This window comes from Cuculus canorus, chromosome 4 (assembly GCF_017976375.1).
Source record: "Cuculus canorus isolate bCucCan1 chromosome 4, bCucCan1.pri, whole genome shotgun sequence".
Taxonomy (NCBI): domain Eukaryota; kingdom Metazoa; phylum Chordata; class Aves; order Cuculiformes; family Cuculidae; genus Cuculus; species Cuculus canorus.
Genome location: NC_071404.1, coordinates 14,466,356 through 14,754,713, shown reverse-complemented (window position 1 = coordinate 14,754,713; position 288,358 = coordinate 14,466,356). Strand labels below are relative to the sequence as shown.

Genomic DNA, 288,358 nt, shown 5'->3' with positions numbered 1-288,358 from the left:
TGAAAAGCAATGGAACCCAACACCAGTAGAAAGCCCACACTTGCTACATAAATTATGTCAAAACCACATATGCAGGGAATAATATGAAGGCAGTGCAGGGCAGACTGATGTCTCGAAATGTTATCTCTTCTGTTCCAAAAGCTAATCAGCCCAGCAGCGGGCAAGCCAGGAACGTTTTAGATTATGTCTATGCTTGCGGTTGATGGAAAGTCTGAGAGGAACATAAGCTTTCTAAAAGACAAATTCAGTTCCCTTACAAAATATTTGGGATTTTTTTCCCTTCTGCTCTGGCAGTGAAATTGTTTGGTTATATTGGTTTATTAGAATGACGTAACTCCCAGTATCTTATCTAGCCATCAGCTGCCACTCAGCAAAAGGATGTGGTGAGATCACTTCACCAAAATAATAAGAAAGCGGAGTTCCTAAGCAGAGAGTTACATAACATCAGGACAGTTTCAAATACATGTGAATGGCTTTAATAGCTGCAGGAGTGTGATGTTGTTTTGGTTTTCGATAGACAGAGTCTGGAACATACCTGACACTGGTTACTTTATTGTTCAACTCTAGTTTTCTTTGCATAGGGAAATTAAAATCCTTCTGTAAGTATATACATGAATATATGCTTTCCTAACTGGCGGGTTTTTGCTTAAGATGATTGCTTTTTGAACCATTTTAGCTGAGGAAGAAAAAAACCAATTGCACCAATCTTGTTTGTTGTGAGTTTAGGGGGATATTTTCGGGCCTTGGGTTTTTCAGATACAAATGGGAGAAAGTCTTGCCTTGGGAAGATGTGTGACACCAGCAGAAAGGTCCAGAAAGGGATGCTGGAAAGAGGAGACCTGCCAAGTTCAACTTCAGCACTTGCAGTCTGCCGATGGGGCCATAGCTTCAGCCCTCCTCCAGCTGTGCAGCAGCAACAGCTGGAGAAGAAACCCTTCTGCACAGACGCAGCCCTGCCACACATAGACATTTGCTTTCCCCTGTTTTTTCCTTCTATGAACTTTTAATTTTTTTCTCCTCAGGAGCTGATTATTATCTAACTGAAATGTATTTCCTACTGAAAAGTAAGTTTGGTTTGTGTTTGGTTCCCCCGCCGCTTGCATTGGTCTCTCTATTGGGAACACTTAGATCAGGACTTTGGCAGTGTGCAGAGTTTTTTCAAAATGTGATGACATGCATTTCTTCTGCTCTATACGTTTTCTTACCATCCTTTCCATCACATATTTTCCAGCGATTTAGAGAGATGTAAGGAATAGCTTTTATGTAATCGGCAAAGAAGGGAGAGGATTATTCCAAAGGTCTTGCAAGTTTGGAGTATTTCATCTTCTTCCAAAAGCAAGGAAAAAAAATTGTGTCCTTGTGAATAAATGATTAGAAGAAGACTGGGAATACAATAATTACCCCAAATGGAAACCCAGACTGCAGTCAAACAATACAGCTTTTGTAAACTGGCTCTGCCTGTAAAAAATCTAGGAAATCTTATAACTAGAGCTGGCGAAATCCTTTTCTTATGCAATGATATGTAAAAGGCTCCTGAGAAATGAGGAGTAAACATGGAAATGCTGTAAAATACCATGATAATGAACTTGCTCTGAGCTTCGGAGATTGCCTTGGCAGCACCAGCACGGATTGCTTCAACCACGAAGTATTTTCTCATGTTAAAGAATTTGGGACACTTAACATTTCATGACATTTCGCCAGTAAGCAAACACATGAAGACAAATAAACCCGGACTCGCCATAATCTACCTTGAGCGTTGTGGAATTCAAGGGGACCAAAGGAATTGGGAGTGAGACAGTGCGGCTTTGAATGAATGTCATTTATGAGAGAGCAGAGGGAGGTTCATTTATATCCTTCATATTTTATAGTTTTGCCTCTAGGAAAGAAAAGACCAGTGGAGCCCCGACTATCATTTACTCATAATGATTGCATTCAATCTAGTGATTCACAGTGAATCATATAATAAGGTTTCCATTTTGCGCATGGGGAGAAGAAGGAGGGGTGATTAAACTTTGTTTAGTTCGCATTCATGCCCTCGCCTCCTGTTTCCCTTGAAATGTCCAGTTCGAATGATTAACCCATGGGGCGATGCTTTTTTCGTTTTATTTTTCCTTTTTTTCCCCCCACCTCCGGTTACCCTTCAGCAAAAAAAATAAAAATCCCTGGAAGGAAAGCTGACAGGTTAATTGTACAGTTATTAATTTTCCTCTGGCGGCGTTTCATCTGAGCAGGGCTCTACTTTCACCCCTTAGAGCGCCCGGCTTTTTCCCAGCAGGAAAAGCGGTCCTGGACGCCACTTTGCAGCAGCACTAGGAAAGGGGGAAAAGTTGTTTTAGGGTATTTTTGGCCTAAACGCACATCCATACCCACTGCCCCCCTACATGAGGGAACAGCCCACTCTAAGCATCCCTCCTGCGGGTTTGGGGCAGGACGAGGGAATTTCGGCAGCCTTTTCCCCCTGTAATGTCATTGCAGACACACGGGTAGGCTCTTAAACAATATTGTTGTTAATCGCTGTTAATGCGACCGGCAGTCGGATGCTCTCTTTGCTCTCGGGACCTTTGCCATCTGCAAGCGTTTCAGGTAAAAACGGAGGCGAGGACAGGGTAAAGCTTTCGGGGCTGGGAGGGGGCTGGCTCGGCAGGGGGGCTGCGCCGGGGCTGCGAGCCTCGCACCGCTCAGCGAGCCCTATCAAGGACTGCTCCTGCAGACCCCCGGGAGGAATAGTTGGAATCACCGCCAAAAAGCCAACGAAAGAAAGGCACAGAGTGGGGGGGAAGGCTCGGAGAACAGGCGAGGACAGGCAGAGTGGTGCTGGCGGGCAGGGGCAGAGGTGATGCCACAGAGATGCCGGCCCCAAATATGCCTGGAGGAGCGGTATTCTTCTCCAGGAGAGCCAGCACTTTTGCAAGAGCTTTTAAAATATAAATATATATCTATATATTCAGCGTCAGGCGTGCTGTCACTGAAGGAAAACCACTGCCTTAGCCGTGGGGCTTTCACCGAGAGAGCCAAGTTCCCTTTTGGGCAGAGCAGAGTCTCGAAGTCTGCTTGACATCTTGAAGCTTAAATAACCGTAAGGCATTGTTACTCCCTGGCAGCAAAGTGCCTCGTTACGCCTGATTGAGCTAATTGCTTTGAAATAGGATATATTATCTATAATTATAGAGATCTTGGAGGAGACGGCCAGCCTTTTCTTTCATCTTTTCCAAGTGCATCATAATGTCGCGATCACATTAATTTGGGCCACTTGAAATAGTGCCTTCCTTTCAGCCCGGCTCCTGCGACCCTCAAAGAGCCGGGGACCCCTCGGCGGCTGGAGTTTGGCCATCCAAATCACCGCTCCTGGCAACCTCCTGAAGACCAGCCCAGGTGCTCGAACCCTTAAAAGTAGTTTAAGTTATGTTTAATCTGAGCAGAAAGGGAAAGCGGGGGGGACTCTAAGAAAAAAAAAAGAGCTGAGGTCTTTTCCAGTTACCCGTCCCTCGGCGGAGAAGGAGTAGCGACGGGAGCAGGGATGTTTGAGACTTTGAAGTGCTTCGAAGGCTTGTAAAGCCCACGGAACATTTTTAGCACTTGCGATAGGTTTGGGTTATTGCCGCCAGGGCTGAGCCGCTCGGAGCTGGGGGGCGCGCAGGGAGCACGCAGGCGGTGCCCAGCGCGGCGGAGCTGCCGTTCCTCAAAGCCTCTTCGTGTCCTGCGGGGCTGTCTGGTCTCCTTAGAGTTACTGTCTCGGGGGAAATAAAATAGAAACAAGGGAAACAACAACACCCCTCTCTTTTCTGACTTCTGCCTTTAAGTCAAAGATAACGTTTACAAAAGGCAGACAATGCCCTGAATTGGCTTAGCGCTGCCTCCTGTCCTCCCTCCCCACCCCCCACGCACTCCTCCCAGCCCTTGTTGTGTTCCCACCGAAATAAAATGCTATGGTTAATGGCTTTGCCTAGCACATTCATTATATTGAAACGGGACTGTTTAGGATGCTAATTGCCCAATATTGTTATCTAGCACAAGTGCCTTCAGGAAAGCGCCACGGTTCCCAATAAAAACACTGGACTGGAACGAGCACCAATAAAGTCACCTATTCCCCCTTCGCTCCCCACCCCTCCGTCCTCGCCCTTTCACTTCGGCTTTCCTTGCAGGACAGGGAGGAAAATAAGAGAAGCACCTAAAACTAAATCGGTCTATCAACACAACAGAACCGATACAAAAAAAAGTTCCTAAAGCCCAGTGGTGTTTTTGTCACGCAGAGCTCAGCAGGCAAGGCGAGAAGAGTTTGGATGCTAAAAATTTCCCGTTAGACAAAGAAATATATCTCGGTGCAGATTTCGTTTTGTACATTGGATTTCTCTATTCCTAACTTAGAACCTGTAGATTTCCTTAAGGAACAAAGAAAGGAGCAAGAAACAGAAGAAACTTTACTGGCTTCCCGTTTTCAACCCAAGAGCTTGCCAGCAAGTGAATTAGAACGAAGTCCTTGCTATGGTACAGTGATTAAAATACCACCGAGTATGACAGAAACGTAAACACAAAGAGTTCATTGCTAGGAGATAAATAAAGAGCTAATTATCTCATTCTGTCAACTCTCAATGAGAGTAGGATCTCGCTCTCAGTATGGGACGCACACTCATCTCATATCTCAGCAACATCCCAATGTTCAAACCATTCTGCAAAATAAAAGTAGGAGAAAAAAAACCCGGCAGCTCTATTTTTTCTTTTCATATTTCCATCAAAAACATGAGATCGAAAGCAGCCCAGGGGCTGCCTAGAAGTCTAATAAACACATCACTTTTTCTTCTCCGCGGCTGCGTTGGGGTTCAGAGGGGAAAAAAAAAAAAAAAAAGAGCCTACCTGTAGGATTGGGTGGAGGGGACACCATAAAACACTGTGCGTCGATATTTGTGCGTGTTTTCTTAGTCGGGGGTGGGGTGGGTTGGAGGTGCATCTTCGCGTGAAGCACGGGGCTTTGGGAAAATGTCTTGTGATTGGTAGAGCAAACTAATTTTGTCAGGCTGAATGTGCCGATGTCCCAGGGCTAAGGCGCCTTGCTCCCTTGATGCGGGTTAACGTCCTCAATAGTCCCCCTCCAGCTGAAGCCTTTGATCAGACCGCTGCTGGCGCCTAAAAACAACATCACTTGTCTGCCTATTAGAGGCACTGACTAATCGTGACAGATTGTTTATTCTCGCAATTAGCAATGCAGCCGCTTCTCCGAGCATCCCCACTCCCCCAACCCCGGCCCGACGGGGCGCGGGGGAGGCTGCGGGCAGCGGGGGGCGCGGAGCCGGGCTGCGCGGCGGCACCGCTGCTCCTGTCCGAGAAGGAGCGGGGCAGGGAGTCGCCGGGGGATCCAACGGATTCCGTGTGAGCTGTATGTCGGTGAATAGGTCTGTGGCGGTGTGCGTACGCTCTAATCTGTAGCAGCGCACGGGGCTACCCTGCGAGTCGCCTGCGGATCATCTGCACCTAAAGGGATCCCATAAGAGCAAAGAACAACTCGTGCCAGTGAGGCATGGATGTGTGCACGCACGCAGAACCCACAGTAAGCACACAGTACCCACAGTAAGCACGTCGGCAGGGTAGATCCCCACGCGTGTGTAAAATATGTGTGTGTAGCCGAGTGCAGGACAATCCATTTCAATTAGATCCAGTTGCTTATCGGTTAATAAAATGTCTGTTTTATCAATTCATTTCATAATCTATACGCTCCTAATCTACCATCTTTATTGGGTCCGGGTAAAAGGAAAGGGAATTCACTATCCCTCCCCGTTCAGATAATTACCCTCAAATGACTGCAAGAGCCTCTCGTGTTTCGCCGAGATTAGAGCCCTGCAGCTATCAATAAACTTTTCTCAGCGAGCAGCCAATCACGTTATTAGAGAGCGGCTCCGTTTTACTGCACATCCGTCCTGGGCGCAGGGATAAGGGATTGTAAAACAAATTTACAAAACAAAATAGCTGTGACTTTAGTGGGTCTGGGGCTTAGATGTTCCTTTTTACGTGGATGAACATTTCATTATCTGGAGGCACACACACATCTATGCGTCTACAGAGCACAGTTCACGCGTATGTATATATGTATGGGTGGGTGGATGGATGAATAAAGGCGCAGATCACGCCCGCACACACCGCAGGGCCAGAATTCATTTAATATAATAAAAAAACCCGCGAACACACCCCCCTAAAACCACTTTTTCAAGGCTCAACAAAGCTGTGGGTCAGGGAGGGACTCTTTCCGAAATGTCACAGTCAGGACAGCCCAATATTTGTTGGTTTTCCAGAACAGCATCATGCGGGCCCAGTTCTTCGAGCTGCGCAAAGGGAAACACCGGCTTTTTTTGCCGACGTTACTATATTTTAATTTCTCCTATTTTTGAGCCACCTTCCCCATCCCCATCCCCATCCCCAGGGCAGAGCGCAGCTCCGGCCGCCCCGGCTTTCCTCCCTCCTGCCCGCAGCTCGGAGCGGAGCTCGGCCGGGGGGAGGGGGACGCGGGGCGCCCCGACGGCGAGTCCGGCTCGACCCCCGCCCCGCCCCGCAGCCAATGGGGCGCGGTGGCCCCGCCCCCCCGCGCTCTGGTTGGGCGGCGCCGTTCTCCGCGTCGCTTTATCAGGCGGCACCGCCCGCCGCGGGGCCGGAGCGCGCCGACGGCCGCCCGCGCCCCCCGCGCCGCCCCATGAGCCCGGCGCTGCGGCGGCGAAGGCGAGCAGCCTCTGCATGGCCCCGGCTGTGGAGATGACCACCGCGCCCACCGGGGTCCGCAGCGACGAGCCTCCCGCATCCGCCTTCGGCAAACCCGGCGGCGGCCTCCCCGTCGCGGCGGCGATGGGCGGGGAGGAGGAGAGCGACAAGCCCAAGGTCTCCCCGTCCCTCTTGCCGTTCAGCGTGGAGGCGCTCATGGCCGATCGCAGGAAGCCCGAGGGCGCCGGGGCGGCCGCTCGCTCCAGCCTCAGCCCCCGCCTGGGCGCCCTGACGGCGGAGGCGCCCGGCTCCCCGCTGCCCCTCGGCGGGCACTTCGCCGTCGGGGCGCTGGTCAAGCTGCCCGAGGACTCCCTCGCCAAGGCGGAGAGCCCCGAGAAGCAGGAGCGGAGCCCCTGGATGCAAAGCCCGCGGTTCTCGCCGCCTCCCCCGAGTAAGTAGAGACCCCGCGCCCTTCCCGCGGGGGCGGCCGGGGACTTCCTCTCGCTTTCACTCAGCTCGGCCCTCCTAAAAGTTTGGGGTTTTCTTTCTTTTTTTCTTTCTTTCTTTTTTTTTTTTTTTTCCTGCGATTCGCGCTTTCTGCCCATCGATCCCGTTGGAGCGTGTGCGAAGCTTGCGAAGGAAAGGAGGGGGAATCAGGGCGAGATCTTGTGCCGAATGTGAATCGGGGAAGGGTCGGTGTGATAGAAGAGAAATCAGCCCAGCCTGCTCCTTGGCTTAACCTGAGGCTCGAACAGCCAGGCCAAGCCTGGCTCAGCCTCAGCGCTGTTGTCGCCGAAAGTGGCTCAATTTCGGAAGACCCCGCACAGACCGGGCTCCCAGGCGAGGTGGCTCCGGGCTTTGCGGTCTTCTGCCCCACTGGCTGCTCTTTAGAGTGTTGTATCTCCAAAGTCCGAAAAGCTGCAATTACTGATGTTTTCCTGATTAACACGGAGGGTTCTAAAATAATATAAATACCAGCGGGAAGGCCGAGATCAGGAAAGTCCATTAATCCTCTCCAAGAGCTACGCTGATCTTGCCGGGCCAGATCCCTTTTTGTCTCCTCCCGGGCTCCCGTGGAAAGGGGCGAACTCGGGATGAGGCTCTGGAGCCTCTGGGCTGTTCTTAAGAAGAGCTGCTTTCTCTCTCGCTTGGAGAAAGTCGGACATCCCGAAAGGATTTGTGTAGAGTATGGCAGTGGTTTAGTTTATTGAAATTACAAACTAAGAGTTCTTGTTGGGAAGTAAACCTGGGGCACACCGAGGTTAAGGACCCTTAGAAGTGTTGAGGAGAGGAACAGACCAGTGAAGAGCGGTAAAGGCCGAGTGTGAACTCGGCTCGTAATTAATGACATGCTTAATCCCGTTCCCAGGGGCCTAATGAAGTCTGAACAGCCAGCATGTTTTGTTTATTTTTTTCCTTAATCCAATAAAAATGACAGGATATGTATTTTTGGGAAGGTCAATCCCTTCATTTATGTCTCTTAAGGCAGGAGGTGGAGGGTGTATGGGTGTTTGACTCCTGCCCTTTGCCAAGTTTTTCCATGGAGTCGCAGAGGTACCACGAAGAGAGAGAGAGGAGAGGTGTTACGAAGTTACTGCGAGTAACCTAAATTTTCAACATTCATGGGATCTAATTCTTTTGTAAAGCACTCGCTTTCTTCACTGGAACGGGACACCTCAGTTTGAAGTGTGCCCTGTGTGTCCCGGGAGTTTTTGGGCCGCTTTACTTTTGAGCAGGACCTTGTTTTTCCCCTTCTCTCCACCCTAGTCGCTGCCGGGTGCGGGCTCTGCGGGGCAGGCGGGTCGAGGCGCTGCTAACCGAGGTGTCTCCTTCGTTTCCCCCCTCTCGGCGCAGGGCGGCTGAGCCCCCCAGCCTGCACCCTGCGCAAGCACAAGACCAACAGGAAGCCCCGGACGCCCTTCACCACGGCGCAGCTCCTGGCCCTCGAGAGGAAGTTTCGGCAGAAGCAGTACCTGTCCATCGCCGAGCGCGCCGAGTTCTCCAGCTCGCTCAGCCTCACCGAGACCCAGGTGAAGATCTGGTTCCAGAACCGCCGTGCCAAGGCCAAGCGGCTCCAGGAGGCCGAGCTGGAGAAGCTGAAGATGGCAGCCAAGCCCATGCTCCCACCCGCTGCTTTCGGCATCTCCTTTCCGCTGGGCAGCCCGGCCGTGGCCGGCGCCTCTTTGTACGGTGCCTCCAGCCCTTTCCAGCGGGCAGGGCTGCCCGTGGCTCCTGTGGGACTGTACACAGCGCATGTGGGATACAGCATGTACCACCTCACATAGAGCCGAGCCCAGCCTGCTGGCCGGCCGCTCCCACCGGCCCTGCAAGCGCTCCCTCCCTGCTCCTCTTGGTTCCTTGCTGTGGACTTCCCCGCGGGCTCTGTGGCAGAGACTTCTCCAGTGCAGCTCTGCTTGGCCTCTGTTTCCCCTGGTGATGCTGCCTCCCCGGCAAAGCGCCGTTCCGTTCTCTCCAGTAGTGCTGGAAGCTGCCCTGCTCTCCGGCTGGGAGAAACCTCGAGGCACGGCCCCAGCTCCTCCCTGGTGCAGGGCAGCGACGGGCCAGCCCTGCCCGGCCTCCCTGGATTCGGCTGGCAGCCTGGGGAGAGGAACTTTGGAAGAGAAATGGCTAAAAAGGGGGTTGAAACATAGGACGTTTCTCGTGCTTTCTACAAGGCGAGCTCAAGAGGTGCGGAAATGTAGAGCAGCCTCTCCCGTCCCTGTGTAACGGCAGCGTCTGTTACTTGTGTTTATTCCTCCGCCAGCTCCTTTGGAAGGGGCACTGTGTACTATGTAATATACTGTATATTTGAAATTTTATTATCATTTGTATTATAGCTATATTTGTTAAATAAATTAATTTTAAGCTACTGTTTGCCGTCTGTTTGCTCCTTGCCCTGCCAGGGGTTGCAGGGGAAGAGACTAAATCTGTGTGTCAGGGAAACGGGAAAGAGAGACGGCTGCACCAGGGAGATTTCAGCCTCGGGCAGTGAGGGCTCGGCTGACTTTTCAGCTCGCTGTGGAAGTGGGAGCTGCCCTGTCCCCGCGGCTCTTTAAGGCTCCCCGGCCTCTCGGCGGCAGTTGCCTCCGCATTCTCCAACCGAGGGTGCGAGGAGCAGATCCTGCTCCCACCCGCGGCACTGGGATCAGCACAGCCCCGGCTGGATTTTTGTAGCCCGAGGCAGGAGAAAAGCTGCTTCTCTCCTGCTAGCTGCGTTTTGCCGGGAAGCCTCCCGCCCCGGGGCTTTGAGGATGACTGCTTGTCCTCCACCTCGGCGCCAAGCCTAGAGAGACACCAAGGGCTTCACCCGCAGCTCTCTTTGGCAGAAGGCGAAGGGAGCATGGGGGTTTTGGGACGGGGGGGGGGGGGGAGAAGCCTGTGACGGAAAGTCGCACCAACAGTGGAGCGGAGGCAGCGCCGTCGCCGAAGCCGAGGAGTCGGGCAGTGGGGACAGGGCTATTCGTTAGGGTACCGGGTGGTGGGAACGGTGTCCTTTGGGGACGGGTGCGGGGCCAGGGCACGCAGCCACCGGGACCCGCAGGGCTGTCGGTGGGTCCGCTCGGCGCCGTCTGCCACCCATCCCCGTGGCTCTGGGCGCTTCGCATCCCTCAGAGGCCGGCTCCGCTGCAATCCCGTCCCGGTCACCACGGCCCCGTGGAAACCACCCGGGAAACGACCGAGGACCCCGAGTCCCCTGCCGGCTGCGCCCCGAGCCCCCTCCCTGTGCCGCTCCCCCCGAGCTCTTTTGCCGCAGCGCTCGGGTAAGGGAGAGCGGTAGTGCTCTTTTTAAACTGTATTTATGTATCTATTTAATACTTTATCTTTGCGCTCAAGGAATGGGCCTGGGAAATTGAGACTATTTTTTTTCTTTCTCCCTCCTCCCCCCCCTCCGCTTTCATTTCCAGCAATTGAAAACGTTAAGGTTGAAGAAAAGTTAGAAGGAAAATAATTGCTGTAATGAGGCTGGGCAATCTTCTGCAGGCACTGTGGCTCCAGCGAGACTGTAGCTGGGGGCGAGGCGGGACTTTTATCATCTCCTAAATATCAATGATGCTTTCAATAACAACGAAACAGCATACCTGAACCCAGTCACTTTCTCCAGAGCTCCCTGCTCTAATCCTCCTTTTCTCATCTCTCGCTCCGCTCTGGCCGTCCAGTCCTTTCTGGGCTGAGTTTGGGGGATTTGCGGTTTTCTTTCTTTCAGTCTTTCTCTTTTTTTTCCCCTTTCCTTATCTATCGTTCATTTTTTTTTTTTTCTCTTTTTTTTATCTTTCTTTCTTTCTTGCTTTCTTTCGGTCTGGCTTTCCTTCCCGATCATTTTTTTTCTCTGTGCAAATGACAGTGTCTGTGATCCTGACCCCAGCGCCCAACGCCGCGCCAGATAGAGTGCGGTGCCGGCTTTTTCCCACGTTGTGTCTCTGGCAGAAAAAGGCTGGAGATAAACTTAGCCTCTGCGCGATTAAACCGCGGATTTGCGGAGAAGATCTAATCGCACAGGCCAGGTTTATCCTGTAAAGAAACCTTTAAAAAACCGAGAGAGATTCTAAACAGAGAGATCCTCTTTGAGCTGGCTCCCCCCAAGCCCTGCTCCCCTCAGCCGGCACCTTTGGGCGCTGCGGCGCCGGGCTCGGGGAAAGCCGGGACCCTTTCATCTCTCCGCTTTGTCTGTCTTTAGGGTGGGTGTTTTTTTGGGTTTTTTTTTTGGTTTTTTTGTGTGTGTGTTTTTTTTTTTTTTTTTACATTATGTCAGCTCGGGATGGATATTCGAAGCGCAGAATTCCTATTGAACACATCTTTGCTTTAAGTTTTCCCCTTGACCCTTGGGCTAAAGTCCTTGGTTGCTCAATTAAACCCAGATGAGAACAATTAATAACTAAGTAATGACAATAAGTTGGGAATCACACGGATGAACGCTCCATGTGAATAGGAAAAGCTCACACAAAAGAGCAAAAAGGATTTGTCGGCTCTTTTTAAGGGGGAATTGGCTTTTCTTTTTTCTTGCCTCTGGCTTACCAGCAAATAAAATTCACTTTTGTGTCTTTGTCGCCTTAAGGATCTCAGTGGGCAGTTGGAAGTGAGAATGGCTGTTTTCCTTTCAACTTGAGGGTGCTGGCGCCACGCAGCCCCAAGGATAGAGAGTAGCCAAAGCAAAGTTTCCTAATAACTCCGCTCTCCCCCGCCACCCCTCCCCGGTCACTCCGGTACCCACTCCCCCCGCCGTGCATATCTCCACACACACTCCTAGAGAGCCTCCGCAGACAGAAGAGAGAAAGCGGAGGGGCCCCGAGCGCATCCATGTACCACCACGGACTCGCAGCCAGAGCTGCGGCGATGCTCTGCCGTGGGAAAGCGGCAGCGCCTTGACGCGTAGCTTTCTACGGAGGTTAGGAAATAAAGCACGCGGTAGCCACAGCACGGAGAGGGACCAAACGCTCGCAGAAAGGCACGGAAAATAAAAAGGACTCTTTTTATTTCCTACTCTTTCTCCCTCAAACGAGGGGAGCGACTCCGTTATCTGCCCACGAAAGCATCCGCCCCGGGCGCCTCTGCCCCGCACCAGCGCGGGATCGCCGCCACATCGCGCCCGGCTCCGGCTCGGGCTGGGACAGGAGGGAGCCAGCCGGTGTTCTAGCGGCTAAAGAGTAAGGACAGATTCTCCTTTAGTTTTAGCTCCGGAGTAGAAGGCTGCCGGCAAAATCTGCTGGTCAAATCTTTGGTGGAACCATGGATTTGTTGTCTGCTCTGAATTTCTGGAGTTTTCAGGGTTTGTTTCAGAATTCGCTCTTTAACCCGAAACACGAATCGGTGCCCTGTTGAATGTTTCACCTAACGTTTTCCATAGCGCTTAAGTGAATTGGGAGCTAAAAGCCCGTTTTCAAAAGTGAGGGCAGGCTAAATTCAGTTAGGCACAGCAGCAGAAATCTCCTGCTGCTCAGGATTGTGGCTGAGAACACAACCTTCAGAAATCAGACGCAAAGCAGGGAAGCCGCCAACTTACCCATTGTAAGGGCCAGGCGTAGGGGAGGGGATGAGCCTGCTGCTCAGTAGTACTCCTGTACTTAAAACCAGGCTTATCATCCTCTGTGAGTCTCCTAAGTCACGTCAGAAATTGATCCTACAGATCTGGAAAGAAATGAAAGATCTGTTGAACGAACTAGATGGACACCTTCACAGAAAAACAGGATACTTAGCACTAACTTGTCCTTACAGCCTGATTTCAGGTAAACAGCTGAGCTCAGGTATTTTGTATACAAGGTGGAAATCTCAATCACTAACTTTTGGGGACTAGGAGATAGCTGCTCCTTGTCTCTCTTATCGATACATCTGATTCTATATTAGCCACAGAGGTGGCCAAAGAGTGCAAGAAAAAACCAACACCTTCTTAAATAGCCCCGTGGCCAGGACACTTCTCAGAGCCGTAGGGCCTTTCAAATTAAATCCAGCAGAGTGGTGACTGGTGTGTAAGTCTCCTGTTGCTTGGGCTATGATGTACTGTATCCAATGAGCTGTTGGATGCAACAGGGCCTCTCCCTCACTAGCTTTCCACAAAACCAGGCTGATGCGGCTTAGGTACTTAAATACAAGAGAGTGTGTGGCAGTAAAAGAAACTTTCTTTCTGCCTATCACAGTGCTAGCTCTCACTCTGTGTGTGTGTGTGTGTGTGTGTATATATATATATATATGTCAGAATATATATATTCTAACCCACGGAGTGTGTATATTCCTGAAATTTCCTTTCATTAGCTCTTAACTCTCTCCACACCTTGTGTGAAGCACAGTGGTGTCTGTCCCTGGCCTGAGTAATCTGTTCCACAGCAGGGAGCCTAAAAATGAGGCATTGCGATAATGGGCATTGCGACACACGGCTCCTTCGGGCTGGCCCGAGGCCCCTCTGCAACACGGACCCATTGTCTGTCCGGCTCTGCGGCAGGAGAAGCTGGAGGCAGAACCAGAAGCAACAGCTCTGACTCATTTAACTATGAGTAGTAAATTGTAACATGCTGCACCGAAAGATTTGGTAGTGATTTGCTTGCAACAGTAAACCGGTCGACACTCACTCTGCTCCATTATATTTCTTCATCTTGGAGATCTTCTATCCCTCCAGGCTGCATCCAGTTACCACCCTACAGTGATTAAAGGGAGAGCAAGAGAGGGAGCTACCTGGAAACAGCATGTCTTGGGACCAGGAATGTGCAAAATATCCGCAGTGCAAAGCTGTCCTTTTCATCTTGGGAAGTGGACACAGCTGAAAATCCCACCGCAGTGCTGAGTATGACTGGTACTGGGAGGTACCTTCCAATGGCTCACTTTTGTGCTGCTGCCTGGTGTGGCATGGAGTCCTCTCAGACAACAGCTGATTTTCCTGGCGGTGTGAACAACACTCTTAGCATTGTTTCTTGCTTAGACCTGCGGAAGAGAAAGAAATCTCTTGCACACAGTCGCACAACGATCAAAGCTACTCAGTTAAATGGTACAGACTCAGACCTTGCTAGGGAGCTGTAATACAGACCTTGGGAGGGTGATGTCTAGGAGCCATGTTCAAAATTTGGGAGTGATTCTGTGTCCATGGCCCACTCCCACTGAAACTGGAGCAGAGGGCAGGGCAGTGGGGTTAGGGTTATTGAGCTCCAGGCAGGACTGAGATCCAGGGACTCAGGCAGGACTGAGATCCAGGGACTCAGGCACAAAAAGATGCAGCCCAAACAAAATGTTCTTTCAACGTAAGTGATCAACGTTTTTGGTTTAGGCGTTTTGTATCAGACACTCGGTAACAGGCAGAGTGAGATGCTCACTCAATGTATGTGTAAGAAAGAGGTGTATAACAACAAACACATTGAAGACCCTCTGACCACCACTGTTTGCTGCCCGATGTAGGGGTGGAAAGAGAAAGAGCACACTGGGGAGGCAATATTTAGAGCTTTCACTATGACTCAGGCTCCCTTTGCATGCCAGAGAGAAAGGAAGTGGCAGTGGGAGGCAAAGAGGTCTGGTAGCAGAGAATGACAAAATTATGTTAACTGGAAGACTGCAAGCGGTGCGGGGAAACTCTTGGGAATGGTGAAAAAGAGAATTATTTCCAAAAGACAAGCTGGAGGGAAGGAGCAACTTTCTTTTGATGCAATGTTTTGTGTGCATTTGGCATTATTATGCAAATATCAGCTAACACAAATACAGAAGTAAGGCTGGGATGCTTTAAAACTCAAGGAGTGATTGTCTTACACTGTAAATGCATTTAGATGCAAGCCAATGGACCTGTTCCCATTTACATCAGCAAAGGGCTGGAAGAGATTTTTTTCTGGGGCTATGAGACCTGCCCTCTTAGTCCTGGGGAGCATCTGCTCCTCACAGTCTACTCACCAAAAGCCATAAACGCTTTTCAAAACCTCATAAAAAGCTTTGGACTTACTGTGAAAGCCGCATCCATGGTATACCACAAGAAGAGACAGTGGGATGTCATAGATGTTGTCAGTTTGACCAAAAATTTTTCTTTATGTGATGACAATCCTCTTTTTTTATTTTTTTTTTTTGGGGGGGACAGGGGGCTACATAAACAATGCACAATAAATTCTATTTGTAAAACAAAAAGCAGGGTTGTGAAATACATGTAACATGGTCCTGAAAAAAAACAAGAGAAACAAGAGTCAATGGTTTTTGAAGCACTTAAACGCTGTAAGCATTAAGTGCCTTGAATTAATTGTCACAGCTGAGGAACCTACCTGACTATGCAGAGATTATAGGCTACTGAAGAGAGATGTTCCTGGTTTCCTCTTAGCTGGGAACCTTAACTGGAGTACCCTGAGAGACCCCCAGCCTGTAGTGCCAGGAGGCAGCACAATGTCACTGCAACAGCGATTGTATCAGATAACAACTCTGTTGATACAAATAGTAATCCAAATGCAAACTTTCTATAGTAGTTAGCACAGCTAAAAAACTTCAGCCACAGACTTTTTGTAGACAAAGTATTAACTGCGTATCCAGTATCTGCAATCAGAAAGCCTAGACATGAGCTTTTAGTTCAGAATTTTAATTTAGACATTATTGAAAGGACTGTCAACATCTTTAGTCAAAAGACTCTTCAAGAGTGATTTCTTAAAAATGGATTTTCTTTAACTGCATTTCTGTCGGCTATGATACCTGAATTAGGATGAATTTAACAGCATTATTAGCTCAGAGTTCAAATGCAGGTCTTTAGATAGCTCTCCCTTTAACTCAAGAAGCGTGGTGCAGGCATGTTAATTTTCCTTCTAAAATAATTGCATCTTTCAAGTATATACTCAAAACCAACCCAAGTCAAAAAACCTGGGAACAAAATGGAAAGTTGTACAGCACATATAATAAAATCAGAAAGCTGAGACGGGCATGTAATCCTAAACTATTCTTACTTTCTAAAACACCAGGCTGAATTTCTTCAAATATGAATTGTTTTCCCTTTCTCAAAGATGGCTTTAATACCAGCCAAGTTTGAAGTTTCTAATGACATTTATTTCTGAGCTATGCATGTATGAGAATTTCACTTTGGATAGTTGGAGACTGTGATCTTTTTCAGGCTTGCATAATGTTTAACATGACTGAATCAATTTTCAAAACAAAGAAACGTGAAAGCATTGAAAAATGCCCAGAACAAGAATGGGCATTTCCATTCCATAAGGAATTTGTTTGGAAAAATTATGGAGAGTTATTGGAATTAGAATCTAAGTTTATCTTAAGTTTGCTGGAAGGGAAAGTTATATTATATGAGACAATTAACCATTGGCTTCATGTCTGGTCCAAAGCCCAATAAAGTCAATGGCTTCTTTCCATCAGCTAACTAACAGGCTTTGGGTCTGACTCATAAACTGTAGAGCTCCACAGAAGATAATAGTTCTACATTGCTTATGTGAAAGTTAAATATAGCCTGATGTTTGTAAGTGTGTGCATGTATTGTGATTAATTTAAAACCCTGGTTAAGATTGGGTTACGGTTTCCATTTAATTCATATGCATGTGTTTGTATTTGTATGCATGTACACGTAAAGAAAGACATCTGTAAATGTGTAAACATACATACAGCTAATGTCATAGAGATGATTGAATCAAGTATATAGACATGATGGTAAATATCAGCATTTACTACAGTAGATATCGCCACTGCAGTATATATACTCTGACAGATCTGAACATATACTTTCAAAACCAGCAGCATTTGTTTACATTGAACTGCAATAAAAACTGAAGGAGGCATCAGTTAGTATTAGAATTTTATCTTTTCAATGTCCAGAAACAGTTTCTGTGCCTTTGATGTAGGCTGTCAAGCACTACTGGAAAATTGCATCTCTCTAATTACTCCGTTCAGAGCAGAGGAAAGAGCATGACTGCCTGGCAGCGTTTGTCAGTGGGGACCCTGCAGGGACTTGCTTTTCGGATACTGATAAGCAAAGTTAGCTCACATTCAAGAAAAACAGTAAAGCAATCCTCACATAAAGTGGGGAAAAAAAAAGAAAACCAGAAGGGGCACTATTTTGAATTATCTGGTAGAAAGCAATACAGCTTTTCTCTGTTCCAGTTGTGATTAATCCTTATCTCTACTGGCTGCTTCTTCCAGATGGAGCTGTCTGCATCTTCCATGAGCATTTAGCCTGTGTATACACTCAGTGGAAGCAACACTACTCTTTACACAGGTATGAACATGTTCAGGCCTGTAATTAGCACCTGATTAACCTGTGAAATTGTCGCATTCTGCCTCACAATGTGGTTTCAGTTTTGAAGCATTCAGAGGTAATAAGCCCTTATATGACAGAGGATCCTCTTGGCTATGTGTCACAAAACATTTTATGGCATTTTTAAACCCGGATCAGTTGCCTGCTAAGATTTAGAGCTGCAACCTTGCTAATGGTTGCAGTGGCAAAATGGAGATTGCAAGGGAGGGGCAGTTAGAAAACTGTAGAGAACTGAACTCTTCAATAAGGTGATGATGCCACCAAGAAAAAAGTGGCACTTGCCCTTTCACAAACTCTGTGTTGATGCAAATAGGATCTTTTATTTAAAAGTCTAATTGCAAGTGAGAAATAAGGGATTGCTAAGGCTTCTTCAGGTTCTCTTCTTCCTGTGGAAATGGAAAGCAAGCATTTGTATACTTTACATATTACCTATATGAACAAAAGACCCAGTCACTAGCAGTGTGCATCCTGAAGATGCACCAGGAAGAAAGGCCTGTCAAAATAATTGCACTTTTTGTAATATTGCTACAATACTGTGGTTGCATCGCTTCAGGAGATGAGCAGGATGGATGTATGACAGCCCAGCACATCCAGAGGGGAAAGCTATCTCAGAGAAACAACCCTGGAAAAATAATGCAAGGGAAAAATAGCCAGCTAGCATGTAGTGGAACTGCAGTGAATATCTTGTAGGTGAACAAAATGATCACAACATCTTTTATGTTGAGATTGCTGGAGCACAGGTTGAGGGCAGGAAGGCATCCCTAAAGATGCAGTTTGCATCTTTAGAACTGCAGCAAGAACACTACAGAAGACACCAGATGCATTGTATTGTGCCCGACAGCAGCATTTATTTCATAGGGGCAAAATAAGTGCAGAAACATAAACATTTGCAACGTTTGCTACTTTACGGGCAACCAAAAAGGAGAACTTGCAGAGTGCTTAATGCTTTCACAGCCAGCCCAGGGAGACTGAGGTATTCAGGTATATATTAATAAGAAGGACAGGCCGAAAAAGGATTTATTCAGTCTCTCCCAGCTGCAGGGTTTCAGTGTTGCATGAGAGCTGTGGCCAACTTGGATTCTGCTTGTCCTGGGGCACACGTAAACTACAGGTGTCTAAATCTCAGAGGGTAAATCAGCATGCTGTCTGCCATCTAGAACTAGTTGGCGTTCCTGTGCTGGACCACACAATTTCCTGGAGGCAAAACAACATCTCCTAAAATCCAGAAACTCAGAAAACAAGCAGCTACATAATTCACTCCCAAGGAAGCTCAAGTTCAAGTGAGGCTGTGGAGGCACTCATCCTGCACTCAGTCACTGGGAAGTGTTGAGTTCAGCATCGGACAGGTCAGTCAGCAGCATCCACTTAATAAAATATGACTGGGACAGAACATAGCAGCCTAGCTCAGAGCAAGCAGGGGTATCCTCCATGCTTTCCTGGAGAGTTCAAAGCCAACATACCCACCTTCCAGGGCAATGTTCTCTTTTGCTGAGGTCTGAAGTGTTTTCCCCCTTCTCCTCCCAGGAACGGTGTTCCTTTTCAGCACGTGGTGCACAGCCATCAGGATCACAGAGAGAATGAGCAACAGGATAAACCTGACTCTGTTTTAACAATATAACTAGCGTTTGGTGTCCAAAGTTGGTCGTTGAGTGCAACCCCATTTTTTTTTGTTCATGTATTTCTTGTGTATAATTTTTGCATCTAAGAAACAACTAGATTAGAGAGAAACTCAGGCGTGAAGAGAGTTACGCTGTGTTCACTTCACCTTTCAATTCATTCTACCTCTTCATTTATTATCCATCAGTTATAGGTAGACCCTATGTGTCTTGTAACCCATATTTGTGTTCACGCACTTATTATTGAATATATGGTTGTTATAACATTCAATAATGTGTAATTGCTTTTTACCATGTATTCATTTGCCTTTTCTTCTAGATGGAAATTTGTATATGTGTTATACTTGGCTCCAGTCCTGCAAACAGTTGTGCCCGTGAATAACTTTACCCACATTAGGAGCTGCATGGATCACAGCTTCTCTCTCACCCACTGAATTCTATGAAGTTACTCATGCAGTTAAACTACTCATAAGCGTATGTGTTTGCTGGATCAGGGCCTCCCAATGTAAGTTTGATCTTTATAATTAGTTTAAGACACCGATGCATTTTTTTAAATAAAGGAAGTAAATCCTTGGAAAGTAGCAATAAATTTTTAAAGCTGCACTTATTAGTGTAATAAAATGCACCTTGATTTATTAATTAATATTAGCTTTTTTGACACTCTAAAAACCAAAATAACATGGACATACTACTAAACCATTTTATACAATAATATATTTAATACTTAATAATTTGATATAATAAAGTAGCCAATAGCGTTTCTTTAAACAACATAACAAGGTAAAGAACATTTTCTTAAATTCTGTGTCAACAGAACGTAGCCATTTAATGCCTATTAGGCAACACATAAATGCTTTGATCCTAAAACCTTTGCCAAATGGGCATGGTAGTGCCTGGCCATAGCCCCACTAAGTGTCCTGGAACGTAACAAATGGTTGGATCAGGGCCTTAGAACTGCAGAGTCACTAGGCTTAAAAGTGGTTTAAAGTAATTTTCTGTTTTCATTTCCACTACGGTCTCCTGCAGCTCTCTATGGACAAGGTTCTAGTTCAAGTACCCGTAATAAGCTATGATTGATATATGATTTGTTTCCCAGAAGGGAACTGCTTATCCCCTCCAAAGAGATCTTGGATTATTTTGTTCTAACTTTTACATCTCCTTCATCTTGGGTATGAAAATACAAGCCACACGTTTCTATGCATTTCTAGCTATAAGAAGGAGCAGAACTGGCAAGATCCGAGTTGTGGAGGTCCTCCTTGCAGTAGATGAAATAGTTTAGCATCCTTGCAGAGGCAGATGGGAGTTTTACTGAGAATAACAGACCACCCTGGGGAGTATGGTTCTTGGTGATCTACACACTCTTGATCTAAGCTTTTGTTCATGTCTTGATCCTTGTGCCTGATCCATGCCATGTCCCAGCCCTCTTTGCTTTCTCTACCCTATTTTGGGCATCATATTTGGCTTGATCGATGTGCTGGTTAGTCACTCCTTCGGGAATTTTACTGTTGTGAGTGGCTATGGGCACTGCCTCTAAGTGAGTATCCCCATCTGCAGCCCAGTCCTGGTGGGGTCTCCAGGGCAGCTTGTCCATGGCTCTTCTCCTGTCACTCCTTCCTTGATCAAGGCTCCTGGAATCTTCTCTGCCCATCTGGACTGTCTTACCATGTCCCTGTGCTGCATTGACCCTAACCAAGGCTGCATCCTTGGCTGGGCTGCACCTCTCATCCCTTGTTCTTTACTTAGCGTTTCTCTTCAGATCTTCTTCTCACAACTTTGCTCCTCTGCTTTGCAGATGTGTCCAAATGCAGATGGCATTTGCCTCTGTCAGTGGGTGCAAGGGATGCAGTCATACCGCAACAGCGTGAACCCCGCAACACCAGACTTGTTTTTTCTGTCTTCTTCATCTGCTTGCCTTCAGTCTGGGGACTGCTCAGTTTTACATCTTCCCTCGCCATGCCAGACCAGACCTCCCTTAGCCACTTCAGCCCCAGTAATGCCTGCTCTGCCTCAGCTCCATTTCCACTCTTGAATCCTTAAAGGTACACTTCTGTCCTTAAAACAGACATTCCCAGGACTAGTTTCTTTTTGCTCAGCTACCAAACTGGTTCTCCTTTGCCTCCAGTTCACTTGTGACACCAGTGTCCCACATTCTCTACACCTGACATGGATTTCACTGGGGTCTTTTGCAAATGAAGTGGGCCCAGAAATCCTGTAGGAAAATCAGATGAAAACAAATGTTCACAGCTCTCTAGAAATTGGTGTCAGCTCCCTGATACAGAGAGTTTTACAGGTCTATAAATCAAGCTGAAAATGTAACCAGAAGCCCTGCTAGCTTTCTGTTTCTTTTAGCACATCCGTTTCTTGTAAAATTCTGATTAGAGGGACTGGTCTCTGTAGAAATCATTCACTCTGAACCCAACAGGGCTATAAATCAAAGCACTACAAGTCACCACAATTTGCAGATTCTGGGTTTCATCATTTTATTGCTTTTGGAGAGGTTATGTAAAAGTTTTTGGAAAATATTGACCTCTGCATCTTCTGTCATACTGGGAAGATGAAGAAAATATTATAAAAAAATCTTCTGAAAAGCAGGTATCTCATTCATACAACTTCTATTATACTATTTCTCCAAGGGATGAGGTCAAACATGCTTTCTCATATGAAGAATCTAACCAAAATCAATGAGACTACTCCCATAACTTGAGGCTAGAGGAAAAATTATTTTATTACAAAAGCAGCAGAAAGAAAGTCCTACAAGGGTCTCTGTGAGACAGGAAAAATGTGATTCAGTGATGATCATGCAAACAGCACCATTTATGATTCCTCTGTCCCAGCCTGAGTTTGGCTGTACAAGATGATGGTTATCTTCTCCAGCAGGCAAAGATTTCATCACCTCCCAGTATGAATGACAAAACTGTTCCCAACAAATTTTGCCCTCCCAGTGACAGTAAATTCAATCTTGGGTTGCAAACTCCAGATAACCCTTAGCTGAGTCACATTGGCCTGCTCGGCAATGGATCAGATGCTGAAGTGGCCACAGCTGTGATTCAGTAAATGATGTGAAAGAGAAATCACTGGAGGGGTGTTTTTAGATGAGGTATATTCACAAGTCAGGTTCTGTGCAATACTTCGATGGGCTCCAAGCCAGTAAGTATCTCTCACTTTTACCTACCTGCTTCCTGAAGTTCAGTGTCATTGTCAGACTTGTACATTCTAAATGTAACGTTTTTCTGTTCACTGTCCAGTTCACCTCATTAGTCATGAAGTGCTGGGAGCTTCTACAGCTCCCAAAGATCAGAGAAAGAACAACCATACGAGGAAAAATGGCTTTGGATGCAGACTGAAAGCATTAAAGTATTTCCTTTAGATTTAGTATCACAGCAACAAGTATGCTGTTTATCAGGGATAAATTTAATACCTGTGGATTTTTAATTGTACTAAGTTGGTATCTGAGAGCTCCAATGGAGACCAGATGCCCATTGCACAAGATGTTATACAATCAGAAGAAAAAGATGATACTTTCCTGTGTAAGCTGTTATGTCTTTACATTGCCTTTACAGGCAATTGCCTTTAACTGTAAGCTTATATTTCTCATTATTATATGCAGATAACATATATTGTAAGGGCAATATTTTCAAAGCCACATTTAAGTGTGAGGTATCTGACCCTCAGAGGGATTTGTAACATTTAGTTACTTGTGGTGCCTTTTGTAAAGGGCCACTCAGGCACCTAAGTGGTATGATTACATTTTTCAAAATGGGTCTCTGAAATGGGACCTATGTTTCAAAGTCACTGTTTTTGACACACTAAACTTTTTAGTTCAGCCTAGTGCTTAAACAGATCCATCATTTTTATTCTGTAGTCTATAAAGCAAATTAAAGTAATTAAATGGAAATTGGAGACTATTTTAAAGGCTGGTTTAAGATTCCTTTTCCAGCACTGTAGCTTAGTGTTACAGTAGGACACCATCTGCTGTCCAAGCAGAGTCCCGCTGCAGCTGGCTCAACAGCAGAAGGCAATATACTAGCTATAAAACCAATGTGACTTGTATTATCTTGGTAATGCTTTTACAAGCCAAATTCCCTGTCATATTTGAGAGTCTGTGTTGCATTTTCTTTGGGGCAGTTGATTTAGTCCTTTTTGCCCTTTTGTGGTGGGAATACATAAAATGAGGACTTCTTAATGAAGCTGATATTTTCCTTTTTTGGCAAAAATGCTGCGCAATTACTCAGGGTATTAAAAAATAAATGCTGAAAATGGAAATACATTTGTATTTGGAATTAAATTGTGCAAACATTACTGTTTAGTCTACTATAAGATGGGCATGGCATAACCAGTCAGGTACAATCTGTCTGTCTATGACTACCCATTGAAGGTGCTTTTCCATTCCTGTCTAGTTCTCAGGGAAGTATCCAAGGCCTTGCTGGTGTAGCTGTCAATTACTGCTGAATATAACAGAGATTTCTCCACTGTTGTCACCTTACAATGGGAAGCTGAGCTGATACGATCCACTTGTTTTGCCCAGGTCACTGAATTGATTGCCAGGTGGTAATGAACTTGGGCTACTGTCAACGCCGAGTACTTCTGAGATGACCTCGCTGTGAGAAATTCTATATTCCCTTACAGATCTTCTGCTTGTACTAAATTAGTCTCAGGCTCTGAAGGTAAATTGTCAGATCCAATTATACCTGTTGACAGGTATAATTAATTGGTTACATAGTCGGTATGTTTGTAGTTCTTAATTTCTTCCTAGAAAGTGGGAAATTTTCTTTAAAATAGTTTCCATTTGCCTTTGTTTCAGAATTGTTTTTCTGCTTATGCAGCTCAAAATGACACTATTCTAAAAGAAAAGTGTTGGATTACTGTATTGTATCACAAGTACAATGTACTAGAGATATCAATTCAACTGGTAAGCTGCAGTTTAAGTCAGTATAGTAAAACTATGGCCAGGAATTGAAAGAAGATACGTAGGGAAAAGTTGTTAGTATGACTGTATGTAGATGGAGGGCCTTCACAGCACCTGTAGGAGGTCATATTCTTTACATCCTTCTCTTATACCTAAATTACTAGAGCTTTGAGTTAGCTGAAGTGAAGAAATTAAAAATAAAATTGCTTTTAATTACTCAATTAAGGCAATGGTCAATTAGTGAGTCATTTGGAGGGCCCTCTATTTCTCTACTTCAGGAAACTTCAGTTTGGTGATTCAATTAGTGCGGATCAGTCTAGGACTCAGTGGGCAGTGTACATAGCCACATCTGAGCTCCTAAACAGCTATAGTAAATTAATATTTTCCTTGCTCTTGAGAATAATCTAGACATTTTCTATCAGCAAAACACTCTTACAGGACAAAAGGCTTGGCCAATGTCCTAATCACTACTACTTTCTTCTTCTTTCATGTTTATGAGTGGCACATACAAAACTGGACATGGAACGATAGTTCATCAGCACTAAGCATTGCTATATCCAGTACCTTTATCTGTAGGTCAGCGACAATACATACAGGACAAATACTTTAGGCTTTCCCATGTAATTTCTTCATATATTTGAAGCACTTATAAGAGGAGTTAAACTAAAGACGAGGCTTAAGTTGCTTAAGAAAGTGTACTAAATCATGAATAAAAAATTTAGAAGTAAGGAAGAGAGAAAGGAAAGTGCTGTAGATGTTTTACTCTATTTTTTACAAATACCTGCTAATAAATTTGGTAAAATGAATGTCATTGAACATTTTCTGTATTGTTTGGGGATAAGCAGAAATAGATGGGTAACGATCATAAAGTCCATTAAAGGAATGCCCAGCTAGGCTTTTCAGACTGAAACAGATTCGCTTGATTCGGTGCTCACTGCAGCTGAAGACAAAATTTACAAACATATCCGTTGGAAAACACAGGTTACTACTTGGGTTAAGAAGTTACAGATCATACACACTATCCACTGTCAACAAACAGAGGAATTTATATATTAAGGTCAGTTCTATAGCACTGAGTTCAATAAAATGATTAGGTTTTTCTCATTTAACCATTTGCTCAATTTCACCATTAAAACCATTGTTTCTAGAATGCAAGTAGTAGTCAGCTTTCTGCCTGACGGATTATCCTGATGCTGTATCTGTGTTATATTTACAGACTTGGATGCTATAGACCAACACATAAACTTTCTGTGTTAAGTCATTTGTCATCTGCATGCCGTTCACAGTCTTGGGCAGAGGAAGCTTGTGGAAAGTGTCCTAAAGGCCTCAAACATATGAGAAGATTCTTCAGTCAGGAAGGTGAAAAGTAATTCTCTCTCTGCTGTGGGTAAAATAAAAAATTATGATCTTAAATTGCCCAGTTTAGAAAATATATTGGAAAGAAATGTCTAATGGTAAAAACCAAATAAAAACAAATAAATTACTATAGAGACTGTGCAATGTTTGTAATTAGAAACTTTTCAAGAACAGACAGGCAAGCATCTATCATGAGTAAACTTTAACCTGATCTTGCCTTTGAAAGGGAGCTAAGTTAGTGAACTAAATGACTTTTTAAGCTCCTTCTAATTTTTGGTGATTCTGTGGTTTTTTTCCCTCTCCTGTAGCAGTTGCTACCGCTGTGTTTACTAAAACTTCCTCTTTGCTCGGGATGCACTGCAATTAAAGGTGCACTTACTAGTGGATCCAGGGGACTACTATCTTCTCTCCAAAAAGTGTCAACAGGTCCCTGCAGCTACAGTGGCATTGATCGAGATAAGTGGAAGGAGATGGAGGACACGGTGCAAAGGCTGTTCCATGAGCCTGCCCTCCCCTGGCTCTCCTTTCCTCTCCAGCCATGAGTGCTCCAGAAGGAGCATCAAGTCAAGGGTTTGTCATCATGGCAAAGCTTCACCAGTTATCCCTGTGCCATGAGTGCATGGTAGCTGTACCACTACAGAGCCATCTGGGGATATGCTCACTGTTCAGTAAAAGTCAGTAGCTTTTGACTCACATTAAGTGTATTTAGTTTCCAAAGTGCCATTGGGGCCCAGTGTCAGTCTGAACATCACCAGTGGTCTGCATGAGTTGAACCACCTCTATGGGATTTGATTCGTGTCACGTCTTGTGGCTGTCAGAATTTTGCAGATGTTTGCCTTTTCACTCTTGGGTTAACAGCAGCTTTTAGCACAGGGTCTTGAATTCAGTACTCAGTTCACACAGCATAAAATGACAGGGTCTACCCTGGAAAAAAGACTCTTCTGCAATAAAATGACATAATAAAGTAAAAGATGACATCAGATAATTGTATAGGTTTGAGCTCCTTTGCTCACGCTTGCTGCTCTCCCCAGCAGTGAGCCCTCATGCCAGCTCACCATTGCCCTCCCTCTGCGTACCCAATCCATTGCAGGGACTCTCTTGGGGCTTGGCCAAAAGCCCCTCAGACACCTCCAGGCTCTCCTCGCTGACTCCAGAGGAGCACAAGGAGCAACCACAAGGAGCAACCGTAACCTCAGGGTTTTGCACAGGGTGGCTGCTGGTGAGCCCCACCTGGCATGCTTTCACCTTGCCCCACTCTCTGCTTCCTCTTTCCTTCGTTGCCATGGCTTCCCTCCTACATCCCCCAAACTGCATCTTATTTTGAAGATTTAACTGGAACTTATGCAGTACATTAATTTCATAAAATCCTCTCTGCAGGGATGAATTTTGTCCAGGTTAGTTGATAAATTCAAATTAATTCTCCCATTGATCTGACCAATGTTCTAGTTACCTTCCTTGAGAAGTAGGAATATTATACAGATGAGAGGTAGGAATATTATACAAAGCAGGAGTAGCCACAGAGTTAGAGTTCAGAAGGGTGATTTTGCCTTGGTTCTCAGCATGAATGCATGACCACACAATGCTTGAGCACATAGCAAGGGCCCCCCACCTGGATTTGTTACGATCAACAAGCACATGCAAAGCTCAGCACCAATGTACTCATTTTTCGCAGCATCCAATATAGGTTATGTGAAATATTAAAATATGTAATTTTAAATGCATGCCCTTTATTGCTTTCTAACTAAGAAACCAGACCTTTTCCCACTGACTTTCTGTGCAACTTTTCCCTGTTCTCATATCCCATGTGGCTCTTAAATGCGCAAAGGCACCAGTATTAAAGTTTATAAGATATTTATATAAATCAGATGGTTGGTGAGTATTAAATCTGATTTTTCTCAATAACCCAAGGGGGAATATTAAATTATTAAAATTGTTTGAGTTTTAAAAACACAAATGGGCTTTTGAATAGTTTAGGCCAAAACCTCAGTTCTTGTAAGCAAATATATACTGGCTGAGAATAGAGTCCTTGAAGTTCTGACCCTGTTATTCATATCTAGCGAGACAAATAGCAGGCTTAGCAGAAAACCTGTTCTCAAAAATCAAGAACAGGCTAATAAGGAAAAACTATTTATCTTCTGTTTTCATCATATGAGTTACATCTTGAAAACTGCACTTATCTTGTTCTAAATGGCTGATGTCATAAGGCAAAATATTGTCAATTTGCCTCATAGCATTATAAGCCATCTTTGCTTTTGTATTTCAGTAACTTCAATGCGATTGTGAACTCTCTGAAAACTTTCCCAAATGTACCATTTTAAGAAACCTTCCTCTCAGCCTCTTGATACAGCATTTTCCAGGAATTCCTCATTGCTCTGTTTTCTATCTTTGATTGTGCTGTAAACAAAACATTTACAATTAAGGATCGGAACAGTCGTAGTCTCCCAGTTCTTTTTGTTATTACATGAATAACATTTGCCTTCCAGAGGACGTGTTATTATTCCTGAGTTGTGCAAGAGTGTGTGTAGGACAGCCAGAGGAGAGGGACTGTGTATGCAAATGGAATGTTTGGTCTTTGCTTTAGGCTCTGATTAGGCCAATTCTTGTGACAGAGTTGTTCCCCCAAACCTACAATTACTGCTAGGCTTAGTTTTCTGGAAAAACAATTTCTTTGTATAATGTTTGACGAACCAATGGGTACAGGTATAAGTAAGAAAGTAAAAAAAAATACACAGCAAGAATGTACTTAGACTCAATACCACTATTTTTTTTCCATAGATGAGAAATCAACTTCTGGCCCAGATATCTGTGCACAGAAATAAGAGATACTGCTGTGAGAAAGGAATATGAGGATCAGAACAAAGAGGAAATAATATACTGAGAAAGGTGATATTTTTTATTATAGTTGGATGTTTTAATGTTTGTGCTTCAGGCTTCATTTCATACTTCATGTTACAAAATGATAACCAAACAAATTTTGAATGAAAGAAGAGAATTGAGTTCTTTGCCTTTTGAGCCAGTACTTAACTGAGTTCTTATTACAGGTTTAAGAACTGTTTTTTAGGGAGTGTACTGAATCTTAACAAGAAAACAAATACACTTTAAATCCAATAATTGCAATATTATTCCTGATATTTATATTATCTTGGCCTTTAAGTTTTCTGCCAGAACAGCTGCAGGGCTTTTGGGGGTTTTATGTAGTTCTTAACTGAATGGCTGAAAAACTCTCAAGAAGCAGTCTGTCTTCTTAGACAACAAAATTTTTTTAAAAAAACCCAGATCACATGAAATAAGGCTTAAATGCTGTCATGATGAAAGTCACTTAAGCTACTGTTATTCACCAAATGTGTATTTGCGCTTCTCATATTTACATGACAGACAGATCTAGGCATGCTTCAATTAACTTTTCAGCATATTTCTGGATAATGTTAATGCTAGGAAAAATGTTATATATGTAAATGACAAGAAAAACCCTGTGAGTGAAAATGATATGTCCATCATCATTATTGTTGGCCCTTGTCAAAAAAAAAAGCATCTTGTTAAAGCAGATAATTGACTTTTTAAAATCAGAGGTGAAAGAAGCCTATTAGATAATTTTGTTCATCATAACAAACTGGAAATGCTAATCAACTGATTCATAACAGACACCCTTTTTCAGCCTCAAATGTTCTCTTCTGTTCCGTAATGCTGACGAGTTCTCAGTCTGATTTGATCATCTGGAAGGTGTTCTGAAGACATATTCTTATGTCAAATTATCATTATAAGTTTACCTAAGTTACCTTTTAAGCAGATTCTGGTCTTCGTGCTGATGAAGAAGGAAGATCTTACACAGAAGCCATTTGGCTCCCAGAGGTCTGTATTTAATACTTCTTTTGCCTACGAGTTCTCAATATAACCCCAAAGCACTCATTGGATTTACCTGTTCTTTAGTGTCATTAATAAACCTTTACTGACCTTCACTAATGAGTCAATGGGATTAATTTAGGTGCAGAAAATCTTCATGGAGGTCTTCAAAGACTTCTTTCTCTTGGCTTAAAGAAGATTCTTAAGTCATTCCTGTATAAAAGCTGGTAAAACCTGCTTCTTCATCCCCAAGAGGAAAATACCTACATTTTAAACTTATCTAAACACAAACAGGCTCCTTTCCTACCTTATCATACTTAAAGCTGCTTTACCAAACAAAAAACAAGTGAGTGAAAATAACCCACTTACCTCCTTAAAAAAGTCATTATATTAACTCAACATTACTTTAGAACCACACAAACTTTGTTCTTGTTTGCAGCACTGTAAATCTAGATCATATTCGGAAATGAAGCAGAAGAGTTTGCTGACTCATAGTGTTTTTAGAGATTCATATCTAGTACCTTCAAAATATTAAAGAATATGGGATCTGAACTGCAGTCAGTGGATGGAAGTAACAAAAGTGTTTGTAGTTTACCTGAACATTTCTTTACAGACAGGCATATTTAAATGATAATACTCCAGGCAAGGTCAGATATTTCATTTTGTAGTGAAACAAATGCTGGCTTTTTCGGTTCACAGTGTCTGAAATCATCTGCTGCAGCCATTGGAGAAGTACTTCTTAGCATGAAGCTGATATGTGATGCATCCCCACTGAGTGACTGGAAGAGTGGCTGGGAAGTAAAGTATGCTGGCAAAGCCTTGGGGAGTATGAGAAATGGAGGGAACTGGGTGAATTTTGTCCATAATAGCTGTTAGGAAGGGTGCTGTCTATTCCTCATTCTAGTGCTTGAATTTACTTCCTGGCTCTGATTTATTTAGTAGAGTAGAAGCAGGATTTTTCTGATCAGATGTGTCCAGCTGATGAAGACAATGGCTATGTTCTCCTGTCCTTTACATTTATTTATAGGCAAAGTGTAGGTTATCTCTGCCTGAGGTGTTTGGACAGGAGATAATATATGGAGTCCTAGAGAGCTAAGAGAGTAAACGAAGTAATAGAAATTACAGTGAATCAGATAGGCTGAAGCTTATATTTTGTCTCTAAAAACCTAGATAAATGTGTTATGAAACAGTGGTATGTCTTGTGCTCACAAACATATACGATTCTCATCTTCAGAACAAAAATCTTACCTATAATGTCTTGACATTTGTAAATAAACCCATATGTGCACATATCTTGTGACTCTTCGATTGTTGCAGGACATTGGACTGGTCGTCAGTTTGTCTCTTTGACAAAGATACTATAATTTCAGCTGAAATATTTCTTATCTGTGTGTGGTAAAGAATATGAGTGGATTAAAAAGTCGCTTGCACACCCTGAAACAGCTTCTTGTAAAACCTTATTCCTATACCAGTAAGCATTAACTAAGCATAATTTACTGTGTATTATCAAACATTAACTTATTGCCAGCTTTCCAATATATACAATATGCCATAATTATTAGCACTAATATAGACAAAAACTATATGGGCATTAATAAATATAGGGATGGTTAAAATTGTATTGATGAAGATGTTCTGGTTTTAATCAATTTTTACTGGTATTACCTGAATCTGCAGAAACTATTTCTGAAGAAGAAAGACTCTGCATCATTTTAGGCTTTTGTGTAATTTGGTGTGTTTTATTTCTCATTTATGTCAATGTGGCTCTCAGCTTCTCTTGATTATTAAATATTCAACCTTGTCATCCTCATCAGAATAAACAAGTGACCCAATTCAACTTGGTCTTCACCTTTCACCCACGTAAAATTTCAAAAGGAGACTCATTGTTTTTGCATGTGTTGTAACCCTGTAATTATGAAGAAATTCAGTAGCAAATTACTTCCATGGCTTTTGCCCTCCATTCTCAGCAGTTGAAAGCATTCTTTCAAGAGACACTAAATAGTCTCAATTTCCCTGTTCTTATGAGAATACCATACTAATGAAAATATACACTAAATATGTTCCTGAGAGAGAAAAACTGGTGAAGTCAGTGGAAGCAAATCACTGTTCATTATCAGCTACAATTTGACATGCATTCTTTTTATTACTCAACATATTATTAATGTTGGAAAGGTACACACTGGGGAATACATCAAACTTTGAAGAAGCTTCTGCATGCACAAAATGTGTCTACCTATCTATTACAATAATTTTTCTAGGGTCCCAAATTGAGACGGTCATAGACTGCTGTCACTGTTGAAACATATGGAAATAGTGGGAAAAAATAATGGAAGAAATTACAGAACATATCAACATATGTCCTGTGAAATGTGTAACGTGGTAAAAAGCTAGCAGCTTAATGCCAGCCTTTACTGTATATTATCAGCCTCTAAAAGAATTCAGTATAACCCCAAATTTATACCTTAGGAAATATTGTCACTGGATACGTCTTTTGCAATATGGCTGTTTCTGCAATATGTGTAGAAAAGGCTAAACAACATAGTGGATTCCTGTGATATTTGTCATCTAGCTGAGTCTGAAGTAGCTGACTTATGAATGCATAATCACTATGACATTTTGGAAAGCTGCTTTTATTTGCAACAGGTTTTCCTATGCTTGCCAGCTCTGAAGATGATAGACAATCTGACAGTATTTTCAATAATGAGATCTTTGATCTGAAAATATATAAACCAGTCTTTTTTTCCCAACACATTTTTGGTGAATTTGTCTGAATACTGTAAATTTTGTATCTAAGAAACAGGCTTCCAGCAATTCCTTTGAGTTCCTGCTCTGTTAATAACAATCTATTTTTATTGACAGGATAGAAGTGAGTTAGCCAAATGCTACAAAGCTGGGATGACAGCTGATGTTTCTTTTTTCATACATCCATAATTTCAACTCCTTTTACAGTGGGACAGTCAGAATAATCTAGATTCTGGCATTGTTAGCAAGTTGGTTAGACCTAGAAATACTGGGCTAGAGACTTGGTATTAGAGTGCTCTCTACAAATCTGATATAACTTCTTTGAAGCCAAAGAAATAACACTAGAAGGGATAAACTGCATAAACAATGTTTGTTGTACCTTATTGAGTAGGTTGTGTATTGTATTTTGTTAAAGTTAATATTCCTTTATTTCCTTACTCCGGAAAATTTTGCATACCTGCAATTTTTAGCAAAGCTAGGCTTTGTCTTAGCCAACATAGCTGAGGGTTAAGAATGAAAGATATTTTAAATAATTGATTTGTGGTTAGACATAATAATGGGACTATGGAATACAGGTAACTTTGATTCATAGTAGGCTCATGTGTCAGTCTTTTAAAAACAGCCTGATTAAATTCTATATAAAAACAATAACAGCAGAATTATGTTGGTTAATCTGTGTTCTCATATCTTTAATTTCTTTGCAACTGGCTGTACCATATTCACATGCTCATGGGAAAAAAAAAAGAGTGCAGTATCAAGAATTCCAGATGATCCAGTGACATACTAAAGGTAGATATTTTCCAGATTCCCACAAGCAACAATGGGTTCTCATTGGGTTCACCACTGACAGCAGAAAGGTGCTCTATTAGAAGGTATACTGTTTTGAAGGTTGGAAGGAAAAAGAGGATACAGGAAATCTTCTTCCTGAGAAATGCTCTGCATGGTGCTGATGAATGAAATAATTCTGATGAAGAAATAAGTGGGAAATGGACATAATAACCAGATTTGGCATCCAGAACTATCTTACTCTACAGATCTTTCTTTGTGCTTCCTGACTTTGGCTCTTGATCTTCACCATAATGCCTGAGTCAATGACTGTGACCATATTATAGCGAGGGGTTTAGGACACCTCTGTCATTAAATCTTTTTATACAGTTCAGAACTATCATATAGACGACTATCTTTATTGTATTAAGATGTCATGCAGTTACGCTCAATCTCTACGTGCCCTGGAGCTCCAGGAATTTCTCCCAGCATACTGCAGGGAGCACTACTGATCTGAGGTACTCCTGCATCAGTACTTTAGTAGTGAGAGATACAAGCCAACCTGCAGCCAGTTGGATGATTTTCCTTTTGTGTCAGGTGTCCTCACTCTTCATCATTCATTTGGTTTGGCTGAGCTTAGATGCATTAAATTCAAGTCGGTCATGTGTAGCATTTTAGTATTATGAAGTTGCCTAATTTACTTGAGAGATGCTAGAATCCAAAAATACATATTTTGGCAGGGTTGAACCTTAATCTCAAAAGCTACATGCCAATTCAAAGTGTATTTTATGTGCAGATTTATTTGAGAGTGGCTTGGCACTAAAGGATTTTCCATTGGCGCTAAAAGAGCCACTGCATGCCAAGAAAGTAAATATCAAACAGAAATGTGCCAGTGTTTCCTGCCAGTCTCACATTTTTGAAACTTTTTTCCATCCTCCATGCCATTGATTTCTGATATGCTCCCAGGCTTCCTAGGGAAAGGCTTTTGAGTCGCACTCCAGGATGCTGAAAGTCTTCTAATTTGAATACTAAAAATGTTAAATGAAAAAGGACCCCTCCCCCCTCTGACATCCCCAAGGAAAATCCCAGAATCTTCTCCTATGAAACGCTGGAAGACTTCAAGGGGTTTTCAACCATCCGTAATACACAACAGATGGAAAGTGACACTGGCTGAGGATGGCAGACATTTCTTCCAACTTTTGCACAAACAAGTTGGTAAAGCCTCTCAGCCTCTTTTCGGAGTTTTTCATGCCATACACTTCTCATCATACTTTGTTATTGATTCCTGTGTCTCAGTTTCTCACAATTGGCTTTTTACTTTTATCTCGCTCATTCCTATCATTGGAACTTTCTCCTCGCTCATGCCTGGCAAATTCCACCCTTGAAACTCTGTTTCTTGAATGCTCTTTCTTTCACAAGTGGTCCCTACACCACTGATTGCTCAGTCCTATGCCTAAACTGCATTTCTTTTTGCCTGTGTTGCATTCTTCGGAGCTCAGATCTGGAGTTCTCCATTAGGCTCTGGGCCTGAAAGCAGATGGAAATGATCAACTTCCTTGTCACTAGATTTCTTGCAGGACACACCTCAGTCTCAGTTGAATCATGTTTAACAATATGCCGTGTGCCGAAACAGCAGTAATGAAAGTATCAAGATTATACTTTTTAGCCCATTCATTGGAGGAAAACAGGAAATGGCATAACCCACAATTTAACATATTTTATAAAGTGTACATGTTTTTGTTTCTGTTTCTAGTTTGTTTTCTAGGCATAATAACATTTTTCTCTATTACTTATAATACATGGACAAAACTCCCACACTTCTTAGTAACCTGCTTGGCTTGCCTAACCTCAGTGTTCAAACATCTGTCAGATAGATCCAGTATCTCCTAGTGCTTGGACATGATACAACTTGGGAAAATGCAGTGAAAATTAAAAAGGCTTGCAAATAAGAATTAAAAAAAATAAGTATGATGCTTGAATTTGATACTAATATCAAATTTTTTTTGCTTCTTAAATATTACTTGACTGATTGTAATTTTTAAAGTTCTTTGGTAACCAGCAAAGTCTAAAGATGAGATATCAAGAGTTTCTGAAAGTGGTTATGTGATGGAGGTAGTAACAATGACTGCTCCCAGCTCCTGAGACCCTGAAGCTGGGCAATAGGAAATGCACAGCTGCGAACCTCAGTGCAACACAGTGAGGGTGAATGGAGGCTGTGTCTGAACAACCATGTTCACACACATTTGAATTTTCTAAGAGAAAGAGACAGGATGGGAGATGTTGAGTCAGACCTGAAGAGAATTTTTAAAATAAGAAGAACCTAACTCAAACCAAATGAAATTATATGCATAAGCCTATGTTGATGATAGGAAAATAGTTAGGCACTAAAAATAAGAATCAGGTTTAGGATTCCTTTTGTGTATGTGCTTTATAAATTAAAGACAACATTATGCTCCTGGATCTGAACTGCATATCTCAATTTCACATTCTTTGCTGGGGTGAACTCTCACCACACTGGGAAGCGGGTTGCTCTCAGAGGGGAGTGGTGGTGATAGTGGTGGTGGGGAAATGTTCTGCTACATGTAGGAGCAAAATCTTGCCCTAAATCCAGGGTGCTGCACAATTCTTCTCAGGTCATGTCGCTGCCCCAAGATGGGGTCAAACACAGTGTGTGTTTTCCTGGCACTGAAGGTATTGCTTATGTCAGGCCTTGCTGCTTAGAGGGGTGCATGTCCAGGTGCCATGGTTTGGGGCTATTTGGCAATGCCAGAGTGCATCACTGGGACTCTACACAGTCCTTGGCCTCTTTGAGCGATTGCATAATGCTGGAACACTTGAAGGCTCTGCTCAGCAAAGTCTGTGAAAATGAAGCAATAAATAAAATAAAATGAAATGAAAAAAAATAAACCAAAATAAAATAAACCCCAGTCCATGATTTTTACAAGCTGCTGGAGTGAGAAATGTGGGAAGTCTTTCCACTACAACAGTCATATCCTTTTAACCTGTGCCCCTGGAAGAGGGCAAACTGAAAGACTCCTTTTATCCTTCTGTTCCTTGATGACTTTTATTTAAAATTTCACCTCAAATGTTATCCCAGTACAAATTAGTGCTGGTGAATTAATTTTACTTCTTTGACAGTCTCTGTTGGGGACCTCCATCATTAGAAATCGGGCATTATAAAGTCGCTCTGGTTCAAATCCTTACTGTAAAAAGCCAAAACTGCTGTAAGCAACGTTTTATATACAATGATTGCTAAGCCTTGCTCAGAGCTGGGGCAAAGAGCCTCAGTGAAAGGCCAGGCCTCAATCATGAATATTTTTTTTTTAAGCTATGTAGTATGGATTAACAGCATGGAAAAAATCCTCCAACCATATAAAGACAATCTATGTGCATTCACTGAAAGACCTGTGTCCCAAAATCCCTGGTGCAGACACAGGGCGGTGTCACTGCAGTTTACCCGCGTGAGGAAGCTCTGGAGCTGTGCTATCAGGAAGTCCTTTTTTCTGTTGTGATGTACTGTGTTGCCGTTATGGGTTTCAGAATGTAGATGAGCTCAAAATGACAATTCGTCTGAGCTCAGGGTTTGTAGCAACCCACTCACACTGAAAGTTAACACTGCAGACTGTGTCCATGAGGAAGCCCTTGTGCAAGTGTCTTTCCTAAAGGTAGGTCAGAAGAGAAAACAGGGACAGCTTAATCCGTCTATAAGCAATGTGTGCTTTTTTTTCCAGTGTGTACAAAAAACTGATTGGGCACAGACCAAGCTTCTTCGCAACACGAGACCATGGTAAAGGAATGAAGAAATGCATTTTTAAAAACAAGTGATATTTGATATAAAAACTGAAGGAAAACTGTTATGCTGCTTTACATTCTGTTGGAATAATTCACTTGTTAGTATAACTGGACACGCTGCAACTTATGGAAGGTCTCTGCTGCCAACCTCTGTTCTGTAATTCGTTAGCTTCAAGTTGCAGCCACAACATATAACTCATTAAAATTAGAGATCTTCCTAATTTTAACGGAGAAAAAGTCCTCATGCTTAGGAACTGTAAAAGCTTTTGAAGCCCTTATTCAATTGACTGAAATGAAAAGAAGTTGTGACGCAAAGAAAGAGATGGAAAGCAAAACCCTCTCTTGCCTTGTTAATGGACACTCTTTCTGTGTGAGAACCAATATGTTGGTCCCAGCCAGTATTTGGGTCCCAGAAACAGTTAATTCAGGCTTTGGTGTTCAAATAGTCCCAAGCAGTCATTTACAACAGTGCTGCTGGGTGTAAATGCTTTTCAGCTCAAAATGGTCTCAGTCGTACCGGCTGCTATAGATAGCCTCTGCCATGGTTTTCCACGTGTATATAAAAATCAGATGAGTTAGTCCTCTATTTCCAGTCAAACGATAAGGGGCAGTATCTGTCTGGGGCACTAGATTCTATGTTAGGATGGACCCATGAATAGCGGATTTTATTTGGGCAAGTGTTGAAGAAAGGTTACAGTGCATGGCTGGAGCTGAGGAACGTGTCTTCTCTATAGCTCCTTTGAACACAGGGCCCCTGGCAGCTGTGCTGGCCCCAGCCTTCTCATTCCATCACCCTGTGCCAATTACTGTTTGTTAACAGATTTTTACTCTTCTCTGTTCACTGTGTGAGGGGAAGTAGGTGGGATAGTGCACCATGTGGACAGAGCCCTAACCCAAGGGACCTCAGAGAGAAGCCAGCAGGCTAAGTCCCATGCTCAATGTGTGAGACTTCACAGCTCTGCTTATAGATTCTGCCTACAATGGAGACTGACCTGGTTAAATGCAGATTTTCACTTATTGCAGGTTTGATTTTTCTCCTTTGGGGTCTTGTAAATCTAGAAGTTCTGTTTCTGTTAAGGAATATTGAAGTCAGACACCTTCATACAGGCACAGGCTTGCTGGGAAACTGCAGCTTGAGCTAGAAGGAAAGACCTTTTGTCAAAACCTGGAAGAAAATGAAAGGGATGCTGACAGAATGGAACTGCTACCTAGCAAAAAAAAACCAAACTGTAGTCAGAGTCTGTGGCCATGGGCAGACATTGTCTGCTAAAGCTTTCTAGCTATGCTCTTGCTACAAAATTCAAAGGGGTAATTTTAAATGGTTCCTTAACAGTTTCTAGTTAAGTATGAGCTAAGGCACTTTGTTTGCCCTCCTGCTCATTAGGTTACTGTGGAAGGGCTATGAACCTGAGCATTTGACTCTGTATTAATTGGCACGGTGAACTCTCACAGCTATGAGTTAGTGAGTTAGTTTATGAACACTCAGACCAGGAGGGAAAAAGAGACTCAGTTCATTCACTGCTCACACTGCAAGCCTTAGATGAGCCTGTCAGGAAGAAGGAGCCTCTGTCTGTTCCTTGTTTTTCCAGTAGTAGCCTTTTGAAGGGCTACGGGAACTCCTGGGCATCGGAAATGCTGCTCAGCACAAAGCTCAGCAGAGCTCTGCATTAAAAGCTGTTGTCAGTACCATAGAAGAAGCACAAATTCACTCACAAATCCACTTCAGCACAAAGTCTAGCCATCATTGAAGTGGCTTACCCTACTATATTTTCCCTACAATGCCCATAGGTACCTTTATGCACTGTTCCTTTGACTCTGTTATGGTGGTGGTAACAAACAGCTGGGGTGATGGCAATATATCAGTCTGCCTGGTTTTGCTCAGTGTTTTCATGAGTGAGTAGGGAAAGATTTAGGTCTCTACTAATTTGCTTGTATAAGCTATTTTATGGGAGCAGCTGCTAAAGTGAGATTCTTCACAAGTATGAAACCTCAGAAGCCTGAGAGATCAGAGGGACATTTTATATGGAATCAAGATGCTATGGTGTCAGGAACACACACACTTTCCCTATGCTGCAGCTAATGAGCAGGAGAGCAAGCAGAAGGAAGATCAACCTGAGATCATGCCTATGCTAAGCCAGGTGCTGGTAGGAAACAGTATAAATTGCCCCTCAAATTTCCATAGCAAAAATGTAGTTTCATATTATTAATCAATTCTGGATTAAATTACACCACCTCATGTGATCCTATGGAATATTACTAGTGTGTCTATTATCTTTTGGTGTTGCTTCTGTTTAGGTATATTTGCCTTAAGGTGGAGATAAGAGATCTATTTGGGACTAGGGTCCCACTAAGCAAGGTGGTGTAGCAACAAGAAAAACTCTGTTCTGGCTGGATATATTTTGTTAGCTGAAACAGTACTTAGCACATTATGTGCTAACAGCACTGTGATGATGTTATTTAGTCTTTTAAGTCACTCAGTGAGGTCAGAACATGTTGAAGTCAATGGGCACTGAATCACAATTCAATGTGATAGAGTAGAAATAGTTTAAAAAATGGAAGTTCATCATAGGAGCTGCTGTGGCTCAGTGGTGTTCAGTCGTGCTGTACCCTAATGCAAACTGTCTATCTTTTGTCTTTGACTGTGTTACTTAACACCTTCTTACAGTACATGTTTAAATTCAAGACAGTGCAACACAAATGCATCCTGTTACGTTGAATAGGTGAAGGAAGGCCAATATAAATGCATGGTGTGCTATAAATTATGCTACTCAGTAACTTGCCAATATCCAGATTTGGCTGCTGTATTTGCAGCATGTTTGTAAACATGTACTCTTACTTTGAGGCGTCGATATGTAAAACAAAAACATCATTACAATGAGGTTGCTCGGGGAATTGCTTAGTAAGGGAAAAGTTTTTGAAGGAGCTGGGGTCCATTGGTGCCGGTGACCTTCTAAGTACCACCTCCTAAGAGCACAGGACCAGGCAGGACCTTCTGAAAGATAAGCACGGACACCTTCAAAATAGGGATATAGACAAAGCAGGGACTTTTAATGCTTTTTGCACCTCTGTCTTCAATACTGATGATGGGTTCAGGGCCCCTCAGAGCCCTGGGCTAGAGGACTAAGACTGTGCAAATGGTAAACTCCCAATCAATCCCAAACTTGTGTGAGATTTGCTGCTCCTGCTGGATGCCTACAAGTCGATGGGACGTGATGGGATTCACCCAAGGGTACTTAAAGAGCTGGCAGGTGTCATAGCAAGACCTGTCTCAATGATTTTTCATGCTTTTGGTCATTTGGAGAGGTGCCAGTTGACTGGAAGTTTGCAAATTTTGTCCCATCTTCAAGAAGGGCAGCAGGGGTGATGCCGGTAACTACGGGCCCATTAGTCTCATTTCAGTGTCTGGTAAGATTATGGAGAAGATTATTCTAGGAGCTACTGAAAAACACCTGAAAGAAAGCACAGTCATTGGTCCCAGTCAGCATGGTTTTATAAAGGGAACGTCCTACCTGAGAAACTTAATTTCCTTCTATGACGAGGTTAACCACCTTAGCTGACCAAGGAAAACCAGCTGATGTAAACTTTCTGGATTTCAGCAAGGCCTTTGATACAGTCTCTCACAGTTTCCTCCTAAACAAAATGTCCAGCATATAGCTGGGTAAGCACATAACACAGTGAGTGAACGGTTGGCTGATGGGTCTGGCTCAAAGGGTCATATTGAATGGGGTTACATCAGGCTGGCAATCAGTCACTAGTGGGGTTCTGCATTGATCTATCTTAGGACCAGTACGCCTTAATATCTTAATAAATGACCTGGATGCAGGACTCGAAGCGTGATTAACCAAGTTCACTGATGACACAAAACTGGAGAGAGTTGTTGACACTCTTAAGGGCAAAGAGGCCCTGTAGAAGGATCTGAACAAATTGGAGAGCTGGCCAATTGCCAGTCACATGAAGTTAAACAAGGACAAGAGCTGGGTTTTGCACCTTGGACACAGCAACCCTGGTTGTACATACAAACTGGGGAGAGAGAGGCTGAAGTGCAACCCTGTGGAAAAGGATCTGAGAGTTCTGGTCCACGGAAAGTTGAATATGAGCCAACAGTGTGTTCTGGCAGCCAAGAGGGACAATCATGTCCTGGGGTGTATCAAGCACAACATTGCTAGCCAGTCCAGGTAGGTGATTGTCTCGCGTAAGGCACTGGCGTGGCCCCACCTCACATATTGTGTGCACTTTCGGGCACTGCAGTGTGAAAAGGACATAAAGCTGCTGCTATCCAGAGAAGTGCCACAAAGTTGGTGAAGGGTCTAGAGGAGAAGTCATATGAGGAGTGGCTGAAGTCATTTGATCTGATCAGCATGATCCTCAGAAGAGGAGACTGAGGGTGGGCCTCATGTCAGTTAACTGCTTCCTCACAAGAGAAGGAAGAGGAGCAGGTACTGATGTCTTGTCTCTAGTGCCCACTGATAGGACCCAAGGAATGGCAGGAAGATGTACCAAGGGAGGTTTAGGTTGGATATTAGGAAAACGTTCTTCACTCAGAGGGTGGTGGAGCAGTGGAACAGACTCCCCAAGGAAGCAGTCAAAGAACTAAGTCTAAAAATCTTCAGTAAGCATTTGGACAATGACCTCAGACATATGGTGTAAATTTTGGTATTGTCCTGTGCAAGGATAGGAATTGGACTTGATCATCCTTGTGGGTCACATCCAACTCAGGTAATTCTGTGATTCTGTGATAACTCAATACATAAAAAGAAGAAATCTAAACATCTTTAGCTAAATGGGCCCAATATGTAGTTACAGTGAATTGGACTCTCATGAGGAAGAAGAAAAAAATTTGATTAATTTGGGTAAAAAAAATAAAAACTCTAGCACTTTGTATCACATTACACACAAAAATTAAGTCACAAAACTTCAAATAACTTTAAAATATGTGAAATGTTTTATTGTAGAAAAGACAGACCTATTTAGATATTTCAGATCTTCGTGTTTGGTCTTTTCTTCAGTAAAACATTGTTAGCCTTACCCTGTAGAAAACTTGGAACCCTGTCTGTCTCTGCGTAATGATGTGTTACAGAGGGTTGCAGAATGCCAGAGTGCTTCTATTTTTGTATTTAATGTAAAGACTTCTCTTCCCAGCTAGAAAAGACCTTTAGTTTCCTAATTAATATGTTAGATGATCTGAGAACTAGTGGGTGTGTTTGTAATCACCCGAGTTTACAAGTGGAACAATTCTGTTAGCTAAGCTGGATGAAGGAGAGGAGAAAGATCTTCTTAATCCTCTCACACCTTTTCCCACCAAGGAAAGAGAGGGAAAAACTAATTTCCCCATCTCCCCCTCACCCAGCCCCATGAAAAAAAGATGGAGATAGAAAGGAAGAGAAAGATCAAAAGTCTCTGAAAAAGTATTAAGCACTCATGCTGAAAGCTTTAAAATACCTGGATCTATAAGTCAGACCAGAAATGCATGACCACGCAGGTACCTGACTACTGAATCTATGGTACCCTTGTAACCCACAGCTCACATATCATCCCTTCCCTTCCCTTCCCTTCCCTTCCCTTCCCTTCCCTTCCCTTCCCTTCCCTTCCCTTCCCTTCCCTTCCCTTCCCTTCCCTTCCCTTCCCTTCCCTTCCCTTCCCTTCCCTTCCCTTCCCTTCCCTTCCCTTCCCTTCCCTTCCCTTCCCTTCCCTTCCCTTCCCTTCCCTTCCCTTCCCTTCCCTTCCCTTCCCTTCCCTTCCCTTCCCTTCCCTTCCCTTCCCTTCCCTTCCCTTCCCTTCCCTTCCCTTCCCTTCCCTTCCCTTCCCTTCCCTTCCCTTCCCTTCCCTTCCCTAGTGTCATTTTTGGTTTAAGAACTCAAAACAACAGGAAAACTCTGCCTTGCTTAGTGCCCCATGCCACTTCCCTTTCTGCCCTGAAGTGAAGGAAAATAGCACTATACAGACAGAATCTCCAGCACGACTCTGGAAAAAAGCAGAAGTTATGTTAAATATGGAAGTGGGAAGGAGAAAGTATGGATAAGGCTGGTGTTCAGATTCAGTTCAGGTCAGTTCAGGTGCTTCAAGTGGGGTGGGTAACAAATCAGTGAAGATCAGAAAAGATAAACTTATCAAAAGTAATTATATCCTAGCTATGCAAGGTCATTACAGTTACACCACAGGAAAGTCTCTGACAAAGGAATAATGGCTGTTGCCTGGCTGCCCATTGCCACAAAACAGAGCAGAAAGTGCAAATACTGTTATCTAATCCTGTTCTCTTTGTGGGCACAGTGGGACAGAACAGCAAGAGGCAGGTCCTCACTGAAAAAGGGACAGGAAAAGAAGAATGTGTGATGTTGACTGGAGCAAACCAGCCAGTGTTATGCCAAAAATTTTGAATTTTAGCACATTAATAGGAAACAACGGATTTTGAGGATGCAGAGTCAGAGCTCTGCTCATGTTGCTTAAAGGCTTTCAGGCTTTTCTTCAGCCATGAAGAGTAGTCATACACTTTTTTAAGTAAAGAAAGTTGAAACTCAAGAGCATATCTTTGCAGCAAGGTGTGGTTGCATGTCAAATCCTTAGGCCCTTAGAACACCAGAGGACATGCCTTTGGGTTTTAAAATGCTCCCTAAGATGGCTCTGATGCAATGCATTGCCTATGAAACAGATAGATCTTCCAGGAAATCTGGCTGAAGAAGCCCTGCAACACTATAGGAATTCCTGACACTCCCATGTGGCACAAACATTTCCTGACAGTAGTGGTCCTTCAGCTTCATGATGGTTTAAAAGTTGGAATTCTTCTCTTCTGAACTTCTGAACAAGGTCCACAGCCCTTCTACCTTGTGCTGCTTTACAGCTATTAAACAGGGCATCACTGGCTAGAAGTAAATAATAAATTATAAATTAGAGAAAACAGAGTTCTTAGTAACTGCTTGGGAGCTAATTTGTTTTTTTCTCCCAAGCGCTGGCTCCACCCTGGGAGCCGTTGTCTGCCTCTTCCCCACTGAAATTTGGTTTGGGGTGTGCCCTAAAACTGTTTAATAAAAAAATGTATTATTGCTGGCAAATTCCCTGTGAACAAACAATAATAACAGCAGAGATTTTTAACTGTACATTAGCAATGGGAGCTATTAGCAGAATTTGGTAACTGTTAAACTGTTCAAGCTGCTTCACTGTGTGCTGACCTGAATACAGTTCTTTCCAGGCAATTAAAATTCTGCCGTAGAAATGCTGGCTTTCAAATACTGCACTTTACTGAGATTTTTATTTAATTCACCATGCATGTACTGTACAAATGAAAATAGAAATGAAGTCTTTATATAGCAGCCCTTTAAAAAAAATTCGAAATAAATACCATTTAACATAAGTATTAGACATTTTCAGTTGAGGAGCATTCTCAGATCCACAACTTGTTCTGTTGTTTCTTGTTGTTTGCTTTCTACGCATGTTAAGAATTTTGGTTTCCAGTAATAGTAGCAGAAGTAAAAAAATCTTGAAAATTCCCACGTGAATTGATGTTTCTAAGAAGTGGACAAATTTCTGTGACCATAGTGAAACCTTTCTGTAGTATCTGCTCCTGCATATGGGTATTTCAGATATTTGTTCTATATTAGGAGTCATTTCGCAATATGACTGGAGCAGTGTTACTGGTGCTGAAGGTATTGGGTATTTTTTCTAAATTACTAAAAACTGAAGAAGTGATACAGCAGCATTGCAGCTTGCAGTTCATCATTTTAATCAGTTAACCCCCAGTCTTGTTGTTCACTAAGATAAACCTAAAACTGTGTTTCTTGAAGTTACATAAGTCCAAAGACCAACTAAACCGTCCCAAAATTTATTTTGAAATCACAGATTAATCGTATTTTTTCTCGACCTACAAATATTTGGGTGCTTGAGGTTGACAATACAGTCTAAGTGACCAGTTTTTCACCACAGGGATTGAAGAGGGAGTAGCTGGGGGCACAAACCAAGCTAATAATAGTTTGGAAGCAAATCATGATTTAAGATACAATTGCATCAAGGGTTCTGCATATAGTGGCTGCTGAGCATGGGAAGAATTTTTTCTCCCTGAGAAGGAATGTCTCCCAGCATTTCCCTGGGGCAATGTGGCTCTGTGAGCCCTTGAAGATCAGGATGGAGAGATGGGGACAGCATCGTTGACTGTCTTTCTGTAGTGTGTGTTTTGAACTTGGTCAGTGTCTGGAGCATTTCTTAGTTCTCCATAATAACAATAACAACAATGACAAAATTGCCTCATTAGTAATTGTGAAGAGCGAAAGATATTTTTGTCTTTTGCTTGCACATAACTTTTTTTCTTTTTTTTTTAATTCTAAAGATATCCTTCTTTGTATTATTTTGATTAACGAGTTACAAATGGTGGTAGGCACTTCTACTCTAGAGATTAATAGTAAGATTAATAGCTTCCAGAACAATGACATTTTTTCATTCAAAATAGTTTATGTGAATGTGTCATGTTATGCCTCTTTTACTGTTGTGTTCAGTTCTTATTTCCCTTTATCTCTCATTGTTTTTCACAATCTGTGAATTGCCCTATGTAAGGCTTTGACCCGGCAAATGTGTGCAAGATGTGTATTTACCTACTGTGAGCCATCCTCTTACATGCGATGAGACTATTAATGCACGCAGAAGTACTTACCTAAGTATTAGCTAATTAATATTTTAGATTGGCCTCTGGGGAGGTGTCTCACTGTGTTTGCAAGGTGGCCAGTGCTGCTGGATCTAGTTCCTGATTTTGTGTACTAGCTACGTATTCACAAGGTTGGACTAAGAATAGTATACTAATGCTATAATATTTACCCATCCACTTGGTAGAGATTCCGAAGTACAGTTTATTATTAGCTTTAAGAAAGGTTTTATGTAATTGTGGAATATGCCTGATGTTTGAATGAACAATATTAAGCTTTATCATATATTAAATAAATAGGTATAAATAGTTAAATTGGTCATTAAAATCAAAGGTACAGATTCTTCTGAGGGGTTTCAGATAGGCCCGGTTCATTGTGAGTAAGCACCAAAAGAAAGTTGACACCACAACTTTCCTTTCCTAATAAATATACAAGGTTCTCTTTGCCTCTTTTTCCAAAGTTCACCATTTTCACTGTTCATTGCTCTTCTCTGACATGCTATCATTGAGCTCCAGTTTACAAGTTCTCTTATCTTTCTTTTCTCTTTCCATTGCAACTGGTGACACCCACAGGCGAAGACCTTTAGCAGCCAAAAGTCTGAAAGATGTGTATTTGCTTGGTGCATTTATGCAGGTTAACAGAGGAGCTGAAGTGATGCATGTCTGTCGATGCCTCATGTTTTCCACAGCTCTGGAGAAAAATGGTGCTCCTTCTCCTGTTTGAAGGAGTAACACATATGATGTACTTTGAAGAAGGAACAATTTCTGCACACACATGTTCTCCCCATGTAAGTCTCGTACACCATAGTTTTGCTTTGTTGTAGGTAGGTTGGCAGAACAGTCAATGCAGCACATGCCAACAGAGGATGTTATCTGTCAGCACACCAATAAGAAATATAAAAACAATTGGCAAAACATCTTTTTTGCATGTGGACTTCTATATTTGTACCCAGGAAGCGGATGTAATCTATCTGGACTTCTGTAAAGCCTTTGACACGGTTCCCCACAACATCCTTCTGTCTATATTGGAGAGATTATTTGATGGGTGGACTGTTTGGTGGATAAGAAATTGGTTGGATGGCCGTATTCAGAGACAACGGCTTGATGTCCAGATGGAGATCTGAGACAAGTGGTGTCCCTCAGAGGTCCCTACTGGGACCAGGCTGTTTAATATCTTCATAAACTATATAGACAGCAACATTGAGTACACTTGTAGCCCAGGTGGCCAACCTCAATCTAGGCTGCATCAAAAGAAGCATGGCCAGCAGGTCTAGGAAGGTGATTCTGCCCCTCTGTTCCTTGTGAGACCCCAATGGGAGCATTGTGTCCAGTTTTGGAAACCTCAACATAAGAAGCATATGAAAGTATTGGGATGGTTCCAGAGGAGGGCCACAAAAATGATTAGGAGGCGGGAGCACTTCTGCTGTGAGGACAGGCTGAGAGAATTGGGGTTGTTCAGCCCGGAGAAAAGGAGGCTCTGAGGAGACCTTATAGTGATCTTCCAGTACCTGAAGGGGACATAAAAGAAAGCTGAGGAGGGACTTTTTACAAAGGCATGTTATGATAGGACTGGGGGGGAATGGCTTTAAATTGGAGAGGGCAAGATTTAGACTAGACATAAGGAGGAAATTCTTCACGATGATGGTGGTGAGGCACTGGAACTGGTTGCCCAGGGAAGTTATGGATGCCTCATTCCTGGAGATGTTCAAGGCCAGGTTGGATGGATGGGTCCTTGAGCAGCCTGGTCTAGTAGGAGGTGTCCCTGCCCATCACAGGGAGGTTGGAATGAGATGATCTTTGAGATCCCTTCCAAATCAAACCATTCTATGGTTCTATGATTCTATGGTTCTATGATTCTGTACTGTGTGCTGCATGCACCTTGGCCACACTGTCCTACAAATATGGAGCTACTCCATATTTGCCACATGGCCGATCTGCCCACGGGCAGTGGACACCTATTAAAATATCAGGTAACTCAATTAAAAGTACTGCTCTAACAAGACTCATTAACATCCAGAAATATTTGGCACATCATCAAATTCCTTTTTTTTTTTCTGTCTAGGCAAGTATCCCACACAGAATAAGGGGACATCTCAGGATATGAGGCTGCTCTGCTTCTTTCTCTAGTTATACAAAACTAGAGGTTTTGTGGGCACAGCAAAAGCAGTTAATGGGGACACAACTAATCCATGTTTGGAACAATATAACTAATAGCGATAAACCTTTGGTGCACAGATCTGCCCTCATTCCTATAATTAAATGGAAACCAAGCAATCAGTGATGGAGGTGCCTATGAATAAGTCTAAGTTTACTAAGACACAATATTTTTTCAGTGTCGTTGCACTGTGGAGTGGATTGTGGGAGGGAGGGATAAGAATGATCCAAAAGACATTTCCCTCACGTTTATTTCAGCTGTGTGTGACTCAGAGGGTGAGCAGAGGTGATGCAGCTGGAGTCTGCTCAGTCAGCTCTGGAAGTAACCATTCTAAATTGCTTGAATAATGGCAGTGCCTGGCCCTCACTGTCATGGATTAGCACTCCACTGTGCTGGCTGCTACAGAAATGCCAAACTAAGAGGGGTTCCTTGCCTGAGGAGCCTCTCCAACAAATAATGGCAGATAGTTACCTCTCTTACCATGGAAAACAATTCACCCTTCACCAGCTCTTTCCCCTCACACATTTTCTGAGGCCTCTATGGAACTATATACACTAGACTTTTGGAAAATGATATAAGCATACAAAGTGGCTAAATAAATGAATTTCTTTGCAGCCAGCTAATCTCTGCTGCAAAAAGCCTTTTGAGAATGTTTGCCAAGGCTGCAGACCAATTACTCTGGCACCCAGTTCATCTTCTTTGGGAGCTGTGGGCGTAAGCAGCAGTTATTGGCACTTCCTGAAGAATTTCAAGGGGCAGTATAACAAACAGTCCAAGTATTCATACCAAGAGCTTTGTTTTCAGTTTCACTGCAATAACAATTAGCAGCCAGTTGGCTTTTGGCCATTGAAAATTATATAGCCAACTGGCAAAAAGTATCGTTTTTTCCTGGCTTTATGCTTGCAAGCTGGGTGGCATAGGAGGATTTTTTGAGCGTATGTAACACTAACCTCTGCAGAAAAACGCACTAACTAGTCAAAAGTCCTTTCTTCACACAGCCAAAGGCTAATTGCCAACCAGCTTCATTGACCTTCATCAACACTGATCTTTGTTAAACAGTGACATCTGTCAAACCTTAGTCTTTGTCTTCCTCATTTTGTCTCTTTCTGTCATATTCACTTACTTTCTCTCTTCTAACATGTTTTTTGTTCCATGTATGTGCACAAAACTCCTTCTGGTTTGAGAAAAAGGCTGCAGATAGCTACAAATCTCCAGCATCATGGCACACTTTAACAGCTGAGCAGGATCTGTTTGTGATACCCATGACTACTGCTCCAGGAGATAGACAGATAACTCACTAGACCCCACAGCTGTCCTATATAGACTACCCAGAGCTGAGAAGTGCCCACAGCTGGATACTTCCACCCTCATGACTACTAGATCTCCAGAGAAGATGCTTTGATTGCGGCTGACTCCTTTTGCCGTTGTACCTGTTTGTCCAGATTTCTCCACACCCCAAGGCAACGCTTCCTCATTAGCAAGCTGGCGGGTTTCATTCCATTATCCTCAGTTCCAGCCTGAAAGCTGAAAGGATATAACAAGGAAATAGTGGTATACAATATTATAATTGCAAATATTTTTTCTTTGTTGGCATCTCAAGAAGGAGCGGATTGGAATGAAAGGAGAGCAGAAGCTTGCCAAAGCGTGAAGTTTTAAGGGCTTATGTCCAAAAATTATAGGATCTAAGTCAGTTGCTTAGGAGCTACATCACTACTTTTAACTCTGCTTAAAGCCAAAGGAATTTTAAAGTAGAAAATAATTGATTTCATAAGTAAAAAACTAGTACTAGAATAGATAATATAAAAGTTGCAGCAATTAACATTCCTGTAAAATGAAGAAGTGACAGAAATGAAAATGGTGTGATATTCATATCCTTGTATAATTGTGATAATTTGTATGTGGGTCTAAAAGTGCAGTCAAAGATTTGTTAAGTCAAGCACTTGAAAATGAAGAAAGTCGGGTTGCCCATGACCTATCCAATTACATATAAAGATAATAGCTCAGAAGTAGTTTAAGCAGTCCCTGAGAGACCAAGCTGTCAGTTACCCTGATTTTGGCCCAATCAATTTTCCTTTGAGCTCCCTAGCTCACGTATTCAAGCACTGTGAGAGAACCTCAGCTGTCCTTTTTTCTCCTCTATTGAATATGGATAAAATTTTTGGAGTTTTAACTCAAAAATTTTAAGAAAAACTTTAAAACATACAAATCCACTTTTTCAAACCACCTTCTTATTTATAAGACAGTTTTTTGAGGCACATCTTATACCTTTTTAGGATGAATATCACCTTAAGCACCTGGAAAATTAGGTACTAAATCCAGCAGACACTATGTAGTCACCAGAATAAAAGTGCCACTTTTTCACACCGGTTTTAGAGTGGGGTGAGAATTGGTAACCTCCATTGAGTCAGTAAGCTTGTATAGGAAGCCTGGAGCTGTTTTCATTTTAGTGGAATACAGATTGGTATCTCGATATAGCAAGGCACATTAAAGCTATTTAATACTGAGACTTTTTTAATATTGAGATATCAAGATAGCTAACTGGAGAGCAGTAATTCTGTAAAAATAGACCAAATATTTGCAGTGAGGTCATACATGGTAAGATCAAGACAGGAACTCAATTTCCCTGAGGCATTAAATAAGGCTGCTTGCCATCAATTCAAGCTACAAATTCTATGCTTTTGTCACCAGCCCATGAGATGAAGCTTTGCAAACTGCCAAGTCAAAACTTTCTGAACAAGCAACGGGTTCAGAAGAACAGAAGTTATATTTATTTTAAATATATGATATCTTCAATAACCTCAGAATAACTTAGCTTGCATTCTGGGATTGCTTTTCTGCAGTGGGGCAAAGTTGCAAACAGTATAAATTAGAAGTGATAAAAATATTTATTGGCAACCGAAGTATTTAGGAGTACAATTTTATATGTCTCTGTTTGCATAGCTTCAGCATAAATGGGGTAATATTAGTACCACAAGAAGGTCTGTTTACATGATGCTCCAGGAATGTTCTTGCAAAGGAAAACCCTCTTGCCTTTGCCATGATTCTTTATGACCAGAAATCTTGATTAGATTAAAACATTTAAGTCTCCTTTTATGTTTATATGATTGTATTTCTTTTTATCATGGAAAGAAAAGATAATTACTTGTAAGATCTGATAGATACTTTTATTAGGATAATTGCATTGCTATTTTTTTGTCTATAAAGGATATCCTACCTGAGCTCGCTTTATTGCAGTGGAACAGCACTTATCACGTGTTACTGCACCAACAGTGCAGTTGTAGTGCCTCTCTCAGCAGAAATGAGATTCGGATGTCTCTTGCTTGGATGCAGACACTTGTGTTCACAAGCATTTGCCCCTGACTAGCCAGAAACAGTCTATACTGCCACGCTAGAAGCTGTAAGACCAATAAAGTAATTTCTTTGGGTTTCCAGTAGTCCCAGTTCCTTCACTTACACTAAAAATGAGGTACACACAGCTGTATTCCTGTACAAGCCTTTTCATGAGCAAAAGCCACCCATCCATCAATCCTTGTTCCACCTTGGAAGCTCCATGTCTTGCATCTTTGTTCCAGCATCCAGTTTTCCCTGATGGAGTTCATGTTTTCAGCTAGTTCCATGGCCAGGCAGAGCACAGCACTCACTGTGCCACTGCTACCTCTAAGCAAGTCTAACACAGGAGTTTCTTGCACTAAGGTAGTTTCCAGTTCCACCTCTTCAGCAACAACCAAGGTCAAACTAATATGTAAGAAAGGCAGAGTCACCTGCAAAACTTTTACTGAGAGCTCTCCCTTCCACGCAGGAATAGTAAACTAAAAGGCATAATGAAGTGCAGCTGCTGAATCAGGAAACAGAGTTTTCTTCCTTCCACTTGAGAGTCTGTTCAGAAGCAGAAAGGATAGAAGAAGACCATTTAGTGGTTCTTCTAATAGGCGTTGTATTATTGCCTTCCACAACCACTACCCATTTTCCCCGCATAAGATTCTCTCTTCTTAGAAGGAAAATAAAACTGGTTTGATTTTGCAAAGTGCTGAAAACCCATAAATGGCCTAAACACTTATTTGTTTTTTGGAGTCCCTGTGTTATTGAAATAAGAACAGGGAAAGGGACGTTAGCTAAGAAACAAAAAAAAGTCAACTGGCTGGAAGACTGTAAGTGATGCTGCTTTTTGGAGGATGTGAGATTCTTAAATGGCTGAGGTTTCTGAGGATCTTTGGAGTCAGCCTGTGGGTGGAGGGTTGATGCTTTACTTATGGTCCTCCTTGGCTGTGTCATTGCCAAGAAGTGGGATGCTCCGTTTGTCTGAGCAGTGAGGCCAGCACTGCCCAGGGCAGTGGTGTTATCTTCCCACCTGTGGATGTCTGAGAGGGGAAGTGGTCGGAAGCAGAAGTCTCTGAACCACAGGGGGATGAAAAGCCTTAAGCTACATCTGACCTGTCTCCCAGGACCTTTGCTGGTGAGAATAGAGCCCATGTGTTCAAGAAATCATGCTGTATGTCTATCCAGCTGTTTCTGTGTTGTAACAGCCATTTGATTCACTTCAGGTTTAAATTTTCCAGTTGTGAGATTGCACAACAAAGGGTGGCATAGGAAGGTTTATAGTTTTGACCAGTGAAGTTAACCTGTCATTACTTAAACCCAAATAAATCATGATGTTTTCTATTGGTCACAAAAAGAGATGTGATTAATTTAGGTTTGTCTTAAAATGATATGCATGGATTTTTCTTAGCATTTAGGAAGAAAAGGTAACCATGGTTTGCTTTGGTCAAGATAAATCCATGGCCTTGAAATTTGGAAACAATATATATTCGACCACACAAACTAATAAGGCGCCAGTGTTTTAGCAGACATTATAAAACATAAAATTAGATGGAAAATTGCCTTAAGCTCCTGTAAATTAAAATTGTTCTTTTTATAGAAAAAAAATGAGCCTTATATAGCAACAAACAATTTTGTGATCTTCATTTAACTAGCCAATTTCATATGGCAAACACTGTTTATTCATCCTGCTCCAGTGACCTAACCAACAATTTACAATGTGATGCCTTGCATATTTTCACAGCGTTGTAAAAAACTGAGGTTCTGTAGATTTATTTGATCCCTGTTGAAAAATTATTTTTTTACCTCCTCCTAACCAGTGTAAACTGGAAATTGTTCTTAATGTAATTCTCTTGCTTACCATCCACTCATTAATCAGGAAGCTAATTAGAGCCAGTTTTCTTACCCTAATTTGAAAAAGTGAAAGTAACATATGTTGACAGTTAATTTTGATTTTTTTTGTTAACAAGCACACAAGTTTTTATGATGAAATAATATTTGATACTGATACAGAGGAACATGGACTAATAAATTGCAACAGGCTGGGAAAACACAGTATGTTAATCACTATGGGAATAATAACATAGATAATTTAGTACTCTACTTTTTCTGTTGATGATTTTCCTTTTTAGCTATTTTTATATGGTATTACAATGACTTGATTTGGAAGTTCTCAAACACACTTCAGTACAAGTTTTCAGCATTTTGTGAGTTTGCAGAGGCCCAGTGCAAATTCTAAGACCAAGTTACAAGAAAATATTATGTTTTTAGGCTCCATTTCAAAAATTTCTGTTGTCTTGGCTTCTTAAAAATGTCAATATACGTAAAAGGGTGCCAGTTGACAGCCTGCAAAGGCTCACAGTCAAAGCTCGATCTGAAGCCCACACAGATCATTTGCAGACTTTGCTCTGAGCTGTTTCACCACTGGGGCAGTTGACTGGCAGCGGCAGCACCATCATCCCTGTCTGAGCCACCTGTGAGCTAGGGATTGACTGTTATCCAGATGGGTTCAGTGTCTCAAGACAGGCAATCTTCAGTCTAGTAAATACAAGTGATAACAACAGTGACTTCCCCCAGAGAAAGCAAGATGTTCATGCACAACACCGTGTCCATGCCCACACGCTTTAACTGCACCCAGGAAGAAAACACAAGGCAATACAGTAGGGAAAGAGACTTTTAACTCTTCAAATTGCCTTTTAGCACAAACTCTGTGTTCCTCATAGCTCCATTTTAACTCACTATGTTACAATGCTAAGTGGTAGAGAGAAAGCAGACACTCTTGAGTGCATCAGTTTCTCAGCCGCTCTTATAATAATTAATACCTTTCCCTAAAAGGAGGATCACCCCTTTTAGATGCACCGCTGTGCTGTTTGCTGGTATAATTTAATTCAAAGAAAAAAGTGCAAAAATACAGAATTTCTAAGGTCAGCCTCCATTTGGAGAAAATAAATTATCATTCCATCTTAGAAGGCTATTTTTTCAGTGGAGAGGTTGTTCCAGTTATTTACACTGAAGTCACTGTTCTCTGTTGACCTTAGTGAGGAGAGGTCCTACCCTAGAAGTGGACTCTGAACAGAACTATTGCCATCTTTTACAGCTGCTCTGTGCTCACCTGGGCATGAGAGTATGGTGAATGGAGGCAGTTCCAGTGGTTTGAAGTACTTGAAACTGAGCTGGCCTTTGGAGTCCTGCTCATGACGTGGGGTAATGTGCATGTGTAGGGGATCTCCTTGGCCAGGCTCACTCCTCTTTTGCCTAGCACTCATGTTCACCACTCTGACACGCTGCAGAAGTGATGCTAGCCATGGGACCCACTGAAGTAAGAAAGAGAGATAGAACAAAAGTTCTCCACCTAAATATTTTCCAAGGAGCAAGAGAAGAAAACTATACCATCTCCAAGAAAAATGCAAGTGCTTAAATGTTTTGGTTTTGAATGAACGGTTGAACAGAGACACCTCAGACACCTGCACTTCAAATGTGTGAATGGCTAATGTGTTCATGGCTTTCTCTCCTCCTTGCATTTGATGTGAAGAGTAAGAAGAATAAGGCTGTGGAGGAGTCACCTCAGGGGCTTTCACATTGTAGGCATCACGCCCAACGCTGCCCAGCAGGGAGCCGGAGGGAAGTAAGAAAGCAGAAGGTACAAGGCCCACTTTTAGACTGACTTGAGCAAGAGACTAAGCTGTTCCCAAGATCATAAGGCAAGTGAGGTTCCTCCCTGAACAAAGCATCTGAGTTGCTGCTCATATCAAGCCCTTTTAGCCCTATCTTAGAGACTCGTGTGGAGTACTAGCCTGGGAATTGGGACAGCTCTTTAAAAATGCATGACCCCATCTCACTGTGCATTAAAAAAATGGAACTGTACTCATCTCATGGAATAGGCTCAGGCTAACATGTGAGGTGGAGTTATCAATGCATTATCAAATTAATTATGGGATTAATTATTCAGCACAGGTAATAAATAGTGCCAGTGCATTACCAAGTTAAATTATCAAATCATGGTGTGGTTTACATGTCTATCTTGCAGAAAATGCTTCTTCAACAGCAGACCTGGCAAGATGATGTGCTGCTGCATGAGCAGTTTTGATGTTACTAAGGGTTAGGTGGGATAGCTACCAGGAGAAGAGTGAGCCACGGGTCTGTTGACAACAGTTAATGGAAATCCTTGAAGACACATAAATTTCTTGCTATTTGGTCTTATTAGATTTGATACAGGGCTTTCCCCAGCTTTTAAGAAAATTAGAGGAAGAGAGGAAATACTAGAACTACAAACATTTTGGTATATATCTGTATGCATATAAATGTATTTTTTTCACTTTCATTGGCATACATAAAATTTTCCAAGTTTTAATGTAAAGATATTAACACCTTCTTATAAAAAAACTCTCAGGCAAACAAATAATATTAGCTCTAGCAGCAAACATTTAGGTTTTTATTGAAAACTGCCTTCTGACTGGCTAATATTTTGCACTACTTGGTAAGCTAAAACTGTGCAAGACAAATTTCTACTGAAAATTCAAATAGTTTTGAATAAAATGGAAGTCAGCTTTTAAAAATATGTTTTGTAAAAACTAGAAATTTGTATTTCAATGTTGTTTTAAAGTAACTGAAACATTTGAGCTTATCCCCTTGCAGACAAACTCTTGGATACCAACTGGAGATGGCCAGCAATTACTAGAGAAATGCATGAGGAAATGGAAAAGAGAGACTTACTAGAGAGAGGGAGGAGAAAAAAAATCTGTGAATCCAGACTGAAGATGTTTGGTCCCTGTCCCTCCCCTCCCCGGAGTATTTCAACAACTTTAATTTTGACAAGCAGCCACTAGAGGTCAGCTGTGATTTAAATGTAGCAGAATGATTTCTATGTTCCATTCCATTTTATGCTATTTTTGTGTCTTTCTACTTCAAAATTAAACTCACAAATAAAATGATAGCTGGGCTTTGCTTTTAAAAATAAATCCAAGAACCTACAGTATAATGAAAATGATAGCAGGAAAATGCAGTAGTCAAACAAGGTACTTCTACAGAGATAGTTTTCAACATTATAGTTGAAAAATCATCACGGCAGCATAGTACACTGATGTAGGTATGTGAGAAGCAGGCAGAAATTAGCACAGGTCCATTCACTTCAAATAAATCATGGTAGTTCAAACTACAATATGCAGCACTAGTTTACTCTGCAAGGATTTAGGTCAACTTGAAAGTGGTCTGAATCTGTGATAAATTTAAAAATTTCAGATCTTTACACTTTTACTTTAATTCTGTTTTATTTTAGATTTGATGCTTTGAATGGCCAAGGCATGTCTGAGTTTTTTTATGTCTTTCAGTTCAAACGAGATAAACTAATCTCTTCTCCTGCATTTCAAAGTCCAAGTAATTTCTTAACTGAATACACAAACTGCTCACACTTTTTCCTCCCAAAGTCTCCCTTACTTTCAAAAAGGCTTGTGATTCTTTTCTTCCTGGGCAGGGATATCAGGATATCCGGTCAGTACTGGGATGCTGGAGTGCTATCTAGATGATTTTCTCTGTAACTGCTTCTGAAGATTTATCCTTTTGACAGTCCACTCTAAGATTATTTTTGAGTGTGTGTATGGGAGGAAGCAAGTTAGGAGTTTTTAATGAGGTGGGAGTCTTTTCAAAGGCTGGAAATAGTGGCGTCATGTTAGCTTTAAAATTTGGATTTCTACCTCTGTGCAATATCAGAGTGACCACACACTGTATGATGTAGCACTGATGCAGCTGACAGTAGAATTTGGGCCAAATTTTTTAAAATTTTTTTTTGTATAATATACTGTAATCCTGAATCATTTAGTTTTAACCACAGCAAGACAATGACTCAGCAAGGATTTAATCACTGCCCCCTCCCAGGAAAGGCATGCTAGTAGATACTCAATTTATATTGGACACTGCTGTGAAACATCTTGCAGACAAAATTGTGATGAATTGCTGTACTTAATACGGTTTATGCCATTTGTTCATTGTTCAGATGCATTATTCTGAATCTTCTTCCTGGAAGTTTTCCCAGTTAGCCGGCATGGCAGTTATTAGAGTACTGAGAAACACGTGCTTTCCTGCCTGCTCTGGCCAGAGGATTACCTGTGATTGCTACCTTCATCCTTTGCTTTCCTTTGCTGGATGACAGATCTGTGTTTTACAATGTACTCAATTTAATGGGTGGAGGGATAAAAGTTCAGCAAGACTGTAACAGCACAGCAAACAAAACTTTCTATTTTGATGATTCAAATGTGGAATTCTGTGAAGGTCTTGGTCCTCTCGCCTTGTAGTACTCAGCATTTGACCAAGGCAGATTTTCAATCCCTTCTTCTGTGCTAGTAGCCCAGTAACATTTGCAGCTTTGCTTCAGCCTCTCTCTAATGTTTTACTGTCTTTTCCACTTTCAGCTCCCATCCCTTGGCTGGTCTGGAATCCCAAGTGCATGCACCATGAATCTGCAGCACTAGCTCTGAGCACAGACAAAGGTTTTGGCTGCCTTCAAAGAAGCCAACCTGAAGAGAGCTTTCCTGAGTTGTGAATGGAAAGAAGAATGGGGGAGCGTGCTCCTGTCCTGCTCCCACCAGCTGTGCTTGGTGGAAGGGCTGGCCAGCCAAGGAGCCTGAGTCAGCTCCCCAGAAGAAATGGAAGCAGAGCCACTGACCTGAGATTTTGGAACAAACAAACTCTCACTTGCCCTTGTTCAGTGAAGTAGGACGCCATGTATATTCTTTTTAGGCTGAATTACTCCAATAACTCACTTGATTTATAGTCCCTTATATCTTACTCTAATCAAAACTACTTTAGCAAGCTCTAAATGCTGTCTCAGTAACTGGGAAATGGGAAACACCAATACCATAATGATCATGAAATGAAAAGTTTATCAGTAGGAACAATTCTGCACTGGTGTTTCAAGCAAAACATTAAAAAAGTGCTATTAACGGCACAATTGATTTTATGTCTCAAAATCAGGAAGGCAGAACAAAAAGAAAAGGCCTGAGAAAGATGGAGAAGGAAAATGAATTATTTGAGTACCTGTCTTCTCTAAGCTCTTGTGTTTTCACGGCAAGGGTTGTTGGTCACTGGAACAGGCTGCCCAGGGACGTGGTTGAATCACCTTCCCTGGAGGTGTTTAAGGGACGGGTGGATGAGGTGCTGAGGGGCATGGTTTAGGGAGTGTTAGGAATGGTTGGACTCGATGACCCAGTGGGTCCCTTCCAACCTAGTGATTCTATGATTCTATTCAAAGACAAGACACTAGAACAGATCCAAGATCCTTTAAGTCTTTCGTGGTATCATTTTTGTAACAAAAATTCAGGCCTGGGATTGTGATGGTTCTTCAAGTATGCATGTAACATGCTTTCCAGACACATCCCTGGGATTCATGCTGAGTCTTAAGAAGAAATGGGACTCTGGTCACTGCAGATGAACAGTAAACAGTGTGGTAAAATCATATAGTAAGTAGTGTGTCATTGTCATATGGTAAGCAGTAGTATCACCTGATAAAAGCTTATGGGTTAGGTTGTCTCTATCCTTGGTTAAAGTGCATCTGATTAAAGCGATCTTGGTACAGTCATGTGAGGAGCACTGCAGCAAGGGCTGGAAAAGAGCAAGTTAGCAGAAAAAGCAAGATACGGGTGGTCTTTTATCTGGTTAATTTAGTAGAACTTACAGCATAATCCATTGAGCAGGTTTTTTCATCAATTCCTTTTCTTCCACTTTTTTCCAAGCTTCAAGGAGCTGAGATTTCTCATGCCAGAACTTGTTTCCACTCACAGCGTCCCCTTCGATCTCTGCTCTGCTCTGACCTGCTTTACCATTTCCATGTGACATGGCTATGATGCAAAGTGAAGGGTATGTTGATTTACTTGCCTCTAGACCAATCACTCTGATGCTCATTATCAAAACAGATGTTTGTGCTAGACCTAAAATATCTTTCTTCTGCTTAATCATATCTCATTCCAGAGACAGCATTACACAGCAGCTTGTCTTCAAATGCACATTTTCAGCAGACTAAGATACATTACATCTCCAAAATATTTTCCTATCCGAGTGTTGAAGCAATGCAAAGAAAAGCAGCTTATTTAACTTCCTCATGAACCTACCAAGGAGATCTTGGATTTTTCTCAGTTTGCAGCTCTCTTCTTCTTTCTTCATTCATTCAGTTTTGCGTTTTGTTTCGAAGAGATGGTGAGCATTACAAATACCTGACAGAGAGAGAATGGAGTGACTTTTGTGGAGAAGTTCAGAGAAACCAGGGTCATTGAAAGAACACCAGTTAATAGAACAGGATTAGGCTCCTCAAACTCAGTTGTTTCATAAAACTGTTTCCAAGGAAAAATTATGGCCTCATCATGTACTGCTACTGAGTGGGAGAAATAAAAGCTTGTACAGTGTAATGGCTCATGTAGTATATTTAATACCAAAGAATAAAACAGATGTCTGTATTAAGAGAAGTTGCAGGATAGTGTCTCGCCCATGATTAGTGGCTGTTACAGTAATACAGATCAAGAGTCTGAAATTAGGTTTGAGAAATGACAGTGATCTAATTTTCTAACAGATAATTCAGTTTAAGATGTCCTCATTTTTAAGCCTTGACTACTAACTTAGTTTAATTAATGTCTGGGATTTTTCAGATTATGTATGTAGGATGAGTTGTCCACAGGCAACTTTGTTATTCTTTTTGGTGGAATAAAGATGAAAACCTCAAACTGCACACCTTCCTAGTTACAAACCAGATTTTTCTTTCTTTCTGAACTACAGCACTGTTCAGATGCTCTTGCTTCTGATAGTGGTAAGGCTGTGCGGCCACAGAGCAGAATGCACCTCATCAGACATTATATATTTTACTGTATCTGTGACTGACCACTGGCACAGGTCCCCATAGGGGTTGTGGAGTCCTCATGGTTGGAGATAAGCAAAAACCAAGATGTGTTCCCAGGCAACTGGTTCTCTAGGTGGCCCTGCTTGAGCAGGGTGTTTGGACCAGATGGCCCCCAAAGGTTCCCTCCAAATTCAACCACTCTGTGATCCTCATCCTGTGACAAGAGTGACCCATAGTAGCTAAAATTTAGTAGGAGACCACTCCCCTCCAAGGAGCAGTACCCGAAGGAAGAGAGGTCTGTAACCTCTCTTCTACTGTATATTCTCCTTCACCCTTTCTAAGGAAGTTCATTTCTCTCTGCAAATCATCCTTTCATTTCATCTTGCCTAGGGGGCCAAAGGGAAATTCTTCCTTCAACAACACATTGTAAAATGTACAGTATGTGAAGTACGCTCTTTAAAATGGATCTATTTATGCATATTTATAGGATTACAGATTCTGTTGCAACAGCAGAGGTGTTTGGTACATAAAACCATCTGCATTTGGAAGGATGTTTGGTAACCCTTCTTTCCCGTCACCAGACATCTGCAGTTTTACCACTAGATAGCAGTACATAGCAATGAATGCTGCTTCCAAGGATGGCTTGAAATAGCTGGGTAACTAAATGCATTGCATTCACCTAGACTCAGGAAGCAGACAAGGCAGAAATGACAGAAGGAGAAAAAAGAGAAAATACGTCCTTACTTATTTTAAATCTCGATCACTCTTCTTCTGTCGCAGTTTTTGATTCATAAATGTTCAATTACCCGCACTTGCTGAAAAAAAGTGCTCTCAAAATCAAACTACAAGATGAAGGTAGAACGAGGATTCCTTTGTTCTCTGCTACACAAGTGTGCACAGAGGTGTAGAAAGACTTTTCAGGTTACGTTAGGAATCTCCCCAAAGGATGCAGTAGAATTAACACTAGATATGGTTTCCTACAACAGCTCAGTGAGGGAAAAGTGTGAAGCTGGAGATGGGAAAAAACTTCACAGGCTGCTAGTGGTGGTGTTGGTCCCACAGACTGTGGCATTACCAACATTGCTACTATCTTACACTATCATGTCCTTATGTCTGCCGTGTGCCTGCTTTGCCGCTTCCTCTATAATAATCTGTTAAAATCTAGTCTATAGCTGAGATAATGGAGTTGCTTTTTAGAGAAATACAGTGATTTGCACTATACATGCATCTATCTTAATTTATAGGTGATTAATTCGCCTCACTTTGGCCACGGACCAGGTTAGATTGATTGGCGGAATTTATTTGTCTAGTGAAAATTGAGCAGGGATTTGAATCTAGCCAATGCAGCAAGAGTTGGGAGTAAATGCCAGGACAGTTGAGTTGAAAAGCAGGTCTTAAATCTAAGGAGAAGGGGAGAAAATGTGGCTTATTTTATGCTTCTCTTTACAAAGGCAGAAAATATTCTATGTTTATTCTAAGTAACACTCACAGGAAAAAATGAAAGATTATTCATGTTCTTTAAGTCCTCCTCTTGCTGAGGATAACCATATACAAAACCTGGTATTTTGTCTCTTGATGTCAACTTAAAAGAAAAAGAAATTGTTTACATACTTTTTTCCTAAATATTCTTTTTCTTTTCAGAAATTTTAAGTTTTTACACAGCTCTCTGCCTATAGGTCATTGGTGCACGGAGGTGTTGAAACAAGGAAGGAGCAAAACCCATGTGGAAACAGTGAAGAAGCTGAGTTACAGCACTGCTTTGGGTCTCTAGTGACACTTTGCAATGACCATACCTGGATTTCCTGGGAGGGGGCCTTTTCATCCTGTTTCCTTCACAAGGACCTCCCTGTGCTCGTCCCACATCCTTCCAGATGCCCCAGTGACTGCAGCACGTTCCTGTTTCTATTCCTCCCTGTCATCCTGGCTATCCTTGGCAGCCCATGAACCAGCAAGGCTGAATGTGATACAGGTCTTATGTTACAGTTTTACATCTCCTGCGTGTCTGTCAGCATGTCTTGTGATACTTATCACTGTAATATGCCAGAGTGAATAACCCTGCTCACTTACAGCACACATGAGTGCACTGGTGGAATTTTATCCCTTGCCACAATGAGATCATTAAGTTCATCATACTGAGACAGCATGGACACTGTAGTGCTTTACTAACAAATATATTATTCCATTCTTTTTAATAAGATTTAAAAACATATCTATAAGAAACATTTTATTTTAATCTTCCCTTACTTCAAGTGAAAAGGTTCTCTGTCAGAAAAGATGCATATTTTTTTAGAACTTCTTGCAGGTACTACAGGATACTCATTGGGTTTTTGGGTTCAAGCTGTCTTGCCCATGTGGATCATATTAATTTCTTTAAGTGTCTGAAAGCTTGGCAGTGAATTTAATATTTTTTCTTAATGGAGATTTTGCAGACTTTTTGAAGTAGGGGACCATTGGGCTGCTCTGAGTTGGACTTAGAACCACATTACAGCTTGTGTTCTGTATCTCTGTAAGAGCATGTCAAAATTGTTGCTAGATGCTATCTTAGAAGACGGCATTCACTGCCCTGGCTCTGGCAAGATTTTAGCAATTCCTCATGTAAGAGTCTTCCTTGTTGTTGCTTGCTGTTTGCACAGTGAGGAAGGACAACAAACGAGTTGCTTCCCAAAAGACTTAATAAGGATGGCTCGTGAAGACTCTAGATTGCAGCAGATATTGCCCAGGAGTGGGCAGCATAGATACCCCTCACCTGAGGGCCAGCAAAACTTGCACACTGCAAAGGTTTCTTCAAAGGAGGAAGGTGGCAGGAGTTGGAGGGAAAGGATATAAATCTTCATAGCTAAGCTTGCTCTCCTTTTGCCGTAGATAGGATCCCCCATGGTGGGGAAGCCCTGATCAACCCTCATTTTCTTGCATAGGTCTGAGCTTACTGTCACAGGGAGGCAGGAACAGTTGGCAGTTCTGAAAGATGTCATCCCACATTATCTGCAGACTCAAACAGACATCTTTGTTTTGTTTAGACTTAAAATTTTTATTGGGTACTAAGACCTGGGACTTTGCTTCCATGTCTGTATTTCTTCTGCTTTAACTTTTATGTGAGTTGTTATATTACTGTGTTTTCAGCCTGGTCACAGACATTTGATCTATTTTCAGCTAAGCAAGGGTGAAGGCGGGTCATTTTCTAACATCAAAGTTGGATTCAGGGGAAAAAAATAGGAGCATTTCAAATTCCCGCAGTGCCCTCAGATCTGCATCCCTTTGACATCCCATTGTTAGAGGTGCTGGCTAGCACAAGGAAAGGGTGGTGGCTGGTGACAGGCAAGGCAAAAGTCAGATGAGAGCTGATACTGTGACACTGGCACATATTTTAAAATCAGGGAATTTCATATCTGTGCATGCAGTAAACTTATGAAAAAAAATATGTCCCCAAGGGGAAAACTGTAAGAACGCCCTTCTGTTTTCTACAGTAAAATATGACTTGTAAAACAGAGGTACATCTCACCTGTGGAACTGTAAAACATGTGTAGTTCTCACCCATGGGACTGACGTGAATCAAAGTGATTGCAAACTCTCTTCTGTTCATTTGTTTCTGTGAAAGACAGGAGAGGGATTGCAAGTCTGTCAAAGAGGTTTTGAGAAGAAATATTACTCATGGCTATTTCTATGAGACAAATTACCCTCCTAGGCCAAGGAGGAAGGACACCTGTTTGCTGTAGGCTACACTGACTGCACTGACTCAGCTTTTTTGGAAATAGGGGATAAAGTGCACGGACTCACCCAGCCACTAGCAGTGGTCACCCTCCTGCCTGGGGAAGGGATTAATAACAGACCTTCTGTTTAGCGTGGCCAAGTTCTTGGTAACATGAACTTGTTTATTTCACTTTATGTCCCTGCATGAGATATGTTTTAGCATTACGTAGTTTATATCTCTAAGTTATTGTCAGTTTGGGATAAATCTGAAGTGGTGTTCCAAAGGTCATTTAATATCAAAGCATAAAATTTATGCATTTGGAGAGAGTGGGACAGTATTGTGAATTCAAATTGCCTCTTTTCAGGAGCATCTCTCTTCTTAGATTGCTGCTGCCACGATGTGTCAAGGAAGAGGAATTTCCTTAATAACTGAAGCAAAACTGTTTCACTGCTTTATGGAGAACATTCACTGCTCTAAATCCTGCTACGGGATCCTACTAGCTCTGTGAGCAAAGAAGTGTGCGGTTAGATTTTCCCTCTAAACACTTGTGCTCGAAAGTAGCAATAAAAAACTGTAGATTTTTAAAATGTAAGCTTTTTTTTTTTATGTTTCTTTCTCCTTCTCATTCCTGAATCATCCCTGTGGATTACAAGGGATTTGCTGTAGCACTGCTTCTAGAGTTTGACAGAAGTACATGGTACCGATGGTCCTTGCTACCTTCCTGGACAGGTCCAGGTTATCTGCCCCCCAGCCATGCCATGGGGTGCAAGCAGGCTTGTAAATGCTTCGGGGTATAGTAAGAAGGGAGGAGCACTTTGCTGCAATAACATAACAGTCATGGAGTTTTCTTCCCTTGTCCTTGTGTAGACAGCTGAAATATTCAAACCAACCTTTGAATATTTGGAAGGGTTTGTAGAGATAAAAGCCTCTTGAGGCAGACTTTTTCTTCTGTAGTCAGCCCTGATAATTCGAAGTATAAGCTAAGACCTGATTCTATATACTCCCAAGGCAGAAGCAGTTCATATCATAGAATGCAGTGCCGTTTATGCCAAAGGAAATAAGGGCTTATAGGCACTGGCTCTAAAGCAATAAAGGCCTTTTTATGTCTGAGCATCTGCCATACTGAAATCAGCAGGCATCTAAGTGTCAGTGGGAGCAATAAGAGTCAAATGGGAGCATTTGATCATAAATTGATTGCTTCTGGGTCTCAGATTTCTGGAGGTTCCTTCTATTTACAACACTGTGGAAGCCAATTCCACTGAAGAATAGGGTAAACACTATTACCAACCATGAAAGGCTTGGTCAGATGGTCTAAAAGTTAAATCCAGTATTTTAAAAGTTTTGGTTGAAGTTTGCTAGGATTGCTAATAAATAGCAGCTTTAACAGCGACTGTTGCTTAAAAACAAGACATTGGTGTTTAATTTGGGCCTTAACTGCTATATCTGTTTTTCTAATGGCATATTATCCTCAAGAAAATTTGTAGACTTTGTTTGATGAGGTGAATTCCACTTTTCCTTACTGAGAGTCTGCGTGTAGTAGACATGGTAGCAAAGTAAATATGTTGGTTGGAATACTATTTTAAGTAGTTGTGTGGGATTTTTCTCTTGCTTGGTTTGATCAATGAAGCTATTGAGAAAGGAAGTGAAAAACTTTGGTACACAAAACAGTAATTTGATTGCCTGTTTACTAGCTTTCAGCTAGAATATTAAAGTGAATTCACTGCAGCTTAACTGACATGGAAGGGAGAAAATCCTTGGGGAAATATATAGTTATTGCTGTTGGGGATTTAGGTGGGGTTTATGCATATATCATACTATCCACATCTTCTGCCTAATTTCAGGGACTGCGTAGCCACAGAAGTGTCTAAATTCATACCTGTCCGGGTTACTTAAGCCACTCTCTGAAAAGTTTCTTTAATTGAGAAAAACACCCTTAAAACAACAACAACAAAATCTCCACTAATGGAAGAGAAGACCAAGACTAAGAATTTCTCCTAAACACATATACAATGTTGAAGAGGCAATGCCTCAGGTACGCAAATTACAAACACTATTTTCCAGCCTTTGTGCCCATTTCAAAGGAGAAATAGGGTTCCAAATGCAGAATTGCTGGAAATCCCCATGAAGTAGGACATTTCAAAATTACAGTAAAAAAAAAAAAATTGATTGATTTTTTTCTTAAGGGATCTTTTCTAGTTATTATCAAAGGCTTTTAAGTCTTCTAGGCTGTGTTCAAGGAAAAGCTCTGAAAAGCTGAACTGTGGACTGTCTGCTGCATGTACCAGAGAAGTAACCCCTACCCTCTTGAATGATGCTTTTTGTTCCTGTAGAGGCAGGAGGGAGATGAGTGATTGGTTACTTATTCCTCAGTCTAATGGATTTCTCAGAATAACCCTCGAAGGGTCTTCAGGTCCTGTTTTACTCCGAGGTCTTGTAGCCCTCCAAATCAATCAGGGCAGGATGCCATGGAATGGTTTCTCTGCCAGACTGACTTGCTGAGTGGGTGTAGTTTGGACACACACAGCTGGGACATGAGAGTGCTTTAATAGCACAAGATATACTGCAGAAAAAAACTACACTATGTGTATGTCTAGAACAGCCTTGGCAAACAGCCTGAGAGTGCTCTGCCAGAAGGGATGCGTTTTCCCTGACTATATGTATGTCATACATACCCGTTACGTCAAGCCTCATTCAAGCCTCAATCTATTCTACCTCTCATTAGGGCTTGTTGATTCCTCCCAAGTGCAGTTACACATCTCCTGGGTCAAGGCAGCTCCTAGCAGAGGCAAGAGCATGAGTCCCCAGCAGCTGATCCCAGTCTAAGCGGGACTCTCCTCTCCCTTCCAGCTATAATATTTTGCCTCCTGCCTTGCCACCAGCACACAGGCAATTGTGGGATGAGGCAGTGCAGGAAAGGAGTTGTCTGTAAATCCTTTTCCAAAGGATGGAGTGGGTGTGTTGACTTAGGTGGGAAGCAAGAGAATAGCAGCGCCACTAGGTGAGGTGAAACTGCCTTGAAACCTCTCACTTGCCTGAAATAGATGTAAAAGTTGGCTGCAGGGCATTGCTGCCAGCTCTGGCATGGAGGGAGAAGGAGCTGTGCACACCAGCATGTCTGTCACCCAAGTACTTAACCCTGGAGTTAGGAAGGTGAGGATCACTTCTGCTGGACAGATATGTAAGGCAAGCCAGATGACTTATGTGAGAGCCTGCTCTTTCAATGCTTAATTTACTGCATCAGCCTCCAAAACATATGATGGGGAGGGGGAAATCTCTTAGGGAGCCTGGTAGTTGGCTGCTAGCCAGGAGGAGACCCCTTGAATGAATAAAACATGCTTACACTAGAGCTTCAGTTCCTTGTTAAACACTGACCAGATGGTTCTAAGTGCTGGCCTATAAACCCCTTCCCACAACAAAATCCACTGCAAATGGGAGTACTTGTTTGTGAAAGGGGGAATTTACAAGTGCTTAGCTCCCAAACTGATGGGAAAGTCCGAGGCGGGTATTAAATCTCAGCAGTGGCAGCATTTTCCCCGCAGTGCTGCTACTACTGAACCACAAGTGTAACGATTTGTTCCACCTGGTACCAGCAAGTAACCATCCACTAGTCATATTCACCTCATATACACTTCTATTTTAATTACCTACCATCTGCGCTGTCACCTTATTTCCTGTAGGCTGACAAGGAGTTAAATCACTTCATACTGTAAAATGAGGCAAGGCATCATGTCTGAAGTTAGTATGACATTCTTGCTTTAAGGTTCCGAGGTGGACTTGCATTGCCTTGAGGCCACACACTCCATACTCCACAAATGCTTCTGGAAAGCATTTGTCGGCTGTAAAGCTGTAGATCAGGCTGACTGTGCTTCCTTGAGGTAAATCAGCAACAGTTGTTGGAGAGTCGCCTTACATCTGTACTGATGTTTTTAGGAGTACAATTTGCTGTACTTCTGAAAGTGAGGCAGTAAAGACTTGAAGCAGTGCTTCCCTCCATCACACCCAGGATATCCACACTCCTGAATTGCTTATCCAACAGAACAGATACCTGAACTTTGGAAACACTGAAAAGCCAGCTGCCCATGTGAGCATCAAAGAGACATTAAATGCTGCCAAGAAGAAGAGAATCTTTTATCTGACATTATGTATCAATCCTTTCTGCCAGTATTTAATCTCCGTTTGTTCCTCACGAAAGGAGGAATAAAGACAGTTTCAGTTGCTGAAGTTTAACAAACGGGTCTAGCGACAAAAGAGGAAGATTCCAGAGTCATCACGCAAGCTCTGCCATTGCACACTGTAGTCAGTTTGCTGGGCCAAAACTAAGTAAAGATCCTTTAGGAGGAGGAAAGAGAAAGCAGAAAGCCAAGTAATAGCTGCTTCACCTGTGCCTCTCTACCTGCACTGCAACAAGATGCAATAAGTCATTGGATTTGAAGGGAAATGGAAGGGTGGCAATTTTACATAAGAACATCAAGTTTTCAATGTTCTGTGCTAACAGCTAATGTAAAGGGCTGAAATCCTAATTCCAAGGGAGCAGGAATAAGTGAGCTCTGTTACTTCATTGAGGCCTAAATGTCACCCAACATTCAAGAAAACTGGAAAATTACTTTATTGCAAAGACACTGCCCTCCTTAGATACATTTAAAACAGAGCACCTGTAGGGTTTCCCCTGATTCTAAAGGTCTGTATAGCACTGATATCCCTCGAATCCTTTTCAAAACAAAGAAGTTAAGGGAAAACTTAGATTCTTCCAATTTCAAAGAATTTTCTTTGTCAATGTAAAAGTTAAGCTTTAAGAGTAATAGGAGAAGCAGGGAGAACAGAGAACCCTGGGCATATTTGAAGATCAATCTCATAGGACGTATTCATCAAATTGAAAAAATAAACAAGCTTATGAATGAGAATGAAATAAAAAATGTCTTTTGTTTTTTTCAGTCTGAGGACATCTTATGAGTTTGATAATGCAAAAAGGACTGGATGTTCATTGCAAGAGGTAGTTTAAACCTCAAAACTAGGCTTGCTTGTGAATAAAACTAAAATACTGTATTTCAGGTTTAATAGGATTCATTGCTTGTTTCCACATTTCTTTCTGGTCTGAATCCATTTTGAGAAAATGCAGTCTGAACCTGGTGGTAACAGGAGGATATAAATCTATTTTAATTAAAAATAGAATCACAATGCCCTAAAGCAAGACAATAAACTATTCTGTTTCACTGAAAATAAGCTAACCGGATTTCTGCATGACAAACCTAGGGTATGTGGAACAGGTGCTCTGATGTCTTATCAGAGATTGTAGGAAGAATGTTACACTGACAAGAAAAAAAAAGGTTTATTATGGCTTTAAGTACAAATAAGTAGTAATATCTGAATAAAGCATGGCTGTATGGTAAATAATTACATATCTCAGATTCTGAAATGTAAAACGAATACTAAGAACCTCCAGATTCCACAGAATCTGAACAGTATTAGAAAAATCTGAATAGTATATAGAAATATCATTTAGAGATCTACTAATCTTAAGATACTTGAAAATCACTGTGACAGGCACCCACGGTGTTAGGTAATTTGGTGTGCTAGTAGTGTTACGACAATATCTCTCAAACTAGAATACTTCTGATCTTAAAACCATGTTAGCCAGGAAGGGACATGGCTGTTGCCAAGCGTGACTGTGTCCAGACCTGATTTATTAACATTGCTTTTATATGAATTATCCTTCTTGTAATCTGAAAACATATGTGTCTGCACAATAAGGACATTTCTGTCAGGAATATCCCTTTCTCAAATGTATGTGCAGGGGAAATAACAGGGAAAACTTGCCAATTCACGTGCTAAATGTGGGGGGATGTGTAGGGAGAACTGTTTGACATCTTTCCCTGCCTACTGACTGCTTTTGATCTTGGTATTGCAACAATAAAACAAAGCCACTATGTGGTTTTGTTCTCCCCACCCCCAAACTCTGCCAGCTTGTATTGCAGCCACAGCCACTCCTTGGCTGTCTTCAACAGCTGCTGGAAGTGGGAGTTCAGCTGTGTCAGGGTCGTGGCTGTATTTGCTCTGGATCCAGTGGGCATTTACACATGTGCTGATGGGAAATCCCACTGAAGTCAATTGGATCCATGTGCTTAATGTCCATCACATGAACAAATGCTCTTCTTGGGGCTGACACCTACTGAGAAATGAAATATATTAAACCCTTTACTGCTCAATATCAGCATATGGAAGTTCTTTCCTGCCATTCTTGGAGAACTGGATAACTTCTCTGTATGATGATGTTGTTGTCTCTTAAACACAGTTTCTTCTGCTGCAGTTTGCACGAGTCGTACTGCCCAGTGGGCTGGTGTGAAGAAGGGGAGCATGGGGAGGTTTCATGGGGAGATGTAGGAGAGTTTGCTGGTGGCTCACCAGACTGCAGAGCACTTTTTCCGTCATCCTTGGGAAAAGATGGAAAAAGGGTCCTGGCAAAGTATGAGCTGGAGCCTGAAATAAACAACAGGGAAAGAGATCTAGCTTTGGGAATGGCAAGATGGGGTAGTGGGAGAAAGGTAGGGAAAAGAGAGCTGAAGAAAGTGCAGAGGAAGAGATGTAGAGGAAACGACCGCTGATGTGGGCTGGAAGATGACCTGGCAAGAGAGAGCATGACAGGACTGAGACTGAAGGAAGAGTGAAACAGAAATGAAGGAGGTCTGTGTGAGGGTCTTGAAGAGAGTTTCAGTTTGACATTGCCTAAAGTGTGTTCCTTACAGGAGAAGAGAGCAGACCTTTGACTTGAGGAACAAGTCACAGAGAGACAGAAACTGGGTGGGACAGCAAAAAAAAAATAACTTGCTTCAGTCCATACAAGAGCTGAGTGACAGCTGAATATCTTGAATGTTTATAAAAATGAATATCCTGCCACTCCTCTCTGTAGCGGTAGTGGAGGATTTTGGTTCTGTTGATATCACCTTGTTTCCTTGGCAGAAAAGGGATGACTAGAAAGTCAGGGACCAGATGGAGGGCTTTTTTTTCCCCCTTTGGTGCTTCTGAGCTAGTAGACATTTGTAGCTGGATCTAACATCAGCTCCAGGAAAGCCTGGAAGGGAAATATTGTTATGTGTTGCATTTTCCGTGATTTCTTTTTTTAATATTTCATTTGTAAAATATGAGGGGAAAGACCATGGAATTGGAGTCATCACATTCTGAGTGACTAAAGAACAGAAAGTTTTGCATCTGTTACTGTGAAGCATTTATTTTTTGCCTACATCCATGCCAGGTGCTTGAGTCAAGGAAGAAATACCATATTGGTCTTCACGGCTTTAGGGAGCTGAGCTGATACATTGTGTGTGAGGGAGTGAAGAAGTATGGGAGGGAGGTAGAGTGGCATTTGGAGACAGAAGGACTGTAAAAACATGTTTGCCTGGTCCAGGAAGGAGTGAATCCTCAAAGGCTATTCAGGATCTGGCTAATGTCCACAAAAAAGTTTCTCCACAGATCTTGCTGGCTCTCAGGCACATGAGGAGGGTAGTGCTGGTCCCATACATGGAAATACTAGTATGAGCACCTTCTTCTCTCTCCATAAACCAGGCAGCAGTGTTGCAGACCCACTTCCCCCAGGGCCTGGCAGTTTTCTGAGCTGAAGCCTGTGTTCTTGGACCTATGACTGTCAGAACTGGTTTCCTTCCCCCCTAAACTTTATCTTTAGAATACATCTTTAGATGTATTCCCCCTTCACAATCTCAAATTTTATTCCTAACATCGCCTGCTTAGCACAAGGGTATTGCGAACACAACTTGTTCGTTGCTTTACACAGCATTTGGCATCCTGAACTAACCAAAAATTATAAAAATTTTCATCGTGCTGTCAGATAAATATACAGTTCTGCAAGTCCTGAGAAATTTCTTCCAAACTGCTAAAGCAATCATTTCACAGATTAAGATATACAGCAGGTGAAGTTCTTAGTGATGTGTACGATTTCATTAATTCATTAATCAGAATAGGACTTTTCTGTCACTCTTTTGGAGAAGAAAAAAACGGAAATTTTAAGTGGCAGAAACACAGTCATTCAATAACCATCCTCTTGCCTAGAATATGATTCTCCACCTTGACGCTAGCGTGCTGTCTCCAAAGTAGAATTAATCTTTTTGTAAGATCCTTGTTGGAAGCTAAAACCAATCAGTGGAGACAAGAGTAACAGTTTAACAGCAGACTACTGACATGCACGGGAATCTGTGAACTGTTCTCAGTTCTGCTGTTGCAGAAATTTGTAAAAGTTACCCTTAACAGTTTGATCATAGTATAGTAGTAAGGGTTGGAAGGGACCTTGAAGATCATCTAGTTCCAACCCCCTGCCATGGGAAGGGACATCCCACTAGATCAGGCTGCCCAAGGCCCCATCCAACCTGGCCTTGAACACCTCCAGGGATGGGGCAGCCACAACCTCCCTGGACAACCTCTGCCAGTGCTTCATGACTCTCATGGTGAAGAAATTCTTCCTAATGTCCAGTCTAAATCTGCCCCTCTCCAGTTTATATCCATTCCCCCTGATCCTATCCCCACAACCCTTTATGAATAGCCCCTCTCCAGCTTTCCTGTAGGCCCCCGTCAGGTAGTGGAATGTTACTATAAGATCTCTGAGTCTCCTCCAGGCTGAACAAGCCCAACTCTCTGAGCCTGTCCTTGTATGGACTTCTGTACGTCCAGATTGTTTAAATGTTCCTTAGACAATCCTTTTCCACTCAGGGTCAATTGTCAATGCTCCAGACCTTCCTGCTGATCTTTGGGGCTTGGGATCTCTGAAGGCTGATCTTATCAGTAAAGATCGGGGTGAAAAAGACAGTGAGTACCTTTGTTATGTCCTTTGTCACTGACTTCCCTTCCCATTTCTGCAGTGGGTCCATGCTGCTGTAGAATGGAGGTCGATGTGCCTGTAGAAGCCCTCATAGCCCCTTGCCAGATTCACCTCCAGGTGGGCTTTTTCTTGCCTAACCCTGTCCCAGCATACTCAGACATAGTCTCTATATTCCTCCTGACTCTTCTGACCCCAATTCCAACTTATAGGAGCTTTCTTTTTGTGTTTTAGTGTTGTCAGGAACTCCTTGGTCACCTATGCAGACCCTTCGGTATTCTCATTTTAGCATCAGTAAAGACATCCTCTTTGAAAAGCTGGCAGCACAGGGAATGTAATTTCAGGAGGAATAGATTTACTATCTGCAACTTCCATAATATAACAGGAAATTTATAAACTGCATTTTGAAGAGTTGATTTATGGGAATTGACTGAAAGGATAAATGGATGGAGTTTTTATGAGGTGCACTGTTTTCTGCACGTTTGGGACAAATTTATTTCTTAGAGTTCATGTGTCTTCCAGCAAAGAAATTAAACTCGGCAATAAACTTTTCACACTCCAGACTTACAGAGACAAAGCTAATCCTCTTGCTTTCCTCTATTACAGCAATCTTCCACCAATTTATCCGAAACTATCTTCAGCATCAAGTAGGATCAAAATGTATCTGTCTATTGTTAATAACAAACCCTGAGTCAGTTGTGGAAAGGCAGATTTCAAAATCAGTGAAGTTAAGTGTAGTGGAGAAGAGAAAAATAGTTCACACAGCAGCTTTCTGACTTGGCAATCTAGCTTGGTGAATTTAAGTCATAAATTTGTGGACAGATGAAAAGCAAAAATGGTGAAATTCCAAAAGCTTGATTGTGAAGCTTGTATGAATCAACCAGCACAGTGTCTTAAGTGGGAGCTTAGGACAGATGTGAGGCAAACGATGTGAGTTATTGTTGCCAACATCACAGTTTTCACTGTAAATAGGCTGTTAAAACTTATGTTGCACTCAGTTTCAAATGTGGATAGCTGTCTTTCTGTTGCCTTTCTTTGGTTCAGCTCAATGACTCAGATGCTGACAGAGCGTCTCTTTTCCAAACTGAAGCAGTGAACAAGGTTTACTTATAGCTTAACAAATCAACTTACTTCAAATAGTGATAATAAAAGTCTACTTAGTTGGGTTTTTTTTAATCTATGACCCATGCAGACACCACGTGTAAGTTCATGCAAGAGTGTACGTGATGGGGAAGCTCTACACTTTTCAGTGCAGAGTCCTGTGAGATGGCATGGTCCATACCACAACATTGCACCATGGCCGTTCAGCTTCTCAGTAATGGAGCAGTAGTTCTGTAGCCAGGTACCTATAATCACCAGAGTTGAGGAGTCAATAAGTTGCATGGAAACGCTCCTGGACAGCAGCACGCACAAAATCAGGTGCATCTTGAGTCTGATCACTACTTATGAGAAAGCAAGATTGCGGCTTGGCCTAAATGAATGTAGTGGATCGTTTAGGAAAATTTCTGCAATCTATCAGAGCTCTGAGAGAGGTAGGATTGAACCTCTGATTTGGGGAAATGAAGAGGTTGCAAAGATTCTTTTCTCATCTTCACATTAGCAAGAGAAGAAAGTTGGAAGAGAAATATTGTCCCTGCTCACATCAGATAGGTTTTACAGTAGAAGGTAGCTCAACAAAAGCATGAGGAAAGCCTGATGAGAACAGACAATGTAAACCACTTGGCACAAAGGTATTTTACAGTACATGATTTTGTACTGAGCCTGGACCTAGACTTTGGGTGATCCTTCAGTATATCTGACAGACGGATGTTTCAGTGGGGGGTTTATTTTTTTTTCCTTTCATAGGTTACTTTCACAAGAGTTCTCCAGTGAACGTATCCAGCATTGCATGCAGTCTTACAGCAATTACACTAAAGGAGAACATGCCATTAACTCTGCTGCATAGTTGCATAAAATCGTGGTATTTACTGTTTTATATAGCTACATAAAAGGAAATATTACTGCCTGCTTGAGCTTCCCATTTACTAGCATCAATTATTTGATCTGATCTGTACCCAGTACTTTTGACCACATACTCTGACAGGTAGTAGGAATCCCACTTAAAATGCTAGTGTTTGTAACGTTACAGTTAACATTTCTTGAAAATCATAGAATCATAGGATGGTTTGGGTTGGAAGGGACCTTAAAGATCATCTAGTTCCAACTCCCCTGCCATGGACAGGAACACCTCCCACCAGACCAGTCTGCTCAAGGCCCCATCCAGCCTGGCCTTGAACACTTCCAGGGAAAGGGTCACTAGGTGACTTGTTCCAGTGCCTCACCACCCTCATCATGAAAAATTTCATCCTAATGTCTAAACTAAATAGTCCCTCTTCCAATTTAAAGGCATTTATCTCGTCCTATCACTACATGCCCTTGTAATATGTCCCTCCTCAGCTTTCTTGTAGCCCCTCCCCCCGGGTATTGGAAGGCCACTACAAGGATTCCTCAGAGCCTTCTCTTCTCCAGGCTGAACAACCCCAACTCTCTCAGCCTTCTGATCATTCTTGTAGCCCGCCTCTAGAACCATTCCAACAGTTCCATATCCTTCCTATATTGAGGATTCCAGAACTGGAAACAATACTCCAGGTGGGGCCTTACCAGAGTGGAGTAGAGAGGGAGAATTACCTCCCTTGACCTGCTGGCCACACCTTTTTGATGCAGCCTAGGACATGGTTGGCCATCTGGTCTGCCAGCTCATTGCTGAGTTTCTCATCAGTCAGCACCCCAAAGTCCTTCTCTGCAGGTCTGCTTTCAATCACATCATCCTCCATCCTGTATTGAAACTGCTGATTGCCCCAACCCAGCTGTAGGATCTTGCACTTGACCTCATAATTTCCACTCAGTCTCACTTCTCCACCTTGTCCAGGTCCCTCTGGATGACATCCTGTCTTTCTGGTGTGACAATTGCATCACTCTGCTTGGTGTCATCTGCAAAATTGCTGAGGCTTCACGTGGTCTCACTGTCTATATATTAATGAAAATATTAAACAGCATTGATCCCAGTATGGACCCCTGAGAGACACCACTTGTCACAGATCTCCATCTGGACTTCGAGTCATTGACCACTACTCTCTGGATGAAACTATCCAACCAATTCCTTATCCACCAAACAGTCCACCCATCAAATCCATATTAGTGAAGCCATGTTGATTGTCACCAATTTTGTCATTTTCCATGTTTCCAGGAGGATCTCTTCCATGATCTTGGCAGGCACAGAGGTGAGACTGAATGGCCTACAGTTCCCCAGGTCTTCCTTATTACTTTTTTAATAATGGAAGTTATGTTTCCCCTTCTCCAGTCAGCAGGGTCTTCACTGTACCGCCATGATTTCTCAAATATGATCGATAAAAGCTTAGCAAATGTTCATCCAGACTTGCCCCTCCTGCAGACTGTCATGCTGTGTGATTCTCCCTTTTTCATGTACCACTTCATGATGTTTTTTTATCTTCGATGCAGAAGATTTCAGGGATGGCATATGTATCCCATGCTGCAAGTAATTTGGCCACAGACTTTGTCCTAGTGTACAAAGCTTGGCAAAGGTCAGACTGCAGGGTACTAGTACTTGTCCAGTGTTACATGTTCAGATCCTTAATTCAAATGTGACAGTGGTATTTAAAGGGAAAGAAGAAAGATGTTACATAAATGCAACTGTCTGCCATACAGTAATGTGTAATGGCTGAAGGGAAGACACTCATGATATACTTTAGTCTAGAACTGAGTTTGTAGACCTTCTTTAAAAAATAATTTAAAATGACGGCTTGATATTAAAATTTCAGAAGAGGATACCAGGACAATCAATACACTTTACAGCAATTAAAAGACATACACAATGGCTTGGGGGGCATAAAAGGCAAATCATTCCCAGAGTTATGGCTAGTGATGGCGGTTATAATCCTAGAGATAGTGCCTATTCACTGGAAGAGGGGGGCTGTAGAACAGCCTGAGTGTATTTATTTGCTCCTTAGACCTGGCCTGTGTGTCTTGATCAATGAAAAATTTTTGAAAAATTTTTACTTTCCAAGCTCACATCTTCTGGCTGTCTAGCTGTCATACGAAGGCAACAACAGCTATTTATTGGACCTCAGAGAACTGAAAATGGAAGAAAATTGCCTAGATTCTGCTACAGCAGAAAAAACTTCCTGTGTATTAAACAGTGGAAAATAAACAAAAAAAAAATTTATGAACTCCAAATAACACTTTTTTTTTTCCTTCCTAGGTCATTAGAACTACTTCTGTCTGGCCTTGGCTTAGTAAAAAATGCAGTCTTGCTTCCCCTTCTCTCTCAATAGGAATAACAGCTTTCTGACTCCTTTACCCAGTACTCATCTTACGGGAAAGTCATATGGAAACTGCAGATCTGTTGCCTGGACTGCTTCAGGGCTTGTATTTTAATTTAATAATAATATGAAATACATTAACAATCTGGAAAGCACATCTCTTCTCCCAGGAGAACAACTGAACCACACTCCAAAATCAATCTTCTATTTATTTGCTTGGTGTCAGGAACATTTCCAGGTATTGAAGCATGCCTGCCTGTACTTGGAAATTGTTATAACAGTTCTGTGCACTGTTTTGTTCTGGGCCAGATACCACTCTTTCAGACAAATTTTGGATGTGATCTGGGGGATAACATGGACCAGACAACATTGGCAAAAGGCAACTTGTCTGCAGCTGTCCTAGTTAGGAAGGCAAGTGTTTAGTATTTAGGACATGAACAGTTTCATGTCAGAGCATGCCAGAGAAAGACTCAAAGGCATTTAATGTAGGGGTCTAAGAGTAACCTCAAATCCTCAGCTGTGCCATGGCTTAGTTCTGGCAAGATTCAACAGCTTGGGAGCTGAGATATTGTCCTGGGAAGAAGGAGGTGTGGATCCCTTTGTAGAGTCTATATGCATTTAAAACATGTGTCTATTCAAAAACCGGCACTGACTCCAATAGACTTTATATACAAATGAATTAGCCATTGTATTTCAGTATCTGTTGCTTTTTATTTTTCCTCCTGAATATTTTGTTCATTATAGAGTAATGAGGACAACTTGTACTCTAACTTTCTACATCCATCTTAAAATTTAAATTAAAAAAATGTAACAATGTCTACAGATTCTTGGAGATGATTTTTTTTTTGTAATATACTGTTGTCACAATATTACTGATAAATCTTTCTTTCTACACTACTTAATATTGATAAAGTCTCAGCTGGATGTCTATTTTTAACTTTGAGCACTATGCTTCAGAAAGAGTGGGAACCAAGCAGATAGAGCTAGGAGAAAGTCAAGAAGAAGGGTCATGTTTTCTAGACCTCAGATCAATGAAGGAAGATTTGAAAGAGTTGGATTTGTAGTATAGAGAGAGAGACAGAAGTCTTCAAATGTACTAACATCTGGCTCAGTACTGGGTCCAGCTCTGTTCAATGTCTTTATCAATGACCTGGATGAAGGCATCAAGTGCACCCTTAGCAAGTTTGCAGATGACACTAAGCTGGGAGGAAGTGTCGACCTGCTGGAGGGTAGGGAGGCTCTGCAAAGGGATCTGGACAGGCTGGACTGCTGGGCCGAAACCAATGGGATGAGGTTTAACAAGGCCAAATGCCGGGTCCTGCACTTGGGGCACAACAACCCTATGCAGTGCTACAGACTGGGGGAAGAATGGCTGGAGAGCTGTACGGAAGAGAAGGACCTGGGGGTGCTGGTTGACAGCCTACTGAACATGAGCCAGCAGTGTGCCCAGGTGGCCAAGAAGGCCAACGGCATTTTGGCTTGTATCAGAAATGGGGTCACCAGCAGGTCCAGGGAGGTGATTCTCCCTCTGTACTCAGCACTGGTGAGACCGCACCTTGAGTACTGTGTTCAGTTCTGGGCCCCTCACCACAAGAAGGATGTTGAGGCTCTGGAGTGTGTCCAGAGAAGAGCAATGAAGCTGGTGAGGGGGCTGGAGAACAAGTCTTATGAGGAGCGGCTGAGAGAGCTGGGGTTGTTTAGCCTGGAGAAGAGGAGGCTGAGGGGAGACCTTATTACTCTCTACAACTACCTGAAAGGAGGTTGTGGAGAGGAGGGAGCTGGGCTCTTCTCCCAGGTGACAGGGGACAGGACAAGAGGGAATGGCCTGAAGCTCCGTCAGGGGAGGTTCAGGTTGGATATCAGAAAAAAATTCTTCACAGTAAGAGTCATTGGGTACTGGAACAGGCTGCCCAGGGAGGTGGTCGAGTCACCTTCCCTGGAGGTGTTTAAGGAACGGGTGGATGAAGTGCTTAGGGACATGGTTTAGGGAGTGTTAGGAATGGTTGGACTTGATGATCCAATGGGTCCTTTCCAACCTTGTGATTCTGTGATTCTGTGATCTGCTGCAAAAACAAACAAGAACAAGCCAATCCCCGTTTCTGTAATGAATAAATCAGGAAGAAATGTATTTAAATTTTGAGAGGATAAATTGAGTACTAGGGAAAACTTTGTAACAAAAGGGGGTGTTTGTGTCTGGAATGGATTGATTTGAACTACTGTGGGCTTTCTAGACAAATGTTTTCCTAAAGTCTTTCAGGCAATCTGCTATCAAGAATGACCCAGGATAGCCAGGCTGGTATTGGACTCAAGGGGTATGTTTGGAGTTCTCAAGCTTCTCTCTTGTTCAGTGACTTTGGCATTTTTTTATTCTGTAAGTTTTGAATATTAAGTAATGTCAATACATTTCCATCTACTGCAAAAACTCTTTGGAAAGATTTTTCTTCCTCCTCGCATCTGTTTGGCTTCAAAATTCTCTTATCTGCCTGAACACATCCTCTTTACAGACCTGCAAACATGAAACAAGATTTCAGGGCATATACGTATGTATTTATCTTTCTTCAAAAGATTGATATTTCAATTGGTTTTGATTCAAAGGATGGAGTTTCCAAGCCCTCTTGCTTTCTAACACTCTTCATTGAAGTGGGAGACAGGGTGCAGATAGGCAAGGATTCCAAGATAATAACTCAATGACTGGATAGTCATTACTAAGCAGGTATTCCCTTTATTTGAAGCGCTGGGTGTATGGGGGATTGATCCTCTAAAAACACACACCCCAAGCAAGAAAACAGCACGTCTTCTATGTTACACATCTATGCATATTCATTTCATCTCCCAAAAGTGTATTACACATTAATTCTTTTTTGGAGAAAACATTAACATATCTCCACGCCTTGTTCACATGTGCAGTCGGTCTTTTGAGTGGTCTGAGGACCCCCCCTGGGGCCCAAAGATGAAGGCTCGAAGTCTTCCTTGTTGATAAACTTTCAGCCTTGGGGAGATGCATCCCAAACTTTGTAAAAAAATGATCCTTTTCTGCTGGCTTTCCTGCTTCCTCATCTTATCTTGTGGGATGCCTGTTCTTTGCACAATGGGTCCCGCTTTACAAAAACATTTCTCAAGGCACGTCCCACTATAAGATATACAAGCTTAGACAATTGCTATTGATCAATACGCAAGCTTCAACACTTGCTATTTATCAGTTTTCTGTTCATTGCTATATTCTATGCTATATGCTAAGGAAATAGACTATGAAAACATTTTTGATAATGAGATCATGACCTTTTGACATTGTATGTGAATTTTGACTCAGCTACCAACAGTTCCCTTTCAGCTTGGGATTTTTTTTTTAACTCTGGCAAGCTAATAGTAAAATCTCTGGTGGCACAAGGTTTCTGAATGTAGCAAGACTAAAAGAAAAGTGTGAATCCAAAATGTTGCACAAATAAGGTTGATGGAGCTTGTTTATTGTAATTTTCACTTGCATAGCCATTCTCTCCAAAAATGAGAATATTTTAATGTGGAAAAAAGTACCAGTAAAACGACATTATTTTAGTATTTGTAAGGTAATGTTATTTACAAGACTTTAAATTTGTAGTAAACTTTTGACTCTCCCTCAGCATACTACTACCTGAACCTGCAGACACAACATATGTAGGAAGGGGGCAAAGGACAAACAGGTACTCCCAAATGTGGTGTTTAGACAAACTAACCCTCAACTCCAAAAAGCATACAACATCAGCTTCCTCTCTAATGCTACTGTACTGATTTTTCTTCAGTTAAATAAAAAAAAAGGATTTCCTAAGACCATGTTTAATTTGCATTCCATTAATTAGTAGTAAACTACATGTTATTCACAGAACATCAGTGCAACCCCATCACCTTGAATGATCTAATTACCTGTTTGAGGACTATGATCTTTCATGACAAGGAATTAGACATTTGGTATCCCACACCCCTAGCCTGGTTTCACCAAAAAACAGTTTATGAGCAATTAAGTGACTGGAGTACCTACTAAAGGAAAGCCCAGTGATTAAAACTGGAAGAAAATAGGTAGAAAGTGGACCATTCTAGTAAAATCCATAACAAAACTTTTGTAAAACTGGAAGCTAAATGTCTTTGAATAGTTTTACAGAGACAATCCTCAAAACTTAGCATTTTAATTGCTTTAGGATTCTACGTGATAGTATGAGGGAGAGCCTAACAGTCCTGCTCTTCAATTAGGCTTCTTGCAGACAGAGAGAAGTCTGCAAAAGGAAACGTAGCCCTAGGATTGACTGCTCCTTCCAGCATACCTCCTTCAACAGGCCAGACAACAATACAGATTCTTTGTTTTTCTACAAATCTCCCCCAATGACTGTACAAACTGAATGCAGTTTCTTAATGATGTGTTTTTAGTAATCTTCTGCACTAACCAGGCAAGATGCCAGTTGACAAATTACAACAAATATGTCTGTCTTAATCCCTTCACAGTATTGCTGTTGGCTGGAGCCCTAATGAGCATGGGCTGCTCTGTTGCAAGAATAAATGCTCAGTTACATGAATGGCTGCACTGTGCCTTATATGCCTAGTAGAATGGTAAATTAAAAAGTTGGTAAACTTGCTTTCTTACTGAAAGGGAGATGTGGATGATTTCTTCGCAAATTGCAAGTGGACAGATATCTTTATCTTTCTCTCTCTGGACCTTGACAACCTGAAAAAAGATTCGGTTCATAAAAAGCATTCATCTAATCATAAATCTCATTAAGGCAGTTTGAGTGATAGAAGGTTACTGTGAACTGAAAGAGCATAGCTTTGCTCTCAGCACACTTTCCATTATAAATGACATATGAGATGTGAAGAGAGTCACAGCATAAACCACAGGGAATATACTTGGTGTAAAAGCACATCAATGACCACACAAATCTGATTTGGGGAATGAAATATACAGCATCTGCAAACAGAAGATAGGCTTCCAAAGTCCATCCAAGTATGCACAGTACCCAAAGAATCTAGTTGTTTTTCTCAGCTTCTGCAGAAGTAGGATGTAACAGTACAGAACTGATATGTTGGTAAGTAACCATGTTAAAAGTTTACTGCAGACAGAATGTGTCCTCGCTAGTCATGAAAAGGCTGAAGTTACTAAATAAAGAAATGCAAATAATGTAATAATTTCTATTCTGTTTCCAGTTCCAAATACTTCTTGCAAGATATTTTCTCCTAAAAAAATTAGGCTATGTTTTCCTCGTGAACCTAAAGCAGGAGAAAATATATTTGGAAAGTGGTTGAAATGGGAGCATTATGGGAGATATCTGGAGTTAGGATCACAAGTTCCATCAAAATAGACCAGGTAAGGCTTATTTACTTCAATAAAGCAGGATAAAGATTAGTTATGAGATAATCCATGAGAAAATCCTCATAAAATACTCCATTTCAGCAAGTGTGTGTCCATGTAACAGGAAAGAGGCAAGAGCAGAAGTGTCCTGGTTAGCTGCACAGACTTCACCCAAGGTCCAGTTCTAGGGACAGAGTTGTGTGGGCTTCTGTGGGAAAGAAACGTTTTGCTCTGTAGTTTTCTTGCCAAGTCACAACACAAGCTTTACAACAGGTCTGTGTTTAAATCTGTGACATCTGGAGTGGAAATAATAGCCCAAAATTACTAGCTTCTGCTGACAGCTTCCAAGAATGTGTACCACTTGGTCCCTGGGTTAGCTCTGCAAATGCCGTGGTGTGCGGTGACCATATTGCACTTTCTTGCAAGGTACATCCATGGCTGTCTTTGTATAAAAGTATGAAAAGCAGGGGCTGTGATGTGGTTTTAATACTCATATGGAGGTGTATAGGCCTTGAAGCTTTCCTTGTGTTATTTGCTTCCTTAGGTGAGGATTGAACCCGTGGTTAGAGGGAGGAAAAATTTGAATGTGGAGTCTAACAACAAATGGCTCAGCTCCACTTGCATTTCTCTTTCAGTCAGGGAGCTGCCAGTGCTTCCTCACTCACTATGTGGTTATCAGGTTCCCTATTAGCATGCTAACAGATGCCCTTGTTCCAGGAGATGATTGATGCTGAAGGAGTTGGCCTTGGGTATGTCCAGGTGATGAGGAAAAACTGTATTGGTATCTCTAGAGTACTTAGGATATTGTACAGGTATTGCTGGCTTGGAGAAAAGAAGAAACGTAAAAGGTAAGGCGCTTAGAGACATGATTTAGTGGTGGACTTGGCAGGGTTAGGTTTACAGTTGGACTTGATGATCTTAAAGGCCTTTTCTAACCTAAATGATTCTGTGATTCTGTAACCTAAGCAAAGCATTTTCTGATAATAGGACTATCTGAGCTATCGCACTTTTTTGAGTTCAGCATGGTGGTGTTCACCTCTTTGAGCAGCCTGTGGACAGAATGGCTCCTCTAAAGGTTTGCTAGGGCTAACATATGAGGACTTCATCCTCAGGAGAGAATTACAGAGTATAACAGGCACATTCATCAAACTTACGCTTAAAATTGATACAAACTCGAAAAAAACCCACTTGTTTGCTTCCTTCCCTCTGGATCTCTCACCACAAGTTCCAGGTTTCCCACCTTTATTCTGCAGTTCAATGGGATAGTCAAATTTTCTACAGTTAAAATCAGATTAGTAGTTTCTACAGAAGAGAGTAATTAAAAAAATTAAAATAAAATACCTACATTTTCCTCCCTGCACATATTTTTTCCTCTTAACTGAAGCTATGATTATTTTTTTTCCACAACAGTCATCAATCATTTTGTTTTATACCTTCACATACTCACTGGAATGACAGAATAATAGAGGAACTGTGATTGTCATATAATCCCATGATTACAGAAGATGTTTTTCTTATAAAACGTGGTAGACCACTGATCAAATCACCAAACTTGGCTGTGCTTGAGATGAATGACCAGTGAATGCTAGATAGGAGAGGGAGGAACAACTTGTATGGAAGAAATGGACCGTAGTAGCAACTACTTTAAAAAAACAGGGAAGACCATTTCTCAGCACCAAAGGGCTGCCAGGTAAGAATGTCTGATGTCGTGCACATACTGAAGGGACCCATAACTCTGGAACTACTATCTGGAAATGTTATTAATCTCAGTAGCTCGGTATACAGGCTGGTTTAGACACATAACAATCTGTCCAAATGATTAATAGACTCTGAGCCTCTACCTCACGACTCACATTCTCACAAAACAGAAACAGTATTTAAACAGAAATCCACTGATTTTATCAAAGAATTTATTTCAGTAGAAACACATTTTCAAATCATGCAGACACAGCAAACTTTGCATTGCTATGGAAACAAATCTAAAGGTGGCTTATGCTGTGAAAAACAACCTGCAAGCAACTGTGAAAAGTAACTTTATAAGAATGACACCTTTGGAGCTGATCTTGAAAGACATGATGTAACACAAACATCCTGGGTTAGGAAGGATGTTTTTATTTAGTTTTCCAATGAGACAGGTTACTTTCACCTCTGTTCTTACATCTCTGGCTTCAAAAACTATCAGCATGCACATATGAGCTATATAGGTAACGAGACATTTGCCAGCGAAGTTACATTTCTGCCAAACGCTTTAAGAAAAACAAATGCAGTACCTTCCAAGCCCATCTAATAAAAGTAGAACTGCTAAGTCAGGATAGAATATTGATCATAATGTATTTTCTTCATGGGAATCTAGTTCATAATAGAGTAAAAAAAAAAAGTCTAGTATCTAATGTTTAAACAAAACATATCTTATACATCTGGCTAAGCTGAAATATCATACCTTGCCAAATGAAAAAAATGCTCTCTAACAGTAGTGTCCCTAGCAGCTCAGTAGGTATGCAAGGCATGCAGTTCATTTCCTGCCAAGGGTGAGGAAAATGGGTAGGTCTGTGATACTACTGCTAAAGTGTTTGAAAAAGAACTTATTTGTTAACATTGTATTTGACTGCATATGCATATCTTGACTCTTGGTCTCCTTGAAAATTTCCCAGATACAATTTTTGGTTTGACTCCCTTTTAGCTCTCGATGGAAGGCTCAATGGGAGGAGGAATAGGGTTTTCCAAGGCGTTACAGTCATCAGTGAGGAACACCAAATCCTGAAGAAAAAAAAAAATAGAAGGCTAACATTTATATGGAGGAAGACAGTAGATAGCACAATGTTGAGGAGCTCTGGCCCTGATCCAGTTTTGCTGGTCAGGGGACAGGTTGGAGACAGAGGGAGCTAAAAGCAGAGACTGTGTCTTTATTGATGCATCTTGACCTACCCTCCTGCAGTAGGAGATCATGATGGTGTAGAGGCTCCGGGCTTTTTCCTTCAGCTCACTCACTTCAGGCACTCTCTCACATCTAGGATAAGCCACAAATTCACGAAGTTTTGCCAACACACAGTAATTCTGCAAAGCATGCAAAAGAGGGATGTGTAACCCTGAACACACACAGGTTTATGTTCCTCCTCCACCACTTAAAAATTCTCCCTGCCAGTGTGGGTATTTTGAATTCCTGCTTATATGAACGTGTAACCCTATGTACCTTTTAGTTAGGAAAATTCACATTCAGTATTTCTTAACAAAGATATTTGGTCCAAAATAGTGCTTAGAAAAGTACATAATGCAGTTTTGGTCTGTCAGACTCTTCCCCACATGCTCTAGGAGATAGCAATGCCAATACAATCAAATCTGCTCTTGCAGTTAGTGGAATTACATACAAAATAGGTGTCCTGTCTCCCTTTTAAGAGAGAACCTGATTTACCTCATAAATGGATTTTCAACATCTCACAGACATGATTCCTCTGTTCCCATACAAAAGCAATTCTACAAACATCACAAATTTTTTTTCAGAGCAATTTTCACCTCGCACTTTGTGTCATTCAAGTAAAGCACAGACAGCATTAATTTCATAATGCCCTTGTGAAGCAGATAAATACATAGCTCTTGATTTAAAGCCAGAGAAACTGAGGCTCACATTGCTTGGTCTTTGCAGTGAAGTGAGGCACTGGCAACTTTGCAATTACAATCTAGAGGGTCCTGACTTGCAAGACTTGACTGTGTAGTTGCCTCTGGAAAAACACTTCAGACATCTCTTGTTTTGTCTGATATTTTCTACTTTTTAGTCACTCAGTGGAGCACTGGGAAAAGAAGCAAACTATCTTGGATACCCCAGGGCAGAACACTATGACATAAACTATATGTGCAGGAGGCTATTTTATCTTTGCTTGGAGATGACTTCTGCTGTCTTTTCTCAGTATCACACTTATCCTCAGGCACATTTTTCTTTCTGGAATCAACAACTGCCTTTTTAAAAAAGGAAAAGTCAGCAAGGTATTCCTGCATTTCTTTTTATTAAAACTGCAGAGCCAGAAGCCACTCATAATATAAAATTAAGTAGAGTTATTAAGAGAAGAAAGTTTTTTTTTTGCATTTCTTCCTTTAAAAAATTATTTAAAGTTTCATTGCATGCATTTTATTTCTGAAAAAGCTCTGTCACAATAAATTACTAATGTACAAATGGTAATCAAAATTCAAAATATTGATTTCCCCATTTCTGAATTTTTAAACAAGTAAAATATCAGAAACTCCATGGGGATTTTAATAAGGTTTAAATAAGATTTTTTTTTTTTTTGTCACTCATCTCTCTACTTAAGTAGGTTTTTAAAAATTAGTTTCAAACCACTTTTCTAGAATACAACCTTAAGGATCATCCTCCCTTTTCATTACCTGCACAGTAATGAAAGAAGTGTGAAAACTTACATGTATGTCCAAATACAGCCTGGGCAGCATCTCCACACATGAATCCTGCAGGAAGGAAGAAAGACCCATTGCAATTTTGCTTAGAGAGAAACTTGTGTCAAAAGCAAGCAGCCCACGGGGTCTTTGCAGAAGCAGTTTTCAGGTGGACTCACCTCAGCTTTGGAGGTCTGTAACTCCTTAAAATATTCTGTAATTTCTTTGCTCAGAGACAACAGCCTCGAGTAACAAGTTGGAGGGGCTGCGTTGCCTAAGAAGGCAGCAGAAAGCAGAGCAATCAGGTTCAGCAACATCTTCATTGTAGGGACCTCGTCCAAGGGAGGAGAAAGGGAGGAAAAAATCAGTTAGGGGTTAGGCAGCTACTGGTAAGCATCAATGACTAAGTTTGACAAGTCAGCACTCAATTAAATAGTCTCCTGCATCAATGGGGGAAAAAAATTGTGGGGGTGGTCCAAGCAGCAGCTTGCTGCTGTTTTAAATTTCCTGCCAACCTATAAGGCAGAGCTCCCAGAGCTTTCCTACCCAGAACAGGAAAAGGAGGGAATGAGAGTAATGAAAACAAACACTATTGGCACTTTTCACTGCAGAAAGAAAACAACCTAGTGAGCATCTCAAGAAACAGAAATATGTGTAAGAAACAGCACAGGGTTATCAAAGCGTCACGGGTCCTGATCCTGTATGTACTTTGGCACACACACCTCTTGAGAAGATGATGTACAGCTGTGGGACTACATAACATGTGTCCCATACCCCTCCCCCATCCCGAGACTATGCCTGTAATTCCTTTTATTTAACAAATTAGGAAAATCAACTATAATCACCTTCAAAATAGGTCCCTTCTGAGTTGACACACAGCTGCATACAATGCTGCCTACATTCAAAGCGATTCCACAGACAATTTTCTGAAAGGCTGTTGAGGATCTCTGTAGTTTTTGCTTTCACATCTTCTACTGACAAAAAATGAGTTCTTCTGAGCACCAACTTGATCTTTGGGAAGAGGGAGACAGGTCTGGTGAGTAGGGTGGGTGCTTAAGCACAGTGATGTTGTTATTAGCTAAAAACTGCTTCACAGACAAAGTGCATGCTGGTGCACACCAATGTCTTCCAACTGAGGGTAAGAAAAGCTCTATACTTGAACATGTGTCCACTTGTACTGAGTAAAGTGATCAAGTTAAGCCTTGTCTCACTGTGACAGGCTAGAACATGTTCTATAACCATCTCTTTGTCTCTCCTTTCCCACTCTCGGTTCCCGAGTTATAGGATCAGTCTTGTTTCTTTTTTTGTTGTACCTTGTAGGCTGCAGATAGAGAGGTATCCTTCCAGGACTGATGTCTTACGTTAGCAATATCAATCAGAAATGCTTGTCATCCTCAGCAAGTCTGAAGGATTGCCACTGTAAGGAAACCTTCCAGGTCCAGTACGATTTTCTCTTTTCAACTTACACAGATACACACAATTTTTTAATCAAAACAATAATGCTTGTTATGGCTGCTTGGGGAGACCTGTGTATTTACAAATCAATGGTCTCAAACAGAACGAATACATTTCTGTACGGCTGTCATAAATGTATAAAATGTATAAAACCTATTTTGCTTCCCAAGTTGTATTTATGAGGCTCTGTTCTTTTATTAGATGCCAGATGGAGCTGAGAAATCCAGATGCTGAGATGCAGGTGTGAGGCTGAACATATGTTGTTCGTACATGTTAATTGTCCTGTAAAATGGAGGTACCCTTGAATGAAGAACTGATTATTTCAGAAGTTATCTTCTTCCCGCACAAAAAAAAAGAAATCCTACACCAACTTTCAAATTCAGATCCTAGGTAATAACCAAAGCAGTAAAGTTTCTGATGAAGTACTACAAGCCATTGTCATTGCAGCAGACCAGGAAAGTTCATCTGAAGGTGGTAGAAAGGAAAACAACTGAAAAGCAGTAAAAGAAAGAGAATACCTTTCTCTTTTTTAGAGAGAAAATCAGAATCTAGTTTTGGGGAAAAAAGAAATATTCTATATGTTGCAGAGGACTTTGACTTAAATCCACAAAAACACATGGAGGAAACGGAGAGAGAGGTGTGTGTTTCTTTCTTGTTACGCATTTCTTTGCTTTCATAAAGAATGATTGATTCATGTACTCCTGAAAGTTAAAGTGGTAGATACTTGAAGAGGAAAGAAAAGTTATGAGTTCTGGCTGTGGGGAATTTAGGATGAGTTTTAGTGAATGGGATACTGAGTCTTATTTTCAGGAAAGGGAGAAGCCTAGACAAGTGAATGAAGAGGCCAGAGGAAGACAGGAAACCTTCTGAGATGGCCGCAAGCAGCTACATCACAGAACTAAACACAGCTACCCAGTGCATGTCCAAGGAAAGGATGCTTTTACTGTGACTCTTTATGGTAAAGAAACAGAGTCTTAACCACCATCTCATTTCTGTGAAGAACAGCTGAGGATGGGAGTGAAATATTGTGCTTCTAGCATGTTCTCATTTGGCAAGCTGCTAAAAAATGTATTTGCTCTGCCAGAGGAGTGGTCTTCTGAACAGCATAAATGCTACCCCAAGAAGTCAGCAATCCAGTTGCTGCTAAGGATGTATTCAAAATAAAGCATTTGCTTTTTTATCTATCTATCTAGCCAGCCAACCAGCCAGCCATCTATTCATCTATTTATTATTATGTCAGCAGAAAGCTATTTAAAAACCTGTTTTAGGGTGGGATAATGCTAAAGGTGCCAACACTGATCTGGAATTACATTATGAACTGAGTTATACGTTGGTTTCCTAGGGCCAGAGAGCCAAACTTGCACCCTCCTATAGCCTAATGCAATGCCCTGTCTCCCAAGTTCAGGTGCAAGACCCATGCCGCCCATGTGTCACTCTGAGGGATCCTGGCATAAGCACTGAATGCCACCTATTGCAATCACAGCTCTCAGCTAAAGAAGATATCCAGAGAAGGGAAGGCCCAGCACTTGCATAACATTGAGAACTTGTGATTTTTGCCTCAAAGGTGAGAGACTTGGAATTAATCTCTTTCTCAGTTTCTGAAGGTGCAGGATGTTGGTTTGGATTGCCATGTTCTGAGGTAGTAACAAAGGGAAGGGGGAGGGAAGGACTGCCACCACCATTTATGCCTCTGCATTTGAAGTCTGCTGGCCACACAATTGCAGCCTGCATATCCCTGACTTTTGTCCTAAGAGGTGAGATTTGCTGAGCCCCACACATTTGTAGAGATGCTTTGCCAATGACAGACAGGGAAATGATCCACTTTGATTCCATAAAACCTAACTCAAGCAAAACCACCTGTGATGGATTTCTAGGAATATATATATATATATTTTAAAAAGGAAGAACCAGAGTTTAGTTTCCTCACCTAAATCTTCTCCCTGGGCCAGATTACATGCACAGTTGACTCTGACCGATATGGATACTTCCTGACATCTTCTAGCTTATCAGCACTTCTGTGCATCTCAGCATGCAGAATATACAACTCAATTCAGAAAAAGACAAATACTCTGTTCTCAGTTGTTTTCTATTTGTAGCTCATCAGCAAGATTACCCTAGAGCTCTGAATACATTTAATTTGTGGTCCAGATATGAGTGAATCTCTTCTTTTTCCCTAAGAACCACACTGGAGAACTTGCTAGTAGTGCCACCAGACAGTGGGAGTCCCTTCAATCTAAGGAACCTGGCACAACTCTGAACCAGATACACAGTTACCGAAGCCCTTGAAACTCTGGACTCTTTTCAGTGACTGTTTTTATACAGTCACTTATGTAAATTCTGGTGCATACTCTGCCTTGGGCAGAGAAGGCCTTTTACAGGGAGACACAAGCTGGTCTCCAAAAAAGGCTAATAGCACCTTGGAGGCAATATTAAAACTGGAATTAGTCTTTAGAGCTACAGGAGGGGAAGGGGAAAAGATCAAACTATGTAAGGGTCCAAACTCACCTAAGGATTTCTTAGATGGGGAAGAAGGTGCTATTTAGAGCCCTTCCAGTCTGTGGGACAATACTCAGGCTGGCATTAGTAGGGAGCACAGAAGAGTTAGTTTGTGCCACCATCTGTGACATGAGTATCTCCACCACAGACACATCTTTACCATAGTCCTCAATTCTGTGAGCATATGAGGGTTCTGAGGTCTTGGGACAGACACATTCTGAGTTTCACATCAGTTCTTGAGGCTGATGATGACACTACAGCCGCAAGTGCTATTTGTAGTGCATTTGTTTACCCTTTTGTAAGGAATATTTAATAGCAAAAGCAGGCACATGGGCTGAGAGGAAAATTAGAAACCTATCATGGCAAAACTGTATAAAGATTTTTAAATTTTTTTTCAGCTATGTTGTCCTTTTGCCTCTGAGTTACTGAAAACTCAAACAATAATATTTTTCTAAAAGTCAAAGGACTTATTATGCAGGCAGAAATTCCTCCCGTGTTTGAACAGTCTACCAGGGCCTCCACCAATTTTTGACAAAAACCCTTTCAATTTGCAGACTTCCTAATACCAAAATACACTTGTTTAATGGAACTGTTTATTTTAAAATAGTAGGGCACTGCCACGAGACACTTTGTGAAATGAACTTCTGATTACATTGAAAAATAGGAATAGAAAAATAAAACAGCTCTTTACAGAGAAGGTCCTGTGTATCTAAGACGTGATTCAAAGCCCTTTGACTCAGCTGGCTGTTGTGGCAGAGGGGTCACTTGCTTTAGAGCAGAGCTAAAAGAGGTGCTCACAGGCTCTTTCGGAAACTCTGGCTTTTTGGTTAAGGTCTTGTCTAGTTGTGTTTTTCCTCACTGTCAATGGTCCACTTTATTGAGCTTTTTTTTAGACATCAGCATTGAATTTTGGGATAGAGGTAGTGCAGCCTTGCACATTGCCCTGGGTTTCTGGGATGCCAGTACCCAACGGTGCCAGCTGCCCCAGTACAGAAGGGAAGCTGGGTATGGCAACACAATGAGCCTGTGTTTGAACCTGGGATGATCCAACATGTCTCCTTTCCACTTTGGTGCTAGCAATAGGTTTCTGCTAGTGTTCCGCATAGTTTGGCCAAACTGTGGGCCATGGAGAAGGCAGGCAGGCAGAACCTGTTGCAGGGCTGGTGTTGCAACATCGTGTCCGCATGAGAGTTAAATAAAAGTAGTCTTCGCTTACTCAGTGGTATGGGCTTCTTTTTACTATGCTGCCGTTGGTATTTTTAAATGTTTATATATGTATTGAGGAAACAGATGTTACTGCTCAAAGCCTGTTCTTAGATAAAATGGTTATAGAAGCCATCTGGGTCAGAAAAAAACCCAAAATGTTCTGAAATCTGGAGGTTTTACCAGCAGAAACCTGGCACTGGGTACTTTCCTTGTGAGAAAATCTATGGAAATGGGGAGTCCTATGGTCCAGAAAAGATACAGGACAGCCCAGCAGGCCTGGGGAATAGCAATAATTTCCTTGTGCTGCTTCGGCCAATGACTGAATCATTGACTCTGGGTGTGCTTACCCACCCTCTCTGTGAATGGTGTGTCCAACCTGTCTTTGCAGTTGCATTGCAGCTTGGGCAGAAGGCTTTTAAGTCTCCTGGGGTATATGGAGCTCATCACGATGGCAGTGCCCAGGGTGGCTTGGAGATGTCTGCATGAGCATCTGTCACTCTTGTGCAGACATAGCTCAGCTTGTCTGTGTCTTGGCTTCTGTCTGTAATGGGGATAATGGTATTTCCCACGGATGCTGTGGGAACACAACCATCAACCAGGGAGAAGGGAGATTACGTGGTTTTAGCCCTGTCAGTAATACTCTTTTTACTGACTGCAAGGCTTATTGATTCAAGTAATGCAGGATTTAGAGTCTTAAGCCTTCACTGCCTTGCTCAGAGAAAGGCAGTTTTACCTTGGAGTCACTTACAGACCTCTCCAGTGAAATAACAGCAATGCATTCAGCCCAGCTTCCTGGCCACGCATGAGCCTGGGCAGAGCTGCCTCCTTTCCTCCTTTTAGCACACAAGTGCCTTGTCTGCACTCCACCTGGGCTTCGAGACCACTTACATGTGAGTTGTCTTAAGGTAACACCATTCTTTATTAACATTGAAGCCAGAGCCTCAATAATAAGGTTTTGGGGAGAGACCTTTGTTTTGGTTTAGACAAGCTCTCCACAGTAAAGGCAAGTTATTCAGGCTTTCCTGCCCTCCCCTTGCCCTTGCTCCCTGTCTCTTTCCACAGGCACACACAAACGCGGCCAATAGCTCCAGGTCTTATCATTGCTGGTCAGCTTCCCACCCTCCCTAACTACACACCTGATGAAAAATTATGTCATCCAGCAAGAAATGTTTGAAATAAATGTATTCATCTACCAAGTTTCCCCCTGATACAAGCCCTCTGGGGGATTCAAGGGCTGAAAAAAGGCAAGGTCTGAGCTATCTGTTCTCAGACATTGTCCCTCCAAGGAAGTCTTGTCTATGCTGTGGTTATTCTGCAAGGAGATGAGTGACTTAATTTTCCAGGACTGGTATTCCTGCACCTTTCACAAGCATTATGTCACTGAAAGAAAATAAGTGGATGAAACTGAAAGTGCAGCTTTGAACAACAACCCAGTTCAAGCCAAACAGGAATCTAAAGAGACCTCTCTGCTGAACCAGAGCCTGCACAGGAGCTTTTTAGTAGCTGCCTAGCATGCTAGCAGGCTCAGTTTTCTATCTATTTTCGCCTAGAAACCCGCAAATGTCAAAGCTTATGTTGCTGTGTAAATTTCTAGATATAAACAACCATTCTTCCAGCAGGATAGCACAACTCCAAGGTAAAATAAATTCTCATCTCCGCTGGCGGAGAAGATAAAGTACAGGTCTACATAATGCATCATGTCTCCATAATTCTACTTGCTTTTCTGTACACTGCTTTTCACATTTTATTTTTAACCATAGTGGAGGAAAAGCTGCCATCACTGAAATCAATGACACAAGTCAGAGACTCCTGCAGATCCACATTCTCAGTCTAGATTAAAACTTATGTTCAGTTCAGTGGTTTTAGTAGCACAAAAGCCCTCAAGCCAAAGCAAGAGTAAATGAGATGCATTATTTCTTGTTTCTCACAGAGACCATTACTTTCTGGAGTCCTGTCTGTTGGAGACACAACACAGGTTCAAAGCTGTCTTGGCCGGTGCCCTAAAACCAAATGATGTGACAAATACTTTGTACAGGGGTAAATGGCCTTATATGGAACAGGGTGGAATAGTTGCTGATCTGCTCTACTGGGTAAAATCCCACAGTGATAAGAATAAGTGGAATTTCATTCTGTTTAAGAAAATAAATAAACTTAATTATGTTTTTGTTCTGTCAGCTTGCCTTGCAACAAAGAAAAAAAATAAATACCACAGTGTGTCAGAAACTGTTGTCAATACCAGACTGTGTTTCAGATGTAACTGTGATCTAGACCTCAATTTCATTCTTCATTACAACTTTTCTGTTTTAAATACTTTTGATAAAAAGAGAAAGAAGGATCTCCTGCTTCTGAACCACATGCAATGAATTCTCAGATGACTGTGTCCCTACAAGCATGTTTTTAGTATGTATCTGTTTAAGTGACTAAGAAAAGAATTAGTAGAAGATAAATGAAATGTAGCTACATACATGCATCGTACAGCTGACAGCTCTCTATAGTAATAACACCATAGCTCGCAGCAGAGTCTTGTCTACACCAGGAGGTCACCCTGCTCTCCCAGCAGAGGCAGAGCAGAGGTAGTGTTGCCCCAGTCCCTTTGCCAAGGGGTAGCCAGAGTTCAACAGGCATTTTTGAGAACATCTGCAAAGATGAGGGGCCAAACAGCCAGTTCTCAGGCAGCTTCCCGGAGAGCACCTAGTGGTGGGTTAAACCATCCCACCTCGGTATGGAGTGTCCAGATCAGTGGGTACCAAGGGACTGGTGGGTGTACATGGTCACTGCTTGAGAGAAAGGCAATACAGATCCAAGGGTGGCTTGGGGGACTTTCTGTGAAACGATGTGTTGTATCTACTTACTCTCATGGTTTTAGAAAGTTTTATTTTATCCTTATAGTTATTCCCCAAAATGAAAGGGAAACAATGATACAAAACTAAGAAAACTTACAGCTGGGTAATGTACTGAGGAAAGCACTGAGGGATGGCATGAAGAGAAATATTTTGAGCAAAGAATCACTCCGGCTACAGCATTATGCCTTTCATGTGTAGAACAAACCAAGGTCTTTAATGTCCATACTTCTAATTTTGGACCATTAAGCTAATTTCCATTATAAGACTAGTCAATTGAACATTTATTTTCCTCCTTTCTACTTGGCTGCAGCTTTTCTTGTTTTGTTTTGTTCTGTTTGTTTGTTTGTTTGATGTTTTAGAAAGGTTGTGGCTGGGGAAGTGAGAACTTGGCTTGATTTAAAATGTAAATGCAATTGTATCAATCTTCCCCTCTGTTAACAGGCTGCCTGGGCATTTTAAGGGCATATAGTGAAAAGGAAACTGTGACTACTGAAGAAAAGCCACCCCCTGCTGTTCCTGTTCATATTTATTTCACAATCAGCCCATTGAAATGGTGTGATTCACACTCTGATGCTGTCGTTGTCTAGCTGGCAAAGTCGCTGGTGAATTTAAAGAAGTTTCCCAAGCTGAAAACCAGGCAAACTGCTTTTGGGGCAAAAAGCAATCTTATCAGCAATGAGAGCTACTGACTCACTGCAGTGATTTCTCTTGCTGAGAGCTGATGTTAGCCTTGCAAATGAGAAGCTCTCTTGAAACAAGCCATCTTATACTGTGAGAAGCATGTTGCTTTTGAAATGTAAAGTGTCCTCTGATATACATATACATAGAGGATGCAAGAGTAAAGTCATGCTAAAGTTTGCAGAGGAAATTTAAATGTTCTTTGTTAAAACATTGTTCCTCAAGAAAATAGTCCAAAAAGAGTAAAAGCATGTGTGAGAGCACAAGAGGGAAAGAGGCTGCTCAATTCCCCAGTAATCTTGGGTAAATATTAAAGGAAAACCCTGTCTGTTTACCTTAAATTATCTGGAGTTAATATATTCATTGTCTACCTTATAACTAAGCAGTGCGTGTGAAATAATGACTTCCTCATAACACAGACACACAGCTGAGGCATGGTCTTTTCTGTATTAATTGTGCTCTATCTTTGTGACAAGTATGACCATATACTCTTACACTGACATAAACCAAGAAATAGGAGCCAGTATCAACACAGAAGATCAGAATAGCCTGAAGAAATAAATAAAGATCACTAAAGACTGAATAAAAATAATTTAATCCAATAGTATTATATGTTCGGCTATGAATTTTTGCATAGAATTTCAGCTGTAAAATAACAGCTCCTTATATGGCAATGGTAGAGCATGTAAAAAATGTGCTGTTTATTACTACCTATTTTCTTATTAATAATCTGATAAATGTTGCCCCTAGCCAGAATTGCCATGAAAAAGGTGAATGTAATTGTAGGATGTGACAGAGAAGTTATAGTCAGCACAGATAAGGAGATATTGACATCAGTGTAAAATCAGGGATCTGCTCACCTGGCATATCACATACACTTTTGGTCACCCACAGCCGAGAAGGATGAATTCAAACTGCATTGGGTGCAGAAAGAATAGCAAGAATATTCAGTGAATGGGAGAGATAGGACAATGTGGGCATTTTCCCCTTCTGCTTCCCTTTCCGTGTGACCTCAGTTACTTTTCCAACAGCTGTGTCCTTGTCCTGCTATTCTGGCAAAATCAGCTGTCAGCTTTGTGGCTCAGGGCACTCCAGTCCCATCACAGCCTCCCTTATTCACAGCCCGTTCTCTTGCAGCTGTTACTGGGAAGTTCAGAAATAGGGGTGGAAAGGGAGGTGGTCCTGTAGATCACCTCTCTATGCATACATATCCCAGTTGCTCAGAGAAGTAGAAATCCAGCTGCACAAGGACTGCAGAGCTCAGGTAAGCTGGAAACTGCTTCTGTGCTGCCCTTAGGATTGCACACTGCCTTGATTGCTGACCGGTAGCTATTGCTTTGACTTGATATGAAAACTGAAGCTGCAGAAGCATAGAGTGATGGTCCATAGACTTCTAGGAGAAAGCCCACAATTGCCTGAAATATAAATTGGAGGCCTTGAAGTCCAGCCCAGAACAGGACATGGTAATGTACCATCCAGAGAAGTACAGGTGTCCAACTGGATTCTAGCCTGAACATAGAATTAAAACTGCTGTGCAAGCAGTAATATGCAGTGATGTGGCGCTCTCAGAAAGGCTGGGTTTGCTCCTGGGGAATGTGAAAAGCACATGTACAGGCAGGAGAGCAGCTGCCACACTATGAACTGCACTCAGAGCATCAACCCATTTTATTCATTAATTGTACACTAACAAAAAATGTTGGCATCAACTTTGTTCACATCAAAAAGACACAATTTCAATTCTTCCCATTGCATAATTTAGGTACATGAGCTTCTGTAATAAAACAATGTGCCGGGCAGAGAATGAGAGCATTGTCCACACCATTTTCCCTCTGACACCAAAGAGAAATGGAGCCAATAGATTGAAAGAAACTGAAAAACGTTCAAGAAAGAATCAAAGTGATCAAAGCAGTCTCTTTGATTCTGTTTTACACATACTTTTCAAAGAAGGGTTACATTTCCAAATACAGTGCGTCGGTTCTTGACGCCCATAAACCAGCTCTGTTTAGCTTCTTACTTTGATACAGGCAGGAACAAAAAAAATTCTTTAGTGAGATGTATTTTCTAAGCATTGCTATCAAGTGTTGAACTCGCTAGGAATAGGCTAAATGTATTTGTTGCTCTCTGGAGAAGCTGGGTCCTCATTGAGAGAAAGCGGGTGTCAGTCCTAAGTAGCCTTGCAGAAGAAACAGCATTTGCAAGCATGAGGAAAAGCACTGAGCTGATCTTTTTGTTCATCTGTATTTAATACACCTCTTTGTTAACAGACTAAACCTCAGGAGAAAAGAACCACTTACAAAGCATGTGGAACGTGTTTAAAGTGTGGTTTGGAAAAGGTGCCCTGTCGTAGTTCTTTTATAGCTAGAAAATATTGATTATTTTCATATATTTATCTCCCTTTATTTTCCCAAAGAGACAAGCAAGGTTTCAAGGCTCCTGATCTAAATGGACCAAAGTAAAATATTATCTTCTGATGTTGTAATTTGACCATTAATGATGTCAAGCATAAAGCTTTTCTTATAGTCTGGCAGAATGTACCCCATTTCTGCCTTTGTAAAATCTGATTTTCTCTCTGCTCTGCAGCAACTGTAAAGCAAAAGCTGCCCTGAGGGAGGTATTTTGTTTAGCTGTGCGGACACATTCCTCTAAGAAATGTTAAAGCCAAACCGCACACACACATGCGCACACACAGGCTCTGTATTAGAAGAATTCAAACCTTGAACAGGAAACAAAACAGTACTGGGTTTGTAGTCTGAACATCAGTGCATGTTGAACTGTGTTTTTCATGTTTTTCCTTCTTTTTACCTGCTAGGGCTGTGGATAAATTCAGGCACTTTCCAAATGCAGAGAGCACCGCCCAGAGACAGCCTTATATTCTCTGGCCATGCCAGAGCTAAAAAAAAGTAGAAAAAGAATAAAGAAAAAAAATGCATATCCAGCACTTGTTTTTCTCATGTGAGACAGATCTGGGTATAGGCAATTGTTATAAATCAGAATTTGCTGCAACATGAACATCGAGCATGTGACTATGGAGGAAAATCCGTGCAAGACAGGAGATGAGAGAAGACAGACATATATTTACTTTTTTATGCATTCTTTCTTTTTTGTTCACTGAAGGTAGAGGTATGAGAGAAGTCAAGCTCTATTTTATACTGAGATGGAACGAGATTCTGGTGTCCCTCCCCTCGGCAGATAGTGTCAGGAGCAGGACAACTGACAGAGTAATATGATTAAAACTATCAGAGTCCAGCTGTTGCTTATCTATCTATCAGGGCTTCTGCCCTGGAATAGAGCTACTAATAGTCCAGAGCCACTCCTAAACTGAATGTCATTTCTAGTACTTTCTTTTTTTTTTCACCTGATTTATTTAACACATTTATTTATTCATCTTCTTTATTTGCTGAACTTTTATCAAGCTTTTGATTTATTTTGCCTTATTTATTTTGTGAGTTCTGACCACAGGCAAGAAAGATAATAAGGAATTGTGGGCTGGGCTGGCTCAGATGATCTCAGTCTGTGAAAGATGCTTCTGTAGCCATCTGCAATGTTGGGCTTCCTACCTCTGTTGCTCAAGCAAAGCCCACTAGGATCACAACCCCTCATGCCAGGGAGCTCAAGGACTGTCTTTCTTGGTGCTCCCTTCCTTACCAACTGCCCCAAGGGGCAGCAGAGCAGAGGAAGTGCCAGAAGGTGGGTCACCCTGTCTTAAGTGAATAAAGAGCCCAAGAGGTACCACTGTTTGATGCTGTAGTGATACAGAAAAATGGCTGTGCTCTGAGATGCATACACCTCGAGCCTTGCAATGACTTGTAGTTTGTTTTACTCAAAGGCATTGCAGAGTAGGGACTATTTTTATAAGTGTTTTGGCCAATGTTGAACATCACATCATTTCTTAGCAAATGATTTTAGTAATTACCAAGCAGATACTTAAAAACTTGGGTACGACTAGTGTAAACAAGAGTGTTTCTTTCCCTTTCAGATCATTCTGCTACTTACGCTCACATTAAACAGTAGGTGTGACAATTGCATTCTTGAAAGAAATACAAGGTAATTTTTAATTAGACTGCTGATGCTGAATTTTCATATAGAACTGCTGCATAAATTGCCTGAATTTACAGTGTAATACATGAAGGAGTTTCAGCTGTTTCAGACGTTAACATCTGATGCTGACCTCTTTTCTTAAGGAAAGCACTGTTTAAAAGGAGAAGATGGTGTTCTTCTTGGAGGGAAATCCAAGGTCCACATCCGGCAAAACTTCTAAGACCATGTGAATTTAAGCACACTACTCAATTTAGTAAGAGCACTCTTCTACTTGAAAATGTGTGCACACACATGCTTGCAGCATACATGGTAAGAAAATACACTCAGAAAAAATTGTGAACAAATGTTTACGTGCAACTGTCTAGTCAAGCGAGCTATGCTTTGGTTGATTCCATGCTGGGGATTTTACTGCCTAATTCAGAATCATCTTTAATAAACCACATGGCCATTGGTCCTTCTGAAGCATAAATGCCTTAGAGAATGTAGCGATTTTCTTTTCTTTTTTTTTTTTTTTTTTTATTTATGCATGTTTTATTTTCTTAATTCATTTAATCTTATGGCTTACAGCCTGCGGCAAGGGAACAAAGTTTACCATTAATGTCACTAACTGGAGGACATCTGAAGCACAGAATAAGACACTAGAAGTGACTATTTACTATGCTGCTGAGAGCTGAAGACTAATTTCTGGATGACATATATTATAACGCTGCTATATGGATTACAAGTTTGGGGGCAAAGTCACAGATCAAGACACCCAATGAGCTAGAAAAGTTGATCTCTGGGTCACAGAACTTTGCTATAACCGCTGCACACTTCTCTGTTTGATCTATTATGGGTTTTTTTTCCCCTTTGTTTCTCTCCATTAATAACAACTTATTTTCCTTGCCTGGAAATTGCACGCCTTGATTACTATTTTGTTTTATGAAACTGATAAATGAACAATGTCTATGTTAATATGATGGATTCCTCGCTGTTGTGGCTACTGGTATCAGTGAATCATTCCCACTTCAGATAAGAAATTTAGAATCAAATTCCTCTCCCTTCCAAAGCACACTCTGTTCCTGAGCATTCTACCATTTCTGCTGTTAACTAGTCACACAGGTAGAGCACATACATCTGAAATAGTGTGTATCTGGGTTGTCTGCTGTTGCTGACAGTTTTGAGGTTTTCATGTGCATGGGATGCTCAGGCTGGCCAGCTTTTCCTCCAACAGTTCTTAGAAGCACAAAAGCTCCTTATGGAGTTCATTTTATCTGGCAACATTTATGATGAATAACACATTCCTTGTGTCAGTCTTTCTGAGCAGTTTCTCCTTTTTGAGTCTAAACCTGAAAAGAAAATTATTCATTTTTATTACCACTTTGGTACCCAGTCCAGAGAAGATAGAGCTTTTGCAGCACTCAGGAGCAGAGATGGCTGTCCTGCTCCAGCTTGTATGCAACTTCAGAAGGTGACAGCTCAGCCTCTGCTGTGAGAGATCTGTCATGTTCGTGTCCATAATACTGTTATAGTAGAAGAGGCTTGAATGGCTTAGACACACCAGTCCTTTAGACACACTGGACTGTACCACACACTTGAGAGATGTTTTCCTTGCTGTGGTGGCTTCTGTTCTGAAGACCTCGAGGGCTGAAAATGTAATATCGTGAGCTGGTGCTTTGCCGAGAGTTAAGCTGAAAAACCTGAGGTTGCAGGGAAGTGGGAGAGCATAGAATGAACTGGGAGGGTATAGAATGAATCAGGAGTGAGCAGTCATGCTGGTGAATGACCAACAAGTTCTGCAGTGACATAAAGAAAGCAAGCAAGCACTAGCTGTATGTTCAATGTTGCCTGGAGAAAATACGTTGCCTTTTTGGTAAAGAACTAAATGAGTGCACAAAATTCAGGAGGAAAACACATTCAGATGTGTTTCAAGCATGCACAACTGCACTGCTTTAGAATATATCTATGCAGTAACAGAACATACTACAGCCCTTTAGGTTCAGTGTGTAGCACTGTACCATGTAAAGCAAAAAAGAATAAATGGATTGATTGTTTCACTACATGTTACTCTGATTTTTACCATTCTGACCATTTTTCTTGCCTCTCTAAGATTCAATTTCAAAGGCAGCTTTTAAAGTACCTTTAGTGACTGAGTCATAATCAATGCTTTGATAACTACACAGAGCTATCTTGGTTTACATGCCAGGACAGATACTGCTGGAGATTCAGTTTTCACTTAGTCAGTGGAGTGTAGGAGATGTATTCTGACTCCTTTGGACATATTACTTTCCAAACATTCCCTGTGAAACTCTTCTTAAGAAAACCAGATACTTTCTGGTCTATTAATTTTCAGCAATTAACTGAAACAAAATGTCTCTGAAACCAGTTAAGAAGCTTTTTGAAAAAGGAGAGATTTTGAATGCCTTTGTGCTGGATTTAAAGAGACAGCATTTTCTATAACCACTAGTATGCTTATGGCTAGTATTTATCTAAGACAAGTACCTAAGGATCCCAGTGAAGTAGGCACTGCATGGCTAGTGATCTGAAGAGATCAGAAGCAATGGGAAGTGGAATGCTGGATAGTGAGTAACTATTTATTTACTGCCAAATTACTGCTATGCCCATGGGCCATAGTAGATCAACATGAGCTTGGACGATTTGGTCGCTTGCATTCCTGCTACTACCCCATCCTCAGGAGGTAACTCAGAAACTACCAGGGCTTCTGCAAAATCCTCATTTGTGAACACACTCGCAATTACTTTCCTTGCCCGGAACAATCTCCATTACTCTATGTGAGAAAAGGTCACTGTTGGGCTCGTAGCAGGAACAGTTTATATAAACAATAAGCTTCACCACTAACGTAATTTTACCTTAACATTTTCCCTCCTGTGTTTCTTATCCCCCTCTGAGGGCTGTCGGTCTCTCTATTGAAGATTCTCGTAATTTCAGCAGTAAGCCACAGCGGGCTCCTTTCAATCAACAGCAGCAGCGTCACAGCGAGCAACACCAGTAACACCTTTCCCTCCAAACAAGCACATTCTGAGTTCATTTAGGCACACAAATGTTCTCCAAATTCCAAATCACCATCTCCCAGCCAAGCAGGACAAAGGCTGCAAACTGAGTTGAAACAAAACAGACAAGCAAGTTGAAACATTTTCTTCCTGTGGAAAAATAACCCAAATATTTGCACTTCGCCTGCCTGGGGGATCTGGGCTAAGGGCCCAAGCCCTTTGGATGGGGAACATGGTCCTTTGACTTGCAGTTGAAAATTTCTCATGTTTCCCTGGAGGAAGGAAGGGAATCTAACTTTTGTGAGCCTCAGTACAAAATGAAAGAGTTTTGAAAACTGCCTTCAGTGACATTAATCAGATTTCAGCTTCAGTGCAAGGGAAGCAAGAACCATGTTTTTTTCAGCCTTGTTTCTTTAGTTTCTATTTCATTATTTGCATGACCACCTTAGCCTAATTTTCCATTTGGAAGTCACAATAGGGCTTTCGACATAGAAAATTTACACACAGACAGAAAAATAGATGCCTCAGGTGGCAGTTGCTGCTGAATATTAGTGTTTCCTGAGCAATGAGAATATTTGTAACCCTCTACTCATAAATATTTGCTGAGAAGTGAAGAGATAACCACCTTTACATGCACCCCAAAAAGGATCCTATTAGAAGCTGGTGCTGCTTCTAGCATTCCAGTGTGATTTATAATTGTCTACGAATGTCATCATTCTCACAAATGCAGTCCAAAACTATTTTAAAACATCTTTAAAAGAAGGTAAAATAATAAAGTTTGTACAAAAATATCACATTATGTTTTGTAATGAGTTGCAGAAAATACTTTCAAATACAGGGGTCCATGATTTTCTCCTTTCCATTCCTGTTGATGGAAGGGTGCAGAAAGACAAAAAGGAACGTCAGGAAAGATATACGAAATAAATAGTCTTAAAGAGTGATAAGGACAATTGCAGAGATTACAGTAGATCTGAAAAATTTAAAATCTAGATCAAGTTGTCAGTCACATTTCTGTAATAAAGCAGAAGAAATTTGGCACAGGCTCATAATGTGTTGGGTGCGTTTTCCTCCTCTGTCCCGGATGATTGCCTTCTGAAGAATTAAACGAATATCAGATATATAAAATGACACCTCAACAGGCTTATATTTATTTAAATGTTTAATTACTTTTAATTTTAAAATTAATTTTCAAGACATTTTAAAAAGTTAAAATTACAATATTTTTAAATAAAATCAGAAGTTAAATGTTTATTTAATCATTGACAGTATTTTCCTTCCTGAAGTAAAATACGTCATCACATATTTAGCAGTGCAAAACAATGCTATAATATCTGAATAAAGAAAACATACCAGAATTATGAGAACTTCTTCCCATAATACAGACTTATGACAGTGTCAAATCAATGGCAACTACAGCGCTGCAAATACTAGGGCTGACAGAAAACCCGGACATGATGAGCATAACTGATTTTCCACTTCTGCACTGACTAGTCTGTGTGTCAAGAGTTCCTTCCCTTTCCTAACCAAGCATGAGTATTCCAAAGTGGGTGTCCAATTGTACTCTAACATGAAAAAAATTGCTGTTGCAAATGTATATTATCCTGCAGGTTTGCCTCTGGGAGTCAGGCTCATTTTTCACAGATGACTGGTTGCTAAGGACATCTGATGTATACAGCTATCATCTGTTCATCGCCTGCACACATGCAGTGTATTGAGGACTTTTAGTAGGGTGCTTATTCTGCTACTTTTATATATTTTTCTGTTTGAATAGTTGCTTAGCAGGAGTGTAATACAGAACTAAATGCTAAAGTGTCCGTCCATTACAGAGGTTTTTATTCACCGACTTATCCCACAAGCTGCATTTTTGGGTTACTGGATAAACCAGTAATGTAGATGTAGCCAGTGCTAAGGGGAGGAGGGAGGAGCACAATCATCTGGTCGCAGTCTTAGGGGACATGTTTGTCCAGGGGAACTTTGCAGTAGTTTCACTCTAGGGTAATCCAAGAGCTGAAAAGAAAAGTATAACTTCATGGAAAGCTTTCTCTATCTCATTTTTTTCTTTGAATTAAAGCATGATCTGAAGGAAAAGGAGCTTAATTGGTTCATGGAAATATAATTTATAGAGATTGGTGATGACTTCAGCTGTACAACAAGGTTCCGTCAGATAACTGTGCTCTTGTGTCAATTGCATATGATTCTAGTAAAGGCAATACCAATGAGCAGCAGAATGCTTTCCCATGCTTATGCATGACCAAAGGTAAATTACAAAGTGCCAGATATGTAACTCCTGCTATTTTTCATGGTATGGAATTACATATCTTAAACTTTCCAAAGCCATGGGGCTCTCAAGCATCATTAGGCCTCAATCACAAAACAAATTTAAACCTATCCCTCCTACTTTGCTTCCTCTACCATCCTATTGCACTGATTATGCTCTACTATGCATACATCAAATGAACGTGCAGCAAATCTCTTTATGAGAGAAAGGCAAAGAGAGATGTGATTAACTCTGAAGAACAGTAAACCAAACAAACCAGAGGAAAAATATATTTCAGTTCAGATATCTTTTCTTGGTCTGTAGTCTTCCTGTATATTTTTTCTGAAAATTATCATAGAGTGTATTTCCTACCCTCTAAAAAATTAAGGTAGTGGAAAAATGGAAACATTACTAATTTCAAGAAGACTTGCAAAAGTTTGGATTCTCATCCAATTTGTTCAGCAGACACACGGCAACCTTCAAATTCTATTGGTTCTGTAAATTTGAAGATTAATTTTTCCCATTTTGCTGCAAATGAGCAATTCATGAACATATCTGTCAAACTTTTACTCTGACAGATTTTAGCAAACAGCCTGAATAGGATATCCAGTAAATAATGTTTTTTCCTTATTTTACAGATCCAATTAATTTTGATAACAGCTCCTTCAGGTGGCAATTCAGTGAACAATTGATTTTTCTTTCTTTCATTGCTCAGCTACCTCAGTACAAAATCATCGTGACTTCTTGCACAAAGATCAACTCACATGGGCTTCTCTTGTGACTTTCAGCAGATGATCTCATTTTTCAAACCAAGAGATGGCTTATCTCTGAGATGAAAATGCATGTCTTGAGCAGTTCAGTGTTTTATGTCCAAACGAAAAGAAAAAAGAGAAAGTGCAGCTATACTCCAGAGAGGAAGAGAAACAAGACAGCAGTAAGTTACTCTGGCACCCCTATTTAGTGTTTTGCCTTAATAGCCCAAATACAATAGCTCTAAAAGAGCAGCCTCTTAACTATTCCGATAAGTAGGGCTCTTCATCACTTGAACTACTTTATGAGTTCTTGAAAGACACTCTGCAGGCTAGGGAAGATTTTGAAGTCTATAATTTTACATCAATCAATATCACTGATAAATTACCAGCCACAAGAAAGGATGTGACAAAACACAGTAGGACAAGTTATTAATGGAGCATCCCCAGAGCTCCAGATAAAGCTATATTACATGAAGAGAGGAAGAAAAAGAAAATTAAGTAGTAAAGCTTATTAAACAGCTAAGATTGAGAGGAACATAAACCATACAAGGCTAGTACAGGCTTTGAAAGGGAACAGCCAGTCTGTTACACTGCAGGATAATGGCACCCCTGAGCAGATCACCCAAAGCAGGCTGCTTGAGGAAGAACGGTTCTAGTCTGACTTCTTTTGCAATATTTGCTGTGGAGAGAGGCAAGAGGTGTGTTACGTTACCAGCAGAATATTGTAGCAGTTGTGGTGGAAAAAAAACTCATGAGACATTCTGGGGCTGCACATCTGGACAGATACATGTAGTCTTCCAATTGTAAACAATGGATTTTGCTTTCTCATACCTTGGATTGCAAAACTTTAATCATAACAAGGAAGGAAATTACATAAGAGTTTCACAAGTTTTCCATGTTATTTCTGTGCTGAGGGAAATACATAATGCATGCCAGGCTGAATTCTACAGAAACAGGTAAAAGCTACAAGGGAACAAAATGCTCTCTATTTTGAAGTGATTTCTGCTACACACTGCAGTGAAAATTGCTTAGGGTTTATCAATCTGAGATTTAGTGTAACAGTGCCAGATCATAAGATAGGTATAATGGACCAGATCAGGCTGTGACTGAAGCCAATTGCAAAAACATGACTCAGTAGCAATATGTCTGCACTGGGGACAGCAATTCTGAGGCTGTAATTGTTGGATTCTAGTAACTTCAGTTTCTTTCCACTTCTTGAATACGCACAGGAAGCTGACCTCATTTCTATAGACAGTCATATATTCTGAGGTATTCTAGTGAGTTTGGGATTGTTTCTAGACCCAGTGCTGCCTGGAATGGTGTTTGCTATGCATATAGGCAATTTAACCTCTTTTGATTACTTGGGTGATATCAGTGTATTGCACAGATAAAGGATATATGGTAAGACTAGAACTTAGAAACCTAGACCTAAAGCTACTGCAATTTGGACCCCAATGCATTCAGTGTAGTGCAGAACTGACTCTCTCCTCTTTATCAGCTTAGGGTTCTGTTCAAATGAATAGTTCTGTTTTCTCTCTAATACACTACTTACACAAGCATTCTAGCTATTCTTGCCCCTTACGGACAACATCTTTTAAAGATGCTGTAGTGGAGTTTTTCTATGATTCCCCAAGTTTAGCTGGGACCAAACACTTTCTTCCTCTCCTGAAACAAAGCTGAGGATACAGCAGGTCACTGAGTAAATTGCCGTAGTTTTGCTGAATTTACACTCATGCAGTGTAAGTGTAGAGGTTGTCTGGAAGCCTTTTATCAACCTTACTGAATGCTGTTAGCCTCCCTGAAAAAGGCAGATGGAAAAAGACACAATCAAAACATGAGATTTTATTCTGCACATCTTGCCTATGGGTCTCTTTCATACTCTATTAACTTTTCTAGTGGGAAGTCTAGAGCCCCTTTTGTCCTCACTCAAATCCATCCCTGGTTGACTCATAGTGGGATTAATTAAAAACTGCATTATTGTTTAAATTTGTGCCTTGGGAATCAAAGGTAGGACTACTGAGGAAAGAGCAGTTGGGAGAGTAGGTTGGGAAGCCAAACTAAGCCACTATCTACCAGCAAGGTCATTACTCTGGCAAAGTAAAGGAAACTGCAATATATGCATCTATACTTAGACCAATTCTTGTACCCTGTCACTGGGATGAGTATGCCAGATTATGTCAATTAGACTCACTGCTACTCACAAATCTCAGTTAAATTTAAAGATTTTAATACTGTCTTGACAGACCTACAGGAAAAACAGATTTCTCCAAATTCATCCAGGAATAAAATAGGACTCAATCGATTTGCACAGGCTCTGACCCTTCTTGGGAACAGCAAGTACTTATGCCTGAAGAATGACTAGAAAATTGTCCACATGTTCTTGCCTCTTACCGGCTTCTTTATCTAGTGTTCCCAATGCATAAGTTCCCCAAAGTACAAATAAAAAAGGGCAGAAAGCATGTTCCAATAGCAAGGTAAGGAAAGATGAAAGTTTTTCCTGATTTCAGCATCTTCTGCCTTTTAGCATCTTACTGATCCAAAAAGGGTTGGGGGGGTAGCAGATGAGGTTGAGAAACAGAGTTTAAGCAGATTTATCACTGCTTCAGCTGACATGTGGTAAATAGCCACAGTGAAATAGCTCACTGTAGTCCCGTGCAATCTGAAAGAAAAGGATGGGATGGGATAGGATAGGATAGGATAGGATAGGATAGGATAGGATAGGATGGGATGGGATGGGATGGGATGGGATGGGATGGGATGGGATAGAATAGAATAGAATAGAATAGAATAGAATAGAATAGAATAGAATAGAATAGAATAGAATAGAATATTTCAATTGGAAGGGACCTACAACAGGCATCTAGTCCAACTGCCTAACTGGAAAGGAGTTATTTTAAACTGTGGAACCTGTTCTTATGCCTGAATTGAGAATTTGACTCTGAATGAATGGTTCTAACTCCTTACCGTACTTGTACTTTGTCCTTAGAACAAAACTGACTGCACCACCCATGAGCATTTCTTGGTGAACTGGAAAACCAGTAAGAATTGTGTTCCTCTCTTACTGATACTCTCTTTTAAAATCCCACTGCCTATTGATGAACACGGCCGTGCTCTACCCTTGACTCTGCAATGGCAGAGAATGTGACTCTTCTCAAGAAAGAAGCAAGCAGAAGTAACCACCTTTCTGCGGAGACCCTATTGGTTTCCAAGGAGGCGACTGTTTTTAACTCGTTGTCTTTCATTTTAAAGTAGTTATAGTCATAAAGATAAAAGATACCATTTTAATATCTTGTTTGTTAACTCCGGGATAGTATTCAAACATAAAAATGTCAGTGTAAACACTCTACAATTTACAAATATTAGCATATCAACAACGTACGCTTTGAAATCAAGAACTGTAAGGTCACCCCGTAAGTCTCATCAGAAGCATTTTAATACAAAAGCTGTAATCAGAGAATTACTGGCTTTAAACTACTGAATCCCTAAGGGATGTTTTATAATGCAAAGGAGTGTAATCATGTCTGATTTTCTTTATTGCGTGGAGATCCAAAAAAAAAAATACTATTAATCTAAGCCAGGCAACATAGGCCTTAAATGAAAATGTAAAATTATATCTTAAAATGATGATCACGCTGACTGCAGCTTCTCATTTACAGCTGGGCAGAGGGAAACTCTATTAGGTTGTTCTTTTTTCTCCTAATGTGTTTCCTGTACATGCTATGCAGTGTCCAGCTCCTAAAAATAAAAGGTGTTTTTAAGGTTAGAACTTGGTTTATCTCAAGCAAATCCAAATGATTGTTTTGGGAGACCAGGTAAGCCTGAGAAGTTGGGTTTGGTAGTGGTCTTGCAAGACTCAGAAACTCTAACTGCTGGTAGCTTGGAAATCTCTGTCTCGGGAGAGTATATAGTCGTTTTTAAAATTCTTAAGCTTCAGAGAGCTTAATTGACATGCATGATGCTATGATATAGAATTTCAGACTTATTTCTGATTTACAAAGGCAATTAGAAAAACACATGAGTAATTGTTCTTGAAGGGTTGTTGCTAAATTTGGAGCAGATGCAGTGGAATTCAGGTTGTTCTGGGTAGCATTAAAAAAAATAAATAAAAAAGATACTGAATTTATGTGTTTTCTCAGAGTTTAGCATGTATTCAGTGTTGCAAAGGACAAAGGGGACTCCAGGACCATGTGAATAAGCAGCTTGTATATTCAAGGCTTGATATTAATCATAACAAAGATATTGGAAAACTGCCATTGGTTTCCTTGAGTCTTTGCTGGGCCTTACACTTGACGCCCCCTGTTCCACTGCAGACCACCATGAAAAAAGCACTTTATTTGACTGCAGAAATGCTGGTGTTCCCAGGAAGCTGGTAAGTGTAGTACAAACAAATGTTTGTTCAGAACAAAGGCACTGTAGCAACTAATACATTTGTATTGCCTACAGAATAGCAAACCCAAAAAATCTTGCCAAATGATTATTTCTTTGGTGTATTTATGTAGAAAATGACTGTGAAGGATAATGTCTGTCACTATTCAAGTGCAGTAATTATAGTAGAATATAATATTATCAATTAATAAATCACAAATGAATGGCTCATTGATACTTCATTAATTTTTCTCACATTAACTAAGCATGCAGTGTGTCTTAACTGCCTAGCTACGCTGGTGTTTAAACATAAGCCAGGAGTTTTCACAAACCAAGAATAAATGAATTACAAGGCTGTGATAATCCATATAAGAGTAAAAAAGACACATCAGTCTAGCAGGATTGACTAATAAGTGAATAGAGATAAATCATTGCTTTGTAAATTGTTAGAACCACTTTTGTTTATGGTGAGCCTTACACAAAATCATGACAGACAACTCAGAAGATTGTTAGACTTTTGGGAGTCAGATGTAAAAAAAGAAACAAAGTGACTCTTTAACTAATTTGTATTTCCTGCATGCAAAGCATGCATCTCATACTGCTCCTGCTCATCACATGTCTGTATTCTGTGGATGTGTTTCTTGTGTGTAAAATGATCAGCCTGAGGGTTTACTGAAAAATCAGTTCTTCCCATTATTTGGAAGGTCACTTTAAAATAGTTGCACATGAATTGAAGCAATTACATTAACGAGATGTCCTTAGCTCAGGTACAGGACAACTCTTATCAGCTGAAATATATTAAACTATAAGTGCAGTCCTCCTTTGCTAATGCAAAAGGAAATGGATGAACCCAAAGCACCGTGTTGGCCAGATAACTCAAAAAAGAGCTGAAAGGTTATGATCTCTGTGTGCTACTGTTGTTTTCTGACTGAAGGAACATAACCTCAGTAACATTATATTGTTTCTGCTTTTGACTGGATGATTAAATCTTTGAATAAGTGAGTAATAAACAAAGAACAACAAAGGGAAAATGATGCTTTCCAGACGACATTTCAGATGAATAGTCATGGGTCAACATTTTAAAAGCTTCCCCATTTTGCAAATGCTTTCATGTGTAAATAATGGCAACACAAATAAATTAAGTAAGAGGTATCAGTGGGTGATACTATCTGTCCATGTCTTCCTATGGAAAAATATCCCTGTGTTTGAACTTGTTAACTCTCTAGGTTTGTAGGCGCTACAAGCTTGGACCTCTCAGCCACACAGCACAGGGTCATACCCATTGCACTCAGTTCCAATCAATGTTTCCCTGAAGGGTTATAGTATTTATATTGGGTTAAAAAACAGGCAATGCAAGCGACAAAGGCAGGTAAAACCCATAAGCAAAAAGACTGAAAGCTCTCCTACTTTATTCAGAACTCATTCTTGGGCTTTTCTAAACTCAACTATACTGAAAAAAGGGTGGTAGTTATTACAGGAGAACAGTAGTCTTTCTGCCTGTATATATGAAAATACATATTCCCTGGCTTCAGGCTCCTATTCCTTCTGCTTCTTCTTCTCTTGTAACAGTGGAAAAAATGAAAATGCAACTTCTGATTGATTTTTCTTCTGGAGGTTTCCCCCACAGGTATTGCACAGATTTTGATATGGATACAATAATAATGTAGATACATTTTTTTTTAATCTGTTTCCCTTTGGAGAAAGTTTCACAAGTAGTTGTCTCCACTTCAAAAGCTGCTAACAGTAGCATTTTTTGAAAGGAATGGGACTGCTACTTCTGTGTATAAACATCGACACCAACTCTAGAAAGACCTCACTGTATAAAAGGTGATTCACGTATCATAGAATCATGGAATAGTTTGGGTTGGAAGGGACCTTAAAGATTATCCAGTTCCAACCCCCTGCCATGGGCAGGGACACGTCCCACTAGATCAGGCTGCCCAAGGCCCCATCCAACCTGGCCTTGAGCACCTCCAGGGATGGGGAATCCACAGCTTCCCTGGGCAACCCGTGCCAGTGCCTCACCATCCCCCTGGTGAAGAAATTCTTCCTAATGTCTAGTGTAATCTGTCACTCTTCAGTTTATACCTGTTCCCTGTCCTGTCACAACAAGCCTTTATGAAGAGCCCCTCTCCAGCTTTCCTGTAGCCCCTTCAGGTACTGGAAGGTCGCTATAAGATCTCCTCTGAGCCTTCTCTTCTCCAGGCCCGACAACCCCAACTCTCTCAGCCTGTCCTCATATGGGAGGTGCTCCAGCCCTCCGGTCATCATCTCTGTAGCTCTCCTCTGGGCTTGTTCCAACAGCTCCATATCCTTCTTATGTTGAGGATTCCAGCATTGGACACAATACTCCAGGTAGGGTCTCACAAGAGAGGAATAGAAGGGCAGAATCCCCTCCCTCACCCTGCTGGCCATGCTGCTTTTGATGCAGCCCAGGATATGGTTGGCCTTCTGGGCTGCGAGTGCACGTTGCCGGCCCATAGAATCATGACAAGCTTCTCACTGACCAGCACCGTAACGTATCTGTTAGTTTTGTCTAATGCAGTTTTACAGCGGAGCCCTTTGGAGACACGCCCACAGGTGCACACACGTGCATTCACCGCACACCCCACCCCAAATCTCCCCCTTCTGCCGCCAGGGCACCTCCCCGTCCCGCCGGCAGGTGGCGCTGTGGGGCCGGGTCGCGCTACCCGCCCCGCCCTGGCGCGCCCCACAGCCGAGGCAGCTCCTGCATCCCCACAGCATCTCCGCAGCATCCCCGTTCCCGGGCAGCCAAGGCAGCTCCTGCATCCCTGCAGCAGCCCCGCTCCCAGGCAGTCGAGGCAGCCCCTGCATCCCCGCAGCATCCCCGCTCCCGGGCAGCCGAGGCACCTCCTGCATCCCCGCTCCCGGGCAGCCGAGGCATCTCCTGCATCCCCGCAGCATCCCCGCTCCCGGGCAGTCGAGGCAGCCCCTGCATCCGCGCAGCATCCGCGCAGCATCCCCTGCTCCCTCGCAGCAGGCCCAGCTCCCCCGCAGCAGCTCTGCCGAAGCCCGTGTCCCAGCGCTCCAGGAGGGGACTCAACGGGAAGAAAAAAGGAAGGGAATGTTGATTTCACAACCCCCACCCTCCCCCCGCCTTCCTTTCCCCCGTTTGTAAACTCAGTGAAGTTGGGTCAACTGGACGCGTCGCCCCGCGCTGAACCCCCAGTAGAGAGGCCACGCGTTAATTTCGACCCCAGGCGGCGCTTTCCCTCCGTAGCCTCTCACCCGCCTCGGGTTCCGGGCACCTCCCGGGCCGCGGGACAGGCTCCGTCTCCCACGGCAGATGGAGCCGCCAGGGGGGCGGGGGGCGGCTCTCCCGCGGAGGTCTGTGGGGAGGAAAAGAGGATCCGCGAGGATCCAGGTAGATCCAGCTTTTACCGCTTACCAAAAGCCACCAGCAGCAGGACCTCCGCCTCCTCCCTCCCTCCAACCCTCCCTCCCTCCTCCCCTAACTCCCTCCCTCCCCTGCCCCTCTGCGATGAGAGACGGGCCGAGCCGGTGCTCGCCAGCCAGCAGCGCTCTCTGCCAGGGGCAGACGGATCGCTTTCAGGTCGCAGGGTGCCCGCTAGCCCTGCGGAGGCTGCCCCGGCGCCGCGGGATGCTGCCGGCGGGGGATGCGGAGCCGCCCGCGGACTAACATGGGGGGCGGCCACTCCCACCGGGCGCCCGTCTTCGACGAGAACGAGGACGGTGAGTGCGGAGCTGTCCATGGTACCGCTGCCCCGGGCAGCGCCCGCCTCCCCTGCCCCGGCTCCCAGCGGGCAGCGACGGGGATTCCATCCTCGGGAGGGCTGTGTGCCGCGGGGCGACCCCTCCGGGGAAAGGAGGAGGGAAACGCACCTTTGTTTACCCCGATTACCTGGGTATTTGCTTTTAGCGGAGCTCCTCCGAAGTCTAGCGCACCGTCGCTTGAGGTTTAAGCACATGGTGGGTAACTTCATACACCCGACGATGAATGGGCATAGCTTTGGAGAGAGATGCCCATCTTTTTGTCTTAATTTATGGTTGATTCTTTGCCCACCTGCCCATTTTAAATGGTCGTGTCTCTCTCTGTTGGTGTACTTCTTCCACCTCTTTTGTTTCCTGAAACTTTTTTAAATCTTGTTCTCTTACTCTGAAATTTTTTCCCTGCCTAGAAAATATGTCATAAGAAAGTGTATCTTGTAAAGTTTTTGGAAGACAATGTAAGTTTGCGTAAAGTGCAGTGCTTCTTCACTTTTAATGAATTTCCGTGTCATTTCATACATAGACTACATTTAGCTGGAATTATGTGATTGCATTTCACTTAGAATCATTTTGACTCTTGAAACAAAGAGAACACTGCACCCCTAGGAAGCAGATATTTGTGTATTATCACTAGAAGTGTTTTTAATGTTACTTACGGGAGAGATATTGTTGCCTGTCTGGATGATTGATGCTTAATTTTGAGTACATTCATTTCCCAGTGTTTCCCAATATATTTTATTAGAAGGTGATTGTGTCTTGATACACTATTACATTGTTTTGTCTTTCTGAGGCTCATAACAAATCAAAACGTGTGCTCTTCCCCATATGTTCAGCAGGCATGGCGATACTAATATTGTTTTGCTAACAGAAGGGAAATACATTAAATGCATGTAAATTGCTTAAAAAGTTGAATATACATTTGCTTCCATTTAAGACAGTTACAATTCCCTGTTCCTTTAAGAGGTATTTGATGAAGTTTTGTTTACAAGGCTCCATTTCTTGTGTGGAGAATGGGACAGATTATTTACTATTTGTTTATTGTGGTTTAATAGCTGTGATTTTCTTGTACTGATATAAATATTCAGTCATTTACCATAGATTATGCTATGTAAACAAGCAAGAGAGACAGAACTGTGTGTGCCCCCCCCCCCCTTCCCCCCCCAGGTAAAATCTCGATCATGCACAATTAGTCTTGTAAATCTTGAGGCAGTCTGTCAAGAAATACCCAAGAGTGAGAGCATGGTGTTAATCTTGTCTAGACACCCTAAGGTAAAAAACCCACAGCCATGCCTTTGCCTTTGCAAGACTTTTTTTGACTCTCTTAGCAATTTCTATGAATTATTACCACCTTTTTTTTCCTGCTAGACAAGAATGTGGTCAGTTTTTGAATAAAATGAACAAAGTTCAATAGTAAAGTACTGCAGAGTAGACTTCATGCCGCTTAGTCGTTTTTCCTCAGGAAAACATTTCTGTAATGCAGCCATTATTAATACCTAATAAAATAAACACATAAAGTATTTATGTATTTCTATTAGGCCATTATTTATTCTTTGCCTCATTTTGTTTTGTTTTGGGGTTTTGGTTTTTTTTGGTTTTTTTTTTGCTTTTTTTTCCCATTATGAGTGTTCCTAACATCATCTCTTTTCTCCCCCTTTAGATATAATGCTTAGTACCACCATCTAGTTCTGAAGAGTTCATTGCTTTTGAAACAATATCCTATTTCCTATACTATTTACAAATTTTTATTCAGGATGGCATTTTCACAAGTATCTAAATAATATATGAAAATATTTCCTCTTTGAAAATACATTTTACAAGGTTTAGTCAAAAATCAATCTCTATTTCATATTCCCCCTAGTAGCTACAAGAGTCACTGTTTCCCACAGTATTGTTCTCAGTATGAATTAAAGAAAAAAAAAAGCAAAGGAGAATGTGTAGCAAGTAGGTTTGTTTCTTGAGGCAGTAGAATTTTGCTCAAAATGACAATGTCTGTCAGTTCAAATAGAACTGGAATGGGTGAGTTATGTATGAATATGTAGGTATAAGAAACTGAGGTGTTTCGTGTATTGTGTGTATTGTCACAGCTGCCTCTTCAAATGAGAAAAATGAGCAGGAAAAAATGTATTGTCATTTTATGTTCATACATCTTAATGATGGATGTAGAATGAAACATGAGTTTTGGAAGAAGAGGTTTAAAATCATTTATTGTCACTTCACTTTGTAAATCACAGAAAAAGATTATTTTGTTCAGTGAACCACTTAACAAAGAAATACATGGAAATCGTATGTGAAGAGCACCTAGGTACTGCCTGGCAAGCCTATAGAATATCTGCTCTAGAGTTACAACTCATGTTTTCTGTCTAATGAGAATAGGTATTGATCTACTGAGTAGATCTAAAAAACTCTGAGTTGTATGTAGACTCCCCACCATGATTAGGGTAATAAAAAATGATCCAGCCAGAAGGCTGGACTACATGCTACAAATCCCCAGTTATCACAGACAGCATAACACATCATTATCATACACTGATCATTTTAAAGGCCATAATACATGCAGTTTTTAAACTAGCTATATTTGCTCTCTTCGTTCTATTTTTGTCAGAGGGATCTTCCAGACTTCACTCTGAATGGTTAGAACCATTTTCCTGATTAAATGATTTTTAACCTATTTATAAGATTTATGTTTATTCTAATTTTTTTTTGTCAGCTTAAACAGTTCTCCACCCTCCATGATTACTCCATCTCATTGATGGACAGCAAAAATGTCCCCTCTCATTCTTTGTTTTGTAAGAAAACCTCTTCTAGTTTTCTTTTATTTCCACTGTTTTTTTCCATTCCCTTTGCCCCCCATGTGCATGCATTTGAACTTGTCTTTGTTGCACACAGATAACCCAAATTGCAGGTGAATTTTCACCAGGACCTTGTGCTGGAAACAATACTTCTTGATTTCTACTGAAAATAACTTTCCTGGTACAGCCTGTAACCACATATACCCCTTTCATGGACATATCTTATGGATTGTTCATTCACCCTGTGATGTTAGCCCACCCCCTCTTCAGTAATTTTCACTGCTAAGCTCCAATCTAAAGCAGAATGTTTTGGTGTTCCTATGTATATGACCTTGCATTTTGCATGACTGAAATTCAGTCTACTTCTATTATTCATATTCTCAAAGATGATCACCCTCTTATTTCCTTGTGATTCTCTAATTCTCCATTACTTTACTGATGTTTTGTATTTTGACCACTCTCATCAACTCCATGCCGTTTATCAAGTTCTCTGAATATTTGTGCAAATATTTAGCTGGATCATTTCCAGACTTCATCTTCTTTGCTGTTAATCCCTGTCAATCTCATAATTCCCATTTCAAAATAACATTTTCTCCTGTTTTACCTATCTAGCATTCTGCCAGTCGATTCTCACCTTGTTCAGCTTTGCTTATACTTTCTTCTGTATCACTTGCCAGAAAACGAGATAAAAGAAATATAACCCTACTCTACCACCCACAAAATAAGTTTCTCGTCAAAGTATCTGGTTTCTCTTGCACAAACAGTTTGTGGTAGACCCATGCTGTATTTATCTCATTTTTACTTCTTAGCCTAAGTTAAATCACAACAAGAGCTATGAAAACCCATTGAACAGAATCCTTTGTTTACCTAGAGTTTACATTCTGGCTAAAGAAGCTCAATTGAAAAATACTTCTTGTTTCTTGATTTTTATCGCTGCACAAGTTGGGTAGACAACTAGGTCTGCTGTAGCAGCGTTGCTACCTCTAATAAAAGGTAGATATTTAAATGGTTTGGAACTTTAACATTTTTTTCAGGCATTTAGAAAGTATTTTCAAGCCAGATACTACACAAATTGTGTAGTGAATTCAGCACTCAGGTAAAAGGAAACCAGTTCCATTTTGGTTAATATTGCTGGAGCTTCTCTTTACCTTGAATGGTTCCTATTCTTATAACTACTGTGCTCCCCTGAATGTTTGTCCAGTACTAGTATTAGAAGAACAAAGGGGTACATTATTCCTTATGTTCAGCTCTTCAGAAACAAGCTTAAACTCACAAAAATGGCGATAGAATGATGAGGGGGGTATTCTCCATAGGCAAATGTTATTTGCAATTTCTCCGTAACAAATAAATTAACAGTAGCATGGTGACTTGCAGATTTGCTTGGCCATGTGCTGTTAAAATGTCAGTAGTGTTTAACTGGTGAAAGCGAAATATTAGAAATAAGTCATTTAGAAAAGGTCTGACTCAGGAGAGGTATTACTACTACCAAATAGTAGTAACATATTTACCTATATTGTGGTAGTAGATACAGAGGAAAACAAAACAAGAAACAAAAGTGTCAGAGGCTAGAAGTTGGCCCTGTGCACTTATATGGCAGTGTGTTTGACTATTTGGGGTTTAAAAAGTCGGGTTTGATACAGTTTCTTTTAGAAACAAGCCACTGAACTTTTAAGAGCTTTTTTTTTAACTTTTATATTATGTAACTTTACATTTAAAGCAAGCATGAATTTCCAAAGAACTTTTCACTGAGCATCCTGAAGATATAGAGCTTGAACACTCTTTTGTGGAGGTCAGTGTGACATGCTGTGCCTGTAGTCCCATGTGAGGGAATTAAGGCATAGCAACATGCCTTGGCTTATTTCTACATGGCAAGACTCTCATTCATGGTAATACTTATGTATCTACTAGAGCTGAAGTCCCATTGCTTTGTCTGAGTCACAGGGCTTCTTTTTGTTGTAGTGTCCTAACCACAGCTTAAGAGCAAACTTATGTACCAAAGAATATAGCACTGATCTTCTGAAGTTAAACTTTGTATTCTGAGTTGTATTTTAAATTGATGTCTCCCTCTCTTGTATGTCTTTTCATTTAAGCCTTGGGATTAAATGAAGAATTTTAACTTGTTAGTTGCAGAAAAAATCATTAAGTGATAGCTGCTGAAAAGATAATCTTGTACTAAAAGCATAAAAAGTAGGTACAGATTCTAACAAAGAGGTTTGTAATTGATTTGGATTCAGGTAGATAAATTCAGAGCATAATGGTTGAGTTTATATAAAGTGCAGTGGAAGCTGAAGATCTGTAAAAGCGAAATAGGGAAAAATGACACCCAAGAGTTCCACTTAGAACCGATTTAAAGCAATAGTTAAGTATCAAAGTAAATAATATTCAAAATAGAGCATGCAGTGTCCAGTTATTGTCAACGATAAGATAGAGCTTATCAGCTTGCAGCCACAAAGCTATAAAAGACAATGTCTGAGGCATTCATGTAACTACTGTGAAGAGCTTGAACCATGAGGCTAGTAATATTTTCAAACTAATTGTTTCATAAAATATAATCCTACAGAACAGTTGAATAAAGTTTTTAGTCTCTAAATACCTTTCACCAGTGAAGGTAACAAATATAGGGTGGGATTAATGTTTCTGCTGGATTTTAGGTTTCTTCATGCAATTTCTATGGTGGGTTATGTAGTATTTTACATTTTCCTTTGCAAAGATGAATATTCTAATTCCTTTTTAGAATTGGATTGGGAAGGAATATCACATTGTGACTTACAAAAGCTCTAAGACAGTTCAATGTCAAAATATGGATAAAACATAGCTGTTGAAGGCATTATTTTATGCTGAATATCAAGATTTTAGATGGATAATATTCAGACCATTGTATTTTTATTCTTTTTTTTATGATTGCATGAGATTATATACAATTTTCTCATTATGTGTAGTACAATACATTTCAGAAACCCTAATTCTAGTGTCTGTACAAATACATGATAAAATGGCGATCAGTGTTGAGCTTGCAGGTACAACATAGTATGAGACAATAAGAGAATATAGACAGAAAGAAGAGCACAGAAGAACAGTATGACAGTTTCAGGCAGTCACAGAGGTACCAACTTCCAGGCTGTCAAGAGCTCGCATGGTCTGTGGCAAAGGAGGTTCAGAAGGAATATCATGGAATTGCAAACACTATCAGTCATTATGCTCCTCATTTAGTCTTCTTAAAGCTTTGATGCAACATACACAAATAATGTGGACCTCTTCAGAAAGTAAATTATAATTACAGGTGAAGTTTAATGCTAGATCACGGATTTCTCTTATCTTGAGGGAACTCTGAAAAAAAGTGTGATGAATCTGACATTTCTGTCTTAGCTTCTTGTTCCCTCAAAAGAACTTTATCTCTCTTCCCCCATTTAACTATTCTAAAATTGTTGTGCAATATCTAATTTATCCAAATCTGTCAGTGTTAGACCCAAGAATCTTTCAAGGGGCAGCTAAAGTATTTACCAATTTTATTTCACTCTACCATCTTCCAGATTCAACAAAATCCCTGCCAGCAATAGCTTAGAGGTGGCCCAGATGATTTTTCAAGATCCTTCCTAAATGTATTTTCTACAATTCCAAGATTTAATTTTCTGCTTTGGTGGAAACATTCTTGTCAGGAGCTCTGCCTTAAACAAAGGTATCATTTAAGTCTTTGCTCCTGCTTCTGTAGCCTTCCAGAATTTACACAATTGGTTGGCATGACCTCTTAAAGTATTAAGGAATTTCTTGGTGACCTGTTATGTAGGAACTGCTAGTGCTCAGGAGAGGTAACATTTTATCTGTGTTGCAATGTGTGTTTTGTAGTGTGCCTGGATGTCAAGACAGGCTTTTTGGGTAACTAAGAATGAATAATTGAAAGCTAACCAAGCATTAATTAAAATAATTTTAGATAATCCCATCCAAGATCAGGGAAAAATCTGAATGTGACATAAACTGTGAAAACAAGATTTCTGTCTGAATCCCAATACTATTGCTGTTGCAATCACTCTTCTACAAATTCATAACTTGTCTTCTATCCCTGCCCACAGATGTTTCTTACAGTGAAAAGGTAAGGCTCTGCTCCCTCAGCTGTGCTATTGTGGTTCTCTGTGCCACAAAAGTAGGCTTTCAGAGAGCAGGGTTCTGCAGGACTGGAGAAGCTGAATGCTGGAAGAAGAAGCACGCTGTAAAGTAAACACTTGGTTAACCCATGGACAAATGATGTTCAAATGTACAGAGATATTAAATTGACTCTACTCCTTAACAGTGGCTTCACTTCCAGTAGAGTTCAAAAGATCAGTCTTTTTCTTCTGCTAGAGAAATCATAAGGCTTGGTGCACTCACTCCCCTCTGAGATCTTTTGGGGTGTACTTTTGTATCACAGAAAAGAGGACTTCCTTTTGTTGGCAAATAAGTTATTTTCCACCCCAATAACTAGAAGGCTTGCTTGCGCTGTAATTGTCTCTCACCTGATCAGTTTGACCTCGTTTTTATCTTCCTTAATTTCCACATCGAGTCTTTTAATTTGTGTATTTTCGTAAGTAAATGAAATGGTTTGCACTGAAAGGAGAGGCTTTGTGAGGCAACTGGACAGTTCATTTTTAACCACTGGAAATTGGAAATCCATAAAAAAATGTTTTTAGAAATCTAATGTCTCTTCTTAAATCACCACTTCAGTTCTAGAAGCCGTCAACTTTCTATAGTTTCCAATCCGGCATTCTTTGCCCATCAGGACACCTAGCGGTATGCAACCAAGGAAAGCTTAGCGGCAATTTGGCCCTTAGGGACATGGTTTAGTGTTGGACTTGGCAGTGTTAGGTTTATGGTTGAACTAGATGATCTTAAGGGTCTTTAAAAACCTAAATGATTCTATGATTTCAGTTTCTTTCACTTGCATTCTGTTCATCAGGGTTCTTTTTTCAGTTTTGCATATGATTAGTTTCTGCTATAACTAATGGAAGATTCTTTCTATCTGTAATCAGTTTTTCTCCTATCCTTTTTCTATGATCTCTGTTTCAAGTTTTTGACACAAAAGTATCAAAATCTATATTACTTTTATTCTTAGAAATATTGTACCCTATTTTCTGACATGGTTATTAAGTGCAATATAGACACATAAGTTATTTTCGTTCATTCCATATCTAAGACAAAGACATTTTCCTATTAAATTGAAGGAACTCTTCTTACAAAGCATTATTAGAGTTGGTGACAGCTTATTACACAGGTTTTTAAAGCTTTAGATATAACTAAACATAGCTGATGAATCTGAAATTTATTTCCCAGATTTTATATCCCCATAAATATTTTCCTCATAATATCATATCATTATAATATAAAAAAAACCTTTTTCCCACCTTCTCCTATTTAGAAAATGTTTGTGTTGGATATTTTCATCAAATCTACCCTATAATGTTTTTAGCTGACTCAGATCAAAATATGAATTACCATTGTGCTTTTTAGCCCCCTACTTCTGTCTGTCAATATTTTCTTGCTTCTGAGTCTATTTCCACTTTCTAATTTTCTTTTCTTTAAAAAAAAAATATATTATTATAATTCCAGTTCTTTGATGTTTGGAAACTTATTTGTATAAGGTCTACAGCTGATGTACTTTTCTGACCTGTTGGTTTTAGCTTGGTTTGATAGTGAATGAAATAGATTACTGACTTTGTCATTGTACCTGTAACAGTGTTCTGTGTAAGAAAGGCTGTTGTATTAAGTAAGGTAAATATGCTATAAGGCAATATAATGCATTAGACAATATTTTCTTTCTTTTTCCTGCTTTTGCAGTGATAAGGGAAAACCTGCTGTTCCTTATTTAAGATCTAAAAATGCAAACTGAGTTAATCCTTCCAGTAATTATTATTTCCTTATGATATTGTTCTGCCTCCCTTGCTGAGCGATGAAAACTGTTCTTATCCTCCCTTTGAAACAGAGATGTGATATAATCACAAAATCACCATTAGCCTCCTGAGTGTCCTTCACACATTTCTAAAATCATCTTCCACTTCTCCTTGGACTGTTTTCACATTACACTATGAAGATGGCATTTATGCCTCTTGGGGTTCAGTTTAGATAAATCTTTGTCCAAGCTGTAAGAACTGCAAACTCTTTTTTTGGCAATACTACATCTTAGCTACTGTGATCTGCTACACAGAGCTTGAAGTCAAAGAACAAAAGCTAACCAAATGATCCTTTCTGAGAAGCAGAAAAAACTTACTCGAAGTACAGCTTCACATTTGACTCTTTTAGCCTATGAAAACTAAAGACAACTACACAATCTTATGTGCAGGGCATTCCTATAAAACAAAGTTAGCCTTTACTGAGATTGCTTTGGATATATGGGAGGAAAATACTAGCCAGAAGTCTTTTGCAGCTTCATGAGATTCTTCTCTGCCCAGCCTTCACGTGATTTTTCAGAAACAGTATGCACACTGTGCCATTGTTTCTAAATCTTTTCCAGCCCAGTGATATATCTTTGAGGTTTTTTGCGTTTCAGTTTTTAAGCTAAACTATTAAACTAGGTTGCTTTATAGTGTAAATAATAGCAGCAGTTAAAAATACCTTAGAAAGAGTAATACAATTTTAGTGTGAAATTCTCTGCAAAAATCTCAGTGTTGGAGTTTTTTTTTGTAGGATCTATTGCTCTTCTGTTAAACAAAAATGTCACCACTAGGTGCTGGGAGATTTTGCTGGAAGAGTTATAGGGTGAAGAACTTCTCCCTGTGATCCAAATTTTCAGCAGAGCAATCCTTGTTCTTTTGGAGTTGGGGAGCTCTGTACTGATGGACAGGAGAAGAGAGCAGCTAGAGAAGAGCCTGGGCAGTTGTGGCTGTAGGAGGCAGGATGTAGAAGTGGAGCTTGTCTGGTGAGTAGGTCAAGTCCAGCTGTTGCTAGGATAGTATCTCCTCTCTGAATTGTTTTCCAGAAAGGTTTTCTAAGAGTGAGGAGAGGTTACATATGTGCTTAGGAATGACCAAGTAATACGTGACAGTGAAGCACTTATGCTGAGCACTGCCCTGACTTCAGACCTTTGGTTCTCCTAAGCCCGGAGCCACCAGTCTATCTCACAGGTGTCAGAGAGAGCACAGGCATGGATTTTAAATGCATTAATAGACAATCACCATTTCAGTGTAGATGCTGTACCTTACAGAGGAAAGCTGCTGCTTGTGGTATTCAATTTTCTCATTGTTTCTGGTGAGATGTGGAGAATTTTGAATGCTTTCCTGGGCATACAAATGCTAGTGGGTGACTACAGGATCAGCTCTCAGCCTCCTACCTCTTCTCTGCTGGGTAGATCGTATATATCTTTTGATCCACAGACATATGTGGATCAATGACATCCTGACGTTTCAAGTGACAGGTTGTCTTGGATGTTGCAAAGAACCTCCCAGAGTGCTCCATTCTAATTTGGAAAGGAAAAATAACGCACAGGAGACCACCTGGGAAAACCTGCTGATACTGTCATATGCAAATGTTTCTTCTGGTCTTCGGTGATATTAAGCTTATTTCCAGTTCTTTTTCCACCTGTGTTTGCTGATTAACATAACATGATTAACAAAGAAAAAAAAAATTAATTTTTTTTTGTTATTTTGTAGGTCTTCCTTTCTGTACTGTGAAGAAACCAAGGCTGTTGAATGTTCTTTTCATAATCAGCCAGAGGAAGCTCTAATCTACTGCTTTACCATTTTATCCTAGTTAAGAAAATATGATATAGATAAATATATATTTTTACAGAATAGTTCTCTCTCTTTCTTTGTCTTTATATATACATAGATATTTTTATACATACTTTACTCTTATCAAAACAAACCCGGTGTATGTGGTAGGGACCTCTAGAACTGAGTAACCACTATTCATTGTTTTCTTCTAACATCTATAATTAAACTTATTTGAGATTCTATTTCTTTGATTATACAAAATTGTTATAAGCACATTTAATACCACTGAATGTTTCAGGCATTAAGACTAACAAACCCTCTGCAAAAGTGGGCAATTTTATCCTCTGCAGTTCACTATTTGTGCTTTGCAGCTAATAACTTCTGTTGTTAAAATTAGAAGTTACGTTCTTTCAATTAATATCTATCAGCTACACACCTTCTACATCAAATGAGTCTTTCTGTTTATTCCTGTTGTGTGCTGATATAAGGTAAATCTTTATAAATTAAGTTGTGGCTTAATTAATCTACTGACCTTCTGCTGTTAGTGCCAATCCCCAGCCATAACTTCGGAACTGTGACTGGACAAAAATCCTCCTCTTCCCCTCAGTCACCTCTGTGCTGGCTGTCATGAAATCTTAGGAATGGAAATGAGGTGGATTTGCTTTGTTTTGTGAGCGTACCTATATTTGCGTTGCTTTAAATCTTTTATGTTTCACCGCTAATCTCAGCAGTAGGTAGATAAGGCAAAGGCCCTGATTTCCATATTCATAATTACTGTTTTCAACAATGCATAGTCCTATTAGTTTTGGTGTAATTGCTTGTGGTGTGTAAATAAGCATACTTTTATCAGGCTGAAACTATCTTTATTTCATTGTTGCCAGGATTTCCCAGAGGCAAATACTGATCAGAGAATAAGTAATCAGCACCAAGTAAAGAAACTTCTGCAGTTAAGTGGCCATTGTGTGTACAACAATCAATACATATTTTTTCTGTCTCAGTACAAAAACTACCAATTCCACCATTAAATATTTCTCTGTAGACCTTGAGATGAAGAAATTGGAGTTGAACTGGAATTCTGCAAGTTCTTTATGAATTAAATGTAGCTGTTACTATCTGGTCTCTTTTCTACCCTTTCTACACACCTTGAAGGAAAACAGTCACAAAAGAGTAAAATATCAAAATAGAATGATGTTTTAATATTAACTAATAACTCAGGCTAGAGCTTCAACTGAAATTGGGAAAAATTGATCACATTGTATCAACAAGTTTGGTCTTGAACATACAGGTAAGAAAACCTGTGGGAGACATGCTTTTACTCCAAAATGGCAAAAAAGCAACCTTTCTTATGAAATTCAATGATTCACACAGTGAAATAACAAGAATCCTAGCTACAATCAAAAAGCATCCCCTTTTGTCTTCAGAAAATTCAGAAAAACAAACCTGTAAAGCTAGATTCTGGTCAGTCCCTCTGGATCCTCAAAGATTTGGATTTGACGTTTCATCCTTAAAATGGATTTTATTTTTTGAAGAAACTTGGTTTTAACAATTTACAAGACCTATAAGTAAGATGCAACTTGAGTGCTGAAGTACCTAGAGAAAGTCATTTAATTGCAGAGCATGGGTAGATGTGGGTGGGCTAAAGGATGAGGTTAATGGAGGAGATCAGCCCTCTTCAATGTAGGTTGCTTCTTTTATTTAAACAGTTGATGGAAATCTGGCTAGTATAAGAGGCACCTAGGTTCTGCTGGAATTTGAAGTGCTTCTTCGTGGCCAGGCAATAAGGAAATACTTGCAATTTTCTTTAACTCTACTGTACTGGAGCGCTGACACTTAAATGTTCCAACTTTATGCGCTGCTAATTTAAATAAGCCCTGCTTCTGCTATAATGAGAGGCAGCCTTTCCTGTTTCCATTCTATCTTCAGCTGCTGCCGTACAACCTTTACAGCTGGATCCCACTACTGTAAAACCATGGCCCAGGATGTAGTTCTGGAAATGCTGCTGTGCAACAGGTGTGAGCAGGGTGCAGCTGCCCTGTCCCCAAGCCAGGCGAGCAGTGCAGGTCGGTGGCAGAAAGTGGGATCAACCAGAGGGTAGTTGAGGTGCACGGCCACGCAGACATAGCTGCAAGCTAACTCAGGCAGGAACCAAGTTGAAGCACAGCTCAGCAAAGCCATGGCAGATCCCAACCTGGCTCCTCATGCCTCTTTCTCTCACAGCTTGTTTTGTAGTGGCCTGATCCAGGGCTGAGCTGTAATGGGGCTCCTGAGCCCGCCGGTGGGGCAGGTGATATTATTCATGGTCAGCAATGCTAGTCAGTGCCCTCAGAGCCCTAAGAAATACGAGCTGTTTTTCAAGTTAATATTTGTCACTTTTTGATGAGGAAGAGCCACAAGACATAATTGCATGGGCATCTTCAGAAACAATCCTTAAATGTTCTTGAAATTCTTGCAATTTTGATATTATTTTCAAATCCCAAATGATAAACCAGACCTGGACAGCCACATTTTTAACACACAGGTTTGCCTGTTTCTTTTGAAAGGTTTTTCCTGCTGAAGCATCACTGCTGTCACAATGATCAACTTTAACTTTACAATGACAAATGAAATTCCAGCCTACTGCTCCACACATCAAGCACACTTCTGCTGCAAGTTAGAATTAACATTATTAGTTTGAAGCCCTTGATTTTGGTTAAGTTTAAAAACACAAAACTGGAGGCAATCCCAATTGAAATGTGAATCTTTCTGACCCTTTAGTGTCCTTACTCGTCCCCAGTGTTTCATTTGTACTCGTAGTTAAAAATAGAAGAGATAATTCTTCCAGTTCCAGTTTTGGAGATTAATTCCTCATCTCTTGTGATCAGAATTTAGAAGAAAAAAAGGAGAACGACTCATACTTTGTTGAAGTGTTTGCATAAGATCCTATTCACATGGCTCCCTAACCACCCATTAAAAGAGCACTGTGACTCATTTTCTGAAGTCCTAAGTAGTCTTAGAGCAACTACCCAAAGATGCCTAAAGCAAAAAGATTCCTTAGCTTCCGCATTATAGAGACCTCCATGTGGATAAAATTGACTGATGTCTTACTAAGGATTTTGTTGGAAACTTTGTTTAAAGAATTTTCCTTCACCTGAGGATCATTATGGTAGATTTTATTGTAGGAGAAAACAGTTTGGTCCACCAAAATTTTACATTTTATCCCCATATCAAATTCCCTCAGAGAGACTTCCAGTTCAGTTATTAACGAGGCTATTCTCATAGGAACTCTGAAGGAGGTAAATATTTCCGTTTTCTAGCTGAAAAGGATGCTTCATATTCTATTGTGTGTTTCCTGATCTCACAGGGAAGTCTATTACAATTAAAGTGGAACTTGACTTTCTGTATTTTGGCAATACATTTTCTCAAATATTTTCTTTTCTGTTGGACACACCTGTCAATCTGTTTCTCCTTGCAGTAGATTTCAGAGTTTCTTTTTTGTCACTTTAGTCATAAATAAGCAACATCGTCAATCACACTCCCTCTGTTCTCAATAAAAGGCAGCTTTTTTTTATCTTTTACAAAAGGTCTTAAAGACATTTTACACTTCAGCAGGTCCTGAAACTTTTCTTCTTATTTTCAGTGTCAAGTTTACCCTTCATAAGAGCTATGAACAACATGAAGTCTCACAAAGGCTTCCCTGCTATTCACTGGCTGTGATAAGGTCTAGTACATCAATTCAATTGTTCCTTGATGACGTTGTATTTTTCCTGTGTTACCACTAACTTAATAGCTTTTTTGAACCTAATCTCTGTTCCATCACAAAACAAAATAATTTTCATAGCAACAGAAAGGGGTCTTTAATTAAAACTTTCACTGATCTTTAAAAAAAAATAAATTTGCTGACTTGTGAGTTTATAACAGTAAAATTTTATAAATTACTGCTTTAAAATAGGATATGTGCATGAGTGATTTAGATGATATCAAAAGTTCTTTTTTTTTTGAACTTTGACTTTCCACTAAAGCAAGTTAGTCTATGCAAAAGAAACCTTTCTACTAGAAAATATGGCACCTGAATGCTACCTACTAATAGAAAGTAGATGCATCCAAATCAGTTGCAAAAACTTTCTGCTGTGGTAAACTCACCTGAAGATTTGACACTGTCTAATTAAATCCTGATCATTTTGATATGACTGTGAGGTCAGGGTTGTGGACGTAAGTTTTTATCCAAGGCACCAAACCTAATAATAATAATAATAATAATAATAATAATAATAATAATAATATAATCTTTTCGATTTTTCATGTCATGCAACTTCAGTGCCAGCTTAACTGGAGAAGCATTTACTTTTATGTGGCCAGTCACAATGAATCCTGTGCACAAGAAGTGAACAGCTCTACAACATTAATGTGCTGTAACTGCTAAATCTTTTTTGGCCTTTAGGCTTGTGTAATTACCCAGGCTTTGGTCATTGATGGACACTGATGATAGCTATGCAGCAAAGGTGAGGATTTTTACAACATTTCAGTCCATCCTGAGGAACATTGGACTTTTGATGATATTTTTCATAGCACTGAGTTGTACACCTATATGTAAAATCCCTGATGGGTTATTGCAGGCTTTTCATATCAATCTGCTTGTTGAAAAATAGTAGTAAATTTAACAGTGCAAATTCCTTTCACTTTTATGTTAAATATAAAAGTGAAAGTCCCTGTATGTGAGGTCCAATTATCTTTTAACTTAATGTATGGATGATTAACAAGTTGTAATAACAGAAGACTAATGAGATGTTGAGAAGATCTGCTTTAAAAAGCTGCTGCTGAAGGTTTGCACTAAACTGACTCGCACAAACGGGCCATTGTCAGCATTCAAGTTCTTGCTCTCAGTGTAAGGTACCACATTACCATTTTCACACTGATGAGATCAATGACTATGCAAGTCCATGGGTGTGCAAGTAGCATTGGGAGAATGTCTTGTCTGTGATTCCTCTGCACAGTTCTCTCTTCTTAGTCACAGTCTCTTCTCCACTTCGAGTCTGCACTATGCTGTAGTTCTACCCTTTTCTGAACTTGTTAATGCCTTTGGATTTAGATAGTATCCTGAGGCAGGAATTAATATAAATCGAATTGCCTTTTGCCTCCTTTCGCGCTTGCCGCTATTGTATTTGGTTTCTTTTTCCTTTTAAGCAGTCTCAGCTGCTGTTATTTTATATCTCAGGGAACTTCACCTTAGTTACGATTAGTCATCATCAAGATTTCTGAAGACCTTGTATTATCCCAAAGAAAGATGAGTAAAACATACCATCCTCTGTTCTAATTTTTACAGCTCACATCATCAGTGGTGACTCTAAACAGATCCTCATTCTTTCCAGTTTTATACTGCACTGCCCATGACTGTGTGCTCTTGCTGTTGCATCACATCACAATGATCATAAAGAAGAGTTAAATCACAGTGTTAATGAGGCGGTCTTAGAGAGAAGTTTGTTGGAAGTGTAAGCTCTAAAGCATATAACATGCTCCTGATGTTGGGAAATACAGGTGTTTTCTACTTCCTGTTGTTATTAGGCTGTCTGAAAATGAAAATCTTTCCCGTGAAAAGCTGAAAGCAAACCGAAAACCACTGTTTCTCAAAACATTGCAATTTCGGGGAAAAAACAGTCAGAAATGAACACAAACTCTGCAAGGATACAGATAAACAACAATAATTGCAAAGCAAAAATCATCATGAATCAATACTGAGATGCTTTTTATTTCAGCTGAGATCAGTGAACACCTTTTCATTTTGTAATTCTTTCACTTTATTCTCCAGTGGAAAAGACGTAAAATGGAAAGCAGGCACAAAGCAAAAACATGAGAAAGACCTCCAATCTAGAAAGTTTTCTATGTGTTTTCACTAGAGTTTAAATAAAATTCTGAGTCAAAGGATCAGAACTTTCACATTGCTTTGTATCCTTCAGACTGACATTTTGTACTTAGAAGAATGTTTTTTTCATTCACTTCTTCCTACATTTGCTTGAGCAAGACAAGGGAGGCAAAAACTTGCTTTTGAATTACTCTCTTTTCCAGCCACCTCAGACTATCTGTGCATAAATAACCTGTCAGAAGACCACAGAGGCAGCACACTAAACACTCCTACTATGATTTTTAATGGTTAAATTTTGGACTAGTTTTAAAGAGGCGTAAAGCAAAGAGAATTGACTTTGTTTTTTAATATAATGAAGGACTGTGGGAGAGAGATGCAATCACAAGAGCTCTTCTGATCAGTACAGTTAACCTGTGTGAGTAAACACCTATTAATGTGCAGTCCTTCGGAATAACTAATTTAATCAAATCAGTATTAAAGTTCTTGAGGAGCAAAGCAACACCCAAACATTCTCACACCTTCCACAGAGCAATAAATTTTAAATTTTCACCAGGATAACAATCACAACAACCCCTGCAGTCCCTAGAGCTTCTGGTGAAGCCCTTACTAAGGCTACCATAGGTAAACTTTCAATGGGCTTTTAGCAAAAATGAATGACAGTGTTCTTTGGTTAAAATCCTACTGCAATTTACAACTTTAGCACTTTTTGCTGACTTCAATGGCTTATTGACAAGTCTCTGTTACCTATAAATTCCTCCCTGGAATAAATTCTTCTGTGGCTTGCAGAAGATGACATCCCTCAAAGCATCAGGCTCATTTTTCTTAGTTTTGTTTTGGTGGTGGATCTCAGGATTCTCAAAAGAGGTTTTGAGATTGTAGGATGGCACTCAGTAGTTTCAGTTTAAACTTCTCTCAAAGCAAAGCTATAATTATTTGCAGCTTGTACTGCTTGCTGAAGGAACAAACTTTAATTTACAGGTTCCAGGCAGCTGCCAGATATATTTTGCAGACTTGATGTATTTAATGGCAACATGATTTTATTTTGTCTTATTAGAGGTTTCAACAGCCAAAGATAAAATTTTCATTTAAATCTCAGGTTCAAAGAGATTCTTGTTTACCAAGCAGTCACAGTCTTCTTGTGAATGCAGAATTGCATCTTCATTTCTTTTACAGCTTTTACAGAATACTGTTAGAAAATTAATTATGTTCTACAGAATTAATATAGAATCAAGGTTTAGAGAATCAGTTCTAGAATCCTTTTCTTCACAGCTTGGTTGTTTTGAAATGTTAATTTTCTTTGGGATTTCAATTTTTTTTCTGGCTGTGGCAACACATGCCTTTTTCTCTCACAGTGTAAATAATCAACTGATTCACCAAATTCTTCTAGTCCAGTTTTTATAGGGTTTTGGGAAATGGTAGTCTATTGTAGTTCTTTCCACTATTTATTTTAATTAACGTGTTCAGAAAATTCCCCATCCTTTTAGGAAAACCCCAAAATTTACAATGTGAGGTGGATTTCACTGAATGCATTTTAGAATACCATGATGTTGGTACTGCTTTTGATGAGGAAATCATGCGTTATCTAAATAATCTGTGAATTTGACACATCACTAAGTTGCATGTGAAGTACTACCGCGTGGGAGGATTAACATAAGGAGAGAAGAATTCCTGTAGTGCATTGTGGCAGATGTTATTTAGCCCACTCTTTTATCTATGGTATCAGTTAGTTATTGTTATAATATAGAAATATATAGATATAAAATGATACTTTTTCAACACCGTGTTACTGAGATTTTCTCCCAATTTCTGGTGATCTAGAAAAGAGTTTGCTTCCTCTTCATCATGTCTGAGAGGTGATACAGGTGGGAGATAACAAGGAGCTCTGTCAATCTTTTGGGGTCTTTTTGCAGAAAAGTGTTAATTTCAGCAAAATTTAGTTGATTTTGGGGATTTACTTTCTCTGAATAACTTTTTAATGGATGATTAATTTTTTTTGTAAAATCGAATAGCCATTATTCTCCTTTACAGAATCAAGTCTTATACCAGGGAAACAAAGCTGACTTTGAAAGTTTGGATAGAATTCAGGTTGACCTTTTCAAACTGATTTCATTTTGGGTCAGTTCAAAGCTCGACTACATTTCTGTGTTATGTCACTTCTTCAGAGGTGCTGGAATCTGATACTTCTATTCCCTTCTGTAGATCGAAATCATGTACCTGATTACATCTCCCATAATCCAATACACCAACACCTTTGAGTGAAAAAAGTGTGCATCATGCAAGTACTGTGGATATACCTATATTACGCCAACAACGTCATCTCGCCAATGATCAGACGTAGTTATCATCACAAAGAAGGGGTGTAGTACTGAACTACCCTGAAAGAAGCCACTTCAGATCAGTCAAGAAATCTGAAATGAAAGTCTCAATACTACAGAAATGTTTAGTTTTGATTGAGGAGACTGAAGTATGTACTTCCTTTTGTAAGACAGACGTTATTCTGAACTGCTTCTAGAGTTGCAGTGAGGTGGAAGATGATTACTTTTGTAATCTGCTTGTGACATATTAAAATGGAAAAATCATTACCAATTCAAATTGAAATCCTTTAGTTTGATTGATAAAATAGAAAAATTAATTTTCAAATCAATAGTCCTAATTATTTTGCTCCATTAAGAGCCAAATCTTTTTGCTGTTTAAGTCTCAGAACTTCCCAAGAGACGGGTTTCATTTTCCATACATTCAGTTTACAAACATGTTAAGATTTAAATGTATTTTAAAGTTCAAAGGAAAATCTACAGGATTTTAAATTACATTTGTCTTACATCAAATTCTAATTGCACACAAACTCTGGATGGTTATAAAAAATATTAATGTAATAGTTAGGAACTCTTTATATTGAGACAAAAACACTGATTAATCCTGAAGAACTGAGACATTAAAATTAAATTTAGATGCAAGTCCCCTAAATACAGTGATAGCAAACATCATATGCCATCATTAATAAGATAGACCCAGCTTTGAAACTGTTATTTTCCTGTCCCTCTGATATGTAACTCTCTCCAGTTACTAGGTTCCCCAATCAGTTACTGTATAGGAATATCTCATTCTGCTTAGAAACCTAATGAAGCTACACAAATTTTGTATTCTTTGCTTGCCTCAAAGACACACTTGACTTTATCATTCTGTCAAAAAAAATTCATGTAATACTTAATTTGAACAGTATCTTTCTTCACTAGTGAACTTCCCATGAAAACAACATGATGGAATGCTACTTCTTATGATGATTTCATGCCCCTTAGTCTATTTTTTAAGCACTATTCATGTTTGTCCTGTCCACGTTCATCGAGGCTGGTGACTCCGTAATGAGTACTAAATATGTATGGCTGTATCTACTTGGCTATTCATTTAACGTGTTTTCTTGCGGAAGTGCAGAAGCAATGCTGAGGCCTACTGAGGTTCTGTCAGCATGGACTTATGACTTTCTGTGTAAAAGATTGTAGAATCTGAAAAACAGAGATACATATAAAGTAGACTGCAGTACTAGTTTGAAATCCTGACAACAATGCTGTCCAAGGAGTCTCAGGCCAAACCACACAGGCCAAATCCATAAAGAAAATCTGATTGAGTTATTATTCTGTTTTTCTCATTCACACAGAAACAAGAAGCATTAAAACACCCTGAAACAAGCATGCAATATCTAAGACAGCACTCAGGCTTAAATAAAAGTTTATTTTCTTGGCTGATGGCCAAATCACATTTCCTTATTTCTGTTTCTGTTTTATTTTGAGATCAGTGAGAAAAAAGCTAGACATCTTGAAATGCTCATTGAATTACAAATATGGTTTTAATATACACCTACTGATGCCTTAGTAGTCACGTTCTGGTTTGGGCTACTGTTAGACAGTCCAAATGAATCAGTGGGAAACAGCTAGAGAATGAGGGGTGGATGTCTGATGTTAGCTCTGGATGTTTATCAAGTTCTTCTAATTTTTTTTTGAATAAAAAGGCTCCTAATTTCTTTTCCTGTGATGCAAAGCATGCATATACCCTTGCTTTTACCACACTGGATTGGATATTTTCTCTTGGAGATAAGAAGTTCTTTCAGGTAATGGTTATTGAATGTATTTGGACTAATCACATATACATGTTACAAATATTCTTCAGCTACGGTAAGAACAATAGATGTCAGATCTATATATAATCCGCCCAATATACATAGTGCCTTTTGAGCTAGATGACTTGAACAAATGGTAACATGAGAATATTTCAGATTAGCAAAATTACAAATGAGAGAGTAGAAATCTTGTGTTCTTGTGTGATGTCGTAATTCAAACATGCAATGAACTGCTCAATGTATAGTTCATCTGGTTTCTTTTTTCTTCAAATCCTTGTGCCACTCATGTAAAATGCAGCAGGGGTGGATACATAAAGAAGATTTCATTGTTTCAACTTATATCATTATGTACATAATATTGGTTAATTTGTGTGAACAAAGTTAATAACATTTCCACTAAAACTATCCAGGTTTTTTGTAGTCTGGTTGTGAAAACCCAATAGTCAGTGATGTGCGTACTTTCCCCAAAGTATATTTTATCCCTGGGGAGAAGTGAAGCAAGAAAATAGTTCTATTATCTTTCACTAGAAAGTTTCATACAAAATATTTGCTCTGTCAGCGCTTATGCGGTTGGAAAGATGTGCCTGAGAAGTAGTGTGCTCTGAAGTGGGAGCTGGGATTCTGCTCTCAGCTCTGTGACAACTTGATGTGTGGGATTAGAGTCAATCATCTACTGATTTCTGTACATCCACTTCCACAGCAGCGTGCACTTTTCATACTTTGAACATTGCTTTCAGTCTTTATAGTGCTTTTATAAAGCACTATTACTTGAATTGTCTGTTGGTACTCTCCTACTTGTATGTGTATCCGAGCAGTAAAATACCTCCTATACCTAATTTTACAGCTGCTTAGAGGTGTAATGATTCATCTTTCTACAGACAGGGGCAGAAAATATTGAAGCACTTGACTAAGGTGACAAATGAAGGCTGTGGCAGAAGAAGGACTTCTGTGTCTAAGTTGGTGATGAGACACTGTGCTGTCCTTCTAGATATTCCTGATGCTTTTAGTATATTAGTGTATTTGATTAAGTATCTGTAATCGCTAGAATGACGTTTGACTTTTCCAGGCAAGCATGGTGCAACCTTTCATTTAGCTTATGAATCTCATTGCCATCATCCAGGCTTTTATCAGTTAAAGAGCAAACTACTGGAAAATACTACATGGGGCTACTTCAAAACCATGAAAATAATTTAAGCAAGTTATACTTGCATTTAAGTTATTAATAAAGATTTGAAGACATACAATTGAATATATTTAAGTTTTATTTGAGTGTGACTAAACAGAAAGAAACAAAAACATTTATATACATATATAGCTCATTACTAACTTAACAGCCATCAGTCACTCTAATACCATACCATGGAACAGATGCCATAAATGCTGATCTATTTTATTCCTTAGCCAAATATCTGTTTTATTCCATAATCCTTCTCAGTTTTGAATTAAAGGACGTTTTTAGAGATGAAGGTGGGGGATTATAATACTTTTTAATTTTTCCAACTTGATGAAAATCAGTGAAACTGAAAGCAAACTCCCTCATACTGTTGTTAATGCTCACAGTTTTATTCTGTGAATTTGCCTGTATGAAAAATTATCTGAAGACAATATCAACTACTTTTACTTTCTGAAAAATATCCGTACTCTAAGACTCAAATTCAAAGCTGATGACTAAGATCTCCAAAGCATGGTATGGTAGTAAAAAGAAAGAAGTGCTCAAAAAGTTGGGAATTAATTTTTTTCCTCTTGAATAAAAGATACCAAGAAAGCTATTTTCAAGAGAGTAATAGTCATATTATTGTTACTGAAGAAAGTGTTCTCCTGCCAGCCACACTGTTATCTCAGTGGGGCTTTGTGCTAGAAAAATGTCATTAGCTACAACACCAGGCTCCACAAGATTTAGACATGTCATGTTTTAGAGGACAAGAATACAAAACTTGTGATATCCTCGTTGCTCAGAGGAAACAGGAGTGTCTGTTCTTAATAATATTTTACGCGTTGGAAATGCCAGAGGTGAAATGTAATTTTTCTTGGAATAAATGGTGACTCTCTGGTGTTGAATTTTCACCAAAAGGGACAAAAAGCACATATAGAACCTAAAAAAAGTGTGATAAATAAAATAAGCCAAAATTTTTGAGAACGTGAGTTTAAAAATACCTGAGAAAAACACTTGGGGAGAATGACTATTGTGGCAATAAGGTGGCAATGAATTTACCTTGACCACTGTTTATCAGAGCTGTGATGCTAATGTGACTTCTGCATGGCTGATCTGTTGTCGACAAGATCTTTTGCTTAAAGTATCTTAGTTTTACTCAACTGAATTTGCTATTGGTCTCAACTGCAAAGGAATCTCTTTTAATATTCTTTATTTTAATAGCAAGGGAGGTTCTTCCCCAGTTTTTGAGTCTACAACATTGTGATTATATTTGAATGATCAAAAGAGACAAAGTTGTTTCACCTTAGTGAATTAACCCTTTCCAGAAGAACAAAATGGCTGTAAGCCTGGCTCATTTCAGTTGAGTTTATACACTTCCATAGTCACTTAAAATAATCTTTATTTTTTCTTGCACAAAATGTGTTGCAATGATTGAACCTTGATTTAAGAAAAGACTTATGGGACAGTGAACTGTAGAAAGAAAATACTCTTTTTTTTTTTTTTTAAAAAATCAAGATCTGAAAGTGTAACATGGCAGTTTCTATTTGTTAAACACAGAAACTGATAAAATTAGATCAATTGTGGCTGTGGTTTTTAAGCACTTATTTGAGTTACTAATATTTCACCTTAAATTCCATGGTCTAATGCCTCATTTTATAATTTACAATAAGATCCAATTAAAAAATGTCCCAGTCATTCAGAGCAATAAATAGCATTAAAGAAGGAAGTACAGAAAAATAGAATAGAAATTATACATAAAAAATGTCGTCATAGCTAAAAATAAATGTTTAATCTTAGCTCTACAAAACCAAAACAATTCATCAAACTGTTGTATTTCAAAACCAGACAGGCTTCAGGACAATAATATAGTCCAGTCTTACTGAAGTGTGTCTTGACTGAAACGTAGGTAATTACAGACTGTTTCAACAGTTTGGCAGTTGTTTTTGGGAACTGACCTCCCCCGAATGACTGCAAAGTAAAGAAGAAACTCAAAGAAATTTTTCTGTAAGGAACGTGTTTATTAAAAGAATGTTAAAAATAAACAGGAAACATCAGAAGGTTTGAAAGCAGATGAGTGACTCCAACAACACCAGCATGCTGAAGGGAAAAATTTCTTAATTTTCTTTATCAAAGAAATGAATGAGATTAACACATCTTTTTAACTTTTCAATGCTGTGTTGAATTCCTACTTAAACTTAATGATGAACTTACAGATTCCAGTCATTAAGCTCTCAAATCTTCTGTTCAGGGGCATGCACTTAGAAGGGATGACTTGTGGGAACAAGATTTAAGTTGATACAAGTCTGTGTGGCAGGTGGTGATTTTGGTAAACTCACCATCTTGTCCTCCAGATGAATACTGAGCAGTAGAAACTACACAGCAGTGCCCCACTGATAAAATCTGTGAGCAGAAACTCCAGCTGCATGTCGCTGACAGTCAATCTTTCTTCTCAGACAGCTGGGTGACACTAACTTTTATGTGATTCAGCACAAAATTTGTTTTCGAACTCTCAAGCAGCTTATAAATGCTTTGCAAGGTAATGCATTTTCATTTTAGTATCCAAATCCTAAGACTACTAGATTCAGAATTGCCATCTTTGTTTGCTAAAGACTAGAGCCTGCTACTTTCAACTCTGATCAGCTCTGGATTTGATTTGGTCTCCAGCAATTACCAGGAAGGTGGTTGCTATAGCTGCCCTAATGAAAGGAGCAACCATGTTTGCTTGAAGACAATGTAAGCAAGCATAAATAAACAAATGCTTAAATATGTCATAAGTGGCATTAATAGAGTTAATGAGATATTGCTGCAACAGGGAAAATAATATTTTAACCCTTTTCAATGGCTTGATTTATATCAAACTTGCAACATCCTTCTAAGTGTTTAGCTTGAGCTGATACAACCTTTTTTGACAGATATTTAAAGCTTTATTACTTTTATAGGATTTTCTTCTTCATCATGATGTGAGTCACATTTTTGTTCTATTTGCTCATGTTACTACATTTTTCCAGTGATGGTCCGACTCCATAATTTTGCTGATTCCTGTTAGGCCAATAATGGGTGCATAGATGGAAGTTCATGACCGCAGACAGGAACATAAGAAAGTTTTAATTTCAAAAAATCCTTATAAATTTCACTGAACTTTGTCAACTGTGGTTCACTGAATTTAGTTGTAAGTGTGATTATTTTCCGACAAGTGACTGTAAAAAACGTATCACACATGATCATGTTTGTGTTTCAATGACTTCATATCAATTTTGTTCAGGATGCCGTTGGATTTTTTTTATACCACCAGACCTACCAATGAACCAGAGATTTGAAGGTCATGCTGTGTTCAGTCTCATGCAACACCAACAGAAATGGCATTTCTGGGAAATGAAATATCTCACTTACCTTCACAGCAAACCACTTCAGTGTCTGGAGCAGATGTAGGATTTTCATGAAGCACAAGTAAATCCATTCTACTGAGAAGCTAAAATGAAATCTCCCAAAACAAACTTATGCTACATCTGTGAAATAGTTTCACGATATTAAAATTATGTATTATCTTAAGGTGCTAAAGCTTGGAGAGGCTGATCCTGCTAGTTCATCATGGAACAAGCTTCCATCAATGTAACAGAATATGGGAATTTTCCTGCAGAGTGATTACTGTAACAGTACTATACTTATATTACCAGATATCTATAAGCAGACAGCATTGCTTTCCTGAATTATTCAGTACTTTTTTAATGGATCTTAATCTTTCTGGAAAATGCTGACCGGCTTTTGCTAATGGCTATGTAACACTAAATTTCTGTCTTATTACTTGGTTAGGATAGATGTATGTTTCTTTTTGGAGATATTGGGTGCTAGAAGCATTGAGCCAAGATGCGTTGATGAATAAAATTAATGGAGCATATATTAAAGCAAACCTTCTCTTTGCTAGTTGTTAAATATGCTTGTTTTTTTAAGAGAAAAAGGAAATACAACATGGTCAAGTGACATTAGTTCCAAACATTGTTATTGCTTTTCTCATCTTTTCTGAATCTGACTTAGCACTCTAAAAACTATTCTCCTTTTCTTCTCTCATTTATTTTGCAGTTAACTTTGACCACTTTCAAATATTGCGAGCAATTGGGAAAGGGAGTTTTGGAAAGGTAAGAATTTATTGTTAGCATTTAAAAATCTAACAGAGAATTCCTTTATGTATTTCTGATGTGACATGATTAGACTAAGATAAAGAAACATAGGTTTTGTAGCCTTTTGCTTCTTAAAGTATCTGATCAAAAGTATGAACTGATTCTGATTATTCATTAAATTATTTCTATTGCAATACATTCGCTGAAATTAATTGACTAAAAATGATTATAATAATTAAGTCACCTCAATGGAGTTTAACAGAGTTTAGAAAATAGTCCCCCAAACAAAAAAAAACAGAGAAGAAGAAGTAGACTATGATTTTAGACAGTCCACTAGAGTGATCATGTTTATATATCTGGGCATATTTGTGACTTTAAAATAACTGCAGTATTTTAAAGGCACTTTACATAGATTCAATACACTTGGGCTGTATAAACTGACATACGCTATAATTATGATCGTTGAGTAAATGTTTGTTCAATTCAACAGGCTCTTGCTGAAACCAAGAAGATTACTGGTTTATTTACACATAAGTAGATGACCTTTCTTTCCTGTAATAAAGACTCTAAAAAGGTTTTAAATTTTAATATGGGTAAATACAAGGCTATGTAGTCAGAGAAGACCGTATTATAAAAACATTAGAAACAATTACTTGCAGAAATACATTTGAAGGTGAAATATAACTTCAGTAACTTATCAAGCAGTAGCTATGTAGATCTTGATTTAAATGATTCTTGAGTATATGCCAGCTTGAGTATATCCCTTGATTCTTGAATGTATTCCTTGATTGCCAGTGAGATACTCCTGTAGTTACGCATTAAGTAACACACACACGTACAAACAGAATTTTGCTGGCTCTTGGCATCCCATGGAGAAAAACTACTTTCATTTTACAGAGTCCTGAAATACTTCTCACAGGATGGTCCTTCATGGCATGGTTCTTATTAGGTTCAGTAGTTCCTAAGAGAAACCCTCTTTGAGGTCAATAGGAGAACATGGTGCTAGTGCAAAATGGTATTTAAGAATGCCTTAAAAATCAGGGAATCTGGAGATACGCGATTGCTTATTATTACAATACACAGATGGAATATCAGGCCAAACTAAATAGAGGTTCAGGAGTGCAAGTCCACTACAGGATAAGCAGTTAAAGATATATGCAAATCACGCTGGCCATCAAAAAGCTCACCTGCACTCCTTTTTCTTCAAAGCTTCCCCATTCACACCTCTACTGTTCCTACCCTTTCAAAGGGGCCTTCACTCTTCCACAGCAAGCAGGAAAATAAACCAAGCCTATGTGCTTTTTGAAGGCCTTTTGGCTGATATTTGATCCACTCTTCTCCATGGCATCCAGGAAACTCATGAATGTTTCTGTGACATTTCTAGGAACGTCTAATTTTCTCACAGGCTTGTATAGCTGCAGTGTTCTTGCAAACCTGCTTTGAGATATGTATGGGTGAGAACAGAGTTTGAGAGCCCTGAGAAAACACGTTTAATGCAAGAAAGGATTCCTTCATAAGTTTCCCCTAAACTTAAATTGTTAATTTGCAGCTGTCAAATGCAACAGAAGAGTCCTTGGCACAACAGGTTTATTTTTCCCAAATGAATACAAGCTTCTGACCAATCATTTTATTTTTCCTTTCACAGACAAGGAAAGAAAGAAAAGATTTAAAAATGACCTATTATACCGTAGCCAAAAGCACAAGATGGTAAATCAGTCACCATTTCAAGTGTCTTTCTCTGTGAGTCAGTCTTGCCTTTATTGTTCATTTAGAAGCCTTGTTGCTCACAACTTTTCTTATTACTGTCCTTCTGGAAGTACCTGGCAGCAGAAAACGTCAACAAATGATGCAAGACCTCTAATCTCTATTGACTCGCTGTTTACTGTTTAATGTCTATTGTGCTGTAGCATCTTGCAGCCTGTAACACCATGTTCGGTATCACGCCTTCCATCAACTGCCTTTTTCCTTTATGGCTACTCTGTGGCCTTTTTTGTTTTCTGAGAGCAGTTGGATGTTTTAAGACATGCTCTACTTTTTTTTTTTTAGTTCATTTTATTGTTGTTGGTACAGTCGTGCTCTCTCTTTCTCTCAGTATTTTTTAAATTACCGTGGTTGCTACAGCAACCTTAGGCCTCTGCAGGATATTGCTGCAGGCAGCATCCGATAACGGCAGGGGCCCTGCGCGGCTCAGCTTGCTCTTGTGTGTAGAGCTGAAGGTGATCATAGGCATCTTACCTCTTCCATCGGGGTGAGCTGCTTCAGCAGCAACATTCTGTCCCTCACAGGTGACTTCAGAAAACGGCTCTCTGCCTTTTCCTTTGTCGTTTTCAATTCACAGTGGAAACATCTGCTCTTACAGGAATTCCCAGCCCATTTGGTATCAAATGTTTTGTATCTCAAGAGCTTGTCTTTTCTGAGAAGTGGCCACCTGTTTTCTGCTGCTGCCTTGGCACATGGTGTTTCTTAAGGACATGTTAAGTGCAGGTGCAGTCTTGTAGTACTGTAGCATCTTCCCCAGAAATGGTGAAGATCACTGCAGTTGTGAGGAGTGTAGGAAATGGGTGTGGAGAGAAAAGAAACAAGGAGCATGCTCTTGTTTCCAGAAACAACCAGGCCTGTTTCTCTCTGCTTGGAAATGTGTCCTTTCAGAACTCAGCTTGCACCCTGGCGAGGGACAGATGAAGAAATTGAGCTCTGAGCCTGTTTTGGACTGTTGCAGCCATAGGTGTGGAAGTCAGCAGTTCTTTTGTTCAAGCTAAGTGACATGCAAGCTGTGTCAGACTGGTCTGTGACCACTGGCTGAATACTTGTCTCCCCTCCAGGGCGTATCCGTCAGTACAGACAGACACTGGTACAGACCTGTGAGCTGCTGCAAGGGTGACTGTGGTACTCAAGCGAGGCTGTGGCACTCCTCTAAAAGCAACCTAGCTGGCTTCAGTGACCATGCTTTGCTAGGCAGGTGGAGGTAGCTCTTTCCTTATGCTTTAGAGTCCTTATAAATAACAGGGAATATTTAAGTTTTTTTTTCTTTTCTTTTTCCGGAAGACCTTTAGGCCTGTTATGCTCGGCATGTTCCAGCTATTAGTATTTCCAAATACTTTTGAAGCGAACCGGGTCAGAATTTTTTCCCAAACAGGTTTTCTTCATATACTAAACATTTGCCTTCTAAGTTAGTTCAGAAGCAGACCACTTAAAATATTCAAACAAAAAATCTAAGTCTAAGTACCTATTTCTTTATCCTATGTGATACCTTAGAAGTGCTGTCTCATGTTTAATTGGTCTGTTTTTTCCATTTTCATTACATGTAGAACCATCATTCTTATCAAACAAAATGTTGAAAAAAATTAGATATTTGAAGATCATCCAGTAAGTACAAAACTAACTAGGACTGAAATGCAAGAATCGTCATTGTTCTTTACTGAAACAGTAACATATAATTGCAGGTTTACTGCTGTAAAATAATTTGTATTCGGGTGCAACAACTGGTTTTTAGGGATATTACAGCAACAATTTTCTTCAAGTTCTCTCTTCATAGGAGCAGATATATTGAACCATCTGACCTTCTTAAATTAAATTCAAATTATTATTTCAATGTACAAACTCTTTGTCTTATTTTTCTCAGATGCCGAGATGCAGGACTTAATTCTGATTATTTTGTCTCTATAAAACAGTGATTTCCTCTGCTGAAGTAATTGAAATTATGCTGGTGTAAAACAGATGGGAGCCTAGAATCATGTTTGTACTGATCGAGGGTAATTTATTTAATAATATGCAAAGTATTTCAGAAAAAAATATGCTGCTATCCTAAAAGCAACATAACGCACAACTGCAGAATATTAATACAGTTTGACAGTATAAACACCTATTTTTTTAGCTTGAGTTAATATGAAAGCAGTTGCTTGGTCCCTGCTCCAGCTGTCATGGTTTGCTCAGGGGAATCTGGGAATGAATTCCTCTATTTCAAGGAAATGCCCCGGCAGTGTAAAGCCAAACTTATGACATCCGTTCTCCATCCTCTTTGTGTAAATCATTCCAACTCTGCTTGTAGGATGAAACTAAAAGTGTTAATTTTTCAGAGTATATGAGTAAGAACACATGAGGCAGCAGTATTTCAGGCACATGCTTCATAGCAGATTTGTCAATTCCCTCTGAGTGTGAATCATACAGCTGATTTCTTGTAGTCTCCTACATCTAGCTGAGTGCTTTCTGCCCATGCAGGGCCACAGCCCCTCGTCTGGTCTTGGATTACTCATAGCAGCCATAGTTGCCCCGTCTGATCTACTGACCTGACATACTCTATGCATAAGACTATGATTCAGGAGGAAGATTGAGGTGTGCACTCCAGCTGCCAGCTCTCCATTATCAGGGACCTTATACAGAGGAGCTTCCTCTGACTGCAGTTTTTTCATATCTCCTTTTCTATTGCCTCTCATGAAAAAATATCATGAGGTAGTCTGAGAAATCTGAATACTCACGTACTAAACTCACACCAAAATGGCTTTATTGAGACCAAATGCTCCGGCTCCCTGCTGTTCTCTCCCGACCAAGCACATGGCAGCGAGAGCTGTTTTGAAGCCAGCAGGTAGAAGTGCCAGATAGGTTTTCCACTACTGTTTAGCACAGTTATAGCAATGCCAGCTGTTTTTCACAATAACGCCAATGTGGATGCAGCTTGAACGTCTTGATTTTTAGTTGGAAGTAGCTTTAATATATTCATCAAGATCCTATTGGTTTTGAAACCACATTAAAAGATGTGCACAGGTACACATTACTAGAAAACGTTTACTCATTCTGTTTTGAAGTTACTGTAAAATGAGAAATCTGTGTTTTGCCCCATGTCAAACTGTTCATCTATCCCTATATTTTGCATTGGGAAGTGCTTCTCTGAAACTACCTATGGCTGCTTAGCCAACACAAGATTATGCAGCTTTCTGTAGTGAATTATTAGCAAATTCTGCCCCAGTTTTGTTCAGCATAACTCTCTCATTTCCCTCACCTAGCTCTGCAATTGCCCATAGGGCACTTTGTCACCCATAGCTGTCTCAATGACTGTAACACCTATTAATCTGCAGATCAAATTCAATCTGTAGGTGTTCTATTTTTTGCATGTGAAATCAGAGGAAATCTTAGAAGATAGCTTAGAAGTGGACCCAAGCATGTTACTCCTGAAAACATGAAGTTCAGCCTTGCAGTCATGATCTATAGTTTTTTTAGTCCTGGTTCAGAGGGAAAGTGGCTTCAAGTCACACTCTCTTCAAATTTCTTTTTGCCTGATAGTTTTGAAACCAATTAATTGTTCCCTTCTCCCAGATATAAAAAAGATACAATGCTGTGATAACAGCTAAGACACTTAGAAAAACCTTCTTTAGAAAGGAAATATTTTTAAAGAGATTTTTAAAAGTGAGCACCACATAACTCCAAAGAAAATGAATGGGGATTCAAATCGTCTGCCTTTAAACATGTACAGCATAGATGCCTGCACTCAAGCTAGTCATTTACAATCTCTTTAGAGGCATTCCTCTAGAGATGGACCTGCTTAGACCTTTATTTCATGTGGAGAAGGAGGTGCCTGTCCCACCCTGCTGACTATGAAGCTGGATAGCCTTTGAGTTTGTGATGTCTATATTTGGTTTGAAGCATCACCTACAGAGACTGCTAAAGCAGTGATAACAATTTGAGCAGGGGACTGTCTGGGCTTTGGTAAATAAAATTCACAGTAAAATTGGAAGAGGATGCTTTAGTAATGTGAGCGTGACAGGCTTCCATACTGATATGTGTAAATAAGGCAATTGCGCACAGACTTCCACAATAACGAGTCATCACAGAATTTGTTTGTTGAAGTGCCAGAGCACCTGTTTGTTCCTATTTTAAAGTGACTTCTTTGGAAAGAATTTAAACCATAAATAACACCAACAAAACCCAATTTAAACATTTCCTATTAAGACTGCACATATGAGGAGAGCTTGAGAGCTTTTACTTTATTTCCTGCAGTAGTGGCAAAGTTTCAGCCCATTGATGCCCTGCTCCAAAGAACTGACAGCCAGCAGGTAGAAATGCAAGGGAGGATCTCTGCGGCTATTCAGCACTGTCACAGCAATGTCAGTTTTTCAGAATAATGTCAATATGGATACAGCTTGGATTTCCTGATTTTATAAGGAAATAGCTTTAGTATACTTGCTAAGATCCTATTGATTTTGAAACCATATTAAAAGATGCACATAGGTACACATTACTAGAAAATGTTTACTCTCATTCTATTTTAAAGCTGTGTGGTAGAGAAAATTCTACTAGCAATATGAAGTCTGTTTCAGCTGTGCTCAATACCGTTGTCTTGTAGGTAGGATAACTGAGTGCCTTCTGGAGTCATGGAAGTGTTTTAAAACCTGTTTACATTACATATTTAGGGACTGTACATGATCCCAGTTTGCCCCACTGGTCAAGCCTGTAACTCTCAGCTGCTCCATTCTCTCAGCAGTCTCACCAGTCAACCATTAAATAGAGAGGCTTTTCTTGTAGTAGAACAGGAATCTTCTGCAAACACCTCAGTCTTGGTGAAGTTTCATATGAAAATCATACCACAAATTCATGTAAATGAATGACTTTCTGAACTTAGGTTCTGAGCCAAAATCCATAAATGTTGTACTTCATAATGTGATTCACTAAATTGAAGTGTCCACATAATCTCAGACAAGTTGTCAGGAATTGCCCCTGCAAATTCTGCTTATACTTATGAAGAACCTGTGGAAATTTGAACATTTCTGATGGAAATTCTTCATTTCCATCCCTTCATTTCAGTTAAATCCCACCTGTTGTCTCTTCTTCCCCCAACCCCAGTTCCCCATTGGTCCATAGCCTGGGTTCTTTTCATGTAAGTGTGAATCTTTAGCTATCTTGAGGACATCAGCAACTTTCAGACTTTTCCATGACAGCCCAAGGAGGAAAACGAAACAAAACTTTGTTACTTCTCATTATGCAACATTAATAGGCTCAAGACAAAACACTACCATCTATGTTTCACTTAATTAGAAGACTATCATCTCTTGATATTAGGAAAGACAATTAGAAACTGTGCTTAATTACACCTTGTTTTGGTAGTTTAAAAGTACTCTATTAACTCCTCTCTTTGGAATAAGTTCAAGCTCAAGGACACACTGCATGGAAACAGACTTTCAGAGAAATAAATGTGGTTTGGTTTCACTGGCCCAGTTTCTCTTGGAGGGACTGGAAAATGGTAGGGTAATTAAAATATGCCAATGGTACTCTCCCGGGGCCTTTCTTCTGCAATTAAGAAATAAGTGACTACACAGTAGGTCTCTTAAGGGTCCTTGCCCCAGCACTGGTGGTTCATGACCAGGTTCAGAATCCAGATGTCACCTTGTTAAAGGCAGAGGTTTCAGCTGTGGGTAGTTGTCTTAGTTTCTCCAGACCATTTCTGAATTTTGAAAACACAAGTTAGTTAAAATACAAGTTAGATCCAAAGGATTTATTTTTGGTGGGCAACAGGTTGTAATTTGATCTCTAAGACCTAATTTTATGTGTGTATACTGTATATGTATATGAGTATGCTATGTATTTATACTATAATTTTACATATATATACTATGGGAATATGTGTGTGTGTATATACATAAATATACATAGAAGATAATAGTTCCCACACCAAGTGAATCCAGAATACCCTTGAATTTAGCCTTTACAGAGTTGTGATATCTAAAGCAGATGCTTCCAATATGTAATCTGTATATGTCCTGATAATTAAAAATTTGAATTGGAGCCTATGGTTGTATCAGTAATATAAATGTTATACCAAAACAATATTTTCAACTTGGCTGTGAAGACACACTAGGAATGTAGCTTTAAAAAGTTCCAATCAATCAACAGGAAAAGCCCTTCAGAGCAAGTCTATTGAAGGTCAAATTTCACTTCATGTGTGTAGGTAGGGCTGTTATGAAGATGATAGTTATACCAGCTTTGGGGATGAGACACAGAACAGTCTTATATTTCTGTGCTGTCAGAAATCATATTTAAAATGATGATTCTTAGATGAGGTACTGGTGACACCCTCCAGCTTCATTCACAAGATTCACAACTACCATGACAACAAACAGTCTAGGCTGTACATGGGAGTTCATTGACTAAGATTTTCTTCCTGCATTAACAATGTTATAACAATTAACAAAACTAAGTTGAAGCCAAGAATTTACTGCCGGAGGCTAAATCATTCTAATGGTCTCTTGTGACTTCAAAAATATTATGATGAATGTCTATGAAAATTCTTTTTCTTTTCAATAATAATTAAAGGAGCATATTTCTTAGATGAAATATCGAGGCTTGTGAATGTAGGCTGTGTTTATGATGAAGTAACTGAGATGTGTGTATTGACTTGTGGGAGTGAAGACAATGGTTGTACATTTTCCTAGGCAGGAGGCAGTAATTTTAATGACTAGTGAAAAAGCCTGCAATTCAAGCAAGTAGAATGTATTCCTCATAGCTTTACCATCTGAAAGTTATGCTGCTTTTCTTGGTCCCTATTTCTTCTTATGCAGATATGCGGTGTTCTTTGGTTAATTTATTAATTACAATCTATTACAAATAATCTTGAATAGCTGTAGAGTGGAGTTTCTGAAGTTGTTCCTAAGTTGTTGTATCTGGATTATTAAAAACTCATAACAGGCTTCTTTTTTCAAAGTCACAACTGAGTTTCCATTCTGTAGATGTCAAACTTTATCTTTTACTTTGCTGTCAATTAGGTGTGCATTGTACAGAAGAGAGACACCAAGAAAATGTATGCCATGAAATATATGAATAAACAAAAGTGCATTGAGAGAGATGAAGTTCGAAATGTTTTTCGAGAGCTACAGATAATGCAAGGCTTGGAGCATCCCTTCCTAGTCAATTTATGGTAAGCAAACCTTTAAAATTCTATCGAGGATCTCTTGCTTTCTCCTTATTGCTGAATCAGTATGGAAGGCTGGAAAGCTGAAAACTATGAAAAAAATTTGGTGACCTCTTTTTTAAAGTTATTTATGTTTTGCAGAGGGTTTTATTGTTCATAAATATTTTAAAGATGCCCTTTTCGATTGCAGCACATTCATCTTTTCATTATTGGTTTTGTTTCTCTCCAGATTGTTACTGCAGTGTGTGAAATGTATTGTTCTATCCAGCTTCATCATTCCTTTTTGAAAATATCTGGACTAAACATCTGTTATAAGGCTGCAGAATATCAAATCCAACTATTCGATTTAATTTTTTTTAATTGATTCTGAGAAAATTAAAACCTCGATTACTCTTAAAAAAGGGCTGATGGATCAACAGAAAATCACTCAGAATTTCTCTTATGTTCTTTATTGTACCACTGAATGCCTTGGTCACATATGAATGTGAGAAAGTGTTGGTCAAGTAATGACTAGCTTCAACTACACTACCGACTTAAGATATTTGCTGGTTTTTATGTAATGATAGTATTAATTGGATGCAGACTTTTCCTCCTTTATCTAAAAATACCCATGTAGTTAAAAAAAAGGGGATATAAACCATTTTTATAGGGAAATTATTCAGTTGGTGAATATCTTGATTGTCTACAGATGGTCACAGTGCAAGCAGACTTTCTCTTTCATGAGTTTTAGCTGTCTTACTAGAGGTCAACACCTAATGTACAGTCTTTTGCCTATCCTTTAGCTCACTCTTGGATTGTGACTGTGATACAAAACTTTCCCACTATATTTTCCAAGCTTCTAGCAACCTGTACACTAGGGATTTCATCACCCAAGTTGTGCTTTCTCTGTGTTTAAGAACTTTTGGATTTTTCTTTCATGCATTTGCCTAATCTCTTTTGAACTCACACAAACATTTGTTCTTTATCAAGAGGTGACAAAGATATCCAATGTGTAACTAGGCAGTATGCAGAAACCATCTTAGTTTAGTATGGTCTACAAGATACCTCAGTAAACATAATAGTGCTGAAGAACTAAAGTCAAATATTTATTGTGAAATAAAAAGTATGCTTGATTCCAATTACTGAATTATAATCAGCGAATAAATATTCTTTCTATTTCCTTTTTTTTTGTTGCAAAGATTAAACCTAGAAGAAGCAATACTTTAAAATATATCTGGTGTGATGATGATTTTTTATTGTAAATAATTGATTTGTTCTTCTTGTGCTTCTGAGATACTGTCACAAGATCTTAAGACTAACATGTTATGGTATATTTGTGTATGAAAAATGTGGAAAATGAAAGAGAAATATAGTACTCTAGAATTAACAAAACATTTCAGGTGAAAATGATGTTATCCAAGAGGTATAAGTGCAGTAACAACGTTCCTTATGCAACATATCTAGCAAGGCTTATATTTGACCACTCTGTCTAGGATGCTTATTAGGGAGAATAAGATTTTTTTTTGAAGGGAAGGCACAAAGGAGGCCTGCCCACCCATCAGTTCATTAAATAAATGGCAGGTCACCTCCCATGGGTGTGGTCTGGAATCTATCACTTGCATTAAATCTTGTGACCTATCTCAGCAGCCAAGTCCCAACACCCTGTCACCAAGGTTAGTTTTCAGGTTTACACTGTGAAAGAGAACACGGAATAATCTCAAGACTTATATCCAGATCCAAAATCTGTGCCCACATTCAGAGACAGTCCTTAACTACATTAGGTGATAATTTATATTAGATGATTAGCAAGAATCCATGAGATGTCCTCTTATGAGTCAATTCCTGGCATACTACTGGAAGGAAATAATTGAAGCTGCATTTCTTCTAGTAATTGCAGCTAATTTTGTGTTTCATTTTCCTGAGTTAGATTTTTTCCTATTCACTTTATTAATTGCACTGTAAGCGTACAAATGGGCTATAATAGGAGCTACTCTTACCTTGTTTCACAAATTGGAATATTAATTTAGCATGTAATATTTATGTCATAGTGTATGGGCAATAACACAGCTGTGGATACCCCAACTGTTGACTTTCTTTTGACCTGGCTGTTTCTAACTAGTCTGCTTTCTAGGCTCCATCATGCTCTCTAAGGGTACATATCAGTTTCCAGAAATCTTGCCTAAAATAATGGTTTGATGGCTAAAACTCAGTAATCCCTCCAACCCGCTAAATTTAGTTGGCATCTGCCTACTTAGCTGGAGTACTCAGCTTTGATTTCCTAAGGATATTCAGAAGTAATTACTCTGAGAAGGTAAGTTCCAATCTGCCATCTAGAGCTCTGCTACAGTCTCCCCATCAGTAGACAGGCACTGACACTGTTCACCTAGCTGAAAAATCACTAATCCTCCTACAGAAACTCAGAAGATCAGTTGTAGGTGCGACCCATTTCCAAAATGGTTTAATTGTGGTGTATGAGCATTTTACATTGCATTGTCATTGGATAAAAATTGAAAACAGACTTTGGATTAGGAACTGTAGTAAAATGTGTTTGCATGAAAGACTTCGTAGGTGTGTGTTTAAACAGACGTGTAGTCTGTAAAGGATTAGGAATCTGGCTGCCCATGGTAAGGGGAGCCTAGAACTTCCCCTAGTCTGCTGCTTTCCAGGAAAGTCAACTACTTGTTACTACATAAAACATAATGATGCTGCCAATAGCTTTGTTGAAATAAATTCATCTATCTTATTAGTCCCTTGTGATCTCAGCAAAAAATAATTAGGTAGCTGGGCCAGTTAGGATGACACTTCAAAATTCTTCAGAAAAACCTACATTTCTCTGTTGACTTGAAAGGGAAATTAGGTACTGATTTTGGCTGCACTGTTCCTTCCACTTGATTCCTCCCTGCCGTAATCCTCAGTCAAATGAAGCAAGATTTAAGCTTAGGTAGGCAGCCTCAATCTGATCTACTGTTCTTTTGTCTGGAAGGGTTATGCATGATGAAAAACTAAGGAATTTTATTACCAAAATACTCACTTTTTTTTTACAAAGTATCATTTTCTGTAAGAAGAACTTCATTGTTATCAGAATTTATTTGTTTGCTTATCAGAATTTATTTGTTTGCTTTTGGATGAATTAAAATAAAATCTTATGTCTCTTAGTTCAAAATGTCAAATCTCAAATCCATATTGAATAACATACTTCGAAGAAATTTCACTCGTGACAACATATTAATGACTTTGTGGGACTACCCCTGACCAGAACTGCTGATTTTGAAATGTTAATGGTCTTGACCTTCAAGATAGATAATAAAATTAATATACTAGAAAATCTCCAAACTATTCCTTGAACCAGAAGCAATACTAACCAAACACATTAGTCTTTGAAGAATTACATCATCAAAAAAAGAGTTGGCAACCCAAGAAACATATATGGAGACTGGAAAGCCCTTCATATGATATCTGCAAAAAAAAGTACTGAGATATAGGTAAGCTGTCATTAGTTAAATTCTTGTGGAGAGAAAGAGAAGAAGAAAGAAAGTAAAACTTTTATAGTGGATAATTCTGCTGGCATCTATCAGTAACCCCAGCATACGCAAACATACAGTACAGCTGATATAAAACAAGGGTAGCATTTCAACTCCAAGAGATCTATATTAAAAACTCTTTTTGAGGCTCCTGTATCTTCTCCAAGCTTTATTAAATTTATCTTAATTGTCTCAACATATAAATCATATTATTTGAAGTATGAACTGTCTTTCATAACATCTGACATGGAAAAGAATGATTCTTCTGTAAATGCTCATAATAGCTTGGGAAATAACGGTGTTTTTCAGGAAAGGCTTGCGGCTGATTTACAGCCTTCATTTTAGAAATTAAATCGAATAAAATTATGCTAGTCTTATAGCCAGTTTTATCACTGTTAGAGGCATTTCTGATAATAGAGTTTCCTTCTTAAAATTAAAAGCAGTGCATTTTTTTTAATCAGACCTTTTGTATACGTCAAGAATAGATGAATGAACTGTAGAAATGTCAGCTCCTAACACGGTCTCACTTTGGGACTGCAGTGTGCTCTTCTAAGATCCAGAATTTATCCATATTTATCTTTCCCCAAATATCTGGGTATCCCCTGGGTGAGATGAGTAGCATTCCTGAAAGGATCCATATTTTAAATATCTTTCTCACAACAGACGCTAGGACTGACTCAAGAGCAAGGCTACTCCCTGTCTGTCAGTTAAATGACTTGTCTTCAAACATGGGTACATCTGCTGCTCTGAAAATAATGGAGTTTACTACAAAGATGAAGTGTTTTTTGAAAAAAAATTATATATCAGAATGGTTTCTCTACTGATGTGGAAGAGAAAAATCTGAAAAATCTTTGGGACCATTCTACAGAACCTTTGGAGCATTGGAGTAATCTTATTTTTAATAGCCTCACTTAAAGCTGTTATATCCTTCTTAAATTGCAGGAACAATTTCAAAGGCAGCAAAAGGAAGAAGGATGAAGATTTACTTTTGTCATCTTATAGGTCATTTTCCTAGTATAGACAGAACAATATACTTGATATATTTAGCAACCCATAAAGAAGTGTTAGATGCATTCCCAGAGAGGCTCTATATTTTGATGTATTTTTCTTTCTACTCATTAGTCTTAAAAAAAACTATGTATTTCATAAGACAGATCTGCAAAAGTACATTACTGCTACCAACTAGAGTAAGATTAAATTTCAAATCCAGTGAAAACTGGGACAAGTGAAAATCACACATTGTAGCAAAAATATTCATGCATTTCTGAATTCACCTAATACTCCAATATGTCTTCAAAGGAAAGCAGAGGCAAAAAAGAGAAAAAGGAATGCTGGAGAGTGGATATTATTTGTTCAATCACAAATGTTAGATGGATTGTAAAATGCACACATGCATAACTGGAAATTATCATTTCCCTGTGAAGGTGCCCTTTCTAGAATAGGCTAGGAGAAATATCACCTTGGGCTGCCCCGTATTGTGGCTTTGCTCCTCAGATTGGCAGAAAATTGTACATAAGTTTAGGGAAGCAAGAACACCTAGGCAAGTGCTTTACTGCTGGGTGGAGTTGAAAATAATCAATCAAGGAACATCAATTACCTATCAGAAACCCCAAGCACCAAGAGGAGGTGGTTTAGGTCAGTCTTAGGTGAGTTTGATTGGTGGCTGCGGTGTTGTCACTGTGTAACTTTCCTTGATATAGTAGACCTAATCTGGAGTGAAAATATTTTGTAGGGGATGGAAAATTTCTTTTCTTATATCTAATATGACCAGCTTCCTGAGCTTCATGAGACTCTCTGCCAAAAGCTGTGAGTCCATGATCTAACAGAAAGATGATTATTTTGGAAGGAAGCTGGGGGCTTGGAGTGCTACCTGTTGAGACACAGGCTGGCTGTTTGCAACTAGCTTGACTGCCTTTTCAGCAGTAGGGAGTCCTGCTGAAAACGTTTTGTGGATGATTTTTTACAAGAGTTTGATTTAGCTATTTAGTATTTATTGAGGTAGATCACAAAATTAAAATACGTAATTTCTAGTAACACTTGATCATCAGTTGGTTTCAAAGTGATTCAAAGTGACTCAACAAGATTTGTTATAGTCAAGCAGTGACTTAATTACAGATTCAAGAATGGTAAGGTTCACATTATGTTTACTACAAATTTAAATCAAATCACACACAGAGATATATACCCACACACAGAGACATATTTGGATATTGAAAAATAGAAGTATACCTACGCCGAAAATTTCCCTCCTCTTGAAATTAATGAAATGCTCACTTTTGATGTGTCAGCATTCTCATCATGGGATTGTTGAGTCATGAAGAGCCTGGCCTCGCCCTTATCCTTGTCTGCATTAGAAGACGACCCTGAGAAATATTCCAGTTCAGGAGGAGGTTCTGGGTACAGCCCACTACTTGGAGACTTGGAGAGCAAAAAGAGTCTCACTCAGGGTTGCTGTTTACTGGGTTGCAGATAATTGAATTTGGCCAGTATTTTTCCATTTTGGCCATGACTTGAATGACGTAATTCTGGTATTTTCCATGTCCAGAACTTTCCAGATCATGTAGTTCTGGTATCGTCCCATTCAGGCTACAATCCAGGTAGCAGGCATACCAGGCTGTCAGGAGGTGACTGGTCATCAGTTCCTTTGCCAGACCATGGGGATCCTTTCTCAGTCACAGGAGTCTCAGATAGGTTAATGGAGTACCTTAACATTCCAAATCACTGCATTTTTACAAAAGGCAAGGACACAGTGCGAATTCTTTCTTTCAGCATACCTGACTTACCCTGGTTCAGCAAGTGACCTAAGGCAGAGTAGAAGCGTCACAAAAGGAAAGTTAGGCTGTAATGATGTCTATCTTATAGTATGTTGTGGATCCTCAAAAGAATGGAACACCAGAGTCTAACAAAGTTTTGATTTTTCTAGCGAGCAATGAAGGTGCTCAATGCTCTTAGTTCTCTTTAGCTAACCAGCTGCTCTAAGCCTGGCTTATGGGAAGAAAGGCCCTCTTTGGCTACATCTGTGCTAGTAATTTAACTCTAGGTATTCTTCCTGAATTCTCAAGCTCAGTCTTCCATACTGCAAAATACTTTTAGACCCACTCCTAGCCTAGCTGTGGGCTGCGATATGAGCACTATACCAGAGAAGACCCAGGCACAGCCCAATTGCTCCCAGTAAGCAGCTTGCATGCCAACACCCTGGTTTTTGAGGCTGACAGTTTGATAGTTCAGACACAGACTTTTCTGTGCCATTTGTCTCAGTGCTGGAGAACAGACAGTGATGTATTTATCAATACAATATATATTTCTTCTTTTGTGAATTTAGCCGAGGTCATGAACCCCAGGCCATGAGATTCTGGGCCGTTCTAGATATCTGATGGACTCTAAGATTCGAAGTGGAAGGTCCTGCACCTGGGTCAGGTTAACCCTCAGTATCATTAAAGGCTGGGGATGAAGAGATTGAGAGCATCCCTGAGGAGAAAGACATGGGAGTACTGGTGGATCAGAAACTGAACATGAGCCGGCAATGTGCACTTGAGGCCCAGAAGGCCAACTGTATCCTGGGCTGCATCAAAAGAATCATGGCCAGCAGGAAGAGGGGGTTGATTCTGCCCCTCTGCTGCTCTGGTGGGACCCCACCTGGAATACCGTGTCTCTGAAGACCTTAGCACAGGAAAGACATGGACCTGTTGGAAGATGTCCAGAGGAGGCCCACTAAGATGATCAGAGGCCTGGAACTCCTCCCCTATGAAGAGAGGCTGAAAGAGTTGGGTTTGTTTGGCTTGGAGAAGAGAAGACCCTGAGGTGACCTTATTGCGACCTTTCAGTACTTAAAAGGGGCTTATAAGAAAGATGGGGCTAAAACTTTTAGTAGGGCCTGTAGCAAAAGGACAAAGAGTAATGGTTTTAAACTAGAAGAGGAGAAGTTTAGACTAGATGGTAGGAAGACTTTGTTTTTCACTGAGGGTGGTGAAACATTGGAACAGGTTGCCCAGAGAGATGGTAGATGCCCAATCCCTGGCAACATTCAAGGTCAGGCTGGATGGGGCTTTGAGCAACCTGATTGAATTGAAGACCTCCCTGCTCACTTCTAGGAGATTGGACTAGATGACCTTCATGGTCTCTTCCAATCCAAACCATTCCATGATTCTTTTCCAGGCAGGAAGAGATTGTAAATCAATGGAGAAAGATATACTTAATGTTTGTTGCACAGAGCTTGGAAGGGGTGAACTCTTTACTGTAGAGGGAGCAAAGGGTGAGTACTTTTCTCCAACAGCTAGATCAATTCATCATCGCATTAATGTAAAACTGAAATAGGTAAAGATAAAGAAGTTTTATATCTAAGATTGAAAGAACATGTGTTCTCCAAAGCCTTAGAAGAGATAATAATGGAGGAAAAAGGGCAGAAAAAGGTGATGAGGCAGCAGGAAGGGTAGGATAATTGGAAGAAGAGAAGATAGGAAAGATTTTTCTCGATTTGTAAACATTCAGGATATTATTTTTAGCTGTGGAAATTACAACTGTCACTTGGTAACCTCTGTATGCTTATGCTAAATGAGCGTTAGCTGTAACGTCTTCACTGACGAGTGCAGTATTCAACAATTATTTATTCTTGTGCTTAATTTCATAGTCTAAGATACTAATAGCCAGTATTGGAGCACTGTCTTAAGTTTGTCTATACTGAATTTTGCTCTGGTGACTAATTGTTTCCTGTGAGAAATTACTTTCACCTTGAAATGTATATCTTTAGACTTGACTTATACAGTTCTCACAAAAGCAGGAATTGGTCTTCGGCATAGTTTATATTTTGATTTTTTTTGCATTAAAAAATACTGCAGTAGGTATTTCATCTCATGTATACCTCATTGCGTCCTGGGACCTTTCTTAGGAGCCTGTCTTCTGAATCATTCTTACCGAGACAGAAATGTTATTGGCTGACCTATAATGAGATTTTCTCACACAAAGCTTCCACTGTAAGAAGAATTTTGTTATGAACACCAATATGTATCAAACTGCTGGGAAAAAATAGTCCCTTTTGTTTTAAGAATGTTCAGTTTCAGTAAAACTTTTCTTATGAATTCCCCATTATTACCTCATTCTGCCTTCACAGGGGAATAGCTGCAAGCAGACCTGTATGAGCTTGGGATTAGCCTTGTCCATGTCTCAGATCTGTGGTGTAGATAGTAACAATAATACTCTGCATATTTTTGGCGGGGATGAGGATTGCTCCTTTTTGGCCAGAAGAAAAGGTCAGGTGCTGTGGCAGGCATATTCTCAGGACAGCTTGCAGGAGAGCAGGATTTCAGTGCTCTTAGCCTCATGAGTTAGGAAAGAAAGCCCTTAGACATTGCTTCAGAGTCTTCAATTGCCAATTTAGGCAAAGAGTGCTTTTTCTTTTCTTTTTTTTTTTTCCTTTTTTTTTCTCTTTTTTCCTTTTTTATTCATTCTCTGCTTTAAAGGTTATGAATGCCAACCATGATAACTAAAGTGCGTAATTAGACTGATAAGCAAGGTCCTATAGGCAAAGTAGTTCCCATAATCAGTGGCAGAGTAATGAGTTCATCACGCAAATCTACTGGTTTTGGGCAGGCACAACTGATTCTTACTTACACTATTGAAACCAGAACTGCAATTAGCCTAAAAGCTCTATTAATGGTAGACTGTAAGATGCAGCTCAGAACTGCATTAACAAAGCCCCGCAACTGTGGGACAGTCATCAGACTGCAAAACTGTCTTGGATATACTTGTGAAATCGTCCACAGACATCCAGAGTGAATGTAAATTAGGTTATAATTACAGTATAAAAATAAGTGTTTAACACTTTCACTGCAAAACTTTGATACTGAACAGATCCTACAAATCTATACTTAGTCCAAAAATGTTAAAGTTATTCTTGGAGACTGTTTGTGGTATAATATGGCTTGGAAATAATTTAAAACGTATTTGAGGTTTTAGCAATGATAGTTTTACTCCAAAATGGAGATGAAACACATAGGTCAATTCCTTTTAATTTACAACAGATTGATGTAAAATTTAGGCCACCACTACTTGAAAACAAAAACTATCCCACCATGGAACAAGCACGGGCTATCAAAATACTGATAGCTGAACTAATGTCTTTGTGCTTCAGGTAATATGTTAGCTCTTCAAGTCAGATCTTTCCTTTTTGCTTCTGCTAGAATGCTGAGACTATTTTTCATGTTGCCAAATATGAGAAGTTGGGGAGTTTTGAGGCCAAATATTCAAAAGGACAGAAGAGAAACCGAAAGTGTATCTATCTAGATATTAAAGATGTAAATATATAAATTATAATAAAAAATCCTAAGTGTAAGGCAATTTAAATTTTCCATTGTAAGGATTATAGCAAATAAAGTGGATTTAAAATGGCAGATAGTGGGACTGAACAAAAGCAGAAAGTTCTGTAGTGCATTATTGTCTCAATATTGCCTGCTTAGGGCACCCTTTGCCTTGGTTCATTAAAAATTATCACAGCTTTTACTATTTTAAGTTGTCTACTGATTTTTATGAAGTAAATGTGCAATTAAATCCATTTTATTGAACTAAAATGATGTTTATTGTACTTGTAAAGTGCAGTAAGGAGCTGATATTAAGACTTTAGAAAATGATTAATGGTATCCTTTATCTAAATTAAGGACAGTTTTGCAGTGTAAAGTTCTCATAAGAAGAGGCTTAAGTCCCATGTTTCATAACTAGATGCCACATAAAAGAAAATTTAAAGTTTCCTTTCTATTTACATACTTCCTACAAACTATGTTCTGGAAGAGGAAAGGTCAGAGGCTATGAAGATGACCATTTAACTTCCTCTGCAAACAGTTGTGGCCAGGAGGAAAATGGCTTCTGCCTGTCAAATTCTCTCTAACTACCTAAACTAGAATATATCCAGGATGGAGAGGGTAAATTCTTTCTTGCAAAAAGCCGGGGTGGCATTGAGTCTTGATGGTAACCAATAAGCAAAAAGAAACTAATAGAAGTAACCCTTCGTGACTATAGCTTTCACTTACCAACAGATGGGGTGGGAGAAGGATGAGAGAAAATAATAATGATAACAGTAATGATAATGAGCCTGGTGAGAGATGTGAACTGTGAGATGAAAGGAGAAGGCATTATTTTAATTTAGTGGGTACAAAATCTAACCTAATCAGAAAATGTAACCAATCTTGGTGCATAAGTCAGACTCTTCAAGGTCTGAACTTTCTTTACTGATATTGAAAACAAAGACAGTGGAAGAGGAAGTCAGGTTTTATTTCTCAAGTTTTTCCAAAGAAGAGGAGAGACAAGCTCTGCACACACTATTCTTTCTGTGGAAGCTGCAAACTCTGCAACCATTTTTAAAAAGATGACCAAAATGTTTTGTCCATTCATCTTGAACTAGAACACTACTCCTATGAGCAAAATATTCCTTCATAGACAAAATAATTTGGTAAATGATAAATCATCAAATGATATGATAAAATTGGAAAAGCATATTCTAAGCTATATGCATGTGAAACGAATTTTAGGAGTTAAGCTTCATAAGGCACTAGAAAACATAGAAATAAAATTTACAAGTCAAGGTATTAACATCCAAGAGGGATAAAATATGTTATGTTAGTCTCCAATATTCTTTTTATTATTATTGTTCACCACAACAATGGTAACATCTATAGTTTTGGTAATACAGTATTTCAGTCCTCAGGAAAGTGTAAGCATTGTTTCTCTCTGGTCAGTACAACCAGCTCTATATAAATGACAGGTAGTAAAATTCTTACTTGAAACAACTTTACTGGATGATCCAAGTTCATATGTGATCATCTGCATATTTTTACTAGATCTGGGAAGTCTGGTATAACGTCTCCCATTTGTCTTCAGCCATGGTCTAGATGCCTGCGTTTAAATAGTCTGCCTCAGACAGGCACCTACAGTTCTTTTATTACTATTCTCAAACATTGGTGGCATATGACATCTAACAAGACTCCTATGAAATAATAAGGACAAAAGTCTGATTTTGATCCATGTTTGGTATCACTAAATTACAGAATGATACCAAAGAAGCACAGGGTTTTCTAGCATTTGTTCAAGTCAAAACAAACCAGGAATTTTAGCTCTACCAAAAAACTAGCACTAGTATTATAAAGACGTAGAAAGATTGATAACGCAAGATTTTTAAAAGTAGTGAAACATTGGAAACGACATCTAGATTCAGAGAGAGCAGCATGTTTTTGGGACTAGCTGTGAGGTGGGTGCCTACTGCACATGTGCTATTGCGAAATAAACAGCTCTTCCACCACGTCACAAGTAAAATACTCTAAGATGAGAAATTTGCCAAAGAAACTCTGTGACCAGCAGGTCCCTCAGCAGCACGGAGTAGCTGAACAGGACAATATGATTTACTCAGAGAAATGGGTGTAAAAAAATACTACTTTTAAGACTCTTTTTCAAGTTCAATGATGAAGAAGAAATTGAACTTTTCTGTTGGCACTGCTCTGCCAGTGAGCTTGTATTTAATTTTCCTTTGAGCCCTTAAATAACTCCATACTGCTTCTGTCTCTGTTCCCAATCAATCATGCCAGGTCTTTTTCTGCTGAGCAAGGTCTATCACTCACTTGTGACACACTGAGAAATGCTTGCTCAGATGCAGTCTCCTGGGTTCTCACTCCTGTTTCTCATAGTCCCATCTTTTTTTTTTGCTTTTATCTCTCTTACTCAGGAGACATCTGAATATATAATATGTCATCCAGGCTCTTGTTCTCTTCTAAGTGATCTGTCCTCTTTACTACTGATAAAAGAAAAATGAGAGCCTTCAAATTGTTGTCCAGCCTCTGTTCAGGCAGAGAAACATGGCTTTAGAACATCTTCTACATCCTCAAAGACACAACCTGGTTTGCCACCAGTAGCCTCAGAATAATGGAGCTGTCAAATGCAATTGGGTTGGGGAGCAGTGTCGTGCACAGTGTTTTCCAGACTTGTGCACAGAAAAGGGCAGGAGTCACAGCTGAGCCACTGGGAGCCGGCACTGGGGTTCTGGCACTGCTGCAGCCAGGCAGTTCCGTGGTGGGTCAGCGGAAATCGATGTGCTCTTGTCTTAAACAATTTTTTTTCTCCTGTTTAATCAGTCATGCATGAAACAATACAGTTTAACCTTAGGAAGATACTTTGTTTTATTCATCCATGACTATCAGAAGCTGAGGAGGTATAGTTATAGTGATTAAATTGTGGTATCCAAAAAGCATGTATCTTTCACTGAAACATGGTGTTTGTTGTACTCTAGAACCAGCGGTAAAGCCAAAATGCCATAACTATCCATTGATTAACCTGAGAAAAAGAAGTATTATGTTTAATCTCTCATTTTTCTTACTTGGAGAGCTTGGTTAATAAAAAATCCCAATTAAATTTATAGGACTTCCACCCTCTACCCTCTTCCACATTCTCTGTGAATAATGAGTTTTTAACTGGAAGCTGCAGCAGTAGCAAAAAAAGCATCATGTGTACCATTGTGCCTACAGAGCCTTCTTCTGAGGACCAGTCTAGAAAAATAAGATGTGGTGGTTCCTGCCTCTTCACATACTGAGTCTTTGAGGAAAAATCCAATTTGAAAGTAAAGGACAGAGATAACACTGTACACATGAATGAAAGAAGGCAGGTGATAAAGTAATGTTTAATAAGGAGAAATTTCTTTTCCTCAACTATTTCTTTAACATCCTCTTGTCACATTCTTGATGTTTACCCCCCTCTACCAGTGCCCACACCCAAATGTCTCCTCTCAAGGCAACCTGCAGACTGTTGCTTTCAATACAGATTAGTTCTTGCTCTTAGGGAGAAACTGCCAGGCTGCAGGGACTAAATAAAAGGGTCATTCAAAATGGCCTTTTCTTCTTTAAATCTATCCCTCTGAGATGGGGGAAGGGAGGAGGAAGGGAATCGCTTCTATATATCTTGTGCTTCTGACTTATTTCTCTTTATATGTGTTTACATTTTAATATTAACAGAATTTTTTTGAGTAACAAGCTTTTAACTTTAAACATTTTAAAAACATGTTGCGTGTTGTAGGTGCCTCCATAATGTTACAAACAACTGCCCCATACTTCTGCAGCGCAGAAGATGCTTGGGACGTTTAATTAGGTTCTATTGTTTCTTTTCTGTTAGTTTAATGTAGGTTTCCATGACAGCAAAGAGAGACAAATCAGTCAAAGCCAACAGTTAAAACTGACAATTTGCATTCTGGTTACTAGTCTTAAAAATGTGGTGTACATTTAAATAATTTGATTGTCTGAGTGTTTAGTCACATGTTATTCTGCTGTCTCTTCATTTACAGCAGTCCTCTGTAAAAATGTAAAAAATGTTTTTATCCTAACTAATGTGCTAATAGTAGTAATAAAAGCAGGGTAGGAGCTGTTATACTGTAGTCTAACTGCATATTTATATGGAAGTTGTATATAGAGATGGCTGAATGTAATTTTAACAGGAAATTTAACAGAAGATGGCATATTGACTAAAATCTAATTCTTTTCTTTCTTCAAAATGTCTTCTACTAGAAAAAAATCAGAATATCCAGAAACATATTGATTGTCTAACATTGGTCTCAATTCTCCTGCAGGTTGTAGTCTGATGCATTTGCTAAGTTTCATTCAAGAGGCAAATATAAGAGTTTAGGCACACTCAGAAATCTAGCTTACATATATTTACATACATTTTTTTAGATAGAGCTTTTTTCTTACTGTAAGAAGTGCGTTAAGAAAAAGCCTTGTTAAACGTATGCTTTATATTGCTGCTCTTAATCATTAATCCTAGCCATTGGGACAGATTTTTAAGATCATTGCACGCTTCCCCATGTAGAACTGTAAAGAGGGAAAATATGAAGCCATTGTGAATTTTCCTAAATGCTGGCAGAGGAGAAATTTTGTTTGAATACTCTCTTGCTGTCAAATGGATCTGATTTAGGTCTACAAAATATGACAACCTTCTCCAAAATGGTCAGCTGACTTTGTGCGAACAGTGTCTCCCACTTTGAAATGCTATTTCTGTTTTGCGTGATGGAGAGCAGTGACATATTTTGCTGAAACACACATCCAGAATATATCTTCCTATTTCCATCTGCCTTTCTGGAGCACCAGAATCTGTGACTATATGTCCTAAAATAGCTCCAAAAGTAATTAAACATGTGGTATTGCATCTGCGTCTCATTGGCACAAACAGAAGTTGCTGTTTTTTCTAAGAGAAATTTGATGTAGCAGAAACTTCAAAATAGAACAATTAGGGTCAGACACCTGTCATCACATTTTATGATAAATTGGATAAAAGTGCTCAATTCAACTATTCAGCATGTTGAGTTGAAAAATACATAGCAGCAGCTGGGGAGATCTGGCGGAACAATTTCTGACTTGATAAGACACCATTCTTGGTGGGACACAGAAGTTACTCAGATCATGAAAGATGTGTGCTTCACCCCCTCCCCAAGCACTCTTGGCTCCACTTTGTGACCTTCTAGGGGTAGTCTTATGGATTTCTATGAAGTCTTAAGCAAGTGACTGCAGTGTATCTTATGGAGAGCAAAGTCCAGATACATACCCACATTGCTCTTCCAAACCAGTAAGGTACTATGCATAAGGAATGGGATTTTGTACTTTCTATCCTTTTCTGCATATACATCACATTGTAAATGGTAGAAAACTCTGCACAACTTAAAAAACAAACCCGCTAAACAGCAAAAGGCTGTATACCCAGGAGAAGTTTCGGTGGTGGAAAGATTTCCCTATTTTCCTTTGGGTTTTTTATGAAACAAAACACTGGAAAAAACTGCAGTGGAAAAGACAAACTCATGTCCAGGACTCTTGAGGCAAACGGTCTGGCTGAAAAATTTAATTGTGTTTCACATTTTAAAAAAGCTTCACATTATAAAAATCCACCAAATAAGTAACAGTGGACTGCACTAAGTGGTTACTGTAATTACTTTTAAGGAAAAATAAAAGCCAAAAATTGATCTTGAATTCTGCCTTTGAAAATTAAAAGTTCCACTTTGTACAAGAGAAGTTTGCTTTGGCAAACTCGTTACTTCTGTTGACATTTTAGGAAAGCAAAATGTTGGTTGCTGAAGAAAACAAGGGACTTTTAAAGCCTCAGGATGGATGTGTGGATGAGGTAGCTGTGTGAAAAAGAAAACTCTGAAAGTGGATTTGATGCGTAAAGATATGATGAGAGTGAAAAGAATCACAAATGAAAGCTCAAAATGAACCTTTTGATACAGGCTATATCGGAGAATTAGGTCATTACAAAAATGGCTGGGTTGAATAGGAATCTGATTACAGCCTGCATTCAAAGAGAAGGAATTGCAGAAGAGTTTTAGAGACTGGTTCATTATTTGTGGGGATACTCAACCCCCTTCCCTCTGGCTCAGTTTATTTTAGAATAATTCTGCCTGTCCCTCTATGTACTGCTAACATAATCTGAGTACACGACACATTGAAAGCAGAAATAATGACAGTGACAATGGTAACGGGGCTTTCTGGAAATAAAAAGCCATGGAGATGAGGAATGGATTAACTTTTTGTCTGAAATATGGTACAGAAAGAGTATCTGGAATCCTGTTCTGCCTGATCCAGGAGGCTGATCTGAGAGCAAATAAGCATACAGGCTCTAAAGGATGTGGTAGCGCGGTGCATCTGTGAAACTACCAGGATGAGCAGAGGCCCCTCAAGTACAACCACTAACCTCCCCAAAGAGAGGGAGAGGAGAAGAAAATGGAATGCAGCAGAAGCTTTTGTGAAAAAGTAAATACAATTCTAGCAACTTTCAAGTCAGGCAAAGTATAGCAGAGACCAGCACTAATAGTGGACACCAGGGAAATGGGGGTGCCTCGGATTTAATCCAGGAGCATATTTGCTATGAAAAGTAAATATGATACAGAAGGGAAGAATTACAGACAAACAGTTTGGAAGCAGCAGATGCTTAAGTGCTCCGCAGAAGAAGTCCTTTGCCCCTGAAAGAGCTGAAGTTTTATGGTAACTTGAGAACAAGAACAATCATAATTCCAGTAAGTGGTATCTTCCCCTGCGGTAATGCTGTTTTGGCATCTGACATAAACTAGTGTAAATATCTCTTTAAAAACTGCCTTCTTGATTGCCAAAAAAAAAAAAAAAGACAAAATAGGAAAGCACAAAATGTCATGTGAAATGTTCCAGTGTCTGTAACTTTAGTAGCTCCTAACGTTTGTAGAGGCTGCTGGCAAGGAGGGCGTCTGGTGGGACAGAGGGCGGGTGAAAGGGCTGTGAGAAGAGCACTTCTGGAGGAAGAAAGAAGTTTCATGACTTTGGTGGGTGGAAAAGTTGTATGATGGAGTGAATAGGGCATAGCTAAACTCCAGCTCTGGTGGGAAAACAAAGGGTTTTGTGTCAAAAAATGGCTGTGAGCTCGAAGATTTTTATTTTTTTGTCTTGTTTTTTCTTTTTTAAAGGGGCTTTTATGCATCTTTTTTCTTTCTACTATCGCAACTTCTATTTCCCACAACAGACCTACCTATCAAAGTATGTTCATATCTCACAGGAAAAGCAAACTTATAAAACTGGTCTGTGGTTCAGATGGGGTAAAATATAAGAAGAACTCCTATTTTAGGTGATTTTTAAGGCAGCTGTGGGGGACCTTCTTAGTTGTTGGGTCTCTCTCTTTTGTTTTTTAAGGCATTTTTTCTCAGTGAAAGGTGTTCTAAAGCTACCTTTTATACTCTTCTGAATTCTTAGTCTGATAAACGTATTATGTTCTTCACTCTGGAAAGCAAACCTTTCTCTCCAGAGTGGCAATGCAAATATCCTTCTTCACTCAACTATTTGCAAATTTTCCTTCATGAACTTGAGAAAATCTAGCTAAAGTTCTTTCTTGTCTTTTGAGTTTGAAGTTGTCTTCTCATCTGATTTGCAGTGAGTTATTTTGCATTATGAGGTTTTTCCTCAACTGAGAATTTAACTGAAGCTAGGAAACTGCAAAGGGGGAAAAAAATCTAGTATTCAAAACTGCTGGAATAGCATGTCTTTAGTATAGAGGCCAAAGATTCAAGATTTTGATTTCCTTTAGCTGTTAGTGTTCCAGAACCCACAAGCTTATTAGTTTAGATTAGTTTTGGTGGAGACTGAACTGAGATGAACCAAACTGGAAAGTATGAGTCCTTATTAGTGAAATTTAAAGTGATTATGAGCAGTGGGTGAAAAGGTAATTAATTTATCCATAGCAAATTACTAAATGCCAGTCTTTTTGGAGGAAAAGGGAAAACTTTTGTAATCCATAGTCAATAACAAAGAGGTAGTTAAAACATCTGACTGCTTTTTATTAAGTTGTCTAAGACTACATCTGTATTAGCAAGGAACACACTGCTTGCCCTCTAAGAATGGATTTCTAGAGTAAAGCAATTGTTACTGGGGTTGTACATCAATGGTGTGCACACTTCAGGGTGCTTTGCTTCAGACTAAGTCTATCTTCAGTCTGTGGGCTGTCCCTGGTGTTGTGCACTAGGTACATTTCTAAAGCTCATCTTCCAGTTCTTTCCAAAATGAAGGCTATGAGACTTCTCTGGGAAAATCTATCTGACCACAGTAACTGGGGCTGTGGGAAGAATCGCTTCAGAAGTATGTTCCTTGTCCAAAGTGGAGTGTTAATTTAGACACATTTTGTGGTATCTCCTGAATGTTAGTAGTTCTCAACATGAGTCTTGAGCTTCAGGTTAGGAGGCATTCAAAATCACAGGTGTAACACCTTGCTTAGACACTGAAATAAAGAGCCTGTCATAACAAATGGATATAGCGAAGGTTTCCTCTGATGACAAAAGGAACACCAAAATGTTGCACAAAATGTTGATATTAACTTACAAGCACAAAGCTTTACCAGGAGGGTCCATAACTGGTTCCACACATGTGACTTCAAAGGTGCTGGAGAGTGTGGGGACATGGGGGCTGGGAATGAAGGAAGGAAAAGTAGAGGAAAAAAGAAAGAGGGAAAAAAAGTCAGCAGTGGCCAACTGGGAGAAGTGGTAGGGCCTCAAATCAGCACCTTTGCCAGTGCAGAAGTACTTCCCAACACTGTTCCATGTGAGTTACACAGCTTTAAACAGGACTCCCTAAAACTCCATGTCAGCTGTTTTTTCTTATGATGGCACGAGCACCCACTCGAACACACTTCTTCACGTGCATATGTTTTATGCTGACTGGCTGCTGAGCTCTGTGTATTTGTACTGTTAGTTAACGTTTTGTGTTGTATAAATGATTACAAACTATGTTATCTATGGAGCTGCAAAGTTATGAACTAGAATCTGCAAAGGAAATGTGAAGAGTATGGTATCACAGCTTGAAAAGTAGAAGGCCTATCCACAGACGCCGAAGAATCTGGCAATGCAGCACCATGAAGGCAAAGGCACTTGGGATGCTTTCCCGTGGAGTGAAGACATTGCCACAGTGTCTTTGGGGTATGGAATTAAAAGGTTACAAGTGAAGGGTGGGCAACATAATTGGAAATGAAAAGTCCTTCCTCAGTATTACAGTAAGTAATACTAAGTTACCATGCAACAAATATTACTTTGAAATTGTCTCCAAGGACCTGGTTCAGAGTAGTGAAAAGCTTTAGCCCTCATTAAGTGGTAAGCACCCTACAATTCATACCATAGATAACTATATTTTTGTCCTTCAGACATCTACTACTGATCTAAATGCCATTGTGTTCAGAAAAGTCTTGTGCTAATTGGTAGTCTTCGACATCTGCATTATGCTGCTTCCAACTGCTATGTGTAAAATTATTTGATCAATATTTTATGGTGGTGGTTTCTTTAGAGGCAGAACAACTGATTCTAATAGTTTAAATCAAAGATAGAGGACTGTCATCATTCAGTAACAGTAATTATCTCATCGTAATTAGAGTTAGGTACTTAGTAATAAGAAAGAATTGTAGAATGCAAGAATGGTAACTAGAGGCTTTTATAATTAAAATTGCTAATGGTGAGTCATAAATAGTAGCAGCTGAAAGAGAGGAAATGAAAGATACATCTATGTGGAGCTTTCAGCAGCCAGGTATGTTTCTGCTTAAACAGGAAGCAGTCTGATTGTCAGAACAATGAGTATGTTTCAGAGAAATAAATATCCAGCTGTAGAGGGAACCAATACCTGTCCTTCATTTAGTGAAACCTGTATCTATCTGATGGAGTTGGCTATGTTTTCCTTTCAGTTTTCCTTTCTTATTACTCGTATTGAAAAAGAGAAGGATATATCTGTAGTGCCAGTATCATTTGTCATTGGTGTAGATAAAAAGATAAGAGCTGGCTGTGGAGGAACTAATTATTACTTCCCTTTATCTAGATTTTCCCCTGCGCTTGAATTTCATGAGTTTCAGGAGTCCACAAGTGAGTGCTGTCACACGCACTGTCACTGCATCAGTGGCATTTGCCTTTCCTCTAGGTGTACACTCTTTGCTGGATGCATCTCTCTTTTCCCCAGTCTTCTGAGGAATATTGTAAGGAAAACACACCCCAAGGGTTGCTTAACCTCAGTTTCCACAAGACTAAAAGGCACAACATGTATCCAATAAAGATGAAAATATCTTCCACTTTAGGAAGAAATTGTTGAGATCCAGTGAATTTACTACTAGCTGTTTAGCAACTGTAATTTTTGTCTTGCACTTAAAGATGTGAACAGCACAGAATTAATTTAAATATGACAGACTTTTTTTGGCTGAAATCTTGGCTGTTTCAAGTTCTATATAAATTCCCTTAGAGAATGAGCGTGAAATGCTTTCATTCAGTTGTGACAGCCCTTTTACAGCAATTAGCAACATTTATGCCTTCTTTGCGCTGAGGGAAAGGCTTACAGCAGGTTAAAGGCAAGAAAGTACCAGACATAGCTACCATATTTTTTTGTTTTTGTTTTGCATTCTAGTTGCATGGGTGAGAAGATTTGCCTTAAGTCTGAGACGTATCACCAGATTTACAACAGTGTCATTTTCTGAGTTAGTAAAGCTACTCTTATTTTAGCTCAGAATTCTCTCCCTATTCTCTCTTTCCTCAAGATCTAAATCTAAGTACAGCTTATCACACAGACAGCTTTTCCATGGGTTTAAAAGCCTGCTCTTTCCTTATACTTGTTTGCTACCTCTTTTTCCTTTTGCTTTCCTGGGTGCTGATTACAAAGCAATTAAAACTTCTTGCTGTGGAAGCAAAGGTTTGCCTCAGGAGGCTATAGGTAGCTGTCATCACCAAGACCTTCTCTGTTTTCAATAGGTCCTGAGGCTTTTTTGTTAGGAATTTATAAAGTCGAAAGTCGTGAAAAGTACTAATCTCTATCTTGTGTGCTGCTGTCTGGAGCTGTCTTCAGAGGAGCCTCAGGTCATCCAAGTGTAACCGGTTTGTCCCTTGGGACTGAAATGTTTCTCCCTTGCTTCTTATCATCCCTTTTCTGCTCTATCCCTTCCTTCTCCTTTCTCCTTGTTTCTGTCCTGATCTTTATTTGTTTCTCTTTCATTGTTTGGTAATATTACTCTTCCTTTACAGTAAAGTATTTTTTTCCTGCTTATTGCCATCAATTGACCAACTGGTCTTTTGACGTAAATGAAAGCAGCATAGAGTCATAAGGAATCATAAAATCATAACGAATCACAAAATCACAGAATGGTTTGGGTTGCTCATAACCTCATTCAACCTGGTGTTGATTACCTCCTGGGATGAGGCATCCACCACTTCTCTGGGCAACCTTTTCCAGTGCCTCACCACTCTCATAGTAAAAAAAATTCTTCCTAATATCTAATCTAAATCTATCCTCTTTCAGCTTAATACCCTCCATTCTTGCATGTATTTGTTATGACTGTGATATTTTCTAGAATACAGGAAATATGACCTCCCTTTCCTAACACTGCAAGTGTCTTGCCACCCACATATTAGCCTGTTAAGCACATTTTCTAAATACAGGTGACGAAAGTATTGTACGTGATCAATAATCAGTTCTATCACTACCGAAGAATTAAGGATGTAGGTACCAAGAAAGACATTTAAATATTTGAGAGATCATTATACGCTTTTTTTCATGGATCCATCACTGTTCTTTTGTCTCCTGATTGTTTTGGCCTAGTATTGTTATGATTCTAAGATACTGTGCACGGAAGTGGACCATTGTTTCTAACCGTCCTTGCCTTCTAGTCATCACAGTCTTTGATAGCAACATATCTCTGGGATTCTTTTTGTCCATTTGCAGCTGATTTACAGCCTCAGTAGCTTTTATCTATAAAAACATTCAGTAGTAAAGCAAAAGTCAGTACTCTAAAAGCTTCATAGAAATTAATTTCTTCCATGTGGACAGGTTCTCTTACTGCTAAAACTTTCTGAAGATTTTTTTCATGTAGGACATTTCCGTGGCTGTCTCAAGTATACTAAAGTCATGTAATAGATTTAAACAGGAAGGAGAATAGTTTATTCTGTCATTAATGTAAGAAGAATTGTGGCCTCTAAGAAGAAAATGTAAGGATTCTTTGCTATTTAAATAGTAAACATCTAAAAGGCCTGATTAAGTAAAATAACTAATAAACTGAACAAATTAAATTTCTCAGATTTAAGATTTACTGGTATTCCACTGTGTGCATGAAAGCTTTAAGGCTGTGCAAATGTCCTGGCAATAAAATTTGATCCTTTGGGTTATGCTATGTGTAACACAGATTATGGTGAAGGCATACAAGTTATCCAAGCATCTCAGTGGTTTGCCTCTAGCAGATTCCGCGTAGTCTTGGATTTTAAAACCAATACATCTTTGTCAGCATGTTTATTTCATTTTATGAGATGTCCTCTTAAATCTTCAGGTCCGTGACTAGTTTGCATTGAAGCTTTAGGTAATCTTTTTATGAGATGAATTCATTGACAAACCTCCCAATTATAAAATGTTAGGTCAAACTTAATTTGAATGTTGCACACGAGATGTCATTCTTTCCTTGCATTAATGCTTCACAGAGAACACAGTGCTGTGTTAAAGCAGCCTACTAATACTGAGTCATGTCAAGTGCCAACGGTGCTCTCCTGTGACTTATTCAATTTCTGTTTCCTGAGGGGTGCTGCAATGATACTCCTCATTTTCCTCTAGAAAGACCATGCTGGTACAGGGACACTGTCATTTCTTCTTGCACACTCAAATCCCTGATTTTGAAGACTTCTTTACTATGCTACTGTTTCAAGGTTTTTTTGTACTTTTCAGTAAATGTAATCTTTATTTTGTAATTCTTTCTGTAGGTCTCTTAAAATCCATTAGAAGTTGGAAAACAGTATCACTTAAAAAATTGCTGCTATTATTATTATTATTAAGTTGAATATATAAGAATGAAATATATACTATTCTATATGATAAAATTCTGTATAATAACATATGTAGTATTCTGAAGTATTATATATACAGTGAGGAAAATGTTTCTATATAAAAAAACTTGTTTAATATGTAAAATAAGAATAAATACTTGAGCAGAACTGAATGGGTCAAGCTAATTTCTGAATGTGAATATGTAAGGACAATAATAAGAGGAATGAGACTATACTGTTTTCGTTACACTGCCTGAGTATGACACTTGTTTCAGGAATCCCACAGGAAAGCTTTTGTCATCATTAGTTGTGCTGTTCTTGTAAAATCTGCCCTAAAAGATTTCTGCTGCAGATGGATATCCATAGCACTGGCAAAGTCACAACGGTCAAATGTGTTAATCCTTTCCAAATGAGTGTTCTGGAGTAACTGCTCAAAGGATTTTTTTGGGATTGAGTTGTTTGCATTCATAGTATTATGGTTACATGATCTATCTGTGAGCTGGAATCACTTTGGTATTCAGTCTTGAAGTATTGGCCACATGATGCATGGGTCCTTGATCTTAGAGAGTCATTCTTCAAGTTAGCACATATTCTGTTACCTCTCAGAAAATGATCATTGTTCTGTAGAAATCTTTTAACTTTAAAAAATGTTAAATTAAATGCTCTTTTTCTAGTGCAACAGATGTTATTTTTAGTAATGGTAGAAGAACAGTATTTATGTCTCCCTGTGAAACAAATTACTGATGTGTATCCGCTTATTTCATTTTGCCTGTAATACACACACACTGTTGGGAACAGAAAGTATGGGATACCATGTAAATGATAAAATGTGGTCAAGGGCAAGTAGTGTATTAGCAATGCTATGGTTGCCATTTTATATAAAAACATAATTTCTTTTAACAGACAGAGTCAACATTTGTTGTCTTCTTCAGTCTTTTACTAGAAAACGTAAGGATGTTCCTTAAAGGTAGATATATTTCTTTGTACTGTGAAAAAAAAACAACCAGTGAGAAATCATGAAAATTAAATACAGATATTTAATCAGATTTTTGCTACTTTATAATATATATAGATTGTAAAGAACTTCAATAATTTTTAAATGTTGTACTACCAGCCAAAATAATTCATGGTCTTTCCAGCTCCAAGCATTTCACAAAAATCAGGTATCATCTTTTTCTTCAAATTCTTGAATAAGAAAAACCTTTGACATCTGAATATATGTATTAGATGGAAATCCCATTTTTCAGAAGTGGTGCTGTTCAGTTGCCTTTCAGAGAATGTTTATTTCTTCTGTATTTAAAATTGTATCCTGACACCACTGACTTTAAAATTTGCTTTCATCCAAACTTCCCCCAGCTTGTGTCCAAGACAGTTCTGATGCAAGATGTGATCCTAAAAGGGTAATCACAGCCTCTGCTAGGAGCTTGTTGTTTGTTTGAGAGTCATTCAAATACAAACACAAATGACATGGGAGCAAAAGTTCCTTTATATGTATTTTAATTAAAATTCTAGCTAAGTACTGTGGCAGGTTTGCTTTTCAGAAATGAAAAACTAATGACCCATGTAATGAATAAATTATAAATGGTTCTATTCACTTCATACATGTTTCCTTACGAAATGAATCAGAAAAGAAGCTTGTTTAATTGTGGAATGTCTTTTTGAAGCAGATGTTTATCAGTCTCCCAAATGTAATATTTGCTGTTAAAGCTTCTGTGCAAAACTATGTGTATTTGGCTTTCAATGGAAGGAGTCGTAACTAAGCAGTCCCTTAATTAGTATTTTGTCACATCTCTCCTCAGGCAATGTTTGTCTGGAACTATGTTATGCTGTGCAGGCTCTAAGGGTGTCACAGTTATTTTTTTTTAAGGAAGACTGAGAATGTTTTACTTTTATTGGGGAAGTAAGTGCCTCACAGACCATCACTCTCTCTTAGGAGCTAGTAGTGGTTTGTAAGATGTCATTACCTACCATTGATATGTCCTTTGTTTTGCAGCTACTTTACTAAGAGTTGAGATATTTTTCTCTGATGCTGGGTTTAAAAACTAGTTGGAGAGTGTTACTAATTCTTACTGTTACTGTAATTTCAATTTTTTTGCTTCTATTTCCATTTTCTCAAGATTTGTGACCTTTGGAGCTGCAGCAGGAAGAGCGAAGTGAAAGTTTACAAATAACTCTATCAATGTCTGTTTAGGCTTCAGAAGTTGAAGAGTTGATAATACAGTCTCAACTTGGAGCTTTAGCATATGAAAACTATATAGTTACTTTGTCTGATGCAACGTAGTCTGATGCAGCACAGTCTGATGCACTATTCATTGCAGTGAATGTTAGAGGATTTCTGAGCGTTTGTTGTTAGTTACTCAGGTATAGATTTCGGATATCTGATTTCAGAACTCAACTTTGGTCTGTTTGGTGTAGAATTCCTGATGAAAAGCAGTTTCAGTAAAGGATGTAATCTATAATCTATAAGTAATGGATGTAATCTATCTGGACTTCCATAAAGACTTTGACACTGTCCCCCACAATGTCCTTCTCTCTAAATTGGAGAGATATGGATTCAATGAGTGGACTCTCTGGTAGATAAGAGATAGGTTGCATTGCCACATTCAGAGAGTGGTGGTCAACAGCTCGATGTCCAGATGGAGATCCATGACAAATGGTGTCCCTCAGGAGTCTGTAGTGGGACCAGTGCTGCTTATTATCTTCATCAGTGATATAGACAGTGAGATTGAGGGCACCCTCAGAAAGTTTTCAGCTGACAACAAGATGAGTGGTGCAGTTGTCACACCGGAAGGGTAAGATGTCATCCAGAGGGACATGGACAAGCTGGAGAAGTGGACCTGTGTGAATCTCATGAGGTTCAACAAGGCCACGTGCAAGGTCCTACACCTGGGTCAGGGCAATCCGTGGTTTCAGTATAGGGTGAGGCATGACATGAGAGCAGACCTGCAGAGAAGGACTTTGAGATGCTGGTTGATGAGAAGCTCGACATGACTCAGCAATGTGCCCTTGTGGTCCAGAAGGTCAACGGTATCCTGGGCTGCACCAAAGGAATTGTAGCCAGCAGGTCAAGGTGTCTGTCCACTCTGCTCTTGTGAGACCTCACCTGGTATATTGTGTCCAGTTCTGGAATCCTCAATATAAGAAGGATATTCAAGTGTTGGAATGGGTACAGAGGAGGGCCACAAAGATGATCAGAGGACTGGAGCACCGCTGCTGATGACAAGCTGGGAGAGTTGGGGCTGTTCAGCCTGGAGAAGATAAGGCTCCGAGGAGACCTTACAGCCTTTCAGTACCTGAAGGCAGTGTACAAGAAAGTTGGAGAGGGGCTTTTTACAAGGGCATGTAGTGATAGGACAAGGAGCAATGGCTATAAATTGGGAGAGGGAAGATTTAGACTGGACATAAGGAAAAAACCTCTTCACCATGAGAGTGGTGAGCCACTGGAACAGGTTGCTCGGGGAAGTTTTGGATGCCCCCTCCCTGGAAGTGTTCAAGGGCAGGGCCTTGAGCAGCCTGGGCTAGTGGGAGGTGTCCAGGGGGCTTGGAACTAGATGAGAGAAAATTTATTTTTAGACAGAATAATTCTATTGGTGTCGTTTGCTGTACATGTCTACCTTCAGAGAAGACTAATTTGGCTGAAATATTCTTTGCTTTTTATCTTCTCTTTTATATAATACTTATTGAACACAATGTATCACATATATACTATGGTTTCATTCCATATTTGAGCATGTAGTTTTTTTCAACTCTACAAATCCCAGGTAGACAGAGAATAGTAAATAAAAAATTATCTATTCTGGTTTCTTTAAGGCAGGCAGAATGCAAGAATAAACATTGATTTACTCCTTTTTGATTAGGTTATCTTCATCAGGTTTTTATTTCTTTGTAACAGGTCTGTGTTTATGTAAGAAGGGGTATGAACATTTTCAGAGCAGGATGAAGTCTGTTATGTTCAGTTTTCACATCTTGTAGCTGAGATCCGATATCACTGATATTTTAAAGGAGAGGGTTTTTTAAAAAAAATCAGATGCTTCTAATAATTAATTGTGCAAATATCATAAACTTCTTGCAAGAACTTCCATTGTAATCATTTTAAGCTTGTTTGTACTCACAAACCTTCTGCATTCTTCCATGAATACCATCTAGTGAGCGAGCCCATTTTGTTTAAATGCCTGGAAGGTAGTTTTTGTGGTCAAATATGGATTAATAGGGTCAATATATGAAAGCTTGAGTAAAATTTTTCCAACTTGTGTTGTGCAGCAGGTTAGGGGAGATAACCCACTGATTGTTTCTAAATATAAGAGATACACATAGTGCAAAAAGAAAACAGGACATAGGTAATGAATTATGGCAACAGTACTGGGGAAAGAAGAAGCTGGGCATCTAGGATGTTCTGTTTTCCTCTTGCACAGCTTTTTAAATTGCAATGATTGCTAACAATCAGAATTAATTGAATCTTGATATTTAATCCCCAAGACATTGTGAAAATGCATTTATGTAAGAAACCTGACCATTTTTACTGACTAGGGGCTTTAGCATGTAAGGAAACATTTTATCTTGGAGACAAACTGAAATGCTCTAATGTCCTGCCCACAAAATTGAAAAATACTCTCACAAACATTATGCGGCAGGGAGGAGTACCAGAAAGAGTTATTGTGTTGTGTTTCCCTGATTGAATCTGGCCTGCAAATGTGAAAAAATAGAATTTCAATCCTACTTTCAATGCAGATCACAGCACAGCAATAAAAAGCAATCACTACTGACTCTGCCTTGTTTGATACACAAGTATGTTACAGAAGGGAACAGCCATAGCAAAATTGCACTTCTCTGCCCTGAGTGGTTGTGGCTATAAAATGTGGTCAGTGCTGTCTGTAAATCCAGTACATAACTTCTACCGATAATGAAGACTTAGGTCACCTAAGCTTTTCAGTCAGGAAGCACCAGATTTTTCTCACTGTTACATTATATACAGGGTGGATCCTGTTGAAAGTTGGACTTAGACTTGAGTGGTGAATATAGTAATTGTCTCTGCATCCCAGTTTCACGTCTGCTGGTGCCTGGACCTATGAACCTGAGGCTCACAGCCCCATTCCTCTTACTTTTACCCACACCCTTGCACACAGCAGTGCATATACACGTACACACACACTGTGGATCCCTTCAGCAAGTGCCCTTAGATAACCTGGTAGCTGGGTAGTCTAATCAACTTAGATGACCCAGATACTGGATTCTGGATCCTCTTGCCTCCAGCTGCCTTGAGCACAAGGACATAAACACATGGAAACAGCCCTCTCTGTTTCCCCACAGATCCCACAGTCTCCCTGGCAGCTGTAAGGGAACTCCTGCCCCCTCCAGTAGCCAGGTCCTCCTGCTGTGTGAAACAGGGATATGCATGTCCAGTGTAAATTTATGGCTTCTTCAATAACCTGTTCCCAGGTTGCTTATCCTGCTCTCCCTCCCTGCATTCCATAACATTGGGCATTATGTCTCCTGTTAGGTCTGAAAGGTCATATGGAGAATATCTCCCATTGAGTCATGGTGATGAGGATCATGACCAGCCCATGAGGCTAATGTGATATATCATGTGACACAGCCCTGAGAGCAGCCACATGAAGAAACAGCTTGGTTCTTCCTTGTCCTATTGGTTTTCTAGGCTCTTTGGATCTATGTATGTGTGGAGAAGACTCATCATAGAATGCAATGTCCTTTTTATTAGTTTGATGAACTTTTAAGAAAAGGTTTGTGTCACTGTTGAGACACGACAAGGTGATGTGGAAGCAAGTTTCTTTATTGAAGTTACATGTCTGGCTGGCTCACGCTTGATCTTACACCTGCCTCTTATACCCTTTATTAACACACACGTCTCTGCATGATTGGATTAGCTTACACATATACAATCTGTGAATGGATGGTACTACTTTCGTGCATGGTCCTATATTGTCTGCCCACTTCCCGTCCCATGATCTCCTTCTGGGTGCAGTAAGCAGGGGTCCCCAGCCCGCTGTGGACCCCCACAGGTTTGTTATTTCTAATAAATACTAGTTCAAGTCTAGAAGAGTGTGGTTTGAATTGTGCTTCAAGAATGAGCAGTCAGCGATGTTGCACCTCCGGAGACACATTGAAAAGCGTGTCACTGTGTATTAACTATATTCAGAAGAATGGCTGGGCTTGGAGTGTGTACTAGGTGATTCTGTATACCAGGAGGATTGATGGAAAGTAATTTGTCCATGGATGGAACACAAACAAAACTTATGACTGTATAAGGCATGAGTGCAGAAAAAGCCTTTTGGCATGGTAAAAGAGTGCAGGTTTATTTTCTCTTCCACCTGAAGAGTCAGCATTTCCTCCCCTAGCCAATAATGTAAAACAACTGCTGTGTATCAGCTGTGCACACATGCCTGCATTTTAAAAATCTTCTTGTACGTAATAGACTGGAATGTCATCTCTTGCCCTTTGTTTGTATGTCAGCCCTCATAAGATGGTCAAATATCAGAGGAACATCATAAGCTGACACTGCATGGTGGAGGGTTTTTTGGGTTGGTTTGATTTTGTTGTCTTTTTTTTTTTTATTTTTTTGTTTGGGTTTTTTTTTTTTGAGAGAAGGATTATTGAGCTTTCTCTTTTACTCCTGTTTTCAGAAAAAAACCCCTGTTTAATATTCTCTACCTGTGGTTCCTTGTCAGTCAGGTTGTCCTGGATCTCCTAGAAACACCAGAAAGTTGAGAACAAGCTTTGAGTAAAGTCTCAGAAGTATCATCTTCCTCTTTAAGCATTGAGTAGGACAAGAGGATAATTTTATTTGAGAGGAGAATCTTCTTCCTCTCTCCTCTTCAAGAGAATCTATAAGAGCTTAGGTATATTGAGCATGTCTGAAAGCAGTAAAGAAAAGAGCAGAAGCAATTCTTCTGAGTTGAGGAGGAAATGCTAGTACATGCTTGCACTGTGAGACCCACTGCCTTACTTCTTTAGAAGTGGAATGTAAATGCTGTTTGTTGAAGGTCAGCTCAAACATGCTCTGTGTCTACCAAAGGCTTTTCAAGCTGGTTTGTGTCTTATTTGTAAACTGAGCTATTTGAAGTTCATTTAAACAGATAGAAAATGACTGGTTCAACAAGCTTGTGTTCTCCTGAAAACTTTCTCCTTATACTTCATTCTTTCTTTGGGAATATCTTTCAATTGTTAGTAAATAGTTGACTTATTTTCTGTGGCACTGACTAGTTTTCACAAATCAGTAAAGAATTCCCCACTGAGATATTGTTCTCTCTCATTCCTCTCCTTTATTTTCATATGTTGTTTGTCTCTTCAAAGTACTCTTCTAACATATACATTACAGTAATTTGCTTGCTAGGTTTTGTTTTCCAATTTTCCATGAAAATTGAGAAGCTTGTAAATGGACTTCTCTTTTCCTGTGCACTTCAATTCTGTTGCAGATTATTAGTTGCTACATTGACTTTCTTTTTACACAAAGATAACACAGCCATCCATAATCCAAAACCCAGTGTTGAGCTTGAATCACATTCCACTTCCTGTTATAATTTTTTTTCATTCCATTAAGTATATAGTCAAGTAGAAAAGTTTAGCAATAATAGTGCAACTGTAATTCTGCTGGTCTGAAATTAAATATGAAAGTCTGGGGTACATCCTTTCTTTGACTCATGTGTCTATGTCCTCCAAATTAAGGGCTTAGATGTTTAGATCAAAGTCAGAATATGCAGTACTTTATCATTCATTTTCCATGTCAAGTGAAAGCTGAGTTTCAGGAATCAATGGCTAGCAAATTTGACATCTCAACTCCTAAAACTCCAACCATGAAAGCAACAACTTCAATCACATATATAGTTCAGGAATGTTTCTGATGCTTTTAGAGTAAAACAATAGTGCCTAGAGATATTTATTGGCTAAACTGTCTTTTGGATAAAGCATTTTTTCACCAAAAGGAATAAATATTTGAGCAGCATGAGTCTTTCAGAAGCAATATCAAATGATCAGCGTGTTCACAGGAGAGGAAATTAAATACTGCAGAATAAGGAAGACTGAACCAGCTGAAGCGATTGAGAAAATCTGAAAGATAGTGTCTATTTTTGCCACGTGTTTTTTTTTTTTTTTTAATTTATTTATAAGTTCCTGGACCTGAGGAGCTGATGAAAACTGACTTCCATCTGAAGCATGTCACTCAGTGTGTAACTGTTATGTAGCTGCAAACAGCTCAGATATATTAACTGAAAGTTTAAAAAAAATGGAAGAAAAATAGAACCCTGAAAATGATTATTTATTTTAAAATCACAATATTTTTAGTCAACTATCATGGCTCAGGAGCACATGAGTGTCTTTGGTTTATCAATATTGTCAGTAAACTCTACTGCCTGAATCCCATTGTATCAGATTATCTCTGTAAGTTATCTGAAACAGGATGTATATGCTGCCATTGTGCCAAGTACTGATATTAATTGCTTATTTGTACTGGCTTGGGATAATTTTCCTAAGTAAAGTCCTTTTTTTTTTTTTTTTTTTGACAATTCTTGCCATGTTTGCTGTGCTGTGAAATCACTTACACATGAATTGAGAGATAAGAAATAGCACAAAGTGTTTGTTCAGCTAAAGGCATGTGCCAATCTTAACCACTCACAATTCAAAATAAAATTACCAGCACCAGTAGGGAATTATATTTGCAGATGCAATAGCCCAGAAGCCATTCTGGCTGCACAGCACCTACATTGCTATGAGCAGTAGCTGACAATTATCAGTTCTATTGATTTTATCATCTAGTAATTCAGCTAAAGAAGCAGCACATTGTTTTCATTATTAAGTCTAACAAATCTCTGTTAGACTTTCAAACTCGTTTGTCTACCATATCACTTCTTTCATTAGTGAATTACAACTGTCCTGACTCTCAGATCTCATCAGCCTTTTAAAAATTTACCATAATATGCACATTAAAAGACCACAACATTACAACACAGATTCAGATAGTCTTTCTACAATAAGTATTAAATTCTGAGGTTTTGATCATGAAATTTTCCCCCTTTTCTTTTGAATCACCTGAAATATCAACATCCCAATTCTCTGCCAGAGTATTTAAGGCAGAACTGCACCTATGACATACTAATGAGCTGGTCTTTAATTAAAACCAACCATTAGAGAGAAAAGCAATGACATTCACTGTGTGAGTATTTTAGATAACCAGATGATGCACACCAAGACACTGAACTACATTTTATTTCATTTGATGTTAGAGCTGAAATGAGCTCATATGGCAGCATGTGATAGGAATTGGGAAATCCTGACCTCTTAATATTGGGTTCCAATACTGAGGACATGAACAGTTCTCAACAACTTTAGATTATCTTGTTGTTTCAAACATATGTTGGTAGAATGGAGATGTGTTACCCACTTAATTCACAGACTTGATATGAATACAATTAGAAGTCACTAGTCAGTATTGCACTTGAAACCTATTAATTCTTTAATATCAATGTGATATTCTTGCTCTTTAATGGCATTGAAGATTTCTCCTTTTCCTGTGTAAAGATGACTGAAGGAGTCTTGCTTTTGCAAGGAGTTCATATCTTTTCTTTTGAAAAGCTCACTATGTTTATGCTGTATCTTGTGACTTCTGATGTAGCGGAAGAAACTTCTTGACAGAGCAAAAGGACAAAGCAAGCAGCTGATTTACATAGGCAGCTTCTCTTCTGATATCAACAAGTCCAGCCTTGCGAAAAAAGTAACACCTCTGATGATATTGTACAAATAAACTGCTCACACGCTCTCAGGTTGCCTTCAGGTTGTGTTCAGAGTGCAATGTGAACAGGCAGAAAGAAAGGATGGAGCAGGTTGCCCTTGTGCCTCTTCTTGAGGACATGCTGTTGGCAAGCTGAACTTCAACAACTGGACAACAGAGAGGAAAAGGAAGGATAGGGTTTGAATTGAAAAATTAGTTTGTGGAACATATTTCTGGGCAGTAACAATAACTATGAGGAAGAGCTGGTGAGGGATAATAACTCCCATGACAAGAAATTTCTCTGCTGTCCTGGGGGAGGTGACAACAATGATAGTTTAATAGACAAGATTAGCGCTAATGAATTGTGAGGACTTTGGTCTTATTTTAAACAATCCTTTAAACAAAGGATTGATTTCCTGAGTTAAGACCTCTGAAACTGTTTGTTCTCAACTAGGGTAGGAGCTAGTTTGAAAATTCATGTATCTTAAAGTCTGGAATTAAACTAAAAATCATCTGTGTGCTGATTTAACCAAACCAGTTTATTATTAATGCAATGTGGCATTTTTAAAAATATGTTTCTCCCTACTTTGACATCAGGAAATAAAAATTCAGATAATACTAGTTTTTTTTTTTACACCTACTTCTTACTATGCTTCATTTTGGCACTTGCAGGCACTTTTTAGTATTCAGAGTTCGTCTAAGTTGCAAAGTTCGTGTTTTGACCTGCTATGTCAAAACGCCAGAGGCAAGAGACAAGTTTCTCCCCCCCAAAAAAAATTTAAATTGGATAATTAAAAAAAAAATAAGAAAAAGACTTCATATAGCTGGGGGGGAAAGCTCATATCTCAGAATATTTGAAAAACTGAAATGTACACATGTCAGCAGGTATGACAAAATCATGAGCTGTCCTTGAATAGAAAACATTTGCTACAGAGAATTCAGTTATGCTGCTGATGTGGAAATGGCTGGGGACATGCAGAAAGTAGAGAGAAATATAACTTCTTGAGCTGTCAAACTGTTGATCTGGAAATGTTTAGGTATATTTACTGGCCTTTTTGTGTGCCTTCTGATGAAAATCCTGGTGCTTCAAAGGGTTTCCTTCCTGCCTTTTAAATATTAATTTCATACACAATTTATGCTCTTGGCATGTAGGCTAAACTTCATTACTGCTTCATTACTGCTGGTAACTTGATGGCCTCATGCTGCCATCAGCTGACTGTGCAGTTTTTATCCTTTTAACATTTCACTAATTGATGATGCTCTTCTGTTTCCTTTCCCATTCCCACTGAATCATCTTTTTGAGAACTGGTACATAGCAGTGCCAATAACAAAGCAAGCTTGTTATAGTAGTGGCAAAGAAATAAACAGATGGCTCATCATTCCATATAGGTCCTTAAATAGAACTTCTAAAGGTACTTTTTTTCTCCTGTAGTAATTGCCTTGATTGTTTTTATCGAGTTCTGTGGAGTTTCATACAGTGGATGTGAATGTAATTCATATTTTTGTAATTAATTATTTTCCTCTGTATTGTGACAGAAGCCTTGAAGTTGTGAGATAAGGTGATTTACAGTCTAGCATTTGGGAAAATAATTGTATTAGTCCACTTTTATTCTTAATAGTACTCTCTTGGTGATTCATTTGAGGTGAATTTTCATCTCATCTTTCTGAGCACAGACCATCATCACATATGCCACATTATAAATGCCATGTTGCAGATGTGATCATTTTTGAGCTTTTCTGATTAAATGGTGATTTTCTTTCCTCATTTCATAAGTGATAAAATGCTGTTTGGTTATATTCAAAAAGTACTTGGCTTATTTTTGAAAGGTCTGCCTCCCAGCAAGTGAGGAGACTTTCTTTAAAGATTCTGATTTGGACCTGCTTTTCTATGTGAATTAATGCAAATAGTCAAGCCACTGCCCAGTGATAAAGTCAGAGATGGTTCACAGGGAAGTAGTTTAGGTGAATGTGATTTGGTGCAGAACCAAAATGGAAAGAGATGATTTAGTACTGAACAGCATGATATAATTCTGTACAAGCAGAGTCCTGGTGTGTGGCTCTCAAGACTCATGTCAGTGCCAGCAGAGAAAGGAAGGGAGGAGATTATTTCGATTCTGCAGGCTGGGTGTGTAAGACCCAGTGGGGCTGCACCACAGACCAGACTGCTCTCCTGCATATTGACAACTAGAGTACTTTTTTCAGAATTCAAAAAGGGATCACTTGTTTTCTTTCTAGTGATGTTTCATTTGTTCTCCCTCTTCTATGTAATAAGGTAGTGGGTAAAGCCAAGGAAATTTCAGATTGGTTTCCTTATAAATATCTGTCTGAAGCAGACTGTTCCCAGTCTGAGCAGTGTTGACTGCTCTTCCACTGAGAAAAGTGATTGCCAAAACCTCTGGCCCTGGGGATCCTTCTGAGTGTGGCAGAAAAGCTGAGCTCGTTCTGATGGGTTGCTGTTGACAAAAGGCAGAGCAATTGACAAAAAGCCAATGTTTGCCTTGCCTGTGGTTAAAAAGCCACCTCTTCCTTTCTTCCTTTTTACTTCTGTTTTGCAGATCAGCTGCACCTACAGCTTGCATTTAAATTTACTTTCCTGAAACAGAACCAGAAACCAGAACAGTAGGCTGGCAGTATCAATAGGATGTGCAGGATACTCTGCCCTCAATGCTTCCTCCTCACTACAAGTCTGTAAGGCTGCTGGATATTGTCATCATTACAGAAGAAAGGAGAGGTGACAGGGAGATTTATCCCATTGATCTAATACTCAGGGTTGTATATAAATAACTCCATATTTACACACAGACTGATGAATCCACATATATTTCCTAATTTTTTAGATGCCTGTTTAAATATATGGCCTAAGAATTAAAGAAGTATGTGAGTTTAAGAACAAAAATGATGATTTTGTCCTCCCCAGTCTTGTATTTAGGCTGTTACAGAGCTCTTTCTCAGAATTTCAGCTTTATTTATTGGTTCCACTGTATTTCTGAATCTGTACTTAAGACCATAGTTAACACATGCATTCACAAAGGATGATTTCTGCAGATATTTGCCTCCTCTGTCAGAGGATAAATGTACAGCTTCAGTCTACATATTTGTCTCTTTCCGCTCTCATTTATTATAGTGTGTAAATTGCCATCAGCCTCTATTAGAAGCTTGGGTTAATGTGTACAGCAAAGCGGTGTTTCTTTCTTGGTCTCAGTCCCAACCCAAAATGTTTTTCAGTCTCCTACCAGCTTATTAAAGGAATATATTGTTTTCATTGTCCTGTTCAATTTAGGTACAGCTGCCAGCCTTAGCACCAAGAAGATCCGCCGCAATTATTACTTGAAATTAAGACAAATACAACTTTAGGGCAGAGCTTATAATGATTTTCTCTTAGTGTGCAGTAAGACAAATTTGCTGTTATTGGAGCTGACTGATTTTTTTGCAGGAAATTGAGAAAAAACTCATTTAAAGTGAATCAAATGTTCTGAAGATATATATCAATCAGGACAAAACTTTGTTGGAAACATGCCCCCTTCTTATCTTTCCTGGAAGACTGTTAGACAGCCAGGCTAGAGTCCTTTGCTGGTGGGTTGTGAAAAAGAAAGGGATCCCAGGCTGGTTTTCTGCATCCTTCCCCCATGTGCAGGCTGCTGAATTGCCTGAGCCAGAAGGTGTACACCCACATCAGGGTCCAGACTGCTCAGCTCTGAAGCTGTCATCTCAGCAGGCTGATGCCTCTCCTGCACCCCATTGGGAACAACTTCTATAGCAGCATGGAATCTTGGGAGCTCCTGCTGCAAGTTTTCTTCAGGAAATGTCCAAAGGTAATTCTTGGGTTACTCTATCCCCAGAAACCCTTCCCATCTCTCCACTTGTATCTTAACTTAGTATTAAAATTAATAATATTATAAACAATAATGATGATTATGATGATGATAATCTTTGGTGTCAAAACTCTTGTACTCTGCCTGTGGTAGTATTTCTACTGGTTTATGTGCTTGGGCACACGGTTAAAAAGAAAAAAAGAAGGCATCAAACTCTGGGGTTTCCATGGATGTTTTGAGCATCACTGAATGAAACTTTGAAGTGTTGTTACTTTAATTTCCTTCCTGCTCCTATTTTCTTTGTAAAATAACAGGTTGGGAGAGATTCAGGGTTGAGATCAGGCCATGTGCTGAGGTTGGGAAAGGAGGAACCACTTGATCCTATTCTACCGAGCCACTGGAAAAAAACCATTTAGCAATTAGCTCAGTGATACAAAGAGAGGACTGTGGCTCTTCAGCTGTGGATTTGGGCATCCACAACAACCAAATCCAACTTATACCCTGTCCCATTGTCATGGTTTAACCCTAGCTGGCAACTAAGCACCATGCAGCAGCTCACCCACTGATGAACCCACAGTGGCAGGAGGAAGACAACAAAAGAAAAGTAAAACCCATGGATAGAACTAAAGACAGTTTAATATGAAAGCAAAAGGGAGAGAGAATAATAATAGAGTATACAAAGCAAGTGATGCACAATATAATTGCTTACCACCCAATGACTGATGCCCAGCCCAGTCCTGAACAGTGATCTCCCACCTGCCCCCAATTAACTGCCCAATCTATATACAGACCACAGTGTCCTGTGATATGCAATATCCCTTTGGTCAGCTTGGGTCAGCTGTCCTGGCTATAATCCCTTCCAGCTTCTCGTATACCTTACCACTGGCAGAACAAGGGAAGCTGAAAAGTGGGTTATCAACATACTACCTCCAAAACATAGCACTATGCCAACTACTGTGAAGAAAACTCTATCGCAGCTGAAACCAAGATACTCATTTTCTTGACCAATAACACAATCTATCTCTGGCAGGAGGCCTGTAGTGGTTCAGGACATGAAGCCAAGTTTTCCTGACAGACACCATTAAGTAAATTGATAGCTTATACAGTTAATATCTGCTGTATCTTATTGTATTCTTAATGGATAAATAGTGATTCAATTAGCCCTACCTGTGGAAGCTGGGAAGTAGTGCATGTGAGGAAGTATGTTGCTTTCAGTATTACTTCTTCATTTATGCTCCCATTTGCATCAGGAGACAAGATTCACAATGTCAAAGGCTCTGGGTTTAACCCTGAAGATCTCTGCTTAGTGCACTGTTGCTTTTGAAGGTGAGCTTCTTTGCTCTCATTAGGGTCTCTCCCTTCTTCCTGACAGTTTGATATGCTCTTCTTCTCTGCACTTCTGCTAAACTAAGCACTGTTACTATGAATAAAATCACTCTACCATGCTAAAATTCAAAAAACAAGAGTAAACATTGAAGGCTTGACAGATAATTTTGCAAATAAGTATAAATGTCTAGGGTGAGATAGAATGATATTAGTTGACAACTGAAGTTCCTTATTTGTGATAGTTCTGAATCAATTAGATGAAGTCAACTGGAAACTAAGAAGGCAGGAGGTATCTCAGTTTTATAACAAATCTTAACAGTTATTGTGACTATAATTGGAATTGGGAAAACAAGATGCCGAATCTAAGAGTGGTAATAAGATTTGATTATTCATTTTCTAAAATAAAATTCTGCCATGACAAAAATATTGTTCTTCGGTGGCAATTACAAAGAATACGAAACACTGAATCACTGACAGTCGTTCCCAGAAAATTTAAACAAAGAGAAAACAGTCAGATTTAGGGTTTGTTATTGTTTTCACACGATGAGATCATAAAATCCCGTTCTTGGGCAGACAAGCCTCAGAAGCACATCTCTCTCACAGGTATGTTTTCACCAGGTACTCTACCTGGAGGACAATACAAGGAAGACCTAACCTAGCAGTGGCTGCCGCTCTCCCGAATGCTTTCCTAAGACTTGGACTGCCACACAGTCTACTGGCTTACTCAGAGATTTGGCTGTTTCATAGCACTGAACTTTATTGGATGAAATAATGCAGTGAAAAGGTTTTTTCCCATAGAGATATAGTCTTATCTGGGAACTGTAGCAAATCTCTTCTGTTTCTGCTGGGAGCATAGAAGAACTTTCTAACATAGTGCTCACATTGCTGTGCATTTCCAAAACAAAAAAGATCCAAAAGATCTGCCAAAGGAAGGTGTTGCACTTCACATGCTAAGAAAAGGAGACAACATGAGCATGTGTCACATACACAAAATACAAATGGAAGCTTCTCAGTTCCTACGGCAATGAGTATGGTATGAGAACTGCCATGAAACAGAACACTAAGAATCTTGGGTTTTAGTTATCAGACTGCTTTTATTCGTATTCATCTGGTTTAAAAGACTGTCAACCGAGAAATAATCATAGATGTGTCCTAACCTCCATCCTTACAGTGATGTGAGCCAATGCATGTTACTTTGTGAGCATCTGTGTGTCTGATCACTGCAGTATGTGTACCAACTCAATTACTTATCATTACGTGGAGATAAGATGTGTTAAGCAAAGATTTTTGAGTGCCTTTTCTTCCTTTATGTTAATATGCTATATTAACATATGTTAATATGCTATATTAACATAGACACAGCAATATAATTTTTTTTTTCAAAAAAGGCACAGGGAAAGTGTCTGTGGTTATTTAATTTTATTTATTCCTATATTTATAACTAACTTAAAGAAACTCCTTCCTACTTCAGGATCATGAAAGGGCTCCTCCCTCTTTCCATGCCTCTTTGCAGTAAATCTTATTCTTGTTAAAGACCAAGGTGTCATTTACATGAAATTGAACATTAACCGAAAGCTTCTTCAGCAAGGGTTGTGAAACTGAGACAGAAAATTAGGGAAGTTTTCATTATTTGCCTTTTTCCTGGAATATGCATCATAACACATTGCATTTGTAAATAATACCTTCCCCGTCTTTTTAGTGTGAATAGATGAAGGTCAGTTTTCCAGAAGCTAAATGTAAAATCAGTTCACTGATCAGAAGCAAGATATACATCACAGTTAAAGGAAGCAACTTGGCACCTGTAAGACCATCAAAAGTCAGAATGCTGTCTTATATTTGCCTTTTTGGTCAAATAAAAAATGTTCACTGTCAGTTGTATTGATAAACCTTTCTGCAGCCATCAAAATGTACACGTGAACGTGGTGCGCTGATCATAATAGGAACTTTCCAAAACAGAAAAGAGAAGCTCTAGAGGATTTGAATTCTTCCAATATGATTTCATACATCAGCCTCCTCCCCTCTGTAATCAATGGGAAAAAGAGGGAATATCTAGGGAGTAGTTAGCACACCTAAGATCAGGATTGTATACTTACAACAAAATGATCCTAGAAAAACTACTCTTCTAACCTAAAGCACATTAATAATGTGTCTGAAGGTAGCCTGGGCAAAACTAGGTCTAAGAAACTCAGTTCTAGTAAGTTGTTGAATTCTTTCCCGGCTGGAGTTACAAATAATGTTCTAGTTAGCAACCCCAAATCTCTTCTATGTTTTCCGAGATTTCTCTTATCTTTGCTGTATGGGTGAGAAACAACAGTAAAAAGAAAAGGTTGTTTCATGTATGCTTGTGCTGCTTGTGGGATTGCCTAAATCACACTGCAATCTTATGTTCTTCCCAGAAGAACTGGTTGTAAGGAAATTTTTGTGGGGAAAAAATTAGCTTTAATTTGAAACTGCAAACAGCTTTCTGTCCTCAGTTAAAATCACAGAGAGACAATAAGCTTGATTTGCTCTATGCTACAGCCTTCACATTACTATTCAGTTTTTTTGCTTCTTCATTTGGGCAAGGTAATCTTGCAAAATAACTTGTATGTCATTTAAGAAGTTAAGATTGAAATGAGCTAGTAAAGATACAACAGAGTCAGCAGTGTTTCAGTCCAATTTGTTTGATTTAACAGTTTAGAAATGTACACAATTAAAAAACACATAACGCTTAAAAGTAATGTCTGGTTTAATCAAAAATGTTAGTAGGCATCTACATGTGATTAAAAGCATTATGCTTCAGCACTGCAGTTTTTAATTAACTAGTTTATTTACAGAAAATAGGAGGGGCTGTTTGGATGGAACCTTTTGAGTGTCGCTGGTTTTATTCAACAGGGATAGTATTGGAGTGGAGGACATTCTGCAGGAAACTGGCTGAAAAGTGTTTGGGCATTTCTAACAAAAAAAAAAGAGGATGAACCATTCATTGCGGTAACAGAGAGTTCTAGTCTGCAGTAAAGTCAGGCAGAGGGAAGAGTGATTAGAAATCTGTCCAATTCCAGTGAGATGAATTACTCCAGAATGTGTACATGTGCAAAGTAAGTGCATAAAATATGATGGGTTTTGTGTAGCTCAGAGGAAAACCTATTTAATGCCAAAATAAGTAAAAAAGAAAACACTCTGTTAAGCCTTCCAACCTGTGCAATGCCACATATGCAATCACTGCAGTGTCTAAGGTTGCATATAGAAAATGCTTATGCCTATTTTTAAAGCTAAAATGTGTTCATTTGTTTTTAATTCAGTGAAGTTTTTCATGTTATTTTCGTGTTAAATTTTGTTACGATTGAAGCTCAATGGTAAGTGCTGCAACTTTGATTTTTCTTTGCTTCATAAACCTGAAAAAAAGACTATTATAGATAATAAAATTAATAATAAAATTATCTGTAATACAGAACAGTGTTTGAAGATAAAAACAGAGAGAGTCTGGAGATAATTTGTTGTAGTCCATAAGAAGTTTGACTGCTGAAATTTGGGTTCCACCAAAATGTGATTCCAGACCTGCAACAATCTTTTTCCAATACCTGCCATTGCCCAAACGAAAACTTACTGTTGAATACTATGAAACTTTGGGTTATTTGGTCTGCTTGAAATCCTTGTTTAGTAAGTAGCACTTACCCCTGTTTAGAAATGTTGGCAGGTACTTTATTTGTTAAAATCTTCTACTGAATTAAGTACAGCCTCAAACAATAAGGCTGTGAGAAAGAGGGAAAGGAAACAGGAAATTCTCCATGAGATAAATATCCAGAAGAGCTCAAAGGGCTTAACACATGATTGCATTCTTAACGGGTTTCAAGTTAATTGAATTTCATCAGATGATTCAATATTCATTTTGAAGTTTTCCTGTTCACTTTGGCTGCATTTGGAAGATGTCATATATCTGGAAGTTTCCATTGGCTGCATCAGACCACCTCACTTAGGCCACAGTCCTGGTATCAGGTATCCAGGGGAGAGTGACTGATTGGCCGATCTCTTTCTCAGATGAGGATGGGGTCTCTTCCCAGGAACACAGGACCCCAAGAACAATGAGGGAATGCACAAGGGCTCTGGATCACTGCATTGTAACAATGGCTGTTCTTTCCCCAGTGTACCTGATTGAGATGATCAATTATTAGTCTCCTTCTTCAGGAGGTAAGGGAATTTCTTTGCCAATTACAGCAGTTTCTGGTAGGCCAAGGGGGATGCCTTGGCACCCTGGATGACTGTCTGTATACAACAGGAATTCTTCTCCCTATTAAGTCTGTGTTCCATGGGATCAGACAGTAGCCCAGATAGGGGAGAGAAGGTATTCTTCCAAGTGTGTTAAAGAGGTTATGCAAAGCAGCACAGAGTGGTTTGTGTGGCTAGCGTGGTGGCAAGAAATCCCACAGTCACCTGTCCCCACTTCTACCACATGTACACTTCTTTCTTCTGTTTGAGTTCTGTTCAGTTCTCCTTTCTCATCCATGCCAGCTTCTTACTGCCTTTGCTTGATTTTCTGCTCTTTGGGATGGACCATTAGTTACAAATACGCCAAGCTCTGCAAGTTGAAAACTGATCTCTGGACATGCATCCCAAATTTTCTCAATGTTTTCAGTCCACGATTCCCAGTGAACTTTTTCCTTGACTACATATTTCCCAAGAATATACTTTTCTTGGTCAGCTGTTTCCTGTATTAGTAGTGGGGCACTTATTTGTGTGAAAGGTTTCCCGGGTTCTTTGTGTATTCTGTCTATCACTTGCTTTAATTGGATGTGTTTGAGACAAGCAGGGGACAAGAGAGACTAGTTGGCACTATACAAATAATTACTACTGCTGTCGTGCCACATGCACATGAAATGACATAAATTGACAGTGATAATAACACAAAATAATGAAGAACTTGATGAACATTTGCTAAGTATGAGTATAGCCAGTCACAGCACATTGTCAACACAGCTGAGAGGATTTTAGAGACTGCATTCAGCTGAGAATATCAGTGAAACCAAAGTGCCTTCTATGTATGCTCTCATTCACTCAGTCAGCATAGAGCTCTCTTGTAATTGTGATGTATGTTCTGTAAAGGTTATACATAGAACAGGAGATGGTGGAGAATTTACTTTAGTCCCCTCAACAAAATACATATGAAAGATAAAAAAACATTGTGAAGAATGAGTTTGAATTCAAAGAATAGAACTGAGTGAACTTTGTGAAAGCTGCTGTGCTTTTTGTGCTAGCAGAACAACTAAATGGAACTTTGACAATATTGCATCCAGGTGTGCTAAAAATCCTAAACAAATAGACTAAGACATGAGCTTATTTTGCACTCTTTTGCAAGTCTTATTTCATCATTGGTCTAATAATATCTGAGAAACCACAGACTTCATCATGACATTGTGCTGTTAAGTCTATAAGTATATGAGCAAATGAGCCAGAAATGTAATTAATTTTCTCTTGAAAAACAAATTATCAGAAAGCAGTTCTAGAGATGAATCACTTGGAAAAATGAATTGCTTACTTAATATACAGGAATAAAAAGATTTCAGCTTCATAATAATTGCTAGCAGTGTAGCTGCGTTGCGGATTTTCTACTGTCAGTCATACATAGTAAACCAAAAATTCAACCTATTTGTCTGAAATTTTCTAGATCTCAAACAAATGTTTGTGAAGAGTCACTCATTGTCTCAAAAGTTACCTCCTGCAGTGATCTTTCTTGGAATAGGTTCATCAAAGTCTTATCTACAACATTTGGAGAAATATCATTGCTCCTGGGTTAGAGACCACAGCTGAGACATGACGCTGGTGAGCTGAGGAAGGGAACTAATCACAGTCTTCCACTACCCAAAATTGTGGTGGTGATGATATAAAAGTAGCAATATCTACAGATAGAGAAAAAAAAATCTTTTTAAGAGATGTACATTGAAAGGATGAATGACAAGGTGCAGCAAGAGAAATCCCGGTTGGTTATAAACAAAAAGTCTCTTCAAAACTCGACGAGTGGCTGGAGAGACTGTGGATTTTCCATCCTTGGAGATTTTCAAAACCAGTCTGGGCAACTAACCCTGCTTCAAGATGGAAGTTGGACTTGTTGACCTCCAGAGAGCCCTTCCATCCAAAATTATTCTATGCATCTGTCTTAACATTCAGTGAACACTATCCAATGACAATGTAAAACGTGTATCTTATACGCGTGTATACAAACTGGGCTGTATGCAAACCCTGGCTGTAAGCTGTTAATCTACAGTCTAGTGTAACGGTAAGAACTCTTTCTGCTTAGTAAATGACCACCAACATTTAATTACATGCCACACAGGGAAGATATCATGATTAAGGACAAGCAAAATATCCACAGTTATTACCGTAACCCACATTTCAAATTACCTCATCCTCCACCAGCTTGTGCAAAATCAGAGGCAGAAATAAAGAAGCTAACTTTAGGGAGAGCAAAGCACTGATTGATTAGAGACAGATGAAGGAGTAAAAGAGAAGCTGCTCCAAGGCAAATAATCTCAAATGACCAGGACTTGCAAAGAACTTGAACAGCTTACCACAGCATTGACCAATATAAGCTGTATTTTATGCATGTAAAAAAACATAAGTGAGGTTTATTTGATTTGGTGAAAGCAAAGTGCATAGCACAACAACGAACAGCAGTTATTTCTTTTGCATTTTCCTTTTGTATGTTTAGTTTATTACCGTTCCTTGCTGCCTGCCTGTTGCGTGGTTGCGTAGCTCAAGATGAGCTGAGTCAAATGCTGTGGCAGTGCACATGGGGACAATAAGAAGTTGTTTTTCAGATCAGAGAGGGTTTGTGGCCTTTTCTTAATGTTCTGGAAGGAGGAAAAGACTCCATGATGAATACTAAACTGTCTCTAACTGATAACCATTAGCTGGTTGGCTGCTAATATTAATTGGTGTTCATTATATAAATATATACTATGCTAATATCTGTAACATGTCTCCTGCTAACTTTGTTGTTCTGTTGAGGCAGAAATGCTCAACATCTTTCAACTTCATTGCAGGCTATTTTTTATTTAGTAATTTTTCAGCAAGCTAAATAGAATTTGAGAAAGTATTTCAAATAAGAATGAACAATTTAATTCTTTATAGAAGACTTTTCCTGTTCTCAATGTTTTTAAGTTTTTTACCTTGAAAGATATTTTTTATATATTTAAAAAAGAAATAAATTGAGTAATCTTCCTTTGTTTTTAACAGCATTTGAAGAAATGAGTCTTTTATTTCTGAGTTTGAAAATAAATATATTCCCATTTCTTTGCAATAATAGACTTCTATTAAGTTGTTTGCAAGCACAATTTGCAAATCCCAATAACCAATACTTGTCCATTTTCTAAAAGGGCCAATGAAATCTTGAGAAATGTAAGCAAAATGGACATTATGAAGGAACACGTCCAACATTCCTTCATAATACTTGCATAATTACATTTCTTAAGTTAAGAACTTAAGTACTAGGAGCTTGTTTCTTGAGATTTGTCCTTGTTTGGCAGGACACAGAAACTTGACATTACTTCGATTATCTTGAAGATCTCATCTTATAAATTATGGAATTCAAGGATAAGCATTTGATATTCCTTGTCACAGTGGGTGTAATAGTTTTCCACATACATTTCCAGCACAAGCAAGGTGGTAGCAATTTGTTGTATGAATCATCAAAGCTGCTATTTTAGGCTACCATACCATACCATACCATACCATACCATACCATACCATACCATACCATACCATACCATACCATACCATACCATACCATACCTATACTTATTCCAGCTCAGCTTCTTTGCTACCAAAATATTTGGTGACTTCTTTATGCTGTGCATCAAGCAGAGCTTGATGGAAGAGGTTTCTCTGCCTCCAAAAGCTTTGAGGACAAGCAGAAAAATTAGGTAGCCTCCTGGAGCAGTGCTTACTTTGGAAGGGTGAGAGGAAAGGGCAGCTGAGCAGCTACATCTCCATTTCACCCTCCCTCACCTGCAGCTCCATTTGCTGTGCCTTGTCAAGTCTTGTGGGTGTGCTGCCCTGATCATTTCACCTCATGCCTCCTAGAGAGGTCCCAACAGTATTTTCCATTGTTCTCTATCCAGAGGCAGTTTCAATACATTCTTGTTTTGTACAAGCCTTAAGAGCTCTGCAGAAACCAATCTTGTCTTAGTATGCTCATGACATTCACTAAGCATCTTTATTATGCAAATACAGCTGCAGCATTGATTTCTTCTGTTTAGCAATATAAGAAGATGACTCCTTCAAATTAGGATTCATATAGAACTAAACAACATAAAACCAGAGTAAGTCTGTAACTATTTTACTGGTAAAAATTTGTTTCTTTTATGCAAAAGCCAAGCACAATCAGATGTGGTAACATGATGAATCACATTGGTTTTCCAGCAGAAAGTAGGTCTTCATTCAAGAGATTGTTCTTAAGTAAAAGTTCCAATTTTCAACTTTGCTGTACCTTCCAATAAGTATTCCCCAATCTTTAGGATCCACAGCTTACTGGCATAGTTTCCTAGGAGATTGTTATAGCATTGGCAGTCTACTGCTTCTGGAAATTTTGTTGTAAGATAGAGATTTGGAGATCCCTGGAAACATCAGAGCTTCAAGCCCTGAAAGCCTGGTTTGAGGCAAGTGCTCCAGCATTTAAACACTTGTGAAGTTTAAAGTCTATTTGCGAACAATCTTTCCTAGAGAGAGGAGATTCTCATTGATGAACAGAGTTAGTAACTCAGGAAATTCAAACCCCATCTGAGCAGTCAAGACTGTAGCATCAGTGAAGCACTATAAGTAGAACTGACTCTTCCCAAAGAAGCTGATGCTTTCACACAACACTGCACAGCAGTGCTAGCTCAGGTTCAGGAATCCAGACTATTCTATCTAGACCAGCCTTATGCTTTGCCAGAGGTAATAAATTCTGCTTTCCCAAAAGGGGCAACCCTGTGGTGCCACTACTAACCTTGTGTCTGAGTGAAGCGGTTTCTTTGTGCATGGTTTCTTTGGACCTAGCTGAGACATGCCCATGAGACTGCAGCAGCAGTCTGGATGCAGCCACAGAATTTCTCTTAAGGAGACCAGTGTGACCAGTTAATGAGGGTCCATGACTTATGGAAGTTTTCCCTGTTGGGATCTCTCTGTATGAAACACTCCTCAAGACTTTGCTAATCCAAGCCAATGTTGCACAGTTCTGCAACAGGAATTGAGAAGGACTCACAGAGGGAACCTGTAAGGCTCTAAGACACGAGGCCAATTCTTCCTAAGCCTTCAACTCTCCTTGTTTTGGTTGTAACGGTACGAACAAAGACAGTGTTGCAGCTCATTGGTTTTTACTGTTCTGGGACATCTACATCTACACTGGGAAAATCTACTGTCACTAGAAAGTTCATGTCTTACTTCCTCCCTTTAATGCTACCAGGGGAAAACTGGAAAAAGATCCTTCTTTAAATTTCTAATTAGGAGCTACCAAGACTTTATCATATTCAGTACAGAGCAGAGGTGTTATCTATATGTCTGAACTGAGCGAGTATTTCTTTAACTGATTAGTCCTGATATATGAAGTGTGATTTGGGCTTAGTGATGAAATTTTTGTAATGTGTTTTTAATCTTAAATTAAAGTCATATATCAAATATCGATCATGACATCCTTTCCCCCAGGTAATACATATGAAACAAGAACTATGGATACTGGGTGCCTCATCCAGCAGGATTTCAACCAAAATTTACTGCTGCTAACTAAGATGAAGGAATGCAAAGGAGAAAAATGACCTTAATCTGTAGCTGCTTTTGTGAAGAGACAGAGATACAAATAAAAATACAAATGGATATAAAGAAAAAATAAATATTATTAAAACAAATATACAGATATAAATATGGAAATGGATATAACTTATTCAGAAAGTGCTTTGCTTAAGTTTGTTTCCATGGAGGATTTTGCTCAATAGTATTTTATCTTCCAGTCTGAAGATAATAAATAATCCAATCCACTGTTGCTAGGGTCATTATTATTTTATCTTAATTATAAGCAAGCTGATTCTAATGCATTAAAACTTTTCTTCAAGCAAGAGAAAGCAGAGAAAAGCTCTGTAATTAGAACAATTTTCCTAAGACTGGTTCAAGATGCTACTTAAAAGCAAACAAACAAAATACTTCAAGTAATTTACTCTTTCTTTTCAAGGAGGATTAAAACTTTGTCTTTATAGTAACTTTGGAATGTATTTTTAATATTCAATATCAGTCACGATGCTATAGTTCATTCAGTAAGTATTTCTGTTATCTGGTTAGCATAAAACCCCCAAATAACCTCTGATTTTACTTCAAAAACCAATCAGCCCTTTTGTATGTCATTTGCCTTTGAGCAGAAGCTTATAAAAGTAAAATTACAGTGTTTACTCAAAAAAATAATCTCCACTGAGCTGAATTTCCATGAGCCTCTCCTCAACCCACAGTAACATTTTCAAAGATTCATTTTTCCCATGACCAATGTTTCACTTGCTGTCAATTTCAATACTATGACCAATAAGTCAAACCCACTTATTTCTTGAAGTATTGAAAAAACAAGAAGCTAAAAGGGGATATTTCATTCCTTGTGGAAAATAACAACATTGAATTTGTGTGAGGAAAAGAAAGAGAAGACTAGGCTGCTTGTGAGCATAAAAAACCAAGCTGGTCAGGGGGAGCTGGTACACCAAGTCCTGTGAATCCTTAACACAGAGCCAGAGGAACACTATTTGGTACCAGCTGCACAGCAGAAACTACAGTAACTCCTGATCTGCGTTCTGTAGCTTAGAAATTTGTAGCTGCTGGAGGTGCCTAGTAGAGTGGCCATCAGTGTTAGAGCCCTTCTGCTCTTTGCCATGTCCAAACTCTCCCCTAGATTGTAGAAACATAATTTCACTGGGATGAACTCATTTATCCCTCAGAAAATCTCTTGGAATGGTCTTGCAGCATCTTCAATTGCATCTGATCCAGATAGCTGGAGAAATTCGACCCATGTAGGATTGACCCATCTGGATCAACTCTGCAGGAAAAACACTGTTACCCATGGCTATGTTTGTATGATAAACATAATGATGTGTGTCAGGTGCAATATTGTTTAGAGTAGATGAAAAAGTTTGCTGATATACTGAACATCTCCTTCCACGGTATCTGTTCTTTCAAACTGGGCCTATATGGCTTATTTCTTAACTACACCGGTACAGACAACACTTTGGAAGGGGTCAGCAGATACCACAGGTACATATCAGTACAAAAGAAAGGAAACTGTGACTCCAAGTGAAAGAGGAGAACATTAGAGAGGATATACAGAGCTCCCCAAGAGCTGTGTCTTGGTCTGCATCATTCTAGCTTCAATATCTAAATAAAACCGGCCTGTACTCCATTCATAGTTTGTGACACATCACAGAATACCAGGTTGGACCTCAAAGGACCTCAAAGGACCTCAAAGATCATCTAGTCTGATCTTTTTTTGGAAACGTCACAGTCTAGACAAGATGACCCAACACCCTGTGCTGCTGAATCTTAAAAGTGTCTGATCCAGGAAGGCTGATGAGTGAAATATGAGCCATATTTTGAATCTCTTCAGGCTCAGTTCTGGTTGTTTTTTGGTTTTTTTTTTCTGTTTAGGTTCAAAATACGGTGTTCTAGAGGTACAGTCACCTCTGGAAGCCTTGTAGATCTATTTGTAGGGATTACAGATACCTTAATAAGTTTACCTGAGGCAAACTATAGTAGCAGGACATTAATTATGTGTTAGTGAGTCTGACAGATCTGTGGACAAATCCCATCTGTTGTCATCTCATCCTGTATTCCCAGAGATGCCACACAGAGTCCCTGAAAGCCCTAGGCTAGTGAATGGGTGGAGACTAGTTGAGTGCTGGAGGAAAGCTTTGTTTACCTCCTTTCTGTTCTTTGCTCCTCTTTAAGCGTCTGCTCTCTGGTGACCCCCAAGATAGTTAGATGTCTAGTCTGGCCTGTTGTGGTTGCCCTTACATTGTTATGGAGTGTGAGTAGAATTAATGTGCAAACCTCTGCATCCGACTGCAGGCATGTTGTTTTGTGCATACAATATTATTTCCTAACATAATGAAATATGATAGAGTACTAACTCTTCACAGTTTAACTTATTCATCTCTCTTTTAAATCAGTAACAATTCACAGAACCATCAAAATCTTGCCTTGGAGACAACAAAAGACCACCACTCCCTAGTCGCAAGCACAGGAAATCAAAGTGCATCAGCTGAAACACATGCTTGGAGTGAAAATCCAGTTCCATCAAGTGTAAACATTCACTTGGGTGTGGACAAGATTTCACATTTATTTCTGGATTGTTCTGATGGCTTTTTTATCTAGACTAAACATTCATGAGTACACTTTGAAACACTTATAATTATCTCAGGAAAGGGAATAGTTGTTGAATGTAAAAGCAAGTTCACAACAGACGCTTTTTACTCGCCTTCACCCTCTGCCTTATGGTGGCTGAATCACTGAAAAAATTACTCAGGATATTTTCCTCCTCAGGACCAAACTAGCATCAGGACAATTTCGAACAATTTCTGCTGACAAATAGTCATATGATTTCAGGCAACAATAGTCCCATAATAGACACAATATTTTAAGTAGAGTTTTCAATGTGTGTTTTTCATTTTATATATTTTTATATATAAAAAGGAATCAGAAAAAATCTACATTTTACTCGAGAAGTAACTGAAGGAAAAAGTAACATCTCATACTACATCTGCTCAATGCTACAACTACATCATTTAAAATAACAGCAGTGTAAAAATAAATCTTAAACATAACTACATATTTAAGCTTTTCTTTTGCAGTTGTTTCAGGCTCAGTAATGCACAACATTCGGAGTAATTTGAATATAATTGAAGCCTTCTGTGTTTTTAACTTGTGTGTTACGAAATTCTGAGTCTCTGGACGTGAGCAGACACTATGTGCCACCTACTTTACGATTTGGCTTCAGAGATTTGACTTTTTGAGAAGTAAGGTTCGTGCAAATAAAATGGTTTTCACCTCCTGGCATTTGGCAGGCATACAGAAATGTAATAGAAAAGCGGAGCACCTAGAGACACTCATTTCTCAGAACTGTGTTCAGAAAGAATAGAAAGCATTTAAATTCAAAGTGAACCATCTGTAACAACCCCTAAGCAGTGCCTCATTCCAGAAAGTGCAAGTCTGGGAAAAAAAAAGTTAAACTGTACATAACTGTCAATTAAAATAATCTAATATAGACTTTTCTGCCTTTGAGAGGAGGGTGGGAACAGATTTTCTGGAAGCCCACTCTTTTTCATTTCCTTAGCATGTATTTTACAGTTCAGGAGAACTGAATCTCATCTGTAGCCAACATATATCACACACCGCATAGGAAAAGCAGTGATGGAAGAGGCATTATCATTGTGGATCGCCTCGCAGCAGTTCATATCCACAACTGGTATAGGCCGATATAGCTTCACATCAAAATTAGTTCTAAAATATTCTCTAAGAAAAGAGTGACTTCTCATTAGAAATATGGTATTCACCATTCCCCATGTGGGAAATCTAAAATACTGTATCTTAGACAGTTGCATTCATAAATGAAAACCAGACTGTTTCTGTCAATTTACTCAGATCAGAAATAAACAGAGCAATGGCAGCATAGCTGAGGTAAGTGGAAACACATGGAAATTCCTACTTGCCCAAACACTATATATACACTACACATTGACTGGCTACACCTTTGGATTTACAAGGTTTAAATCAGATCAGAATTTTGTCCTCAGAGTATTCAGCAGGCAGTTCTGGGAAGCAGTCCAGGTCAGTTCTATCAGTAACCATGAAAACTGTCATTTTATAAGATATAAGTTGCAGACTGAAAAAATACGTATTGTTGGGCAGTAAAATTATAGTTTTATTTCTTATTGAATTTGGAACTACACTGAAAGCTGTAGATAATATTCAGCTAATAGAACAGGATGGATATTTACTGAATCTGGAAAATACCCCCAGGACAGTAGCTCTCAATCCTGCCAGGATACTTTCCATAGGCACTGAGCTAAAGTAGTATATGTGTGAATATCAAGTGTGTTTGAAGGTCTTCTATTTAACTGCTGCTATTTGCTAGACCATTTTGTCAACTGAATGAGTGAGTATATGGTTATTTAAAAATGTAAAAACCCAACATTCAGGTGTTAATCTGTGGTTAAAACAAGGTAGGAGTATGGCAGCAGTTCTAGCACTGCTTGCCTTGACTACAGAGTCTGATGGCAATCAAAGTGTGGTTCCAGGATTGGACCACAGCTGTGAGAAGTCATTCTAGGCCTTTTGAGCAAACCATGGATATGGCATGAACAGATCTATTAGTGCTTATGGAGAACTAGCCCAGGGCATATTGTGGCTGTGTCACCAACTCTTAAATCTGACCTGTAACTCTTTCTTCCAGGTATTCCTTTCAAGATGAAGAAGACATGTTCATGGTGGTTGATCTCTTACTTGGAGGTGATCTGCGTTACCATTTGCAGCAGAATGTCCACTTTAATGAAGGAACTGTTAAGCTGTATATTTGTGAGCTGGCGCTTTCCTTGGATTATTTACAGAGATACCACATCATTCACAGGTGAGTGAATTTCTTTAGAGGGACAGGCTGCTTCTGTTGGCAGAGCAGAGGGATTCTGTCACACATCTGATTAAATGGTTCTGTTTATTCAAAATCTCTGAAAAGTTTTCATTGTTATCTAAGCATAGAATTTGGCTCTGAAAAGGTTTTCTAAACTGTTTCCTTTCTGCTATTAGCCATTCAGTAGCCCCATATCCTTCTCATACTACCCTTTTCTTGCTCTGATCTTATACTAAGATGTGTGTTTAATACTATGGTGCTTAAACACAAAATACAACCCACAACAGCATCCTGACTACTTTTAATTTATTTTTAATTCTCCAATGTGCCAATATTGGTGAAAACAAAAATGTTGTATGCCAGCACAATAGCTTCACATAACACTGTCAGGGGAAGGTCACAAAATCAAAGTCTGAGAATAAAGAATAGTTTGTTTACTTGCAGAATCTGCATGAAGGTCTGAAGGAGGAAAAGAGGTGGAGAAATAAGATAAATAGAAGCTGGAACAGTGTTAGAGGGTGCATTCTTTTTTGCATTTCTTAGATTACAACAATCTGTTGTTTTTATTGCCTTATAGCTGGTAAACATATTATTCGTGTCAAAAAAGGTGTCAAGCATCAGGGTCTGTTTGTTTTCTTTAAACACTCTGGCATTTAACTGAAGTAGTGGGGTGACTTCACTTTTTATGTTAATACAGCAACTTATTATAAATTATAAAATTATGGTCTTGAGCCTCTATTTTACTCCTTTTAGGCTAAACTCAGGAATTCCTCCCTGATTTAGAGTGGTCTTGTTGCAAAAAGAATTATTTTTTCTGTATTATAAAGATATGAGTTTCAGAGATGAAACTAAACTAAGCTGCACCATAGATGTTCCAGTGTCGAGCACAAATTCCTCCAAATATATTGATTGTAAGTTTTCATCCAAACCACCTACTAAAGCTGTCTCATGATTTTGCAATAAATAACAAATAAAAAGTATCATCTGACTTTCTGAAGAGGGATGGTCCGTACAGAATTTCTCTGAACTGATGTGCAGTGGTAGCTGGGTGTTCTGAAACTGTGCAAGATGAAATTCAAGTAAACATTGCAACAGTTGTTTTGCTTGCAATTAAAACTCCCACAAATGTTGCAAGCATTTTCTAAAATTTTGTATCTTTAGCACACCATTATTATTTTAATGCCTTCCCGTGTATTTCGCATATATTTTCCTTTCTCAGCAAATAATTTGAAAGCAGAGCTCAGAATTTTGACTGACCTTTGTTTCTGTGCCTTTAGGAATGTACTCAGTGAAAAACAAATTGATGAACATTTTTCTCACTCTCATTTTAATGATGAGACATTTTATGCAAATAGGTTGTCAAAACATTCATGAGTGAATCCAGTTTGTAATCAACATTTGTATTTTGCAACAAGCCTGTGACTTAAAAACATCTCACAGAAAGCCTGTGAAAGGTGGCAGATGTCCTGAAAGAATGCAGGAATAGATTGAAATAATTGTGGTTGTTTATACTTTTTTTTTGTAACAGTGTCTGCATTGCCATGGTCCAACTGTGAAAATGGGCAAGACACTTTGTTCTCTTCTGTATTACTTAAAGATGACTAGTAAGCACTTGATTTTACTCAATTTTCTCCTTTGCACCAGTTGTAATACAGAGTAACATCACTGGATTCAACACTTGTTGGTTTGTACCAAGGCAGAGGAAAGCATGGGGGTCTGGAACTGGTTGTTGGCTCCAATTAGAGTCAAGTTCTGGGATTTGGGTTTTGCTTGCACTCTACATCAAAAGTTTTCACAAAACCAGATGTATCAAAATACCTGTTTCTTAGCCTGTGGTAGGTCTCGCTGGCTGGTTAGTTAGGATTACTTTTCAGGGTATAAAGGATCTGGCTCAGGACTCTGCAGGACAGGTCTTCAGCTGCCATAAATCTCTGTAGCATGGCTAGCATCGAGATTTAAATTGGCTCAGGAGCTGATCCAGCAGTGATGCACAGTGAGGAGATATGTAACCGTTACTTTACCATTGCAAACACACCATCTTGATCAGAGATAAAACCAGTGAGCTGGCTAGTGTTTATGCTTTGTGGTAGCAGACCTCAGCAATATCATTTCGATAAATGGCTTCCAGTCGACATTCACACACAAACCTACAAAACTGTATTAGTTCTTTCATTTTTAAATGAGTGCATTGGTGGCAAAAGGGGGAAGAAAGGTTAGTGAGTCACAGTCATTGAGAGAGTCCCCTGCTAAATTTTGTCTGGGCTACAGAGAAAGAATAGTTGAATGATTCATCAGACTGGGTAGGTGGATTTTCAAAATGCAGTATTATAAAGTGTCGAATATATGATGTGTGAGTCAGGAACTTAACTCCTTCTCGGCATTTACAGGTTAGTATGAAATGTGTTCTGGTTTCCATCACTATTGCATCCGGCAACATGACAGAAAGTTTTTTCAAGATTAGGCTGCAGGTCCAGGAGTTTGCTATAAAAAAAAGTGGTAATGAAAGGGGCAGGAATTATTAGGCATGTATGAACAGATGTAAAAGTGTCTAGATCAGTGCTGTGCCAGTTCCCCTTTGGAGATTGGAGATTTGGAGAGACTTGCAATGCCTCTTCTGTATATGCTGATGTGGTTAGTGTCGTGCACTTTGACTGTGGCAATCATTTCAGCAATAAAAGTATTATTGCAGCAGGGACAACTTAAACCACAAATACTGGAAAAACTATTACAAAACCTTGTCATTTTTAGTAATCACATCCATGTATAAGATCCTTATTTGCTATGCACAATCCTCCAATAGCGGATTTATTTATTATTCCACAGTAACGAATCCTGCACTTTGTGTGTCACTCACAGCTCTGTTATAAATGTTTTCATTTACATAGATGTTCAGCCAGAATTACACAAACTTTAAAGCTGTAAATTTCAAGCTATGATTTGAAGACTATTCTGGGCAATTTTACACTTAACTTACACAATAATTAACTTAATACTGAGATGTTTCTAAATTATTTGTCACAGGTAATGGCAATATCTCAAAATCTCATTTCTTCACAACCTTTCTCCGATAACACTTTATCCCCATTTCTTAAACAAAGAAATAGTAGCTTAAAGGCTGCATGAGCAGTGTTTATTACAGACCCTTGGTTCCAACACACAGAGAAAGACTTCTGACAATCCATATGGTCTCATTAATTCTCAAATGTTGGATCAAATCCAGCATTCTGCCATTTTAAGACAGTATGATTAAATACATTCTTTCCGGCATTGCTTGTGTAATATCAGTGAATAATGTGTTGGACAAAAGTTTTCCCATCAAAGATTGAATAAACTTTTTTCAGCCATGAGTAACTTGAACTCCTCATTTCACAAATGTTGCTGTTTATACATTCCAGCAAAATTAGCTGCTTCCTCATCAAAGTAGGCTGCCCATTGTCATTCAGCTAGCTCTTCCAGCCGTATCTCCAGTATTGTGTCTCCCAGGATGTTTCTGGATCTAGAGCCCTGGCTTGGAGCAGTGCTGGCCCAGCAGTGCTGAGGCTGCTGCGCAAGTAACACCTTTACTCTGATAAAATGGATAGATTTTCTCTTTCTAATGGGGCAACTGTTAACTCCATTGCCCTTAATATTTTTCACCATCAGTGATTTTTTTTTTTGCTCAGACATCAGTCTGGCTGTGGCAGGTGTCTGGAAAGGAAATTGCAGTAACCTTCCAGCACAGTTTTAGGATACTGGACTAGCTGTTTGATTTGCATACCCAAGGCTTTTTTATTTCGGTGGGTTTTTTATTGCAAAACCATTTATGTGTGTATGTGTACATATATAAGCATACATATAAACTTTTTGTTGAAGCACAAAATGACTGGAATGAGTCTGACTTAGCAGGTTTGTGCTGTGTGACTACTGTGATCACCACTCTGTTTCCCATTCCTGCAAGTGCTTCTTCCAATGCAGAGTAGCACCAGGAGCTAGTCCATCTCCAAACAGCTACTCAGCAACAGTGCAGGGTGGGCAAAAGCATGGAAAATGGTAACAAAATGAGCATTACATTTTCCTCTGCCAGCTGATCCACTTCAGAGTAAGGGTGTCTTGCTGCTACCAGCTAGACAAGATGTACTCTTTGTTCAGCATTGCTAGGCTGGGCTACGGTGTGTGCGATTCCTGTTTGTTCATTACTGTTGAGCCTTTCAAGGCATCCAGCAGTCTGCTGAAATAAGATAATGTGACTGAATTATTAGATTTTTCTTTAAAACTGGCCTTCGCATTGTCACCTGTGACACCGTACACCAAAAGAACAAAACCTAATTTAAAAAGTTCCCTTCATAACACTGTCAATTTAGTATATAAGCAGTAAATGGGTTTGGAAATTATTTGAAAATGGAAAAATTACCCTTTATTGTTTCTCACAGATGGCACAGGCAGAATAATGCTAACCTGAAATTTACCAGGACATATTAAAAGGACACAACTCCTTATAGATTTCAGTAGTCTTTTTCTTGCTGGTAAGCAGGCGTAGGTGAAAAAGAAAATGTAATAGCGTCTGAAGCAGGTAAATTGGGAGAAAAATAACCATAATGTAAGTACTGTTTATAAGCACAACCAAAGACAATGACAGGTCAAGAGGCCTGTCTATTGAATTTTCTTAATTTGTCTTCCCATGTCCCTTCCACGTCTTTGTATTATGTTCCTAAAAGAAGTGCAAACCCACATTATTTCCAAAGACAAATTGCAGGAACAGAGCAATGAGTTGTGTAAGAGAAGTAAATTAGAGAGTAAATCAAAACCAGCCAAAAAGGAGACACCATGCAAACCAGAAAGCACAGAAAACCTGCTGAATGCTTATGAAACAGCATTGATCAAAAAGAAAGTGATTCACAAATTCTAGGCACAAAAGGTATTTAAATTTTGGTTGAGTCATTATACAGAAGAAATAGACATCATGAGATATGAATGTACAGAGAAAAGACATTTCTACTCTTGAATGGAGCTTGCTACCTACAAGAACAAATTAATTTTACTTCTATTTGGCAATAGTGAAAGAAAGATGTACGCAATGACATACTGCAAATAAATGAAGTTGGTTTGGAAACCCTCTGAGATTTCAATATCCAGAGACTCATTTACTAATGAGGTAAAACTGCCAATATTAGGGAACAGACACAGGGAACACACAGAGATGCTCCATTGGGTGCTGCAATCCTGCTACTGGCACTGATATTATCTTTAATTGTGAGCATAGTGTGATTTCACCACTCAGATGAAATACCAGAAGACATCCACCATACTCTCACTCCTTTCACAGTCCATGGCTGAGATGTCTTCATTGTAGTCAGGAAGGCACTTGGTTTCTTATAGTTTTTAAGTCAGTAGATAAAGTAGATCCTTGGCCCTTACTTTCATTCTGTTTTTTCTTATTTATTGCCAAGCTGCGAGAGTGTATTTATGTTAAATATTTTGTTTAGCCAAGGAAAAGTCATCTCACAAGCACTGCTTCATTTAAAACTCAAGTATCTGGTCAATGTTAGGAGAGGGAAGATCTGAACAACAAACTGAGCTTGGCCAGATGTCTTGCAATAGGTGACAAACTTCCAGTGGCCAAAGATAACCTAAACCAACCCCATCTGAAGTGTTTGTGCTATATGCAGCTCTAGACAACAAGTGTCCTTCACTAAAAAAATTAAGTTCTGTGATTGTAATTGGCTTTCTTATTGCTTGCTTCTCTGTTTAAAAAGACATCTAGATGAGCACACGTATAATCTAGACATCAAAGTGTGCCAGGCAAGCATCTAGAAGAAAAAGTTATGTATTTATTCTTACTAATTCTTCTGTAATGTAACTAGAAAGAATTTCAAACAATTTTATCAGAATTCTAATTTTTACACACTGATTTAATAGTTTTCCTTAATCCTTTCTCATTTATTATTTAGCTCCAAGCAACAAAATATACATGAAAAATCTTTTTATTCCCCCTAAAACTCTAAAATCATGGTACCATCAGTAGGGCATTAGGGACTTACATGTGTCTGACTTGGTCCTACTAGTTGTAGCTCCATAGTCCTCACTGTGGGAAAACATAGCTCTTTTGGATCAAGATAAAGCATTTCTATAGAGGGAATCAGCATGCTGTTCGTGGCCAAGTACATGGGAACTGGAAACAGCGTAGAGAGACTGAGACCCAGGCATATTCAGATGGTCTCTCACGTAAGCTGGTACAAGTCTTTCTGAAAATCAGCAACAGAAAGCCACAAGGGAGTTACCTTGCCATAGAGCTTGCCGCTGCACTGAGTGTCATAGCCAGCATCCTGGAGGTACCAGTGGGTCCATTGGTGCCTGGGCTCAGCACATCCTGTTCTGTGGAGTCTGCTGAAAAGGGATTTAGAAAGTCCATGTAGACATGATACACCAGTCTGTCATTTCATGCTCTGCATTTCCTACTTTCCAGTCTTTGTGGTAAACGGTATACCATTGATTTGGCTTTTTCATCTTCATCTACCTTCCAAAGGCCTTTCTTAAAGGCTGTCCATCCTTACGTTTGTTCTGCGATTATAATGACTTGCTTCTATGAGTTGTTTCTATTTTCTGCAATGTGCACCCTCATCTAAATCAGCTGCCATCACCTGTCTTCCACTGGTTTTCCCCTCCTTCTCTTTTCCTTTAATAATCCCTTTACATTAATCTACCTCTTAGGAAAAGAAGCCTTACACAAGCAGTCTTCAGGACATATGATATGTATTAAAATACTGCACATCCCTCATCTCCACAATTTGTCACCTTATTGATGGATAATGAAATTAAATTGTTTCCTTCCTTCCTGCTCCCAGTCCTCAATATTAAAATTTTGATCATGAATCATTTTCACAGATTCAGACACCGAAGCAGAAGATGCAGACAGACCTGAAACAGAGCTCTATAGTTAAGATCATCTCAGGTCTCCATCCACAAATCTGATCTGGTTTATGCTAGTTTTCTGCTTTAGTGTATTGCTAGCTTCTTTGTGGCCAATGCAGTGTGTGCGTTATCAGAGCCATCTGTCTCTCACAGGAATCCGTTACAAATTTCTTGATGTTGCCTTAAGGCTTCAAGTGATTTTAGTATAGGCATCTGCTCCCAACTTGTATATACTGGGAAATACCAAATGAATACCCGTATGAATCGCAAATTGATACTGTGATTCTAAATATAATAATGAAGAGTATTAATAATTCCATTTAAATAATTTTCAATAAGTAATTAAAATTATTAGGTACTCCTTCAGGAGAAATACATAACAGTATTCACACTAGTAATTGTCTGCCTCATAAGACACTGCTTCATTTGTCCTGGTTTTGTGAGCCTTTACCCCTCACCTGCCATACCAGGGTGCTGCTGTCCCGACCTCCCCATGCCAGCGAAGAGGGAAGAAAAAGCTGAATGACAGCTCCTCTCACCAGCGAAATCAAATTAGGAATCAAGTGTAGTCTTGATTCAGGGAGAGAACAAGAACTAAACCCATCTGATACAACATCGAATGTTTTTTCCAAAGCTTTGGTGCTAATGTTATATTAAAAATATTCTGACATGATTGCATCTTGGAAATTTTACAGCATCATAACTCTAAACAGGCGTATTCTCTCCACTGAAGTGGCAGATTTGCATGCAATGTGCTTGAGATATTTTTTTGTTTGTAGTCAGTAAAGAAATTTTAAATCTTTGATTAAAGTATGTAAATGGAGAGAGGGAATATGCAAAAAAAGACTCTAAACTTCAGGCTGTGCAAACTATAAGCCAAAAGCAACATATGGGCAATTGCTTCTTCTGTTTCTGCTTTAATGGCTGCACCATTTTTTCAGCTTGAATGGGCAGTACATGTATAGAGTATTCCATCACTCCTTGGAGATTTCCTTACAGAGTAAGTTTTGTTTTAATATATGGCAAAATAACAAAGACTTAAGGCAAAAATTTCACATTCACATTATTTCCTAATGACTGCAGTTGTCCTTATATCTCAGGAATTGAGTAGATCATCCCTGGTGTGGTAGAAGGCATTTCATTAAAGGATATTGCAGTTGAAGCAATTGCAATTGAAACACATTCAGGAGATTTCAGTACAGCTTTGATATTTCAGGTGAGATGTGGTCTGAGTTAGTAGATATTTGGAGGGACGAGAAAGAGTGGGAGTTGTAATGTTGATCGTCTGAGAGAGTTTCATCTTTTAAAAGAAATCATTTGGTAGACAAAGATAGTGATTAAAATACAGATTGCTACAAGTTTTGTTCTGCTGCAATTGCCTTCTTGACTATATTTTTCTCTTGCTTTTATTCTCTGTATCTTTTTTCTGGAGCTCCACAGGGAGGCCTTAACCCTTAAGGTTATTTTCAAACACCTCTTTATGCTCCGTGAAATCCTGTCCCCTTTTCGTGCGTGGGTTTTATAGGAGAGAAAGTACAGGACCTCAGTGCTTTGATGCTGTATGACAGTCCTACTGATGAGCCTCTGCTTCTCCCAGTATGTGTGTGCGTGGCTTACGCTCATCCCTCAGGGAATTTTCTACTGACCCAGTGGAGATAATTGCACTTTCCTGAAGGAGAGGAGATGAAACAAGCCTGCTTTGCAGCAGTTGTGGTGCTTTTGCACATGCAGAACTACTGTAAGCAAGGAAAGATCTTAAAATACAGTGTCAATTTGGGACCTTGCAAGGTGGGAGCTTGGTAGACAGTACACTTTTAGTGAACCAAAACTTCACTGAGTTAGATTCTGGTGAATTAGGTCATTCTTTAAACTAATGATCAAAATAATCTTCACAGTCAAACTAACAAGATGAAAACCTCTCTGCAGTGGCTATCAGGTTTTATTCAGTCATATATCTGTTTATCTTGTACACATGAACTTCATTGCTGTTCTGAATGCAGTTTTTGAAGGAGTTGCTTTCAAGTCTAGTGATAAAAACAACACAAAGCTTGAGCTTCTCTTTTTTCCTTTCACAGTGATTATTCTGTGGCTAATCATGTTATAGTCTCCCAGTTTAATTCAATGATATGCACTTTTTTTTTAAGTTTGGAGGTTTAATTATGAGCACAAGTACCTTAGAAGATAAACATGAATATGTATTTCTTGTGATAAAACTGTAGACCCTCTTTTGATACGCAGATAGTTTCTAATCTCCTCTCAGGTTTAGTTCAGATTGCAAGCATTTTGAGGTTTGAAGGATATTCTTCCCTGGCTTTATTGAGCTCTCTGACTTTGCTAGTTTCTAGAAAGAAAACAATACAGCTTAACATCTCATCTTTCTCTGTCATTGCTGTCATTCAATGTCAAACAATGTGTGATGTACTAGAATGATAAAAGACTCATAAATGATAAAAAACACTGTAAGAGAAATAACAGCACAGAAGGTAACTTTTGTTAACAGTATCAGAAAAACAAACTCTTCAGACAGTCTTACTGACTTCACCATTTCTGGCCTGTGAGTTCACAGTTTGGACGTTCAGTGAAAGTGTTTGGTTTTTCATCCAGCTGAACAGTTAGACTTTGGAGAAACAGTAGCAAGAAATAAAGAAATAGGTGGCAAGATAGATGGACCTTAGGGTACTAAGAAGATAAAGAACATCATCTCCCTGCATAAAATGTGGAGGAGATGTCAACAGAGGCATTAGGAGGGCTGAAGAAGAGACCAGGGAGTGACAAGTGTCGTGTTGTGTGTAGGCAAGGGATATCTGCTGAGGAGAGGGGCGGACTCTGGAAGTCTAGATGAGGAGTGACTAGAGAGAGTGGAGAGTGTGAAAGAGAGGCACTATGAAGTGTGAAGGTGCAGCGGTAGAAGAAGCAGGTGGCCAATGCCAGTATATAAATTCTGGGTTAGAGGGGTAAGGCTTACAGAAGCCTGAATGGTTTTGAATATGTCTCTTGTGATCATTATCAGGGTCAAAAGGCTTTATTCAATGACTGAAAAACCTTGCTCAGAGTTATGCAGATAGGAATTAATACACTGGTATAAAAATTAATCTCTTTGTGTATTCGAGAAAAGGTGCTGATGAGGAAAACCACAATCTTAGGTTCACTACAGTGCTCTCTCAAGTTACTGCAAAAGTTAAGATCATAGGATCATATAATTGCTTGGTTGGAAAAGACCTTTGAGATCATTGAGTCCAACCACACCTATCCACTAATAAATCATGTCCCTAAGCAATTAATCTACCTATCTTTTAAATACCTCCAGGGATGGTGACTCAACCACCTCCCTGGGCAGCCTCTGCCAGTGACTGATAACCCTTTTGGTGAAGAAATTTTTCCTGGTGTCTAATCTGAACCTCCCCTGGTGCAACTTGAGGCCATTTCCTCTCGTCCTGTCACCTGTCACTTGGGAGAAGAGACCAGCACCCACCTCTACAATCTCCTTTCAGGCAGTTGTAGACAGTGATAAGGTCTCCCCTCAGCCTCCTTTTCCAGCTTTTCAACTAAGCTTCCTCTCTCCCTCTGGGTAGGTTAAGGGAGAGAACCAGAAGAGGAAAAGTGAGAAAGCTTGTGGGTTGAGGTAAGGAGAGTTGAATAGGTAAAGCAAAAGCCACATGTGCAAGCAAAGCAAAATAAGGAATTCATTCACTTCTTCCCATTGGCAGACAGGTGTTCAGTCATCTCCAGGAAAGCAGGGCACCATCATGTGTAACTGCCACTTGGGAAAGCGAATGCCATAACTCCAAACGTCCCCCTGCTTTGTTCTTCTCCAGCTTTATGTGCTGAGGATGATGTCACATGGTATGGAATATTCCTTTGGTCCTTTGAATTCAACTGTCCCAGCTGTGTTTCCTCCCAGCTTCTCATGCACACCCAGCCTACTTGCTAGTGGTATGGTGAGAGAAGCAGAAAAGGCGTTAACTCTGTGTAAGCACTGCGCTGCAGTAACTAAAACACCCCAAATCCAAAACATAGCCCCATACTAGCTATTGTGAAGAAAATTAACTCTGTCTCAAAACCAGCACAATAATCAATAACAACTACTAATATTGTTACTTAGCAAGACTTGCTGAATGGAAAATCCATTGTCAGAATGCTGCATTTAACAGATTTTATGCTAACTAAATGTATTAGTTATCCGGAGTTCTGCCTTTAAAACCTTCAGACACTAATAGCTTGCCTCTTAATTTGAGATAGTACAGAATTTTCCCCTGGCAGTGCTCCTTTAACTGTCTTATGCAAACCTACTAAGCCACAAAAATGCTCTACAGATGGACCCCAATGCAGATTCATACACTTAAATATGTGTGGATTTTAACACTAATTAAAGTACCAGCATATTTCCCTGAGTCCCAGAGTACCTCTGCTTCTGAAACTAAGAATTATGAGCATGTAGGTAAGGATGTCCATTTCCATCCAAAAGTCTTCTATCATATCATTATTGTTTAATATTTGCTTTTGGAAGATACAGTGTCAAAAAGAGATAGCATATGAGATCTAAAGCCGAGAAATTGAATTGCTAATACTTACTTGTCTAAAGTTTTGACCATATACATCAAACCAGTGTAAATCTTTAGTTAATAGGAAGAATGGTGGTGCTCGGTCATTGCCTGCTCTTCCATCCAAAGAAATACTTGGTCAGCAGTTTCCTTCTATCAGACAAGATTTTATCTCCCTGAGATGCAATGTGGCCCCAGTTACACAAAAGCAACCCTGTATGGCAGAGCCACATTCCCTGTGTGCCATAGGCAGCTGGACTTGTGATGGCCACCTGTCTGGAGGGGAACAAGGAAGCCCTGGGCTCTTTCCCCTCTTCATCTTCACCCAGCTAGAAGACTATGCAGATTTTCAGAGGCTTTCATGCCACAAATGAACAGGATGTTTTATTTCATGGCAGCGATGAAAAAAAGTACTTAAGCATGTGATGTACTTTAAGTACAGCACAATTTACCATGTATGAAGGATTGCGTTCTTTGTGGTGTGAGATGACGTCAAACAAAACAATGAGTGCCAGAAGCGTGACTCCTACAAGAGGCTTAAATACCTGCCTGTGCCTCTGCGATAACACATTACAATACTTTGACTGGAGAACATCCCCAGTTGTTTTCATAACTCCACACAGCATGCAAAATGTTTCTTATGTTTTTAAAATCTTATTCAATAGTGTACCAAAATCTAAATGCAGGACTATATTTTTTTTAATTGGCTATCCAAGCAAGAGGATACATAGTCAACACAGCCAATAGAATCTAAAAAGCTCTTCAGCTCACCCAGAAATAGGCAGTCATCTGAATGACTAATAATCTTAACCAGGATCTTGCTACTACAATCTGCGAACTCAAGTAATTTTGCCACTCCTTCATTCCTTATCCAGGTTAGTCAAGAGAAGTTAGAATAGATGTTTGAATCCAAGCAATATGTTGTTGACCTCTCTTAGAATAGGAAGACGTCTTAAAAAGATAGTGTACTGCAATATAAGATGTGGTTTGGGTCAAATGTAACCTACCAAGTTTCATCTAAAATAACAGTCTGCAGGAATAGATGTATTTATTGCTCTGTGAATTTCTTTGTAAATATACCTTCTAAGGTATTCTTAGAAGTAATGTATTACATTCCTTTCCAGTTTAGGTGAGGCTGAAGGTGGAAATGTGTCATGAGACTTCTGTTCAAAACACTACAGATTGGTTGGAGGGAGCAAATGCAGCTTAAAATCAGATATTTGTCCCTCTGTTTAGTAGAATTAATCCATCTGCTGGTAGTGTTCACAAGAAGACCTGCCAGCTACTACTGACATTTCAGGTAGTAGTAGGTGAGGTTTTTTAATCATTTACCAAATACAATTTTCTTTTCAAGTGTAGACTCTGCACCTTCCGTCTTGGTCTGCTGCAGCTTACTTTTATGCATATTAAATCTATAAAACCACCCAGAACGGGAACCATATGCAGGACATCAAAGCTCACTTGACTGTGATATGTCCTGGCTGTATATATTAGAGGGCCCGAGTTGATCAGTTTGAGGAATAACAGCCCAAATACTTGTACCCATGGTTCTTATGTCATGGGCACAAGCCAGCAGTAGATGATGGCAGTGGTGAGGGTGATGGGGAATCTGCTATTTGTGCTAGCATTTAGGGTTTCAGAGAGGAGCAAACAAGACAGCATTATGTGGTTGTTTTCTACTTGCTGGTCTAAAGCCCTTGTCTCCACTACACTGTACTGCTGAAACTTGGATAGGTTGAAAATGTGCTTAATGGGAAGCTTCACTGCTGCCCTGAAGGGAACACTGTCCAGGTACTTGCTGAAAACCTGAAACCTTTGGAAATTCATGTCACTTTCCTTGGCCTGCATGTAAAGTTCTCCATATTGAACTGGACATTAATTGCCGGCTACGCTGGATGTAATTAACTGCACTTTAGTATGGATTACACTTTGGTAGTGATGAAGGAAACAGCTGTTGAACAACACAATGTTATTGTGGATGCTGCTGTTCTAACAGGTGTCTGATGAACTTCTGTGTATAGAAGTTGGTAGGGATTTTAATGCAAATTTTAGGGATATTATACAGTAATTATACACAATGAACAGTGACTTAAGCACGTGTGTGTTGAGAATTGTGTATATTTTATTTTTGAGTTTGTCAGATAAACTGAGCAAATTCTTGGAGATGTGATATATACAAATGGATCTTTTCTATATTTCATGCAGCAAAACCCAAAGAAGCAGCTATATGAATTTCAGCCATTGCCAAACACTACACTTTTGATGCTAGCTTTTTACAACAGATAAAGCCAAACATGCTTATCAATAGTAGTGCTGTCTTGATTTATCTTTAGGCAAAGGACAAATGTCATCAATATCTTCTCTCATTTAGTTTCACATATGGATTTCTGCCTGTGTAGATTGGAAGAGGGCCTATGCTTTATACTGGAAGGAGACTGATACTCATGCAATTGCTGGCAGAGTACGTGCTATGTACATTCTCCCTCTTATTCCTAGTCAAAAGGTTTCACAAGGTATCACAGAAATAAAGCGTCACTATTGCAATGTATATGCTTTCCTGCTAGACCAGCTACTTCTTTCCAAATATCATGCTCCAGTTAATGTCTAATGAGTCATGCACTTCCTGTGGGTATCAGAGATATCACCTGTTCTTGAAAGCTTATTCACACGTAGGGGTATGAGCCTTGTACTTATATGCACAGAAGATCTCAGCAACACTTGATGCTTTAACACAGAAAAGATTACAGTCATCAGCTATGAGATCATAAACAAATTACTGCCACATATTGATCCTCCACAACTCCTCCATATGATGTGGAGAAGCGTTTGACTGAAAAGACTTTTTATTTGAAATGTGGTGATGTTTTGTCATCATCACAGTGTTGACAGTCATTCAGAACTACCCAAAAGTCCAAGGGATGTAGTTATGTCTAGCTTTATCTCTAGAAAACAGTTCTGGGAAAGGAAGCGGCACATTTGTCATTGCTTTGAGTTCTTTGGGCAAGATGAAAAACAACTATTGAATTGCCTGCAAGTTGTTTTGCGTTGATTCACTTGGGAAAGAACCACTGTGTCTGGAAGAGGAATCTGGGTAATATAGTCTGGTCTTCGTTGTGTAAAAGTTCAGTTATATGGCCACAGTGATACTTTCCAATCTTAGTCCCTGACACATTATACAATGCAACGCAAAGAAGGCAAAGTACAGGTTGATGTTCTTCTTCGGACAAATCTTTCTGCATTTTATAACAATGTTCAGGAAGAATAATATAATGAAATATTCTGTGTTTAATATTTTTATTTTACTTTAACATCTTTGCAGACTCAGTACCTCATCACAGAAGACTATTATCTGGCTGTGTATAGCTAGAAATGTGAAAGGTTCAGTATAGGGTTCCTGGCTTTAAAAGGGTCGTTTTCTTCAGCCTGGGATAACAATACCTACTACGACTATTTCTCTAAGGTAAAATTGACAAACACAATGTTTCTGAAGGCCACTGGCCATTCAGAAAAATGTAGATATCATTACTGCCACCTATTGTTACAAGTAAAGAATTGAAGATATTTTCATAATTGTATTTTTCCAAATGGAGATAAAATTGGAAAATAACAAGCTTGTTCCAGTTGAGATGTTTGTAAATAAGCATGTTGTGGTGCCTTCTTTGACAGCTTTATTTTCAGAGCTATACAAAACTGGCTCGTACAAGTGCTGAGAAAATCCATGATCTTCACAATCCCCTCGTAAAACATAGTGCTGAACTAAAAAGAAACCACAGGCACTATAGTTCTCAGTATCACAACAACATATTTCTATATATCTAGGTGTTACAGTCCCAAGGTTTGAGCCATGTGTCCAAGCGCTCTTTAGAGGTACATAGGAAGAGGTAGGGTCTTCAGAGGCCTTAATTAGTGAGAGCTTTTTCACTTGTCTGATTATTACAGCAGTTATACCTTGCATACGTACTAGAAATGCCACACAGGTTGCCACACAGAAAGAAAAGGCTGGACTATAGGATTCTAATTAGCATCATATGAAACCATGCTACCAAATAATTAGTTCTGCATTTAAGCTCCGGTTGTGGGAATTGCAGAGAAAACAAAAGATTTCACATAAAAGAGAAGACTTTAAGTAAGAAAACCCAATAAAATGATTTTTTTTTTTTTGCAAGACCTACTGACTTGTTGAGTACTTTGGGTTCATGAATAATGCACCACAGATTCTACAATGGAAAAATAGTATGTTTATGACTAGTGATAAATTTATTATTTGGGATTGCATGAACAGACTTTTGCCAAAGCTGTTTCAGTTTTATGGAATGTTTTTCAAATCCTGAAACCTTTACTTATTTTTTTTGCCCGGATTCCTGTGTTGCTGTTATAATTCTAATGTCTAGATTTAGCAGTTGCCTTAATGAGTACTCTGAGATTTGAACATATAATTAAAAGATCATAAAGCTATTAAAACACTGTGATAAAACCAGATCACCTTTCAAGTTTCAATGCTTGTTAGTTTGAGCCTTTCTTGAAGGAAAAAGTTGATTTTTCTAAGACACCTGATATCTATCTATCTATCTATCTATCTATCTATCTATACTTATTCAAAAAAACAATCTTACTGGAATCTGATGATTCTGAAGCTGTATTGAGTAAATCATTGCAAAACTACAAATTTGGCTCCATGTCTTATTTGAAGTCTTAAATGTAGATTTTGGGGTTTTTTTTCTGGATCAAGATATCAAGATGGGGCTGACTCAGTTAGTTCCACTGGGCAGAACTTAGACCAATCAATATTATAGTCTTTTTGACATTTTGGACTAGACCAGGACACTGGAAATTATGCCCTTTGACACTGCAAGTCATCTGTGTATGACAGGCTCCAGGAAGTGCAAATGGAAATGGCTGCTTTTATTGAATGATTTATTGTACCCTTGCTTCTCAGAAGATAAATTTGTGTATGGACATCCTAGTGTCAAATAACAGTTTATTTTGCTTTCAAACAGTATTATTGGATCTCAGCTGCACTGGAATTTTCTCCTTACTGAAGAGAGAAATTATCTAAAAAAAGTGCACTCCTTATTTATTAGTAAAATCCATAAACCAATAAATTACCTGTGTAACTTGTCTGTTATTGCCAGAGAATTAGACGAAGTTTAGATATTTAAACATAAGGATTAGTACTTTAATTTTTCATCACCTCAATCAGTTGTTTCCACATTTGCAGTCCACACCTGTGACCAGTGGATTCTGTTAGTATACCTTGTTTCCTTATTCCTGTTCCAGTCAGACACCACAAACTGTGGAAGCCTATTTCTAAACTTAATTATTCTGGTGGCTTGGGTGTCAGATGTGCTGCCTTTTGAAAACACATGCAGATTCATACAAACAAGCATCCACAGGTGCCTTTTCTTTACAGATCTCTCATAAGCTAATACCACATCTCAGCTAACTTCAAATTTTACTGAAGTCTTTAAATTTCAAAGTTACAGTGATTCACGGGGTCGTGTCATGGTACAGTATTCATTAGAGCAGGAACAGAAGGCTCAAAAGGTCTTTTTATGAAAGGATGGTAAGTGGCAGCAATAACTAGTGAGATCTAAGTGAGGGATATGTGAACTGATGATCAGAGTTCTGGAGCAGTCAAAAGTCTTTCATTCCCATCCATCTGAAAAGAAATAACAGTAACGAACTCTGAGATTCATACTATGATTTTGTTTCCGTCTCATTGAACATTTCTTGAAACTAGGAAGGATGTTGGTTGGAAACAAAAACCTAAAAAGATAAATGAGTGATGAGGTGTTGATGAAAGGAAGAGACGATGCGTCAGACTTCATTAAGGCTATTTCTCAAACGAGCAATCTTAGTAGGCACTCTGCATAGGTCAGTTCTGGGGGATGTGTAATCTCTGTGCTGCCCTTATATTGACTTTTTCTTCATCTAAAATTTCAACAAATTTGCCATAAGAAAACCTCACTATGTATGCACTCACTTTCTTTATGAAATGCAGGCCTTGGACATCGTGTATGAATCTGAATACCAAATACGAAGGAATTAAGGTCTACATCTGTGAAAATCAAAGTTTGTTCACATTTCTTTCCATAATTGGAAGAATTCCCTTTATAATGTAGGATACAGTTCACTTCAGTGTTCTGATAAAGTAGTAAGCCTCAAATAATGCATAGCCGAATTTTATATTTCCCAGCTGATTGCCATTTTTATGGCTGTTAAGAACTGCTATACGGCTAATATTAATCTAAATGAATATTGTCCAGAGCCACTCATGACACATTACTTTATTGTTATGTGGCAGGTATATGTTTGTGATTTAATGTGAAATATTGGTGTAACAGAGCAAATTCAAAAAAAAACCAAAACCCCAAAATAATGAAAAATAGAAGACTCTGGTCAGATATATTCTGTAGTATAAAAATAGATTCCAAACAAATATTGAGAATAATTTAATATTTGACAGAATTAGGTACCCAGTACACTGACATTATTGTAATTATCCCTGCATGATTTCAGGCTGTTAACCAAAAGTTGTTGCTTTTTACTGTGATTTTTTTTTAATGGTAGCAGCTGTCTCCTAGACTATAACACTAGCATCTAATAGTCAATGCAGTCTCCTAGTTTTCATATAGCATTACCTATATCCAAGAATACAACCAATGCTCACTTTCAGTCATGACTGTTCGTGCTATTTTGACAAAGAGAAGGCAAACAGGATCATGAATTCAATGAAGATTAAAAACAAGTTAATGCAACTTTCTGCGTTCTTAACACAAATTTCTTCTTCCCAGTGAAAAGAGTAATTTCAAAAGCCTATTTCTGCATAAGGAAAACATATTAGTATAAGAAATGAGATGCATAATTAAGAAGAAAGCTTCTAAACTCAGTATTTGAAGGTACATCTTACAGAATATACAGTTAGATTGTCGATACTGAAGAGAAAAGAATGAAAAAAACTTTGTTAGGGTTGAAACAACATCTACTGAAGCCGATGTAATCCTTCCAGTGACCTCAGGGGCCTTTCTTTCGATCTTGCTTCTTTTGCATCCTTAGGAGGACGCAAAATCCATCTAATTTAATTTCTCTGTAGGATGATTTGTAATGGTCTCAGAGAAAAAAAGCCCCTGGCATTCTGCAAGGGCATAGGCTGCACTAACTGTAAGCTAATGAATTTTAGTGATACGTGTATAAATATGGGCTCACCATATCCAGACTGAGACAAACATATCTTTTGACCCATGGAGTTTTATCGTTAATAAGCTCTAGACATTACCACTGCCCCTGGAGGATGTTTGTTATGGGCTGTAGTGATCGGTGAGGTTTATAGGAAGCTGCTCAGCTGATGCTCTTGACCTAAACAGTGTAAAAAGCCCTCTTTGCTCCCTGCAGAACTTGCCTATGCATGAAGGATCATGGGAAAAATTCAGATTGGAAGAGACTTCGGGAGGTCTCTAGTCCAACCTTCCGCTTGAAGCATGATTGGCTATGACATTAGACCAGAATTTATGACATTAGACTACGGATTTATGTAGTCATATCTTGAAAAACTCCAGGGATGGTGACTGCTCAACCCCACCAAGCAGCCTGTTCCATTGCTCGTCTGTCCTCAAAATAAAAATTTTCCTTAATACCCAGTCTGACCCCCTTTTGTTTCAACTTAGACATGTTCATATGCTAGATTTTGTCTTTGGAAAGCGAGTGCACATCTTCAGTCTATTCAAATAAAAGCAGTTAAGAGCTGCTTTTAAAAAAATCTAAGATTTAATTTAATGAGTTTTTACATAGCTGAGTTTTCTCTGTAAGTTACCTTTGGCTAATGAAGAGATGAAACCTCAACAGTTCTTGTTCAGAGAAAACCAATCATCATTAAAAAGTGGAAGTACTCCTAATAAGTAATGCTGGTAAAGCTGCTGTCAACTGAAATGCTCACAGGTGTTACTGTGGGATTTTAGAAGCTCAAGAGAATGGAAATATAGTAATATATTAAATCGTGCTCTGAGACTGCAAGCAAAGGAGTGAAATTCATCAGACATAAAGCTGAAAAAATGTACTTTGGATTTTTTCTGCTAATAAATAAAGAGTTAGGGATTACTATACATGTGAATTCAGAGTCAACCATCCAGAACTATTATAACTTAAGTATCTGATACTATTAAAAAGCATCTTGTGCTGACAAAGAATACCTGTCTCTGTGCTGGAAAGAAACCTTTTGATGAAGTAAGGAGGAAATATAGGCAAAAGCAAATATCAAAAATTAAAACACAGCAGAAACCAAGCCTGTGGTGTTTGCACGCTTGCTGCAAAATAATAAAGCAGAATAAAGCATACAAGCAGTGTTAGTTTTTAAATTCTTACAGGTTTAAGGAAAAATGTAGACCTTGTGTTTTACATTATTATTGATGTCATTAAAAAAGTGAAGACTGGAGGAACTCTAGCTGGTACATCTGCTACTCACATCAATGGCTTAAACTTTGTTTAAGCTTCTGAAGAATTTTCACAGAATCATGTCTTGCAGTAATCCACTTAAGTTTAATTCTCATTTGTATAAGTAAAACCCTCAGTTTTATTAAATACGAACTTTGTTTTCATGCTGCAAAAGCAAATACAAAAGTCCTATTGACCATCTAGATACTACTTATTGTATGCCTGTCACATCACATGTTAGGGATATCTTATGTTAACTAATAACCTTAATCTATTTGTTCTTTACTCTCGGAATATTTTTTTGTTCAGCCTTTCCCAGATCTTTCCTTTTTTGACAATTTTCTTTCAGATGCTATGAAAATGGGAAATCCAAAACACCTTTGTTTTAAATTGCAGCACAATACATTTTTTCCGATATTTCTCTCTAACTTACTTAGACATAGTTGTTATCAATGTGAAGTGTTAGTCAATGAACAAGACTTTACTTTTCTCCCTTGTGAGATTTCCTTAGGTAATTCATGGTTGACTTCACCAACCTTTCATTTCTAGACTGATGTTTCAACTCCTGTCAATATAAATAGAGACCAAAAGTTACAACATCCTGGTTGATAATCCATAGCAAAGCGCATGAAACTTTTTCAGAGACTTGTTCTGGATTTCAAGCTTTAGAGAAAATTATATCATCATATGTTCTTCAGTCACCTTTTCTACAACTCTTTCACCTACATAAAGAATACAAAAGTGTGATCTCTGGAAGGTTTTTCACCAGAAAAAAAGCATTAATGGAAGTAGCACTTAAAACTACAGATAGTTGAAACTGAGCCATTTATGATCATTGTGAGCTTTTCCAGTGAGTTCAGAAGACTGACTGGCATAAGCAGCAAACAGGAGTCAAGCCATACTCATTATTTTCTTCCATGAAGAGGGAATATCTTCAAGCATTGGATGCAACCTCAGCCTAGAAGTTATAGAAGATACAAATAGATTATTAATCATTCCTTCCTACTTGAAAATTATATGCAGCACTTTCTTACTGCACTTTCATCCCTTCAGACAGCTTTAGATTGATGTTTGTAGCTAAGGCAATTGAAGAAAGCTAGAAATGGTTTCACAGGAAATATGAACAAGTGGCAACTAAACTGAGATTTTTCCATTTTTTTCTCATTTCTCCACAACTCATTGACTAACACTTCATTGACTAACATTTGGGAGAGCTGTTACATTAGTTAGACCTGGTCCTGCCACTGAGCAAAGACTTTGAAGGTTTCTCTGCTGCTATTTCTATGTTGCTCTGATTTTTGTGTGTGTGAAAAGATTTGGAGTGGCACAGGTACAAACTGAGAAAGTTTTGTTTATGAAATCAGGGATAAGGACGCTACCACAGCTGTACTGGTCATTGCTCTGTGTATGTTAGAGAGTAGCCAAGTGCCCCTCTGAATCCAAAATATGAGGAAGTTTGCTCCTTGCAAATGTCCTTCAATTTCTCCTATGAGCTCGTTCAAGATACTTAGGTTATTAAATGAAAGTTTCAATTCGTTCTGTTATCTAGGAATACAGTTAATATCAAATCCTGAAGTTAAGGCGCTGGATTTCACACTCTGTTGTCTGAGCATGCTGGCTAAGGGGAAAAAATGTTTTCAGAAAAATCTATGTGTAGTCATAACAGGATTTCACTTACTTAACATGCTTGAATTTAAACTGCTTAACTAGGGATTTTTTTATCTTTTAAACCCGTCTTCCTACATAAACACTGTTTTTACTATTTAAATGAATTTAACTAGAGTATTCTGGCACCTATTATACAAAACCCAGATAGTTCCTTTAAATAAATACTCTAGTTAAATTCATTTAAATAGTAAAAACAGTGTGGCATATGTCTGAACATATCCAGTATCTTTAATTTCAATGTTCCTAGACCTGCCAAGTCTTCCCATTGACTATGTTGAAACTTCCCCATCCTACATCCAGCAGGCAGAGATCAGCGCAAGGGCAGAGCAGTGGCATCGCTCCTCTGCAGTCCATGGAGCTTTCAAGAAGCTGCGTCTGGATAGGAGAGCTTTTACTGCCACACTTTAAACCAAAGATAACCACATAACAGAGGGCTGCAGGAGGCACTCTCTTCATGGTGACTCTTCTGCTTTCTCACCTGCCGTATGAATTTATGCATCATGTACATCTCCAGACATCTGATACCAGAACAGCAGCATCCTACTTAAGAAAATTGTCCACCTTCTGGCCTAAATTAACTTATGAATTTTACTTTCTGTAAAAGCAGTTTAAAGTAGCCTATTTCGAGATTTGAGGCATGGTTATGAGTCTGTCGAGTTGCTTCAGGGACTGAGGGATTGGGCTGCTCTGTGCAAGGGTCCTGCCCCCAGCTACAGTCCTGCCTCTGAGAAAAATGAGCAAAGCTGGCAGACTCCACAGTAGGGAAGATCCCTTAAGTAGGAAAGGGTTTATGGTGTCTCTGCACCTGAATCGAGTGTCAGCCACTTCCTGAATTAGTCATGGAAAGATAAGCACAGATCTAATTTTACCACTCAACTTTTTCAATATTACAGATGCAAGTGCATGAAAAATAGATTTGATAAGACGCACAGTTAAAAGGTGGAATTGTCAATGTCTTTTCTGGTGGAAAAAAAAATTGTATAGTTTATTTAATGGTGCAATACCGTAGGAGATATTCAAATTGTTTAAACTTATCTTCTTAAAAAAAAAAAAAAGTAGAAAAGTCATGGTCTTGCAATGAGCAATCCCTGGGTTCTGCATTGCTATACACATAGCAGTACCTCATAAAGCTGAACTTCTCCTTTTGCTCAGTTTTATTCTAGTGAAATACTAGCAATTGCACCATCCCAATTCTTATTTTTTATTTTCTTAAATAGAGGAATAAAGTTTGGAGTGGTATTGCATGTATCACTTATTTTATGAAGCCACAGAAAGGCCCTAACATGCCTGGATGTCACCTGTAATCTTTTTACCCATCAGAGAAGTGCAGAGCTGGGCTGTGCTTGTTAAGCTTTGTGAAGACAAAGTTTAAAATATTTAATTCAACAGTCAAAACTATGACATGCTGATTTCCATTGAAATCATTGCTGTATTTTCAAGTCGTGGATAGACCACAAAGACTATTCAACATGAAAACACAATTCCAACTCTTATCAGAAAACAGTTTTCAAAAAACAGCAAATATATTTTATATCAGTTGAATAGTTGCTCTTCTAAAAACTGTCTCATTGAGAGACTAGATAAATGTATAGAATTTCCGATGATAATTCAACCAAAGAGAAATTTTATAATATGAGCAAAGATATTTAATCATACAGTTCTTCTGAAACTCACAACTTCACCCTTATGAAATCAAGGAAGGAGAGGTTTCAGTATGGTAAATGATATGACAAGTGACTGCAAGGGGGAGGAAACAGACAAGTCAGAGTTTTGTGGGTGACATGGACTCTAGGAGAAATTTCCCCTTATATTATACATATAACTAGAAATGCTGCTGAATCAGCCAATTACAGATAGCCTGTAAATTGTGTAGAAGAAATGCAGTATTTCATACTGAAATATCAGTATAATTTTAAATTTCCATTTCAAATGGTAATTCATAGTGAGATCATTTCCCTTACACAGACTCATACACATCCTACACCATTTCCAAATGTGTAGGGAATGATTCAAAGTAATTTATTTATCCTACATTTCCCCAGCTGCTGCCATACAAATTGTAAACATAGTCTCAGTCTACTTCACAGTTTCATATGATTCTTAGGAAGGCCTAGAAAGTGTGGAATGCAGAATACTAAAATGTAATCTTCCTTCTTTTGTTAATAAAGTTGTGGAGTTTGGGTGATGGCTGGGCTCATATCATGCAAGAAATAGAAATATTATAATTGCTATGGCATTCTTATTCCTGTATGATATTTACTTTAGAAGTAGTTTTCTAATGGTATAAAACATTTTTATTTTGCAACTTTTCACTTTTTTTATATATTCCATTTAAGGGCACATTGATCAAAACTAGTCAGTGAAATCTATATGTTAATATGGATGTCAGAATTTTCTAAGAAATGTTTAAATTGGAATAGTCAAGCCACCTCTTGGCTAAAAGAATTTGTGCAAGTGGAGGTCTTTGGAGTTCATTTACAGACCCATTTGACAGCTTATTTTGACAGTTTACACTGCCTTCTCTTTTGAGATAAGTGGAAAATTCAGCCCAGGGGGCAAATATTTTACTCAAGGTGGACTGATGCATCTCCCAGTCTGGCAATGCCACAACAAGAATGTGCCTTCAAAACTGCATGAAGCACAAAATGCCAGTGAAAAGAACACTTCTCCATCATGCTCGCTGAGATACAGAGGGAGCCAAGCCAGGGACTGATCCAGGCAGACAAGGGGAAGAGATGAGTTTCCCCCGGAACAGGTTGACACGATGAGCAATGATGCTTGACTAGTAAAAAGGGTGGGAATGCTCAGCAATGGAGAAAAGATGTCTCCATGCCTGCTGCTGACAGCAGCATGAATGTAGGTCAATGGAAAATGATCCTGAAAGTGAAGATCTTTAGGGTAATGTTGTTCCCTTGTCCCAAGAACAAGTGTGCACAGGTAGCATTTGGGTGCATAGGTACTGTTCTCCCCTGTCATTCCTATTACAGGGAATGATGACAGGAGTAGGAAGAACCAGGAAATAACTGGCTCCTAGCCTGGTGAGAGAAGGAAAACTTTGGTTTTTTTTACCATGGGTTGGCCTGCACAATACCAGGCTTGCTGACAAAGGATGGGGTACACTTGTCCCCAAGGGGCAAATGGATGATTACTAAGAAGCTAGCAGGGCTCATCAATACAGCTTTAAACCAGACATGAAGGGGGGAGGGGGACAAAATCAGGCTTGATAGAAAAAAGCCTGGGAATGGCACTCCAGTGTGTAAAGATAGTATGGTAGCAAGTCCGTTTGGACTCTCAGAGGAAGCTAAGGATAGCACTTTGAGTGACAGCAACGACACAAAGGTTACTGATGAGTTAGAAATGACAGCAAGCAGTCACTTAGGAATTAAGACTATTCCGCTCAGGAGCATGGAATGATCAACAGCCCAACTGAAGTGTATCTACATCAATGCACACAGCACAGGCAGCAAACAGGAGGAACTAGAAGTCATTGTACAGCAAGAAAACTATGATATAAATGCCATCATAGAAAAGTGGTGGGATGACTCCCATAACTGGAGTGCTACCATTGCTGGCTGTAAACACTTCAGGCAGGATAGAGAAGGAAGGAGAGGTGGTGGGGTAGCCCTTTGTGTTAGAGAGTGTTTTATTGCTTGAGCTCAATGCTGGTGATAACAGGGTTGAGTGCCTATGGGTGAAAATCAGTGGAACACCCAGGCAGATATAGCAGATATACCTGCTATAGACGACCCAGCCAGGAAGAAAAGGCTGATGAGATATTCAGGTTTTGTAAGTATTACTTAGGCCTTATACCCAGTTGGGGAAAATTTTAAAATTGCAGGTATGAAATGTAATGCATTCCTTTCCTTATTTTACAGGGACATTAAGCCTGACAACATACTACTGGATGAGCATGGTAAGTGAATATCGGCTGCTTTCTCTCAGATATTTCTAATTCTTCAGATCTCAGTGCCGTGCTCATAACATACTTTGTAAATCAGCCTCAGATGTTGGATTCCTACCTAAATCTGGACTTTCTCTACAATGTCCGTCTGTCTACCTTGTGGATTTTGTAATTCCTTCTATTGCAAAAAAAGTATGCTGATTTGACATTTTCAAGTCCTGAAGAAGAAGGAATTTAATATTAACTGAGAGCACTAGGGACACCTGATAAAAAGAAGTTAATATTTTTATTAGTAGGATTCCTATGAACCACCATAATCTCTTTTTAGGAATCTCTGAGCAGAACAGTACTAAGCACTTATTTTGTCTTATAGAATTTCTGAAGGGCTAAGCAATCTCCTATAGCAAATTCTTTCTCTTGTAATTTAATCTGAAATTACTTTCCTAAATTTAGATATGGAATTTGGAAATTTGTCTTTAAGTCTGCAAAATTTTTATGGTCTACATGTTGTACTGACTTAAATAAGATAAAAATGACACTAAATGTCTAATCAGCTTTGAATTTTCAGTACTAAGTCTATGATGTCAAGCAAAAAAAAGGTGTAATATGAAATAAACACCCTGTTAATGTCTTTAAACTTAAATTTTACACATATATGCTGTCTCTGAAGTATTTTTCTAGAATCTCATGCATCTTTTTACAACTATTCATAGGAAAATATGAGGAAAACACAGGTAAAAGAAGGCATTATCTTTGTATCAGCTAGAATAGAAATATATACAGGAAGAAAAATGCAAAAAGGAGATGTGTGTTTGCTACTATGGGAAAATCCTGTGCCTTGTCCACATCAGAAATTTATTAAAAGCAGTTAATCTTTGAGAAAATATAAACTTGAAATGATGCCAATGTCACCCTTATCTTTCAAAATCCATTGCAGAGCTGCTGGGTATACAAGTTAAAGTGGATCAAAGAGATACCATAGCAAAGAGCCACAGTTTTATCCTGGGAATATAGAACCTAACAAAGCTAAATATGTTGGAGTTTTAAACCATCTAGATCTTCAGAAACTTAATGTTTCAGAGGCATAAGTGTTTATGTTCCCTAGATGCTAATATCAGCAAATAAGCAGGAAATAGAAATCTATTGTCTTTCAGTCCTGTGTGAATTAAAGATGTTAAAGACAACACGAAATAACTATGAGTGTATTATATCTCTGACTGACAGCCTTTGAAGTACAGTTGCTCTTATCTCTCTTTGCCCCTCATCAAGGTCAATTACCGCACAAAGTCAGCCTCTTGTGAGACACTTCCTATGGAGGCTCAACTACTTGCAGAGAAAAAGCTATTCCAGACTGAGCAATATGCTGCAAAATGAAGGGATTTTTGGTTCTTAGAAGCTATTCAGCAACAAATTACCTGAAGCCAGATTAGAAAGTTTGGGGTATATAAATTCTTTTTTTTTGCAAAGCAGTAGAATACTGCTCCCTCGTATCACACCTGCAGAAAAGTGGTAAAAAAAAGTGCTTCTCCAGACTTGCAGATAGACCTCAGTCAGCAGAATTAATTAGCTCATGGATTTTTGATTCACAGATCTGTTACGTGCCTGAGAGATGTAATTTGCTCAACATAGACAAGGGTCCACACACTTCAATTCACCAAATGAGGTGACCTCAGCAGGACAGGTGTCGGTACTGTGCTTATCACTACAGGCTTCCTTTACAAATAACTGAAATACATAGACATGTTTTAGATCATCTGATCTATTTTTCATATCTGAACTATACATCAGTATCTATTTCTTTTTGGTGACTAACATCTTGAAAGTTTTGAGTAAAGATATAGATATCCACCTTATATATGTATGTTTTGCAAGATGACTGCTATCCTTGAAATCCATAAAGGCTTTGATTAAGTTGCAACATAATAATATAATTGTTAAGGAATCATCACATTTCACTTAATAGATAAATGTGCTGAATATGTACACAATAAATATGCTCGGCTGTAGAGGAAGCATAATAAATTAACCTAACTTGAGTCTAAGGAGGTGCACAGGAACGAACTTTATTTTAGCCTGTGGTCTCCAAGATGGCACAAAGGTTTCCTGTATGGATGACTTTACCCTTTCTTACAGTTCATTAAACAAATTGTGCTTGTGCAAGATATTGTGGAATTGGATATTCACAACTTTTAGGACAGAGAGTTTGTCTCAGTGAGTTATATTTCTCTGACCTAGCTGAAAAAAACTATTTTGGCTGAAGTCAAAGTGAAGTGTTACACCATTCACATTGCCTTACATCTTCAAGCACTTAAACAGGCTGACTTTCGCAACATATACAAAGTTTGTAACAACCAACCCGTCAGCCTTGCTTCTGTGCCAGGGAAGATCATGGAAAAGGTCCTACCTGACCAACCTAGAGGCCTTCTATGATGGAGTGACCACATCAGTGCACAAGGGAATAACTACAGATGACTACTGTAGGGCCTTTCAGATGGTCCCCCACAGCATCCTTCTCTCTAAATTGGAGAGAGGCAGATTTAATGGGTGGACTCTTCAGAGGATGAAGAATCTGTCGGATGGTCAAATCCAGAGCATAGTGCTCAATGGCTGATGTCCCAACGGAGAGAGGTGACAAGTTGTGTCCTTCAGGGGTGTGTATTGGGGCCACTGCAGTTTAATGTTCATCAATGATGTAGACAGTGGAATTGAGTGCACCCTCAGACAGTTTGCAGATGATACCAAGCAGAGTGGTGCAGCTGACACACCTGAGGAACTGGATGCAATCCAGGGAGCCTTGGACAAGTTTGTGAAGTGGACACATGTGAACATCAATAAGGCCAAGTGCAAGGTCCTGCACATGGGTCAGGGAAACATCTGGCATTAACACAGAATGGGGGATGAAGGGATTGAGAGCAGACCTGAGGAGAAAGACTTGGGTGTACTGGTGGATGAAAAGCAGAACTTGACTTTGCAACGTGCGTTGTCAGCCCAGAAAGCCCACTGTATCCTGGGTTGTGTCAAAAGAAACATGGCCAGCATGTCAAGGGAGGTGATTCTGCTCCCTTGAGGGAGCTGGCCTCTTCTCCCAAGTGACAGGGGACAGGACAAGGGGGAATGGTCTGAAGCTCTGCCAGGAGAGGTTCAGGCTGGATATCAGAAAAAAATTTTTCATGGAAAGAGTCGTTGGGCACTGGCAGAGGCTGCCCAGGGAGGTGGTTGAGTCACCTTCCCTGGAGGTGTTTAAGGAATGGGTGGATGAAGTGCTGAGGGGCATGGTTTAGGGAGTGTTAGGAATGGTTGGATTCGATCATCCGGCGGGTCCTGTCCAACCTGGTGATTCTATGATTCTATGATTCTACTCTGCCCTGGTGACCCCCTGCCTGAAGTACTGTGTCTAGCTCTGGGGGCCACGACGTAAGAAGGAGATGGACTTGCTGAAGCAGGTTCTGTAGATGGCCACAGAAACGATCGGAAGGATGGAGCACCTCTCCTATAAGGAAAAGCTGAGAGAGTTGTGGTTGTTCAGCCTGGGGAAGAGAAGGCTCTGGGGAGAGCTTATTGTGGCCTTCCAGACCTATAAGAAAGAAGGACACAAACTTTTAGCAGGCTGTGTTGCAATAGGATGAGGGATAATGGTTTTGAACTAAAAAAGGGTAGATTCAGACTAGGTTTAAGGAAGAAATTTTTTATGATAGGGAAGGTGAAACACTGGAACAGGCTGCCCAGAGTGCTGTTTTCCCATCCCTGGAAACATTCAAGTTCAGGTTGGACGGGGCACTGAGTAACCTGATCTAGTGAAAGATCTCTGCTTATTGCAGACCTTTGAAGATTTCTTCGAACCCAAACTGTTGCATGATTATTTTTTCTATGACTGTAGATTATAGATATTTCTGCTCGTTAAAACTAGTTACCATTACCATTTTTCTGCATGGTTTAGTGAAAACAGGAGATTTTCTTTAACCCAGATAAATGATAAATTCAATTTACAAAGAAAAAAAGCCCCATGAAAATGTATACAACATATTCAAGAGCATTCTGGCAGAAAAACCCTGAATTTTCACACTTTTCAGCAAAGCCACATCTCAACACTGCCGAGCACATATTCTGATGCATCAGTGGAAATAAATGTCTGACAATCACTAGAATCATCATGATACATGGCAACAGGGTAATCAGCTGCTTAAAACAATGTTCCACCCCTGACAGAAGATGATAGCCTTGTCTCTTGGAGAGATGCTATGTCCCATACAGGAGTCTCCTCTGAGGAAAGGGATGTTTTCAGGTTTTACTTAATGAACTGTAATCAGGCCTCTCTAAGGACATGAACACTGTTCATAAAACTGTTCTTATATTTTCTTCTCAGCTTTCCCAGAAAGCTCTTCCACTTGTTACTCACACTAGTCTCTAAATTCAGTAGAGGTGCTCTGCTCTGCCAACATGCATCTGAAATTGAGTTATTCCAGTGATAGCTGAAGGGACTACCTGGTGGTTCAAGAGAACTATAATTATTGTATTGTACAGAGAAAAGCGTTACAGAATTTTCTTAATAACAGTATTCTGCTTCCTCTACTATTCCTTTCATTTTAATGATTTAGAACAACATAACTAAAATGACAGAGTTTAGAACTGAAAGCTGGCAAGTCTGGTCCATGTTGTATCTTTTATGAAAATATCAAATAAATTAAAGATGTCTTTAAATCCATCATCTGTCAGCTATGTTGTCTAAGGAGATGTGATACACCTAAAATGCAGAAAAACAAGTAGTACCAAATAAATTAGTGCACTGCCTTTTTCAGATACGATAACGTTATTTATATAAATATTTGGTAGCACCATTGATATTAACATTTCTGGCCATCCTGCAGAAATTATGAGGCTCTATTTAGGCATCCAGGTTTTGCATTATGCAGTGTGACCACACCTTTATTACAGTCTGTATACAGAAAATTTGCAAGGTTTTGGTATTGTCTCAGTCAAGTTTTTCAGGACATCATTTTGTAAGACCCAGCAAGGTCCCTACTTCGTTTACTGAGTAAGAACTCCCTGCTTGGTCAGACGCAAGACCTTGGCTGGTATTCTGTCCTAGATGGTGGCAATAGGAGATACCATTAATGGAGCATGTCTTTGCCACTTGGTCATCAAATGCCTCGGTGCTTCTTATCATGAACAATTTCTGTATAGGGTGTTAAAGTACCTCTATACAAGGTCTGACACAAGAAAGAAAAAGAGACTAAGAGCGAGCTTGGGAATCAAGAGTGGGAGGGGAGACACAAAGAGACATCTAAGGAACATGTTCTAACCCGTCACAGTGAGACAAGTCTCAACTTGATAACTCAGTACAAGTGGATGTGTGTTCAAATACAGATGTTTTCTTATGCCTGCTTGGAAAATGTTGGTGTGCAAGTGTGAACAGTGAATTAACATCAAGTTTCTTGTGAAACTGAAGAAATCCATAACAGAAATTTTTCAATTATTGACCGAGGCTTATGGTGAAGAGTGCATATCTTATGCATGTGTTTTTGAATGGCACAAATGATTTTGACAAGGCAGAGAAAGCATGTAACATGATGATCACCCAGGCTACCCCCACACAGCAGTTACTGATGACTGAGTTGGAAAGGTGCAAAATATAATCTGAAAAGACAGAAGGCTGGGTATTTGAGCAGTAGCTGAGAAAGTTCATTTGGACAGGAAAACTGTTTGGCATATTCTAATGGGAGAATTGAACATGAAAAAGGTACACAAAGTATGTCACTAGGAATCATGTTTGGAGCTTTCGCAATGCATTGAGCATGAAAGGGTTGATTAATTCAGTATTTATTTGTGATGAAACTTAAATATATATGTATGATCTGGTAACCAAGCAGTGAAAGTCAGCAACATCTCCAAGACCAAAAAACCCACACGAGTCATTCAAAGTTCAAGGCCATGTTGATTGTTTTCTTCAATATCCGGAGTATTGTGGTGGCAGAGCACGTTCCCAGTGCCAGAGGGTTAATCACCAATATTACACACACAGAATCACACAGAATCACAAGGTTGGAAAGGACCCATTGGATCATCGAGTCCAACCGTTCCTAACACTCCCTAAACCATGTCCCTAAGCACTTCATCCACCCGTTCCTTAAACACCTCCAGGGAAGGCGACTCGACCACCTCCCTGGGCAGCCTGTTCTAGTGCCTAATGACTCTTACTGTGAAGAATTTTTTTCTGATATCCAACCTGAACCTCCCCTGACGGAGCTTCAGGCCATTCCCCCTTGTCCTGTCCCCTGTCACTTGGGAGAAGAGGCCAGCTCCCTCCTCTCCACAACCTCCTTTCAGGTAGTTGTAGAGAGTAATAAGGTCTCCCCTCAGCCTCCTCTTCTCCAGGCTAAACAAGCCCAGCTCTCTCAGCCACTCCTCATAAGACTTGTTCTCCAGCCCCCTCACCAGCTTTGTTGCTCTTCTCTGGACACGCTCCAGAGCCTCAACATCCTTCTTGTGGTGAGGGGTCCAGAACTGAACACAGTATTCAAGGTGCGGTCTCACCAGTGCTGAGTACAGAGGGAGAATAACCTCCCTGGACCTGCTGGAAACAACCAGAATTGTAGAGAAATGGGTGGATTTTGCACCAAGACATCATGCCAGTCCACAACGCTTTATCTGTGAAGGAGTTTTTAGCTAATAACGATTGTGCTTGAACACCCAGCTTATTTGGTAGACCTGGTGCCCTGCAATTTCTATTCCCAAAGATCAAGTCAGTGACTACTTTTTTGTCAATAGAAGATGTGAAAGCAACAACAGTGGAGATCCTTCACAGCCTCTCAGTAAATGACCTACATAATTGCTTTGAATGTTAGTAGAATTGTTTGCAGCTGTCAACTCAGAAGGGAACTATTTTGATGGTGATTATAGTTGATTTTCTCGATTTGTTAAATAAAAAGAGTTGTAGGCACAGTCCCTTTTTTTTGTGTGTGTCAGACTTTGTATAGTCCCTTTTGAATCTGGATGAACATTTGTTACTAAGCTTGCCTACTTCCTATTTGGAGCTGTTGCTGCTTTTGGCCTCTACACCCTCCTGGAGCAATAAGCTGTAGAAGTTCACCATCCTTCATGAAAGGAAAGTGGGCGAGGTTATGTGTTTCAAAGCATTCTTCTTTCAACAAACCATCTTTTGCTACTAGAAGTGCAGGATTTTGTGAATGATAGCCTACGATCATAATCTTAATCATGTTTAAAAACTCCTTCAACAATCTCCTGTCAGCTGAAGAGCCTTGGGCTTTTTAGTTTCTCCTTATGAAGCACTGTTTTGTCTCCTTTGTCTCGTTGTTGCCATAGTGTTGTGGATACACAGGCTTTCAGTTTCAGAGCAGATTAGCAACCATATTGGATCAAAGCTCCATCTAGTTGAGTTTCTTATCTACAAGAACTGCCAAAAAGTGAGTGACAGAGCAGGATATGAAACAAGGCAAGTTTTGGTCATACTTCCCCTACATACTCACCCAACCTCCAGCCTCGGGCATTTCCTGATCTGGATATAGTTACCACACATTTTATAACTTCCAGTGGTCTTTCATTTTCGTGGTCTTTTCTTGTGTTTGCCTGAGTGGAGAGAACTTCTAATATCCTTAACATTTTACAGCAAAGCAGTCCTTAGCTTAAGCACATTATATGAAGACTCACTGTTTGTTTTGAAGGTGTCACCTACTAATTGCACTAAATGCTTCCTACTTCTGGTGTTGGAACTTCGTCTTGGTGGTTTTCTATATAGAAATCACAGAATTAGTATTTCACTCAGCCTTAACAGGGCTATTTATATTGTATTGGCTTAGAGGACTTTATTTTAGGTTGGATTTTTGCATCTGTCAGTGATAATTTTGCTCAGTAGTCATTTCTCTAATGAGAGAGAAAGGTAAATTCAAGCTGGTGTTTGTATCTGTCTTCTATGTGTTTATATTGTTTAACAGCCATCAAAGTTTTCCTTAAAACTCTATTTTTTTGATTACATGAGAATCTTGGCTTTCACTTGAAAACTAACAGCAAAACTGAAAAAAACACAGCTGATGAACAATCTTGGCCTTAAAACTAAATCTATGATGAAAAAACCCACCCCAAAATTGAGTCTTTTGAACCCAGACATTAACTTCTGAATAACAGAACTGACTACATTATTACTGTATACTGGATTCTGGGAGACATAAAATCTCGTTAAAGATGTACCTGGTGTGTCTGCCTTAGGATTGGGGACCATGTCTCATTTAACCCTCTGCCATTGATTAACAAGTGAATGTTCTCAGTGTATTTCATTCACTTGAAACTGTCTAACCTTTGAAAATTACATTTGAAACTTTTACATAGCTACTAAACAGCCTAACCTTTTGAAATGCACAGCCTCACTGAACCCCTCTAACGTTGTCCCTGATGACAAGTGGCAGATTGCCAAGTCATGCCAAGTTCACATGAATATGAGCTTACACTATTGAATGTAGTGAAGATGAACCCAGAAAAATGCTTTTAAAACTGGTTATAGGATTTGACATTCTGAGGGCAAATCAGATCTGAATTTGCTCTAAAATGTTACTGTCACTGTGTTGAGCTCTCCCACCATCTCTGATGTATGCTGAGTCAGTGGCGCTAACTCCAGTCTGGTATTTCTTCTTTCTGCCCTCGCTTTCACCCCTTCGTTGAGAAAATCAATGAGGTTTGAAATCATGTACATTTTCCTCTGCAAAATTTTAGTTGGCCAGCCTCAGTCACCTTTCAAGACATGTTTAAATTGCCATTAAGATTTGTTCTCATTTATAAAAAATGAAATAATACTCCAAAGATCATTTGCTGTTCACCTCATATTCAGGTCATGTGGAAAAGCGAGGCATAAAAGCCACATAACACTTTTGAAGTGCATTCATAAAGCTTGTCAAAGTCATGCACTGTGCCGTAGGTATTAAATTACAGATTTTCCTTGTTAAAGACTTAACCGGAAGCTGGCTGGAGGAATGCAATTTATGAAACTTTTCCCACTGAGATACTTTCTGCTTACAATGTACATGATGGCATACATGAAATCTGTGTAGTTCGGGGTGATTTAAAAAGCCATTCTGCAGAGAGTTAGAGGAATATGGCAATTTGCCTTTTCTTCCCTTCTCTCTGCTGTCATCTAACTGTCATCTGGGTTCATTCAGCCATAGGGATTAAGCAATGAGCCCTTTCCCTGTGATACTTGCGTTTAATTAGGTAGTACTGAAGCTGTTGTGCACTGCTTTATTCCACAGCTAAATCCAAGCAGCGCTAACACACTGCTTAGTTCAGTGTAATACCTTGTACGTGAGAAAGGAGCCAGGGTACAGGGCTCTGTTTTGACATCTGTTAGTTCACCATAATATACAAAAAGGACAAACAAGTACAGGATGTGAAGCCCAGATGGGAAAAAGTCAATGTGAACTGAAATTTTGGAAACAGTATGAAGTAGACGTTATCCCAGCATTTTTACTGCAGTAATAACTACCTTACCTTTTCCTATGTACAACAGTCACAGTAAAGAGTTGTCTTAGATGATAATTAGGAAGAGTCCTGTAGAAAATTGAGGTCTAAATGTCTCTTTAAATATTCATACCAGGAATGAAACTCTTAAAAAATGTAAAAATACAAGTCACTGGGCTTAAAAGAGTTAAAGCTCTGCCTGCACATCCCTCCAGCCCTCCTCCACTGCCGATAAGCACAGAGGGTACATTGCCCACTGCCCCTGCTCCGACTCAATCCCAAAGGCAGCCTCTCCCCATGCCCTCAGCTCCCACCGGGAGCTGTGTGCGGTCCATGTGACAGCACAGCCGTCCGCCTGCCTACATGACGCCTTTCTTTCCCTCCGTAGCCATTTAGCAGCCCTCCAAGCAACAGGTAAGGGCAGCCTATGGGCCATCGCTGGCTGTGTGTTGGGGTAGAGCAAAGGTGAATTTTTTCGGCAGTACCTATGTGGTTCTGCTGTGCCCTGCTGTGGGTAACAGAACTTCCCATTGCGGCTGCGTTGGCAGCAGGACATGGAGGACCTAAGCAGAACCCATCTTTCCAATTCATGCCTTACCTTGCAGAAAGGCATTTTTAACAAAAACCATCAACCAGTGTATACAACATTTCACATGTGCTATTTTGGTTTATTTAAATGAGAAGAAATCTAATAAAAGAAAGAGAAAGAGAAAACAATGCACTGCAGGAGAGGCAATTTTCATTGCAAATCAACTATTTGGATCAGTCTGAATAGATATTATGTGATAGGTGTTTTGCGGCAGGCCATTATGCTGGCACTCTAATAGGGATCATCAGTTACAATGCTGTCATTTAAATGTCAGTACTTTATATTTATCTGTCAAAAAGGAGAACGTATTAGTCTGCCAAGATCCTTGCAGGTTTTCATTCTACAGTGTACATGGAATTCCTTAAAATTGCTGCCATGCAGTGGTTGTATGTGACTCAATTATCATTTTCGAGAAGCCTTCTGCCATAGTGTTTTATTGACTAAGAAATAAACTGCAAATCCTCTGGCCACCATGAAGGAGGTATACCACCTTGAAATCTGATGGCAGGCTGGGCTGTGAACACCAGTTCTTGTTATGGCAGCCTAACACCCTTTGCCCCTTATAAAGTTCTCACAGTTTTTGTCTGCCATGTGCCGGTATCTTCCTGGCCTGAGAGTCTTAGGAAGAAAGTGTCAAGAAAATGTAAGCAGGATTTTTTGAGAAAACTGCAGAAAGCTTGCAAACCATTTCAGCAAAAACTTTTACTGTGTCTCCCATTTGGAGAAACAGCTTCAAGCTTGACAGTAGGATGTGCCTTCTTCCTTTTGCCCTTTCAAAGCAGCTCAGATTTGGCCAAATTAGAGGCCACTGAGAATTTCAGCTCACACGTCCTACAGACTTCTTAGAGGTTGGCAGATACATTTCCTGCAGACTTTGATCACGATCTAGGTTAGACTGTCAGAGCAGCATAATCTTTTGTTGAGACTGCTGTTCCTCCAACAGGCACCACGGTAGCATCAGTCATTTGTTACACTCTTTTCATCATTGGCAGCAAACATGATAGCAGCCTTCCTCACTTAATAACTGCATCATGCCCAAGGTTTGCTCAATTCTGTGGACTGAATGAGGTTGAGATCTTGATCAAAGGAAAAATCACAGCAACCTGTCACTCAAGAATCTAGTTCAACCTATGATGTATTAATCCTGATTTGAGTGCAGGGCTAAGCTGGCAAAGGTAGTACCTTTCCTTGTACTCTGTCTTCCACAATGACATTGACAGATATAATCATAGAGAGCATAATTTCTGCTTCATTCCACAGTATAAAACTAGTCCTTTAGCAGAGATGTAAAACATAACATTAGGCCTATCAAATTAGAAGTCTGCAGATTTTCAGGCTGGGTTTATATTCATTTTGCCCTTTATGGAAAACCAGGACTAATAATTATTTCTTCACTGTGGTGGAGAAATTCAACCTATGTTTGTCATAAAACACCCCAGGAAAAAGGTAATGACAGTAGGTTTGGCTCCGCTAGCCTGATTAGTTCAGTTTAAATCAGCTGTCTGGATGGTCTGGTAGCAAGTCTCTGGGCTGACTTGTGCCACTTATCTTTCATCTTACAACCTGCTGTAAAATGAGTGACCATTTGGGAATTGCTGCTGTTACATACACGCTCTTCTGCTGCCATGTACCTAATTTTATAGTTACCGTATGCTAAAAATACCCTTTTCCTTCTCCGGTCCATTTTTTTGACCTGAGGAGACTCAGAAAAAGTCAGGCTGAGGCTAATGGTAAGCTGAAGTGGATGTGATAGCAGACAGGTGTCACAAGTGCCTGAGAGTGTGAGAGCTCTAGCTGGAGATAAGCAGGGATGGATTTCATGCATAGCTGCACAAAATTTAGTGCTGCTACTGTTAGTATGCAGTTACTATCCCTAACATCCACGGCAGGAGAAGATTCAAGGCTAACCAGCAAAAAAGGTTCAGCACTGTGAGCAAATAATGGACATAGCCATACAGGAAAGGTATTCCATCATTTTGCTACTGATACTATTTTTCTAGTTATGAGCGACATTTAGTAGTGAATTTCCATGAATTGTTATGAATCTTTCCAATTTAATTTCTTTCCATTATCACTTAAACAAGGGAAAGAATATTGACATGATGTTCTTTTTTTAACCTCTGTTTTTACTTTGTGTAATTGCAGGACATGTTCATATCACTGACTTTAACATAGCAACCATAGTGAAAGGCTCAGAAAAAGCTTCTTCTATGGCTGGCACAAAACCCTATATGGGTAAGTTTTCAAGACCCTTTTAAAAATGTAAGAAAATGCACACATTATTGTTGACTAATGGTATATTAAAAGGATTTGAAGTCCTAAAAGCATACAATAAATGTGATCAACTTCTTTTTTTTGAAAGTATATTATGTGTTAGCACCTGAAAAAAATGGAGATGGAGGGTCTGGGCAGGAGCTTGGTCTCCACGCTAGTTCTAGTAAGGTTTCACTTGGTTTTGTGAGGCAAGTTCAGGAGATTCTCAACTGTTTCACTCCCTGAAAATTCCCACAGCTGGAGACAAGAATATATGATTATATTTGCACCACTATAGCTATGGTGTAGTAGAGAACATGTAAAGTCATTTTGAAATCATCTAGGCACATCCTTAATTGCTTTTCTATGCTAAGCTGCTCAGAACTGTCTGTTAGAGTCCTATGTAACTAACACATGAAATGCCTCCTTTTAGGACCATTTTATCTTTAAATAATGTAATTTAAATGCATACTTACATTGAAAGCTGGGATAACAAAATTTAATTCACCTATCCTTGTGTGTCTAAATGTTAAGCAGCTTGGCTAAGCTAAGAATTCAAACTTCCTCTGGAGCTGAAGGACAGAAGGCATTTGCTGAAGTTCATTTGTCCTGCCAAAGTTAGGCTACCTTCAATGATTAAAAATAGTTGTGATTTGCCCTATTTGTGGCTTTTTATACACCTGCTGTTTTAAAGATGTCTGTATACACATTCGTCATTGCTCGTGGAGATGACCAGCTTAAGACTAAACTTATTTGTGTTCTGGGAAGCAGGCTAAGAGATAGGTGTGTCTCCAAGAGACTTTCTCCAGCAGATATGCTCAGACAACATCTAACACTCATGCACCAGTAAAATACTGATAAATTACCACATTCTGACAAGGTAATTCAGAGCACAAAAGGTCACTGTGTTACCATGCTTCTGCATATTAATGCAAGAGTTTTATTCTTTCCCAAGAAATAGGCATTAGCAGTTCTGTTTTCCACAGCACAAAGAACACTGTACTAACTTGGTGGGCATATGCAGGGTGTCTCCATACCAGCTGTGAGTCTGTGTCAGAGCAGTCCCAGGCACCAAAGCAGGGTCGAGTTTTCAGATATGATGTGATTCTGTCTTCAATCAACAGTTAACAGGGGCTGAAGCAGCCCCTGAGCAGCTTGGGGATAGCTGTCCCGTTTGGGCAGTGAGTGGGATACAATAACGTGTGTGTGGCCACACTGTGTCACTTAGACTCATGACCATGCTGGTTATCTCACTCTTATAAATGTAAACTAAGACTCAAGCATTTAAGTTATGCAGAGAAATGATGTTTTAGATGAATATTTTCTCAGTGTTTCATACTGGTTAGCTCTAGCTCTCTTTAAATGAGATGGCCAACACTCCACAGGCATTGTATAGAGAACATTAGGAGGCCAAATCTGGGTACTATCCTTTCCCTCAGGAAGAGGACCTGAGACTTCCATGTCACATTACAGCTTCCCTATTCAACGTGGTGAAAATAGAAGGAAAGGGACTCTGCAACCTGACTTACAGCAACTGCTTTAGTTTGAAAAGAACTTGCATGGGCAGTTTTGCAAATATGTGGTGGTTTTACTTATGAAAAGAACAAAACAAAACAATGCAAACCATCAAAAACTCAGGAGAAAAAGCATATTTTCACTACAAATAATTTGAGCTCCCCCAACATATACAGACAAATAGATATACAACTGACATATGAAGTTAATCACATTCACAGAAGTGCCTTTACATATGTGACAACTGAAATATTAGAAGATTACAACATTTTTTATATTCTTGTCTCTAAACTGGAGAGACATGGATCCGATGGATGGACCACGTGGTGTATAAGAAATCTGCTGGACGGTCACACTCAAAGAGTTGATCTAAGTTTGGAGTGTTGTAGGCAGCTGCTAAGCCTTCTTGCCTTCCTAGGGAGCTGAATGAGCTGCTGGAGGTTCCAGTGAGAGCCCAAGCTGACCCAAGAGATGAGGTAAATTATTGACCTAGAGTGGAAAGAAGGGAGATGGGAATAAGATTTTAACTTTAAACACTGGTGAACTGCTGTCTTAGTTCATGAAGAACAGCTCATGAAGCTGTTCTGCCCCCGAATCCTCCTCTCAACTTATCAGGTCTCCCCTGTATCCAACAATCTCACAAGAAAAATCAGAACAAGAAAAATGCTCTTTTTCCCCTTACAAAGACACCACAGCACTATCCACCCATTTATGTTCTTTCTAGTGTACAGGACTGCAATAGCCACGAGTACAGTCTCTGCTATTCAGAGTCGAAAGAGTCATCCTGGCATTTATTTGGAGATGTAAGAAGCAGGAACGCTTGTAGAACTGTAAAAGTCTTCTCTTTCGGGTGAAAAGTGATGAGTGAGCATTCTCAGTTGGGCATCAAAGCTTCAGCAAACTTCAAATATTGAGAATTTAACATATGGCCAGATGTTGGTGCTGTGTATTACTCCAAGTGTACATGTTTAACTTATTTTCCTCTTTTAGTTTACACCTTTAATTCTGTAAAGAATCGTATTTTTAGTGAAATGCTACAAAAGCTTTTCAGTTGCAGTGCTCAAATTAAGACAGTTTTGGGCTCACTTCTGGTAGTTATTTAAGTCTGTATGATTTTAAGACTTGAATGACAGACTTTCCATGTGGCTTCACCAAAGCTATTTAGACAATGAGAAAAACAGACAAAAAGACTTGAGGAGGTTGGCTCTACGGTTAGTAGTAAGGTGTTATTACCAGGAACATAACCCACATTTAACCTCAGTGTAACAAGACAAAACCACCTTCAAGTCACTTGCTGAGCACCAGAATGAAGGGAACTTAGTGGTTCCTGTAAGGCTGTAAGTCATCTCAACTACGTTGGTTTTCATGATGATGAAGGCATGAGGTGTGCTGAAAACTTTTTGCCTCTCTTGGAGGTTTATAAAGGTCAACTCCCATGTGGATCCTGTTTAACCAGATATGAAGGCACTCTCCAGCCTTTCCTTTAGTAGAGGTACTTACAGGATTTCTCACTCCTTCCTGTGTCCAAATTAAGGAAATAGACAGAATAATGTTATCCCTAAAGCCTCCATTCCTGTTTGAAATATGATTGAATTAGACTCACATGAAAACTGACTGCATAAAGCTAAAGTCCAGGAAAAAAGTGCAGTGAATTGACAACTGTGTTGTAAAAATGCTCTAGCTGTTATGATTAAGATACCTATCTGGTAATACTAAGCACGGTGTGAGTCAGCTTTTGCAGCCTTCGCTTAATCCCACTTCATATTAGCCTTTTTGCCCTCAAGTCTTTCCCAGCTTGAAACTTTCCCAGCATATTTCCCTACTTATTAAATGGCTACACAGAGTGTGGTGCATCTGAACCTAAAATGTTTCTGCAGAAACCCTGGTAATTTCTCTAGGTTCCCTCTTCCCAGCTGTTTCATTCAGACAAGTGAAACAGCTATCGTGCGTAGGCAACAGAAAACATGGACAACAGTAAATCTGAAAAGAACTAGACCAACAGCCCGGCAGGACAAGCTACTTCCAGCTACTTCTGCAATTCTGATTCTCAAAGCCATTGACCTGAAATGTCAAAGTGAAATCAGCTTCTTAGTGTACAGAGGTGGTTAGTGTTTCTGTCCTGTACTGTTCAGACAGCTGCAGCGTGAAATACAATATGTACCATAAACTGGTTTAGGAAACTTGTGTGTGTCTCCTGTGCCTGATTCTATCATTATGAATTCATGGCTCAAACCTTCTACAACACTTGTGATTAAGGATGTTGTCGAGGACTGCATTGTATGAACAGCCCTTTGAAAGCTCATAGGTTTTCAGGCTGTCATTCTATGATGGCGAGCAACGCGCGACGTCCTTTGAGACCTAGCTGACCTTTGGCAGGTATGCCTGCTGCCAACAAATGAACACAAGCATTTGTCGGGTGAGCCGCCTCCACTCTGCACCAGGATGTGGACCAGGAAAGCCAGTGGAGGGCAGGACACGGTCCCTGGCTGCAGCTTGTGCCTGGATAGCCTCTTGTGTTTGCATTTGCCTGTCTGGAAGTATCTGTGTAAGTGTTTGCCATTTTAAACACTGTTCCATCTTTACAAGCAGAAAAATAAAGTAATGTTTCTTACATTGGTACCTCATATAGGCTACAAGAATTAGCCTCGTGCCGCAGAGAATGTGCTCTGAGCTGGGCACCCATTTGCAGTCATGGCCCTCCCCTCCTGCAACAGCTTGTTCAGCTACAAACCAAAATGTTAAATACTAAAATATATCTATAAAACATTATAGATGTTGCCTCTTTTTAATTCCTTATTCTTGCATAATTTAGATGGATTTGAATCCTTTAGTGCATGCTTTTTACTTATTGAAATGTCTCCTTTTTAAATGATGGAATTTCCTTGCATCTGGATATTTATTGTTTGTGAGTGTTGTAAAAAACTCAAGTTCACGAGTTTTAAATTTTGAATATTCAGGGTTTGGTTGGTTTTTTTTTTTTTCTGTTTCTGGTGGTAGGCAGGTTAGAGGTCAAGCACAGGCTTTGTGGTTTTATTCAGCAGAGGCTGAAGTTATCTGAATACTGCACCATGCCTTTGCTTCAAATCAAAGCAATAAAATACATTTTATTATATAAATACACCAGAAAAATACCCAGGGCCAATAAAATCAGTTGTAAATTACATGAAAAGTTTTGGCTACCCAGCCTGTCCTGCAGAATTGTTATCTCAGAATTTCACAGGTACTTTCATAGGTTGCTGTCAAGGTGAAAAATGACTGTACACCTGAGATTACCAGAGGAGCATGGATTTACAGAGGTCTACTGATCTTCTAAAATATATGAATCATCCATACTTATTAATTAATACTGTGCGAGAGTGCTGTTGAAGTCAGAGGAAAGATAGTGAATGTCCCGATATCAACCTTACAGGTAAAGTAAAAATATCCTGTAGGGCTAAATTTGTTCTTGAGGCAGTTACAATAGAGAAGGGACAAATTTAGAGTTGGGTTATCAAATATGTTCAGCCTTGGTCTCCCTTACACTCATGCTAAACAGTGCTCTGAAATTAAATAGTGTTTTACAGCTCGTTGCTTTTTGAGTGCAGCTGAGGCAATGTTGTCTATCTGCAGAATTTCACTAGTGATGTTGCTTCCTGCTCTTTTGATCCCAGGGAAATATCATGATGCCAGCAGGAGCAGGGAAGCTTCTGTTTGTTCTGATAAGCAAGAACCGAGAGCGGACCTGTCAAGCTTTGAGGTGCAGAAATAAATACCTACCGTACTGATGGGCTTTTCTGCTCACTCTGGGAGCACTGCAACTGAGGGGAATAAGCACTGAGCTGTGAATGGGTATTCAGATTTTGGCTCTTCTCTGACACTGACAAGTAGGCACACAAGTAGTTGAAACACCTTGGTATCTCAGGAAGGAAGTAACTGTCCCCAGCTGCTTTTCATTTCTTTGTGCTCTCTGACCTCCTACCTACCATCCTTTGAGGTCTTCCAGCAAACTGCTTATATAATAATTTTTTTAACTATTTCGTTCACCGCCCCCACACACACCCCCAAGTGAGTTCAAGTGTTAGTTTAGGCTTCTTTTTTTCCCCCCTAAATGTGCCTGAAAAGGCCTGGTTCGATGCAGAGTTCTGTAGGCAGATATAAGGGGGAAGACACTTCCAGCAGAGGTGGGAGATGGGGCAATGAGCATGGATTTCCAGCAGCACAATAGGGCATTTCTGCCCTCTCCTGTTCTTTGGTCGACCCACACAATCGCCCCAGGTTTTTGCATTCAAAAACTGATGCAAAGACCTTTGCTAATGTCATTAGGAGTATGTGAAGCAGGTGCACTTTTTTGTCCTTCTCACATGTCAGGTACACAGTCTGTCCTGCAAATCCACAGTTATCCAAACTAGTTCATTTCAGTACTGGGGCAGAATGACTGCTGTAGATACACTGGGCTGCTCTTCCAAATAACAAATGGATATTTTTGGACAAAATCCCTCCAACAATTTCCTAGAAAAACTGGCACTGTAGAGTAAGGAAGATCCAGGTGTTCGACCACTAAGGGCTTCTCTGTGCAAATGCAAGGGTAAGAACTGGTTTATGTTCAGTGGTTGAATAACGGAGAGGGTTTTATAAGGACAGCACTCTAAGGGCAGGAGAAGTTGTGTGGCCATATGGTAAACTAATGAGGCATTCTATATGCCATGTTTGTAGTCAGGGAATGCTACCTAAAATATTTACTTTGATTGAATAATTGTATTAAATATAAGTATTAAAATTATTGAGGTGTATTATGTGAATAATGGTTCAAAATCTGCTATACTACTGTAAAAAATCTAGACCTCACACTAGAAAATTGCCAGCCCAGCATGGCCAGACTTTAAGCAGCACTTTGCCTTATAAAATAGAAGTTAGAAGTTGGCTAGTCTAAAACTGTGAGTCAGAAAGCTGTCCGTTATAATTTAGACCCTTTTAGCACATGAGAAAGTAAACACTAGGAGGTAAATTAGTAGTTTACCAAGGTCACATTTATATTGAGGTAGAGGAAAGTAGTTTTCTTTCATTTTGCTCATAAAACAGATTCTCCTCTCAGTAGAAGATCACTTGTCATCACTGTAGTTTGATTTTTGTTTTCTATTTAAAACAAACATGACCTCAAAGAATTACTGACCTCTGAATTTACTTTTCAGAGAAAAGTGAAAAGTAATGTTTTCTCATCACAATGCTGAGAAAGCAGTTAATATTTCACTGAACTGTCTCTGCCCAAGGTTCTTGGAATATTATTTCAAAAATCATAAAAATCATATTCATTTTTTATTCAACTTAGTCTGTCATCCATTATGCCTGATTCAGCAAAGCGAAACTATGAAGGTGTTATACACATCAAGGCATTCACACATTTAATATCTGGAAAGGTCTCAACCTTTAACAGCATAACCTGTGCTGGTCATTCAAAATACTGCTTATACTGTGCTCATTGTGTAGGTGTATACATCCATTCATGTATTTTTTTCTTTTTTTTTTTTTTTTTCAATAATATCAAGAATGAGAATGATACCTGGCAGTGTGGTATCATGCTGAACCTCAGTTAATGACACTGAAATATGTTTTTGTATCTATGAAATCTCAGGCATTACAATAAAATCTGTGCCACTGCAGTGTGTTTTGCTACAGGACTGGTAGAGTGCATGGCTTTGCAACCCCTGCCGTACTCCGCAAACCTCCGATTCCCTTTATTGGTATGCAGGGTCTCTGTTAAGATCCAAGTAGACTACAGAGAGTCTAGCTAGACAACTGGATGATTGCTTTCATTCTTGAGATATGTTTTGAGGGTTTGCATTCTTGAAATATGTTTTCTACATGACCATCTGCATTTGATGATCCAAAAAAAATCACTATGGCTTTATTTTTTATTTTATTTTCAGTTTGTCATATTGATAGCATTGGCATAGGGCATTTTGTAAGAACTAATGACTCGTTCTCATCGTCAACAATTAGCTTTGCATGGACAATCACCTCCTTACAGTTAAATCATCTTGCAAGACTCACTTGCAAGTTATTGTTTAAATATATTGGCTTGTCAGTGTGTAGTTAAGGCCACATGAAGAAGGTTCTAATGCATTCATCTCACTGCACTTTCCCTCTCACCAATTCTGCAAAGTTTCAAAGAAGCCTACTGAAGTCAGTAATGCTTCGAAGTAAGTAATAGCCCTGTAAGCTTCTTAATCAACACTCGGCGGTCTCCCTGGTAGTGGTAGGCAAGTACACGAGGCGTATTTGATTAGCTTCTTGCTAAGGAAGAGAAACTTAAATCAGTTCATCAGAAAAGAAATGTCTAATCCTAAATTGCGTTATTTAGGATTCCTATCAGAGCCACTCCAAGCTCTTCATTTTATGATTTAGTGTGATGAATTATCTTTATGATTAAAACAGTATGCTCCATCAAAAATAATAACTACCATTCTTTGTGCCAATCATTCCAAGTGATAGACCTCAAACTGACTATTTTTTCATGGACAGCCTTTTCAAACTCACCATCGAACACCAAATTAGAATGATCCAAAATTCAGAGACCTGGAGCACTCACAGATTAACTGTGGAGTTAAGTGATACCTTTGAATACTCAGCAGATTTTTAGAAACCCTACTTAGAAGTAATTTAGCATATATTTTAAAAAATGCTTTTTTACAGTAGGAGAAGATACTGAAAACTGAGTTCAGTGTTGTTTGCACTTACATTGATATTAACATTTATTTTAAGCTCATCACTTGTATTGTTACATACTGACAATTTTCCACAAATAAGGTACGGAATTACGAGATGTTTAAGTAAAATTTAATTTTTGTACTTCAATTTTTACAGTTCTTTAGGGAAATATGCATACCATAGACATGAATCCTCTACATCATTTACAATGTAGACCATATGACTGCTGTGACAGTTGCAGTGGGTAATTATATATATGAATTAATTTGTCAGCAATTACTCTGTTTCACAAAATTATTTAGAGCTCAAAGTGTGGCTACACCCACAGAAGAGGAGTACAGATATCCCAGGAAGCCACTGACTGCATCTGAGATGGATGCCGAACTTCTAGGTTTTCTTTCATGTTCATTTTTTTTAGCCATTCTCCAGTATGGTTTTATTTAAAGCAAATCAATCATTTATTTACTTCCTTGGAATCTTTTTATTGATACAGAGACAGTCTGTAATGATATCATAGTACTAGGATGTTACAAAGGAAAAGCATCAAGAGTCAGAGCTCTTAAGAGGATTTATTTTAATTTCTTAGTTGGAAAAGAAACACTAGCTGGAAATACATATTAGGGACAACAAAGGAATGAACTGAGGCACGCAATGTGGTGCAAAGGTGGATTCATTTTACATCATTTTTCAAGAAAGAGAAGTAGATAAACATTGAAAGCATGAAAGTATATTATTAAGAGAAAAGTATAGATGTAGGAAAGAGAAAAGACAAATTAGAGGATTTTTAGCTTGGCAAGATGCTCAAGTTAAATATGTGCATCTATTCATTGTCATACAAGCCACAGAAACATTTCTGATTTGATCACTGTTGCCCTGTTAGAATTTTACAGGTGTCCCATCTTGAAATGACATTAGGTTTGAAATGCTCTGTCTTTGTAGTTGCCAAAGCCTTGAATGAAAGGCCATACACAAAGGATAATGCTCTAGGCCAAAAGACTGCATTGCTTCTGAGATCCAGACTTTCAAAATTCCCTACTACTTTGTGTGACGTGTTTTCCAGGTGTCTGAAGAGAGGTGAAGAGCCCCTGTGGTTAATAGTGACTGCTGAGAGGAAGAGACTGTAAAGGTCCTATTGAGACTTCTGGCCTTAAACTCCTTCATCACCCCGCTCAGATGGGCTGTGGGAAGGTGGTTGCCTGAGCTTCACTAGCATTGCAGGATTGTAGGGTGATTCCTGTCTGCAGAGGCCTCAGATGTCTGTAATCCAACCTCCTGCTCAAAGCAAGGTGAGCAGAGAGGCTGGACCAGATTATTGCTGTTGAAGGCTCTGAAAAGAGAGTCTCTCCTTTAAAGCAGTTCTCCATTATGTCAAGGATGCTCGTTCACAGGGAGCTGTGAAAATCTGTAAGACCTACCGATTACATCACATCTTCACTTGTCTTCACTCTTGATTTAGCTTCACTGTTTAGAAGCTGTGCTGTCCTTCCAACATGCAAACTTCTACTGCCTTCATGCTGATTGTATGTGATACTGCCCTCAGTCAAAAGAATCTGCAGGACCCAGTATTAAAGCCACATCTTTTCCTGAAAAGCCTTTGTTCAGTAGAACTTGCTTGAGGAAAAGGTTCTGAAACACCCGTTCTTGCATGCGCTCTCTCATTTTTGTTCACATGAATGAACTTTTCCATGCAGAATTCCTGGATTTAGGAAGATGCGTGGGGTCAAAAGTTGTAAGTACTGTCATCCTAAATCTGTTATGATAAGAGAGGACATGTGCAGAAAGCGTGCATAGAGCAGAGCTGTTGCACTTGCTCCAAGCTGGCAAGCTCAAATCCCATCAGCCTTTGGAAGAACCTACACACAGCAGGCTGCAGGATGGCTGTTCAAGCTGAGCCCGAGATCAAACTCAAATTTTATAAGATTACAGGCAGTCTATTTCAATGCCAATTCGAAAGTAAATCATTGCAAAATTTTAATATTCTTTTTTGGATTTTTTATTTGCTTTTAATCTAACCTGCTTGCACTCAGAGTTGGTTGTCCTGACATATTTATTTCTTATAGCAAAACCTAATGTTGTGTTCTGTATTTCACACCTCTAGTTCTTCAGAGCTTGGCTGACCCCATCTGCTGAAGGACCTGCTGTCTTTCTATAAAATCATGCTCTGTTTCTGAATGAGCATGCAAGCTTCAGAAGTCTGCGGTACAGACTGGACCTCTTGGTTTGCACCTAATAGCTCTATTCAAAAATGCTTAGTTGAGATCAGTGTTTAACAGCTTTGCTAAACAGATGAAAGGTCTTCTAGTTTCTAGAGGGCTGAGACTCTACCCTGAGAAAAAAACTGTAGGTAGGACACTGTAAATTGTATCGCACCTTTGGTCAGTCCCCCCTCATCTTGCAAAGCAGGTGCTTACAAATACTTCAAGGGAGCTGACTGAATGCGGATAGACAGTCTCTCTGGACTGCTAATACTGCTGCTAAAGCAGGGGCAGACAGACTACCTGCTTGAAAAATCAGAAGCCAAATTACCCATTTTCTGTTATAAGGATGTCATCAGCTTAAGGCAAGAAAACAGACCTTCAAAACATGAGAGCCAATGGGCTAAACAAAGCATTTTCTTCTGATATGCTTAATATGGGATGAGTTGACCTCAAAGCTTTTAGAACAAGCAAACAAAATAAAAGATGATAACTCAGTCACTGAATTAGCAAAATAGCTGCACCATTCTGGCAAAGTTATAGGTTACATCAATAAAGTACTTTCATCTCTACCTCACAGAAGTCAGAGAGTGATCCATCACATTATTACAATGTCAAAGCTATAAAAGAAAGAGTGAAACCAATATTATTCCTATATAGCTCAGTAAAAAGGCCACAAAGGCTATTTTCTGTAATGAAGTATTATGCATCATCTAGGCACAGTGGGCAAAAGTCATAATGAATATGGCTAAATAAAGCAAACCTTCACTACAAAGTGCCTGTGGCGATATTCAAAATATGACTTTCGTGCCTGATCTTCAGTTTAGGTGCATTGATTCACTAAAGTACAAAAAAAATCCTGCTTACCCTCTTAGCAGCTATCTATGCGGTGGACTGCACATACATAAGCTTTGCCTATATGAATCCCCAGCAGCATGCAAACAAGATCTGAGGTACATCTGAACATATAGCATGGCAAGTGACGCTATTTGATCTGGAAGTGAGACAGACCTAAATCGGCGTAATGACTTTTATAAATTGTTGATATATACCATAATGGATCATGGCATGAGCTTACCTATACCAGAGATCCACTGGTCAGCTGTTCTTCAAACACGTGTTCTGACAAAAAAAGTGCATTTTGTTGCCTACAATTCTCCTACCAAACATATTTAGAGACAATTCTGCTGGGCAAAGAGTATAGGGCCACTTTCATTCATTCATTGCTTTTTATTCAACAGATTAGGGTTTTGCTGTATGTAATTCATGGATGCCAAAATCCTCTATGAGATTTGTCTCTTCAAAACATTCTAAAGTCAGATCTGGAGTTTAAATTGTTAGGTTGCCACCCATAATGTAAGAACTGCAAAAGCTCCTCTAAAATGAATGTCTTTCCTTGAATTGAAGAGGTTTCTCTAAATGGTATACATAGTCAAATCCCAAACTGCCAGTCAGAAGTAAGTGTGGCCAGACTACTAGTTCATTGTGGTATGCCCATTAGAAACTGATGTGACGTTGATGAGGTGGTAATGTGGTACTTTAGACTCTTATTTTGTCCAGAAGAGGCTCACTTGGTGGTTGAAGTCTAGCACAATGTTATGGTTGATGACAGCACTGTTTAGAAAATCCCCAGGGGAAGTGTTGTTTTCACAAAGTGTACTGAGATTCTGCTGTGAAATAATTAGAAAAGCATTACTGCCTTTTCATTTTATTTTGTATCTTCTCTTATTTATACATGGTTTTCTGAAGAAAATACAGTGGCATTATTTAGTATGTACTTCTTGATGAAATTAGCCAGCTGGATCTTTGTTTCAAAAAGATCTTTTTTTCCCCTGCTCCCATCCCGCCCGACAGTTATTTTTAAGTAATTTATGACTTTATGACAGTATGTTTATTTCCACTCATGATAGAGCTTCTTACAGTAGACAGTCAGTGTCAGGACCTGTATTTAATTGTCATTTTCTAGCTGAATACCTTTAAAACACATCTGATTAATATCTAAATGTAACATAAGGATGTGCCCAGTTGGCCAAGAAAGCAAATGGCATCTTGGCTTGTATCAGAAACGGTGTGACCAGCAGGTCCAGGGAGGTTATTCTCCCTCTGTATTCGGCACTGGTGAGACCGCACCTTGGGTACTGTGTTCAGTTCTGGGCCCCTCACCACAAGAAGGATGTTGAGGCTCTGGAGTGTGTCCAGAGAAGAGCAATGAAGCTGGTGAGGGGGCTGGAGAACAAGTCTTATGAGGAGCAGCTGAGAGAGCTGGGGTTGTTTAGCCTGGAGAAGAGGAGGCTGAGGGGAGACCTTATTGCTCTCTACAACTACCTGAAAGGAGGTTGTGGAGAGGAGGGAGCTGGCCTCTTCTCCCAAGTGACGGGAGACAGGACAAGGGAGAATGGCCTCAAGCTCTGCCAAGGGAGGTTCAGGCTTGACATCAGGAAAAAATTTTTCACAGAAAGGGTCATTGGGCACTGGAACAGGCTGCCCAGGGCAGTGGTTGAGTCACCTTCCCTGGAGGTGTTTAAGGGACAGGTGGACGAGGTGCTGAGGGATATGGTTTAGGGAGTGTTAGGAATGGTTGGACTTGATGACCCAGTGGGTCCCTTTCAACCTAGTTATTCTATGATTCTATGATATTTGCCATGTTCAACACCTCCATCAATCACAAAGAATCGCATTTCTTGAATATATTTGTCCCATAAAATATCTACTTTACCTTAAATATACTAAGTCACACTTCATTTCAGGAATTCCCCTTCTATTACTTATTTTTATTCACTAACTTAAAACTAAAGTGGGTCAGATAAGAAACAACACATGAAATTATGGACTTTTGAAAAATCTTGACCAGTGAAGATCACTTGTTGCCAGCAAACCAAGGCACTGATACTGCATCCTGAAAATGCTTCACTTACTTACAAATGTATTTAATTCCACTTAAATAGGTCCTTAATCCTTTTTAAGCTGTCAGCATGAAGGACCCATAGTCTAGCCTTAATATAATGTCTTTCGTTTGATTTGATTTATTGTTTTAGCTCCAGAAGTGTTCCAGGCCTTTATGGATGGAGGTCCAGGATACTCATATCCAGTAGACTGGTGGTCGCTAGGAATTACAGCATATGAATTACTGAGAGGTTGGGTAAGTATGATGGGTTCTATTGTTATTTGACATATTGACTGACAGAAGTCTCAAAGTTTACAGTGTCCTTGAGTATACTCTTTGTGATAAAATCTGAGTGAACGAGGCTGTGGTTCAGGTCAGAAACGCTGTCCTGGGTCTTTCTGAGCCAGAAACATTATTAGGAAATTTTCATCCCACTTTCAACTATGTTTAAAAGTTTGCCTAAGTCTGTCTGAGGAAACGCTTAACATTTTGACAACTTCTCCACAATGCTAATTGGAACCAGTGGTATTTTTTCCCGATAGAAGTTGAGTTACTTCCAGCTTTACTATATATTTGATTCTCTTGGCTAATACCTTAAAAGAGCTAATGTAATATCCTATGATGCTTAGCCTAACTACAGAAAATGCTTATCTGCTAGTGCACTTGCTACTTATCTAATCAATTATGTGAATAACCTTAATGAAAAAGCTTCCTATATTCAAATATCACAGAAGATAATGGAAATTCTTTTCCATTTTTGTTCAGAGGATTGAAGATCATTCCTTGAATATTTACTATTCTCTATGGAAAACAGTAATTTAAACACTATTTGGGGATAATGAAGTAACTAAAGTAGCTGGGGCTTTCTTCAGTTATTAATTCCTATTTGAGAAAGAAGATTTTATTGCATTGTGGTATGCTGTTTTTAAGGAAGGAATATTTGATATTGCATGATGCTAACACAGTATCACTACACTCTCCTGCTAGGTAGACACTTTGTAACATGAGACAACACATCCCACAAAGACCTCACAGTTTCTTGTAGGATGAAAATCAAAGGAAACTTTTACAAAGCTAAAGAAAAATTATTATTCCCATTTTTAGATGGAAAACTATATTTCAGAATATCTGCACATTGTGACTTCAGATCAGAAGGTACATTTTTTAAAGGTCAAAAACTTTGCCTATCTATATGGTATTTCCATAGAAATGGTAAAAATCATGCTCCTGATACAAAGACCTCTCCCATGCGAAAGCTCAGTTGCTGCTCTCAAAGCACAGTAGTATTAGAAGTCTTTTGTTTTAAAAGAAAGGTCTTGGCAATTTTTCTCTACCATCATTCTCATAAATTACTGAGTTTTTAAGATGACATTCTTCCCAGGATGTAAAATTTAAACCTGAGCAGTTAACTCTGGCTGTGATAAACATAATACATTCTTAGCCCTAGTCACAAGCAGTAGTACTAGCTGCATGTATTATAAATTAAAAGAACATCCTACTGCTTTTATATCAACCCTTTCATCAATAAGTGTTTCAAAGAAAGCAGAACAATGAATAATTGTGTAAGGAAAGCTGACCTCCCAAGACTCATCGAAATAGATAATCACTTTAATAAATGAACAATTATGTAGGATGGTATCCATCTACCAAGTTCCGTACAGTCTTTACTGAATAAGTCTATCTGGCTACACACAAAGCAAAGCTGACTGAATGAATTTTTTTTTAAACAGAAACATTGCAATCTGTCCTTTCTTCCGCCAACCAAACCAGCTACTTCTTTTTCTCCTGAAGAGCAGCTCTTGTTCCCTGAGTAAGCTAAAGGGTGTCTTGGCAGCCCATGCCTTTGTATGCACTAGGAAAAGGTGTATTTTTTCCTGAACTGTATTTCTAAATATTTCTAGACTAGACAAGGCCTAAACTGACAGTAGTGATGGCAAGAAAAGTAACAGCAGGCTGAGGAACTGTGCTTAACCCGAGGCATGTTGCTGTCTGCAACAACGATGAGCTTTGAAGCTCCATCTGCTGCAGAAGTCCTGTGCAGATGGCTGCAAAGAAGCAGCTTGCGCCTACAAGGCTGTAAGCTAAATCTGATTGCAGGCAGTCCCCTGCTCCTTCACACTCCCACAGCACTTTGGTTCACGGTGATGGGAGAGCCCCATTGCCACAGAGCACAGAGATGGGCACTCCATGCAGCCCACACGCTCCTGCTGTAGCAGCTACGCAAAGATATGACTTTCTGCATGGTGCATGCTATGCATGGAGAAGACAGCAGGAAGGAGGAGGCAGCAGCAATGAGGAGCATTAGAAATTTTGATCATTTTCTGATCATTTCTCCGAGCTGTACATAGTGTATGACTCTGCCTTCCTGAATTCAAGATGACCTATGTAAAAGCAATTTCTTTTTACTGAGCTGAATTCCTTTTATTTGCCTCTGCTGTTGTCAGATGGAAGGGTACTCAAAGGAGATTCAGGATGCTCAAGGTACTGCAGTCATTCTCACGCCTTGCTCTCTACCACCAGGCAGCCAAGACAATGCTGTAGCTACAGGACTAGGTTGCATCCAGTACAGAGCTGTCTGGACCATTTTTTCATTATCCACAGTAGTGTTAGTGTTTCTCAATATGTTGCAAGCACATTTCTCTCCTTAGGCAGTTGCTAATAAAAGAACTAAAAATAAAAAAGGAAATTTCTGAAGCTTTGAATGAAACATCAATCTTTTCCCCAAGTCCATGAAATTAAACTAGATGATGCTAACCAGGACACATATCTGTCCCTAAAATATAGACAACTGCTAAACTACTATAACTGTATATGCCTTGCCAACAACAGAGACAAGATGAAGGAAAGAGGTTGTAGGTGGGATTCTTGGATTTTGACTTTCACTGCGATGTTAAAGGTTTACAATGAATTTTGGAAAAATATCATGAACAATAGCAAAATAGATTTTTTCTTTTTCTTTCACAAAATAGAACAGAGATCTGACCCTCAAGTAGATTGAATAGCTGAAAAGCATGGTAGATATAGGTGTGAAGGACCTCAAAAAACCAAGTTTATAATGGTTGTTTCTTTGAGTATCTATAGTTCAAAGTTAACTAAGAAAAATATTAAAAATCTCTGCAAATCTCAAGAAATAAAATAAGACCACAGAATATTAATAAACTTTAAAATCAGGTAAGTTTTTTTAAGCGTTTTTCCAGTGAGGAAAAAGGCATGTGCAGAAACATCCTCAACAGAAAAGCTTTCTTGTATTTATTCTCACTTTTTCCTTCTTTCAAAGATAATTATTCCTTAAAGCTGCTATTTTGAGAGCTAAATCACCATTTCTAACAAGTGGTGTAAACTCTGGCTCAATGACCATGTTGGTCACATTGCCGTATCAAATCTAAATCACTGGGAGATTACTTCAGGACAACAGACAGAATGTTTACCTTATGGCAACAATGCCACAGGTAGGGTAAAGCATATGACAGGTTATTTTGAACCTGATTCAAGAAAATTATGCGTTCAGAGCATGCATTTAGGTCCTGTTGAATTCATATGGGCATGATATAACTAAATGCCACAGACTGACTGTGAAACAAAGCAAAAAGATTTAAGCAATACTTGAATTCACTTTTAGAACATCCTAATGACTTGTTTGCATACACATGTTCAAATGTTAACATGTGCATGAATCTTCTCAAAGTAAGAATATTTTCTGGACCTTTACGATGAGTGACACTAATTCACTATGAGATTAGATAATTAACACTAGAGATATTGTTAAGTTATAATCTTGTACCAGTACAAGGCAGAAAAAATCAAGCGATGATTTGATTCTTAGTGAAGACAACGTGTGTGCCCTTTGCTGTTGAGGATATTGGATTAGAAGTTAACTCTATGCTGTGTATTATGTGCATCAATTCACACATTGCTGCTATGATGGCATTTGACTGCAGATCTCAAATCACTTATCACATATTTGCCACCTGCTGGGTACAACTTAATTCACAAGCACTCCACACTCTACCCTTCCAAAATAAAAGAACATAGAGTATCTTTCTAACAACTTGCATCACAAATACAAGTCTTTAAAACATATGTGCACAATGATTAATAGGAATATAAATTTGTATATAGTACTTTCATTTCAAAATGTTACATTTAATAAAAGATAATTCACAGTAATCTTTATGAAAAAACACTATGAAGCCCAGGGCTTCTCTTCAATTATGGAAGAATTTAGGCATTGCAAACATGGGACAACAGGTCCATACAACCCATAGGTTCACATAATGAGTTAATCTTAGATTTCAAAAAGGGCAAAGGAGAAGGATTGGTATTTGGAGTCTACATTTCTACTGTCGTCCTTACACAGACTTTTTAAAGCATTTTTAAATTTCTCTATATACTACTCAGTGAAATCAGGATGACAAAGCACCCTTCGAATACCACTTTTCCATTTAGTCAGTTTTGATTGAAAGAACATTATAGTACTACAAGTAAAAAAAAGTAAATAAGCCATATTTCACATAGAATTCCCCAGGAGTAAAATTATTCAACCATCTCATTTGAACTAATACTTCTTTTCATGAGAGAGAAATTTGCAGAGAAAATGAGTAATTACATTCGTTATATCCAAAGAAAAGCACGCACACAAAGAACAATTAGCCTTAAAATCATTATAAGATGTTTAGGTGGTTTTGATATTTCCAGAGTAAATAATACTGAGCTCAGGAGAATGTGAATTATCTACGCTCTTTTATCCATTCTTCCTGACTTGATATTGCTTTAACTTTATGCCAGAGACCTTATGAAATTCATTCGGCCACCCCCATCGATGAAATACTCAACATGTTCAAGATAGAAAGAGTTCACTACTCGTCTGCATGGTGCAAGGGCATGATAGCACTACTGAAAAAGGTAAGAAAACAGAAACACCTTCTGTCCTTTCTTCTCTGCTCTTCCAGAAGCCAATCCAGCAATGCAGAGGTGTCAGGCAAGCACACACATTAGGTAGTTAAATTTTCAAGGGTAAGAAAGCAGTGCTTATTCCTAGACTTTTCTGAATGTGAGTGGTGCAATATTTTCTCTTGAGAGGCTGGATTATTCTTAGGCTTAGATTCAGGCTTTTCATGGCCTACAAAAAATAGGAATCTAACATTTTGTTTATTTTAAAACAGATTCACTAGTGATAGTAAAACTTTAGGGATCAATAATTCCCGCTCTGTTCCCTGGCCCCATTCTCCACAGCCCTGGCTGAACATGTGGGAGAGGCAAGAAAGGACTATGTTCTCTGAATTTCTGCCAAAACTTCCAGCCAAGGAGCTTAGAAATGAAAAGGACTGTATTTCTCCCTATCCCATGCTGCTATAGTTGCAACAAAAAATGTTGAGCCACTTTTCTGTAAGCTTCACTAAGCTACAAGACAGGGATCATTCTGAATGCATCATAACGCTGGAACTTACCTTCCTAAAATCCTAATTGTTTGTTTGGTTTAATTTTCTGGCCATGCTGCAGGGATCATTTGTCTCTTTAGGTATTTCAGGTCATCAGCACTGACATTTGAGCAGAAAATGTTTGTGAATAGAGCAAAAGAAGATCAATTTCCTTTACAGCAATGAGCAACCAATGGTTTTGATTGATGAAGCAATGAGGTGGTTAATTTTAACTCATATGAGAATGCTCAGTGTAACTATATCTTCATTAAAGATGAAATACAAACTGTTGGGTGGCATTGAACTATGATGTTTCATGTCACTTGGACTCTTGTGTATTTGTAAACAGACTTTTGTGACTAGTACACAGACTAATACACTTCATGCCTGCAAAAATTGCAGGTCGTGATTCGATTATATCTGTATCCTATGAGTTATTACTTCTTTTCTTTTTAAGATTTGGATTTCTAGGAGTTGTTAAAGTATTCCCTAGCCATTTTCCTACTCTAAACTGTGTATCATACAATTTATGCCTGTGTGATATGTATACTATTTAATACGGCACCTAATCCCTTAGGAAATGCTTTGTGCTTGATCATAGCTCCTCACTAAGGACCCAGAGTGCCGACTTTCAAGCCTTGCCGACATCCAAAGCTCTCCATACCTAGCTGATGTCAACTGGGATGCTGTTCTTGAGAAATCTGTGACCCCAGGCTTTGTTCCTAATGTAAGTCAATATCCTAGGTGAAATATGTTTGCAAATTCTGACTTTAATTATCACTGCTGTTTTATTTGTTTGCACTTCCATTTATTGCTCTTCAGTGATTTAGTTCTCACAGAAGTATTACCGTGGTTTCTGTTTTCAATTACTCAGTCACAGCTAAGGCAAAATTTGGCCCATTTTGTAAGGTCACAACAAAAACTAATTAACCTTGGTTCACTTTTTTTCCCCTTTCAAATAAAAAACTTTTTTTCAGAATTTGCATTTCAGCTCTTGGAGCAAATGATTGTCAAGACTTAACTCTGAGCCAAAGTACACCAAGAAGACCCTATCCGGGTGCACATTAGAGTTCTTGTTAAATGAGATAGGGACAGCACTCAGCCCTGCAGAAGTGAGGGAAAGAGAACATAGACTAACGGAGCAAAGGCAGTCAGGTGCGTTGCCAAGACAGTGCTGGCAGCTTTTGCTCTACTTCTTGGCACCTAACCAGAGCCTTTCCTGGAAGCAATATTCTACAGGAGAAGGAAGCTGTAGGTGAGCAAGCAGAGCTTCCCTCAGGGAGCTTGGGAAAAACAAGTAATACAGCAGGTAACTGCCACAAGAGGTGAAGAAAAAGACATGGGTCTCGTAACTGCCACAAGAGGTGAAGAAAAAGACATGGGTCTCTTGGACACTTCAGAGCAATGTTAACCAAGAGTGAAAGCCCTTCTTTTTGCATTTTAACTTAATGGTAGCATGAACTGAAAGCTTGAGAAGTGAATGTCATATCTACCAAACCAAGGCCAGGACTCCTTCCCTCTTACTCAACACTAGTGCAGCTGGAATAACTGCTATGCCATGCCAGGCCCGTCCCTGCATTCTCCAAGGTTGATACCCCAAGCAAAGTACTGCAAATTAAAGCTCCTCCCCGGCCTGTCGAACTGCAAACTCTCTTCTCTATCGTGTCACGGATCTACACCATGATTGGAGACTGCTCCTCCTTTTTGGTGTTTTTCTCTGAGTTAGAGCTGCGCTCTGAGATACTGGAGGTGTGGGCTGACTCCTTCTTAGACAAAACCCAATAGATTAGTTGGACCTCCAACTCCTTTATATAGTAAACACTGCTATTTCAGGAGACCACACTTGGCCAGGCATTTTCCAAGAACTTTTCTCTCTGCTGCTGCCAGTAAAACCTTTACTGATTAACTGTGACCATATAACAAAATATTTCTTGGATTTCAGGCTTTGGATCAAAGAGTGAATTGGGGCCAACATACACTGTAATCCAGGGAGATTTTTATAAGTACAGAGTTTTATGACTTTATAGCTTGCCACTACTGTCAGCAGCTTGACATGGGGGAGGTCTGTGGTAGGAAGGGTCCATTGTTCAATTTCTCTCTGTATAGTTTGATTCCATAAACATTGTTCTTACCTGACTAGTACATGTATTTCTTTATGGCTTATCTAGTTTCTTTACATTTACCTTGGGCTCACATACTGTTTCTATATTTTTATTTGTTAAATATTTGATAAAGGAAGTAAGATTTTTTTTAATGTAACTTGCTTTCATTTTTAAAAAATCAGAATTTAAGTGATGTATTTTTTTAAGTGCCCATGCAGATCTTAAAACTGCACACACACAAGAAGGAAATTGATATTGATTAACTGCAAAGAATTATTTATTTTAAGGAAATATAAATAAGCTAAATATGTCTATTAAGAAATAATAAAAAACAAATAAATTTTATTAGACCTGACTGGATAGTGTGCAGGAAAAGGTATCAGAGAGCTTAATATTATACTTGTAGTATACAGACTTTTAGGAGTAAAAATAATGGAGTGATCTCTAAATCAAATGTTTCATTGTAAAACACGAGTTATACAAGTGTTTTCTGATGGGGTTTTACTATTAGGTGCCTTTTGTTGCTCAATAATATCAGCTATTTATATATGACTTATCTTAGTATTTCCACCTTGATGGTGATAATACTTTAAAAAGGTTTAGAGGCACTCCGCATCCTTTCTGCACTATTGCAGTTATTTATATTTTACAGCCCTAACTGATGAAAACCTTGGGCCAGATAAATCTCTCTTATTGGGGACCATAGTCACTGTAGAACTACATCTGTATGTAACTAGGAAGAGGATCTAACTCTTTATAATCACTTTATAATATGATTTTTATCTTACCTCCCTTATTTAAACTTCAAACATCACTCCAGGCCTAAAAAGACAGTTTTCATTTTACAGATGTGATTACAAAGCTGGATCATTATTAATGCTATTAACACTTGCCAGGCAAACTGAAAAAACATAACGATGCTTCAAAGAGTAACTTTAAATCCTTTTGTACCAGAAAGGACGACTGAACTGTGATCCTACATTTGAACTTGAAGAAATGATTTTGGAGTCCAAACCTCTCCATAAAAAGAAAAAGCGACTTGCCAAAAACAAATCCAAAGATGGAGCTAAGGAAACCTCCCCACTGGTAAGTTGGGGGCTATGACTGCAGTCAGTGGCGTTTCATTTACACTTTTTAATAGACAAACTCAGTTATGTTCTGTTTTAGCGTGTTTGAAAATAAACTGTCTGTCATTTTACATATAGTATAAACCGTCTCCAAGGCAAGATGAAAAGCAACCATTTATTTCAGTCAAATTGTTACAGCATGTTTAAGTTGTAATCATTTTTAAGAGTCTCACAGATGCTCATTTGAAGTATGAAAAAGTGTTGTCAGTTGGCAAATGCACTTCCTACACATGGACAGATAGTTATAAGAAGTATTTATCCATTGCTAGTACCAAAAATGAAAAGCATGCCGTGAAAATCTCGTTATTTTTAAATGTTTTAGCGCTGTCTCTTGCAGTCTTAACTAATGTGTCCCAAATAGAAAGATTCATTGTATAAACAGTCTAAACTTCTAAGAAGATTAAAAAATAACCATTTTCTAGACCTGAATTTTCATTTCAGTGAAGTTTTATAAACTCTGTTTCTACTCCTAACAATTTTGAATGCTTATGGAAACTTTTCTTCTTAGAGTTAGCAGACATAAAAATTCTCAGGAATTCTTTGGGGGGGCGGGGCTTCTTCCAAAGGAAAGAAAGATTGATTGTGCTACCATGGCCCACTTTTGAAGAGCCTTCAGAACGCCTTCTGATAGTATTCATTCATGAGCCTTTTTGTTCAGTATCATTTCTGTTCTTGTGATTTTTGTGTATGAATTTCCATCTTTTTTAATCAACGTATTCATGCTGTTTCTTAAAGAATGTACACCTGCAGCAGTGCTTGGAAACCGTTAGGAAAGAATTCATCATATTCAACAGAGAGAAGTAAGTGCATTTCTTAATGCTCGTTTAGCATCACTACTGAAATTATTTTGAGAACCACTTTTTTTCCTTCCAGAGTAAGGAAAAGTGATTAATGATCACAGCAGCAGGGGCTAAAAGGCTGCATTTCCATTGATTTCTTCCTTCTACAGTCTCTGGTGTGATAGTTTTGCAGTTCTATCTCTGAAGGCAAGCAGAAATGCTTGTGGTGAAATTATGCTAGAGCGGTAAGGCAAATGTCACTGACACTCCAGAGAAACTGTTAGCAATTAAGAAATGGAATACAATACAAGGGACTACTTTTTCACAACTCGAACAAAACCAAGAGAAGTGATAGCTCATGACATTTTAGTTATATGAACCTCAGTGTTCTGACTTGGAAACTCTATTCATACTTTGCCACTATAAACCAGTTTATTTTAACAGTAGTTGTTTCAGCAGAGTTAAATAGTAAAACTATTATCAGACATGAAACAAGCACTTCAAAAACTAAGTGTCAGCCAGAATCCAGAGAAAAACAAGAGTGAATCCCAAGGATGTTAATAATCCTCCTGGTCCAATTAATACTCTATTTCATGTAGTTTACTGTGTTTGAGTTGCAGCCATTATGGGCCCATTTGAATTAATGGATATAGCTCGTTACAGGAAAGGTTCTCCTGTCTTGGGTCAAATGATTGCATTTAACCCTGGTATATTCAGTGGTTTTATTTGAACTAATTGTATCTGCAAGTCTTTCTAATGGAGTTGTGAACTGTTAGACATTAATTAAAAAGTTGTGACTATCTTATTTAATGCTTACAGTGCAGGTAACTACTGTCTTCTGTAACTAAAAATGGGAAAGGAATCATCAGCTTTGAGCAGATGATGTGATATCATAAAGGAAATTATGTCATGGATGGCCCCATTTTCTTGTTACAACCTCTGTCTCGGAGATGTCCATGCCCAATACTGACTGCTCACAGAAACTACAATGAAAACTTGCAAAGACTCTTACAAAGACCCTACAGATTCTTCATGTCATTTTGCATGGTCTCTAGCACAGGAGAGATATATGTTTATGTAAGAGCCATAAACAAGAACAGACAGACCAAGCCAGCTCATAAAAGCTTTTCAAAAGGGTCTTGGTGGACTTAGAATCATAGAATGTCGTGAGCTGGAAGAAACACACAAGGATCAATGAGTCCGAGTCCTGTCCCTGCATACTCCAAAATTCACACCATATGTCTGAGACTGACTGCTCTGAAACAGTTCTCTTATCGGTGAACTAGGGAAAGACTAAATTTTGTAGATTTATTAACCCAGAAAATCGAAGTTAGTAAGATTGTGATAACAAGCTAAGAAAAATATTACATTGATAAATCAGTCTAATGTATTTTCAAGAAGCTATTCTTACAACTAGTGCATTTCCAGATATGACTCTAGAATCATATATCGAGGAAACTCAAAACACAGCAGTTTTTGAAAGATAAAATTAAATACCAGATTTTGTTAAAATACCTTAAAAATCACATTGTGTGTGTTCACTAGAATTGAACTTCTTTTAACATCATTTTACTGTTTTTTTTAAGTCTTTTTTAGCAATGCATAGTAAGTCTTTTAAATTTTTATATTGCACAACTACAGTAACAATGCAAGCTATAAAGGACTCTGAAAGGCTGATGAGAGATCAAGGAGAAGTTTAGTTGGAGTACAAGTAAAGCCGAAGCAAAATATGAAACCCATGCTCTTCATTCAGAAGAGCATGTGTTTCAGTCAGTGCTTGATTGACATCAACAATGTAAAGGAAAGATATTTAATATAAACCTACAACAGATCCTGCATTGTCTAAAGCCAAATCACAATATTTCTTGTGTAAATTGTATGAGAGTTGAAAAAGGACATGGAGAGAATTTTATACTATTTTTCAAAGATAAAAATACTAATAAGGCGGAAAGCGGAGGTCAAATTTTTGAAGTGCCAAGTGAATTCAAGTTAATGGGAACAAAATAAGAGCAATGACAGACACAGATGCCATCATACCAGAGAGAAAAGACTGCACAGGATACACCAGAATAATTCATAGTGGGTTTCCTTAGACTTTTCTATGCCCTCCAGGCTATATGTACACAGATTTCCAAAGACACATGGTCAATCAAGTTCTTAGTAATAGCTGCAGATGCTGAAAGGCATTAAAGTTTCCTGCTAACACAAACATAGAGCAGAATTACTTATGTACTCTAGCTGTTTGAAAATATCTGCCTACTTCCTTAGATATTCATTACTTTCTTCTACAAAAATCATAGAATTGTAGAATCTCTAGGTTGGAAAAGACCTCTGAGATAATCAAGTCCAACCACACCTGTCTACTACTGAACCTTCATCTACCCTTCATCTACCTATCTTTTAAATACCTACACGGCATTCTGGACAAAGAAGTATGTAGTCAATGGTTATCCGCAGTGGGTAAAAACATTTAGATTTGCATATCCTTACTTAAGCACTGGTAGTTATACAGTGTCTTCTGGTGAAATTATTCAGAATTCACTGGAGAGAGAAGAAGGAATGGAGGGAACACTAACTATTCCCAGCTTCTCTGTATAAAACACCAGAAAATAACTCTATCAGACATACACATTTGCAGAAGATGAAAGAAAACCATTTTCCATTTTTCTAAGACTTGTTTTAATGCAAGATTACTACCTCGTGTCCTAAAAATAGCAGTTAAAGAACTCCATATGTAGTTCTATGTTTCAGTTTAGCTAGGCATGTTCTCAGTACTGTTAATCCTATAAAACAGTCTGGGAGATCTGGGAAATCTGAAGGTAATACAGCTTTCATGTCTGCAAAATGGATACTGAATATCCCGAAGTCTTCCCATGATGCAAGTCAACAGTTGTTCTTACGATACACCATTTCTTATAATAAAAGGAAAACTGAAGCTGAGGTATGTTCACCCTCCACAATAAATGCAATTCCCTCTTGGGACACTCATATACAACTCCTGATAGCAGAACAGCTGACCAGGAGCAGCTTTAGGAATGTGCAGCATTCATGGGTTAAAAATACTTTCTTCTCCATGCAAAATGGCTAAGCTGTTTTAAAGAGGTAGCTTTATACCTTCATCTCCATTTGTGCAGGAAACATGAAGGTTTCAGAATGAAATCCCTTACACTGGAAGTAGATTTTATCTTGATTTGATTTTTGCCAGTGCGTCATATACCAGAGTGGCTGAAGTGTCACTAGATAGAAGGCTTAATTCCCATTTACAAAGATATTTCAGTGGATGTGAGCTACAGATTAAAATACATATTTGTCTTTTGACATGGCATGAGTGTGTCATCTGACCATATTGACATTATCTTGCAGTTCCTTTAAGAGAGGGGTACACACTGTCCTGATCCAAAGTAAAACAGGAAAATCTTTTTACATTCCAAGTTTGAATGTGGTGCAGGAAATCTTTTCCATTCTTAAGAGTGTCAGTAAAATCTCTTACTTAGGTTTGAACGCGTAAACTAAATAAACTGTGATCTAAAAATGGTCCATTTACTGTGTCTTAGCTGGAGAATATGATCTGAAGTTGATTTCAGGGACTTGTTTCGCTCCTTTTTTTTGACAAATGATTATTTTTTTCCTGCCTTTAGTTCTATTTCTATAGATAGATGCTTTATTATATCCAGAAATGCAGCACCACATGTTCTGCAGTGTCTGAATTTGTCTTCCTATAGACTTGCCATAAATTTTTTGAGAAGCTGATCTTATTTAGAATCTGTAGGCTATATTTTCAATTTCTTTGCAGGGGAAAGAATTATCGTAAAGATAAATTCACACTGTTTATTCACAGCTTTATTTAAAATCTCAGAATATATTGTTTTGCTATTTTTGTGCCATTATCACTAAAGGAATCTTTGTGTACATCTACAGCTCTTTATGAATGTCCAAAACCTGAAATACCCCAAAATGAAGAAATAAATTTCAGTATTTCCTAGTAGTGGAATCACATTTCTCACCCTTTATGGTTCCTGTGCCTCTTCATCTCTCTGAAAGATGTCTTTAAGATTAAAGAGGCGAGCAAACAAAGAACAGAAGAGAAAACACAGGAAATATCTGCTCCTTAGGCAGAATAATCCTTCAGCTGGATGCTTCACAAACTTGCCATCAAACTTATCAGCCTGCTTAGGAAAGTAAAATCATATAGCCACATTATTCGGAGCAGAAAATGTATTTCATATTATGTGAAAATGGGTTTGAATTCTGCAGAGCTAGTTTAATAAATGGGATGGAGGGATGAACAAATATCCGTGCTATTAACGATGCTAGTGGAAACTTTAGAAAAATTACTAATGATTTTGAAGTGGTAAGTTTTTTTTACTGAATAGTAGTGGCCTGCAGTAACATTACTGCGATATTCAGCTGTCTACCCCCACTTATCTGAAACAGGCTTACGCCTTTTCTAAGATACTGGTACAGCTGCTTTCTCTTCTCAGCATTTGTTCAATGCAACCATACTAAAAAATTCTGCCCCTAATTGATGCAGTCAGATGGATGCTGCACATCTCGCATGCTTTTCCTACTGCAGTTCCTACTGCTTGGCCATACTTAGTTCTTTCCTAAAGGGTACTGAACTGCCCTAGGTGAACAGACAACTCTCTGTCCCTGGAATAAACAGAAAAAGTTGAAGGAGTATATTTTAAGAATATAAAGATACTTAAAGTCACGTTGCTTGATTTTTCTCCGTATTGCAGGTGAAAAGCTTATTTAAATATTCTCTGTATTTTTTATAAAGTCAAATTTATTATCTCTTTATTTGCAGTCCCCTTTCTTTCTTTTCAATTGTCTTTTCAGATTCAAATCCAGAGTCCCTGAGTGCTCTCTTTCATTTCTGTTTGATTGGAATTGAATATTCATAATTATTTGCAGTATACCTCATTGAATGTATCTTTCTTAATAGGTATTTTATGTCTCTGGAGATATTTATATTATCATAATCCCCATAATATCTGAATGATTTTTGGATGAGGCTACAGCACAACTTTTCTTTTCTTGCCACTTCTTCTGACCTTAATTCAGTTTAAATTCATCTTTTTCTGAACATTTCAAGTGGTGGCACTGCTCTTCACTTGACTTTTTCTTGTCCCTTTTCTAATGGATATGTCTGCTTTTGGAGATTGCGTCTGCAGTCTCACCTAATTAGAAAGGTGTCTTTCTGAACATAATTGAACCTAGCTCAGTTTTTGGCACTAGCTGCTGCTTGATCACACAAGCACTTCTGTCTTTGTTTCATGCCTCTTATTACTGGCTTAAAATTACTAGGCCAAATGTTACTGTCCTCTTAGTGAGTCAAGCTTCTGAAAGATTTGAGCATAGCAGGTCCAAGTTGGGTACTTTTCTGTAGGTATACCTCCAAATTCACTTTTTTTGAGAAAAGAGTGGTCATACAAAAGCCACGGTTTCATGGAGGGGAAAAGGAAAAAAAAATAGCTAATGAATCATAGAATCATAGAATCGTTTGGTTGGAAAAGACCTTTGGGTTCATCAAGTCTGACCATACCCGCATCACTGAGCACCTCATCTACCCATGTTTTAAATGCCTCCAGGGATGGTGACTCAACCACTTCCTTGGGTAGCCTGTTCCAGTGCCTGATAACCCTTTCAGAGAAGAAGTTTTTCGTAATATCTAATCTGAACCTCCACTGGTGCAACTTGATGTCATTTCATCTCAAAGAATATCTGGAATCTCATTTTCAAAGCCTTCCAGGAAAAATGACCAAAGTTTTCCCAAGCAAATAAATATATTGTAGCAGTGGCTATACTTCCCCAAATGGACATCCAACTTTCAGAACGAAAGTTTGTGTGGAGATGCATATATCAGAGCAGTCCCTGGGTTGAAACACAGTCACAGAAGGATCAGGGTAACCAATAAAGATCCTCAGAACTGCAGGGCAGCAATTTGTTTCCATTTACAGAAAAGTAAATGCAAATACACGATATAAAAACTAATCAAAATTCAATTCATAGGCAGAGAAAAGAAAAACCTTCATTTGCACATCTCAGACAGTGGAGAGGAACCAAAACTGTGACTCTGAGCACCAAGAAAGAAATGTTTTTTTAACAGATTACATTGGACAAATCATATCTGTGATGAATCAAGGCTGCATAACAGGTCATGACTGTTCATTGACCACAGGGAATTGCCTTCTTTATTTCACTTCATCTCTCATGGTGTTCTAAACCAGCATAAATTCTTGCTTGTTAGGAGTCTCCATAAATTAACAAAAAGTTAGGGAAACTGAATGTCTCATTGTATTTCACCAATTCCTTTTTTGGCCAGTTGCTGAAGCAATGCAGAAACAAGACACTAATGATGTAACACAGTTATTGTCAGGTAATATGATACTTAGTGCATCAGTTGAATATATTGATAAATTACTTGGAAGAGAGGTGAGTGGTGAGGTGATGAAGTCCACTTTTGAATCCAAAGTATTCAAAACTAAATCTGACTGCAAAGACCTGCAGTAGACCATGATAATCATGGCTCTGAGTTGCACATACATTAAAAAAGAAGGAAGAAAATAATCTAAATTTTACCTTTAGGACAATGGACTTTAAATTAGCTTCAGTTATGAAGGAGAGAGATTTTGAAAAGACTGTTGATAGTACAATGCTCAGTGAACAAATAACAGATCTTAATATGTTCAAAACTGAAAGAAAGCTATGGAGAAATGAAGATCTGGTTATCTTTGTGCATATACAGATTCATATTTATATATATATACACACCTGCATCTTCCATTCTGTGTACAGTTCTGCTTCCTGATGTCAAAAGACGTGCAGAAGCCTTAGAATGGTAAAAGAAAAAAAAAGACAAGATTGTCTAGAGGTGTGGCATGGCTCAGGCTGAATGATTTCATTGATTTGAACCAGTTTAAAATCAGAGAAGAGATATCCGAAAAGTTAGAAACAGGCTGGATAATAATAGCTTATGAAACTTACTGAGAAGATGACTGAGTAATGATTATTCACTCTTTCTGGTAACTCAAGGTCACAAAATCATCAGGCTGTAGGTTTAAAAGAAAACAAACCATGCCTTTCTGTGCAATACAGCATGTGGCCAAATGATGCTTTGCACAGTGAGTGTACAAAAGATTCAGAAAAGAATTAGAGAAATTAATGAAGAAATATCTATCAAGGTCCATAAGACATGATACTCCCAATGCACTTGTTGGTTTGGAAAGTCTGGAATTGTCACAGAAGATATTTATCTCTATTTGGCTTGTTCTTTGGCAGTGGACACTGGTGTCTGAAATTGGCCACTATAAGAGGCAGGAATCTGTGTTTGATGGAATGGCTGGAGATGTGCCTTCATGCTTTCTCACTCCTTATAAGGTCTCCATTTTTATAATAGCACAAAATTTGCACAGTAAAATCTTCATATAGGTGTGTATGTATACGCAAGTATGTATATATATTATATGTGTCCCTTTTGGAGATAGGGAAAGTAAAGAAGATTTAAGACAGTAGGAGGTTTAGGTGAAATTTAGATTGTCCTTTGCTGTGTTTCAGAGAATGTGGGGTACCCAGCCCCTGGGAAAACCTCAGGATTGTGAAACCCAGCTGTAGATAATTTCCCTGTGTCCCATCTGGGGTGCACAATGCATACTCCTGTTGTTAGTCCATCTTAATGACTAGCCTAGATGGCTCAGTGCTCAATACAGTGGTCTCCATGGATTCCTGTGTTAGGTACCCACCTTCCCCATGCATTGTGTAGAGAGGTTTGGTGATTAACTATAGACTGAAATTTATGTTGTGTGATTACAAGTGAATTACCAGCTAGGCCTCCTTTGGCAGAAGGTCCATCCTTCAGGGGATGAAAGAGCTGTAAGTGTAAGCAAACTTTTTGTGAATCTAAGTTCTGGACTTTGGAAGAGAAATCTTGTAAGGAATAGGTGGAGAGAGACGAGCCAGCAGAGGTGTCAGTGCAGGCTGTGATTGCACTCTGGAAAATCACTCTGATTTCTGGAAGCTTCTTACTGTGAGAACAGAAGAAAAGTACAGCTGATCCTGCCTCCTCCCAGGTTCTTATTCCAGTGTGAGAATGTTTATTATCAGGTTGCAATAATGAGACAGAGTTAGACTGGCTTTCCACATACCTTAATTCTTAAATTATTGGCTGTACAGCTCCCATGGAGCTGCAGTTTCAATTAGCGATGCCACATTAAGGAAATCGATGCTGCTATGCAAATAGGTTGTCACAGCTAATATTTTTCTCACTCATCTCTGAACTAAGATCCTTTTCTCAACGCCAGGGGAAAGGCATGAAAAGCAAAGAGAAGAAATGAGATGGGATTGAATGGCTACATTTTGTGCAGGCTGGCTGCCGTATTGTCCAGTCCTGCTTTGTTGTGGCAATCTGTCACACCACTTCACTGCCACAGGGCTCCAGACACGTGCATCACCATCACTGCAAAGGCAGCAGGCATTTCACATGAACCAAGTTATTGTTTGTCTTCAAGTTCTCAGTCTGTTAACAAAATTATGCTTGTTGTTGTGATCTGCTGTCTGTAGACAGGCCTCTTCACTCCAACTCCTCTATAAATCATCCTGCCCTGGGGTCCACGGTCTTGGTGGAGATTGTAGTGTTTGAAAATATGTTTCTAGTAATGTAGGTCTAACTCTAGAAGTGGACAAAGAATTGTCCTTCTCCTATATTTCATCTGGACTTGACCCAAAAGATCGCTTTGCCTTGAAACTTTCACTGGAAGAACAAAGGAACAGAATATTTCACAGCAACTCCTTTGATCTGTCTGTCCACTAACAGCATTACAGAGAGGTGAGACTGCATCCTTCAGGATACATGCCCAAGGCAGGCTCGGAAATAAGTCTTTCTTGAGAATAAGTTTTGGCCACACTGCCGAGAAATATTCTTATTCATGGGCAAGTACCTAAGTTTGTAAACTGGATTCTGGCTAATTAGAAGGTAAATTTTCTCCCTGTCATCCCACAAATTCTAATAACCAATAAACTGATGAGCAATTTCATAGCTGCTTTGCTGTTGTTTGTATGTGTGGATTTACATACCTATCTAAACTAGGAAAAACGGTTCATATTTTACAATGGAGCTGAACAAGACACATATTGTTGAGGATGCACCTGGTCTTGGACAGACAATAATCAACTTATAAGATTACACCTACTTTTTTAATCTGAATGTGGCTCTAATACTAGCGTCAATTGGTTGGTTTTGTTTCATTTTCTTAAATGGCTGCGCATTATTTGCTGTTTTCATTTATTTACTTCATATCTTCACTCTTAAATTACTTTATCAATCCCCTGGGTAAATCTGGGATCTCAAGATACTGTAGGTCAACATGCAATAGCATTCAGTATAGTTTGCACTTGACTTCTACATACTAGTATTTCACATGTCACTTTCACATGCAGTATGTGCACCTGAACCTATTATGTTTGATTATAAATTACTGGTTGATAGAAAATTATATCACAGGCATTTACTGAGTGTAATTACTCAGCAGGAACTATCAACTTGAATCAATTACCCATGGTGTGAGCATATTTCCCCAAGGATTTTTGGAAAGATGGTGAGTAAATGTCATTAGTGCCAATGGTAAGAGAAGACATCTGGGCTACATGGACACAATTCCCCCAGAATTTCACTTTTCACATTTAGCTCTAACGAGGCATAACTTTTAGTTTGTGCTTCAGTCATTTAAATTTAAATGGAGTTCAAATTGAGTTATTTAACTGATTACATGGTAATCTACTGAGCTATCAAAATACGTCACAGCATATTAGGAAAACAGACCCGAGATTATGACTGTTCCTATTGAAGCAGTCAGTATCAGAGTATGTGTTTGGGGTCAAAGACAGTCTGAGTTAAATATTGGTTACACACAGAACAACTCCTACCCTAAAGAGTGTAGGCAAGATTTTCAAAGGTATCTTAATTAAATGGGAATTAGATGATAAAGTGTTTTTCAAGACATAGCCCAACTCATGCAGAAAAGCCATTGCTGGCAGACTCGGAGCCTGAGTATGCTATAGGCATGTCTGCATGGATGAACAGGCAATTACACCCCTGTGCTCCTTGGTGACTTCATTATCCAGATCTTGGCAGTGATTATTGGAGTGTGCTGTGTACCAGGCTGATGCGACTATTCAATTTCTGCTCGCCTGAACAGTGTGGGTGTAAATTAGCTCTAATCCATAAACAAATTGGCTCTGCTACGCAATGCGTGGTGTGTCGAGCTTATGCAGCTGGTAGACAGGAAGGGTCTTGAATCTGTTGTTCTGAGAGGAAGGTATCCTTATTTTTCTAGAGATGCAAAAAGACTGTATTCCTTTAAACTAACTAATTTAAAAACTATTTCGTTTAAACTTCTTCAGTAGTCAGTGAGGAGAGATGTGTATCTCCCAAAGCTGATCTGTGACACATACAGTAGATAACTTAAGACTGGAGCCGATTATTCTACGTTAATGCCTCTGTCTATGCTATAGAGAAAACTTGAACTAATCTTGCCACTGTCACAATTAGCTGGCATAAAATACAATTGTGTTCTCATTCCATTTCTGCAAAACTAAATGCCTAAGTGCCAGTCCAACAGGCACAGGTCATCTGTGGTCTACTGTTGTGTCTGCCTGCTCTCTCCGAGTGTCAGGTAAAGGCATCAAACACCACTTGCGGGGGCAACTGCATTTAAGCCGTGTGGGCAGGAGGCCAAGAACAAGCAAAGTGTAAGTGTGAACATTACCAGGGAAGAGCTAAAGACTCATGACAGCATTGTGTTTTATTTAAAACTGCTCTGTACACCTTGGTTCTCCGCACAAACTGTGGAGGAGGGGGAAATTATCTGAGATTACAGACTTAAGTTTCTGTTTGGATTGTGTGACTCAGCACTGATATGTTGTAAAGTGATGAGTGTTGAGTCTGCTCAGTCCTAAAGTCTGCCCTGGTCTTCCCCAAGCCTCCTCTGGTACAGACCGAGACTGGGCCTGACTTGTTTACTTGAAAATGCTTAGCAAATCCATACCCTATTTATTGATTTCTGTTTTCATGAAAATACTACTGAGATCACTCTGTGCACAACCTAAAGAGAAGAAAAGGCAACTATATAAGTCTCCCATGGTTACTGAACATTTGTTAGTTATAAAGAGAGGTTTTAATAAAAAAGAACATTAGCTATATGCAACCATCCTTTGAGATAGTTTTAATGTGCTGTATAATTAGTTTAATTAATTAGATCACCACGGTTGGCATTCTTTTGAATCTTTCCTCATTTTTTGGGTGCTAACTCTCCTTCACTGATTTCTACTTTTTTTCCTTATTCTTATATTTTATTATTATTTATTCTTATATTTTATTTTCTTGTTATTATTTTAAACCTTCATTGTTGTTTTCTGCCTCTTTTTTTTTTTTAAGGCAGAATATAGGCAATCCTCCATACTGCTCAGTTGTTATCATGGTCCCTCACATAATTTTCCCTAGGTCGCTATAACTCTTAAAGCTATTCCCTTCACGTGTCAGAGGTTATCATAGACAAAAGCTGCCTAACAGGCAGGTGGAATACAATTCTGGTTTGAAGATCAGAGCGTTTAGCCATAAGGACACAAGCTATGCCACTCAGCTTCCAGGAATCAATCCCTGCATTGTTTTACTCTCTGTTGCAAATGTAACCAAGGCCTAAAATACAGACATTACATTCCTATGCGACACTCTGTTTGCTACATATCATGAGAGTCCTCCTGGGTGCTGCTGGGGAGTGGGAAGTGGGTGAATAGTGGATGTTCAGGTTACCAGGAAACTTATGCAGAATTGTTGTATCAGTTATTTCTCATATACATTGCTATGAAAGTAGAACACTTCTTTTTAAATTGAGGAATTTTGAGGAATCTAGTCAGAGACTACCTGTCTTCATGTGTCCTAATCATATCCCAGCTCCTCAGCCTGCACCCCGCTTTCCTTAGGAAGCAAACTTGAGTGTGAAAGGGCAAGGTGGGATCTGCAGCTCACTCCAACAGCCTGTGGACAATCCAGAGGTGTTGTATTTGTGCTTTTTTTTCATTAGCGTGTTTCTTTACAGTTTACACTGAGCAAAGGTTAGTGTTCTTTATGGATGGAAGTGTAAAGTAAGCAAATTTCCTGAACTTGTGATCAACTTTTTGATTATTTTTGTTACCTTTTTCAAAAAGAAAGCAAGCACAGGAATTTCCCACTGCTTTCTGATGTATTTGGGGGCTATTTTGTTTTGAAAAGTAAAAATGCTCTTCACAAATACTCTTATTCAGTTAAAAATAACCCAATCAGAATGTTTTGCTCATTTCTGTCTTCTTCTTTATTTTACCTTTTCACTAAAAAACTGTAGTTAAATGAAAACTTGGCAGATGAGAACTAGTAAGCAGAATAATGGAGATATAAAAGAGAGAGTAACACTCATTTACAATTGTAAAACGCTGCCAGCTTCTTCAATTTTTGCAAAAATAGAACACAGCAAGAACCAATTTATAAGAGAAACCTTTAAAAATGCAGGCAGAAAATTATTAAGTGTTCATGTATCAAACTCAATTCTTATTCTTCACAGTGGCAGCCAGATGACAAGCCAAGCTGCTTATTGTCCTGGATATCATGCTTAGTTATCAATATTCCTACAATCATTGCCTGCAGCTGGTGATAAAATAATGGCAGAAAAATAATGGGGGAAGTTTTCAAAGTGGAGCATAAGATGCACATGCATATAACCCATTATTTTTTAAAAGATGAGTGCACACTGCAGGACCTACTGCCAAAATATTGCCCTGATTTCATAATATGTGCACTTCTATTGATGTATATGAGCTCCTATAAAGCTTGAATAGGGGATTTTACAAAAGATAAATCTTTGCATGAACTTGAGGAAGTGACTCTTTTTTTTTGGCGAAAGCATGAGAGATTGTGAGTGCCATGAACATTTTTACTCAGTGTTAAACCAAGGCAACAGAGTCTTTTTGGGGCTGCTGGGTGAGTTGATCTAGATAATGAGCTGCTGTAACCAACACTGTTAGCTTTCTCCTGTCTACCACCTACTTGCCACTGAACATTCATTATTTAGCTCAGAGAGGTAAACCGAAACATACGCCTTTTGATGATGGTTATGCAGGTATGTAAAAGTTCAAGCTAGCCATCAGCTTTCTATTTATACTGCCTACCACAATTTAGGTTACCAATACCAAAGGTGATGCTGGGCTTTGGGGTGACAGCGTAAGTCCTCCATCTTCACCATCCAAATCCTTCTGTTCTTTCTCAGAACAAGTTTCTCTGCATAAAACCACTTCGAAATGTGAGGAACACTGGGATATAATCTTTATTTGCTCCACAAGGAGGAAAATAAGCAAGTCTTATTGCCAGAGTTAGACTTCAATATCCCATTAAGTCTTTGTTTTTATGCCTTTTGACTGGAAATAAATGAGTCAGGTGGAGATATAGTTTGAGGTGTTCTGGAGTGCAACAAACTTACCAATCATTTAGATTGAGAGTTTCAACTTTGTTTTGTGTATCACCGAGCAGGGAATCAGATCTGATGAAGGGTACAACCAGCCACTAACAATCCCTATGTCTTTAGAAAACCAATTCTGGACAGTTTGCTGAAACAATGCTTAGTTATCATCAAGACAGATTACTTGTGTCCAGGGAGAAGCAGTGGATAGTGGGGTTGGAAGGGTTAAAGCACCTTGAGGAAGCAGTCCCGTTGATCATGTCTGATTCATTCACCCTGGCACTTTTTCTTGTGTTTGCATACAAATTCTGATGCATCATTACCACACTGAATAAAAACTAAAGTAAAAAACAAATAGTGGGCAATAGCAGTGGGCACCAAACTGACACCTTGCCTGCCCTTAGCAATAAGATGTGTCACTCCAGTGTTGAATGTCTACAGCTAACTCTATCTTGGCTAGACAGCCTGGGTATTCCCAGCTCTGCAAGTATCCCGGTGAAGTATTGCTACTGAAGGGCTCCTCATGCTTTAGGGAGCCCACATTTGCAGCACTACAACACTGCATAAACATTTGTTTCAGGTTGGCTGGAATTTTTACATCTTTAGCATACTCAGAAATTTTAGTTACATGGCATAACTTCCACATTTATATTTTCTATGACCAGGACATAACAAAACAATGCATATGTCTGTCACTTTCTGGTTTCTACTAACTTCTTTACAAAATTTCATTGCCAGATCTATTCTATTGAGAAGGAAAGGTTTTCAGGATCAACTGATATTCTAAATGGTACTGTAAGGGTCTTTGTTGGTTTTTTTGAAATCTCCCTTGTAACTTCTGTATCAGTGCTCCAGCAGACAAACGGCAGAGACATGTAGCTGAAACATTTCCTTTTTGAACACAATCATCTCCCATGATAGATCATTTATTTTTTTTCTCTTGAACTGGACATGTTCAGAATTAGCCTCCTAGCAAGGCCATCTGGACAAGACATCAGCATTACTTATGCGTAAATCATAGAACTGAGGTGGTTTTCAAACTAATTGGCAAGCTGTTCCCCAGGATTCATGAATCTGAAATGGTAGACATGCCTGGTCTGTTCTGTCTTCAGACCTCCTCCCATGTGAAGAATAATTGGAACAAACGTTCCACAGATTTATCTAGTTTTTAAGGCTCAGAGCAGCTACACTTTGTAATCCAGGTGCCACAGGTCTATCTTGCTGTAGGGTTTTTTTGACCAACAATTTCTCCTTGTCCTTTGAATGTCCTTCCACTGATGAATATCTGATTCAAGATCCAGCACTGGAAATCAATACTGCAGGAACTTTACTATGATATCTGAGTATCAAGATAATAAGAATATTAAAAACGTTTCCATTACTCATGCAGATTATTTCTCTTTACCAAAAATACTGATGAAGCCAAACACTTGGCTGAAGGTTCAGTTTCCTTTCTTAATGCATTCCTGTAGTGGTCGGTACAGCTTCTTTCTACCTCGCTGCTGAAGAGGAGGTTTTTTAATGCTCAGTGTCATGCACTATTGGTATTGCAGGGACCAATGGTGAAGGGAAGGCAAACTCAGCTTCTCTCTCTGTTGGTTCAGCAGAACCACTCCTAATTCCCAGCATAACTGCCTCTGAGGCTACTTATGTATTTGTACAGAATTGTCATGGAATAAAGGTAATAGACACCGTTCAAACTCATTTTCATCCTCTTTTCCTTGCAGTTTTTTTTAAACATGACTAAAACATTTTAAACAGTAAAAGCACTTGTTCACTTTTTTCATCCACAGCTGGCCTTTTTACCATTAATCCTCAGTCTTTTAAAAGCATTCAGCAAAAGAACAGCTACCTGGTTCAGATCCACAACTAAGTCTGTATCAAGCCATTCATTCTCCCTGTGCCTTTATCAAGTTACCACAGTCTGTAGCTGCATCAACTTAAAGGCATGATAACTGATTCACTGAAAGGCAGTTCCCTACAAATGATTTATTGCACTAGTGCTATTTTTAAACAGAATGGCTCAGCCTGCATTTATTTTGCCGTGTTTACAAGAACCATATCGAGACACCCATGTTTTTGAAAAGCTGAGAATATCTGACTGAAAAGTGCTCCAGCTCTGGTACCAAGGAATCAAGAATGCACAGACAAGAGATAAATTTCACTTCTGCATCTGTTCAACATTTTAACTGAAAAGACTGGTTCTTTGCACACAGCTGCCGTGGTGAGATCGGTTTAGTTCTTGACATGAGCGTATCTGCAGTTTGGAGCTAAATTGAAATACAGACCAAGTGCCTCATTTTATTTTTGCTGAAATTGCAGTGGTTAGTCTCTTGGCAAATCTGAAATGTTGACAATCATATTGAAACTGCAACTTTTCATCCTTTTTCTTTGAACTTATCCTACTAAGCAGCCTGAAGACTAGCTTTCAATATTTTTCTTCATGTAGTGAACAAAGCTGAACTGTAAGCTCTCCCCCGGTTGTCACCTGCTGCTGGGTTTCTTTAGATGTTCGTGATTTTCACTCTGGTCTATCATAGTTGTAGCGGTCTTTTTTTGCTTCAGTATTATATTTTCCATGCTAGCTTTTTAGCCAGTCTGCTCTCTTTACTTATACTTTATATATTCAATAATTCATACATGCATAATTATCTATGCGGTATAATTACATTTTTCTTGATTATATATGCCACCTTTTCTTAATCGTCACAGACAGCAGACTCTAATTACCTGCTTTGTTCAGGCCTGTGATGCACAGAGCAGTACTTAGAGGCACAAAGCTTTCAGTTTCCATCATTCTCAGCAGCCTCAACATCTGATGTGCAGCTGCGAGCAAAGTCTCACGTTGGCACAGTTATGCTCATTGCATCTTTCCTCTAATGGAGAGCTGCAAGTAAGAACCTATATATGTACTGCCAACATTTTATCCAGAAAAATCTCCTGCAGGCATGGGTTTGATAAGAGCACGCGGTTACATCAGTCCAGGCATGTCTTCAATGTTCTTTTATTTTAATTTATTAGTCACAACTTATCCTGCTGAGATTTATGACTGGATTCAAATCATGTAAGATTTCTGGACAAATACAATTTCCCGTCAGCTTCACTCCCAACATTGTCTCCACTAGTCAGGACAGAAGTTGAAGCACAGGAAAGGGCTGTAATTTGCCCAAAGGTTGGCAGAAGCAGACGGAGAATCAGCACCTCTTAGTTCAGTTCCTCAGCCTCCAGGACATACTGATAAATAGGTGTTAGCATGCCTATTATAGCCCCTTATAGTGAAGTCTTTAATTTTAATTACCGAATAAATTGATTGATAAATTATTAAATATTTAAATAAGTTAAATTTTTACTTCATCATCAGGTTGATAACTCATTGTTTGTATTAATTAATATGACTAGTAAATCTAGGTATGGAAAGAGAAAATGTCTGATAAAGGAACACAATGATGCACTGGTAAAACTTTGTATTCCTTTAGCACTCTCAAACCCTCATAATCTAATCATGATTCAGTAACAGACCTGCAGAATAGGGACAAGATAAAAGAAAATAAATGTAAATCAACAATAGAAACCACCTTTGCAGAGAGTGAGAACTTTGAGGCTGGTCAATGATATCTTTTGAACTAAGCATGGGGTTTATTTCTCTCCTTTCCTTCCCTGCTATCCTCTTTACATGTTGCATTTGTGACAGTTTGGGTGGTTTGAAAAAAAAGCTAAAATGGCATTTTCCTGCTTTATGCATTTATTGAGAGACTTCATATTTCCTTATCAATTTTAGTAGTACAGAAAATGCCTCATTTTTCCGCATTTTGTGAAAAAAAGTTAATATTAAACAATCTTAGGGAGTAAGGTCTTGTGCATCATAAACCAACTGAATGATTCCTCAGATCTCCATAGTGCCAAAATTTGTCTCGCTTGCTCCAGTTTGCACAGGTTTGCAGCCCGCAGTTTGCAACGTGAGTTTCCAAGCACTGTGATTCTTGATGCCTACAAATACCTTAGTTGTATAAAGGCCACTAGATAAGACTACAAGATGGTCCAAGACTGCCACATTCAATTACTCTCATGGTGGTTCCCTGGATCTCTTTTGAAACGCTTATTAAACAAAATGTCATCACCTTTACTCTCTTCCATTCCTTGGTGCCAAAGCAGTTTCAAAAGTAAGTTACTTACTCCATTCACCTGAGCAGAAATTATTATTTCCATTTTCTCAGTGCCCTTTGGTGCAAATTCACTGTCTTGATGCTTTGTCAATGTTTGTTTGAATGACTGGTTCTAAAGCTGTTTAACAGGAGGTGATGGACAAATTTCTCATAAAGACATGAATGTCCCTAACGTTGTTTGTCATCAGCCTTGGTGAAGATAATTCATCAGCTTTTCACTTAGGGACTTATATTTCTTGTGCTTTCCTCTAATATCTCAGTCTCCCATTGGCCTATAGACACATTGGTAGCCTTCCTATTTCTGGCGTACTTGAAAAAATTCCTGTTTTGCTAAACACTTTTAGCAAATTCTAATCCTTTTCTTCAGTCTGAAAGTTCTTTATTTAAGGTGCCACTGTTTGTGCTTTTCTAAATTTAATCTATTTAGACAGTGCTCTCATTATTTTTACTTTAAATATTCCTCTACTTATCTGTGACAGCTATTTCACGTCCTTTCACATTCTCTTCTGAGTCTTCAGTATGATGTCTCTATAGTCTTTTTGCCACCTGGAAGTGTTTTACCCTTTTAAAGTGACCCTTTTCATTTTTGCATGCTTTTCCATTGTTGACTATTTTCTACACATTCGATATTACTTGCAAAGTTGGTTTTTTTTTGAAATATCATACGTAACATTTATAATCACTGTAACAAAGAGCTGCTTCCACAGTGCCAACTCTTGGTGCCTTTTTCCAGAATCTATCAACAGCTGTTCGTCATTTTAAGGAACAGTCAGAGAAAAATTCCTCTAAAACAGCAGCTGTTCATGTTTTTTAAAAAAATTGGTCTCTACCTCATAGCTTCCCAACAAACCTGTACAGCTTTCCTGAAAGTACTATGTCTGTGCTTGGACAAAAACACTGAATATTACATGAATAAAATTAAAATCAAGGTTGATGCCAGTGTTGGACAGAAATGATGAGAGGCTTGATGGTAAAACAATGGATGGTGACAGCGCGTGCTGCTAGGGCTGTTGCTGTTCTCTAGAGAAAGAACGGGACTTTGCAGTCTTTAAACAATGTAGGATTTTGTTGTTACTTGAAACCACCTAGGAGGTTTTGACAACTTATAAAGTAATAACAAGCGAATACTGACTATACTTTAATCTCCTGTTTTTTCCTCTTGTACCGATGACGTTACTGATACATTTGTAGGAGAGCACAGGGATGCAGCTACTTAATATCACTGTGAGTCCAAACAACCACTCTTATCTTGTTAAGATAACAGTCTGAGGAGAGGTGCAAAAGCCAAAGAAAGTACTCTCCTCTGTTGGCTATTTATGATACCCTTTAACAGGAGAAGTATTTGACTGAGGCTCAACTGCATATATGTATTCAGAAGAAATGGCAGCTTAACGAATTAATAGAGGCTGAATGCTGCAGGAATCTGTTTTATACACAGGTGTATGTGGCTATGCACATACAGGCAGCAGCTGTGATTCTGATGCAGTTATCTGCACCTGATAGCTATATCAGTGTTTGTAACCTTTGGCAGATTAAGAAGACAGCAGGATCAAAGTGGACAGACTTCCAGCATGGACAGCAAATCATCCCTTCAGAGCCACGAGAAACTCCAGGATGGACGTAACAACAATTTATTGGGACATGGCTGCACAAGAGGCTGCAGTAGCTAGTTAGCCATCGCCCTGCACACACATTCACCCTGGCAGGGCGAGGAAAGGTCGTCTCTGTGCATACCTACATCTTTACACCTTGGATCCCAGGATATCTGACTACTTCGAAAGCAGGAGCCCCAGCCAAGGACAAACTCAGAGAGTACACCAGCTGGGACTCTGCACACACAACCCTGCTTTTCTTCTGACTCTGCCACTGGATAAACAATCATCAGCAACAAAATACAGTTTTATAAGTAAGTGTGACTTTCCTTTCCAAAATCCTGGAAGAAAACTTGAAACAATTCATTAGACAGCCTCTCAAAGATTGCCACATTTCTGTCTACTTTCAAGAGACAAAGTTATATTTGGGCGAGCTTTATCTTGAAGGTTTTATGTTTCTGTCTCTGTTGATTAAAATGGTCCAGTTCAGAATTTTGTGAAATTGCTGGACACAATGGTTTCTGAGCACCTGCTCTTGAGTTTAAGACAGATGTATATTATGTAAATACATGAATGTACTGTCAAATAGGCCAAACACTGAATAATTTTGTTTAAATACCTGAAGTCCATTGGAAAAGTTGTAGCATGAATGTATTCACATTGTTCTTTAACGTCATGCATTCTGCATTTTAGTAAAAGATGTGACCCTAGCCAAGTCAAAGTTTTTCTAGTTACTTTAGTGGATGCAGGATCAGACGCATTAGTAGTGTATGATAACCATGATGAAGAAAGACCTTTTTCTTTGTAACAATAGGGTGACTGAGCCAGAGTTGAAAAGCAGCTTAGTAAGGAGAGCTAAAAAATTAAAGAGTTTCCTCAAATCCATAGTTAAGTGTTATAAAACGTGAAGAAGTTACATGTTTCTCTGTTTTCATGGATCTATTCTAGATGAGAACCATCTGGAACAGAAAGATACATATGTTATCCAAAGTATTGCTGATTTAAAAGCCTTTTTTTTTTGTTTGTTTCGGCTTAAATAGTAACCACAGTTCCAAACATTTATGGTATTTTACGACTTGTGCACCCACATTTTGATAATAAATGTATGCTCGTTCTGTCTTATTGTGCTTTTATTTTTAAGGGTCTCCATCTATAAGCAAGTTTTACTCCAACTTTTTTTAAAAAATAAATAACGCTTTTGATGTGAAAAATACTTTATTTGTAATAACCTATTTTTACTGTATTTCTTGTGTTCTATCTTTTACGAAGCAAACTTCTTTGTAATTGAAACTCTTTTAAGATTTGGTTTCACATTATATGTAATTTTTGTCACAAGTTTTTCATAAAATACAGATTTTTATTGCTCCATGAAATGATATAGTGTTCCTATCAACAACAGAGCACTTTACAAATGTAGTAAGGTAAAGATTTTACACCTGTCACGAGCACAGTGTTGGTATATTTGTTAATTTGGGCATAGACTGAAATAACCACAGGGACAAACAAAAAAGCAGAGTTTCTCTGGTTGTGAGAAGACAGATTCCATTGCTCAAAATAAAGTATTTCATGCCCATTCTTCTAATAATGATGTTTTTTCATTATTATTGATTTCACTTGGGAAGGACCAAATTCACATAATTTCTGGAAACATCTATTGTTCTGTTCCAATCAAAACACATTATGATCTTGATCTGAACCCTGATCCTGGAAAAAAAATGAAGGTTTTATTTACTTGAGTAATCCTACATAAATTAATGCTACTACTCATAAGTCAATGCTTGCAGGATCCATGAAGCACCAGGTAATTTAGATTAGAGCTATGGAGATTTTGGAAGCAGGGCCAGTAATTTATTAAGAGTTTCCATGTAAAACTCTCCATTTTGTTCCTTTTCTATGATTAAAGTTGTTTTCAGCAAGAAGAGTTATTGTGGTTGATCTTGTACAACATCAACCACACAGGATGCGATTTACCGGCACTTTGGTTCAGACTGGGAAGACATTTTTTAAATTAATGGCATTTTGGTTAACACCATAGCACCCAAACCAGATTTTCTTTTTGATGATACAAAACCAGAAGATATGCTCCAAGACGGCACTTATCATAGAATTATAGAATGGTTTGGATTGGAAGGAACCCTAAATATCATCCAGTTACAACACTCCCGCCATGGGCAGGGACACCTTCCACTAGATCAGGTTGCTCAAAGCCCCATCCAGTCTGGTCTTGAACACTTCCAGGTCATCCACAACTTCTCTCTGGGCAACATCATAGTGCAGGATTTCTTCCCTATATCTAATCTAAATCTACCCTCTTTCAGTTTAAAGCCATTACCCTTGCCCTGTCACTATGTGCCCCCGTATAAAATCCCTCTCCAGCTTTCACGTAGCCCTCATTTAGGTACAGGAATGCTGTGAATGCCATTTGCCCAACCTTGGGCCTGTAGACCACAGGAACAGATGAGAGCAAATGGGAAATTAAACTTCCCCTATGTGCCTCGTGTGCTGTGCATTCATAGAATCATAGAATGACCAGGTTGGAAAGGACCCACTGGATCATCAAGTCCAACCATTCCTAACACTCTTTTAAACCATTTCCCTAAGCACTTCATCCACCCTTTCCTTAAACACCTTCAGGGAAGATCACTCGACCACTTCCCTTGGCAGTCTCTGCCAATGCCCAATGACCCTTTCCGTGAAAAATTTTTTTCTGATATCCAGCCTGAACCTCCCCTGGCAGAGCTTAAAGCCATTCCCCTTTGTCCTGCTCCTGTCACTTGGGAAAAAAGCCCAGCTCCCTCCTCTCCACCACCTCCTTTCAGGTAGTTGTAGAGAGTAATAAGGTCTCCCCTCAGCCTCCTCTTCTCCAGGCTATTCCTGACCTCTCTGTTTCACAGAACCCCTTCTGTCAGGCTGCACTGCCTGTTGTTGCTCACACAGCCACAAAGAAGACTGGTTTTGTAAAATGAAAAGTCTATAGAATTAAAGATCCACAGTATTTAGAGTATAAGTTCATAAGCTACTGTATTAGAAACTGTGGGGGTTTCTCGAAAACAGAATTTAATTAGCAGCAGGAGTCTACCAAATATTTGCAGTCCAATCTGGCTGGCTGCCGGGTGTCCTTGCCAATACTTTACAATGCTATTTTTGAGAGAGGCCTAGTTATTTGATAGATGGCATGTAATTAAATACATTTGCGCATAGTATTTTGCATGAATGCAAGCTCACTCAGACACTTTAATTTCACGCTTGTTACCACATGATCGTTTCTCAAACAGCTCTACAGGCTGCAAAAAAAAAAGAAATCATGGCACCAATCAGCTCTATCCAGAGTCCATGGCACTTTCAGTGACTGCAGGCTGAACCTTATTCTGCATGTAATTAAGTTTGTCAATTTATTACACTGGTCTGTAATGCCCTCAGCTATACTGTGGACACCCAATATTGAATCATAAAATCATAGAATAGTGGAATAATTTGGGTTGGAAAGAACCTTTAAAGGTCATCTGGTCCAAACCTCCTGCAACGAGCAGGGACATCTTCAACTAGATCAGGCTGCTCAGAGGCCCATCCAACCTGACCTTTAATGTTTCCAGGGATATCACCTCTGGAGGCCACCTGTACTCTTAGTCCATCTTTCCTTTTGCCTAACGTAGCTGTAAGGAACTGGCTTCTCATGAGAGGCCCTGATAATGATGCAGAAGAAGAATAAAAGAGGTCATTCTGTATAGTATGTGCTGTGTGAGGACAGAACAAGTGCTACAAGATAAGTCACATTGCCTGGGAATACGCCTAAGTGCTTAGTTGGGATTTGTCTCCCCTACTCTAGACATAAGAGGAATGTACACATCTGCAGCTGAGTTAGCCAGATCCAGGCTCAAAATCAAGGTGGGGGGTGGTGACAGGGAGAAGATGCTTTTAGGATATGGTACACTTGTTGTCTCTTTATTGCCTCTTTTAGAAGATGGTTCTCCCTGTAGCTCTGCCTCCATGGAGTATAACATCAATGTACACAGCTCAGATGTGGACGTGCACATTGTGCACTGACATTTAGTCAGATGAATCTTGTTTGTGGAGGCACAGACAATTTGTGGATATGCAGTCCAGTCCTTATGAAAAAATGGGAATATTTCTGATCAATTCAGCAGGAGTCAGAGCTGTTGAAACAGTTTTTATCCTTACATGTAAAAGTGGTATTAGAGGGCTGAGAAATTACATAAAAATACACTTTTGCAATGAACACTTCCTTGCTTTCCGTAAAGAAAACAAGAAAGGCAAATAAGACATAGAATGTTTTTAAGAAATAGTCAGTGAGATGGAGGGGAAAAACAAAGCAGGGTATTCATAAAGCCAAACAAAACTCCTTGGGACTAATTTATCCTATACAGCTTTACTGTTTTGCAAAAGCACTCAGTGATCTTAACTCTCAAAGTCTCATATGGTTTCTCCAAGTCATTTCAAGGGTAAAATATTTTTTCTCATTTCTGTTCAAAGGAACATGGAAGGAAGTCTAACACAGCTGGAAAAGAAGTTTGCTGCTACATTTTATTGAAATGCCACTTGCTCTGCAGTGTTACAGTTCTGATCACACATGCACATTCCCACAGTACCATTACAGATAAAACTCTGCCAGATTTACCTTCTGTTCAGTTTGCTGCTTCTACATTGTGTATTAAATATTGTCACCATACTGTAAATGTTTAATTACCAACTGTGATAAAATACAAATGGCTCCTTTCATCTGTAGCCTTGACAAAAATGATTGATGAAATGTTTCCAGAGGTTTTTCTGTTTAGCTTCGAGGGGTAGAAGGGTTGGCTATAGATCTTGGCACAGTAGTCAAAATGACCTCAAAGTACGTAACAGAAGAAATACTAGGCACTAATCCATCCATCCATTCCATTCATTTAGGTGTTTCCTGCTTGCAGAAATATGTGATCACAATTTCAAGCTGGTTTCTAACTGTTTAAACTGAACCTAAGTATTGGTGTATTGTGATGCACTGAGGAACTGTGGTGGGTTGAATAAGACCCAAAGCGTTTCTCTGTTTTTCCAGTTGGGTAGCTATGCCAACACTTCTGCTATGAAAAAAAAAGTGTCTGCCAACATAAGACAGGCTTAGAGGTTTTGGACAGGTACATTTACAGTTTTGGTGAGATTTGGAAAACAAGCATATATTCAAAGCACATTTAATTAAAAAAAACACAGGTATAATCTTGAATTTCCACTGCTCCTCATGAGGAGAGTTGGAACAAACAACTGTCCTGCAAAGAATCCTTATTATTTCTACAGCTGGCCCAGATTTCAAATTGCCAAATAGGTTCATCTACGCAGGCTCTGAACAAGAAGAAACCAAAGGCAAGAACCCACCTGTTTGCAGTGCTGGGTTGCTAAGACTCTGCCTCCTTGTACAGCAAAAGAAACAACATAGAGTACCTGCTGGAGCCAAAGTCATCGGTTCTGCTAGGAAAAGCAGAAATTATTTTTTCCTACACAGCAGTTACAGTTCAGTCCCCTGGCACTACAAAGAAGTCCTGTGGGAACTTTTGAATGAGGAATAATGTATAATTTTATAGATCCTTCTGGTGACGTGTAAAAACCTCTATGATAGATCAGTGTGATTCTTAAAGAAAAGCTTTACAGCACTTCTTCCGAAGAGTACACTAGTAGCTCAATAATTAATACTGTGCATATTGTGCTTAATCATCTTAGCTTCCATCAGAGTAGTTACTTTGGTTTATCTGTATTTTAATGACTGCATCAACTACTCTCTAGCCAGCAGGGAAAAATGTTTTGATATTTTTAGCACTCGTTTAGCAATGCAAATTAGCCTGCTCTAATCGCGTTTGTGAGAAAACATGCGGTACAATCAGGACCTTAATAATGACTGATGCTAGCTATGCTGTATACATCAATGAACTTGGCTCACTGTCATAGACTGCCTTTTTTTTCATTAATTTTCAGTTGGGAAGGAGGAATGTATGTAATTAGAGTAGTTTTTACAAAATAGCCAAACAGTCCTCATGAGTCCTCCCAGAGACTCAAAATCATAACACAGGGCAGAAAGCTTTGTTGTTCAATGTTTAGAGTTTTAAGTCAGTTTTAAGCAATAAAGTCAGCATATCAAAACCTCTGTAGTTTTCAGTACCCACTAAGAGAAACATGATTCAGTGCATCCTAAAGTCCTTATAAAATGCATGCCCATGAATACAGAGTTATGTAAAATCTGCACTAAATTACATGCAACATTTTCTTTAAGGTCATAAATGCACCATTTATATTTGAATAAATAGGCTTTGGGATCTGGGAGGGTAGGGAAAAGGCTGAAGAAGTGGGGTGGAGGTACAGTCAGCTGCAGTGACACCAGTGTCTGTCATCTGTACCTTGTTCTCTGGCCAGCTTAGGCTGACTAGAGCACGAGAGGATAGTTTCACCAGGAGGCAGGTCTCTGCAACTGCACGATCATACCAGAGAGACCTGTACAGAGTTGAAATGAAGATATATGCAAAGAAGATGAGAGCTGCCATCAGATTCAGCTTATTGCTTCTGCACCACCTTGCAAGAACCAAGGGTCATTCCTTGAGTTTTGAGTTTTCTTCCTACCTTGACTATGTTCTCTGATGGGAGCACATGAGCAGACATGGTGCCTCTGGCTTGCTTCTTCCTGGTGTAACTCAGATGGCTCCTTCCTCTCCTCTCAAAATGCCCGTCAACATGTCTATGCAGTATAATACATAAAAAACTCCAATGCCTAAGCACTATTACCTTCCCAGAAGGCAGTTATTTTCTGATGAGATGTTATCTATAGATCCTGCCTTTTGCACTAGAGGCATTCACTCCACCAGCCTGTGGAGTGTAAACATCCACGTGTGAACATTGCAGCACAGAAATCAGTCTCCACTGAACACCTTTTTGACTGATACAGATCAATCACTGCCCTCCCAAAGTCTTACCAAACAGCACTCACAGACATTCATCCTCAACTCCTTCTCTCACCAGCAGAGCCATCTGATGAAAGACTCATTTTTCCACCCACACTGTTAAGATAAGTCACTGACATCAGGAATTGCAGATTTTGGAAATGCTTAGAACCTACTGAAAACCCACGAATTCCACTGGTCAGAGTATTTCAGTGTTTTCTTGCAGCTAGCACTCCTCTTACTGTAGTACTGGGCTTAATTTTACATTTTTCAGAAAGGCACACATTAATATGGAACAGCAAATAAAAAAGAAAAAACACTAAATAGACTAAGAGAACCAGCAAAGAAATGTGTATTTTAAAGAGATTTCTGAAGTATGTTTTTTCCATCTTATAGGCACAGCTATTTTAATAAGCAATGTGGCTTTTTGCAAATAAGAGGCACAGTCACTCACTCTGGGCAGACAAATGGCCCTAAATGTATGTAATGGATAATGTGTGTGTCATTATTATGGCAGAAACTTTCATTATCTTCTCATTATTATCTTCAAGATAAAGGCTTTGCTAACTCTTATAGGGGTGACATTGACACGTACGGGTCAAACCATGTGAACTATATTTAAAAAAAGAATACTATTACATTTTATAAGTCTTAATTTTATTTCACTTGTTTTATTTTTTTTTTCCTGTTTTGAAAATCCTTTTTCTGGATCCTTCATTGCTTCACTTGTCAAGAGGATGGGGCCAGAATTTTTTCAGTGGTACCCAGCGACAGGACAAGGGGCAGTGGGCACACACTGGAGCGCAGGAAGTTCCACCTGAACATGAAGAATAACTTCTTCACTGTGGGGGCAACAGAGCACTGGAAGAGGCTGCTCAGAGAAGCTGTGGAATCTCCTTTTCTGGAGATATTCAAAACCTGCCTGAATGCATTCCTGCTGTAGGTGACCCGGATCTCCAGAGGTCTCTTCCAACACTAATCATTCTGTTGTTCTGTGATTTTTCTCCTCTTTAAATATATAAACATCTCCTTAGCAACATACAACACAAAACCCTCCTGGCATGGGTTTTCAATCTTTCCACACAAATGAAGATCTCTGTGTCTCTAAGGCATCACTCTGTCTCTCCCTGGACAGACTTCTCCAGGATTTGTGCTAATTGTTTACAATTGCCCAACCAGGAATGTAAGTTGTTCATGTAAGGCTGTTTGATTACTTTTAAAAGTATGAAACATGAACTTGCTAGTATTTCATACTATCATGTTTCATACCATTTCATACTATTGTAGGATCTTGGGAAAAGGTTTTTGAAGGAATATATATATATTTTTAGTATCAGTATGCATTCAGCACATGTACTACATACGCAATGAAGCACTGGGCTATTTTATAGCATGGTTTTATCATATTTGTACTACAGCAATGCATCTAGTTCCCTCAGCTTGCTCCTTTCAACCCTGAATGTTTCAATACTGATTTTCAACTTCCACACTGTTGTACTGCTGTGCCTTATTGGGACAGAAAGACACGCATTAATATAGGACCAGGATTATTGGTTAACCGAACTAGGACGTATCCCTGCTTTTCTTGAAGAGCATACATATTTATGAATGGATTAATTGACTGTATTTTTATCTTTAAAGAAAAAGGAGTATTTTCTTTATTTGTACTAGCTGCTAATAACACATTAAACATTTTCCATTACCACACTTTTCTCAGTTTCCATCAACAGTTTAAGTAAGTTCACAAAGGAACATTATGACATTTAAAATGTATTATCTGCTCAAAATATGCTTGCATTTTTCTTGAAGATTGTTATTCCAAAACTCTTTCCATAGAAATAATGCAGCCTTCCCTATGATCTTTTACGCTGTGATGCACTCATTATGTGGCATATGTGTATTAATTTACAATTGAAAGGGTTGGCTATGAGAGATGCTTCTCAGCTCATCTGACTCATGTTCATCAATATCTTTGGAATGTATTCCTTTTTGAGTTATAAGTCAAATCATGGACAGGATAACACGCACAGGAAAACGCCAAGATTTTTCCTGTCAATGGTTGGCAGAATCCCCACTCTTTCAAGCTAAATAGTGTGCTTTAGTGTAATGGGATATAATGTAGTCACGTCTGCAAGTATGTGCAAAAATAAAATCTTTCTTGCCTTCTCTGCAGGGATTTTTACTCTGCAGATTTCCTGGCTGAAAATATAGAAATGCGTTTAGAGTAGGCTGGAGAGAAGAAAGTGCCTCTAGAAGACAAAAAACATTCTGGCTCAATATTTGGAATCTGACAATGTTTT

The 288,358-nt window shown here is 39.4% G+C and overlaps 3 protein-coding genes across 7 annotated transcripts; 2 read left to right on the top strand and 1 right to left on the bottom strand.

Moving 5' to 3' along the window:
- The first annotated feature begins 6,649 nt into the window (after nucleotides 1-6,649).
- MSX1 (msh homeobox 1) lies at nucleotides 6,650-9,550 on the top strand. Its single transcript, XM_009564686.2, has 2 exons — nucleotides 6,650-7,132; nucleotides 8,536-9,550. The coding sequence occupies exons 1-2, from the start codon at nucleotides 6,718-6,720 to the stop codon at nucleotides 8,964-8,966; spliced, it is 846 nt and encodes a 281-aa protein (XP_009562981.2). The 5' UTR covers nucleotides 6,650-6,717; the 3' UTR covers nucleotides 8,967-9,550.
- Nucleotides 9,551-83,345: 73,795 nt separating this feature from the next.
- On the bottom strand, nucleotides 83,346-86,258 carry CYTL1 (cytokine like 1). Its single transcript, XM_009564675.2, has 4 exons — nucleotides 86,001-86,258; nucleotides 85,849-85,893; nucleotides 84,367-84,495; nucleotides 83,346-84,198 (listed from the first exon to the last, which is right to left on the bottom strand). Exons 1-4 carry the CDS (start codon nucleotides 86,142-86,144, stop codon nucleotides 84,118-84,120), a joined length of 399 nt encoding a protein of 132 aa, XP_009562970.2. The 5' UTR covers nucleotides 86,145-86,258; the 3' UTR covers nucleotides 83,346-84,117.
- Nucleotides 86,259-112,373: 26,115 nt separating this feature from the next.
- On the top strand, nucleotides 112,374-280,753 carry STK32B (serine/threonine kinase 32B). Of its 5 annotated transcripts, none has more exons than XM_054066348.1 (12): nucleotides 112,375-112,615; nucleotides 138,294-138,349; nucleotides 147,082-147,233; nucleotides 199,300-199,473; nucleotides 224,873-224,910; nucleotides 237,095-237,184; nucleotides 250,632-250,735; nucleotides 255,266-255,382; nucleotides 256,499-256,624; nucleotides 258,954-259,085; nucleotides 259,862-259,926; nucleotides 279,081-280,750. In XM_054066348.1, the coding sequence occupies exons 1-12, from the start codon at nucleotides 112,540-112,542 to the stop codon at nucleotides 279,217-279,219; spliced, it is 1,269 nt and encodes a 422-aa protein (XP_053922323.1). In that variant the 5' UTR covers nucleotides 112,375-112,539; the 3' UTR covers nucleotides 279,220-280,750. The 5 variants fall into 5 exon arrangements, with proteins under 5 accessions (XP_053922325.1, XP_053922324.1, XP_053922323.1 ...); XM_054066351.1 differs by lacking the exon at nucleotides 112,375-112,615 and adding an exon at nucleotides 112,835-112,852; XM_054066350.1 differs by lacking the exon at nucleotides 259,862-259,926 and having other exon boundaries at nucleotides 112,374-112,615; nucleotides 279,081-280,753.
- Nucleotides 280,754-288,358: the final 7,605 nt, after the last annotated feature.

Coding starts and splice junctions, on each gene's coding strand:
- MSX1 (XM_009564686.2), top strand. CDS start 6,718: ATGGCCCCGGCTGTGGAGATGACCACCGCGCCCACCGGGGTCCGCAGC. Junction 7,133..8,535: donor GTTCTCGCCGCCTCCCCCGA/GTAAGTAGAGAC, acceptor CTCTCGGCGCAG/GGCGGCTGAGCCCCCCAGCC.
- CYTL1 (XM_009564675.2), bottom strand. CDS start 86,144: ATGAAGATGTTGCTGAACCTGATTGCTCTGCTTTCTGCTGCCTTCTTA. Junction 85,894..86,000: donor TACAGACCTCCAAAGCTGAG/GTGAGTCCACCT, acceptor TCCTTCCTGCAG/GATTCATGTGTGGAGATGCT. Junction 84,496..85,848: donor GGCTGTATTTGGACATACAT/GTAAGTTTTCAC, acceptor CATGCTTTGCAG/AATTACTGTGTGTTGGCAAA.
- STK32B (XM_054066348.1), top strand. CDS start 112,540: ATGCGGAGCCGCCCGCGGACTAACATGGGGGGCGGCCACTCCCACCGG. Junction 199,474..224,872: donor AGATACCACATCATTCACAG/GTGAGTGAATTT, acceptor CTTATTTTACAG/GGACATTAAGCCTGACAACA. Junction 256,625..258,953: donor CCCCAGGCTTTGTTCCTAAT/GTAAGTCAATAT, acceptor CTTTTGTACCAG/AAAGGACGACTGAACTGTGA.